General features: G+C 38.7%; 15 protein-coding genes, 2 long non-coding RNA genes and 1 pseudogene across 31 annotated transcripts; 11 read left to right on the top strand and 7 right to left on the bottom strand.

The window, feature by feature from the left end:
- Positions 1 to 3,251: 3,251 nt before the first annotated feature.
- LOC103702867 (interactor of constitutive active ROPs 3) lies at positions 3,252 to 9,021 on the top strand. 4 transcript variants are annotated; one of them, XM_008785492.4, is made up of 5 exons: positions 3,252 to 3,422; positions 4,333 to 4,388; positions 5,537 to 5,717; positions 6,946 to 8,589; positions 8,720 to 9,021. In XM_008785492.4, exons 2-5 carry the CDS (start codon positions 4,369 to 4,371, stop codon positions 8,723 to 8,725), a joined length of 1,851 nt encoding a protein of 616 aa, XP_008783714.1. In that variant the 5' UTR covers positions 3,252 to 3,422; positions 4,333 to 4,368; the 3' UTR covers positions 8,726 to 9,021. The 4 variants fall into 4 exon arrangements, with proteins under 4 accessions (XP_008783714.1, XP_008783711.1, XP_008783713.1 ...); XM_008785489.4 differs by having other exon boundaries at positions 6,943 to 8,589; XM_008785491.4 differs by having other exon boundaries at positions 5,534 to 5,717.
- A 6,104-nt stretch (positions 9,022 to 15,125) lies between these two features.
- LOC103702918 (LOB domain-containing protein 1-like) lies at positions 15,126 to 17,211 on the bottom strand. The gene is made up of 2 exons (XM_008785557.2): positions 16,858 to 17,211; positions 15,126 to 15,889 (listed from the first exon to the last, which is right to left on the bottom strand). Exons 1-2 carry the CDS (start codon positions 17,116 to 17,118, stop codon positions 15,536 to 15,538), a joined length of 615 nt encoding a protein of 204 aa, XP_008783779.1. The 5' UTR covers positions 17,119 to 17,211; the 3' UTR covers positions 15,126 to 15,535.
- Positions 17,212 to 24,452: 7,241 nt separating this feature from the next.
- Positions 24,453 to 29,918, top strand: LOC103702868. Of its 2 annotated transcripts, none has more exons than XM_039124971.1 (3): positions 24,453 to 25,272; positions 26,492 to 27,270; positions 28,715 to 29,505. In XM_039124971.1, exons 1-3 carry the CDS (start codon positions 24,571 to 24,573, stop codon positions 28,839 to 28,841), a joined length of 1,608 nt encoding a protein of 535 aa, XP_038980899.1. In that variant the 5' UTR covers positions 24,453 to 24,570; the 3' UTR covers positions 28,842 to 29,505. The 2 variants fall into 2 exon arrangements, with proteins under 2 accessions (XP_038980899.1, XP_008783715.1); XM_008785493.4 differs by lacking the exon at positions 28,715 to 29,505 and adding an exon at positions 29,515 to 29,918 and having other exon boundaries at positions 24,457 to 25,272.
- A 354-nt stretch (positions 29,919 to 30,272) lies between these two features.
- LOC103702869 (mitochondrial substrate carrier family protein C-like) lies at positions 30,273 to 46,673 on the bottom strand. Of its 3 annotated transcripts, none has more exons than XM_008785494.4 (7): positions 45,389 to 46,670; positions 35,448 to 35,865; positions 34,182 to 34,326; positions 32,899 to 33,014; positions 32,750 to 32,828; positions 32,115 to 32,348; positions 30,273 to 31,006 (listed from the first exon to the last, which is right to left on the bottom strand). In XM_008785494.4, the coding sequence occupies exons 1-7, from the start codon at positions 46,494 to 46,496 to the stop codon at positions 30,656 to 30,658; spliced, it is 2,451 nt and encodes an 816-aa protein (XP_008783716.1). In that variant the 5' UTR covers positions 46,497 to 46,670; the 3' UTR covers positions 30,273 to 30,655. The 3 variants fall into 3 exon arrangements, with proteins under 3 accessions (XP_008783716.1, XP_008783717.1, XP_008783718.1); XM_008785495.4 differs by lacking the exon at positions 30,273 to 31,006 and adding an exon at positions 31,377 to 31,567 and having other exon boundaries at positions 45,389 to 46,673; XM_008785496.4 differs by lacking the exon at positions 30,273 to 31,006 and adding an exon at positions 31,377 to 31,663 and having other exon boundaries at positions 45,389 to 46,672.
- An 8,340-nt stretch (positions 46,674 to 55,013) lies between these two features.
- LOC103702870 (protein IQ-DOMAIN 1-like) lies at positions 55,014 to 61,694 on the top strand. 2 transcript variants are annotated; one of them, XM_017841722.3, is made up of 6 exons: positions 55,014 to 55,374; positions 55,624 to 55,757; positions 55,853 to 56,197; positions 57,692 to 57,880; positions 60,316 to 60,435; positions 60,618 to 61,694. In XM_017841722.3, the coding sequence occupies exons 2-6, from the start codon at positions 55,683 to 55,685 to the stop codon at positions 61,368 to 61,370; spliced, it is 1,482 nt and encodes a 493-aa protein (XP_017697211.2). In that variant the 5' UTR covers positions 55,014 to 55,374; positions 55,624 to 55,682; the 3' UTR covers positions 61,371 to 61,694. The 2 variants fall into 2 exon arrangements, with proteins under 2 accessions (XP_017697211.2, XP_008783719.2); XM_008785497.4 differs by having other exon boundaries at positions 55,015 to 55,374; positions 57,692 to 57,913.
- A 1,954-nt stretch (positions 61,695 to 63,648) lies between these two features.
- LOC103702871 (mitochondrial import inner membrane translocase subunit TIM14-1-like) lies at positions 63,649 to 68,384 on the bottom strand. The gene is made up of 3 exons (XM_008785498.3): positions 68,198 to 68,384; positions 65,354 to 65,532; positions 63,649 to 64,149 (listed from the first exon to the last, which is right to left on the bottom strand). The coding sequence occupies exons 1-3, from the start codon at positions 68,198 to 68,200 to the stop codon at positions 63,993 to 63,995; spliced, it is 339 nt and encodes a 112-aa protein (XP_008783720.1). The 5' UTR covers positions 68,201 to 68,384; the 3' UTR covers positions 63,649 to 63,992.
- Positions 68,385 to 70,756: 2,372 nt separating this feature from the next.
- On the top strand, positions 70,757 to 76,458 carry LOC103702872 (elongation factor 1-alpha). Of its 2 annotated transcripts, XM_039124970.1 has the most exons (3): positions 70,757 to 70,881; positions 74,191 to 74,657; positions 75,303 to 76,458. In XM_039124970.1, the coding sequence occupies exons 2-3, from the start codon at positions 74,196 to 74,198 to the stop codon at positions 76,182 to 76,184; spliced, it is 1,344 nt and encodes a 447-aa protein (XP_038980898.1). In that variant the 5' UTR covers positions 70,757 to 70,881; positions 74,191 to 74,195; the 3' UTR covers positions 76,185 to 76,458. The 2 variants fall into 2 exon arrangements, with proteins under 2 accessions (XP_038980898.1, XP_026658713.1); XM_026802912.2 differs by lacking the exons at positions 70,757 to 70,881; positions 74,191 to 74,657 and adding an exon at positions 75,032 to 75,209.
- Positions 76,459 to 96,785: 20,327 nt separating this feature from the next.
- Positions 96,786 to 131,588, top strand: LOC103702873 (E3 SUMO-protein ligase SIZ1-like). 5 transcript variants are annotated; one of them, XM_039124969.1, is made up of 17 exons: positions 96,786 to 97,276; positions 98,948 to 99,028; positions 101,532 to 101,574; positions 102,833 to 102,911; positions 103,063 to 103,222; positions 105,627 to 105,760; positions 110,105 to 110,173; positions 114,123 to 114,210; positions 116,301 to 116,376; positions 119,067 to 119,140; positions 119,391 to 119,498; positions 126,653 to 126,814; positions 127,853 to 127,957; positions 128,043 to 128,123; positions 128,203 to 128,986; positions 129,077 to 129,400; positions 129,882 to 131,588. In XM_039124969.1, the coding sequence occupies exons 1-17, from the start codon at positions 97,253 to 97,255 to the stop codon at positions 130,022 to 130,024; spliced, it is 2,535 nt and encodes an 844-aa protein (XP_038980897.1). In that variant the 5' UTR covers positions 96,786 to 97,252; the 3' UTR covers positions 130,025 to 131,588. The 5 variants fall into 5 exon arrangements, 3 of the variants coding, with proteins under 3 accessions (XP_038980897.1, XP_008783726.1, XP_008783725.1); XM_008785504.3 differs by adding an exon at positions 98,586 to 98,799 and having other exon boundaries at positions 96,794 to 97,276; positions 128,203 to 129,400; XM_008785503.3 differs by adding an exon at positions 98,525 to 98,799 and having other exon boundaries at positions 96,794 to 97,276; positions 128,203 to 129,400.
- Positions 131,589 to 134,694: 3,106 nt separating this feature from the next.
- Positions 134,695 to 140,464, top strand: LOC103702874 (probable serine/threonine-protein kinase PBL26). Of its 2 annotated transcripts, none has more exons than XM_008785505.4 (5): positions 134,695 to 135,502; positions 138,371 to 138,552; positions 138,667 to 138,856; positions 139,112 to 139,503; positions 139,599 to 140,464. In XM_008785505.4, the coding sequence occupies exons 1-5, from the start codon at positions 135,367 to 135,369 to the stop codon at positions 139,977 to 139,979; spliced, it is 1,281 nt and encodes a 426-aa protein (XP_008783727.1). In that variant the 5' UTR covers positions 134,695 to 135,366; the 3' UTR covers positions 139,980 to 140,464. The 2 variants fall into 2 exon arrangements, with proteins under 2 accessions (XP_008783727.1, XP_026658714.1); XM_026802913.2 differs by having other exon boundaries at positions 135,376 to 135,502; positions 138,341 to 138,552.
- Positions 140,465 to 141,772: 1,308 nt separating this feature from the next.
- Positions 141,773 to 142,864, top strand: LOC103702875 (protein THYLAKOID ASSEMBLY 8, chloroplastic-like). Its single transcript, XM_008785506.4, has one exon. It carries the CDS (start codon positions 141,901 to 141,903, stop codon positions 142,615 to 142,617), a length of 717 nt encoding a protein of 238 aa, XP_008783728.2. The 5' UTR covers positions 141,773 to 141,900; the 3' UTR covers positions 142,618 to 142,864.
- A 10,054-nt stretch (positions 142,865 to 152,918) lies between these two features.
- Positions 152,919 to 156,870, top strand: LOC103702877 (MLO-like protein 3). 2 transcript variants are annotated; one of them, XR_603370.4, is made up of 15 exons: positions 152,919 to 153,153; positions 153,297 to 153,354; positions 153,442 to 153,599; positions 153,680 to 153,796; positions 153,912 to 153,972; positions 154,446 to 154,534; positions 154,607 to 154,678; positions 154,785 to 154,873; positions 154,983 to 155,032; positions 155,119 to 155,159; positions 155,240 to 155,413; positions 155,798 to 155,833; positions 155,917 to 156,001; positions 156,203 to 156,263; positions 156,450 to 156,870. XR_603370.4 is itself a non-coding variant. In XM_008785507.3 (15 exons), the coding sequence occupies exons 1-15, from the start codon at positions 153,046 to 153,048 to the stop codon at positions 156,612 to 156,614; spliced, it is 1,347 nt and encodes a 448-aa protein (XP_008783729.2). In that variant the 5' UTR covers positions 152,919 to 153,045; the 3' UTR covers positions 156,615 to 156,870. The 2 variants fall into 2 exon arrangements, 1 of the variants encoding a protein (XP_008783729.2); XM_008785507.3 differs by having other exon boundaries at positions 155,917 to 155,984.
- Positions 156,871 to 158,985: 2,115 nt separating this feature from the next.
- LOC103702920 lies at positions 158,986 to 163,599 on the top strand (annotated as a pseudogene).
- Positions 163,600 to 183,334: 19,735 nt separating this feature from the next.
- LOC103718487 lies at positions 183,335 to 185,894 on the top strand. The gene is made up of 6 exons (XR_005511217.1): positions 183,335 to 183,767; positions 183,853 to 184,529; positions 184,611 to 185,014; positions 185,128 to 185,225; positions 185,315 to 185,458; positions 185,604 to 185,894. It is a non-coding gene; the product is annotated as an uncharacterized LOC103718487 (long non-coding RNA).
- Positions 185,895 to 186,251: 357 nt separating this feature from the next.
- Positions 186,252 to 187,889, bottom strand: LOC103718477. Its single transcript, XM_008807330.4, has 3 exons — positions 187,350 to 187,889; positions 186,815 to 187,239; positions 186,252 to 186,718 (listed from the first exon to the last, which is right to left on the bottom strand). Exons 1-3 carry the CDS (start codon positions 187,490 to 187,492, stop codon positions 186,558 to 186,560), a joined length of 729 nt encoding a protein of 242 aa, XP_008805552.2. The 5' UTR covers positions 187,493 to 187,889; the 3' UTR covers positions 186,252 to 186,557.
- Positions 187,890 to 188,995: 1,106 nt separating this feature from the next.
- On the top strand, positions 188,996 to 199,013 carry LOC103718471 (probable ubiquitin-conjugating enzyme E2 C). Its single transcript, XM_008807319.3, has 6 exons — positions 188,996 to 189,410; positions 189,520 to 189,547; positions 197,579 to 197,806; positions 197,917 to 197,980; positions 198,070 to 198,129; positions 198,658 to 199,013. The coding sequence occupies exons 2-6, from the start codon at positions 189,536 to 189,538 to the stop codon at positions 198,714 to 198,716; spliced, it is 423 nt and encodes a 140-aa protein (XP_008805541.2). The 5' UTR covers positions 188,996 to 189,410; positions 189,520 to 189,535; the 3' UTR covers positions 198,717 to 199,013.
- On the bottom strand, positions 190,024 to 197,572 carry LOC120110307. The gene is made up of 2 exons (XR_005511216.1): positions 197,386 to 197,572; positions 190,024 to 197,132 (listed from the first exon to the last, which is right to left on the bottom strand). It is a non-coding gene; the product is annotated as an uncharacterized LOC120110307 (long non-coding RNA).
- Positions 199,014 to 202,050: 3,037 nt separating the features above from the next.
- On the bottom strand, positions 202,051 to 203,834 carry LOC103718465 (uncharacterized protein At4g08330, chloroplastic-like). Its single transcript, XM_008807306.4, has 2 exons — positions 203,622 to 203,834; positions 202,051 to 202,792 (listed from the first exon to the last, which is right to left on the bottom strand). The coding sequence occupies exons 1-2, from the start codon at positions 203,702 to 203,704 to the stop codon at positions 202,402 to 202,404; spliced, it is 474 nt and encodes a 157-aa protein (XP_008805528.1). The 5' UTR covers positions 203,705 to 203,834; the 3' UTR covers positions 202,051 to 202,401.
- Positions 203,835 to 204,935: 1,101 nt separating this feature from the next.
- Positions 204,936 to 206,123, bottom strand: LOC103718923 (transcription factor bHLH52-like). The gene is made up of 2 exons (XM_008807940.2): positions 205,447 to 206,123; positions 204,936 to 205,193 (listed from the first exon to the last, which is right to left on the bottom strand). The coding sequence occupies exons 1-2, from the start codon at positions 206,080 to 206,082 to the stop codon at positions 204,996 to 204,998; spliced, it is 834 nt and encodes a 277-aa protein (XP_008806162.1). The 5' UTR covers positions 206,083 to 206,123; the 3' UTR covers positions 204,936 to 204,995.
- Between the last annotated feature and the right edge of the window lie 2,322 nt (positions 206,124 to 208,445).

Genomic DNA, 208,445 nt, shown 5'->3' with positions numbered 1-208,445 from the left:
GTTGGATACTAGTAACCTAAATTTGAATGCCGCAACGATACCAATTCTGACGAGGCTTTCTCTGATTTCAGTTCTTAAAAGAATTTTTTGGAAGAGAAGAACATGATTAGATGATTTTCACTTTTAAGTTTTGATTGTAAACAAGCCAAGCTTCAGCACAGATCAAGAGGATTTGGTGTGATTGTTTTCATTATGAGATATAAAAAATCATGGAAATATCAGAAGGCTTTTTGACTAGGAGTTTGATTGTGAAACATTTACTTATCCTTTTGCATATTTTTTACAATGAGCTTCAAAGCCCCAGCTAGGCTGCTCTCCACTTGTTTGAGTTGCGGAAAAAAAATTTACTTTACTAAAATAATTTTTTGAAAAGTTAATGTCCGAATATATGATACATAGAAAATAATTTTTATACGTTTAGTGGGCAATAGAAAAGTGACATAGAAAATATACTTTTCAAAGCGACTTATATTTGTATCTAATTTCTTAGAAAAGTTATATAAAATACATATTATGCCCTCAATAAAATTTTGTAAAATACTGATAAAAGTTCACATGCAAAATTTTTAATAGCTATTTTTAAATATATATAAATCTAAAATATTTAGAATTATTTTTAAAATATTTAAAAGTAGATATTAAAAATATTTATTGGGTTGAGCTTTTAGAATTCTAACAAGTGTTAGTAGTTAGATAACTTCTTTATATTATAGTAATTTTTAATAATTATTAATATTTTTTATTAAAATTACCACAACTTGTTTATATTGTCGTAATTTTTAATAATATATTTTTAATAATTTATACGAATAACTAGTAAAAATATCTGTTACGAAGATCACAATGACTTAAGGATATTTTTAGTAAAGAAAAATTATAATAATTTTCGGACTGTAGAATAGTGGCTTTTCCATATCTTGTATAGATTTTTTTCATAACATATGAGAAACTTATTTCTATAAAAAAAGTACTTGTTTATTTTTATTCTTGAAAATCTCTAACTAAATATGAGGTATGTTTTCTTTTTTTTTTGTTGACCACACTTTTTCTCCACTTTTATTTTTGAGCTAAACTAGTCCTAGATGTTGGATATTAGTGACCTAGACTTGAATGCTGCTGTTGCTCTAATTTTGGCTGGATTTTCTCCTATTTAAATGCTGAAATAAAATTCAGGCTATGATTAACTCTCTCTCTCTCTCCCCCCCCCCCCCCCCCCCCCCCCCTCTCTTTTTGAAAAAAAATCTAAGTTGTGCTTAAAAATTGCTCAAAGTAGAGCTGCGGTGCTGCCTTTGGTCGCAGAAGGGCGCAGGACAAGAGATGCTATTTAAATTTTCCAGTTCTATAACACAACTGAACAGTGTGTACTCTCTGGGCCCAGCCCTGAGCTACAATTTTGGTGCTCTCGAATGAGTTCCTGAATAGGCTGGAGGAAAGCTATATAAAAGGTGGCGGCGCTCTTCCAGTTGATTGCCAATATAAAAGGTTAACAATCCATGTAACACTTCTATTCGTTTCATTTTGATTAGATCATATATGTTTGTTCAGGGTTAACTTAAAATTTCATTTTACTTCACTATGCATTTCACCTGTTTGGATTTTTGCAAATGAGATAATTAGCACCAGAAGATTAGCTCTTGAAAATAATGAATATGATACTTAAAGTCACAGTATTGGTTACTTCACCTCAACTCCATACCTTTTGGTCCCTGGGCCTAGTCAGCATGTATGCATACCTTCTCTCAGTACCAAACTTTTTATGGTTTTCCTGCACTCCTTTTTGTTAAACAAATCTGTCCCCAGTCATGAAGTGTTGCTTTCATTGCAAATCAAGGGATCTCCCTTCAGGGTGCGGTTGACCCACCTCACAGTGGTCCCTCCACCTAAAAGGATAATGCCAGCTCTTGAGTCCACTACTTGATACATTACCCATTCCTAGAGCATTCAATTCAATCAAACCCTCATAGCCCAATTTCATATGCTTTTCTATGAACATGGCTCTTCTTTCTTTTTTTCATTCTCCCTCTCCTTTCTGTCCACTCTAACTGTACTGAAAGTCTCTCAAAGTAAAAACCTCAAGAAGCCTTGGTAACCTTTGGGCACCATGCAGTTGCTCTCCATCCATAGATAATAGAAAATAAGACTATCTGCTTAAAAACTTCTATTTTTTTAATTTAAAAAAATAGATTTTCGGTAAGAACCATTAACTATTCTTACTTTAGAATTTATCGAGTAGATCAGCAGAATAAGAAATTTCAAATCTTTTGCTAACTAGACGATACTCGAATTTGAGCCGGAGATACTTTAAAGTTCAAAGTTTATGCTATAATTTGCTATATCGATTTAAATCAGGTAGTACGAAATGTACCATATTGTATCAGTTCGATATCGATATTCATTATAGGTAACATACCAATATTTAATATATTAAAATTTTTCTTATTATGTTATATTGTACTATTATAGTACTAATGTGGCATCTGTATAGGATTTGATATCAAGATGGTGTACTTTGGCTCGGACCATGCCTAGACCCAGAGAGGGGGATGACCAAAGTTGTGAATCCAAGGGTGTGGGGAGAGGGAGAGAGAGGGGGAGAGAGGGATGGATGGCCAAAGTTGTGAACCCAGGGGTGGGAGGAGGCTGTAGGCTGGCTTTTGTTTGTTTCGGGAGCCGTTCGTGTGACGGTGCCAGGGGCTTCAGATCTCTGTTTTCCACAGGCGACCACGCATGCTTCCATTGGGCTCCAACTTTTAGACCCTGTCAGTTGTCCATCCCGGGCCCTGTGGGTCCGTTTTTGTCTTCAAGACCGCACCACAGAATCCATTTCCATATCCGCGTCTGATGTGGCAGGACGTGATTGATGAACGCAAAAGAGTCGACCCATTCATTAAAAGCCGCGTCATCTTAAACTTGAACGGCGAAAATTGTAGTGCGGCATAACTATTAGTATGCGAGAAAGCAGCGGCGGGAAACAACAGGTGCCATTTGGATCGCATGATCGAATACTTTATTAGCTTATTATTGTTTCATAATTTTATCCCGAAGCAAAAGCAACGTTACGATTCGCTTTAACTTTAAAAAAAAAAATCAAATCTCATCCCGTTTCCCAGTCAGGGCCCCGAGATCGTTTCCCACTTCTTTCGTCCGTTTCCGGACTCTGTTCTTCCAATGTCTTGACAGTTCCCATTTCGTTTCCCGTTAGCGAGACAAACCCTGGTATCTGACATAAATGTAGTATGCATCGGTTTTCACACCCGTCTCTTTCTATCTCTGCTCCGGAAACGAAGACAGGGAAGAGAGGAGACCTCCGGAGCTGCGAGACAGGAAGTAAAGGAGGAGGAAGACCAAGAAGAATACCGAGAAGGCCAAAGAACGAGAGAAATAAGAAGCCTTTCACAAACTCCTCCAAAGGATCCGTCAGCGTGAGTGTCGTCACCTCTTTCTCCACTTCTCCTCGTAATTTCTCTGTTTCAAAACCATCTTTCCTCTGTTCATGGGGATTCACCATTCTCTCCATCTCCATCGTAAAATGGGCTCAGAAACAAGAGACATGAGAAGATAACTGTTTCAAAAAGATAGAAAGAAGGACGGCTCTCTGTTTTTTTTTTTTTTTTCCTTTGCTGGGTCAAGTGATTTTTTTTTTAAACAAAAATTTCTTTCAGCAGGCTTTCTGGGGATCTCCAATCCAAAAAGTGCCGAGAAACTGAAAAGAAATAATAATTGATGGCTGTCGGCATGATGAGTTCTCATCTGATTGTCTCATTGTGTCCTTTTGGTTCCCATTTGCTCTTTCTCTGTTTTTTTAAAGCCATATACTTCTATCAGATTAAAGATCTTGGTATATGGTTTTCGTTTTTCTTTTCTCCTTTACTGCGTAGCCAAGGAGGAACGGTTCATAAAAGAAGTTAATTTTTCTAGTCTGCTTTCTTATTTATGAGTGAACAAATAACAGTATATTGTTTCTTCATTAGGAATTTGTTGAGTAGAGGTAAAGGGAAAACAAGGATTGCTTCATGGATTCCTTTCTCCAAGTTTACGTTTGGTGGTTGTAGTGCTATGATATGTTGTAGGATCAGGGTATGAGTACTGGACCAGTATTAAAGTAAGAAAAAAGGAACTGCATTTTTTAATATGCTCTTTCATATCTTTTTTTCTTGTATTTCAGCATATTGAAAGGGTGCGCAAAAACTAAAATAAATAAATCTACGTACTTTAAGAACGATAGATTTGGATCTCATTTGGTGGTCCATGGTTCATTTATTTGCTCATGTTACGATACAATGCACCATACTGACCTCTCTCTTTCTGCTGCTTTGTTATCTTGCTTTGCAGGGTTGGCTCGTGGGAACGATAGAAAAAAGTTAAAACATGCAGACAACCAGAACAAGGTCTGCTCCTAACTTGGACGTTTCTTTTTCAAAATTAAGCTTTTTTTGTCGTTCAATAATTTATATTAAGTGTGGGCAATGTGAATCTAAATAGAACTTACTGCTTTGTTAAGTATGGATGAGAGCAAAGGGGTTCCCTTTCTTCTTTTTTAATTCTTTTTTTCTCACTCCAGACAATATAGATTAAAAACGTTAGCATGCGATTGTGAGTAATATTCGGCTTCTTCGTTTTGTCTGGTTTTGAGCTTGGGTGGATGGCCCGTGCATTTGAAACCACATCTTCTTTGCCGGCTGCTTTTATTTTTGAGAGAGAGTCTGCTTTAAACCATGGCCCTTTTGCCTTTTCTTGTTCTTGGATTCCACTAATCTTCTTTTGTTTGATTCTCTTATCCCTTTTTGTTCTTATGCTTACCTTGAAGCTGTGGGTCCTTTTCATCAAAGTGTTTTTTCCCCTCCTAATTCAGTGTAAACTTGATGACCTTTGAAATCTCATCCATTGAATTTTTTACTTTGGGTTTCTTGTTGAGGTTAACCTCTTTTTATTGTTTTTAGATATTTTGAGCATAGTCAGAAAGTGCTGTGCTAATGGGTTTAGCAGTAGCCTTGAGTATGGGATGTTCATAAACACATTACTTCCTTTTTGGCTCATCAGTTTGGCAGCTTGCCAACCTGGAGTATGCTTAAATGGGTTTCAATTTTTCATAGATTTTGTGAATTGCATTATTATGATGACTTTTCAGCTTAATTCTTGCTGACAATTGAACATTGGGAAAAGAGATATTATTTTTGTACTTTAAATTAGAATTTGTAGGCACAAGTGGTATGACCTGTTCTAGTTGCTGGCTAATATTTTATACATTATTTATTTGCCACCCTTAATTACAAATTTTGTCTGCCGTAAAAATAATTTGCTGCAGTAATCCATGGCAAGCCAAGCTATTTATAACTCCATTTCTCAAAAATGTTTATTGAAAAACAGATGACATAATTGTTTTTATGTTATTTTATAAGTTTATCTAGAGGTTAGAATCCCTGCACCCAAGCATATTTTCTGTAGCATTTTTCATGAATCTTCTCTCTAGTTCATTTTTATCAATGTAGATGATCGATGTTGTCTGCTGATATTTTCCTTTCTCATCTTGAAGCAGGAGTGGGTCTTCAGAAGGTCCTCTGAGGACATCTCCAGCCACCCCTAGATCGAATCGTCTTCCCAAGGCAGCTGGATCTGCGATAGACTCCGCTTCTCCAACACGTCCACCAATGAAGGCTTTAACTGATAGAAGTCCTAAGGTTATTGAGCGTCGATCACCTAGAACCCCTGTACCTGAGGTACATATTATATCCATTAAAATTGCCTGATTCTTTGTATAAGCAGTTTCGGGGCTTTGATATCGGATGGATCTACCATGTTTAGATTCTTCTTAACATAGAATTTCATTTCCTTGTTGTCAAATGAACATTAAGTTTCAACTCTTCCAAAAGTAACCAACGCAAGACAATGACCCAGATTTGTTGACTGAAACCTCAATTGCATTTTGGTTGTTAATAAGTAAATTAGCTTGCTTTACTGCTCTAATAAATAATACTTTGTAGAAATTAATGATTATTTAACTTAGCAAAGTAAAATGTATTTGCAAACTCGGTAGATTTTATTTTAGCATTATGAAGTTTTAAATGCTATATGCTAATGTGTATCTTTGGCAATGTGTATGATGTATACATACGTACATGTATATAGGTATATATACATGCATAAACATACATATGTACATATATATCTTACATGTTATGCCTTGCTATCATGGCCCAAACTTTATCTAATCTGACTACCCAGGTCTAAATCTATGATTAGCTGGTCTGGGACTGTATTATGTAGACTCAATCTGACCCATGCCTGATGGATTCGCGGTCTATTGTTGTTGTGAACATATAATAGTTGCAACCAGAAATCATGAAGGACGATTGTGACAGATGTTACTAGCCGCTATAAAGCAAAATTCTTTTTTGTTCCCCATACTCTGAGCAATTCTCTATTTGAATGACCATCTGATCTTTATAGCAGCTTAAAGGCAATACATATAAGTTTCTGTATTAAATAAATGCTTGCTAAGTAGATAATATGAACAAAATTATAATATCAAATAACAGTCGCTATCAGTAACAGCTGTCATTGCCTCTATATATTGCCACTGTAAATCATAATGCATCAGATCATGAATGATGTCAGGTATCTATAAGCTGAAATCATTGCAATGGTTGGTATTTAAAGACATGGATTTTGGTCATGCTGGTCACTGGACCTGGCTTAAATATCAGTTATCTGAAACCCTTGATTTGCTTCAGCAATCTTGGTTCATTCTTGAATCATCTTTGCGAAGCAAGCATTTAATTAACATTGCTGTCATACTGTCCCTTAAAACAAAAGAGGCAAAAGAAAATATTTACATCCCCTTCCGACCTAGATAAACAATATGATGGTCTTGTATGTGCTTGCTGTCTTTATGTTACAAAGGACATTGGTGGTTATTGATCAACATTGATCTCTTGTGCCTAGAAGAAACGTCCAAGTAGGATGGCCGAGTTGGAATTTCAACTTGTCCAGCTCCAAGAGGATTTAAAGAAGACAAAAGACCAGCTTAACTCATCAGAGTCATCAAAGAAACGAGCAAAGCAGGAAGGAGAAGAGGCCAAGAAGCAGCTCTTGGTCATGTCTGCAAAACTTGAAGATTCTCAACGCCAGCTTGTAGAGCTATCTGAAGCAGAAGAGGCTAGGTTCCATGAACTCCGCAAAATCTCTCAGGAACGAGATCGTGCATGGCAATCTGAACTTGAAGCCCTCCAGAAACAGCACTCTGTTGACTCAGCAGCTCTGGCCTCATCCATGAATGAGGTACAGAGGCTGAAGCTGCAGCTTGAAATGGTCCTCAAATCTGAGGCTGCCCAAGCCAGGCAATCTGAAGTAGAAAATTCTGAGCTTCAGGCCTTGAAACAAGATATGGAGGAGGCCATCTCCATCATTGCAAACCTAAAAGTTCAGCTTAGAGATAGTGAAAAGGCAGAAGCTGATGCAAAAGCAACAGTTATTGAGACAAAACAGCATTTGGAAACAGCTAGAATGACTATAGAGAATCTCCTTACTGGTGGGTCAAAATTCATGGATTCTTTCAGCTTAGTGGCTTCTGAACTGGAGGAGTCCAGAGCTCGAGTGAAGTCGCTTGAAGAAGTTGTGAGAAAATTGCAGGAAGGTCACTCTCATGCTTGTAGCGAATCTTTGGTGCATTATAATGGTGATTGCTATGGTCCACAGAAAATCAGGTGCAACTCCCTGGAGTTGGAAATAGAACAGTTGAGATCAGCCCTCGAGGCAGCTGAGATGAAATACCAGGAAGAACAGATACAGCGGATAGTGCAGACACAGCATGTTTATGAATTGATGGAGCAAATGCAGATCGACACTAGAGTAAGAGAAACCGAGTTTGAATCAGCATCGAACAATTCAAAATCAGAGATTATTGTATTGAAGGCTATTCTATATGACAAGGAAGCAGAACTTCGAAGCTTATCGGATATGAACAAGAAGCTGCATGAGGAGTTACAAAAGGGAAGAACAGACCAAATGGAATCTGAATTGGGCCTAAAGCTAAAACAGTTGATTGCTGACATCACGGATTTGAAGGCGGATCTAATGGATAAGGAGACAGCCCTTCAGAGCATTTCAGAAGAGAATGAACAACTGAAATCTGAGACGAGGACGAGAGAAATGGAGCGCCATAAAGCTTATGAAGCAGCAATAGCTGAGGTTGAGTTGGCCAGATCTGCGGAGAAGGAGGCATTGACAAGGCTCGGACTTGTTACCGAGGAGGCAGATAAAAACAGCAGGATGGCCACAAGTGTAGCCGAGCAGTTGGATGCAGTGCAAGCAATGAAATCAGAAATGGAAGCTGAGCTAAGGAGGCTGAAGGTGCAAGCGGAGCAGTGGCGGAAGGCGGCTGAAGCTGCCATGGCTGTGCTTACAGCTAGCAACAATGGGAGGTTGTTGGAGAGGACAGGCTCTTTGGATTTTGAGTGCAATTCTGTTGATGAGAAGTTGATGAGCTCGCCATTTTCTGATGACCTGGACGATGAATCTCCAAGGAAGAAGAACAATAATATGCTAAGGAGAATCAGCGGATTGTGGAAGAAGGGCCAGAAGCTATCTTTAGTAAGCATCTCCAGTTTGTATCTCATCTTTGTTAATTATTTCTTTCTCCATCCATTTTCCGTTGATCCAAATCCTTTTCAGCTGTTTGTCATCGAGACAATAATTTTTTGCTTTCATTTACTGTGTCCAGAGCTGAGAGTTTTCCATTGGGTGATCCATGCGAATGAAAGGGCAGCGGCAATACATCTAGAGAAAGGTGATAATAGGTATAACTCCAGCTTGCTCTCTCTCTCTCTCTCTCTCTGCTCTAATGCAAACCTTGCTGTTTTACTTGCTAGTATTCCAGACACCGTGATTGTATAAATGATTCCCAATTTTCCTTGGAGTACATATTTTTTGCTAAGTGAACTTGTAGGTACTTGATTTGCTCAAAAAATATAGAGATACTTTATTGCATTGTGAGAATCTGGCATTAGTCAGAAATTTCTTTTATTTTTTTCCTTTTTCTTTGTGTGTGTGATTAGCTTTGTTCTTTGCTTGCCTTACCACAACTTCGTTCATGAGTCTTGTCATATGGAAGAACAAGAGTGCTCTTACGCTGCCCCATTGGTTGACCGCAACATGACCATGGGGAATAGAAGTGTTCATGGTTGAATAGATTGATCATGCGGCAAGTGCTACGGGGATTAACCACCAATGGGACTAATCCAAACCGCTTTGTTTTAACTCTAGACCGGAAGAGGCAGTCACAGCGCAACCAAATAACTTGGAATAAATCCCTACGGAGAGGTGATGGTGAATGATTTTAAACTAAATCATCTTTATTTTAATTACTCTGTTCTTTAATCTATATCTTCATGTAAACCAACTGTGTTTTGGATCTTGTAGAAACCGATTTTGCTTACAAATGTCTGCCATATTATATCTATGTAAAAGTTTAATTTGAAGTACCCATGGTGATTTGCCTTTGCTGTAAAAGAACTTATTGAGGTAGATTGAACCTAACACAATAAGGTCATCTATCTTTTGTATTTGAGATAAATAGAACCTGTCTTAGAATTAATCCATCACTTTGAGGGTTCTTTAGAGAAGGGTAAGCATGATCTAAGCATGTTTCAAGTGTGGCTAAAAGATTGAGGTTAGAATTCTTGTTATTAGTGTCCATGTTTGATTCATTAATCTTGGCAGGTAAGGCAACAAAAGATTGGAGCACTATTTCAAGAAGCCTAAGAGTTCTTGAAATTTTGTGTTTGGTCTCCATAAGATTTGGGGAGTCTTGAAAGTCCGAGTGAAGAACAAATATGGAGGTAAATTAATATCCAAGATTTGTATGTGAATCAGATCTTGCCATCAATGATCAAGAAGTTTTCTGCCAAAAAAAAAAAAAAAAAAGTAATCTCATGTAAAGAGAATATTACATGAGAAGGCATAGTAAGAGTAGCCAGGGATGGGCCTATAAAAGGTTTTATATTTAGCCTAGCATAGAACGTACCTAGCCTCAGCTTTGTCATGGTTGAAACTTCTCTCCAGGGGCAATCAAAGTAGAATTGTTCTTGGAACTACTAGTAAATATTTATAACTGATCGTAAGTTTTAAAAAATTTTGAACTTATATTAGGATCTCTAAATTTCTTTGGGTATAGATTTGATGAGAACTAGGCACATGAAGAATGCTAGCAAAATAAGTTGCATGTTATAATCTTCTTTTTGTGGAACAAAATTCTAGCATAAAATATTCATGGTGTCCACTATAGTGGATTATGTGATAAATTACATCTTTAACAATTGATTGGATATTTGGAACATTTATTTTACAACTTCTAGGGACTAATATTGTACTAATCATAGTTCTAAGTGAATAAAACTTGCTCAAATCCTTAAACTAGCTTAATTTTATAGTTTCTCAAATCCAAAAATAACACTATCTATCCAGTCAAAGATTTAAATTATTTTTTATGATAACTTTAATTAAATTTCTCTCTTGAAAGGTTTACTTGTTATGACTTGCTAGTTCAAGAAAACGCAGTTGTTTTGCCCGTCATAATTAGGATTCTTTGTTTTTATTTTATTCTAAATGGGTTGTTAAGAAATTCCTAATATGTCTCTTCACCATAAATCTGAATTGATAGTGGGATCTCCACAAATCATGTCCCAAAAAAGGTTTTCACGTAGTTAAATGTGTACTCTGATGGGAGGCAGTTTCTCATCAGAAAAAAAAAAAAAAAAGATGTTAAATTTTCTTGAGCACAATGTTACCATATCATGTTCTTTCAAAAAAAAGATACCTAAATCGTATCCATTATATATTTGTATGTGGCATTTTCAATACTTGGTCATCTCTAGATTCTAATATATAGTTGGCATATATCAAATTCTTTAAAAGAACATTGTCTCATCGCATTAAAAGATCAATCTAATTGTATAAGCTTATTTATTTTAATTTAGAGCGAGTAATTCGTTAGCTATTTTTTTTTGCCCCCCTCAGCCAAAATTCTGGCTTCGCCACTGGAATGCACCCACTTGCAACCTATAATTTTCATTCCTGGTGGAAGTCGAACCAAATCCCGAGTGTTATTTTGTTCAAGAGTTGCATGACATCACATCAATGTTCTTGATATGAAGATGGAATAGGAATAAGATCTAACATGGTAAACAAAGATCCGTCATAATCTGCATGGTACTTGGGAGGTATGAGAGTATGTGATGAACGGCGTAGTGGTATGTTCGAAGAGTTTTACCTAAGGAGAAGCTTCATGAGCATGATTAAAACTAGAGTTAGATGAGGTTTGAACATAACATGAGGTAATTAATCATCAAGTTATTGGAGACTCAAGAAGGGCATTTTCTCAAGAAATTGTACACGTCTTTAGATGTGCAAGCGATGAGCGATAGGATCATAACGTCTGTACCACTTTTGAGTTTCACCATGACCTCAGAAGACTCATTTGATGGTTCTAGCTGTTTGTTTAACTCGTTCGTGAACTGGGAGTAATGCATGACAAACGCAACCAAAGACAAAGTCGAGGGTAATGTGGAACACATTTGAACAAATTCTCTAGAGGAGAGACATTTCCAATAAAAGATGACGGAGTCCGATTAATGGATGTTGAAATGGCTTCAAGCCCAAAAGCTCTAAGCAACTCCAAACTCTGTTAAGGAGGGAGCTTATAGTTACAATATTATGGTGATATTTACATTCATTGGCTCCATTCCGCCGAGATCGCTGATGAATCATCCCATGATTAGGAATAAATCGCTCAAATTCAGCTGACATATGCTCTCCCTCCGAGTCCAAGCAAAAAACCTTATTTTTGGATTGAGTCCTCGCCGAGGTTGATCTTTGGAGGGCCCAGCTTTTGGCGACGGGGATCTATCGTTGAAGTGTTTTGAGTTTCGGGTTATGGGTTGGTTTTTTTTTTTTTTTTTTTTTTTTTTAAGAACGGCATCGTACCATACCAAATCATGCACACCTGCTTAGTTCTAGAAAATCCCCGTCTAAGCCAATTACCAAACCAGCCTTCAAACCCAGATGAGGACTCCAAAAACATGAAATTGAAGTCGTGAGTAGGACCTCCAAGTGCGATCTCAAAGTGGCTGATTTTTGGCTCTGGCACCACATGAGAACGTACAGATTGGTAGAGAATCAAGTCACGGAACACTTTTTGGAGAAACTAGAGAAAACCGCCCCGTTATCCAACCTTCCCATTCTATGTACACGATAGCTTTATAATAGTGTCCTTAGGAGAGTTTACAATAATGCTAAAATGATCTAATCTATAATAAAATACAAGCACAATATATTTTATTAGGGGCGGCAATCAAATCAGATATAGATCGGGCCAGACACAAATTAGGTCAAAAATTCGTTAATCTGAATTCTACCTGTTTATTAAAAATATCAAAATTTCATATCTAAATACGATTTGCTATTACACAAGTAACTCTATTCGGCTTACATAATCTATTTATTAAATATATTAAATCAGATTAAATGAATTTAAACAAGTTAAATAAATTAAGTGAGACGAATTAAATATTTCATAAATAGATTAAGCAGGTTTTAAATAGATTAAATGAACCTGGTCCGATCTAGTTAATAAATGAAACAAAATTGGTTAAAGATCTAAATTCGAATCCAATCTATTTAACAAACAGATCTAGATGGAACGGATTGAAATGTTAATTACTATTTTCATGTTTTATTTATGCTCTACGCTTGGTCATACCCTCCTGCGCCTCTTAAATTTTTCTAATGGTCAGATACAATGGATTTCACCACTGTGTCTCCAGGAATTTGTTTGGTGCGACCCAGATCAAACACCCCATGAAAGCTGTGATTACACGGAAGGACAGCTAGACTTTTGCTTTGCTTTTTTTCTAGTTTTTCTTTGTGGGATTTGGATTCCTACGTTGAAATAGGTGGCGGAGGGACCCGCCCGCTTGGGATCACAGCGGGCGAGTGCTTTCTGTACACTGCCCTGCACCAACTTGATTGGACGTTATTGCCTATGTAGTTGCGGTCACTTGCCAACCGAGATAGCCCGGTAAACATTCTCAAGAAAATAATCCCCAAGAAATATCAGTTTGTAGAACCCAAATTTGTAAGGGGTGATATACTAGCGAAATATATGAGAATCCATATAGATATGTGTTTAGTCCCACATCAGTTACTTATTGGATAGATCTTGGGTACTTATACAGGATCAAAAAATTCAAATAATACCTTTCGGCTAGCCATTTTGGATGAAATCCTGCATTGTTGCAAATGATATCAGAGTGGATCCGGCTCATAACCTATGTGGACTAGGGGACACTGCAACACGGATCCATTGAGGCTGACCATGGGCCGATCGTGGTGTTTGCGATTAGATTTGAATAGATTTAAATCCTTAGCTTGACGAGGACGTCAGGGTTTAAACAGGGAGAGTATGTGAGGACCCATGCGGGCGTGTGTTTAGTCCCATATCGGTTATTTGTTGGATAGATCTTGAGTACTTATACAAGATAAAGGAACCTAAAAAATATTTTCCGATTAGCCATTTTGGGTAAGGACCTGAGTTGTTGAAAAATATTTTCGATATACCAAACATGGCAGATTAATAGATAGGTGATAACTATCTATTTCAGAGATCATGTACAACATTCTGCGATGCGGAGCATACATCATGAAGGATCCCGTCTCCCATCCTTTTTATATTTTGTAGGATAGGAGGATGAAAAACCTATCTATGTTCCATGTCTGACCCTTATATTTTTGAATGACTTGCGGTTGCACTCTTTCCTATCCTTTTATTTGTATAAATATATATATATATATATATATATATATATATATATATATATATATATATATATAGTTATCCTTAATTTTATATTCATTTTTTTTTAAAATAATCGAAAAAAATAAAAAAACATCAAATCAACCGAACTACATGTATCGCCCATGTCAATGGCTAGTTTATTAGTGATAACATGAAAGCACCATAAATAATACAATACTATAATATAATGATTTGAACTAGACTAACACTGCACAAAGTCATGACTCATTCACCTAATTATTATTCCAATTAACTGGGACATGAAACGTTAGATATCAGATGGTGAAGGACAAAAGCCAAGAAGCTTCCACTTGGAAAGGGATGGATGGTGTTTGGCAGAACATTCATGTCTGTTTAGAATAATACGCCATTACTGTAGTCTGTAGACATTATTAAAAATTATCTGACACACATGTGAACTAAATGCGTTTAAGGTGTTCAGAAGAATGCAGTGGAGCTCGGTCTTACGTACTTCTAGATCACTAAATTGGTTTCATGCATCATGATGTTGTACGATATGTCGCATGATGCCTTGGAAAGTAGACGAAGTAAAACCACCCTTCCTTGACTCGAAATTGCTCATGAACACAAAGCTACAAAACCATTCTGTTAATATTCTCAAACCTCTCTAGATGAAGTAGGTGGTTAGGCATAGAACTTATCACTCCATAGGCCTATCTCTGCTTAATTTAATAGATTAGCAATCTAAATAACAGCTTACATAAGTATGATTAAAATAAATTCATGATAATGAGCCTAGTTTCAACAGCTGTGCAATATATATATATATATATATATATATATATATATATATATATATATATATTAAAAAATGGAATAGATGACATTAAATTGTTGGGCTCATGTTCATACTAAATAATTGTTAAAGGGCCACTCTCTCCTATGAGAAACAGCTTGGGTACACCTAACAAGCACTCCAATAATGATCATAATGCTTGGCTCCATACTATCAATAAACACTAATCATACTCTTGAGAGAAATAATCACTTAATCATGTTAATTCAATAATTAGCAAAATACTTCTTCTTGAGCAAAATACTTGCGGGATAAGAAGATAAATTTTCTAACATCACATCATTAGCCGTTAGATTTTAAGAGGTGATTTGATATTCAACTACAGTTTGAGCACATGCACTCAACTCATTTACTTTCTTCTTTCTACCAAAGAAAACTCATTTACTTTCTTGTAGGCCACATGCTTTACATGGCGACTCACTCTTTTGAGATACAAAGCCTTCCAATTGACTCACTAGCTAGTCTGCCTCCAGAGGAAAAAACTTTTTGTGCAATTATGTCATAAAGATTGTTTGACAAGGAACCCACCACACTGGACCATAAGCAGTTTAATTCAAGGAATAGCCTTGTATATGACCACATATTCTCACCATGATGGACCATAAACAATTTGTAACAATTCCACAAGAGATGTCCACATGAAGCTTCAAAGTTATGCGTAGAGAGTTCACCACCATTTCCTCAAGTCGAAGGATAACAAATTAGTGTTATTTCCTTGGTACAAAACATGCCTCTCACATCTCTTCTCCTACCTATCCATCTCGAGTACGAATTCAAAATCGAAGATGAACATCTTATTCGCTTTTTATATATATGCCTATATCCATTTATTCATCTGGTGGCGTACGTTTCTCTCTCTTAGAATTTGCTCATGTCCATAAGGGCTCTTCCCAAATTGAACCCTGAAAATAATCATCTTGCATGGAAGCATCACTCTGAAATAAGTTAGGATTATTTGTGTTGAAGCTGTGAGGAGGTTGTCGCACGAACTGCTGCTGAGACTGAGTCATTTCCATGCAGATGATCGCAACCAAGTTTGCGTACTGGGTCTTCGTAGTGTCGAGCTCAGCCTGTGTCCGGGCTAGCTGGGTTTGCAGCTCGCTAACTTGTTTCTGGAGCTGGCAAATAATCCCTGCGCACCCATACACTGGGTCTCTGATTCGAGCGTTTGCCTCGTATGCCATGCTGCTCACTGCATCAGACCTTTGGCTTTCTGGAAGCTCCTGTAACAGCCATGATCCATTAAGTTCCATTCGATAATTCTAGGAAGCCACAAAATATATCTTTGTATTGAATTAAATGACATGCTCATCATGAGAGAATGCCATAACTTGATGATGCTGTATTTAATTTTGAGTCTCTATTTTTTGGATGTGGTGGAAGTAGGGGATCATAACGCCTTATTCCCTTCCCTATCCTGCCAAATAGTCTTTTGGGTTGATGGATCAGGTTTATTCCATCCTCTTCCACTTGCCTCATAATCTAATTCCGTGGAGCGGGGTGGGATAAGCTTATTTCGTCCCGTAATTTACAGGCAAGTAACCATATCATCCCTCAATGTTGTCTCCACAGTCTTAGTTATGCAAAAAACATGTGAGGGCAATTTTGCTCTTGTAATAAAAATTATTATTATTATTATTATTATTATTATTATTATTATTTGAGGGAAGGGGAGGCCGAGCCACCCAATTTATCGAACATGTGAGAGAAGTCTACATATGAGAGTCAAAAGAGGCATCGATGAAAGGTACAATGCTAAGGCAGGAGGAAAATAAGCAACATCGAGTGAAAAAAAAAAGTAGATGAAACAACAAACAATATGATGAGAAGAAGATCAATTTAGCTTTGTCTTTGATTCAATTTAGCTTTTTATCAGAATGCTTCCTTTCTTTATTGTCATAAAAATTATTGCCCATTAGATACATTCTATTTCTTCCTCTTTATCTCCACCTACATATTTCTTCAACTAAACACCAAAAACCCGGATAGTTTTTGCTTATTCTCTCCAAGTTCATTCCGCAGCCAAACGTGGCCTAGGTGACTGAAAGCCATCTTATGTTAGGCGACAATTAGGTCAAGAAAGACATAGTTCCAATGCAAGATTGCTTTAGACTACTGATGGACTGGAGCATGAGTTTTGCAGTTCCGAATATGTAGGTTAATTTACCGAGGATTCCAAGTGATGCATTACCTGTAAGAATTTGATGATGTTGCTCGCACCGAAGACTCGATGAGCGGTCGCGAACTTGAGGGGTTCGTTGGGAGGGAAATAAGGCGCAAGCACGCACTTCTCAGTGCATCGCCGGCGGAGGATCTTGCAGGCGGCACAAGGGCTGAGAACAACAGGGGGAGATGCCGGGGGTAAATGAGGAGAAGAAGCAGGAGAGGAGGAGGGAGAGGAAGAGAGTGGATGACGGAAGGTGGTGGTAGTGGCTGCGTCACCTGCCTCCATGAGAATAGAGAGAGGGAGAAGAGTTGGTAGGAAAAGCGAGTTCCGGCGGGGGAGAATGATGAAAAGGAATGAGTCAGGATCCCAATGAGGAGATCTTCGAGAAACACAAGGAAATATATAGAGAGCGGGAGGGACATGGAGGCTGAGGTTGATAACGTTAGCGGCTGCTGGGAAAACTGACTTCAGCTAGTTGAAAATATTTTACTTAGTTTGCTGCACCAACGGGTCGTGCTTTAACTCTGAAGTCTCTGCACTTGCTCGAGGTTCCAAAATTGCGGTGCTTGTAAATTCTGTGGTCTAGAAAAGCAGGGTACGTTTGCTGATAATTTTTTTACCACTAGCAAACTTGTGGCCTTCTATATACTTAATGAAAGAAATAAGACTTGCTGTTTAATCATTTCGGCCTCAAAGAGACATTATTTATCTCTGATAACAGGAAGGTTAGTGAAGAAATTATGATAATTTGAGTTGGTTTTGAGCCTTTTAGCATGTGGCTCAGCTTGATTTAGAATGGGTTAGGAGCAAGAGTTTTTTAAAATATATATTGCATCATAATTTACTCCATCTACGATATCATTTTGATCAAGTAGCACTATAGGCGCATGTAGTCAAAAAAATAATGATTAAAAAAAGAAGTCCCATGATGTAGTATAGAATAGATTGCAGGAATTGGTGCAATAGTACTTGGTGCAGTATTGAATCGTGACTTAGATGCATCATGAAGGTCAAAAAAAAAAAAACACCTTCTCTGTGACATACTGGTGCGAAGCAACATTTTTAACCATTAGAGTCCGCGCCACATTAATTGTATATCTCCGGTCCCCATCCATGGTAGGTGAAAGCAACCACCGTAGAAGATGACCATGTTTTCCGGTTTTCCCACTATCATTTTTCTCACTCTGGATTTCTTGCCCCCACATTGTCCTCTCACCAAAAATGTGTGGGATCTTTGTATCGTAGTCCTATATTCGCTAATAAAAAAAAATACTACATAGCTAGGTATATATATTAGCCTAAACCGGTCATTTGCTGTAAAGTCATAAAAAATAATATTAGAACTAGATCTACTGTGCATCACAACTTTTATTAATCATGTAAGTTTCTCATTGAGGATGTCATAGTCAAGAAGAATCTAATTGGTATCTCTGAAGAGTTGAAATCTTTCTCGACCATTTTAACCTCTTCTCTAGCTAACTTCCAAGTTCCATCTCGTTGTCGTGTGGACCTAGTACACCTCGAACGAGGCACGGCATTCACCCATTTACTCTGCAGTTAATCACTTAATCTTGTGAAGATCGTTTGAAAAAAAAGAGACATCTTGTGAAGGCCGTGTGAAAAAAAAGAGACTTGTATCGGGGTACTGACGTGAGCATTCTTGTAAACATGCATATCCATCTAAAGTTTAGTGATGCAATGGCAATTGGCTATTTTAGGTAGATAAGAACGTGAATAATGATCCGATAGCGATATGTTCTTGCATCGCTTGAACTTTGAAAAATCGGTCCACTGAATTACACAAGCAGCATGTGGTTGGACGGGAGAAGTTTCTGGCGTGTTTGTATGAGTCACGTTCTTTTGTCTTTCAAGAAATAGCATGAGTCATATTTTGGATTTCAGTTTCCTGGTTAAGTTCCTAGCTTGTTACACTACAAAAGAAGGAATAACTCCCGGCGCTTTTTTTTGCCTCTACCGACGCTTATAAGCGTCGGCGAATTCCCAGCCCACGCTTTCCAAAGCGTGGCTCAGACGTCGAGCAGGTGGGCGTGGGTCGGGTTTAACCCGACGCGTTAAAAAAGCGTCGTTGGTCTATGCCGACGCTTTTAAGCGTCGTTCCTTTTATCATACTCCGACGCTTATAAGCGTCGGCGATAAGGGTAGCTTTTCCCGACGCTTTTAAGCGTCGTTTCTTCTATCAGACTCCGGGGAGAAGGGTTGGTTACTACGGGTTTAGTCCGACGCTTAAAAGCGTCGTTAAAGGCTTGCTTTTCCCGACGCTTTTAAGCGTCGTTTCTTCTATCAGACTCCGACGCTTATAAGCGTCGTTGTATGTGAACCTTTACCGACGCTAGAAAAAAGCATCGGCAAAGGCTGGAGCTGAGCCAAACTTTTCCGACGCTTTCCCCTAGCGTCGGGAAAAAAGAGTCGGCAAAACTCATTTTTGTTGTTTATCAATTTCCATATAGTAGTAATGTATTTTTATATTAGTTTCGTGTAGTTTGATACTCTTTCCCTATGAAAGTTGTCTCAAAAGCAAATTAATTACAACGTAGGCTCATAATTTTTAGAATCTCCCTCGATTTTTATAATAAGTTAAACAAGCATGTACTTCATTCTCCTATCACAAAACTCGATCTCCGTTTGACTGTCTAATAAGTGAAGCAATAAGAAAGTTACATATCATTATACATCTATACCAAAGTAGGTTAGATCCTACACTAGAACCACATATCATATACCAACATGCAAAAGATGTAGAATTATGTACACCCACTTTTTTCTTTAATGTTACGCTAGGTAAGGGGAATAACAAAATAAGAAGAAAAAAAAGAGAAAAAATAATAGCATAGAATATATATACGTGATTCGGTTTATTGACTTATATCCACGAGCAAAGACAAAATTTTCTCACAAAATCTAACCATCCATACATCCGATATCTAGAATACTAAATTGCTCTCAGAGTTACAAGCAAGATCCGCAGTATCGAAACTGGTTCCCATGCTAGTGGGCTAGCGTTACGATATGGAACAGCTAACTAATTGGGGTAGTTTTGGCTTGCGGGGGCTCTACTACTGAACCCTACTAACTTATTGTATGGCCCAAATAAAACAAGTACAACTACCAAATGGATCTCTTTTCTTCCTCTCCACTTGCTTCTCTCATTCCTTTCTCTAGAAAAAAGGGTTCTTTTTTATCTTTCTAGAGCTTGGAAACTAAAAACATATTCATCATTTATTAATCAACATTAATTAATATAATAAGTTAAACAAGCACACATTTCATTCCCCAGTTACAAAACCTTCTTCTCCGTAACCATACGAAAGTAGGATAGATCTTGCAATACCACTGTATATATTTTACTCAGCATTCCTTTGTCTTTTTTGTGTTTCCCTTTAAGATACATAAGTGGTTAATCTCCTCCTCCTATTCTATACCCATCTCAACCCATCTAAATCGGAGCTTAGACTCCCGGACAGCGCGAACAACTCTAGGAACTGGAAAAATCGAAATCCAACCAAAGGTTCGGCGGTTTTGTGTACCATTTGTGAACATATATCTTATACATCAAGTTAGAATCTGGCATCAATAAACTGATCTCACATCAAACAAAAGCTGCCTTCCACTAACATGGCCTCGGAGGTTTGCACACTTCTCTTACCCCAAAAACAAAAAAAAAAAAGAGCGTTGCTCGCTTGATTACCACATCCCACCAACTCAATTTTGCGAGCCACACCTGTCCCGATCCACTCTGCATGCTTACGTGCCCGGAGGCCCACGCGGCATCTATTGCCTTGCTTTCCGCTTGGATCCTCCGAGTTTCCCGCCCGGGACTTTACTTTTTTTTTTTTTCCTTAAAACGGACGAGTTAGACTATATCACAAAATATCATGAACAACTCATATTGTGCAGCCAGAATGAGCAGCTATCCAATTTACAGCGCTATTAGTCTTCCTAAAAATATACTTGGCCTGAAATACTACCGCATTTTCGATCATCAATCGAATATCTCAAAGCAGGGATGGTCCCGATCAGACCACCTGGGACCCTATGCTTTCGTTAGATATGCTGCCACTTCTCCTGGCACGATAAATTGCTCTAGCGACAATGAAGTCCCTCTCTCTTTCTCTAGTTTGATGCTGACAAGCTATAATGACACCCAGAGATGCTTCTTTCCCCCAGCTCTCCTTTTTCTTTCCCTAGATTTAGCTTCCCGTTGCTGCGTGGAGGACTGTTTCCAACTGAAGGAGTTGGCCAGCACTTATCCCAAATTGTCAATCTACAACCCCTACGAACAAGTGCCAAGTGTTTGTTCGGTCTGTGTTGCTCTAATGAGACGAAAGAATATATGGGAATTGGGAAGTGGACCTGTGGGCGCCCGGATATTGGTGGGTCTCGGGTGAGCAGATTTCTTCCAAATGGCCTCCTTTCAGAAGTTCCCATCAGTTGGCCATAAGGTGTCGCCCATGTGCGACTTTGGTTCATTTAATTAAGCTTAAGCTGACGACTGAAGCAAGGTTTTAGATTCTTTGCTGCAATTTGAATTGCAAAACAGCGTCCTGTGGATGATTTCAATCATGTATCGTAAATATGAAATTTGTTTATAAGGATTGAATCTGCTGATCGCTGTCTTTTCTTGCAAATTAAAATCCACGACTCATGATTTTGATTGTTTTATCAATATAATATTCATTAAGTATCAGATCGCATGTTTTCTGCAACATTAGGCTGTGGTTCCATGATTTAATGACAAGTTAAATATGACTACCAGATCACAAAAGATAGACTACGCCCGAAAATCCAGCAAAGGGTATCCCACTAATGTGGTGGGAGGAAGCTGTCTCGCATGGCAAGTTTCTCTCTCTCTTGGTTCGGTTAAGATGTCACTACTTTGATACATACTTATACTTGTGTTCTTGTAGTTTAGTAGATTTAATTATATACTTATAATAGTAGTGCTAGTGGTTATTATACTATACATGTTATAATATTTTGTCTACTGTAGCATCCTTTCATTCTGAAAAATAGCCGTTCTATAGTCTTTGCTTAGTGCAAGACTTCATACATTTGTAATCTTTTATTGATTATTGTATTCTAAAGGTTCGCCGTTGTAATAGGACGATGCTTCACCTACTGTTATTTTCAATTTACAAATGTTTTAAACATTTCAAATATCTAGTTTTCCGGTATATCTCGCAACAATTTAATGAACCTACTTATGATCCATCAGTGAAAAGCTTTATAGCTAGCTAGCTCCTGAATTGAATAATGCATCAGAATTACAGTGTTTGTAAAGGCATGACCCTGAGAAAAAGAATCCTATTATTGAACTTAAATGACAAAATGGTGATGTAGGTGTCTACATTAGAAGCCATATAATGGAAGTCCATACAATTAGAGTGACCGCTTAGGGGCCTCTGAGAATTAGAAGATTTAGATAAGAAAGGAGAAGGCGGCAACGCTTCATCCATGCAAATTTCCAAAAGTAAAATTGGATCTATTAGGTAGAAAAATCTTATAGAATCTAGTTTCTTTTCAATTCTATTTTCAACATCAAAGATCTTGTCATATACTGATGAAAAATAGTACTAGTTGCAATAAGTAGTGTCTAGAAATACATGACATTAAGTTCTGGAATCTCCAAAACAGTGTTCAAAGACAGCTAACAGTATACCACTCTCCTCCAAATTAAAACCAATTGACAATATTAGCCATGTTCAAATAAAAGTCTAAGCCAAATATGTCAATAGCTTTTGTTAAACTTTGAAAGGTATTGCTAACTTATGCAATTGATGTCTAGGAAATCTTGAAATGTCTAAGCCAACAACAATGCACAACATTGATGTGCAATTGCTTGTAGATCAGTGAAGCTTGAAATTGTCTAGGAAAGTTCTATGAGATATCATTGATTCACACAAAAAGTTAACCAAAACCACATGATGTTAGTTTGGCAAGTAGGCACTCAACCAAACCCTCAACCAACCCCTCATGTGTTGCACCAATTCAAAGTTGTTGGTATTATCAAATTAGGCATACTAAGCATTCTTCGATCGCTAAAATTAGTTGTTCCTACCATAATTTCCCCATAACCTTTATACCAGCCCAAACTCAACACATCAGATGATCAAATGAAACATTAACAATTCATCAGATTCTATAAATCCTTCGAGGGGTCGAAGATTGGTCACAAGAAGAAGAAGAAAATACATGGCCCAATAGGTCCTATGATGTACCACCAGTTTTAAATATCATCAATCACGCCCAAGGCCTACAGCAAAATGGAGGCTAGGTCGATTAAGCCAAAACCCAATCTCTAGCACTTTATGCCGTATTATTCAATCTTGACTTCATAATCATATCCAAACAATAAAGCCCAACCATTTGTCTTAAGATACCTCTGCAAAAATATAGGAACAACAGATCTTACATGAATCTTATAATTAGAAACCACGTTATTGTTAGTAAATAAAATCTTCTTGAGTATTCTAAGCTTTGCACATCTCGAGGAGCAATATCTCATAAAGATTTCTTGTTTGTTCATTGAGTGGCATATGTGAGAACGATGATGCAAAATTTTATGAGTGATATAGATTATATCATTCTAAATAAAAACCATGGACATTTGTAAAGATCTTGAATCCTTAATGCACAATCATCCTTTTTCTCCACTCTTTGGAATGCTTCTTCAAGCATTTCTTTCTTTCTCTCCTTTTTCTTTGACTCACATCTTACATGACTGTGCTATACATATTTGTTGCCGCCAAAATTCGATTTGACGGAGTTAGATGAGTTAGCGAATTGAGAGTGGTCAATTTCTACTTGGATCGGTCTGTTCGGACCGATCTGCTTGAAGCGGTTTGCTTGGAGGTGAAAATCCAAACTGCAAACAAGAGAAAAAAATACCGAAGATTGCCATACTTGATCTAGTAAAAGATTCTCCAATGCCTAAGTTAGATTGTATTTTGAGGAATAGTAGAGATCTAAGAGATCTATATAGAGTGGAGCAAGAGAAAAAAAAGACTTCGTTGCCCGAAAAGAGCAGAGATATATTATAACCGTTGGTCATACAATAATTGATCATCATGCGAGACGAGTTGTAATTATCATGCAACGTGCCTCATGAATGTGTAAGCTAATATGGTCGGTTGATCTGATCGATCACAAGCCGACAAATCCAGGCTACATCAATTTCCTTTTGTGATCTTTTCTATAAAACCCAAGAAACTGCAAAACTGGACTTAACATTGCCGTATCTAGTTTGCGTTGCCTTACTTCTGGTAATTTTCATTGAAAAATTCCAAGAAATATCAAAACGCTAGTCTTACGTTTGCCATAAGTGTCCTGGAATGAGTTATCTTGCTATAAATCACAGAATCGACGAACTCTCTATTCGGTGTGGTAAAAGGAAAACTGTGTTTGTGAACAGAGCTAATAACCTGCCTCTTGGCTAAGATTCAAGGTAGAGGTAACAACCAAATCATGGTAGCCGCCCCATTAGGCCCATTGGACCTTGCCACTTGCCTTTGAAGGCCAAGCCCATTCGGAAAAGAAACCAAGTACCCGACCCACACCACGCTCACTAAATAATAGGGCAGAACGGGATTTCCATCAACTAGAGTCTCAACACGCGTCCAAAACCAAAGGCTACGATGCTATCGATCGAGAGAGGAAGAAGGCTCGTGCCAAAGACTTAAGTGGGGGCGAGTCTCCTCTCTCGCCGACTCACCCTCGCCCATGGACGACACCGACGAGCTCGAAATCCTCGTCTCCAACCAACGCCGCGAACTCATGTCCGCCCGGATTGCCGAGTCCGACCTCGACCTCGCCTTCCGCCTTCAGATGGAGGAGGCCATGGCCGCCTCCCTCGCCGTCCTCCCCTCCCACTCCTCTTCCTCCTCCTCCGGCCCACGGCCGCCGCCACCTCCGCCCCCCTCCGGCGATGAAGACGACGAGATCTCCCAGGTCATGGCCCTCCAAGCCCTAGAACTCGAACGCTTCCACCAAGAGAGACGAGACAGTGAGCATTGCCAGGCCGAGTTCCGCCGCATAGCCGAGGATCTCCGCCGCCGCACCCACGACGAGCGCTTCGCCCGCGAGATCGTCCACATCTCGGACAAAGAATGGGAGGAGTGGGGGGACGAATTCGAGCGGCCGATCGAGGCGGTTCGCAACGAGGAGGAGCCGCCGTTCCGGCTTTACTTTAAGGGCATGACGAGCCGGGACTCCGTGAGGGGGAGGTGGCTCCAGCTTTCCGCCATTGCGGCGGCGGTCTGCGATCCCCAGGACAACCTCTTACTCAAAATCCAGAAGCCGATGCCGACGGCTGGCCGGGAAGTTTTTGAGGTCAAGGCGTTGATCGAGGGGCTTAGTGCGGCTCTGTCTTTGGGCATCAAGAGGATCGATGTGTTCTGTGACTATAGAACTCTATTTAATCACGTGAGACATCTGCACTGCTATGTTCTTGATGATTTTCTGATTTAGACTTGGTGGGGTTTTGATGGATGATCATCTAATCCGGAGTTCTTGATTCGTGAAACCCTAATGTATAGCTTGGATAGCTATATATTTTGTGATTAGGTTATCTCGTCAAGTTAGGTTATGGATTTTCCCTCCGGAGTTTCAATATTTAGAAGAATTTGTTGATTAAAGTTGTGGTTTATCAGCTGTATATCTTTCCCATCTTTCTTCAAAAATAGGTCAAATCATCTCATTAAAGATATCTTTTCTTGGTCTCTTTCATGATTGTAAAGATGCCATTTAGATAGGGTTGAAAATGGTATTCCATGGTGTCACTTGGAACATTGCATGTGGCTGCACCTTGAATGGGTATAGTGTGGTTTATTTACTTTGATCTTCTTGATTATGACTTTTCTTTTTTCCGTGACAAAGTGTTTTGGATCAGTTTTGGAAGTTCCGATTGAAAATTGATATCTACAAGGTCATTTCTAAGTCTGCATATTCTCCCTACCAAAGTTCACCGTCTCAATACCGAACACCGTACCGGTACTACACTAGTATAGTATCTATAAGGTATAGATTTTTTTTACATACTGAGTGCCGGTACACCATCCGTACCGGATACTAGTACTGAACCGGTACAGTACGATATACCCTATACCATCTGATTTGGGTTGGTACGGTATATCTTGCTCCCTACATTGTTATAGCCATACCCTCCCGCTAAATTTGCAACTCTTTCTAGTAAATTGTTTTTTTACTCGGTGCAAGAAAAATTTAGGCATTTTATATTCACTATTCAAGTGATACGAATCCTAAACATCATCATCAAGTTTTGATTGATAATCTTAGATCATGAAGTAATGTTGTAAACATCTATTCATAACAAGGCAGTTGTTATCTCATTTATTTGAAGAGCCCAGTATGTTACAAATTAATTGAAATAGTCTGTTAGATGCTTATGTCTAAACTATTTTTCTGCCTGTTCATTTCTCCCATTATGCACTCATATAATTGTCTGATGTATAAACTACATAATTATTAGTTTTGGGGCTTTTTTGGTATTCTCATGGTAACAACTCATGCACAAAGCTCTAAATATACACGCTTGTGTATACTGATTTGTCAAAAAATTCTGATGCGTGCTCATGCAAAGAAATATCCTCTATTAACTCATGACATTGTCATTTTTTTTCAGATTACAGGGAGATGGTTTGTGAGACAGAACAAGGTTGCAAACATAATCAATCAAGCAACATTGCTGCAAGGGAAATTCGAAAGATGTCAAATTTTCTTGCTTCCACGATGCCATATCAAGTTTGTGTACAGATTAGCAAGGGATGTGATAGATTCTCAGATCAACAAAAATGTTGAGTTGGGTGGCAATCAAAATCTGAAGGAGACTTGCAAGATCTGTCTAGAAGTTACAGATCCTCCTCAAATGTTTGTTGTTGGTGGTTGTTTGCACTGCTTTTGCTATTCCTGTATGAAACAACATGTGGAAGTTAAGTTACTTCATGCAATGCTCCCTGGTTGCCCACATGATGGCTGCAATACTAGGCTTGATGTGGAGAGTTCCAGGAAATTTTTGTCACCTAAATTACTAGATATTATGGTCCAGCGCATAAAGGAAGCATCAATTCCTCCAAGAGAGAGAATTTATTGCCCATACCCAATGTGCTCAGCTCTGATGTCAACAAGTGAAGCAATACACCCTCAGCAGGTTGCTTCTTCTAAGCAATTCATTGATACATCTGGACTTAGAAAATGTATTAAATGCACTGGCCTTTTCTGTATCAACTGTAAGGTTCCATGGCACGAGAAAATGTCATGCTTTGAGTATAAAAGGTTAAATCCAAACCCCCCTGCAGAGGATTCAAAGTTACAGTCCCTTGCAAAACAGAAGTTGTGGCGCCAATGTGTGAAATGTAACCATATGATTGAACTAGCAGAAGGTTGTTTCCATATGACTTGCAGGTATTTTATTTAATGCTTTCTTCTCTCCATGTCTGTTATTCGCAGTCATTATCAGTAGTTCTATAGTTCTTACTCTATAACAGGGGTCACTATTTGGTGTTTTCTTGTTTCCATAACATGTGTTTATTCTATAAAGTCGAAATGCCAATTTTACGGGAGAACCTTGATTATATAGCTTGATCAACAAACCTTGTCCAGTCTACATAAATCAGCTACAAAATCAATGTATGATCATTCATATTTTGGAGAAAGTGTTACCACCAACCTCAACCTGAAATCCACTCACTAAAGCAGCGCATTGTTCATGGCGGAAAAGGCATCTTTTGATGAGAGTAGCCTACTATGAAAAGCAGACCATTTGGTGGTTGGAGAACGAACATTCTCCCCTGCCCAAGAAAATAAGGAATAAAAGGGGAAGACTAGCCTTCCTGGTCAGATGGTTAAAGCTCATCACAAAGCAACCTTAGTGGTTCCTCTGGACATGAAAAGAACCTAGATGACGAGGGAAGACAGCGTTTAGTAGTGGAAATAGCATTCATTTCTAAGGCATAGATCGAAACAATATTATGGAATATGTTGAAACTCATAATGAGATGTATACTGTATATGTATTCATTTCTCTTGCTTTTCTGTAAAGAGAATTCTTACTTTTCTGATCTATTTGCCCATGTCTTTGAAATATGCTTGTGTTTATTGATTAGATGGCATATACTTTATCACTCCTTTACATTAGTAATCATCCTTGTTGCACTGCATTCATGGTAACTTCATGACCGGTAATTACTTCTCTTCAATTAAAATTTTGCTTCACTATGAAGGCTATTTTCAATCGTTCATATTTCTTTAAAAATTAGTGGAATTTAGGAGTGTCCTGCCTGTCGTGCAGCTTCTGTTAATATCAGTAACTTCAGTGTTTCAGTTTGCTTAGCATTTTTCAAATTCATATTATGATGTTTCTCTTATTAAGTTTGTCCTTATCTTTTGTCACGATTCCTTTTTTGGTAAGTTGATTTATAAAATGTTGGGCATAGGTGGTCTGAAATAAATTACTTTACATTTTTCAATTTAAGAGATGCTAAAATCTCCATGCTGCAGCAACTTCTTTCTATGCATGTTAGTCCATGCTCCATATCAAGGCTTAGACATGTTGCCCTCTTGGATATTTGAATGTGTAACACTTAGTTGACCTTGTCTTATAAAACTATCTTCAAGTGAATGGGCTGCTCAAAGGTTAACTCAATATATCAGGGAATCCGTGCAAGAAGTTTCAGTTATTTGTTAGTTGCAAGAATTTTTCTGTCCCTGGCTTGCTCATTTTTCATGGGCAATGTATACGTTGGTTGAATGGCATCTTCTTGCTTGCGTATGATTGTTATATGCTCCACATGATTCTTCAAATTCATCTCTAACATCTGTGATAGCATAAACAAGTAAATGTATCTAGATGGAGAATTACTGTCGAGAATGGAGATCTTGACCAGATGCCTAGCTGTGATCCTCCTCCTCCTCCTCTGAGTGATGAAAAGGCCTTTGAATTTGTCTGCTTGCTTCTTCGATGTACCACTTATTGAAGACCAGGTCAACCCTGGTAAGAGTTCAGGTTGTTATGAGATAAAAAAGTGGGAGTGGGATAACAAAATATCTTTCATTTATATGAAAATTCAACTATTTAAGTCATATGTAAATCTGAATCTTGTACAAATTAGAAGTTGTATTACATATATCTCAAATTTTTAATCTCTGATCAAGGGTGGTTGTTTTGTTAAGGGTATACATGTATGTATGTATCAGGTTTTGACAGTGTGCTTGTCAAAATTCCTTGTTTCCTTTCCAATTTGATTTTTAATTTTTTCCCTTAAGTGCCAGGCTATAATTTTATTGGGATTTTTTATTTCTTCTCCACATGATTGCTTCATTCTCATATAACCTACTAAAAATGCATGCGCTGTCAGATTTATGGATTTGTCTGACATGCTTGGATTGGTTCATTTTGACAGTGTGCTTGTCAGAATTCCTTGTTTGCTTTTCCAATTTGAATTTTAATTTTTCCCCTTAAGTGGTAGGCTATAATTTTATTGGGATTTTTCTTTTCTTCTCCAAAATTATCTTTTTGCGATTACTTCATTCTCATATATTATAACCTAATAAAAGTGCATGCACTGTCAGATTTATGGATTCGTTTTTTGCTAGCCCCTTTTCACTAGTGTTTTCGACCAAGGGAAATTTGTTTGTCTTGTTTTGCAGGTGTGGTTATGAATTCTGCTATACCTGTGGGGCTGAATGGAAGGACAAAAAGGCTACGTGTTCCTGCCCATTGTGGGATGAGGGCTACATTTGGTATGATGATAGTGAAGACGAGGACTCAGAAGACTTTTATGATGATGATGACAATTATGATTATGATGATGAGGATGATGATTACGAGGATGATTATGGCCACCATTGATAAGGTTGCACTTTTCATTTATTTCACCCACCTGTGTGTGCAGAAGCTCATCACTGCACTTCTTTCTGTTAAACTTGGAATCTGAACTTTTGAAACTTTGCTTTTGAGAAAGCTCATATATAGCCATCAGTTGGCCTGAATGTGAAGAAACTCTTCAATGTTGATAACTCTAAATTTATCATTAAATGTTTTTTTGCTTGGATCGCAACTTGAGCACTATGGGAGCCATCATAGCACTAGGCAGCTCTCATACGAGACCCACCATTGATGTCTTTCTATGTACATTTTGCCAACAAGTATGTTCTGCTGCTTAGAGTTGTGAAGTTCAACGCCAGAAAATAGGTATGGCTGTGGCCTGTGGATCCTTGTGACCTCTCAACTATTTCGAAGAGCTTTGAAGGGTTTAAGCCTTAACTTTTAGGCACTTGAAACCGTTCTGAATCCTTCGGGATTTAAAAAGTTATGCATCATCCTTTCAGCTAGTGACTTTCTGACTAAATTTTGGGTTCTACCGGCCTAGTGACTTTCTGTATTTATTATACCATGATAAAAAATATGATGGAACCCAGAAATAACCCCCTCCATCAATGATTTATAGATCAGCTTAGAAAGGAGCCCAACTTCACAGGTAACTATGAAGTATGTACACAGAAGAAAAGTTTTTCGGGGGCAAAAAAAAATAAAAAGCACAAAACTGTCTATCCAGCCAATCATACTTCAATAGCAGATGTGGCTTTCTACCTGAAAAAATAAAAAACAAAAAGACTCACGGTACAAAATTAGTGGCTCTCTGCCACAGGCCCACAGAAGTAACCAAATTTCTGCAAACAACTAACACATCAACAAGAGTACCTATTCATATGAAACCTGTTTTGCAATAGTAGCTCCATTGCCCAGGCTATTCCTGTCTTCCCGTAAAGGAAGACATCAGTAGATGGCTTAACCAGAACCAGCCATCCGTTTCTCGTGCAACTGCTCGCCAGCCATATGCTCGCTTTTGTCCATTGCCTTCTTTGCTAGCTCGTAGCCAGCAAAATTCATTGCACCAAGAGGTGCAATCCAGAAGAACCTGGGCACAGCTCCCTTAAATAGCCCACTGGGACCCTCTTTACGAAGAATGGAGAACGCCACCATTTGCATCGAGATTGGCCGGCCCTGAGGGGCGGTCATCATCCTTGTCTTCATCACATCAAAAGGAGTTGTGATGACGGCAGCAAGCCCACCAGACAAAGCCCCCACAATGACAGTCTCCCAAGGTTCCAAGTCTCGGTTTAGAAGATTCTGTGCAGCCTTTAGAAAGAGTCAAAGCCAATAGTCAAATTACGTCCAAGCTTTTATAAATAGAAAAACTGTACTGGTGGTGGGGAGCACTACAGAAAACTATATCATACAATTAGTGAAATACCACATGGAGGTTGATGTTAGAGAAAGCTTGACATTACTGACAGTGCTTGCACAAAACTTTGCCATTCCTTGCTCTTATTTTTCACTTTTCTGAAAGCAAGAAATCTTTGCTGCCAAAAGTTCTTAAGGTTTTACAAACAATTTAAAAAGGAAAGGAGTTGGATCATATATATTCGTACAGTCCTGTTCAATTTTCGTCTTGGATTTTTGAAAACAGAAACAGAAAACAAACGCAGCACCAAATGGAGCCATTTTCTTATCCATGGGCTACAGTAAGTTATAATGCATTACATTGAATAACTGCATGCTACATTCAAATGTCATATAAATTTACATGAATTTGTTGACAAACATTTTTATTCAGATAAGCATTATTGACTAATACCCAGGTATGTATCCACAAGCTCTATAAACAGTGCCTGTAATCAACAGAAGGCAAATTGCAGCCTGGTTCAAGTTGGAACAAAAGGAAACATCATATCAGATTGAGGATTTCTGGTTGTTTGGAATTTTTACTTTCTGGGAAATTTAGTTCCATGAATCCTACAGAAAATAAGTCATGCATATATGAATTGTCCAGAAAATGATAGATAAAGCTAAATAGGCAAATAAAATGGCAAATTTTGGTTGAGGATTTCTGACTGTCTGGAATATTTTTTTCCTTCTGGGACATTTAATTCTGGGAATCCTACAGCAAATCTATCAACTAGGCATGTCGAAAACCTGTACTCCAGTCAGTCAGAAGCCTCTAATCAAATTTCAACTGCAAGAAAGGAATCTTTAATAGGGCATTACTCAGTCATGTTAATTCAGGGTCCTCGACCTAACATTCAGCATTTTTTTATACAAAGTGGCTATGCCTTAGGACTCGAACTCATGCTATTGCACTTGTCAGCCCAAGCCTTTACCATTGCACCAAGCAATGCCCCTTAATAAAGGAATCATTAACATCAAGGAATAACATATATAGTATTCATATAGGACTAATGGCTACCTTTTTAGCTTCTGCATAGAGACCCATGCCTGCGACATAGAATGGGACCTCACGGCAAAGTGTTGCACCTGTGCCTCGAAAGAAACCTTTGAGACCATCTTGGCGCATGGTACCCACAATTGCTTCTCCTACATTGTCAAAGATGCCTGCTTGTAACCGTTGCTTTAAAACCTCACAAGGAATTCGAACAGCTGTTCCCAGGATTGTGCTGCAGAAGGATGACAAGGATTGCACCTACATGAGAATATACATGTCTCATTTACAGAACCTGCATCATGTGAGACTACTTTATCTCAAATTCTAAGCTGTCCCATTTCACAGCCTTGATGAAACAAACAGGAGTCTTCAATTTTACAAATTCATGCAGCAATAGTGTTCTTGATTATGTCCTGTATAGGGTGCATTATGATGGGAAAGGTAGTTTCAGTGAATATGAAGAGAATCCAATGGTTATGCAACTTCATAATAAAAAAATAAAACTATATGGCTACAAAGCTACCAAATGAAGATTGACAACAGTTAACATGCTGAAAGAATTTACAGCAGCTCATGGGTAGATATCCAACTTTTCCATAAGAATGGCTGCAAATATGTTATACAAACAAATACATACAAATGTACATGCTTTAATTTACCTGGAAATCTGGAAGTGTTGGGGCAACATTTATTAATACTAGCTTGCTTGCCTCAAAGATACCAGTCCTCAACCCGTGGCTGCCAGTGAAAACAGAGCTGAGTGCTACAGAAGCTCAAAGCTGTTAATAGTGGGAAACAGAATGCTAACCTTGAAAATTGCCCAAGAATAGCAGGGATGGAACCTCTATATAATCCCTGAAGCCCAATTTGCGGGAGCTTTGATATGAGTTCTGGGAAAGAAAGAGTTGATGCTTGTACACGTGTCTGATAAAACCACAAATTCATTATATTGGGAACATCTACCAAATAAAATTCCACATATTAAAATGAAATGAAGCAACAAACTATCAGAACTGCACCAGCATAGCATTCAAAAGATACAATTCCTTCGACTTATTACTTGGTTGGCAGAAATGTCTGCTATTTCTTTTATTTTTTTCCTGCTCATGGCAGGGTATTAGAATTTTGAAGAAGCTATATTTATTATGAGATCAATGTAAGGTCGAGAGGCTTTCTTTTTTGTATTCTAAGATGATAAAATGGGGCATGGACAAAAGAAAATACTATCTCATTCCATCAATTAGGTGAATCATGTGAATAGCATTGCCTTGATAATCAGCACCATGATTTTTCCAGATTGAACATATATGAGTCATGAAATAAAAAATTGAATAATATAAATGGCCTTTTAATTTTTCTGCATACTATATTATCGTTGAATTACTGCAATTTATATTTTCAAAACTTCACCACCCCCCCCCCCCCCAAGGGACAATATATATATTACACGTCCATGTAGGTCAAACCATGTATATGCAGCATTAAACACAAAAACCCTTCTCTTGAAGTGACCCCCATCAAATTACAGAGGATTACATATTAAGAGTGTTTCAGTGTGATTTACATTATGCAGACAGTTTTCACCCACGTGTTTGTAGGTTTAGCCCAATTAAAAGTTTAAATCTGTCATATATAACAACAACGTATAGGTTTCAGCATGTTTCAGGAAGGAACAGGATTCCAAGATTCTTGTTTTCTTCTTTTACTGAACCAACCGTGCCCCCCCCCCCCCCCCCCCCCTTCTCCCACTAGAAATTTGAGGTAAAACAAATCAGAGGAACTCTGTCCTTTCCTGGATAAGATCAGTAAACATCACGTGTAAACTCAACTTGCTATCGGATCAATAAATATCAACACAGTTGATATATTCTGCTGTTCTCTAGAGTACTAAAAAAGCACCATGCAACATAACCATAAAAAATAAAAATAACATAACACAGAATTCAAGTTCAAAACTTCCCTGTCATTTAGATCAATTGGTAATGCAGCACACTTTTCACCAAGACATGACTGCATTTCATTTGGTCACTTAAATACCCAAAAAATAAATAATGCTACATGTATGTGCATGTCGGGTGGCTGAGAGGGCACCTTAATTGTATCGATGGGATGCATCACAGAAGTAGAAAGTGCACAAGCAAGACCTCCTGCCAAAGCAGACTTGAGAACATTTTCAGCAGATATTTCCACAGGTGGAGGAACAGCCACAAGTGTAGCAGCTTCGAACCAGATACTCCTGTACATAATATCCAAGATGAGCATCAAGTTAAAAAGAACAAAACGACTATCAACTAATTATTCCCTTGAGAGATGCAACAGATAATAATGAGTTAGACTCTGATTCCAATATGCACATACATATAACTTTTATATTAAAGTAATGGATGGATGGATATACGTATCAAGAATTATGATAAAAAATAAAATGAAGCCACTCCTTCAACTTGAGAATTTTTCTTTCATAAAACATATGATAACATAAAAATATTCCGAGATATATCTAAAAGGATCAAATATGTTATCCATTTTCTCAGAAATACAGATCAAAAGTAAGAAGCTACAAACGGCAAGAGGAAGCAGCTATGCAGTGCATATTCTGTTTATCAAGTATCTTCATATACAGGCATCTACTACCTGATGAATTTTCTATTTACAGCTTATCATACTTCTTGTAAAACTGTTACCAAATTTAAGTTCAAGTCAGTCAGTTTCTTAGTTTTTTCTGTTTAACAACATTCTTACATGTCACTGACCACAAAGCAAACAGCTAATGACAGGTTCACGATCATTTTGCTAAGTGGTCCAGAAAAACCTTTCACCATCTGAATACATCATTCTTAGCAAGACAGGTCAGGCATGTTAGTCTTACTTAGCAACACATGCAAAAAACAGAACCATCCCATTGAAGTGATTCATGCTTCATTATATAAGAAATCCAGTATTTATAATCTTTCACAAGAAACCAGGACTTGCTGTATCCACAGGTAGATATTTCTTAGGGGCAACAATAAAAACAAAAAAGAAGTCCTTGAAAGAGTGGCAAGTAAGTTCAACCATGAACCACTGGTATGAATTTGTTGACAAGGATTACAAGCCAATCTGCAGCTGAAGCCTTGAGCCTTAAAGATGTTATTAGATTGAGATGAGATTTAATATATCACAATAATGAGACAGATTAAAAAAATATGGAAACATAAACAAGATCATCGGCTACTATACTTTTTCAAGAAGCTTTTTTAATTTCAAGAACAACAATACGACAAAAATCAGAGCTCCAGAAGCAATAATTTATTGTCCATTAGCTCTTCGTTCACCATATAGAATGTTCTTAAAGATAATAGCTTGATTTAACCATACCGAGGATCATCTTCAAGCCTCTCTGAAGGAAGCAGAAGCATAAAATTACGGAAATGGCTGTATGAAATGGATCCTTCAGTATCTGCATTCAGATAACGCAACATAGCAACAGCATTATCTTCATTAGCAGGAAGGCCTGCACTTCTGAGCGATGTCAAGATTTGATTTTTTTGAAGTGTTCCAGACTTGCTTAGACAGAGGGTTGTGTAAGCTCTAAGCATGGTCGGCTCCTTCTGCTCCATCAAGGACAAAAACTGTTTCCACCCAATTGACTTCGAAAATATGTTGCTTCTAGTACGGCGTAGAAAATCTCTAGCATATTTTTTTGGCAGCCTTCTCTTTCTCATTGCAATTTCAAGGTCTTCAACAGTTACCTGACCATCACCATCTCTATCCAACTCCTCAAAAAAACGCTTTCCTGTAGAATTTTTAATTTCACCATTACAAGACGAAACATATTCAGCCTATTAAATAACCATCAAAAAGAAGCAGTATGTAAGATGGTTCACAGATTAGCTAAGGGTGTAGAGAAATATGTGCAGCTTCTCATTGAAAAATAAGTGCCAACAAAGTTGATGAAGTACCTTTTCCTAATCACGTTACTAACTTTAGCTGGCATTCAGATTTTAAAACAATGAAACTTTTCCTTTGATATACTCTGTCAACCTTTTGACGTCTGTAGAATACATAAGGCGAAGAAATTTGTAATTTGTTAGCAATAATGATGTTTTCTGCTTTCATTTTTCTTGTACAAGGGAGAAAAATTTAGAACTTCTTGTCACAACGTCTGATTTGTAACTTGAGGGATGGAAGAAAAAGGATACACTCATCTGCTTTGAAGTTAAGGGTAAACACTATCCAAACACTTCAAATTTTGGCTTTTCTTTTGACATGTCCTGACACTTTGACACCTAGAAACCTCATGATACTACTTGACACTTTCATTCTAACAAATCATGATATCATCAAATTTTTACATATCAACTTTTGGCATTCATACCTTGAAACTTCAAGTCTAATATAACATTTTGCAAACATTTGGCCAATTCTATCGAATTATTAAGAAGTTATCCTAACAAATTATACATTATTTACATACACTTATAGACATTTACAAACACATTATACAATGTGAATGATCCCAATGTCCAATTTCTGAAGGTTCATGTGTCCAACTCTATGGGACACTTGGACAATTGACTTCTACATGTCCAGGTAACATTGTTGACTCATTCATATATATAATTCTAGTCAACGTTCTGTCATTTCATGCTTTTGCATGCAGGCTAGCCAACAAATTGAAGAAAATTTTGAGGAAAAAAATTTAGATAAAAGGGAAGGGGCTTGATGGCAGGAGTTAATAGCACATTTCTAAGTAGGTTAAAGCATCTTCAAGAGAAAAAAGGCAGGTCCTGACATCAGAAGTGCTAGAAACATTAACCTAACCATGTTAGGTAATTGGCTTTGAACTTTGAAGAGAAATTGTATGGAGGAAATTCCTCAGGCTAATGGGGAGAATGTGTAGTCAGTTCAATATGGTAAAGGTTTAAAAAAGGCTTCAGACGTGGTCCTACGATGCTAGAGTTTCTACGATGGTAGAGTTTATTTTCCCTGGGACTTTCTTCAATGCTTTCAATAGTTTAAGGACTGTTTGCGGTGAGACAAGATGAAGATGGAACATCCTTTTAGATTATCAATCTAAGAGAACATTACCGAAGCTGAGGAAGTGGCATAAGCATGACTTCCTTTTGCTATTTTCTCACTGTTAGGGATATACGCTCTAGCATCCAAAATTTGGTTTCAAAATCTATATTTCATCGTAAGTGCAGATGCTTCTTTTCTTGTCATTATAAAACCTTTGACTCAAGAACCTTTTAAAGGGGAAGGTGGCATCTAAATGATGCAATTTTTATCTCGTAGAGGATAATCTAAATGTGCTGATTATTTCTCTTTTTCCAACAGAACCTAGCAGACTTTCTGGCTTTTTATTGAATACTTCTTAGGCCCTGTTTGGGGGAGCTTTTGGAGGGCCAAAAAGCACTTTCTGGTATTTGGTAAAATTTTCAGAAAGTTGTTTCAGCTTTTGTGGGAAGCTGAAAACAGCTTTTGGGGAGAAGCTCCAATTTGGAGCTTTCCAAAAATGATGTTTTCATCTTTGTCAGGAAGCTGTTTTTTGGACCAAAATACCCCCATTTAAATCACACTTTTTCCCCCAAAACCCTCATCCCGCCTCTTCCCCTCTCTCACCCATCCTCTCCCTCTCCCTCTCCCTCTCTATCTTCTTCTTCCTCTCAACGCCACCGCCTCTGTTCCTTCTTCCTCTTCTTTTTTTTTTTCTTTTTTTTTTGTTTTGGAAGCTCGTGGCTACCCACGGTGGCAGCCACCATGTCGGCCACCACCCATGGCCGGCTACCCCTCTATATTTTAATGAAATAAAATAATAAATAAATAAATAAATAAAATAAAAAAATAATGAGTGAGTGGCAAATAATCTGATCTAAATAAATAAATCAATCAATAAATAAAAATATTAGTAATTATTTAACCAATTTTATCACCTAGCTAGAAAATTTGTTAGAAAAATAAATGGTCATTAGAAGGATGAAAAATTAATTTACACTAATAATTATAATATTTTATATATTTATTATTGTATTATACTATAAATAAAATATTATATTACATTATATCATAATGCATTGATATGTTATGTTAAATAATTTAATATTATACTAAATTATTATTCTATAATACATAATGTTATAGTACTATATTATAATAATATTATATTACATTACATTAATATTATACTATATCATATATTTATATATTTATATATTTTATATTTTATTATGCTCTGTTATATAATACTGGTAATATCCTTTATGGTCATTTTGTCACACAAAAGTACTTTCTCAATTTGTTTACCAAATACATGTTAAAGTGCCACAGCACTTTAAAAATGTAGTTACCAAACAACAAACAGCTTTTGATAAACGCTCTACTTCCAACAACTCTACTTTCAAAAGCTCTCTTCCCCAAACATGGCCTTAGCCTTTCTCAATCACAACTTATCTCCATGAGATTGGGGTTCAAGTGTTAAAACATAAAAATCATCGATTACAGATAATAGTGTTTTGTGAAGACCCAACAACAATGCAACAATAAGATTTTTGAAGGCAAAACCTCAGGTATCATGGATCTTACACTGGAAATCAAGTCAATGGAAGAATTGGGCATCTATTGTGCTCTTGGAAGGTGAGGTTGTAACTGATAGCAGCATTCAACATACAAATTTTTGACACTTTGTGCCAGCAGTTATATTTTTTTTTTGTCGTCATTTTCTTTCTTAAAACTATGCCCATGAATAGGCACATTGGTTTTCTAAATGTTGCTTCTTTTATTGATAATTTCATTAGCACTTGAAAAATTCAATATAATCATAGAATATGCATCATCTGATGCTACCACATCCAGCAGACTTTTCTAAAGAAAAACACTTTCATGATATACATTTCCATGCTGCTTGAATATGCATCATCCCAGGCTCTGCCGAACCGGGCCAAACCGCTCGGTTCAGGCAGTACCGAGCCGACGCGGTGCGAAACCGGATCGGTTCGGCAATACTATTCGGTTCCGGCCGGTTCACACCGAGTCAATCCGGTTTCAAACCGGGTTGGGTATGGCGTTATTGCCACTGCCAACTTATGCCTTTTAAAGACATCAGGTGGCATTGGGAATGTTCGAAAAGGCCTTCCCAACACAATTTGAAAGTGGCTCCATCGTTTCCTCTTCCCAAAAAATCCACAAACAACACCGATTCAGGCTATCAGAAAAAAAGATTCAAGGCCAAAAAAGGTGGGCTTTCTCTCTTCTATCTCATTTTTTTCCTTTTTTCGGAAGAAGAGACTTGAAAAAATAGCTTAAAAATTGCAAAATAAAAAAGATCATGCCAATTTTTTTGATTTGGGCTTGATTTTTTTATATGTTGTAGATCTATGGATGATGTATATGTTGACATAAAAATTTTAAATTTTTAGATTATATATAATTTTTAAAAATTAAAAATATATATTTGGATTAAAAAAGGATAGTTTTTAAAAGTAAATAAAAAATATAAAATATATAATCAGAAACGTATTTAGGGGCATGCAAGTTACTGTCCATAAAAATTTGGTGTTCATTCATTTAAGTTTTGATGTGATCATGCGCATAGTAACTTAAGCCTAAATTTGAAAAAAATGAAGAATAGCCTTTGATGCATGCCCAAAGGCCTAAAAAAATATATATAGCATACATTATTAGGTTCTACATGGATCTAAGCTGAAATTAATTTTTTTTAAATATTAATATTTAAAATTTATTTTTAAATTCAAAAAATAATGTAAAATATATAAATAATTCCAAAAATTAGAAAAAAATTAGTAGTACGTATTATATAATTCAAAAGTAATTTCTGAGGTAGAAATCATATTTTTTTTAAATTTATGATATTTAAACATATTTTTAAATTTAAAAAATTATTAGAAATATATAAATAAATAAATAAGAAAAATTAGGGTTATGTATTAAATAAATTTGATGTATTTTTAAAGTAAAAAAATTATCTTCGTCGTAAATTAATTTTGCTATTTTTAAATAATTGATAAACTAACGTACTTGATAAACCTGCAGGACCAAAAGCATGATATTGGCTGGGATTATGGGCAAATGCTCTTGGGTCGGCACCATTGGAAGTGCAACCGGTGCAACTGGTGTAACACAGAGTTCAAAGAAGAAAGGGTAACTAAGTTGAAGCAATACTTAGCTGGTGGTTACCCCAACGCATCTATGTGCTGGAAATGTCCATATGAGGTTTGCCAGCTTATGAATAAGCACTTCGCTGATTTTAGAGTAGCAAACGAGAGAGTTGTCAAGAAAAAGGCGAAGGTGGACCATCGAGCCGCAAAGCCACCTTTCTATCACTCCAGGGAGTTAGAGGAGATGTCCACTCCAGCTGACAAGGAGGCACAAATCCAAGAACCATGCAAGCGAGCCTGGATGATCAGTGGCAATAGGATAAGGTGGCCAGGCATAAGGCTTGATTTGGGCCCTCGTACTATGAGTTGGGCTCCAATTCTGCAAGCAGCAGGCCAGATCTAGAGTTCAGAAGGACTACCTCAGTCATAAAGGCCATCAGCAGAGGCGATGGCCAGATTGCATCTATGCTGGAGGCTTTTGGCAGCAGAAAGAAGTCATCCAGAGATATTCCACCAGCAGGAGCAATCTATAATTTAGATTCACATGTCTTCCTCAGTAGAGATTCAAAACGGCAGAGGATTGACTTAATGCTGAAGAAGGATAAGAAGGATATGTGACAAGCTATTGGATCCTGGATCCACTTCAGCCATATTTCAACAAATGTGATAGACAATACGTACTACAGATCTGCAATTTCTGCCATACAGGCTGCTGGTCCTGGTGTAGATCCTCCAAGTCCGAAGGACATCTACAGTGAGCTTCTTAATAGTAATAAAGAGGAGCTAGATAAATGGATTGCCTCCTACAAGAGCAAGTGATCCATATATGGACTGATTGTAATGTGTGATGGTTTGATTGGTCCTACCAGGCAGAGCATAAACTTTCCGACATACGGTGATACAAAAATTTTCTTCTACAAGTCAAATTGATGCTTCTGATCATGTGCATGACGCTGCGTACATCCTCAAACTGATAAAGAAGGTGATTGATCAAGTAGGAGAAGAGAATGTTGTGCAGGTCATCACTCATAATAGGCCACAATATAAGACCATCAGAGAGATCTTGATGGTGATGACCATATATTTTCTGGACCCCATTTGCTGCATATTGTATCGACCTCATGTTGATGGACATTGCGAAGATTCGTAGGATGCATCAGACAGTGGAGATAGCTCAAACCATCACCAGACATTTATAACTATACGTGGGTCCTTTCACTGATGAGGTATGTAAGGAAAAAGATCTTAAGACTAAGAGTCACACGGTTTGCTACCAACTACGTTGCACTTGATAGCCTTCTTGAGAAGAAAGCAACCCTACATCAGATGTTTGTCAGTCCTGAATGGTAGAAAAGTAGATATGCAAGGGCCGGCACTGAAGGAGCAGTGTCGAAGGCTTCATGATGAGGCAAACATTCTAGCAGCAAGCCACTGCGATAGTGAAGGCTATTAAACCATTGTATGAAGTGCTTCAGACCGTGGATAGCGAGAGGTACCCCCCATATGGACTTTCTGTATCACATGATGAAGAGGGCAAAAATCCAGATCATCGAGGTAGATCCGATGCATGCCCAGAAGTACATCGACATTATTGAGCGGCAGTGGGACTATCAGATGGGTAGAGACTTGCATCTAGCAGGTAAACAAGAACAATGAAAATTAGACTGCTCCTTTACTTATTTAATTTTACTAAGGCAATAACGAACTCTATGTGCAGCATACTACCTAAATTTTTGGTTCCAATACATTGTACCTGGAATCAATATGGATGACAAACTTCTGGCCGCTCTCCGTAATGTGATTTACAAGATGGAGTTAGATCCAAAAGTCGTAGCCCTATGTCTAGAAGAGGTAAGTTAACTTAAGTGATATGTATAAGTTAACTGATATATTCTATTATTAATATAGTACAACATGGTTCTTTTTCACAGATCAAAATATCTAGAGAGGGCAGCGACAGCTTTGGAGTATCGACGATATCGTAAGTAAGAAAAGTATGAATTCAAATATGTTACACATCAGAAGGATATTTACCTGGCATTAAATGGTTATTAATATGGTACTATCTTATATGTAATTTTCTTCAATATTTTTGCAACTGAATGGTAGATTCATTTTGGGTTGTCCGAAAAAATCTTAAAAGGCTAGCTATCCAGATCCTCTCCTAGACGGTTTTCTCGAATGGATATGAGCACAATTGGTCCACCTTCGCCCTCATCCACAACAAGTAGAGGAACTGTTTGACACAAAAGCACCTCAACGAGCTTGTATATGTTCACCATAATTTGAGATTGAGGCTGAAGTGCATTCAAAAAAAAGTGAAGCTCAAGTATACGGATCCGATCCATAGTGATTTCATTGATGATGAGGATGATCCTATTATGATCAGATGGCTTGTGGGCCAGCAGCAGGAGTCGGAGCTTGATGAGCGAGAATCGCCTCCATGACCAGCCAGTTTCGTAGCCAGCGAGACTAGGATTGATGTAGGGCAATGGGCTGAGCGCAATATTCTACGCGTTCTTCCAGCTAATCAGTCATAACCATAGGAGAGCCAGTCACCACATACTCCTTATCCGAGACATCCTCTCAAAGATATGATCGAGAGATGCTTAGACAAGGCCACTACGCTATCTAGTCGACTCGGTCAGAAGAGCGACATACATTCTCTCAGTATAACCGAGCAGAGAGGGGCACGAAGGGTAAAAAGGCAGCTGCCCAGCATACCAGAAAGAAAAACAAAAAGCACGTGCAGCCCCAATGGAGAATGTGAAGGAGTTTGTACACTCAAATTCAGAGACCAGAAGTAGCAGCGATGACAGTTCTGGTGGTCATAGATCTACCGGCCAGAGAGAAAATGGAGGATAGAAGATTACTGTTTATGAGACAGTCGCAGGATAGTCTTCAATTCACCGGTGAGTCACAGTTTACGCATACTATAAAAGATAGGGACCACGATGCACGATCTGACAGAGCCCGCGAGAATACAATTGCAAATAGAAGACGGACTCCTCGAGATCATTCAGGAGGACACGATGTAGCTGCAAATGACCTCGCACGTTGAGTAGGACCCATAAATGTATCATGTTCCGAATTGTATACTAGATCCTATTACCCGCAGCCACAGACAGCCAATGACTCACACAAATACAGATATGGATATAGTGTAGCTAAGGCATCTTTTAGTAGCTACTATCCTATGCAGTTCGAAACATTTTATGGATCGAATTTTGCTGCTAGCATATTCGGACGGGCCCCTCCACAACCATATTATCAACTAAAGGACATCTCTTAAAATCAGAGCTTAAGCGAGAGATCCGAGAGTGCTTACAACCCTGCACGCGTTTCTTATGGGATGAACGTATAAGACTACAATGTCACTTGGTTAGAGAGGTGGGCTGATGTGCCTCCTGACTATGCTGATGATCCGAATATCTATAAGAGACATCGCCACTCGATCCGATTTTAAATATCGGTATGTATGCTGGACTTTAAATATATGTAATTGATTGTATTATTTTTTAATTTTCATGTCACTACTTGATTTAAGAATATTTTATGTTGTTTATTTTATGATTTGTATCATTTTTTAATTTTCATGCCACATCCAGCAAATTCTTCTTAAAAAAAGCACTTTCATGACATACATTTCCATGCTGCTTCCTACATGTAGGTCTCATTCACAAGAAAAGCATACTCTTGCATCTTATTAGACTCCATGGAAAATTGACAGTGAAAGAAGAAAATAAATGCATATTAGAAATAAATAAGGGCATATGAACGTCAGTAATTTAAATCAGCATGGCATACATGCAACCCAAGATTTAAAGTGCCAATTGGCACTGATCATCATGTACCATAATACTGCCTTATCAACACATAAAAGAGGCATGTCGGGCTGCATGCTGGTACTTGCCTAACATGCCAGTGTGTATCAAGCACTGACATGAAATTGTGTGCTAGTGACAGGCCAGGGCAACATTAGCATGCACCACCTTTATAATTATGCATATGGAAATGTAATAGTGGAAGGTGGACAAATTTGATCTCCAATGCTCAATGACAGCAAGGTCTAACAGTCTGACCTTTATGTTCATGTCACGGTGGTCATAGCCTAGAAGCTTGGATTATACTTCATAATATGTTGTACTTCTGATTGTAACTCCGGCAACTATTAGTCATAACATTCCCCGATTACTTCAGACTTTTGTTGCTGTCTCCAACTTATTTTGTCACAACTGTGGCCTGGAATTAATGATATTAGATACTTGGATATGTTTTGATTAGCTTCCTTGATTCTTTAAACTTCAAAAATCTGTGTTGATAGATGTGGGAGCGGGATATACAGGTATTCATATGATAGTAGGTACTTGGATATGTTTTGATTAGCTTTCCTTGATTCTTTAAACTGCTTAGAAAATCCATATTGACAGATGTGGGCACTATTCATGTTCATAGGAATCATAATCTTGGGATGAGTGTCCTGACCATCTAATTCCAGCACGACTAAGGAAACTTGTCCAAAATTTCTTCCTTTCAAGATACTCAATATCATCAGATAAATTTTTATGTACTTACATGTTTTCGGTAAACATCTTCTCGAGTCTTAAACTTCTTTTAAAGCTAAGAAATTTGCTTGATCTCTACCTTTTTCTGATTTGTCAAACTCTTAAAATGATAAAGATAAAGCACTTCTTTTCTTACAAAACTAACATAGTTATCGGCTTGTACAAATTGATAAACAGATGGACTCTATAATCTAAAGTCTGCCAAATTACACATTTTATACACGTGTGGGATTCCAACAATCATGTCCCATACTCATGAGACCTCCCGGAATAAAATTCCTAAAGCTTGATTCTCGTTGGTATTTCCGGAGTCGTCTATGTTTTGGCTGGAAACGAACATTTTCACCATGAAACTCTCATGTCCTTTGTTCCAATTGGGACTCTTGATCATTAGTTTATTATCTAATACTATCCCGACACTTTTCCTAATTTTATTGAGCTTTGTCGCTATGCATGAACACTTGTCTGTATCCCATAATCATTAGAACATCAAATTCTACATGATAAAACATTAACAACAAGCAGGAAAAAGCTGTGACACCATAAAATTAATGCAAAGACAAATACATCAAATCTCAACGCTAGAAGTTAGATTCTCATGGAATTATAAAGGAAAAAGTGAAATAAGTATATCTACCTTCGGCCTCAGTGTATCGGAAGAAGTCCTGGACTGAGAATAGTTTCTTCTTATCAGGATGATCTGTTGACGACGACTTCCCCAGCTGAGGAATGAACTCGATCAACTCAGTCAAGGAAACAGTTGATAGCGTCGACTTGAGACGCTCGACATTTGATAATGGAATGTTGAGCAATCCACTAGCAAAATTGTGCGGCGAACTACTCTCAGTTTCTTCCCTGTCACCACTGGAGGCACGACCCTCGCCCTCTTCCTTTGCCGAAGGCGTGGCCCCTGCCAAACTCCCCGGTGCCCCTCCTACCCTTGCAAACCTCATACTTGAGAGGAACCCATCAAAATCAGCTTTCTTCCCATCGATTAGACCCTTGATTACGTTCATATAATCGAACTGAGGAGGTGGACGCCCGCAGCTCTTCGAACTTTTCTCATGGCAATGCAGATCGAACATGTGGAGATTTTGAACCAAACTTTCGAATGCAAAGGAGAGAAGCAATTCAAGAGATAACGTATCCCTATCCTCCGAAGCCGGATCCTTAGACTTACGCCAGAACACAATCTTCTGTGGTCCTCTCCTTCTAGGCTTAACATGCATCGGATCGGCAAAGGGGTCATCTTCTTGGCCGCACTGCTTCCCGAAACACTTCTTGGCGGATTTGAACGGGCTCGGGAAGACCTGCAAGAAACTGTTGAACAAGAGAGACCAGGTCATCGCAAAATGCAAGCAATTGGCACACGATCCATCCCCGTCTCCTTCGCTTGCCTCTTTCTTGGACGCCTCGCCCTTCCGGCCGCCGGCTCCGGCATTCCCACCGGAAGATTTAGGGAAGAGCGCTCCGAAAAAAGACTTGATTGGGATCTTGATGGCCGCAGAGCCCGTCTTCCTCTCATCCAGCACAGCGACGGCGACCACCGCATCACGGCCCGGCTGCTTCTTCGCCGATCCATGAAAAACATCCAAGAACTCGCCGTTCTTGGCCTCGTTTCTTCTTGAATTCAGCCAATGGGACTCGAGATCCTTGGCGGCGCGCAAGAACCCGGACTCGAGAGGTGAGAAGGCATCGCGGACGGCGTGGAGGAAGGATTCCACCGGATCGTCGCCGGAAACCATGGCGCGGACCCTATAGATGATCGGATACCGGGCAGCTCGCCGGCGGGACGCGATCGCATAATTTGCCGGAGGTCCAACTGGCGGAATGGAAACCCTAGAGCGATCTCGAAGCAGAGCAGACGACGGAGAGGAGCCAAGAAAGAGGAGAGAGAATGTGAGGTCCTGCAGGTATCGATACAAGCGAGTGAGCTTTTGGGTGCGGCAAAATATTGGGTGAGAATATCAATGCATTCGTTGTTTACAAGGGACCGAGATCGGAACTAGCTATGAGAAGAGTGGGGCTCACCTGCATTCTTTTTCTTTCCGTTAGTTCTTAGTCGCATTTTGTGGATCCTTTTGCGGGTCTCTTTATCCCTTTGCTTTGGTTGGGAGGGATGGGTGGATAACGCCGAGATAAAGCTGTAGTGGGTCGACCAGGAGACGCGCCACGTAGATTCCCGAGCGAGAAAGTTTATGTGGTGAGATTTTTAAAGTACTCTCGGAATAACGGAACAAGGACGTGTGTCCAAAACTTACATACAGCCTAGCATATATGATCTCTCCAATATATTTTTTTCCGAAAATAAAAACAAAGCAAAAAAATATAGAACTGTGAAATTTATCTTCACCTTCACTTTTTTTTCCTGGATCGAAGGCCAACTATTTTTTATTAAGATTATTTCAGTTATTTTTAATTTTTTAGATATAATATTTGAATTTTATTTAAAATTAATGATTTGACTAATACTATCTTAAATTATGAATTAAAGTATTGAATACAAATAAACCTAGTAAAAAATAAATATAGTTTTTCAAATAATTAGATGTAAATATAATTTATTTCTAATATTAAAAAAATAATTTATTTTAAAAAAGTTTTCTTTATCAATGCATATTTGTTATCCTCTAATAATAAAGAGCTTATAACCCATTAAAATGCGCAATGGATGGTTGTCCAGGGATGTTGAGAAGATACCAAAGATATTCACCAAGCATTTTGTGCAACTACTCTTAGTTAATATTGTTTCGCTCTTGGTTTATATAATTTAGTCGAAGTGTTTTGTATGGAAAACTTAATGTATTGGTAAAGTATTTTATGTATTGGTTCATTTGCAGTGGATTGCTTTGTTGCAAGAGTAATGCTTTTCTTCTCCGCGGTAAGATTCTTTCAAAAGACTTTGTGATGGCACCATTCTTTGTATATTGTATCAATCTATTCATTTCTTTGATCAAATTTATAATGGCACATTGTGACATCAGTTCTTCTACAATCAAATGATATTGGAATAACAAATCTTTGCTGCAATAGAAGATATTTTACATATTTGTACTAGAAGAGAGTCCTACGCTATGGTGGGGAAAAAGATATGCAAAAAGATATCACAAATTATCTTAAAAAGGATGCTGCACACCGGGTGGTATTTTATTTTTTCAGTAAAGAAAAAGAAAAAGCTATTTCTCTAAGGTGGATGATTTTCAAATCACAGTTGTCAACAAGTTTGCGATACCATGAATTGTTATTGTTTGGAATATATTTTTAATCAACAAATCAAATTAAGGTTTGCCATTTTGGTACCGAATCTTTACTGATGTCATACTAGCACTATATCGATATAGTACGGTACGAAATTTTTTTGGCATACTGAGTATTAATATATTTCTGTACTGGAAACCGATATGATATGATATGTTCCGTACCATTCGGTTCGAATCGGTATGAAACCATAAATCAGTTGTTAGCTAGATACACCAATCATGTAAACATAAAATAATATGATTAGATAGATACTTTATGGTCCAAAATTATCAGTATATTGCCAACAACCCAATATCTGTCGTGTCTGAAGAGAGCTACTCTTCCTATCTTTAAGCCAACATAGATAGCGAAATTATAAACAACGGTCCATTTTGTTACATGTGATTGGGAAACAACAGTAGTTGACCATCATTGAAGATTAGAGTCCTTTGCAATTGAAAAAAAGGAAAAGAAATGGAAACAAAAAGGGTATAAACCGGGCATTCGCCAAGCCTTGCTCATTCTAAAACATAGTTTGTGTTCATCCCTTATTTTAAATTCATGATAAATGAAATGCACAAGGCAAAAGGGGCTATACAAATCCATTTCTTGGATTGCTAATCTCTCTCCAGTAGAAAGACATGACCCTCAATCCATCTTATCATACACCCAGCTTTTGTAAAGTAGAGATGAACCTCCCCACACCTTCACACCAACCTCCTATAATTTTGTAGATCTCCTTTTTTCCTTGTTTTTTGGGTGTAGATCCTGATTTCTTAGTTGGTAAGCGTGGATCCAAGTTTTAATAAAACTAGCCTTCTCCAACAGGTGCTGTGATTTTCCATGCATGTCCAAAAGACCCAAAAAATCAACTTTTATCTTGGATTCATCTAAGTATACATAATGGTTGCAGATAGAACCATGCAAGTCTTCCAAGTCAACCCATTAGATATCCGTGATTACATAGTTAAATCTACAGACCATATCATGATAAGAAAAACACATGCCAGAGAATATTTATCAACTATTATATCAAACTAGTACAAGCCCCCATGCTATGCATGGGGATTTAAATAAGTACTATAGAACATGAATATGATTATTGAGACATCATCAATTGTAGTTATTTTGACTTAGAACTCAAAAATAAATATATAATACCTTGAAATCTACTGTAACAGGAATTTATATATCATTGATGGAAACATTTTTGTTTGCAAATCTTTATGTGTATGTGCAATGTGTAGGATGTATATTTCTAGAATAACAACATTGTCATGCATAAATTTATATATGCATTATAATATAGATGCATATCAGAGATACAAGATAGATAGCATATGTTCAACTATTTTTAACAGAGAGCAAAACTATTCAAACATTCCTAAAATTCAAAGCCAAGATACTTGCTTCATTTTTGGACACAAATAGATTGCAAGGTGCAAATGATTCTAGGTACATGAGATGGAGGGGGGCTTCACCTAGGTACTTATAGATAATCTCCAAGAATTGTAGATGTGGGCCTCTTTATAATCGAAATCCAATATATTTACTAATTTATCTAAGAATCTGGAAGTACTGATGTGGTTGATGTTTTTAGTCTCTCGTAGACAAAAGATCTAAATATTCCAATTGAAACTTAAATCATGCAATGGTAAGTGATATGATAGGAAAGAGAAATGTAACTATTAAAATATAGATAAGTCACATACACATATAACATACTAATTTTATTGGATTTCAATCAAAATACTCATGGATTAAATCCAGTTTAGCATGGATATGGCTCTTTCTATGTCATCAAATATGATCAAACTAACAAAACAAAGCGTATAGATCCCATCATCATAGATAAGTTCAGCAAAAAAAAACGAGAATATGAGCTATAAATTGACAAAAAAAAACATCTCATGTGGTTAATAATCATCTAATTATCAAGATAAAGTGTACTAGTTAAATTTACGTGTATTCAGTTACTAAACCAATCTACATCCCAGTATTTATATTAGCATGCATTAACCAAAACCTTAGAATGTAGCAAATTCTTTATAACTTCATCAAGCATTTATATAAGTCTAGATGGATTCCTGATGCTGACATCATTAACTATCTTGACCTAGACTAGGTATCATTATAAATCCATTAGCTCTGTAAAATCATAACAAAAGTTAAAAATAAAAACAAACTAAAAAATAACGATACAAAAAGCAAGTATCAAAGAAAACAAGACAATATAAAGTGATGTGATGGAAAAACTAAAATAACTAAAAGTAGAAAAAAAAATAGGACAACCTCCTTAATGACCCTTGCTCTCTTATATCCCCCCTAAAAACAGAAATAGGAAAAAATATCTATATTTTTAAGTATATAAAAGAATAAAAAGTAAAAAAAAAAGGCTCATTACCTTCTTTGATATTGAGAATCAAAGTAATGAACAAAACTAATTAATCATTACCGCCAACATCCTGTTGTTTCCATTTATGCTTCCTAAAATAAAAGGTTAAACATAACCACTAAAAGTAAACAAATGATTGCTAAACAATTGATTATTAAAAAAATTAAAGAGAAAGAAAAAGAAGATTCAAATTCAAAGAGGAAATAGGATACAGTGATTAAGATAAATCCAGAAAATTTTGTCATTTATTTTCTCTTTCTTTTCACTTTTTTTATTTCAAGAAATTCTCTCCCTCTCTCTCTATATATGTGTGTGTGTGTGTGTGTGTGTGTGTGTGTGTGTGATAATCTTTTCTCAACAAAATCAAAAGCAAGCTTGCACAAAATCCTAAAGAAAAAATAGCATAGCTATTTTGGCACCAAACACTAATATAATATATTGAACATTTAAACAATGAACGGTATCTTTCCTAGAAAACATATATAACAAAAAGTATAAGCACCAAAAGATGAACTTATATAGGTTAATCATTACATTTAAATTATAATACATTTAAAAGATTATGATATTTATTTTTTTAAATATTATAGGGACACCATGCTTCCTCTCGTGATCAATTGGCATATTAGGGACCAACATCATCAACAACGCAAGGTGGTTCAACAAGTTTCTAGACCAAGTGCATCTTGGGTCTCCGGGAGAAATTATATCCTACACCAAATGCACCACATCAGTAGTGCACCATACCGATCAGATCTCTCATTCCTATAGGTCTCATTCACCTTGCAACTCGCCTCGAATTGTCGACTCTCATCTCGCCTGAAATTGTTCCTATAGTGCATTGTTGATGTGGTACATCTGGTGTAGGGTATAATTTTGCTAACTCCAAGCAAATAGAATCGATTAGAATCATCAGGTTGATCAAGTCCATAGTTTAGGCCTACTTTCTCCTAACCATAGTAGTCTAGGCATTTTAGGGTTGGGAAATACACCAAAAAGCTTTGGTGCTTCAAGAATATTATCATTGTAGTTCTATTATGCGTCTAATAGTCATGTATTAGTGTGATGTGAGACATTAGACATGCAAAATATAAGCATGTTTTGGGTCCGTAAGCATGCATATAATGTTACATTTAAGTATATGGAAAGCGACTTTAAATATTTTATTGTTTTGAAGTAGCTTGAAATCATTTTATCCTTATTTCAGATATAATGAAATGATGGTGAAATTGCACCATTTCCTTAAAAAAAAAGCTTTAAAAAGAATTATTTTCCAAGAATCTATGATTCAAATTCAAATCATAGTTGCTGCAAATTAGTGATCAAATCATATTATTTGTCAAGAATCTATGATTGGCAGAATGCTGCATTACATCTTGCCCAAATGGATTTCCTGGGACTGTCTTGTGATCCTTGGACATCCACATTAGGTATAACTCATCAAGTACTCAACTTTGATTTGATTCCAGCATGCGATTTGAAACCGGGCCAGTTCAATTACTAGCTCTTTCATTTGATAATAGTAAACTGACGAACAAGACCACAGTTACACATCCTGGGCCTCCCACACCGTCTCGGCCTCATTGGGTCAAAATACTAAAGGCCTAGAGACAAGAACACAGTCCATTCCAAAATAATAATTTCTTTCGCAACCCACAAGGCCAGGCCATTGCAATTCTTCAAAAAATATTTTTTTTTACATGTACGCCCTCCTAAATATATAAAATAGTATAAATATTCTCATATAGTTACTATATACATGTATACCCTCGTAAAATACTTATTTTACATGTATATCCTTCTTTTTCTTTTTTTAATATATATGTATTCATACCATCAAACATCGTTAAAAAATAAATAATTTAAATTTAAAATGACTTAATCTTTTTCTGATTTATTGATCCAATTGATTTATGAAAGATTCGGTAAGTCTCAGTCGAGTTTTGATCTTTTTTAATAGATTTTTTGAACATATATCCTTCTACATATGAAAAATTGTATGAATACTCGCGTAAATTTTCTATTTGCGTGTATATCTTTATATTTTTTTTCTGTAAGTCTACCCATAAGAGTATTTTTTAACCGCATTAAATGGTACACACACACACACACATATATATATATATATATGCAAAAAAAAAAAAGAAGGATATACATGCAAAACAAATATTTTATTAGGATACACATGTAAATAATAATTTTACGAGGTATTCATGCAATTTCCATATTTAGGAGGGTGTACATGCAAAAAAAAACTTATATATGTATATATATTAGAAAAAAATGATACAGTTGGAAGCCGACATCTCGCACAAGCTCCACTCCGGTATCCTCTCCACCATCTTACATATCTCAAAGCGCTCTAAACTACATCATTCATTAGGTGATCCAACGGTAGATCCGTGCGTGCAACATGCAATCCTTGTCCCTAGAGCTGAAGAAGGGAGTCGATCTCCTAAGCCGAGTAAGCTCGGAACTCTTTATTTCGTCAAGCTTGTAACCGTTATGGACCTACCAATAACGCTTTCAGGCCTCGTCAAGCTTCATTATAAGTTGAAAGGATCTCAATCTTGATAGAGAGACAATTCCGCTCATCACGGATCAATGATAAAAAGGTCAAAAGATCAAGAAAACCTGTGTCTTTTGAAGGAGAGCCTTGTGCAACTGGGCGCCCAGCTTGGCCGTGGGGCCCAGGAGAAGCCGATCCAGGATGGTCCCGGCCAGGCCAGAATGGCCCAGAACGAGGCAACAGCGAAAAATTCCATCCGGTTCAACGATGGACCTGCTTTTTTTTTTTTTTTTCTTCTGAAAGCGGGTTATCATACACAACGTGTATGAATACACCCAATAAGGTCAAAATACACTAGCTCACAGAGTGCCAATGGCATCTCCGCCTCCCCCACCCAAAGGGTGTACCCTGAATGATAAGCCGCAAAGGCAGCCACCCAATCGGCCGCCCCATTGGCTTCTCTGAATACATGTTTGGCCTCGACGGCCACCCCAACCCCACACATCATCCCAATGTCCCGAATCAAGGGATGGTCTGTGCCCACATCCCTCAGCCCCTCCTGGATCCACCTGATGACTGTGGCCGAGTCGCCCTCCAGGACAACCAAGCCAGCCCGCAGTACCTGCCTCGCATATCGAAGACCCGCCCAAGCAGCTCGTAGCTCTGCCCCGGGGACCGAAATGCCGAACAACTGACAGCCACCTGCTGCCACCACTCTGGAGTGCGGGCCCCGTATCACAAAACCCGCACCACCCCGCGCACCTCCATCCTGTACAGATCCGTCGAAGTTGACCTTGAGGAAACTCGGGGGTGGGGGCTCCCAGGTGAAAAACACCATCTGAGGAGCTGCCGAAGCAGAGAGGGAACCTCAGGTGTCCCAAGCTATCGAATGTCTATCAGAAGAGGGTCTGATCTCCAATGCCTGTGCTCGCGCGAACTCCGCTACAAACCTCGGTGACACCCTGCACTCACCGAGGGTGCGGGCGTTCCGAGCCAACCAGATCTGGAGAGCTGTGCAGGTCGCTCTAATAGCCTCCCGACATGTCTGAGGGCAGGCTAACCACTGCTGTATCATCTGTAAAAACTGGAGCCTCCCGCTCCAAACCTCTCGCGGGATCCCTGCCCACTGCCATGCCGACCTCGCCCACGTACACTGGAAGAGCACGTGGTCGACCGACTCCCGACACTGTATGTACCGCACTCCGCTGGAATCTCCCAACCTCGCATGCTCAACACTGCTCTTGTCGGGAGGCGGTCCCACGCCAACGTGTTTCCTATTTCTATCACCATCCGTCTCCATTTCCCAAACAACGAGATGGCGGCAGCACGCATTCGAATTAGACTTGTTTGGTTCTCGGCGAAGGAACGGGAAAAAATATAGTTAATGAAAAAAAAAGAGAAAAATTTCATATTTTGTCGAAGTTTCTAAAGAAAAAAAATATGAAACGCGGGGATAGCATTTTCATAAAAATAATTTTTTTATATATTATAAAAAAAATAGGTGCGATATAGAAAGAAAAAGTGGATTCGTAAAAGGAAATCGAGTACATTGAACACAAACTGGAGGGATTAGAAAAAGGAAAAGTCTTTCTCTGTCAACTTACCTCACCTTGTTGACACGGAGGGAAAGTAACGTCGACAAGAGTACGCCCGTTCTTAAAGCCGATCCCCAGTGGTCACGCTGGTGGGACCCATCAATGACCGCACCCCCCCAAGAAATCAATGACCTCACGAAGCCAGCGACCTAGTCAGCGGTAAGAGATCAATGATACTACGAGGCCCAACGATAATACCCAACCTAACTGCAAGGTGGACAGCCGGACCAGCTTACCAATAATATCTTGCCATGTGGATGAAAACGTGAATGTGTAATTGGATTGCGCCTCGTATAATAAGTTTTCGAGACACCATAGATCCCGTGATGCGGTGCGAAGAAATACGATCACCGCGAGCGCACCTCAAACTACTTTACTGCCTTTAGAAGACCTTTATCGTTTTAAATATAATTTTAGAGCCGGATAAAGTGGGGCGGTTATCCGATCCGGGGTAAGGGAATGTTACGGCTTGGGAGACGGAGAAGGGAACTGAGCGCTTAAAATGGAGGAGGGACAGCTCCGTTCCGTTGGCAAGGGGACGGCCATGTCCTTGGCGATGGGTCCCACCTCGGCGCCTACCTCCCATGGTGGGGCCCGGTGGAGGCGGGAGAACCGGCTCCTGCGGCAGTTCTTCTCCTGACTGCTGCCTGCCCCCTCCGTTCGTCGTTGGATTTCGCCTTCCAAGATCTCGCTTTGATTCCTTCTCGCCGTGTCTCTCTTCTCTTGTTCCCTCCACTTAGAGAAAAGGAAAGAAGTTTCCTTTTTGGTCTTCGTGTCGTTTTCAGCTGACCACAGGATCCATTTATCCGTTTCCCGGCTCGTTGTTTGTTTGTGCAATTACGCAGAGAGAAGAGCTAAGTTCGCCGGTCGACCACCACCGCCAGGTATTAGCTTTGGGTCCCGCGAAGGTTTTTTTTCCTCCTTCCATGGCTTCTGGGTCCTTTTTTTCTCAGGGGAAGATGAGTTCTTTGTAAAAGTTTTCTTTTTGTTGTTGATTTCTAGGCTATGGTTCTTGATTTTTGATAAAAGATCGTTTTTTATGTGTTTTGGGGATTTTTTTTTTGGTTTTTGAGGTAGGTGTGAAAAAAAGTTGAGAGTTTGGTGATTAATTCTTTGTTGTTTATTGTAACAAGGTTTAAGAAGAGGAGTGACATAATTATAATAATAGAAGGAAGGGAGGAGGACGAAGAAGATGGGGAGGAAGGGGAAGTGGTATGTTACCGTTAAGAACTTTTTCAGCTATGAATCCAAGGAGAAGAAAGGCCAGGTCAGAATTTTTCATTTCTTCTTCTTTTACCCTCTCCAATTTCTCAAGCTGGAAGGGATGTGATCAAAATGTCTCCTTATTCTTCTTTTAATCAGAAGTCCAAACAGAGGAGTATTTGGAGATGTGGGAAATTCGTGGATTCCCATCGGTTCGACTCTGGGCCGTTGGACAGTTCTGCTCGGGAGGCGCTTCCACCTCCTCCTCCTCCGCCCACGCCGCCGCCAATGGCCGTAGACGTTAAAAGGCCGGACATGGAGAACGAGCGGAGGAATCATGCGTACTCTGTGGCGCTCGCATCTGCTGTTGCGGCGGAGGCTGCTGCTGTCGCAGCTCAGGCTGCTGCGCAGGTCGCTCGCCTCACTGCATCATCAAGGTTTGCTGGTAGATCAAGGGAAGAGATTGCGGCCATCAAGATCCAGACTGCTTTCAGAGGTTACATGGTATGAGAACTAATATACTTGGATAATAGGTTTTTTTTTTTAATAAATTTCAGAAACGTTCTTTAATGCTTCCTCCATCTTTATTGCATAAAGGACGTGTTTTTTTTTCATATTTTCTGGGTGTTCACTTGGTATATGCTGTAGAATCTTTCATTTAGAAATTTCTTGATTGGAAGCGAAGTTGTGTTCATCGTAATCATACAATAGTGGGAATTTTTATTCTTCACTTGATCAGCTTTTAAATTTTGGAAAAGAAAAGAAATAGAATTTCCATCCTTCCTCAATAGAAGAATTAGAAAAGAAGGCCTTACATTTATGGCAGTAAAATCTGGGGTTTGCCTAGTGATCATCTATTTGTTTTTTTTGTTTTTTTTCCTTAGAAAATGACAGAACTCTCACATTATCATACAAGGCTTTTGTTTCGTTTATATACTATGGACTATAATTTTGGGTGGGGAAATTGCTAGAAGAAAAAGTTTAAGTTTTTCTAATAATTAGATTGATCATCTTTTTTTTTTTTCGGAAAAATGAGAGAACTCCCACATTATTTCTTAGATTGGTTGATTTTTTCTGAAATTAATGTTGTTTCTTGTATATACTATAGACTATAATTTTGGATGGGAAAATTGCTAGAAAAGTTTAAGTTGTTCTTATAGTTAGACAGTTTTCTGTCCTGGAGGAAGGGTTTTGTTCTATTGCCAAGAAATTTTCTGGTAAGCTGTGGTTATTATTGGTTTATTTGCCATCATGTTTTTACAGCAAACAGATGAAACTAGTTTATGATCAGTTCAAGGCCGTGTCTGGTGTTGTTAAAAGAGAAAATGGTAACTTCTAAAACAGAAAGAGTAGTTTCTAAAATGATAAGTGTTTGATAGTATAATCTGAAAAGTACTTCTACATGAAGAAAAGCCAAGAAAGTTCTCTTAGGAGAATCTAAAAAACCTATCTTCTGCCTTTTTTTCTTTATAAGAACTCTTAGAAAGCCAGAAACAATACCAAAGGCGCCACAACTTGTTGCTCGAAGACACAACTAAATGGTTAGATCACCTAATATGGTTAAATTTTAATGATATTGTGAATGGTACCATTTAGAGCTAAAAATTTAATTGCAAAGTTTTGACATCACTTTTTCTGATCTACAAAGGAGTAAAGTAAATAGGTATGTAACGAAACCCATATTATGTCGAGCATATTGTCATTATTTTTGGACGAACTCTGTTGGGTGCTCGTCGTTGGCAGAAAAAAGTTCCCTACGTTGACATGGGATGGTGTGATATGTCACAATTTGACCAGCCCCACATGAATCATACCAACCCCCATTAATTGCACTAATATCTTTGTGCCACACAGCACAAAGAAACTTTTGCATGACCGAGAGGTGCCCTGCAGCATTGCATTTATTTTTTCTACTCATGACGCTCTTACTATCTTATGTTAATTTTCTGTAGCTGATCTTATGATTTTCGTTTTTCCTTTTTCAAACCTTTTATTAAGGCAAGGAGACGATTGCGGGCCTTGAGAGGATTGGTTAGATTGAAAACACTGGTTGAAGGAAATGCAGTGAAGCGTCAAGCCACGAACACTTTACGCTGCATGCAGACATTGGCAAGAGTTCAATCACAGATCCATTCAAGGAGAATCAGGATGACAGAGGACAATCATACTCTTCAGAGGCAGCTGCAGGTCAATTGTGAAAGGGGGGTTGAAAGATCAAAGGTTTATTTTATTTATGTTTCATTCATTACATTTATCACCTGGCTTGTGCGTTCCATGGTGCCTAAAATATGTCTTCAGCTATCTATTAATACATGCATGAAACCAATAGGAAGTTTAGATGCTCAGCAGTACAAAAGGACGTGTATCAAATCTAATATTGATATGATGCTCAATATTTGACAAGGATGAGTAGACATGTAAAGGATACCAAATCTAATAAAGATGTTCCAACAATAGATATAAAGGAAGGTGAAATGGAGATTTCTTTCACTCTTTTCTTCCTCCTTTTCTTCCCCCCCCCCCCCCCCCTCTCTTTCCTTCTCTCTTTAGGTATTCCCTGAATTCTTTCAAACCTGCTATAATATCTGGATCGGAATGTAAGGCTAATAGTTAGGCTATTGTAATGCATTGTTACAAAATGTGCATATGTTTTCCTTTTTTTTATTTTTTGAAATAAAATCAACGAATAATGACATGTTACTATCATGGGTGATAAAGTAGTATGGAATTAACAGACGCAATTTGGCCATTTGCAACAAAGATAAGAAATTCCTCCTCAAAAGAGAATTTCATGAGCAGTAAAGAGGAAAGCCTTAAAAGGCTCCATTATAAGTGGTGTGCTAGACTTGGATATCTTGGATAGGCTCATCTTGATGGAGTTTATAGCCTTCGAATTAAGAATGAATGTCAGAACATGGTTCCTCAATCTGAAAGAAAAACCTGCCTCATGAAGAAAATGATTCACATGCACAATTTCCTATACTGCTATCCAAGAGAATTACTGTTTTAGGTTTTCTGAGGTTACATGATCCCCATATTCATTTTCTACAGATGCCTCCATCTGTGTGCTTGGTCTTATTTACCTGTCTGCTAGTCAGTTTGAAATACCTTTTTGTGTTACATTTGTACTTTCAGGTGCTCTGCGTAAACTCCCACAATATCAAGGTTATCTGGTTTCTGTAGTAAGAGTAGTTGTTGTTACAAATTTCTCTGCATCTCTGCACGAGATGTTTGCAGCAGATATTAGACCACATCAAATCCATTGACTGAATACAACAGTTTATGACAAACCAATTGGGATGGTATGGAAATGTGGAGGGAATACAGGATGTGGCTTTGCTAATGAGGGGAAGGGCCCAAATCTGTTAGCTAGGTTAGGAAGATTGTTTTTGTATAGGAAAACTGTTATCACTTGCACACTTGAGCTTTTGTCTTCATGCATGCATGTGCTCACAACAAAAGAGAGGGAGGCTAAAACAGAAGCCGTTTGGAGATTGCGAGGATCAATGTTAGAAACTTGTTCTAATAATGAAACGAGGTCGTAACCTTTAGTAGAAGGGATGGTGGCGAAGGAACCTTACAGTTAATTACACCTAGACAGGGCTTATGATTCTTTTGTTAATGGAATGGCAAGGAAGCCCTACACTTTTTCATGGTCTGTGAATATGAGTGTTGCATGGTCACATATGTGTAGTTGTCGGAGATGACAAATCTCCAAAATTTGGACATGACAGTGTGAGGGATATGGATCTATATACATTTATGCTGCCTATTATGATGCACAAGCATATTTATGTAATGTATGAACAAATTTATGTATCACCTTATAGTCAACCAATTTGCTGCATGGCACTAGAGGAATGGTGAAAGCAGACACATTTCTCTGGTCCTGTGAAAAGAAACTATTCTATAGGTTTCAACTATCTTCAAGTCAGATGTATTCTGTAGCCATTAAGAGATTTTTTTTCTCCTAATTTCATCTGAAGCACGAAACATGCCTCTCTGTTGTTCCATTTCTCTGATTGGATGACAGTTAAATTATTAGCAATTAATCATGTTTACTTCATGATGCATTTAGGATACTAATGTATATGCCTCAGAGACAGCTATATTTCTATCATGTGTTTCACTGAGGCACGAGCTTGCCAAATTACAATCTCTTTGTATATTATTATCAATGTCAAGAAAGCAGGTGGGTTTCGAATTTTATGTATAATTTGCTAATGAAGGAAATTATTGTCACATTTTCTGAAACCAAAAAGATAGCCATAATCAACAGGCCTCATCTATCTGTTGTCAGCACAATGACTTCTTTGCCTTTTGGACTGAAGGTTTAAATTTAACTTGAGCAATTTTGCCATTTCTACTTCTTTTTCTAATTTTATATTCAACTTTAATAAAACTTGAAATCTAATACCAGTTCCTTTTAGTCTTTTGAAAGACCAAAAAAAGAATATGACTTATTAATATGGTTCCACCCAGTGGTACCATGACCTTTATTGCATGCTCTACCTTAATATCTGCTGCTATAATTTTTGCTTGATTTATGTTGCTTATTGTTCCCACATCACAACAGATTGGCTTTAGACATATTTAGGATACTGATCCTATTTTTGTGACAGCTGGGAGAGGAATGGGATGACAGTCTTCCGTCCAAAGAGCAAATTGAAGCAAATTTATTGAACAAGCAGGAAGCTGCTGTTAGAAGAGAAAGGGCACTTGCTTATGCCTATTCCCATCAGGTATCTAACATTTGGTTCCTTCACTTGCTTTCTCATCAGATATCCTCTTGCCACCTTAGCATGTCTGCTTTGGTGTCATTGTTTATCATTATTTACTTGGATCAATTTAGGTTTAAAAGTTCACGTAGTTTTGATGTATGCAATATCCAGTGTTCTAATTCTTAAAATTTGATGTAGAACAGTGGAAGAGCTCTTCACGATCACTGACTCCAACATTCACAGACCCCAACAATCCACACTGGGGTTGGAGCTGGTTGGAGCGCTGGATGGCAGCAAGGCCATGGGAGAATCGCAGCATGTCAGATAAAGACCTGAATGACCGTGCCCTGGTGAAGAGTGCCGGCCGCAACATCACAAGGGATACAAGCAATGCCTATGCTCGTCGAGCCAGCATCTTGGAACGAACCCCACCCACACCACAGAAACCAAGCTGCTCTGTCAGCCGACGGTCACCCTCAACTCCACCCTCGAAGGCATCATTAGTAGCAGGGAAATTGAAATCGGTGAGCCCAAAAGGTGGTTGGGGCCACTTAGAGGACGACTCGAGGAGCATGCAAAGTTTGCACTCAGACCGGCCACCCAGAAGGCAGGGTATTCCAGGGTCATCAATAAGAGACAACGAGAGCCTAGCAAGTTCTCCAGCAAATCCTAGCTACATGGCATCCACAGAATCAGCAAGGGCAAAATCCCGTCTCCAGAGCCCATCAACATTGAATGATAGGGTTGAGACACCAGAGAAGAGATCCTTGAGTTTGGCAAAGAAGCGCTTGTCATTTCCAGAAACAGATAAGTACAGCATGTCATCCCCAGGAGGCATGTCATCCCCAGGAGGCATGAGACGGCACTCAGGTCCTCCGAAGGTGAATATTGCCCCTCTGAAGGATGTGGTTGTTGGCTCCGAGTGGGCTCCAAGCAATGGATTAGCAATGGATTGAGCAGGTAGCCTGTTCAACCAGAACATATACAGAAGAGCATGGAGGAAACTACTGGTACAGCTAATTTGTTTATTACTTTTAACTTATTTAGTGGAATTGTTCTTGGTTGAGAGCTTACTTTAAAAGGGTTGGTTTCATATGTTGTATTGGCTTTTGATTCTCTTTTATGTATGTGTTTTTTTTTTTTAACTTTGGTTCTGTTTGTGTATGTTTTTCAACAAATGAGGAGTGTATTGGCTTTTGATCACAGAGTGTGCAAGATTGTGGGGTGCCTTGTCTGACATTAGTTGTTGAATGAAAGAGAAATGTCTGTAAAATTTCTGACGAGATGTTTAGTAATAATATATATACATGGCAGAGTATGGAGCAACAATGCACTATCTCAAGTTAATTACTTTGTGAACAAAACTTGTCCAAGTAAAATCTGCAGTTTATTTATCAACATTCTGTGGTGATTCAGGCCCTTAATGCTGGCTTCGGTAATTGTTTGACATCTTATATCTGTTGCAGGCTCATGGTGTAACATTGTCCGGTATGTCATTAGAGATGAATGGTACTTAGCTGATCATGGATCAGAGCAGCAGCAAATAGAGTTCTAACCATTTGAAGATTTGTGAATCAGCTAAAAAGTTAGCCTAGTGATAAATGTTCTGAAAAAGTTAACTGTGTCAATTATAAAAAAGAATAAAACCACAGAACTCTCAAGCTTCATCTAGAATCTGAAAATTGGTGATAGCAAATTCTCCTGCTTGTTGGTTGTCGAGATAGACTTGGGAAAACAGGTATACATGCGTGCGTGCATGCCTGATATATCTGCGTACGTATGATCTTATTCCTAAAGCTAAGTTAGGTTATCCAATTCTAAACCAGCCTCTGCTTTGTAACTTTGAAGTTTAACTTTGAAGTTTTAGACGGGATCCTACTTGAAGCCAGCCCATATTGGGTAAGTACATGGTCCCAAGTATACTGAAAACCAGTCTAATAGAACTTAACCTGCCCACTTTCATCCTGGAAAATTCTATGTGCAAAATTTTACAATCAACTGATCAAGAAATAAGAACACAATAAATAGGACGTTCCAGAAGCCAAAGTCATATATTGAATATTTGGCTGGTTGATACTTTCAACATCTTCTATACACTATAATACAAGTTTGTATGAACGACGTCTATAATTTTGTGCAAATTCTTCTTTCTATGTTATCCGTACCAACCGAATGGTCCAGATTTTATACCAGAAATCTTTTTTGTTTTTTCTACACAAGACTCGCATGGTGACACTTCAATTAGGCTATAAATTCTCTCCCCAGTGTTCCCTATTCCACAGGTGATACTGTTGAATGCATTCCAATCCACAAACTATAGTGTCCTCTCTTCAGTAGTTGCTCTCCCCTTCTCCATTGTCTGTGACTGCAAGTATCTCCTGCCATTTAGCATTTAGTTCTCCAGTTTCTCTTATTACTAATGCTAAACCTATCAGGCTCTGTTTCCTCCTTTGTAGGTTAACATTTACCCTTTCTTCTATCTGTTGATCACAGTGTAATTCTAGCCTGCCTGGTCAAAATGGTAGATATCTGTATCTGCCCGCCCGTAACACAGATTGCTTAGCAAAATGTCATGAATAAAGACACACTAAAAATCTTAGAAACAATAGAGAAAAAAGGAGGAGGCTTAATCATCATCTCATGATCATCTTCGCAAAGCATCAGTTCTCAGTGATTGTAGAATGGAAAAGAAGATCAGAGAGTTGCAATGTGGATAACTCTTTCATCTTTTATTTCATAATGTTCATTTTGATGGTAATAGATTTTTAAAGTTCCTTACAAGTTCATTTCATCATTTATATAAAACTTGTTTGAATAAGAGCCCCTCCATACTGAATAAAAATCTGCAAGCAGGTCCATAAATAGGCCTATCAAACAGGCATTAAAGGCATGGTGGGAGTAACTTCATAAGGGGCCGAATTAAATTTTTTAATGGAACACTCACCAAAAGTTTGGGTAGAAGATTAACACGAATATAATTAATCTGTTTATGAAAGCATGTGAAAGCAACCAGCAACACAGCAAGCAAATAATGTCATTATTGAATACGGAAAAGAGATGACAAATGCAAATTGTTTGAAATTTTTCTCTTTTTTTCTTTTCTTTTTTTTTTCTTCTGCTGTAGGTGTTAATCTGTGCACCTGTGTAAGGGTGGTGGGTGTTAAATGCCAAATACTTTCTGGAATTTTTTATTATTTGGGAATAATTCATAGAACTAGTCAGGCCAATAATTCATAACTATTTGGGAAAGTTTTCAGTAACATGGAAAAAATTGTAGTTCTGCTTTGAGGTGGAGATATTATTTATAAAAAAAGTAAAAACAAAAAGAACTTCCAGGCTGTATAATCTTTACACTGAGGTCCCAGAATGTGAAGCAGAATTTCCAAACGACCTACCTTTATCAATTTATATATCATCAGATCTATCATGGTGCTTAGTCAGGTTCCAAGACAGCTCTTTTCAACCCTTTCTTTGGTCCAAGAAGATTGGATTCCATACTCAAAACAATCAGATCATTAAGATCCATGCTGTCTTGCTTTGACCGAAGGACCAATGCTGAATATCTGACATAAGAAAAATCAAAATGCAGAACCACCACCCTTGGTCTTCCCAAGCATCACATCTTTTGCCTCATTAATTTTTGAAGCAAGGTAATGACTTCCCCCTGCATCTGGATGGTTAGCAACCATCACCTTTTTGTGCGCTTCTTTTACTTTCTCTGGTGTGGCATTTTCCCTGTTTCAAAATAACGGGGAGAAAAGAAACACTTTTTCAGATTGGTCAATGACAAAAAAAAAAAAGACACACTGCTCGGGGACAAAACAACAAGATTAAGCAAAAATAAACGGTCACCAGTTATAGAGTAAAAGACAGATGGACTAAGATTTGTTCTATTGTGATGTGCTCATATTTTACCACCTGCAAACCATGCTCAGAATATAATGAACAGACACCTAGAAAACAATCTTGATTTTTTTTTCCATACACATTTGTTCGTGCCATTTTGATTTTTTTTTTCATGCACGTTTGTTCATGACATTTTGAACACTTACTGATTCCTACTTCTTACACATTTGGCTGATGGAAGCATAACTTCAAACTTTCCAAGAAGAGATCAAATGCAATAGTAAATACTTTTTCAGAACACGTAAATCCCTTCTACGGTATTTACTCCACTTACTCCTGGACCGATGTAATCTACTCTATGAAAAAGTGGAATATCAATATGACCATCTCCAATATACCCTGCAAATTCCACGATGATGCTTCTAGCTTTTCAGTTTTCGAGCCCCCAAACTATCATCAGCACCGAGAGTTTATGTATAATCCATGCCTCACTAGAATATAATACTAACCCTACATCTGTTACCATCATTAAAAAAAATATTAATCTAGTCTCTTACCATCATTAAAAGAAAAATAATATTAAGTCTCTGAGTAAAAAAAAAAAGTTAACCACCAATTATTTTTTTTAGAAATCAAATCAATGCGGCATACTCCATCTCCACCTATCCTTCATATCATATTAGTATCCTACGTAAATTGACAAATCATTAGCACTTGCCATAGGCTGAACTTCTTGTAGAACAAATAGAAAGGTAATGAGGAAGCGCACATGTGCATACAAGAATGAGCCCGTACATATTTAAAAAATAATAGCCCTCAATGCAAGTGATTTGGCAGTCTAGTTAGTGAAGGAAAATGTAAAAATAATAAAAAGAAAACTTGTTTTAGCCACATAAATGTGTAACTGAAGTTTTAAACAACTTATGATGCAAATACAGAGCAGAAACAAATATGCACTTTTAAGAATTGTTTAAGGCTATGAAAAAAATCATTGAAGATACAGCTATATAACCAGTCTATGCATGCTGATACAAAATGATAATATAAATAATGCTATTTACTTATTCGGTTTCTCGTCAATAGTTACACATACCTAATTCCTAGAATGAGAGCAGCTTCCCTTTTAGTCATGGTAGGCTGGAAGCCACCTTCATAAAACTTGCGCATCCGGGGGACAACTGGCCGTGCCTTGTATGCCTGCCAAGCTTGGATTCCATATCTACCAGCAAGAGCAGCCGCAGCAACTGCTAGTCCTGCTAATAATGGTAGAACCTGCAAGCATATCCAACATTTATAATAAAACAAAACTAAACCTAGAATATTGGATGTAAACAATTACGCTCTTGAAGTAGGAAAATACAGCAATTCTATTCTAAAAAAATTCTTGCAATTTTTACAACCAAAATTGACGAAAGGCCTTTTTTGGCTGCGTGCATGGGTTATCCCTAGAATTAACTCAATGTTAAAAAGCTGACCCCAGTAAGAGGAAGGTAAGCAGTGGGGAGAGCACAAATTTCTACCATAATCCTGGCAAACAGGGATACCAGGAATCACCTATTGAAAAGGAATCTGTAGTTCATATTTTTTGGGGTATACTAAGATTTGGGGCTTCCCCAATTGCCTCAGTTTCTTCTTTCACAGCCATTACCCCCTTTCTGAGGATTATCCACCAGACAGCTTATGCAGGCACCAAGAGGCCCCAAGTTTGCAAAATTCTCAAGTTTTAAATGGATAACATCATTCCTCGAACCAAGAACAGGACAATTTAAGCACCCATCCACCCTCATTTATATTCAGTCTCCATTTCATTGTATATACTTGATTAAGAAGTATAACCTGTCTATCTAGGATCCTCCTTGATAGTTTTGCTTCACCATACATCCAAGTTATGCTATGTACTACAACTGTGAAGCTTCTTTAAATCCTTTTTACCACTTCCATCAAAGTCTCTCCAATCTCCACCTCTCTCCTCCTCTTAGATGATTACATCAAGGTACAAACTATTTTTCTTCAATCAGATGCATAATCATAAAATAAACCTTCAAAGTTGATTGACTCGCTATCTGTCGACCAGCATGACAGATCCACCTCAACATGGTTCCAATGACCATCAACATCTTCATCATCATGGCTTCATCTCTTAACCACCACCACTGCCTATCAAAATTGTATAATTGCTATCCTAATTGCAAAGTATTTGATAATCGGTAGTCATTCTAGAAATCTAAACAAAAGGCATGAATGTTATCACATCATCATATCACCACCATCAGCAGCAACCCCATGTCCACCACCATTATAGTCCCAACCCTCATCTCCATCCTTGTCATCATTATCAGCTTTGCAGGGATGCCGATACTAGCATGATTTGGCACTGCCCCAAAACCAAAGCTGTCCTTCAAACCATCCAAGGAATCATCTCCACCATTTTCTTGGCTAACCATTTATTTCGTTGGACATTTTTTTGAATGTGTGGCCTGAATCAAGGGGCTTATCCTTCAAACTGTTCAATCTCACCCACATTCTCATAATGATGTCTGAGCTATGATTGGAACAGCCACAAACTTATATTACCAGATCCTTTGCGCTTTCTGCTTGCATCAAACAATAACTCAATAAAAGATTCCAAAATTTAATAATAATAATAATAATTGGTGGAGGATTAATAATCACCAACTATATCTCTTGTGATGCTAAAATAAGACCCGCCCTCTCCTTCCACAGTTTATGCCAAACATACATTACTGAATAGTTATCCATATGGCTGCAACGAGCAACATGCCAATAGTTTGTTGAACCTATGTCACAAATTGCATCACATAATATCATCCTTGCGAATGAGATACAAGCAATTTGCTAGAAATGGCACCCGATAAATTTTTCTAAAAGCATTTTTGCGCTTCCTTGTTTGTCATCATGGTAACTGCACTACATCCTCTTTCTAATCTCAACAACCATCTCTTCTATTAACAAAAACAAGCTTCTCAGTTGAGCTATCTAAAGTATTAGCGGACCTTGGCATTGTATGCCTATGCCTCGACATATCAAAATGATGATTACGCACTTCATGTTTGGGCTTGTCCAGTCATCACAGAAAATGGTCTCACCCCAAAAGCTTCCACTTAAAAGGATGAAAGGAAGGACATTGTGCCTATTTCCTATACTTCCTTCTCATACCCATTCACAATCTCATTCTTCTCCCTGCCTTTCAAGGTGTGACAAATCGAAGCAATTTGATGTCTGACTCGGGCCTATATGACATGACCGATCGATAGAAATACTCCAAGAGTGGTTCGAATGTATATACAATGGATTTCGGGAAACATATACCCCATGCTTCCCAGCAGAAAACAACATACATCTATAATTCACTGCATACCTGCCCCTCGGAAATTAGGGGGTAAAAAAAAAGCCTTGGAATCATGAACTATCTGGGGGCACAAAAGATTTTGCACCTAAAGAGGCACATACTTTGCATCAAACCGAGACCAATTCTTCAACTGATCATTTCTTCAAGAAATATAAAATCGATAAACTATGGAATCATCTCCAACACTATGTTTCACAAAAAGAGAGAGAGAGAGATCATAGAAATCCAGATTCCTAAGAAGAAAAACAGTAAGTAACAGTGCTGTTTTTCTTTACAAAAACAAACAAGAAACAAAAGAGTGAAAACAACTCCTAAATCCTCATGGAACAGACACAAGCCCATAAATCACCAAAATCGTAGGGTGAACTCTCTTAAAATATGCCGAATTACCGAGAAAAAAAAGGAATAGTTTTGTTGAAAGATAGAAGATAGCAAAGACTTTGATCTAATTAGCGACTCATATGCCCTCAAACCCCTCTAAACTCCACAAGGAAGAACATAAACACATATCCAAGTCCCCCTTTAACTCTCCTGAAAAGAAATCAGGTTAAAAAAAAAAAAACTGACCATTTTTCGCGAGTTCCAGACAAGGTGATGATAAGCATCAGTGGGATCACTTAGACTGATCGAGGTTTTCTACCAGCGTCGCCTCTCGCCTCCATCCATCCCTCGCAACCTCGGTAGAAAAAAGAAGGAAAAATGTTCGACACCCAAGCCAAAGCTCTAGTTGTCATCGGTCCGAGCTGAAAGGCCCCCCCGGCTTCAGGTTTTTGACGGGCCCAAATTTAAAATGGCATAATGGATAATTTTACTTTGCAGCAAAAGTTTAATTTTGTTTACAGCTAGATCTCTTGAAAAAAATTTCTTTGCTATATAAAAATTTATTTTTTTTCAATAAATTTTCTTGCAATCAAACATATTGTAGTTGTACATGCTAGGCAATTGAAATATTTTTAAGACAACCTTTATGTGTACATAAAATTTATCAGATTCACAAAATCTGATTTAGTAATTTTATAGTCAATTGATTTTGTGTAACATAATAAATTCTTTGATTCCTTACGCCATCTGGCAGGAGAATAATTTATGTGTATGCAATGCTAGTTTTAGGCAATTATGATGTTAGTCGAATGATTTCTTTTTAATGATTTGTTAGTCAATGATTTCTTTTTTAATGATTTGTTGAGGAAAAAAATTATAGAAAAAAACCTTGTTATGCTAAAAACAACAATTGACATAAATTTTGAATATTATATTCAGGGATGGAAATCAAATTAGTTCTTAATTTTGCCACAGATTTTACTCAATAAACTAAAATTTTCTACTTTTTATGTTGCAAATGCTCTTATACTTTATATTATCCTCGTCGATCCTTAAAAAATATTTTCTTTTTTAAATTTTAATAACGAATAAAAAATGAGTAATTACAAAGCAACATATCATAATCATAAAAAAGCAAAATAATTTAACAGAAATGAAACTAATTATGCTATAGAAACTTTTATTCAAAAATTATGTCCTATAAATTATTAAGATATTTTAAACAAATACTTATCAGGAGATCAACAACCTATCTGCAAGTGCAGCCTGAGCAATCAACATAACCTAATCTAGTTGGCATGATTGTAAATAATGACTGCAATTTATGGTACACAACAACTATCCTCTAGTGATATCAAACGTTGGTAAGGAGAAATTTCGATATCAACAAATATACTCTAATTTTGTATTTTATTATCTTATATATTACCATGACCAATCCTGGAATTATGATTTTGTTGTATATCCATAGCGAGTTTTGGTCAGTTCTAATGTCTGTCCCTAGTTCCAGATTACAAAACTATGCAGTGCACAAGTAGTGGCAGGATTATTTAGGTTTCTATGTATCTTTGTTAATTTTGCTGACTTTCTTTTGTTAGATGTTTGAGAAACTTTAAATATGAAGTGAGATATTTACAATGTTACTAATTAAAATGATTTGTGATTGATTAAGATTCAGGCATTTAATATTTTAGTTTAATATTAAGATGTTTCATTTCTCTCTCGGAAATGGTTATTATAGTTTAATTTATGCTGTTTCCTCACCTCGTCCAGAAACTGGGATTACCTAGGCCTAAAGATCACTAACTCGTGCCTAAATGTCTTTTGAAAAAATTTCCACGCTATTGTTAGACTGACATTTTACAATATTTTCGTTGTAGAAATAAACTGCAAGTTATAATGCACTTGCAAAAACATGTTGGTGCTCAAGATTTTTAGTCGATTCTGGTTTGAAAGTAAGAATTAATTAATTATTATTGTTGGAAAAAATATACATGATTATATAAAGTTTTTGTTCTTTTTAAAGATTGCCACCATCTAATTTTGCATGTTACACCACGGTTTTGACCATGCAAGCTAAGAAATGCCGGCATAATTCTCCATGAGTTATCTATAGAATATTCTTAAGACTTATTTGATTCGCAGAAAGAATTTTTTCTAAATATTTTTTTTAAAAAAATAATTTTTAAAAATATGATATTTAAAAAAATAGTTTTGGCATGCTTGATTAATACATTCTAAAGTGACTTGTGTTTGGTTAAGCATTTATTTTTCTAAAAAAGTTGCATGAAATATTCATTATACTCTTAATAAAGGGAAACACATTATCTATGTATTTTTATGGCTTAAAGATATTTTGAAAAAAAAAATAAATTTTCAACTAGCGTGAAAACAGTTTTTCTATATTTTTATTGGTTTTTGTTTTCATGAAATATGAGAATACTTAAACAAAAAATATTATTTTTATTATTTTTTTACCAATTAAATGAATTTTTATTATTAAAAAAACTGTGCACATTATTACAGCACAGTCACTCAGCTTTTATTGATAAAAATAATATTTACAAAGGGAATAATATTTTATCCAAATATTTTGATAAGAATGATATGTCAGGTAAAAGAGGACTCAGCGCCCAAGGATCACGTGAGCTCCGACAATTCCTCACGTCGATGTGGCACCTAATTAATTATCCGTTCGATTTTTCACCAACGATCAGATGCGGCTTATTCCATGAACCGTCGGATTCGACGATCCAACGGCGAGGAAAGAAAACCTAGCGTGGTAATTGAAGTGCTTCAGATATCGGCTATAAGAACGCCGGCGAGCTAACTCCCAAAACCCTCTCCAGCTCTTTCGAGTACTGATTCTTGCCCTAATTGTCTCTTTTTGGGAGGGCCGAGTGGTTCGACACCGCCGTCACCTCCAAAAGGTGAGGTCTTTGGTTCTCTTGTTATCCGATCCTGTCTGTTTTCATGTCGAATCTTGTCGTAGAAGGAGAAAGATCGCTTTTTATAAGGCAATAAGTCTAGGATTTCTTGTAATTTATGCGCGATTTTCTGGCGCTTGTTTGAAAGACACATTTTCTTTATTAAGTTATATCGTGGAACGATTACCTAAAGTTGATTCATTTTGTGCATCCGATTTTTTTCATCAAGAAATTTGTTTCTGTTCTCTTTATCGAAAGGATTGTTGATTGCTATTCTGTATGCTTTTGACAGCATATTGACGTCAAGGATATTAATTTTTGGTCATTGGCGTGCTTTAATTTTCACATGCTTCTGTTTATTGGTGGTATATTAGTGTTTCTCCTATAGTTATTAGATCGTGCTTTGAATATGCTACTAGAAGAAATTATTCTTTTGCTTTTAAGTGAAAATTAGGGATCCAAGTGTCGTAGGGACCGGATTGTGAAGTTTGAACCCCTCTTTACTTACAAAAAGTTTTATTTCCAAAGCCAGAATTATCTTTTGGATTTGCTAATTTATGAATTTCCTCGCCAGTCTTACCTAATATTTGTGCATCATCTCTCGCTTGTCGGAATTTTGGCCTCCCCTTTCGGCTGCAAGGACATAAAAGAACTCCTGGCAGCCTTGTTCACGAGGCATATATTGAAGTTTGACAATAGGGAGTCATCATATCCTGAGTCCATTTTTGTTGTTCTCTCATGGATATCATTTTCCCGTACATCACAAAATAGGATCTTTTAGATTTTTCTTTTTTAGCTTGACATAATGAAGTTACAGTGCTAGTTGCGTCTTAACTATTTAAGAGCTATTCTTACGTCAATATCTCTGGTGATCGAATTTTGCTGCTTTCTACATTTCAATTTAACTTTCACCAGTGGGAGGTCGTCCTAAAATTTTGCTAATAATATATGCTAAGCACATACTTCACGACTCAGTCGAAAGAGTGGTTCTTGAAGCCAAGACTCACATGGTTTATTGAATTTGTCTATTGAAAATATTTAAAGAAAAACCATTTCTTTAATATCTAACCTCAATTAGTTATGACTAATTTTTTTGCATTCTAGCAGCTAAGAAATGAGATATAATATTCATCTTGTTTAACTTTGTTATTGATTTCGTTGGTTAATGTCTTGATTTTTCCATATGTTATATGCGCATGAAATCACTATCGTGGATTTATTAATTCCTGACTCCCCTTGCATCTGATCCATTCAATAATGATTATTCTATTAATTGTGTATAAGCAGGTTTATTATGTGAGTTTTGTTTTTGCTGTGACTATTAAGAATTATAACCATGCTAATTTATGAATTTCCTTGCCAGTCTTACCTAATATTTGTGCATTGTCTCTCCCTTGTCGGAATTTTGGCCTCCCCTTTCGGCTGCAAGGACATAAAAGAAATCCTGGCAACCTTGTTCACGAGGCATATATTGAAGTTTGACAATAGGGAGTCATCATATCCTGAGTTCATTTTTTGTTGCTAGCTCATGGATATCATATTCTCATACATCACAAAATAGTATCTTTTAGAATTTTCTGTTTTTAGCTTGACTTATTGAAGTTACAGTGCTAGTTGCGTCTTAGCTATTTAAGAGCTATTCCTACGTCAATATCTCTTGTGATTGAATTTTGCTGCTTTCTACATTTCAATTTAACTTTCAACAGTGTGAGGTCGTCCTAAAAGTTCTAAACACATACTCCATGACTCAGTTCGAAGAGTGGTTCTTGAAGCCAAGACTAACATGGTTTATTGAATTTGTTTATTGAAAATATTTAAACAGAAACCATTTCTTTAATATTGATCCTCAATTAGTTCTGGGTAAATTTTTCGCATTCTAGGAGCTAAAACATGAGATAGAAGATTGATCTTGTTTAACTTTGTTGTTATTGATTTCATTGGTTAATGTCTTGATTTTTCCATATGTTATATGTGCATGAAATCACTATCATGAATTTATTAATTCTTGACTCCCCTTGCATCTCATCCATTCCATAATGGCAAGTCTATTAATTGTGTATAAGCAGTTTTATTATGTGAGTTTTTTTTTGCAGTGACTTAAGAATTGTAACCATGTTTTGAATACTTTAGACATTATATTTTTAGTGTGATTTTTGAACTTAATCATCTCTAGCATATGCAGCGGGCAACCATCAAAAGTCAGCGGGTGGCAAGTCTATTAATTGTGTATAAGCAGTTTTATTATGTGAGTTTTTTTTGCAGTGACTTAAGAATTGTAACCATGTTTTGAATACTTTAGACATTATATTTTTAGTGTGATTTTTGAACTTAATCATCTCTAGCAATGCAGCGGGCAACCATCAAAAGTCAGCGGGTGGTAGTTAGTTTTCCGTAGCAAACAGTTGTATGACCTGAGGAACCGAACCCACTCATTATATCGGCAAAACAGTCTTTAAGCTTCCAAGTTTCATCACTACAAATGATGATTCCTTGATTACTAAGGAGTTAACTTAATGTTTTATCATGTACTCTTTTTTATTTTTATTTTGTCATCCCTTGTATGTGCTACTGGACAAAATTTCCTTTTGTCTCTGTTATTTAGTGGGTAAATGTTCCATAGGACAGAAAAATTCGAACTTTGAGCCTCTCTCAACTTTTAATTAACTTCATTTTTCAAAGCCCAGAGTGTGTTTTGGAGGAATTAGGTCTTTTACCAGTTTATGAATTTCTATGTCTGTTTTTCCATAGTATATACACCATTGTTTCTTACGCATCTTATTTGTTGCATATTATTCAAGTGGGTTTTGCCTCTTCTTTCGGCTGCAAGAAAATCTTAATCATATCTTGATGGCTTTGTTCTGGAGGCGTATATGAAATTTCAGAAACAGGGAGTTATCATTATCTTGAGTTATTTTTTCATTAGCTCTTGGATCCCCTATTCCTGTACCTATATTAAACGATGGTAATTTTTTTTGTCAGCCATATTAGGCGATGGTATATTTTACTTTTATATCTTATGTTTTAATTGGTCCAGCTACACATGGCTAGTCGGTTGAGGTAGTTGGCCAGCTATTTTTTGTTTTATAAACTATGACAACAATATCTGAGTTTTTTATTCAAATCAACTGTACTATTTCATATCAGTTTGTTTTAGTTTTGCTCCGTCTTTGCAAGATTAAAATGCAGTTTATTTTAGTTTTCATGATTGCTGAGATGTATGGACTGCAATATGTGACTGAATTTGGTATCTGCTTTACCATCTTCTCATGTTTTCCTACTTTCCTGATTCATTTGTTTTATGAATGCTTACAGCAAGCATGGGTAAGGAGAAGGTCCATATCAACATTGTCGTCATTGGTCATGTTGACTCTGGCAAGTCGACCACCACCGGGCATCTCATTTACAAGCTTGGTGGAATTGATAAGCGTGTGATTGAGAGATTTGAAAAGGAGGCCGCGGAAATGAACAAGAGGTCTTTCAAGTATGCATGGGTTTTGGACAAGCTGAAGGCTGAGCGCGAGCGTGGTATCACCATTGATATTGCTTTGTGGAAGTTTGAGACCACCAAGTACTACTGCACAGTCATTGATGCTCCTGGTCACCGTGACTTCATTAAGAACATGATCACAGGAACCTCCCAGGCTGATTGTGCTGTCCTTATTATTGACTCCACTACTGGTGGTTTTGAGGCTGGTATCTCAAAGGATGGGCAGACCCGTGAGCATGCTTTGCTTGCCTTTACCCTTGGTGTGAAGCAGATGATTTGCTGTTGCAACAAGGTAAGAAGTTCGAAGCCAAATAGTCATTCCTTCTCCCAAATACTTTTTGAAAATGGTATTTATTCTTGATCTTATCATGAATGCTCTTTGCTACTCTCTGTCTCTGTCTCTCTTTCTCTCTATATGTGTGTGTGTGTGTGTGTGTTTTGGGGGGGGGGGTTATGATGTTCAGTTCATTTTTTTCATTTTTCAGATTTTTTGGGTATGCCAATGTTAGCTTATCATAATTTTTGGTTTGTTTGGCTTGATGGTTCCCTGCTTAGTTACATTGTTTTCTGTTCTCAATTTCTCATGACATTTTCCTTAACGGGTTATTTCCTTTTTTTCTGACCAATGTCCAATTATCTAATTTTGTAGTTGGTCTGAATTTGCAGCTTTTCAAAGAGCAAGCTTTCTGCAACCTTTTAGCATCCTTTCTTTCCCTGCATGTGTATGTGCATGGATGCTTAACTTTTTCAAATTCCAAACAAGCTTCCAGAGCCCCACTTTTTTTGGGAAAAGTTGTCCTTCAAGTGTTTCAAATGGCTCTGCCTACATTATAACCTATATACAGTTAAGAGTCATTCTGAAACATGTGATTCTCCTGGTTATTAATTGCTCTAATATGGTTGCTTTTTTATCTTTGTTTTGTTGGAATTGTGGTAGATGGATGCGACTACACCAAAATACTCCAAGGCAAGGTATGATGAAATTGTTAAAGAAGTGTCCTCCTACCTGAAGAAGGTAGGTTACAATCCTGAGAAGATTCCTTTTGTTCCCATCTCCGGTTTTGAAGGTGACAACATGATCGAGAGGTCCACAAACTTAGATTGGTACAAGGGCCCAACTCTTCTTGAGGCCCTTGACATGATCCAGGAGCCCAAGAGGCCCTCTGACAAGCCACTTCGACTCCCGCTTCAGGATGTCTACAAGATTGGTGGCATTGGTACCGTCCCTGTTGGACGTGTTGAGACTGGTACCCTCAAGCCTGGTATGGTTGTCACCTTCGGGCCGAGTGGGCTGACTACTGAAGTGAAATCTGTTGAGATGCACCATGAAGCCTTGCAAGAAGCACTTCCTGGGGACAATGTAGGATTTAATGTTAAGAATGTTGCCGTCAAAGATCTCAAGCGTGGTTATGTTGCCTCCAACTCGAAGGATGATCCTGCAAAGGAGGCCGCCAGCTTCACTTCTCAGGTTATCATCATGAATCACCCTGGTCAGATTGGTAATGGTTATGCCCCTGTGCTTGATTGCCACACCTCTCACATTGCTGTCAAATTCTCCGAGATCCTCACCAAGATTGACAGGCGATCTGGCAAGGAGCTTGAGAAGGAGCCCAAGTTCCTTAAGAATGGTGATGCTGGATTTGTGAAGATGATTCCCACTAAGCCTATGGTGGTTGAGACTTTCTCTGCGTACCCCCCTCTTGGTCGTTTTGCTGTGAGAGACATGAGACAGACCGTGGCTGTGGGAGTTATCAAGAGCGTTGAGAAGAAGGATCCTAGTGGTGCCAAGGTCACCAAGTCTGCTGCGAAGAAGAAGTAAAGCTTGAGGCCACGAGATATGGGCTGCAACAGCCATAATAGAGCTCGTCTTTTGAGTCATGCGGTGGTGATGTTGACCGCAGGTCGGAGTTAGGTTTTTGTGTTAGAGTTCCTTTTGTTTTTTTCAGGTTAGATACATCTTAATATGGTTGAAATTTTGATTCCATTTTATGATTTTTGGGATTTGAGGTATGTCATTTACAGCTATATACTATGCATATTTGGTTTTATTGGAGACTTCAAACTGTTGTGGAAGAATTTATATTCTCTGGCTACTTGTTTATACTTCCAGGTAGGTCGATGCTATCACCATGTCCAATTTTTTGCCGGTGATTTACCATAAATTTGCACCTATTGGCTTTGGCAACTTTTCAGGTTTCAATATTCTTGTTGGTTGTGTTTTGGAATACCTCTGAATTTGTGTGGAGCATACCGTCATGAAAGATGCCATTCTCGAAGTTGATTGGCATCACTTTTTTTTCTCAGAATTTCAAAGATTGGAGTGTTTATGCGTGTGATGGATCGTAAGCTGATAAATTGCTATTAGTACTTGATGGGATCCCAAGTGTATTGCTTGCTTTCAGCATCATCTATCATGCAACCACATAGGACTTATAAAGCTTCAAGCATTTCCTAAGGAAAGAAGCTGTTCATAAATAGCTCAGTTTCGGCTTATAGCAGGCTTAAATTTGAACATACCCCTCAGTCTTGAACAGCTTGATCCGGATCACAGATTATTTTGATAATTAGGTACCTAAAGTTCTGTCAGCCGGTTCTTCATCAATTGCTGGACCTTCTTGTATGGCATCTGGAAAATAGATTTTTTTTTCCCTTTTTTCTATTCTACTCTCTTTGAAGTTGGAATGAAAACACAGTTTCAAGCATTGGTCTTCCATAACTAAAAAAAGTACATATCTTAATCATTTTTCTTAAAAAAAAAATAAAGTTTTGATTTAAGGTTTTGTGTACGTAGAAACAGACAAAAATATGATGCAGTGGTGTCCATGACCATTGCAATTGTAACACATTGATGACTTCATTATCTTCATGCTCTTGATGTATTTCCGAAGTGTATTCGATAATATTCTTTGAGCATATCGTAATCAAAAGAAAGTTGGGTCCCATTTCTCCTCGGCCCTTTTATCTCATGGCAAAATCTGTGAAAATATCTGGACAATAACGTGGAAACAGAATTATGCGTTTTCTTAAGATTTTTTAAGAATTCTGGTGCTAGATCGAGGATGAAATTGTCAAAACGGTAATGTGCACTTACGGCTATCAGAGAAGGTAATTACAGAATATTGCCTAATTTAAATCTCAATTTTCAAATCGATTTCATGTTTGAGAGAATAGAAACAATTGTATAACGCCCCATCCCTAAACCTAGAATCAGCAACTACTCGCCCGAAGAAAATTTGCAGAACCCCACAAAGGAGAACCCATTCGAACCCGTCCAAATACTAGGCCTCCAAGAACTTAAATCTAAATTTCCAAATCGATTTCATGTTTGAGAGAATAGAAACAATTGCATAACGCTCCATCCCGAAAACTAGAATCAACAACTACTCACCCGAAGAAAATTTGCAGAACCCCACGGTGAACCCATGCGAGCCCGTCCAAATACTAGGCTTCCAAGAACTCGGACCAGGGGTTTCGGTCATGGCGGCGATGCCTCTTCAGCCGCCGCCGGCGCGGCCGAAGACGTCGACGCTTCATCCACCGCCGACGGCAGACCGCTCCCGTCCTTCCCGGCCCCATCGTCTGCTCCACCTCCGCCGCGTGATGCTACGGCGGCGTCGAGTGCGTCGTCGCTGCCGTCGTCCTCCGCGCTCCGGTCCTCGCGGCGCTTCCTCGGGGGCGGCCCGCCGCCTGATCCGGAGAAGATCCAGGTGAAGTCGCAGCAGCCGGCCTCCAAGAAGACGATGATGGCGGCTGCTGCGAGAAAGATGAGGAGCCAGGGTAGCGTGGAGACGGCGGCGCCGGCGATGGCGAAGACCCTGACCTCGGTGGCGCCACTGGTGTCGGCGGTGGCGAGGCGGATGAGGAAGAGGCCGACGAGGGTGATCCAGGAGGAGTGGATCAGGACTTTCTTCGGCCGGAGGCAGGGTCTCGGCAGGCAAGACCTCGAGCGGGATCTCGGCCAGAGCCGTCGCTGGGGGCGGTGGACGGAGAGCGGCAGAGGGGTCGCGTCGTGCTCGTCGGCCGGCGTGGTCGGTGGCGCCTGTGGGGAAGCCATGGCGATGCGGTTGTGCTGAAGAACGATAGAGCTATAGAGGAGGTGAGCGAGTAATGTCGGGGGAGGTTTGTTGAGGTTTTAAAATCGGATGGGTCCGAACTGGGAGGGAAAAAGAGTTTATGAAAAATTGCAGCTTATTGGAGCATACCAGGTTTGACTACAGTGCGAGCAGAGCTACGGCAGCCTAAGAGAATATTTTGTACGTGAGATAGCTGGAGGGCTGTCAGCTTATTTCTCGAAGATGACACTTCCATGGTAATTGATTAGATCCGGAAAGCGGACAGATACGGAAATGACCATTCATTGGTTCGGGATATCCACAGATTTGTGCAGGAGTTGACCTCCTGGTAGATAGTTCATTTATATCGAGAGGCGAACAGTGCAGCATACTGGTTCGCTTCTTATATTGCTCGGCATTCTGAAAAGGTTAGAGTCTAGCATCATACTATCCCTAAGAAGATTAGTTCTTCTTCTTGGATGGTCATGTATGATCGAGAAATATCCATCATGAAATTAGGCTCATGACTTGGCCTGATGAAAAGTTGAAAAAGATAGAATTGGAGAAAAGAAGATATTAAGGACCATTGACCTACTAATTAAGGCGCCGTTGGCAAACATTCCACACTACTCTATGTGGCTTGCTAAATTTTAAAAATTAAAGCGACAGAATAGAGGATGGCTTGTTAAGGGCTTCATATGAGAGAGCCTTAGCCCATGTAGAGTACCAGCCATACTCCCAAGAAGGATAGATCTTGGAGGGTTTGCATTGATAATCCATCAATCAATGAAATAAATGTCACCAATTCCTTGCTAACAACCAACTAATCATTATTTTGCTCAGAAGCTAATATTTGGCCTTCTCTGATGGTGTTACTCTATTCTTTTATTATCGCCCAACATTACTCTATCTTTTTATTAAACATATCGCCCAACATAATATGTATAAACTGTTTGATAAACTAGCCAAATCAAGTTGTATGGTTATATTGGTTAAACGGATCTTAAACCGGTTAAATGAGTTTTAAAAAGTTAAAATTAGCCGGGTCATGATCGATGGATCAAAATGGGTTAGACGGGGCAGAACTACCTAACTCATTTAATAAGTGGGTTACGTTGGATCAACCTATTTATGATCCATATCTATTTGTGTAAAATAAAAATGTACTTAAAGCATCGGGTTATACAATTTTTCATGGAATAATTAAAAAAGCCCATAATCCCTTGTCAAGTGTGGCATGGATGTTGTTGTCATGCTATCATCCTTATTTCCTTATCCTTAATAAAGGAGTTGGCCCAGGTTGAAGTAGAAGGCAATAATAAAAGACTAGATTAATTTGATTGAAGAGCACATCTATATTTTCCCCAAAATATTTCTAAAATATTTTATATCCAGTTTTTCAAGTTCATAAGGAGAAAGAAATAAATGAGATACATTGAATTTTCTTTTCTGATATTTAGTAGTCGGATTTTTATTTTTTTATTTTTAAATGAGATAAAACTCGGGATCAAAATTTTCTCTATTTAAAGATTTTTTGTGTCCAATAATTAGCAATTTCAAGAAAAAAAGTATAGGAAGTTTAGCCGAGATAAAAGTTATTCTAACCAGGTGTGGAAAAAGCTGCCTTTCACCGGTTTTCTCTTCATTTTTTAACAACTGCCCATCAAAGAAAACTTCTTGATCTTTCTTTCTTTTTGACTCACTTTCTCGGCAACCAAAGGTGCCTTGATTCTGAAAGCAGAAAAGCCCCCTCGTAGATGATTTAGGTAACACGAAAGTTATCCAACCAAACGAACAAAAATTTTCTCCACCAACTTTCTTCTTGTTTTTTCTAAACAAGAACCAATCAATAAAAAAAGTTTTGATTTTTAATTCTATTTTACTAGAGAAAAAGATATATTTTTTTTATTTTTTTGGGATAACCAAACGGAGCCTAAATACAAGACTCTGCTCGTCAAATGATGCCAAATTTCTAAAGACTGCGATTTAGAATGATGTCAGGGACCTTATGAGGGTACAGTCAGAGAGCACTTTCTTTTGGCCTATTATTATTATTATTATTTTGAAGGGTCGATTGATCACCTTTAAAAAAGAATAAATAATACAATGTACCAATAAAAGTGGAGAGAGAGGGAGGGGATAATACAGAGAGCGTGGATGATAAATTCCATCTCATTGGTACAGAAAACAAGCAAGTTGCCGACCAAGGTCAAGCCATCATGGGGTTGTCTTAAAACCGGAAGGAAAAAAGGGCAGTGGAATAAAAAAGAGAGGAACCTATTACAAATATATCAGAAAAATAAGGGCTCATTTGGCGTTACCGTAGCGGACTCGTACATAATGTGAAAAGACAAAAATACTCTTGGATATTATTGATGCCTAACCTGTCGATCTTGGCCCCTTTTTCCCAACCCATCATCTTCTTTATGTAGGGGTGCAATGACTTATTATAATTTGGTTGTGCACTATGGGGGTATACAATATTGGATTGACAATGTAGACAAAGAATGTTATTTGTACTTAGAAATGGTGGTTGATTTTTATGCACTGATTGGTAAGAGAGATGTGAATCTTACTATCTCATGTGGTAGTACTAGTGGGTATTTGATTAAGAATGATAATGATGTGATCCATATGTTTAACACACATAAAGGAGTTAATGAGATTCATTTGTTTGTTAAAGATAATGTTGATAATCCAATTCCTTCTGTAGTTATTCCTTCTGGATGGGATGTAGGTGAAGTTGAAGTTAAAGGTCGGGCTGGAGGGGGTGTCGAAGGAGAAGTTGGAGGTAGATGTGAGAAAGAAAAAAGAGTGCATCAGTAGATATTGGTATGGAAGATGATGTGCTTGAATTGTTATATGATTTTTCTGACTCAGATGATGGTGACTGGATGATGGAGGAAGATTCAGATAATGTGGATGGGAATGACTAAACTGATGAGGGTGATGAAGAGAGATCTAAGGATGATGTCAGTGATGATCAATTGGGTAATGTGAACTCTGGTGAGTCAATTGATCTAGTGAAGAGTAAGGAAAAGTCCAGTTATAGGGTGAGGAGAAGAAAGTTCTCCTCATTGCAAACCATTTAAGGTTGTAGAGGTGGGGCAAATTGTGTTTCAGGAAGGGCAACTATTTGTGGATGTGAATGAGTTCAGGAATGCATTAAGAGTAATATTATGCTGTCCAGGGTGGCTATGAACTTAAGAGGGATAGGAATGAATCTAAGAGAGTGATTGCCCACTGCTTAGGTCAGGGATGTAATTAGAGAATTCGTACATCCATTACTCCTGACAGTAGAACATTCATGCTAAAAATCTTACGGGGGCAGCATACATGTGTAAGGCCTATAAAAAATAATAATGCAAACTCCAAATGGATAGCTAGTGTATTAGAGCATCATTTAAAGGCGAAATCCACATATGAGTTATGAGCTAATGTACCAACTTTTGGCTGAAAAGTATAGTATTGAGTCTCACATGATGTAGCTATATAGAGCAAAAGAAAAGCTCTAGAAGGGGTTTAGGGGAAGCATAGTGAGTCCTATTCCAAGCTGCCTAGATATGAATTATTTAGGATAAAGAATCCCAGTACATTGGTCAAAATTGAGTTACATAAGAGGCATGTGTACTCTAAAAAGCCCCTAATGTTTAAAAGGATCTTTGTATGTTTTGAGGCAATGAAGAAGGGCTATTTAGAGGGTTACAGACCTTTTTTAGAATTGGATAGGTGTCATTTGAAGGGGCCCTTTGTTGGTGTACTGTTTTGTGTAGTTTTCATTGATGAAAATAGGTGACTATTTCCTATGGCTTATGGTGTGGTAGAGATTGTAAGGATAACTGAAGGTTATTTTTGGAGTATCTATATGTTTGCTTTGGTGGGGACACAGTAGAGAGGCTATGAATTATAACGTTTGATAAGCAAAAGGTACGTAGTTCTTTCATATTCTGTGCTTTTATATGCTTACAAGTTATTTAATTTCCATTATGTGTATAGTTAACTCATACTGCCTAATCAATGTGTAGGGTTTAGTATAGGCAGTTTATGAGATATTCCCAAATGCCAGTCATAGATTCTGTGCTAGGCATATGTATAGCAATTTCAGATCAATTTTCCTAGTTTATTACTAAGGTTTGACTTTTGGAATGCTGTGAAAGCATATGATCAGATTTTGTTTGAAGATGCCATGAAAAGAATGAAGGAGCATGATTCCGAGGCTTATCAACACGTGACAAAAATACCTCCATCAATGTGGGCAAGGCTTGTTTTTTGTCTAGAAGCTCGAAGCGGCCATATCATGAATAATAAGTGTCTTTTAATCAATGGATAGGAAAGTTTAGAAGCAAGCCCATTCTTGGCTTGCTTAAGAATATGAGGATGAAGTTGATGAGTAGACTACAAAAGAGGTATGCAGAGGGATGTACTTGGGAGGACAAACTTACTTTTTTTGCTAGATCTAGGTTGGATAAACCTATACAAGCCTCAAGGGTCTGTAAGTTAATACCACGAAACAAGCAAGAATTCCAAGTGCTGGAAGGAAGTAGAAAATTTATTGTTGATTTGAGTAAAAGAAGTTATACTTGTGTTGAGTGGGAGATCACTGGATTACCTTATAAACATGCTGTGGTATGTGTTGGTTATACAAAAAGAAATTTGGAAGAATTTTGTGATGAATGTTACATAGTAGAAAAATACTTGAAAGCATACAACTATGTGATTCATCCATGACCTGATACAAACCTCTATCTAAGAAAAGATGATGAGAATTTACAACCTTCACCTCTCAAAAGAATGCTTGGAAGGCTAAGAAAAAAGGAGAAAAGATGAAGGTGAACCTGTAGAGAGGAAAAAGTCAACCACTGTGAGGTGCGATAGTTGCAAGAATTTTGGCCATAATAAGAGGACCTGCTAGCATGCCCCTATGGCAAAATAGGTACATATTGTCAAGATTTTTAACTTCATTAGATCATATTACTTACGCCATTTTCTTGTGATTTTTACAGAAAAAAACACAAGAACACTTCTCAAACCAAGCCAATATATTTCAATAGTTTCAAGTATGTGTTGAAACACCTAAAATTGGATCTGCCTTAAGAGAAAGGGGTGAATCTGTTAGAAGAGGGAGACCTCGAGGAGGTGGTAGAGGGAGCGGTGGCTTTGGTTCAAGGGGGAGTGGCATTTAGAACACAAGAGGGAGTGATGACTCTGGTTAAAGTGGGCTATTTGGGCTATTTGGATTTTTTTTTTTTATCTTTTCGGATGTAAAAGTTGGCTACTGCTTTTGATGCTATGTGGTTTGTATATTATGTCTGTGGTTTGTTTTCTATATTTATGAATGCAAAGGATGGTTACTACCTCGCTTTAAGTACTCTAGTATTCTGTTTTTTTTGGAATATGTTACTTTGTTAATTAACGCATACTTTTTGACCAATGGCCAAGGCATGCCTTTGTTACTTTGTTAATCTGGTTAAAGTGCTCTGCTTTACATATCATTGTTGTTTCTTATTTTCAAGTATACCATTGTTGAAAAAGCTTGAAAAAATAGGTGTATTTTCATGTGCGTATTTTTTATATTGGGAGTTAAGATAGAGTGCAACATTTGCCTAAGCACCATCTTAAACAATGGTGTATTTTTATGTTGTCCTATTAGTAGGTGTATTTTCATGGAATTAATGGTTTGTGTTGGGGGAAAAACCCCAAGTCATACCGTCACGGAGGCGCTCGGCCAAAGGGCGCCGGCCAGAAAGGCGCTCGACCGAAGAGTGCCGATCAGCAGGGTGCTCGGCTAGAGAGCACCGACCAGAGAGAGCGCCAAGAAGAGGCGCCCAACCAAAATGACCAAGTAGGGATGCTCGGCCAGAAAGGCGCTCGACCGAAGAGTGCCGATCAGCAGGGTGCCCGGCTAAAGAACGCCGACCAGAGAAAGCGCTTGCCTAAAGAGCGCCGACCAAGAAACCAAAGAGCGCAAGACGCTCGCCCAAAGGGCGCCGAGCAGAAGTACTATGAAGCAACCCCGCCACAGGGCGCCCCATTGGGCGACCAGCTCGGCTCGGCACCCCTGCCGAGCCGATTGCCTTGGACCAAATGTTCAACTTCCGCCTAACCCTCTAAGCCTGAGGGACCTGACAACTCCACTACAACCTGCCGCTATCTCCAAGCCATCAAGGCATAAGATCTCCGCAGGTATTCGGCACGACCTGCCATTAATGCATGAGACCCCCTCGAGTCTCTGATGCACGCAGTCATTTAATGAACACGGCTCAAGGCGATCTCCGGATCACCGAACCATCAAAGCGTATGGCTCTCCCTGACCGCCGGTTCACTCGGTAATAAATGCACTTACCATCCACGGACCCCAGACCTACCACGGCCGGCGGTTCAACCACCCCAACAGGTCCGATCGACCGTGACAACTCCCTGGTTCCGGTCTGATTCGGCCTTATTTTCCACCACGCCATTAATGGGCCAAATCGTGCCCAATTATTACAAAACAGGACAAACCTCCTGTCACCTTCCAGGTAACAAAAATCCTCCTATAAAAGAAAACCTGGGGGGAAAAGGGAGGGGGAGGAAAAACCCAAAGCCCGAGAGAACCCTCCTAGACCGGGTGGAAAGAAGTGAACAACACAGACAATGGAGGAAACTGATCCTCTGGAACTTATCCAAATATCCTCTCTGTCTTCTACACATACTCTCTTCCTTGCTCTCTCCACAGATATGCCCCCTCTGACTTAAGCATCGGAGGGCCGGCGCCGGGGAGCCCGACCACCGGTTTTCTTGCAGGACTTACGCCCCTCAGGAGGACGCCACCTGTCGGCACGCCATCGACCACCGCTCCTGCGGCGGAGCTCCACCCTACAGGAGAACGCCAGTAGCCGGCGCACAGTCATCCACCGTTCTTGCGGCGGAGCCCCTCCTTCCCCGGCTTCGCGGCGGCCCCCGGGTCTAATTTCCAGCAACAGTTGGCGCTAGAGGAAGGGACCGAGTTCGCTGCCATGAAGCTAAGAAGCAAAGGGGCTTCCAACCCCTCTCGACGTCTTCCACCCAGTCCTGAGCATTCCGTCCGGAACTCACCACCTCCGGCCGAGTCAACCCCTCAGGTTCGGCCGGAGCAGTTTGATGCCCTGGTGCAACAAGTGCAAGCCTTGACTACCGCTGTCCAAAGCTTGCAACCCAGGGGCATCCCAACGGCACCGCCTCCTCCGGCTCCAGCTCAACCGGAGCCTCCTACAAGCGGACTTCCCCTTCGAGGTCAGGACTCCCAAGTCCAGGCCTCCCTCTGGAGAGAGCACCCAGCGAGAGGCTACGGAGACTGGCCACAGCCTTCAGAAGCTGAGTCGGTTCCAGGGCAACCTGCGCTCGAACGAACCGCTGCAGCGATCCTCCAGAATGATGAACTCGACAAGAAGGTCGAGAAGCTGGAGCGCCAAATCCAGGCACTCCATGGCAGAAAATCGGGGCGTGATGACGACTTTGAGTTTACTACGAAGTCGCCCTTCTCTCCGGAGATTGAAGATGAACCGGTTCCGCTACGGTTCAAGATGCCCCAGGTGGAGCCCTACAACGGCAAGGCTGATCCCCTTGACCACCTGAAGAGTTACCGGGTCTTAATGGCCCTACAAGGAGCCTCGGAGGCCATGATGTGCAAAGCTTTTCCGGCGACACTCCGAGGACCAGCCCGGCTTTGGTTTACCGGGCTGAAGCCGAGTACTGTCTCTTCCTTTGAGCAGCTCGGCAGACAATTTGCTGGCAACTTTGCTGCCAGCCAACCCCAGCGGCGGACATCCGACTCCCTCCTAGACATTAAACAAAAGGAGGGAGAATCCTTCAAAGAGTACTTGGACCGATTCACCGCCGCAACATGGGAGGTCCGGGAGCTTGACCAGTCCATCGCAATGTCAGCACTAAAGACTGGAGCCCGGTCCTACAGATTCCTCTTCTCGATCGAGAAGAATTTTCCTGCGGACCTCACCGAAATGTTCGCTCGGGCGCGGAAGTATACCAAGGCAGAAGAGGCCGTGGCAGTTAGGCGGGGTGGGACCGAGCAGAACCCCAAGAAAAGACGCCGCGAGGAGCACGGCCGGCCCAGAAGCCCGTCTCCGTGACGAGCTAAGAATCCGCCTCGCCCGAAGAGTCCACCCCGGTTGAGAGGACCGCCACAGCAGAGGTCACCACTCCGCCCGAGGTTCCCACTGCAGGCCCGTGCACCCGAAGGGAGGTATGAAAAGTATACTCCCCTCAATGCTCCTCGGGCTGAAATCCTCATGGAGATTGAGAGTCGGGATTGCATCCGGCTCCCACCTCCGAAGCTAGACACCAGAATCCGGCGTGATGTCCGGAAGTATTGCCGTTTTCACCGGGATCACGGCCATGATACCGAGGATTGTTATCAGCTCCGAAATGAGATTGAAGCACTCATTCGCCGAGGGGTGCTCGATCGGTTTGTGCAAGGCCGGCGAGAAGGGAAGAAGCCAGCCGAAGGAGCAGCACAGCCTGAAGGTTCAAATGCCAACAGGCCCATCGCCGGCGTCATCAACACTATCCGAGGCGGGACCTCGGCTGCGGAAGCCTCAGGGGAAGAAGCCTCCTCGAAGCGCCCGCGCACCTCTGAAGCCATCTCCTTCTCAGATGATGATCTAGAGGGAGTCGAAACTCCCCATGACGATGCCGTGGTCATCTCCATGATCATAAATAAATTTGATGTAAAACGCATCCTGGTTGATAATGGAAGCTCGGCAAATGTTTTGTATTTTGGTGCTTATTGTAAAATGGGGATGACAAAAGAACAGCTACGGAGGATGAATGCTCCGCTAGTTGGATTCACTGGGGATTCAGTCCCAGTAGAGGGCGAGATCGACCTTCTGGTCACAGCCGGGCTCGCCCCTCGTGAAAGTACCGTGGGTATGAGCTTCCTTGTAATACGCCTGCCCTCGGTTTACAACGCCATCCTCGGAAGGCCAGGACTCAACGCCCTCCGAGCAGCGGTCTCAACTCACCACCTGCTGATGCGATTCCCCACCAGCCAGGGAGTCGGTGAAGTCCGAGGGGACCAAATGGTGGCAAGGCGATGCTACCTAGCAACCCACGAGGCAAGACGACCAGCCGAGGTGCCTGCCCCAACGACTGACCAGCCCTCAACTGAAGTTATGGAGGCACGGGTCAACCCCCAGAAAGAGCGGGTAGAGCCTGGTGAGTTGTTAATTCAAGTTCCCTTACGAGAGAACTTTTCCGAGCTAACCGTGCAGGTCGGCTCTGGCCTTGGCGAACACGAGAGGAGTCGCCTCGTCAACTTCCTACGGGACAATATGGATGTCTTCGCATGGTCGCCTGCAGACATGCCGGGGATAGACCCGGAGGTCATGGTCCACCGGCTTCAGGTGAAGCCGACCTGCAAGCTCGTGCGACAAAAGAAGCGAGGCGCCGCCCCTGAACGACAACGAGCAGCGGCCGAGGAGGTCGGCAAGCTCCTTGAAGCCGGCTTCATCCGGGAGATATCCTACCCGGAATGGCTCGCCAATGTGGTCCTCGTCAAAAAAGCTAGCGGAAAGTGGCGTATGTGCGTGGACTACACCGACCTGAATAAAGCCTGCCCGAAGGACAGCTTTCCACTTCCCAGCATCGACCAGCTCGTGGACTCCACCTCGGGTCACGAGCTGCTGGCATTCATGGACGCCTTTTTCGGATATAACCAGATCCGCATGGCGCCAGAAGATGAGGAAAAGACAGCCTTCATCACCGACGGGGGAACCTACTGCTACAAAGTGATGCCGTTCGGTCTAAAAAATGCCGGGGCAACTTATCAAAGGCTGGTCAGCCGGATCTTCAAAGACCAAATAGGCCGAAACATGAAGGTCTACGTGGATGACATGCTGGTGAAAAGCAAGGCGGCGCAAGACCACATAGCCGACCTCAATGAAGCATTCTCCACACTCCGAAAGTACCAGATGAAGCTCAACCCAGCTAAATGTGCATTCGGGGTCACCTCCGGCAAATTCCTCGGCTTCATTATTACACAACGAGGAATTGAGGCCAATCCAGAGAAGATCCGAGCCCTCCAAGGGATGACGCCTCCCAGGACGGTCAAGGAGGTACAGCGGCTCACGGGCCGAGTGGCAGCCCTCGGGAGATTTATCTCCCGCTCGGCCGAGCGCTGCCTTCCATTCTTTGCAGCCCTCAAGAAGCCGAAGAACTTTTTGTGGTCGGATGAGTGCCAGCAATCTTTTGAAGAGCTCAAGCACCTGCTGGCTTCCCCTCCCCTGCTCACGAAGCCTCAATAGGGTGAGCTCCTCTACTTGTATCTAGCTGTCTCCCCTGTAGCAGTAAGCTCGGTCCTGGTCCGAGAGGAGGGAAAACTTCAGAAACCGGTGTATTACACCAGCCGGGTCTTAAGGAACGCTGAGACCCGATACTCCAAGCTTGAGAAGACCGCCTATGCTTTGGTCATCTCGGCTCGGAGGCTCCGACCCTACTTCCAAGCTCATACAGTGGCTGTGCTGACTGACCAGCCGGTCAAGCAGATCCTGCAGAGATCAGATCGTGCGGGTCGGATCACTAAATGGGCCATTGAGCTCGGGAAATTCGACATCGAGTACCGGCCCAGACCGGCGATCAAAGCACAAGCACTCGCAGACTTTATAGTCGAGTGCATCATACCGGATGAGGTCGAGCCTGAACCTGAGCCACCGCTGGAGCAGACCCCGAGTTTGACATGGACTCTACATGTCGATGGCTCTTCAAACTCGGGGGGTAGCGGAGCAGGATTTATTCTCACCAGCCCGGAGGGGGTGGTCGCCGAGCAGGCCCTGCGCCTCGAGTTTCCTGCTTCTAATAACATGGCGGAGTATGAAGCGCTCGTCGCCGGGCTTAAGCTAGCCAAAGAGCTAGGAGTGAAGGACTTGAAGGCCTTCAGTGATTCTCAGCTCGTCGTCAACCAAATTGTGGGCGACTTCGAAGCCAGAGACCCGACCATGCAGAAGTATCTCCAGAAGGTACGGGATCTCGCCTCGACCTTGGACTCTTTCCACATTCAACATATTGCCAGGTCGGAGAATCTCAGGGCCGACCAGCTATCAAAGCTGGCGTCCTCTCGCATGAGCGAGCTTTCCAAAGAGGCAGTACTGGAATATCTCCAAAAGCCCAGCACAGACGAGCCCGAGCAGACCCTCTGCACCGAGCTCGAGCCAAGCTGGATGGATGAACTCATCAGCTATCTGCAAGACGAAACCCTCCCTGCTGATGTACGAGAGGCTCGCCGAATCAAGCGCCTCGCCACCCGATACATACTATACGAGGGAAAGCTCTATCGGAGATCCTTCACCTCTCCCCTCCTCAGATGCCTTCGCCCAACGGAAGCTAATTATGCCCTGCGCGAAGTCCACAAAGGGATTTGTGGAAACCATCTGGGAGGGCGAGCATTGGCCCATAAAATTCTGCGCCAATGATATTATTGGCCGACACTCCAGAACGATGCTATGGATTTCGTCCAAAGATGCGACCGGTGCCAAAGGAACGCCAATGTTCAGCGCCGGCCCTCGGCTCCTTTGACTTCTATCAGCTCCCCTTGGCCTTTTGCCCAGTGGGAAATTGACATCCTCGGGCCATTTCCACTGGCCACCGGGCAAAGAAAGTTCCTGGTCGTCTCCATCGACTATTTCACTAAGTGGGTGGAAGCTGAGCCCCTCGCCCGGATCACTGAGCAGAAGATGCGGAATTTCGTCTGGAAGTCTATCATTTGCAGATTCGGGCTTCCCCGCATCCTTATCTCTGACAACGGTCGCCAGTTCGACAACATCCATTTCAGAGAGTTCTGCTCCGAGCTTGGCATTGACCACCGCTTCACCTCGGTCGCGCATCCTCAGACAAACGGAGAAACCGAGGTAACAAATCGTACTATTTTGCAGGGTCTCAAAACCAGGCTCGACAAATCCAAAGGACAATGGGTCGAAGACCTATACAATGTCCTGTGGGCTTACCGGACTACGTTCCGCGTCCCCACCGGCGAACTCTCTTCAACCTAACATATGGGACGGAGGCCGTCATTCCACTAGAGATTGGGCTCCCCTCTCCAAGAGTCGAGCACCACGATGCCAGCTCCAACTCTTCGCAGCTCAGAGGCAACCTCGACCTGATCGAGGAAACAAGGGAGGTCGCCCGAGTGCGTATGGCGAGGTACCAGCAAAAGACAGCTCAGTACTACAACGCCAGGGTCAAAGTCAAATCTTTCAGACTAGGGGACCTTGTCCTAAGAAGAGCTGAAACCTCCCGACCAACTGAGCGAGGGAAGCTGGCCCCGAATTGGGAAGGACCATACCGAGTCACGCGCATTCGCCGACCCGGAACTTATCAATTGGAGTCTCTAGATGGGACTCCCATTCCGCGGAGCTGGAGCTCTGAAAATCTCCGCGTGTACCACCAGTAGAACCCTAAGGGGTTCCCCATTATTCAACCATAGAATTTCATTCTATGAATTTCATTTCACAATAAACTGATGGTTTGCGAACTTATTCCGAGCTCACCAATTTTCCTGATTATCTCATGACATCAGGTTTAATCTTCTTCCCTGACCACGGTTGGGATGCCCCGATGCCTCGGGATGATGGAGTACCTGCGTGGACTCCCTGAAGATGTCCGTGTGTTCGTGGTGCGCTCTCCATCAACCAACGAGCTCGGCTCGTTCTCCTACCCTGGCCACGGTCAGGATGCCCCGAGACGTCGGGATGCCCCGGTTACCGGGAAGCTCGAGACGTCGAGATATGAGTAGCGGTCCTCTCTGACCGGACGAGCTCGGCTCGTGCTCCATCGACTATTGAGTAGCGGTCCTCTCTGACTGGACGAGCTCGGCTCGTGCTCCATCGACTATTGAGTAGCAGTCCTCTCTGACCGGACGAGCTCGGCTCGTGCTCCATCTATTGAGTAGCGGTCCTCTCTGACCGGACGAGCTCGGCTCGTGCTCCATCGACTATCGAGTAGCGGTCCTCTCTGACCGGACGAGCTCGGCTCGTGCTCCATCGACTATTGAGTAGCGGTCCTCTCTGACCGGACGAGCTCGGCTCGTGCTCCATCTATTGAGTAGCGGTCCTCTCTGACCGGACGAGCTCGGCTCGTGCTCCATCGACTATTGAGTAGCGGTCCTCTCTGACCGGACGAGCTCGGCTCGTGCTCCATCTATTGAGTAGCGGTCCTCTCTGACCGGACGAGCTCGGCTCGTGCTCCATCGACTATTGAGTAGCGGTCCTCTCTAACCGGACGAGCTCGGCTCGTGCTCCATCTATTGAGTAGCGGTCCTCTCTGACCGGACGAGCTCGGCTCGTGCTCCATCGACTATTGAGTAGCGGTCCTCTCTGACCTGACGAGCTCGGCTCGTGCTCCATCTATTGAGTAGCGGTCCTCTCTAACCGGACGAGCTCGGCTCGTGCTCCATCTACTGAGTAGCGGTCCTCTCTGACCGGACGAGCTCGGCTCGTGCTCCATCTATTGAGTAGCGGTCCTCTCTGACCGGACGAGCTCGGCTCGTGCTCCATCGACTATGAGTAGCGGTCCTCTCTGACCGGACGAGCTCGGCTCGTGCTCCATCTACTGAGTAGCGGTCCTCTCTGACCGGACGAGCTCGGCTCGTGCTCCATCGATTATTGAGTAGCGGTCCTCTCTGACCGGACGAGCTCGGCTCGTGCTCCATCGATTATTGAGTAGCGGTCCTCTCTGACCGGACGAGCTCGGCTCGTGCTCCATCGACTATTGAGTAGCGGTCCTCTCTGACCGGACGAGCTCGGCTCGTGCTCCATCGACTATTGAGTAGCGGTCCTCTCTGACCGGACGAGCTCGGCTCGTGCTCCTACTCCGACCTCGGCCGGGATGCCTCGAGACGTCGAGATGCCCCGGTTCATCGGGATGCCCCGATACGTTGGGATGTGGTCTTTATTGGCCAAACGAGCTCGGCTCGTTTTCTACCTGCTTCAGCTAACGAGCTCGGCTCGTTCTCCATCGCCGGATTTCTCTGCGGCCGTCCCCAAAGAATGGAGTCCGAGCAGAGAAGCGTCTTTAGTCGCCTCGGCGCCAGGACGCACACGGTACAAGGTACCCATTTACTTAACGTTAATGTCTCTATATCTATTCTATTTTTGGATTTCTCTGCCGACGTCCCCAAAGAATGGAGTCCGAGCAGAGAAGCGTCTTTAGTCGCCTCGGCGCCAGGACGCACACGGTACAAGGTACCCATTTATTTAATGTCTCTATATCTATTCTATTTTTGGATTTCTCTGCCGACGTCCCCAAAAAATGGAGTCCGAGCAGAGAAGCGTCTTTAGTCGCCTCGGCGCCAGGACGCACACGGTACAAGGTACCCATTTATTTAATGTTTCTACATTATCTATTCTGTTTTTGGATTTCTCTGCCGACGTCCCCAAAGAATGGAGTCCGAGCAGAGAAGCGTCTTTAGTCGCCTCGGCGCCAGGACGCACACGGTACAAGGTACCCATTTATTTAATGTCTCTATATCTATTCTATTTTTGGATTTCTCTGCCGACGTCCCCAAAGAATGAAGTCCGAGCAGAGAAGCGTCTTTAGTCGCCTCAGCGCCAGGACGCACACGGTACAAGGTACCCATTTATTTAATGTTTCTACATTATCTATTCTGTTTTTGGATTTCTCTGCCGACGTCCCCAAAGAATGGAGTCCGAGCAGAGAAGCGTCTTTAGTCGCCTCGGCGCCAGGACGCACACGGTACAAGGTACCCATTTACTTAACGTTAATGTCTCTATATCTATTCTATTTTTGGATTTCTCTGCCGACGTCCCCAAAGAATGGAGTCCGAGCAGAGAAGCGTCTTTAGTCGCCTCGGCGCCAGGATGCACACGGTACAAGGTACCCATTTATTTAATATTTCTACATTATCTATTCTGTTCTTGGATTTTTCTCTGCCGATGTCCTCAAAGAACGGACACCGAGCAGAGGAGCGTCTTCAATCGCCTCGGCGAAGGAATGCTCATGACACCAGTACATTATTATACTAAGTCCGGTGAATTCCCGTCACGAGCTGACGAGCATTCGACCCATTCGTTGGAAACGAATCTGGTCCGCCCCGGCAACGCGAGGATCGAAGTTCACTAACTTCGCAAAAATTTTAAGTCCTAGAGACCGTCTTAGGGCTCGGTCGAATTCTGGACTGAGCTCGGAAAGACTCTCCGAGCCCAAATCCTTGGTATAAGCACAAGCGTTGCTATACCACTGGTCGAAGGACCGAGCAATGGAGCTCGGCAAGCCAAGAGACAGAACGACGCATTTAATTAGGGCTAGCGCTTCGGACGCCGAAGCGCCCCATCGGATCGTGCGGCCCCATCATGAGCCCACGACGCGAGGACGCTTCGCAAAAAGCGTCCCAATAATTGAGACTTTTCGGGAAGGAAGAGACGCCGCCTATTAAAGACATCTCGAAGCGCTCGATAATTCAAAATGCGCAATAAATTAGGATTTTTGGAATTCGTAATGACCCAACTGAAGCTACTTCCCACGCTCCAGCTGGTAGCCAACTGGAACTCGGAAGTCGGGGAGTAGTGTTGGGGGAAAAACCCCAAGTCATACCGTCACGGAGGCGCTCGGCCAAAGGGCGCCGGCCAGAAAGGCGCTCGACCGAAGAGTGCCGATCAGCAGGGTGCTCGGCTAGAGAGCACCGACCAGAGAGAGCGCCAAGAAGAGGCGCCCAACCAAAATGACCAAGTAGGGATGCTCGGCCAGAAAGGTGCTCGACCGAAGAGTGCCGATCAGCAGGGTGCCCGGCTAAAGAACGCCGACGAGAGAAAGCGCTTGCCTAAAGAGCGCCGACCAGGAAACCAAAGAGCGCAAGACGCTCGCCCAAAGGGCGCCGAGCAGAAGTACTATGAAGCAACCCCGTCACAGGGCGCCCCATTGGGCGACCAGCTCGGCTCGGCACCCCTGCCGAGCCGATTGCCTTGGACCAAATGTTCAACTTCCGCCTAACCCTCTAAGCCTGAGGGACCTGACAACTCCACTACAACCTGCCGCTATCTCCAAGCCATCAAGGCATAAGATCTCCGCAGGTATTCGGCACGACCTGCCATTAATGCATGAGACCCCCTCGAGTCTCCGATGCACGCAGTCATTTAATGAACACGGCTCAAGGCGATCTCCGGATCACCGAACCATCAAAGCGTATGGCTCTCCCTGACCGCCGGTTCACTCGGTAATAAATGCAGTTACCATCCACGGACCCCAGGCCTACCACGGCCGGCGGTTCAACCACCCCAACAGGTCCGATCGACCGTGACAACTCCCTGGTTCCGGTCTGATTCGGCCTTATTTTCCACCACGCCATTAATGGGCCAAATCGTGCCCAATTATTACAAAACAGGACAAACCTCCTGTCACCTCCCAGGTAACAAAAATCCTCCTATAAAAGGAAACCTGGGGGGAAAAGGGAGGGGGAGGAAAAACCCGAAGCTCGAGAGAACCCTCCTAGACCGGGTGGAAAGAAGTGAACAACACAGACAATGGAGGAAACTGATCCTCTGGAACTTATCCAAATATCCTCTCTATCTTCTACACATACTCTCTTCCCTGCTCTCTCCACAGATCTGCCCCCTCTGACTTAAGCATCGGAGGGCCGGCGCCGGAGAGCCCGGCCACCGGTTTTCTTGCAGGACTTACGCCCCTCAGGAGGACGCCACCTGTCGGCACGCCATCGACCACCGCTCCTGCGGCGGAGCTCCACCCTACAGGAGAACGCCAGTAGCCGGCGCACAGTCATCCACCATTCCTGCGGCGGAGCCCCTCCTTCCCCGGCTTCGCGGCGGCCCCCGGGTCCAATTTCCAGCAACAGTTTGTATAGAGAAATACCATAAATTTCTAATCCTCAGTGAGGCCCCTTCTATTTTCTCAACCTTACTAGAATAAGCATTGGTAGGGTAGTTATTTGAGCTTCAGGATTTACTGATGCTAGTATTCTTATCGACTCAAGGACATTGATTCCCAGGCTTGTGCCTTCAATCTATAAGGCACAAAAGACCAAGTTTTTGAAACAATTTTTTGGCTATCCACTGGCACCTGAATTTTCTATCTTAGACACTTGCTTTAACTTGGCTGGCTATAAAGAAGTGAACATTCCAACAATTAGGTTTCAGTTTGAAGGTGTTGTGAAAGTGGATGGAGACATTAGTGGAATCCTATACTTTGTTACGCCAGATGCTTCCCTGGTCTGTCTGGCTCCTGCCCTATAGATAGGATATATTCCACCCATAGATGTCATCGAGCCTTATAAGTTAACATCATAGGAGGAGATATTGGCAACTCATGGATGTTGAGCAATTTATAGTTAAAGCAACTAAATAAGGGTAATCAATTTTCTCTCTTTTCAGTTGAAGGAGTACAAATAAGTGCTATAAATGAAGCAAAAAATAGCATTATACAATAAGAAAACATGATAGCCATTTAATTGAAATAACACCATATTCATTTAACTCCAACAGCCATTATAATAACAAGTTTTCCGAAATACTAATATAATTATTGTCACTTAAATATAAACACTATTACAAAAATAAGTAGTGCTATTAGAAATTATTGTTTGAAATTAATGAAGTGACATTAATTTCTGGTCAAAACAACATGTGATTGAAACTTGTTTTTTGGTTCATTATGAATTTCTAAATTAGGATAGCATGCAAAATATATTCTACTACATTTAGTTAGATTCAATTAGTGAGAATGGTCAAAACAAGTAGTAAACACATGTTTGATATGAAATCTAGTAATATTAATTTCAAACAGTAAGCTATTGATAAATTTCTAATAATTTTAAACAATAAACATCTGATAAATTCAATTAGAAACCTCATAAACTTCATTTGAAAGAATAGTATGAGCACTGGCATTAATTTCAAACAATAAACATCTGATAAATCTCTAAATAAATTTAAATCATAGAGGCCTAGGGTTTTGGTGCAAAGAGCCGGCTGATGGTTCCAGTGCAGGGAGCCAGTCTAGAGTTTCGATAGGCCTATCTGAGATCGGGCAAAGAGCGTGGGCTGGGAATGGAGAGGGCGAAGCAAGTTCTGAGTGGGAGGGAAGAATTTGAAAGAATGCTTGGGAGGATGCCGATGGCGCACGAGAGCTGAAAACTGAGGTGCATGGGAGCAGGAGGACGTTATCGTCCAAGGAGAAGAATGAAGCTAGGTGGGAAGGGAGGAGAGATTGGTTATTAGAGAAAGAGATAAATAGAGAAGATTTTCTAGCTTTGTATTTGAAAGCTATTTTGCCCATTTTATATAATTATTTAAATGTCTCAAGGGTATCGAGCGGAGATTGTTTTAAATTAATGGATGTAAATATAATTTGTGTAATTTATTAAAAAAAACGCGAGAGAAAGTATATATGTACTAAGAAAAGGAAAGCAGCGGAGAGAAGGGGAAACACGACACCCATGGAAAGACCTCAGCGCTAAACGACCGGCACCCTGACGCAGCTCCCACTTCTCTTCCGCCATTCCCTTTCTCTCCCCTCTCCGATGCTTTCCGTAGTGTTATATCCACCGGCTCCCACCCTTCTCCAAGAACTGGCTCTCCATTCTCTTCTTTCAGGGTTTCTTGGAGCGTTTCTTTGCTGCTTCGTCTCGCCCTAGGCCGGGCCTCCCTTCTCCCATCTTTGCGTTCTCCGATTTCGCGACGGACGGTTCGTCTGGATTCCAACTTTTCTTTCCGCCGGCCGTGATTGATCTGAATCGGTCGTGGACTCAATTGGGCGCACGTAGATTGAGACCGAGCCGCAGGAGTGGTCAATCTGTTATCTTTTCGGCTTGGTACGGCGCTGGCATTCGTGATTAAGAGCGATGGATTTGGCGGCCAGTTGCAGGGTATCTGTTTTTCATTTTCATTATTCGTCTATCGTAATTGATTTTTTTTTACAATGCTTTCTTGGAATTTTAATGGTATGCCGGATCTTCTTTTTTAAAGTTTACTTAATTGGTTGCAAGTGGACGGTTTAGTTTTGGATGGGTTGGGGTTTATCGGTTCTTGGGTTCTTTTTAGGGTTTTGATTGGAACATAACAAGAAAACTGCAGATGGTATCAGTCAGTAGTGCTATTGCCGTACCATGGTTTTTTTTATTTTAATATAATTTTTCAAGTTTAGGCAATGCAGGAGGTCCGAAGATTATACTAGATCTCCTTTGACAGGCAGATGCTTGAATTATTGCGGTCCTTTTGTTACTTTCTTTACTTTACGCCTTTCTACAGTGAGGGTTCTTTGGCTATCCATCATCAAGTTCTAAGTGTTTGATTATAGGGAGTGCTTGAAATTTGGCATATAAGGTGCATGCTCCTGGAGATTAGGTGAATAGGTGCAGGAATGAATTCTTGGTTTGATGATGAATTGTCCTTTTATTGTATTGAGAAGGTGAATACCCTTTTTTATAATTAGAAGTGGTTCAATGGATCCTGGTCCTTCACGTTCTTGATGAAGTCACCATTTACTTTTTTTTTTTGAACTAATCTATAATGTCACTTGGGCTATGCTGCTGGTTTGATGGTTGATTGCTGAAACATATCTACTTCTTGAGTTATCGTTAAATACTCATTGCAAAATGAGTTGTAGATATATGTTTCTCTTTCTAGAATAGTTGAATAAAGTTATTTGCAGCTGCATGGACTGGATTTCAAGTATAGATGTAAATAAAACAAAATCTTTGAATGTATGTTCATGCGTCTCTAGTACAGAATGTGGCGGACCCACATATTCGTCATGTTTAAGGAGTCAAAGTTACATGCAAGTATCAAAAATCTAAGCCTGTGAAATGGGAAATAGTATAGTGACTTTCTTCTTTAATTATGCTTTCTAACAAGTTTTTTTTGATTTCTGAATTATGGTTCATACTTCTTATAAAAAAGGTACTTTTGAATGAATATGAAATGAAGTAGCAGATATAATAGAACAGAGCAAATCAGGTTTGATGGCCAGAACTGTTAAATAAATTGAAATTCGATCTTTGGGTCCTAAATAGAAACTTTTAGCAAAGGAGGATTCAAAAAGTTGACTTCAATATTTGTAACAAGGTTCAATGGTTTTGTTTATAGTTACAAATGCAAATTGTTATAATTCTCAGAATCTTGACAATGTAGACAAGATTTAGACAACACATGCAACGCTTTGTTTGGCTCTCTCAGTGTCAAAACTTCACAATGATCAAGTGGCTGTTAAGGAGACAACTGCAATATGCGTCACAATTGAATATAGCAAGTCTTGTATTGAACTTTGGCTTGCATGAAGCAAGTTGGTTATTCCTACCTTGTAAATGGAATGGTGGCTCAAAGTTTGATTGTGTCTGGCTAGTTGAAGTTTCTCAAAATTGTCAATGAGCTGCTGATTTCTATGAGTCTGGTGAGATTAATATAAATAAACTTCTTCTTTATTTGATCTGCTTATGCCTGTACTTCATGTGGCGTGACATCATTTGATGAAGCAGAATCTTCAGTAAACAGTGTTTCCTTTTTCCTTTGAAATTCATAACTGCTTGCTTTTATTTCAGGATAAATTGGTATGCTTCAGAATAAAAGAGCTTAAAGATGTCCTGACTCAACTTGGTCTGGCAAAACAAGGGAAGAAGCAGGTTAGCTGGGAAAAATTTGATAAATTGATTTGCTATATATGTCGATTCTTTGATCTGCATGTCAATGTACTTTTTGTTACTCTTGTGATATAAAATGTGTACATGCAACAATTTAAATGGCTTGTCAGGATTTTGCACTTGTGAATTTTGACTTAATTGTACCTAGGATTATAGCTTATTGTGTACAGATTATACGTCTTAGCATGCCCCATAAAAATTGTGCTGTAAAATTATATCTTGTATAAATTACATATCTGTGTGCATGTGCCGGTACATGTATGTGTGTACATGTGCGGGTGCATGTATGTGTGTACATTTGCATGCTTGCACAATTTGTATGTCGGGGAAACTGATTAAGAGGTGGATGTAAACCAAGGGCAACACTAACATACACAATGAACTACACTCTAGAATAAAAAATACATATGGTCATCGCATTGCAGAAATATTTGTTAAAGAGTTGTCTATTTCTAGGCTACATTTTCTTTGACTCAGTATTACTGACAATAGCTGTGTTTTAAAAGGCGCTGCCTGATGTGGTTAGTAAAAGGGCTACATAGTGCATATGTTGTATATGGGTGGCGTAGGTTGGTACATATAATACCATTTTCTAACTCTTTAAAATGTAATACATTAAATACAATAACAACAATGATATTGATGGTAACAATTTTTTGGATGGATGGCATCTATTTTAATATCAATAATAACTAATAGTTAGGACTTAGTACTTGGTACTTACGTGTTATGACAATAGTTATAGCATAATCAACATTGTAGCCTTACCAGTACTCTGTATCAGGCCTACCTAGAACCCTCATCAAACATAACCATCGCAAAGACCCACATAAGGCTGGGCTGGATGTGTGGCTTCAGAATGCTAAACAGGCTAGCATACGCAGCTGCACAATGCTAAGCATGTTGCACATGCCTCCACAATGCTAAGTCGTTTGCTTGTTTGGTCTCTGTGCGATATGACCATATATAATAACTACATATAGGCAATGCAATGCCGGCCACATCTGCATATGCGGCCACATGCACAGATTTTATCACTGAGAAATAGTACCTGAGAGAGGATTGTCTAAAAAAGGTGGTGGATGGCTGTTGAGTTGAAAACAAGAATGAAACATAGAATTTAAAGAAAATGGCATAGATAAATAAGGCTCTGTTTGTTTGTTGAGAGATTGAAAAAAAAAGAATGCTAAAAGCCTAAAACAGTAGTAAAGAAACAAAAAAAATAAATTAAGAATTTTTTTGTTGAACTTAAAAAATTGTAGGGAAAGTGGTGAGAATATGATTGAGTTGTTTTTGTCCACTTTTATATTGTTATTTTCTCAAACTCACTAGTTCTCAACCAATTAGAGAGGAAAAGTTTAAAGCTTTGCAGGTAAAATATTTATCTCTTATTTTCTCCTTATTTTTCTCTCCATGTATTTGTTTCCATTGGCAGACAATTCAAAAGAAGAATCTCCTGTGACTTAGCTATTTAGCAATCAATGAGAGACTAAGGGTGGAGTCACCTACAATGATAAAGAATTGACCAACAGATAAATAAGGTCTAACTTTGACATCTTGTGACTGTTAGAAATGGGCTTATAGACCATTTAAAGCCAATCTTCTCTGTTGATTGATCCCTTTCTTAGGTTCCTTGTGAATCTCCCATTAGATTATGTCTCCTGCAATTTGTACAATGGCCAAGCGTATGTTCTGCAGTCATGCAGAAATCATATAGCTACTCTTCCACTTTCTTGTAAGCTTAATTTTTATTATGTACTGCATATTACATATAAATAATTTGCCTGTAATCATTTTACCAGAAAGTTTTCAGCAGATGTTTAAAAATAGTCTTTTTTTCTTATTTACCCTTGCAAATATGGATTATTTCATTTTTACCCTCCAAACATCACTTTTTTTATATATGCCTCAAAACTTCCTGTTTTTGCAAGAATACCCCTTTCGTTAGATTTTTGACCAACGGTGTTAACTGTATTAAGTATTAAATGACTTTATTGTATTAATACTCATAAAAAAAATTATGCAAAAATATAGCTTTGTCCGTTATACATTAAGATAGTAAAATTTTTTAGGACAATAATGCAAAAGGGCGATAATGCCTTTTTATACTTCAAATAATTATTTTTAAACATCATTAGTCAAAAATCTAAAGAAAGGGTTATAATTGCAAAGCAAGATGATTTGAGGCACATGTATGCAAGTAGAATATTTGGAGGGTAAATATGTAATAAACCATATTTACAAGGGTATACTTTCAAAGAGCTCTTAAAAATATGACATTTTGGCATGTTATTCTTTGACCAGATGAAATGTTAGTTGCACCTGTTAGTAGTTCACTTGGACATGTCAAGTTTTCATATGTATTTGGCTTGAGCACCTAATTAACATGGCCCCTTGTTTTTAGAACATTTTGACTCCGATAGGTGCCTGCTTGTTCATACTTTTTTGCCCTTTTTTTGATGCGCTTTTCTTATTTATTGTGCAGGAACTTGTGGACAGGATTTTAGCATTACTTTCTGACGAACAAGGTATATGTTAGTGCAACAAATTGGATGAACATACTAGTATTTTTTTTCATAATTTTTAACTCTATTTGTTTGTGTTATGTCAATTCATGTGAATTGAAGTGATGCCAGAGACATGAAGAATACTCTTTTGGTTGCATGGGTCTAAGTGATTTAACCATATCTGGAAGCCTAAAATTGATTGCTTCTTATTATATAGGGAAATCTGAGATTCTATTATTATCTATCTGCCCTGGAGTTCAGGTCTATTGTTTTAAGGATGACTTTGCAGTTTTGTATTTATATATTCATGCACAAGTTTTGATGGTCAAACCCTTTATTCAAGTGCTTTTTTAGATTTGCCTAAACTATCTTTAGTAAAAGCCCTTGGAAACAAGGTCAATTGAACCGATATTGAGCTCGTACATGGTCGGTGACCTATTTGGTGTGGTATGGGTCCGTATCTTGCTGTTCTGGGGCATATACTGAAACAAGGAGAGGGAGGGGGAGGGGGGGAGGGAGAGAGAGAGGCCGCGGAAGTTTGAGCCTTGTAGGGGAGCTTCGAGAGCTCTGTACTCGGCGACAGGGACCAAGGGAGGGGGGGAGAGGGAGAAAGGGAGAGAGGGAGGAAATTGGGCCGTTGTGTGGAGGCTTCGAGAGCTCCGGATTTGGTGATGGGCTAGGGGAGAGAGAGACTCACCTAGGAGGCTTCGGGGATTAGGGCTTCAGGGATGAAGGGCTTTAAAACTAAGTGACCGATCAAAGGCTGAAAAAACTCAGATATTATATACCGAACCGACTAGCTGAACCATGTCGGTAATCGGCTGGTCCAGTACGGTACACCCCGAACTGGTTGGTTCGGCTAACCTTGCTTGGAAGTGCTTTACATGATTAAGCATCAAACAATAACAATACAATATTAAGGCCTATACGATGATTTGTGATTATTCACATGTATTAATTCTATTGAAACATGTGCATGTGTATGATTTGCATTACATGTTTAGAGGCATGTATGTTCTTGCAGGTATCTCCGTGCCATGCATACACAGATATGTACATAATTGCATGTCTTTGTACATGCCAGTTTCTAGGTTGTAAGAACAAAGTGGAGTAGCTTCTTTTCAATTCTGCAGTATAGTTTCTGTCGTCAAGTTATTGGTGTATCTTCATAATATCTATGTTTGTTACATGTTCTTGGGCCTTTCTATGCCTTATTATCTAGTTTCAGGAGTCCCTTTTCCTCAAACCGCATCCTCATTATATGTATTCTCTTTTATAGTTTCAAAATCGCATGGTTGGACAACGAAGATTTCTGTTGGAAAAGAACAAGTTGCAAAAATTATTGACGACACTTACAGGTGCTCTCACAGCCATTTTCAATTTTGGTTACATTTTGTGAGTTTCATTGTATTTTCTACATTGCCTGATTAGTTCTAACAACCTTGATTCTCCATTTCAATAGAAAACCTCTGTCAAGTGCTTAGTTTGCATGTTTTTGTCTTCTTGCAGAAAAGTGCGTGCTCCTGGGGCTACTGATTTAGCACCGAGAAACCAGAGTGGCTCAGTAAATAATGTGGAACCTAAAAAGGAAGTGAATGATCATCCCAAGTTGGATATGAAGGTTCGTTGCCCTTGTAGTAACTCCTTGCTCATGGAGTCAATGATTAAGGTAAGATGCTTATTTTTACTTTTCAGTGGTTTCATCATAGGGTTAAGCATCATCTGTTAGTTATTTGGCTTTCTGGAGCATGACCAGAAAATTGTTTCTGTACGATAATTTTCTTTGCTTTTGTCTTTGATAACTTGCATTTGGAGATGATAATTTTTATTATTCAGCCATAAGTTGGATGATCAGCATCTATGACTTGGCATTATTTGGTAGATTTGTGGAAGTCACAATGGCTGTCACAAATTCACATGCATCAGTGCATATTTCCCCAGGTGAAGACAAAAAGTCTATCAAGGCAAATCAATGGTTCTAGATTGGACGGAGAGAAGGAGATTTTGAATGAAAGTGTTTCTTGTAGATTACTAGCTGAGTTTGTTTGTCAAATCTGACTCTTATACTGATAGGATTGGGAATATGGGTGAACTTTTATAGAAGATGCTTTGAATTGTGGATGAGAACAAGTATTATGAGTTATAAGATGTGTGGGCTTGAAGTATGTGGGCTGGCTTCAACATGACCATACAGGATTATGTGGCACTGTTAATTGTCTAGTTATAAATGTTATTATAACTTGTTTAGCACTATAGAGGTTTTTGATTCTCAACCTCAATTCTGGGGATAATGAATCAGGCCAGTTTGGGAGCAAAGAAAACAGTTGGAAGAGAAGATAGGAGGTCTCAGGTTGTCTGAGTATTGATGTAGGGGAGGCGGGATACTTACCCAGCACCAAGTTTGTATTCTAGACACATTTTGCTGTATTGCGAGATATGTAGCCTTGCCAATTTATTATCGAAAAATACGTGAAAAAAAAACAATTACTTTCTTCTGATAAAGACCATTTTAGATATATCTGTAGTGGATGTTTAATTTGCATGATATGCACCATCCACAATGAATTTTACCAGATGTATATAAAAATCACATTATTAACTAAAGTTGCCTTTTCTTTGACATACATTACTTAGGGGTTGGGTTTGATAAACATCAGTTGTGTTTGTATCTGTTGATACTTGATACACCTTAGGTATCATAAGGTATTGGTCATTGTGGTATGCCATCCAGTGGCACTGTTGATACATATTTAATACAGAGCCTATAAAGAGATGTACATCCACTTCGTGCTGGTGAGGCCATGACATGGTATTAAATTATTAATTGTAAGACACTATATGACATGTATCTGAAGTTCCACACATTGCCAACTATAGTCCTATATGTAAACAGGCAGTTTGGGTGGGGGAGGGAATGAAAGATCAAGAAGACACTCAGGAATGAAGATGAAGTAATTCGGCATGTTGCTGAAGCAGATGTTATATGTTTAGTGCATTTATCTTCAGCAATAAATTGAGAGTGAGGATTGCAAGCAGAAGTTTTTTATGTGCTGATGTATTCGGTTGTGCAATGCAAATGACTTTTGCTCTTTAGACATTGCCTTAGTGCTATTTGGAGTTGAAGTGGGCCAAGTCTACTCTAACCATGTTTAGATTCATCAAAAGTTTACTTTTCTTAAGCCTACTTGTAGACCTGCTGGGCGCAGACTAGTTCCGAAACCTGAACCATCACTTCTTTAGGTTGGATTTGGATCACCGAGACTTGTGCTAACTTGAATAATACATATCTTGTTACAGCTAATATGAGCTTGACAAATTTTGATCGGTTTTTACCCAGCCTAACTGAGATTTTTCCTATATGACAATTTATTTGAGTCAAGGATTTAAGTACTGGCAAATACTGGTCCATATTGGCCATATCATACTAGCAATGTACTGGTACAAAATTTCCCCTAGGGTAATGTTCTGTTTTGACACATTGTACAATGGTTCTTTGGTATGCTGGCACTGAGGCAAATTGTGTGTTGGTATGGTGTGACACTGTACTAGTTCCCACTATACTGTTGATGTGCTGTTAGAATCACTGGTACCTGTACTTCAATCCTTGATTTAGATTGTATTAAGTAAAATGTACACAATAGTTGCCTTAGACTGTCAAATTCCTTGAAGATGAAAGAATTGTATATTTAGGACTGTATCACTGGGCCACTTTTATTTGGATGCACATGTGAGGTTCACCTTGCCTCAAAAAATACACAATGAGCAGAAACTTATTGCACCATCATTCATGACAAAATATTGTTACTTCTTGAATTCTTTTCTTTTTTATTTCTTTTTTTATTCTTATATTCTATGAAAAGAGGCTCTGTGCTTAAAGATCACGCCTTGTATTCCTGTGCTGTTGCTAACCATATATTAATTTGTTGGTTATTAAACTGTGTCATGAAGCATTGCAATATTAAATATGATTCTGTCAATTTTAGTTGTCTGCTTTTAATGAATCAAGAGGATTCTGAGGAATTTATATTCATTGTCACTTTGCATTATGATGTCCTTTTTGTTACTAATTGCAGTGTGAAGAATCTCGATGCCAAGTCTGGCAACATCTCAATTGTGTCATTATACCTGAAAATCCTATGGAGGGTGCTCTGCCTGAAATTCCACCCCATTTTTATTGCGAAATATGCCGAATCAACAGAGCAGACCCGTATGACTATCCCATCTGTCTATTGGACTGAATAATCATCTTAGGTTTTTCCTTGAAGTTTATTGGTTATCAACTTTGATCTAATTACTGTTTGAGATTAATTTATCTATGTTAAATGGCACAGCTACTTCTCATTATGAAGTGACAACATGCCTGTCACTTGTTTTATTAGTTATTAATAGTTCTTTTGCAGAATGATTTCATCTTCGGATGCAAAAGGCTGGAAACTTTGTTAAGTATGGCATGTGTGTTCCATATGTCTGAAGTTTGTTTATGAAGGTTATCTGTATCTGCTACAGATTAAAATGTTGTGTGCTATGCTGTAGCCAAATTTTAGTTTAAATAGTTTGTATCTCCGAGTCAACATATGCTTTTTTGGATAACTGAAGCATTTGCTTGCTTCCATCTATATATTACAAGTCTATTATGGCTTGGAATCTGGAGCGAGCCTTTTCTCCACGCAAAAACTCTCACACACGTGCAAATTCATGGATGTTCATGAGATGAAAGTGAAGTCTTCATCATATGTGAAATTTCTTCTACTAATTAAGCAATGAAACCTGTTAAATTCATCTCCTTATGATTAGCAAGTAAACTTAATTTACCAAATGACATGTAACAGAATATGCAATATGTTAATTGAAATTGTTAATACCAGACCTCATCTACCAATTGGCATCATATAACATGTCTACTTACCATAGTGAGAAACTAAGAATATTCTCTGAATCATCAAAAATTTCTTGAATTATTATCTGTTTTTTCGTTGAACAATTTATTCCCCTAATTATTCTGGTATATTTCAAAAATTGTTTAATTTTATGCTTCATTCTAGAGATACTCATGAAATTATTTATCATAAACTATTTCTTGGTGCTAGTGTTTGGTTCTGCTTTCATTAATTGCTGTTGGATCTCCTGTGTTTCTTTCTTCATGACAACCCATAATGATACTACACTTTTTACTTTTGTTAGTTTCTACTTATACATGCATATATATATTACTGATCCAAATTCTTTTTGAGCTTTTCGCGAATTTTCTAACAAAGTATTATTTCATATTGTTGGTGGTTCGTACTTTGTATAATCTTTCTGTCAAAGAATCAGTTTGGCAATGGGTGGTCTGGTAGCTAGCGAAAGATGTGTTTTGCATGAAAAGAGGTGCGGGATGCAGAGAAGTCCTCAGGTAGAGAGGACAAACATAGAAAACAACCATCAAGGATTGGAATAGATACAAGTAGTGAAGGTGGAAAGGGTTTATTTATGAGATAAAGCCAAATAATTGGAGCAAATCTAAATAAACTAGCAAACTAAAGGAAGCCATGAAAGATCCTTGAGTGACGCAAAACAATGAAATAGTGAAATATTATGCTTGATGGCCTTTGCTCTTTGAAAGGCAAACATGATAGCAAAATAAAAAGACAATACTAGATTCTCTGCAAGGTTTCATAAGGATAATTCATTACTAAGGAGGCTCGTGACAAATGGCTGGACATTTATACATGGCAAGAAAGATTATACCCAAAGAGATTTCATGGCCAAGCGGACAAAAGTCAACACCTAGAAGAGCTATACACCTTCAAATAAGAAATCTTAAATATGAACATGTATATTAAAGAACAAATAAAAGTATTGTCTATGGATTATAGAAGTTAATTTAGAGAAAAGGAAACCAAGTAGTATCTTATGTCCTATGGAGGCTAAATGCTAGGACCAATTCTACCCTCTTATCTCAGCAACTATCATACACCATATGAAGATGAAGTCATTGCAATTCTTACCACAATTTGGTGGTCTACTGATATAGGACAATAAAAAAAAAAGATACCTTTCGGGAATCATTTTCAGTCTAAAAGAATGTTTGGTCAAAATAGATACCATAGATGTTTTTACTGATCGAAATCTTTGAATAAGGTGTACTGTCTGGATGACAGACCAAGAGCCTATGGTTAAGTAAAATTTCTACTACTGCTCTGCAGCTGATCAGTGCCAAGTTGTGACATCTAAGGTGCTTTAGCAACAATGTCTGCTAAATATCCGAAAATGTTGAAAACAATGAATGGATATGTTGTGGCTGTGCAGTGTAGAAAAAGGATTAGTCATTCTCAAATATTGATTTCTTTAGTGTTCACACATGCCCTGATGACTGATTCTTTTCTCTGTTACCATGGAACTTGATGACCAAATATCACATTCGTTGAACTTCTTTTAAGGGAATGAAACCCAAAATGGGTACACAGTGGACTCACAACCTGTATGAAGACAATGCATTAATGTGTGCACACATTGATATGTAAACCTATGCATGCAATTGATAGTCTTGCATATATGCAGAACATAATAAAAAACATATGTATACATTACACTGAAGATTTAAACATTGTAATGTATATATGTTAGGTTAGCTGCTTTACCAGGTTTCATTTACAATGCAAATATATTTTACCATTCCCACTTGGAAACGGAAAAATGGGGCATCCAACACCCGATTCCTACTGCCTTATTATTTTTACTCTTTCTCAGGACTTTGGATCCAGGAATGCTTACTAACCAATGTGCTTTAAACGTCTTGAGATCAAAGTAGAAAATATTTCTTGAGCATGCCGGAGTAGAAAGTTGCTGCCATGGTGGTTTACGAAGAAACACTTGGCGATAAAATTCTCTTAGAACTTTGACTAAGAACTTTACAACTTTGAAGACATAATGTTGGTAAAGCATATGTGGTGGACCAACTAGGGTTATAAACCAGTAGCTTTGAGAAAAGCTTGTGACCTGTGATGATGGTATTAACATTGTAGAACAGACATATTTTTCATGTTATTGATTTTGGGAGTGCTGTGCATTTGTTACATAACTATAGGTCATTGTACTGTCAGTATTTTTGGAAGGGTGCTGTCAGAGGCGGAACCAGAAAGTTTTCCTTGGGGAAACCAATATCAATATTACAATCTCATACTAAAATAATAAAATTTGTGCTCATAATGCATATGACTTCTTGTTGTTTGTGTGAGTGTGATTTAAATTATTTAAATAATTACAATATAAAATGGAAAAGATGGTAGGCCAGTTAACAGTCAAGACCTCTAGAGAGTGCTAGTCAGCACCATTAGTGAAAATTTATTTACAACAGGATATATTCAAGGAAGTAAAAAGCTATAAGCGCTATATATTAAAAATAAAATAGTTTAACATGGATTATTATAAAGTTTTATGGACACGCATATGCAAAAGAAATTCTATTCACTTATAGATCAAAATCATATTAATCTGTAAAATATGCATGCCAGAATTCTTTAGTCTAAAAAAAGACTAATAAAATAAATGTAGAATGCATACAAAAAAAGAAGCCAAAGAAATAAAGATGTCTTCCTATCATGTTATAGGTTTATAAGTTTCTCTTAAAATTTTTAATCTTGTTTCATATTTTCCCTTCTTTATAAGTTGAAACTATACATCAAAAACTTAAAAGATTCTTTCTTGCTTAAGTTGGGTTCCCAATATGAAATTAAGTACCAACTGATGAATTGGGGCTGTTAGGAGCACATGCCAAAACTAGGAGTAAGAAAGCAGGATTCCATCATTCTATGAATTTTGGGATGGCTAGATGACATTATTATCTTTCTATTTAAAGACAACGAGATTTAGTGGGCAATGAAGTGGAGGAATCCTGTTAAATTTTAATGAGTGAGGCTTATCGTCTAGGAATCCGACAAATTGAAAACAGCTTAAAGAATGCTGTTTCCTTCTAGCATTGTAACACTTAATTATAAAAAAAGGGAACAATTTGGGTTTTTGTGCGCCTGTGTGTGTTGGGGGAGGTTGCAAAACCCCATCTACGTAGGGATTCTTGATATTTCTTGTGGTGTCAAATGTGAAATTGGAAGAAGATTTTCTGTTTGTTTGGCTGGGGAGGGGGTGCTGTGGCTCCCCTTGGATCCACCAATGGGTGTTGTAATGGCATGGACTCTCTTGTGGCCTACATAATGCTTCTTATGTGGTAATCTTATATCATCTCATAGGCTTTCATTTCAAACATCCGTGTATAGTTGTGTTTTTGCATACTTCTTTTCATCAATTAAGACACGAAAAAAGGTTGTTATTATTCTAGAGACAGCTTGTCCATGATTTCAGTTCATATTTTCCTCTAATATTTTGATATTGTGATGAAGAGTATGCTCTTGTTTTGTTTTTTTGATTTCTCAGTTTCTTTTAGATGTAAAGTAGCAGTAATCTGTCTTGTTGTGTTGTAATCCTGTCTGTTTGGTTATTCAATTACTCTGTTATGTTCTTTAATTTGAAAGGTTGAGAACTTCTAGATTACAGTGGCATCCTCTGAAACGTACAGATTTTGGTTGACAATCGCGCATCCATTGCTTCCTGTGAAGTTGGCTTCTTCTAGTGTTGCTGATGATGGGTGTGTGCTATACTGAAACTCTTTCCACATGCTGTTCTTGTTTCGTTAGTCAATTATATGACGTAATATTTTACCAAAAATTATGTACTGTTAATTTCTAATTTTCCCTTATATTATGTATTGCCAGTAGTTTTAGGCTTCTGGTGATATTGAAAGGCATTGCATCTTTTTACCAATGCTGTTAATTGTTATCCATGTAGTTGGAACTGCCTCAGTAGAAATGCTTACATACAACTGTTTTTGTAGGCAAACCTTGCTCCTTGGTTTCTTTTTAACTGTCTTTCCATGGTGAGCAATTTAAAAAATATTTTTATTCATTTTGCACTTTATATTGCGAGTGACATGCAAGTGCAGTCCCCAAGTGAGACCTGAGGGATGGAAGACTGCAGAAAAAAGCTTCATGTTTGGGAAAGTTCTGTTTGAGTTTTGTAATTATGTTTCCATGTTGATGGATATATTCATCCTATATATATCTTTATGCTATAATGTGCTTATTGAAAGATTGGCTTGTAGGTGCATAAGCATGAAATTTGTTTATAGGCAGTGCTGATAGAATCTTTTTGATTTGGTGCCTGTCATGTCATGTTGCACCGTAGTCAGCATGATATGCAAAAATGTGTTTTGATGCCAGCATTTGCTACACATTCTCATAAAAGCTAATTTTGACAAAAAATTCAGATTACATAAGAATATGGTTGAAACTCAAGATGGGTGTGTGGGATCTTGGGCTGGGCTCAAGCAAATACGGCTTGCTTGTGTTTAGCATGTTTATTCCCCTACTAGGCAGTGCTTAGGCTAAAACTTCAGGTGCCTGCTTTACCTACTAGTGTCGAGTTGGCAATTGGGTATCTGGTTGGGTGGTCCCTTGTGACAACAGTGGGCTTAGTTACTTCACAACCTTATGTAATTTCATATTTTCATGAACTCATACTAGAGTTTAGCATATGTGCAACGGGCATGCAAATTTTTTTCTATGGAGCTTATGCAAGATGGGAAACATATATTTTTTCTCAAGCAGTATGATGCCATTAAAATAAGATCTGTAAGTTAATAGTAAAAAGTTTCAAATTTTTAGGAAAGGGGACAAATAGTTGGTGTGACTGGGGGTTCTCTTTTCTGTAGAGTTTTTCGGTAGCATGACTCTTTCTTATTTTTCTTTTTAGAAATAATGGTTTGGTATTTTTCTTTCTCAATGAAGACTCCATGGTTGGCGGAATCGTCCCGAATCGCCCGGTTTGGGGCATCCCGAACTATACCGGCGGTGGACCGAGATGGTTATGGCAACGAAAACGAGACTAGCGACGGAGGGGGAGAAGAAGGAAAAAGAGAAAGAGAGAGAGAGCGAGCAGGGGAGGGAGGGAGAGGAAGGAAGAGAGAGAAAGGTGGAGGTTGGCCGACGGAGGCTGGGGAGCTGTCGCGCGGCTCTGCCTCCTCCACATCGCGGCTCCGCCTCCTCCGCACGGCTACTCCCTAACCCTCTGCTGGATTTCCGCCGGCCTCTCTCGGCCTCCCCCTTCTCTCTTTTCCTCCTGTTCTCCCTCTCCCCCGCCTCTTCTATAGCGTCGGTACAGGCCCGGCATAGCACAACGCGGACCCGTACCGATCCGTGCCGCCTGGCAACCGGTTCAGAGTCCGGTACTAGCACAGTGGAAGATTGCCATTTTTTTCTTGGGGCACAACTCTTTTCTCTTCTCAATATGAGACCCGCAAATGGGAGAGGATTCAGGCTCTGAGTCCAGCTGGACAAGGCTAGACTCAAAGCATTTACCATCTTCTATTAGTATATCTTAATCGTTGTAATTTCATTTGCTATTTTTGTTTCCCATATCGACCAGCAACTTGATTTTAACCAACTATATTTTCATGTGGTCGCGTGAAACAAACAATGGGCATTCATGTGATTAAACCAACTGGTTATATTTAAAAAAGATGTTTGTTTACATTCCCATGCTTAAAACTTGAGTATGCAACGGGGTTGGTGCTGGTGACAAATACGAATCATGTGAAACAATGGGAACTTGGACATAAAACAAATGGCTTGAAGAATGGTTGGTGCTGGTACAAGATGTCAATCCAGACGTGAGCACCTTTGGATGTTGTATGGCAACTTTCTCAGATACTGCACAGAAAGAGCAAAGTCAATCACTGGTTGTAGATTTGATGAAGTAGCAGAGATAGTAGATTCGGATTTCTTCGTCAATGACCTGAGTGAAAATGATATTGGAAGATACAGTCTATGTGAGAGAAGTGAATAAGAAATCGAAATTAGATTTGAAAAGCATGACTAAACCTCTCTCTCTCTCTCTGCCTCTCTTGTCTTGATGGCTTCAAAGTCCTCCTGTCCTGTCCTGTGTGATTGGGTGTCAATCTGTTGTCAGGGATTTTGTTGACTTTTAATTTGCTTTTCTTAGTGGATTCGGTTCTTATGAGATGATGACATCAAATGTTTTAATATCTCGTATCTATAAAAACATTGGTCCTCATCTAGTGTTGTCTTCCCTTGATGATCAGTTTGGGGCTTCGAGAATATTATTCAGAGTTAGGATTCAAGTTAATTTGGCATTAGAGGGTGAGAATTCAGTTAGCTGTACAAAAGAAAAGAAGAATAAAAAATGAGAAGGATGGAGGATGGCATCACAGCATTATTGAGGCTGTTATTTTTAGCTTGTTTGGTTAGGAAAGGGTCCCCCAGGTATTTCTTAGATCTTATATTTCATTTGTTGTGGACAAATGTTAAATATTAGACCTTTTTATATTGCAATCCAAACAAGTATTTCTGTAAAACCTGCATTATTCAAGGATTCTGTATTTTGGCCTCTGTGGTGGAGTGTTGGATTTGTTGTTTTGATGGTTTAGCTCTGAGTTTCAGAGTTTGGTGAAAAAAATAAAAAATAAATCCAAAAAAAGGAAGGATAAAAGAAATCAAAGCGAGTTATTTTACATTATTTATGAAGCACCGTAACTGTGGTTTGGGTAGTTCAAGACTGGAATTTAATTATATCTTAGGTAAATGTATTAAACATATCCCAAGATAGGATCAATATCAAATGCAGCCTAATTAAGCATATCGTACCAAGAAAATGACTGTATAAAATTAGTTATATTTATTGAAACAGTATCACATACTATTGCAAGGTGGGTCATGTAAATAATGATGATGATCATCATCATCATCATTACGGCAGTTGGGAGTATTGATGGGCATGAGGTTAATAGTGAGGCACAAATAGTGTCCATTCTGATGGGGAGAGGAATCACAAAGGGAAGGGTGTTGAGCGACTTGCTCTTGAAATCTGAGAGGGATGATTAAGGATCTTCCTGTCTCCCACCAGCCTGCTTACAAAAGAAACCGAGTGGGTGAGGGTGAGGTGACATTAACCATCCTTGTTGTCTCCCAAATTTCTGTTAAACAAGAGAAAAAAACTATCCTATAGGTCCCCAAACAACCGTAAAAGTCTATTTCTAGTTAGCTTCGACAAATTCGGTTAGTTTTGGCCAAAAATGGCCAAAAGAGACCAAAACTAGAAAAACCTGGTCCCTTGTGGATTGTCCTAGGATGAAACTGAAACCAGTCCATTTTAACTGAAATGAATTGGCTTCAGCCAAACGTTCGGTCCTTGGTTGGCTTCAGCCAAAACTTCAGTCCTTGGTATTATTTCTCTCGGGTTATAATAAGTAGGGAAACAACACAGCCTTTTAGCATCTATGTTAGACGGCCAATATTGATGCATGCATCTATCTTGTTTTATATTGATAAATTGTAACAAATTTAAACTGTCAATGATCTGGACGCTAATGTCTACTGATTGCTGACAATGAAGTTGTATTTTATTTTTTATTGCACATAAGTGTCACTTCAAGCTGCTAATATAAGTTGTATCTGTTTCATCTCTCTTGTTACTATCTAGAATGTTCTCTCTGTAACCCATATTATGTTGTTTATTTTCAGAACAAATGCAGTGCAGAGCGATGACATGACATTTATACTGTCAAGAGCTGACAGGGATATGTTACAGAGAACAGAATTTGATCTTCAGGTTGGTTTCGTTTCCTTATTTTCTTGATCCCTACTTTAAGATTTAATCAGTTCACCTATATTGGATATTTATGTTGTTGGACCATCTTTCTGCAAGATGTTTCTTATGTAATTTCATATTTGTGTATTTTGAAATAAGAAAGTACTTCAATTTAGAATCTCTAATCTGTTGCTTATCAAATATTTCATAAGCTAATGTTGGAAAATGGTAACACAATCATATACTCTATATATTGCTTCCATACCTCTTCTGTTAATTAAACTACTAGATCATGAATTCTTGATTATTCAATCACCTGTTTTTTTCTTTCAGACAATTTGATCTTTTCTTCTGCTTCTCTAAAACTTATATTCTAAGATGGAGTCAGGGTTCTAATAGATGAATCAAAATGCCCTTTCCTTTCTTCTGTCCGTAGGCAACTGAACTTCGCAGGCATATCCCTTTCAGAACTGCAACTAATTTATTTTTTGATGGGTATAGACAATGACTTACCTTTTTACATTTTAATGTCTCATGGATTTGTAACTTCATTTTTGTCCACTAAATCGTTAAGACAAACAAATGTTAGCAACTTTTCTCTTCTGCCCCTTTTTTAGGTTATATTTCTAATCTGCTACTTGCATTCTCAAACTGTAGGTTTACTCATTGACCCAAGTTACTTTTTTCTTTTTCAATTTTGTGTAAATTCCAGAAGTTTCTGGTGCTCAATCATCTATTTTGTACTGGTATACAATTTATAACAGGTACAAGATCTGGATGTCATATTTAAAGCATCTTCTGTTTCCTTGTTTCATGATTGCGATTTAAAAATAAAAAAAAGAAATGTCCACTCTTAACTATGCTTATTAGACTGCATAATACAATAATCTGTTTCCAAAAGAAGCTATGCCTCCTAAGAAAAAAAAGTAATAAATCAAGATGTAACAAACTGAACATTTATCATAAACGGACTAAAAGCATCTTTATGCTATGGAGTATGGACTAAAAGCATTATGTTCTATGTTGATAGGGCCATTTCCTCTTTAGTAGCAGTCATTTTATAACTCTTTTCTCTTTTCTCTCACCTAGGCAGTTTTTGGTTCTCCCTTCTCTTTTCAGGCCTTCTGCCTCAATCTATTCCTTCTATTTACTAGATTGCTGCTGGCTATATCTAACTATTGTCATTAACTACATTTTTCTTAAAGAAAAAGGGAATAAACCAAGATGTTCGTGATTAACAAACTGAACATTTGTCAGAACCTCTTCCATCATTCGGCTATGGACTAAAAGCATCATGTGCTGTATTGATGGGGTCATATCCGCTGTAGTAGTGGTTGTTTTTAGCTCTTTTCTCTTTACTCTCGGCTAGGTAGTTTTCATTTCTCGCTTCTCTTTTCGGGCATTCTGCCTAAATCTTATTGTTCTATTTACTAGATTATTGCTGGCTAGGGCTAATGAATGCCATTAAAAACATTCTTCTTATCAGTGCCTGTGTGAAACTTCATTTTGACTGACATACTTCTAGTTTTGTCTGGTAGTTTTGCCTCACTCCGGTCTCATTGCCAGATCTGACAAGTAACTTGCATTAAAGTGATTTCTAGTCCTCAACATGTGGTACATACCTATAGATACAGAATGGATTCATTAACTCCACCTTAGTTAAATAGTTTTGTATATTCTCCCTTTAGCTATAGAGATTGCTATCTTAAGTTGTCGTACACAAGGATTCAAGTCCGGCGGGATGTCTAGCAGCACACTGGGATGGGGTGCCATCCCATGTGTTGGGATAGGACCATCCCACCATCGTCCAAGCATCCCGATCTGCACATCTTGGGACATCCCCTATCCCAAGTGTCGGGATGGGGCGGGACGGCGGTGCGTCCCATTCTATGGGAAAACCGGGATAGTCCCATCCTATGGGATTTAAAACCTTGGTCATGCATTCCTACGTATTTCAACCCAGTGATTTATAAGGGCATAACATGTTATGTTACTTTCTCCCCCTAAAACGGCTTGTATTTGTAATTTTATTTATTGATTGGATGTGTCTTTTTTAGACCAGTGTTCTCTGTTGAATGACTGTTTTCTTTGTATGGAACATTTTCTTGCAGATCTGGTGTATTCTTCTTAATGATAAAGTTCCTTTCAGGATGCAGTGGCCACTATATGCAGATTTGCGAGTTAATGGTATGGGATGCATCTTCATGTCTTCAGTTCTCACTACTGACTTTCTTGAGTATGTTTCATTTGGTTGAGAGTTTCTTGATCCTGGAAGCTATCACTTGCCGATGCTCATAACCATTCGTGGTTTGAGTCATTTTGAATTTGCTGACTGCTTGCCAAAAAATTTGGCTGTCTGACTGTCTGTTTCATTAAATTCTGCCTAGTAAAATCAATTATGTCTTAGTAGACTTGCATGATCATGTTGGAGCATGAGATGCTTATCTAACATGTGACTGTGCTTTGTATTGACATGTTAAAACTTGAATGACATCAGAGATATTGAATTGGTACATTTCTGCATGTATATTTATTTTAATAGACTTCCCATTTTGATGTATTTGGATTCTAGAAACTTGATGTGTACAGCACTCATATTCATGGGACAGGTGAAACCCATGTCTGTGTGGCCTGTTGTTGCCTGAGGTTGAGATTCACTAAAAGGGTTGAAATTATAATCAAGTTTTAGTGGGGTGGGAGGAGAGAAAGGGTCAGGGCTTAGATAGTTTCTAGCATTTAGGTCCATGTGCTCTTTATTATGATTTTTTACATGAGAGAGAGATCTGAAAATCCGAGAAAGGGTCAGGGCTTGAATGCATACCACTATTTTTTTTATCTGCTTACTCCGATGAACTTTGGTTTCTGGGCTCCCATAAAAAGTACAAGATGAGATCTGAACTTGTTGAGCATGAACCTATCAGTCAAAGTCAAGGAATTGGATAGAAAAATTAGAAAAAAGTGCGTAGCCTTTATCAGTTTCTGCTTATGTTTTTTCTCTTTGATTATCCCCTGATAATGCAATAAGGAATATAATCTTGAAAGAAAAGGGAATAGTAGATCAGATGGGGGAAGGAGACCAATTTTGATGTTTGGCCACTGAACAATAATAGGAATGCCATAACAGAGCTTATTGGTAATGCAAGGTGCAATGGCTCACAAGGATCTTGAGCTTCACCTCGTGCTTCAGCTTCTATCTTGTATAGCAGAATGTTCTTTGTATTTTGTATGTGATTCCAGTACAAGATTATAACAAAGATGCCAAAAGAATCTTGTACACTTGATTGTCTTGTGGTTGAGAAGTTATTCTTGGCTGGATGGGATGCTTATCCATGGATTTTCCAGATCACTTAATATTAGTTATTTCCAGCTCCCTTAAAAGTTGAGATACACCAGAAACATGCTCTGGGTAGATATCTAAAGAATATGTAATCCTCGCTGGGGGAAATTCACTAGACATATGCAACATTTTGTTGTTTATTTGCTGCTATTTTCTGTTGCAGTAAACAGATTATGCTCTTGTTATGCACTAGCACCTTATTCATGTGCAATTCTCTGTACACATGTATGGATTGAGGAACTCTGATAAATGTTTGTAGTAAGAACTCCATCGAGACGTGAAAGTTCAATGATAATGCCTTGAGGAACTCTAGTGGCTATCATTGCTTAATTGTGACTAATGAAAATTGGATGATCTCTAATGCATCTTCCTAATTGTAACAAAAGTTATGATTGTTTTTTTCGGGTTCCTGTTCTATTATTTAAGTTACTAGTTCCCTATAGTTTAATTTATGTAAATGTGCTTGTAATTTTTGACTTGTTTTTAAAGTGAACTTCTGGTATATTCTGGTGATTATTGTGATTTGTTTGATTTGTATTCTACTTGACCCTAGATAAGCATCCATAAGGCTGATCCCAGATTGTTGGGAAAATGTTAGATGATTATGATTGTAATTTCTGATTAGCATTGTACCAGGAAATAATTGGATGTTTGTGGGGTCAAATTTATAACTATTTAAAAACAGTGGAACATCCGTATGCTTCTATCTTGAGATAGAATACTAATTATAGTCTTTCTTTCTTAATTTATGTTGCTTCATGTTATGTTACTAGTGCGAACCTTTTGTTCCTCATGTGACAAAAGGTTTTGCTTTAATTAATTTATGTTGTTCCTGGTTATTTATGTCTGCCGCTCTAGATTAGACTAGTGGCTTTTTTCCTCACATGACATCTGAAGTCAACCTAAAGTATTTCCAATCAATTCCATGTGATGACATCTGTCGTCAGCTGTTGCTAGTCACCATGTGTAGAAGTGTGATGTTGCAAGGAAATGCTGCCATTAGTGGTGATGAGAATAGAAGTAAAAGGATGAAGCTTGGAAATAAACTGAGAAAAAGAGCAACTCAGAGACAGAGAAGCAAAGCTCAATTTAATTGAGATTCCTCAACAACAGGGTAGATAATTTGTCGTTCTACTGCCACCCTTATAAGTTCTCATCGCTCTTGGGATTGATTTAGTACTGGTTCTCGAACATGAACTTTCTTAAATATCTGGAAGTACGTCAAGATGTTCCAGCTAATATAAATATCAAATAGATTATCACTATGGGTTTCTCCAGACTGGTGGTAAGATTGACCCATTATGCTACATGCGAGCCTCCACATTGACTGCATGAGTTACTTGGTTAAGCATCACTATAGATGCTAATAGGAGTCCTCAAATTCTTCTCTAGAGTTTGTTGAATGTGGTTGTTTCTTTGCTCATGTTTCCTGTTGAGGTACCTTCAAAACGTAAATGACAAGGGTTTCAGGCTGTTCCTTTTGCATGCATATTGTGATTCAGTTGATTAATAAAGATGTGTTTTGTGCATATGCCTGCAGGTATTCTAGTCCGAACAACTAATAGAACAGGCTCACAACAGTTAGGAATTAATGGGCGGGATGATGGTCCAGTTGTGAGTCCCTTGTTATCATTGAATGGAAAGAATTTGTCCTTACACTCCTGTTTCTGCTTGTTTGCCGTTCACTTCGTACCATCTCATACTTTTTTTTAATGTTACTATTCTCTCTCTCTCTCTCTCTCTCTCTCTCTCTCTCTCTCTCACACACACACACACACACACACACACAGATATATATATATAGAACTCTGGTTAGTTTTTGAGTCTTAAAATGTATTTCTTGCTTCTCTGGTTTTCTTTTCAGATCACCACATTCTGCAGGGAAGGAACAAACGAGATTTGTTTATCAAGATGTGATGCTCGCATATTCTGTTTAGGCATTAGAATTGCCAGACGACGGACAATTCAAGAGGTAAATCAGTCATGTCATTTTGTATAAATGTAATCAGTTTGTAACCATGATAACTTTTTAGGGCATTTCTCAAGTGGCCTACATTATGCTTCTTCTATCTGCAAAATTTCTTGTACTGCTGGTTGACTAGAGTTTGTGCTTCTAGAAATTAATTTTGTAAAACTCTTGGCCATTGAATAGTAGAAGTCTTCAAAGCATGGTCTGCCGTACTGATTGGTATGGGCCGGTACGTACCGGTACCGGACGAAACCGGTACGATACAGCTATATTTTTCGATTCCGACTATTCGGTTCGGTACCGTTCCGTACCGAACCGGTACCAGCTCGTACCGACTTCAATTTTTTTTTGGCTTTTGGCCCGGACCAGCCGAACCGGTATGGTCGGTACAGCGGACCTTGCTTCAAAGTTTATCTAAATGTGCAATATTACTGCTAAATAGGTCAGGTAATTCAATACTTGCATAATAGAAGCTCACATTGGGAGTCATTGGTGGAGAAGCATCAGGAAAGGTTCTGGGTTATGTTTCTTCTGTGTTGCTAGGCTTTGAAAAGTCTTGTGTCATTAGATAGGTTGCCATTATCTCATTACACCTGCATCTTTGGGTAACTATTATTGACTGTTGTTATGGAAGTGATGGCTAATGCCTGCTTAATTCGACCTTTTTCTAGATTTATTTGTGGAATAGAATATTGACTGTTAACAATTGTTGTCAGCAATTTTAACATATCAGATAGTATCATCATGTTAAATCTTTCTTTCTTCTTTTTTTAATTTTCTGAGAAAATCTCATTCATGAATTCTAATATTAATATCTTTGTTGATGCCTCTGTATAATTATTATGAACAGGGAAAATATGGAATAACAGTTGTTATATCCGAAAATTGGAATAACAACTAGATAATGCTATGAACTGAAATGCTTGTTATTCTCACTCACAAAAATAATGAGGGCCTCGGGAACCTTGATAAGGGATGTTATAATGTCATAATGGTGATTATATTCAACCATTCTTGGGGCTATTAATACTGAACTACTTTGAATGCATATACTCAAACACCCTTTATCAGTTTATCATATTTTGTTTATCGGACTATGGTAGTATTAACCATAAGAGATGCTGGGGCAGTGTATTGTGGTGTACAAGTTTTTTATGTTATATGTAGATATAGTATTTACATATTGTTTGTCAACCACCTGCTTTTGAGTTACGGCTAGATTAAGCAGATTTTGAGCCACTATAAGCTCTATGAAAAGCTGAAGCTGCCTAAGACCTTCTTTCTGGCATTTTCTTTCTAATTATCAGAGGCCATTTAATACTTGGTGATTTCATCATGTTGCCATAAGAACCCAATCTCAGGTAAATTAATTTTTCTACTAATCTTATTTTGACATGGTTCAATTAACCAATTGAACCCAAATTCTGTTATCTTTAACCCTAGAATGTAAAGAGGACCGGGAAAATGCAAATGCAAATTAGCCCTATAACTCAAGCCAGATTAATGGACAAATCAACTAGCCAAGTTAAATAAATCCTAACCGAAGAACCTGTGATAATTAAACCTGAACCCAAAAGCCACGCCCAAGAGCCTTGAGGTGGCAAGGCAAGCTGAAGAAGCCTTGACATAAGAGCTTAAATACACTCATTGATCACCCATGATGTTCACTCTAAGTAGCATAAGTGATGTAACCAATCATAATGGCCTTCTTTTCTCTCCTTTGAATAAGCAAATGAACATGTTTGATTGACATTTTGTCCAACACTAAACCGATACAATATGTTGCATCTCTATTTCGGGTTCACTATCCACCTTTGAGATTTCCTCCTAATGATTGATTTTAGGGGCGCACATTGGTTTGGGTCACTACAATTTTGTTGGGTTGGTTTGGTTCGCATTTTAGATAGAATTGGTTTGACTCTGCATCCTTTCCTAGCCAAGGAACATGACTTGCAACCCCGCCTTCTTGATTAGGTATCAAAGGCGACAAAGTGTATGGTGAAGCTGGTAATTGTTGGTCTCGGAATGTCTCGGTGTGCTAACTCAGTGCAACATTCATGTGTGATTGTATATGAAGTGGCTTGAACTATCTACACTATCTATTTGACCACTCTTTGAAGCTTGCCAATGTCTGCAAGAATTAGATCAATGTAGTAGGTAGCACATGGAGTCTAAGAAATATGTGACCCTATATTGTACTTCGTTATTAGTTTCCACTTGCATGATATATTGCTCCACAGTGATGTCAATAACCTCCAAGTTGAGACTATAGTCACTATCATGAACTCTTTCTTGACCATCAACCGACCTGTGGAAGATTATTTTCTTGCTATAGTATATGAGAAAGTGAATAATGTTTTGCCTGGTTGGACTAGACCAACCATCACATAGCAATATCAATCCATATGTGGGCCACTTATTCTTATAGGATGTAAGCTTTGCCTATAATTCACCCCTATCCTCATCAAGTAGATCACCGTATGTCCCTTGGATCATGCGGGTCAACATCCTAACTAACCCTCTAGATGATGCCGACCTTGCTATGTGGGCAGTAGGTTTTACCTGTAGCATTCGCTGGAATGTGGCTAAAGTAGAATCATTTTTCAATAGTCCTCCACATGCCCTCCTTTTTATCTTTAAACATGCTATCAATTCTTTGTTACTCAATGTCTGTGCTTGGGAAGGCATGTGGTTCCAAATGTACAATTGTTATCCCTGATTATGAGATTTCTGCTCTTACTGCCGCTGAAGGCCCCGAACATGGATGTTTTCTAGCTGACACCTGGAACACTAACTAATAGGATCCTACCCAAACCTTGATTTGGCATAGTAGATCCAGATTCAGAACACCTTTATACTATGAGGGTACAAATCGAGCTCTGTGCTTGGCCACTTCATCCATTTGCCGGCAATACTCTCTACTAGCATAGATCGTAGCTTGAATCTAGGCCTTCTCCATATCATCTAGATTGAAAATGTTGCAGTCTGTTGGATCCCTGGATAGGATGGTGGCCCTACCACCCTCCTATCCAACTCGGCCTATTTTTCTTGTGATGTCCTTTACTCTCCTTGAATCTCAAAGAGCATGTCTGAAAAGCTCTCGAACCTCCTGAGGACATTTCATGGATGCCGTAAAAATGGGATATCTACCAATCAAGTTCTGCTTCAATTGGTTAACCCCCCCCCCCCCCCCTTCCTCCACTAGGAGTAATACTACTTGCATCTTGAGTGGTGATTGTCACTTCTTACCCTTCTTGGTCTTGCTTTTTGGCTTCATTATCAATTGTCTAACTTGAATTTGTTTTTAAAAAATTCCATCAATACTAGAAAAAAGTTGCATCAAATATCATTATGCAACTACAAATGATCCATGATTTTTTATTGGCTGATTAAAATATTAATTTAAAATTATTAAAAAAAGAAAAGTTTTTAAAATTTTCAAAAAAAATGCTAGCTGCCTGAAAAATTAATTTCGAACCACATTCATTATAATTCTAATTTTCAATAAATTTTCATTGTATTGTTACTTTATATTAAATTTACAAAAAATATGTATAAATTGCATAACTATGAAAAAAATATGATACATGCTCCAAAAGAAACATGTTTGGAATATCTTTACATGCTACTAAAATTTTATAAAATTTTGAATTAATAATACTTTTTATTAAAAAATATTAAATTTAAATAAAATCTAGTTGGTAGGAGGTGCCATGTATTCTTTGGGGCCATATTAAGCACTAGTGGGCCTATTAATTGAGGAATTACTTTAAAAATGGGCTTTATTTAACAAGCATTTAATATGCTGAAAATCAATCAAATTGTTGTCAAAAAAGTTCGTAGATACTATGCTAGACCAACTTTTCGAGTCTGACATCTCCTTTCTTTTTTATTAGTTTTAATCCAACAAAAAAATATTTTTAGTAGAAGTAAAGTAAATATAAAGAAAATCAAAAAGTATACCATTTCGTATATTTGACTAAGATCTATGACATATCACAAAATTATGCTAAAATATCAAATTTTGATATGATTTCTCCATAGTTTTAATTTTTGCCCATTTATAGGACGTCATAGAAAAAAGAAGAGAAATCCCTGGATTGGACCTTGTGTGCACCTTTTTGCTCTCCTCCTTTATTTCTTATCTCTTACCTTGAAATAAGGGGAGAAAAGGGAACTGAGCATTTCCAGGTGGTTCGGCCTCATAAGGATCGGTTGGCACTGATTTGGGCATAATCCTGTTCCGAAGGCATGAACCATCCTTGTTTATATTCGGTATGGTACAATACAAATTGAACCTGGCGGTTGGGCATCGTATTGCATACTATGCTTTAACACGAGCCAACATGACCCATGTGCACCCCTATTCAATATGACCTTTCTTAAGGTTTGCAATCACAGTATTGGACTGTACTGATGCTATACACCCTGTATCAAGTGCTAGTATAGTACGTTTCTTGGTACTAACGCTCAAATACAAGAGGCACATTAGGCCTTGGTACCAAGGTACGCCGTATTGGTCAGAACCGGACGATAAAGGGAGAGACCTTACCCCATTTTACATAAAAGCTTAAGGCTATTTTTGATGAAAAAGTTATCCAAATTTCAAGCCTGTGGGGAAGTGACTTTTTCATGTCCCATATGGGTTTTCTTTTCCATAAAATGTGGAAATCTTATTTTCATGGGAAAGCTGCTTTCCTACCTCTATCTCCTTTGAAAACTCCAACCAAACATGAGGAATTTCTCTATTTTCTCATCGATCGCACTTTCCCCTCTCGTCCTATGGACCAAACGAGACCTAGATGTTTTGTAAGGTCTTGTTATCTTGTAAGGATCTAAATAGTTTTTTGAGTGGAGTTTTAAATTTTAGTATACTAATCTCTATGGGGCATAACATCATTGCTAGCTATGGCAATATGAGCGGTGATGATAACATGTATGTATATGCATATGCATACACACACATATAAGAATATGAAAAATATGATGACAACGACAACAAGTAATAGAATTTCCTGGAAGGAAGCAATATAAATAAAGTAAAAATACAATCCGATTGTTACATAATATTTCATAGTGGTAGTGTGTACTAACTATAAATTACTTAGCTTAGCAAATTGGTCATACACTAAACATGCATATACTGAGCTTTTATAGGGAAAAAGTAGCTGCTTAAATGTTAGTGGGCTTTTAAAGGTACCTGGTCTCCTTAACATCCTAATAGATACTATATATATTATTGGATTCTGCATAGGCATGGAAGTGGCCACTTAGTGGACTGAGACACTATTTTTGATAATGTTGTCTTACAGGCTTATCCTAATACGCTTGATATGCTTGGCAACAAAATAATCAGAAGAAATCTGAAGTCATCAATATAATTAAACATTGATATGGTTGTTAGATAATAGGTCATCCGAAGACACTATTTTTAATATGTTGTCTTATCAGCTTATCCTAGCCCATTTGATATTCTCAGTAACAAAAACGTCAAAGAAAATTTGAAGGTCATTACATAATGCAATATTGACATGGCTTTTAGATGCTCCAATGTTAGCCTTGTGGTATTCACCTTAGTTGCCAAAATTGGGAGTGGGTGCGGCAGTAGGTCTGGGCATGGGTGTAGCAAAGTGGGTATTTTGTTGGCATAAGAAAGTGCTTAGCAAGCACTTGCAGGTTCGTGATTCTAGGAAAATCTTGAATCAAATATATTACCCTAGTTAGAAGATTCTTGCTGCTAAGATATTCACTAGAATAATAATCTTTTAGGTCAATGCTACCTATATTTGGCTTGTCTAAGTTTGTGCTATGAGTGCTTCCAAGTACTTGACTATCAAATGATATAGCTTACCACATCCATGCAAGTTTTTTTAAGTCTTGAGGACGGGATAGGGGGCATCTTGGCCATCCTGTCCCATTCCTGTAAGAAAATGGGACTAGGACGGTGTTGGATCTTTAAAACTCATCCATACGGGGAGAGAAGAAAGAGGAAAGGAAGAAAAGATGGAGACAAGGAAAAGGAAAAAGGAAAGAAGAAGATGAAGAAAAAGGAAAGAGGAAGGAAGGAAGAAGGAAAATAAAGAAAGGGAGGAAAGAGGAAGAAAGAAAACAGAAGGAAGAAGAAAAAAGAAAAAAGAAATAAACAAATGGATAAGAAAAAGATAGAAAAAGGAAAGGAAAGGAAGGTAGAAGAACAAGAAGGAAAAAGGAAAGGAAAGGAAGGTAGAAGAAAAAGAAAGAAGAAAAAGATAGAAGAAAAGGAGAGAGAGATGGAGGATATCTACCGGAATGCATGATTGGAATTACTGCCGGGATGGGGTAGGACAGCGGGGCATCCCGCTCCATGGAGAAATCGGGACACCCCCATCCCACAGGATTTAAAACCTTGATCCATACATTAAGAGCTGAGCTTGGGCTGGTTAGTTTGGGAGGTCAAAAAGTCATCAATTTTAATGGTTTTTGTTGGGATGGTTCTAATAGTGATATATGATCTACAAGTTGGAACAAGGCTCACCATGGATAGAAGTTTATGCATAATCAAATTTTAGTATGGTTTCCACTTAATTTCATATTTGTCATACAGGAAAATTTGCTTGGTAGGTTGAAATGCTGACCATATCAAAGCATCCATCAGATATATCCTGTGCAAGATTTGCTGTACCGATCCATATGGTCCGTATCAGGCATACCATACAATACCAGGAAGGTACTGGTAGATACTAAGGTTGGGTCCGATGTATGAGTAGAATTGGTCCGAACCAAATGGAACTACCTTGTACCACTTGGTCCCATGTCACGCTGACCTGTACCACCTGTTTTTAGGCAGCACCATGCTGCACATGAGAAATGCTATACTGGCATAATGTGTAAACTGTACCATACTGACTGTATCGTACCTTCTGGCAAGGTACTGGTACAGTAGCTAGTACTGTTACAACGACACTTTTTCATGTGTTTGGTGTAGAACTTATCATATGTCACTCACTGAAATAGTTCCTGAATCAATGTTTATCATAGTATAAAGTACCATAATTTCTGATATATATTATTTTATGTGCTGCTTCTTATTATTGTTATATCATGTTCTCAGATGTTCTTAATCAGCAGTTCTGGTTTGTATTCGCAGTTCAGTTGTTAACCTCATGTTTCTTGTCCAGGTTCTCAATCTGGTGCCAAAGGAAGAAGATGGTGAACAATTTGGGGACGCCCTTGCCCGTGTTTGCCGTTGTGTTGGTGGTGGAACTGCTACAGACGATGCAGATAGTGACAGAGACATCGAAGTGGTGGCAGATTCTGTCACTGTTGATCTCCGTTGTCCTGTAAGCATTGGCTAGTGTATTTATTCACAAATTTTTATGACGTATATGTCTGATCACTTTCTCTGTGTTACTGCACCTGTTACTCTGCTTTAACTCAATCTGAATGGTTTTCTCAATCCCAACTATATGGAGGAGTCTTCCAGATCAAAGGATGATCTGACGAAATCTTAGAACTGAGTTCACCAGCTGGTGGCATAATAAAGGCCTGCAAATTGGTGCCAAATCCATGCCAAGGCTACTCTAAGCAAGAGACATGCCTGCTGTCCTGATAGGCTGGTTGGCAGGGTGGCAAACCTCCCTTATTTATGCAATGAAAGTTCATGCATGGTCTTACTAATTAACTACTTGAACTATGGAGAGATCTTAGAGATTGGAAAGATTACAGCATCCAGTCAGCAAAGGCAAGAAGCAAACCTATTGAGCTATAATATAAAATGATTGGGTTTGGAATCCATGGCCTGTTGAGTAATGAGAATGTGAGTTTGGAGGCAAAAAAAAATGCAGCATGTGCTGTCTAGACTGCAGTCTTGTGTTTCATGGCACAGCCAGGATGGTGTTGCTGAAATGTTCTTTTATTGCATTGTTAGTTACTGTTGTTGATGTTTCGCTGGGAACTTGTAATAATGTAGAACATTGTGCTCATATCCAATTTTTATTATGAGTTTGTATCATCCCCATTTTGAGCATGCCTCTATCTCATCTCTATTGTGCAAACTTGAACCCTTACTGTTGCCTGCATCCATCTAAGACTGCCTATTACGCTATTTGTCATTTAATTTTAAAGCAAGATATGGTAATGAACATATTAAGATCTTTCATTTGCGCGCATCCATTTTTATTCTCTGATGGTAATATAGCTTCCATAGTGAAATGCGAAATATGAAGCCTGTGCCTTAATCAATGGAGAACAAAAGTCAATTTTTTAACTCAAACTTCACCAGTAAAATGTTGTCAATTGAATGAACTAAACTGCAGAGAGCTCAACCAGTCTTTCATCCTCTTGTGGACAATATGCTCAGTGGTTTTGTCCCTATGCAGATGACTCAGTCTAGAATGAAGATTGCTGGTAGATTCAGACCTTGTGCTCACATGGGATGTTTTGATCTAGAAAGTTTTGTGGAGCTTAATCAACGTTCTCGGAAGGTGACTGTGTCTTCTTTAATATTTCGTTGATCTGTGCCCTCTCTCGCTGCTAGTCTCATAATTTTTCTGGGTTTTTTTTTTGCAGTGGCAATGTCCAATTTGCCTGAGGAATTACTCTCTGGAAAACATCATAATGGATCCATATTTCAACCACATCACTTATTTGGTAAGTTCACTTGGAACTTGGATCTACCCCAACTTGATCCATCAATATTCATCCATACCATTGCATTTTGATGATACAGATGCGAAATTGTGGAGAAGATGTAAATGAAATTGATGTGAAACTTGATGGTTCTTGGCGTGTGAAAAATGTAGGTGAACATAAGGATCTTGGAAAGTGGCATTTACCTGATGGTAGTCTGTATGTGGCAAACAATGTGGAAGTTAAGCCTGACGTGGACATCATGAAGCAGATTAAAACGGAAGGTTTTTCTGAAGGGCATAATAGTCTAAAACTAGGAATCAAGAAAAATCACAATGGAATATGGGAGGTTAGCAAGCCTGAAGATATTGGGCATCCATCGTCTGAAAATCATGTACTGGAAAATTTTGAAAACCATTGCCAAGATGTCATCCCCATGAGCGGCAGTCCAACTGGAAGTTACCGAGATGGGGAAGATCCAAGTGCTAATCAAGAGGGTAGGGGGCATTATGATTTCTCTGTGAATAATGGTCATGAACTTGATTGTCTTTCTGTGGACATTGACCCAACTTTCATTATTGAGGATAAAATTTTTTCAGCACCATTAAATGATGCAAACATCATTGTCCTCAGTGATTCTGATGAAGATAATGTTACTCTGATTTCTTCCAGAACTGCCTATGATACTGGTCCAGCTGATGATACTAGGATATCTTTTCCTATCAGCCATCCTGGAGCTCCAGGAACAAACTCTGAAGAACTGGGTCTCAGGACCAGTGGTACTTCAGGCCTTGGTTTTTTTAACAATGACAATGATGATTTTGGATTGCCACTATGGCCATTGCAGTCATGTCCACAGACTGGTCCTGGCTTCCAACTATTTGGTACTGATTCCAATGTCTCAGATGCTTTAGTTGATGTGCAACAACATTCTCGTGGCTGCTCATCACTTAATGAGTATGATTTGGCATCAGGTGGTGGTTTAGGGGAAACTTCACAAGCCCATGTCCTTTCTACTGGTCATTCTTATGCCGAAGTAAATGGGGGCCTGGTTGATAATCCTTTGGCAATTGGTGACAATGATCCCTCTCTGCAAATTTATCTTCCAAGCCAGCCAACTGTTGTTGCAGAGCAGGCGGAGACAAGCAATCATGGAAAGATGGTTAATGGTGTCCATTCTGATGATTGGATATCTCTTACGCTTGGTGATGCAAATGGAGGTGATGTGGACCCTGCTTCAACAAATGAGTTTTGCTCGACACAGCAGGAGAGTGGGATAAACTCATTAGCCAATGCTGGTTTGTACCATTTTCTTGAATTAACCTTTCCCTCGTAGTAAGTTTTGATGTTGAGTGACAAAATGGTGCCAGTTTACTTCCATCTTCTTGTTATCCTCCTTTTTGGTATACATGCATTAGTTTTTCATTTTATCTAGAATATCTTGGTTGAAATGTTTTTATGTTGCTGTCATTTTTTGCCTCTGTTGCTCTCTTATTTACTGTTTTTTTTTTTTTGTTGTACTGCATGGTTGCTTCCTAATATTTTCATATGATTTGACCTGCTATCTGGCTATCCATTCTGCTTCTGCTTCTTTCACCTGCATCTGAAACCATTTACTTCTTTCTATCCCCTATATTGTTCATTTGGATCTATTTTGGCTCTCTCCTTCTCCCTTATGTTATCAAACTTTAAAGTATGACATGCCTTCATGTTCAACTTGACTTTGTGCTTTGATTGTTTGTATTATTGCATGCTTTGATTCTTATTTGTTGGTTGCAGCTTCGATGCTTCAAAGCATGGATGATGGCAGAGTCAATAAAACCTCAAGTAGACAAAGGTCTTATGGTCCTTTCTCACCTCCTCGCCAACCGCGTTCAGTTCGGCCAAGGCTGTATCTATCAATAGATACAGATTCAGACTAGTTGCTGGACTGATTTTGGGGTAGTGGCTCTTTTATGGACAAAAGAGAACTACACCCACCTTGACATGCTGCTTGCAATGAGTCTGGTGATTGCTACTTAACCCATTCTTGTGTAATTAAGGGGCAGAAAAGTGGCCGTCTTATCACCAGAGGAGTGGGTTAATTTGACATGTGTACTTCAAGATTGCATTGGACATACTAGAAATGCATGTCTGATGGTGAGCTTAAGATTTGAGCTTGCTTGCACTGTTTTGTGCCTTTGTTTTGATGGCTTCTCTAGTGATCTTTCCATTTTGGCCAGGTTGGTGTAAAAGTTTTATGTAATTTGCAGGCCTCAGCATGCTTCTCTGCATCAGTATGCAGAATAGAGGCTAAAGGTGACTACAAGTGGAGCCTTTGCTGAGGCATGAGCATTATCAATGGGAAGGCCTGTCATGTCCCTATTTGGATTCAGTCTCTGTAATTTCATATGCATAAGAGTTCCATCAGTAATTGAAGAAAGTATGGCCTCCGTTTAGTAGCTAAAGAACTAATGATCAGATGAAGGCAGCATTAACTATTTTACCATGATTGGTACATGACATGCACGAGTTGGTGGACACATTCAAGTAGTATGCTGGAGCATATCATGCCCGTGTAATTTAAGTGAAAGTCTGTTACAGTTCTATCTTTGATGTGATCAGAGCTCAGCAAATCAATGTTGTCAAACTGATCTTTTGGCCTGATGTCTTGATGATTAGATATTCTGCTGCTACATGTCGAGACAGCATATGTACATGCTGGTTTTCAACTTTTCGTTTATGCTCTTGTTGATGAAATAATTTTGTGCTGTAGTCAACCAGAGTTCTCATTTTAATGTGTCTGAGATCTTATAGGTTTTCTTCTTCTTAATTCCAAACTATATGTTCACAGAAGCGTGAACGCCCTGTTATGTTGATCCCAGAAGTTGAGACACCAAATTAGTGGTGATGGTGAAGATACTGAATCAGAACATCAACTCTTCTCTTCGTGGCTGTGCAGGTGTAGTGGCAAATATGTCTACAAAAACATGTGGAAGTTACATTTATTTTGTTCAACACTGTTACGTATGCAGAAGCTTATAAAAGCTGTATCTTGCATGAAGAGGCATCTGAGCTTCCCCCGGAAGAGGGTGGACTTGTCTTTGGTGCAATTGCTATCTGAGCTGCCCCTGGAAGAGCGTGGAAGTTACCTAGTCTTGGGTGCAATTACTATTTGGACTGGAGAAATTTAAGGCATCATTATAAATGCATTAAAATGCTAAATGATCCATTATTTTCGTATCTAAAAGCAGTGCATACCAGTGAAAATCTGGAGTTGATGTGTTAGAAGGAAGAGCAGTGCTATGCATGGTAGCTCGGAAAAGTCACTTGAAGTCAATTGCCTTTCAGCATTTACGTTGTTTCATATTGCAGATACAAAGGGAGCAACAAGATTGCAACGCACTGAGAGCATTTTTGAGTTGAGAAATTTTTTTTTTGCTTTTTTTGTTAAAGGATATTGCTTATGCAAATTCTGTTGGCTAAGTCTCTAGTATCATTCATATCCTTTGCATCGGTACCCGCAATCATATTGAAACATGGCAGTGACTGAAAGAAAAAATTTAGGTTGAATTATGTGGATGTCACCGTGTCAGGTCTTTATTCAATTGTGCCTCAGTTTTTATAGTTCCTAAGATTTACTAACCTTCTAACCTATACAGTGGAAAGGTACTCTTGCTTCCGCTTATGTTTATCAGTCTTTGCTAAAAGTTGGTTCCACCATTTTTTGTGACTTAGGCTCCATTTGGGTAAGTATTTAGAAGGCCAGAAAGTTTTTTTTGGCTCTCCAAAAGTCCTTTTGGATGAAAAAAAAAAAATTGGTAAAAATTTTGAAAAACTCTTTTAGCTTTTCTAAAAAAGCTAAAAACAGTCTTTTGGGAGAAGCTCCATTTTGGAGCTTTTCGAAAAAAAATGTTTTGAGATTTATAAGAAAGTTTTTTTTTATATCAAAATACTCATAATAAAATATAACAATTACATATTTTATTCTTTTATAAATCGGAGTTTTAATAAAAAATTCTAGCCGTGGATTAGACTTTCTTCCATGTAAAAAAAGGTATTTTTGTTTTCTATTATTGTATTATACTATAAATATAATATTATATTACATTATATCATTATATATTAATAGGTTATATCAATAATTTAATATTATGTTATATAATAAAAAATTAATATACGCTAATAATTATAGCATTTTGTATCTTTGTTATTGTATTATACTATAACATAACACATTGATATGTTATGTTAAATAATTTAATATTATATTAAATTATTATGCTATAGTATACAATGTTATATTACTATTTTATAATAATACTATATTACATTACAGTACCATTTTAATATATTATATATTTATGCATTAATATATGTTATATTTTATTATGCTCTGTTGTATAATACTATGCAATATCCTTTATAGAAATTTTGTCATACAAAAATAATTTTTCAGTTTGTTTACCAAATACATGTTAAAGTGCCACAACACTTTATAAATGTAGTTATCAAACAGCAAACAACTTTTTATAAAAGCTCTATTTCAGAAAGCTTTACTTCCAATAGATCTACTTTCAAAAGTTCTACTGCTAACAGCTTTCCCAAACAAGGCCTTATTTTTGGGAAATCACAAAATTGGTCACGATTATGTAGTGTTTCATTGGAATTAAGGTACTTAATATCTGTAATGTTTCCAATGATCCATCGGCATTACGTGATTGCTTTTGTCAGGAGATTTTGTTGATATTGTAATCCTGGCAGGATTTTCTCTTGTCGTTAATTATCATATCACTTTGGTCGAGCATTTTCTTAGATGGTAAAAGTTGATGCTAATGCTTGGGTTAGAAGACTGATGGGAAATTGCATGGGCATAGTTGTGCGAAGATTGCCAGATCACTGAGCTTCCAAAGATTGTTTGTGGAACGTAACTTTTCCCGAGACACTTTGCCCAGATATCCTGTATCTATCCATTTCCTTCTTTTTGTTTAAGACAATCACTCGATCATTTGATGACCTCTACATCGTACTAAATGCGGACAACCTTGCTCGATCATTTCCTTCTTCTCTAGTCACTTATTGACTACCTCCATGTCGTAGTGAATGTGGATGAATTCATCCGGAATTGCAAAACATATATAATATAAATTGATAGCTGAAGTATCTTTGCTGACATGTTGAACGAATATCAATCTCATGCGATAATTGTTTTTCAGTTTAAATTATATCGATTATTAGGCAGCAGTGTTGCCTGGTCGAAGCATTCTAATTTGTGTCATCTTGATGCATTTTCCCATTTGCGGTATGTTCTATATAATTTTAGTACATACGTGCATGCAAATCTCAGGGTGGTGCTGTGCCTCACCTGCTGACTATGGTACCTGCTCCCACGCCGTCAGACCCGCTGCTGTTTAAAACTGGGGCATCTCCATCTTGGCCGATGCCATGATCTGCTTCCTGTTGTGTGGTGAGAACCTATTATTTGATTCTTGTTTCATGGGGTTGCTATAATCCTCCCATATAATTGTACAGATATATGCCTTCTTCTTCCCTTCTTTTTCCTGAGCAAACATTAAATCTATGTTGAAGTCAGCTCAGATGAGGTTCGGTGAGAGGAAACCAACGGGTCTCAATTGGGACGTCGGCTTCAAACATATGGTGGGTGCCAAGATCTGTTCTCTGGAGGTGATCAAAACGACCAATATTAACATGAATACCAAAACCAGCAAGTCTCACTCCTCAAAAAAGAACTGAGACTCATATCAAACAATTTCTGCTTGGATCTCATTGCCTTACAATAATGAAGAATAGGAATTGAAGTCTGAGGTAAAATGATTACGCAACACTAGCTGCATATGTATCTTACATTGTTTGGCTTGCATTTATGGATGTGTTTCCAATCACTCTAATGGTAAATTCTCTTGATGTTGTCTTAGAAATCTGAAAATCTGTCTGAATTCGGAGGATTTAGGCATCACCATTCCTCTATATATCTTATAACTATCTTTCTGTCTCTTTGGATACATGTAAGCGAGTCTGCTTGCTTGTCCACCTCCTTTTGTCTCTAAAGCTCCAAAACGTGCACGACACCACAATATGTCTTGCTCCTAGAATGCTAGAAAAAATATTATACTGTAGATCCTTGCAATCTAGTAACAGTCGGTATGGTCATGATTTTGGCAAGTCAATGCACTGAACTTCTATTTTTGGATGTCTCAAGTGTTGATCGAAAGCCAAGATGAAGTTCACATGAAGACGGACAGTCCTAGAAATAGGTGTAGTTTTTATGTTTGCTGAAATATTTAGCTGCAGAGTTGCTTACATGTAGGCTCGAAGGACTTTTCATTAATAAATCTTTGACAACAATATATCCTCTGATAAACAACATCAAAATTTCTCGATCTTTGGCCGCTACTTGTTAATGGTTGTGGATTGAGATGCATCAAATTTGGAAAGATAATCGATTATGTCTTTTAGCTGGTAAAGAAGTTTGGAAAATAATTATTCCGTTTAAATAGTTCCGACGGAGCAACTGACCATTGTTGACCCCGCCTCGTTTCGCTCCTTTCTTTCCCTTTTTAAACCAAGAATCCCAGCGGTATTTACTTCGATCCTTCGCGCGTTCCAGCTCTCTCTCTCCACCCTCCGCCTCTCCCGCGAATTTGGATCCACGTCTGGCCCTCTTCGCGCGGCTTCAAATATGGCCGCAAATCCCCTCCCCATCTTCCGGAGGCGCCACCGGTGCTGCCCAAACTCCCCCAAAAGCGCCATCTTTCTCCTTCTCCTTCCTTTTGATCCGCCTCCTCGCCCGCAGAGACCTCCCCTTTGCGCGGACCGCTCCCCCCCTTCCCAGCTTCGGGAGTCCGATCGCCCCGAAAGGTGTTTGGACTCTTTTGGGGGTCACTTCCTGGCTTGGTTTGATCTCTCTCCGGATTTTCTTGATCTGGTTGGATCTTCTTGTGACCTGGGCCCGAATAATCTCGCACTGGATGTTGAAAGTTTGCATCTTTTGAGGATTTCGGGGACTTGGGCTCAATTTGATCTGTGTTTTTGTAGGAAAAGATCGATCTTTCGAGTGAGTGAAATCAAAGACTGGTTCAATTTGGTTTTCCTGTGTCTGTCAAGTGTTCGACTTCTTTCCATGAAATTTTGGACCTTGGTCTGGGGTGTTCTACCTCTTCGGCGACCACGGTGGGGGGATTGTTTGGAGGTTCGGAGGTTGTGTTTGGACATTTGGTAGGAGCTTTCGAGGCTCAGGGGGAGATTGCAGTGGTTGTTTTGAGAGATGAACTGTTTCCCATGTTTTCAATTTGACGATAAGAAGAAGAAGAAGAAGAAGAAGAAGAAGCATGGCTTAAGGAAGGAGGCAGCTTCGGCCGCATCAGGTTCTGTTAAGGGCAGAGGCTTGACAAAAAAGCCTGGTGAGCTTCTCTTGCCTCCTCTTTGATCAAAACATAATCCCATCGATGTTAGTTTCTCAAATGTATTCTATATTCTACCATAAGATGATAAATGGATATATTGCTTTATAGATTCAAAAACCATTTACTTGCATAGTATTACTACAGATTCATCCAATTAGTTGTCATTCGTTGGTATACCTCTCACCACCTTTTCATGCTGTAAATGGAAAATGCGAACAATCCCTCAACAGTTTTAGTCCCTCCATCGCGTGAGGTTAAATGCTCAGTCACCAAGATGCCTTCTCCTGTGCCTTGAAAATGGGATGGGAGAACAGTACCAAATGACAAGCTCCGGATAACCCATTTAACTTTGTTAGTGGAAAGTTTGAATTAACTGCAGCTCACAAGAATGTAGGCTCAAGCTCTGACTTGGTTGGAAGTAGACTTTTCGATCATGAAGTTTTCCACAAGCATAAGAAGCAAATGTTGTCAGATGAATAAGTGGTACTCTATTTCTTTCATCTTCCTGGATGAGCTTGGCCATGCGACTGCAACTGGATGACATGAAGCCTAGCCGGTATAGCAATCTAGGTCATCATGCATCTAGAGCCATGATGACATAAATTTTAGGTTTCTTTTACTTTTGTTAATTGTTTGTGTTATTTTGAGTGGTTTATAACAACCCAGGCCCTCATTAAGGTATTATTTGAGTTCCTTGGCTCTATAAAACTACTCAAGATCTATTTAGTGCATAGTTGATGTGGGACTAAATACACGCCCACATGGTTCTCGTATGCTCCCTCCGCTTAAGCCCTGGCATCCTTGCTAGGCTAACGGACCAAGTTCATTCAGATCCATTGTCAAACACCACGATCAATCCATCGTCAGTCCAAATGGACCCATGCTACAATATCCTCTAGTCCACATAGGATATGGACTATATCCGTTCTAGTACTATTTGTAACAAACTCAGAACCTCATCCAAAAAAGCTAGCCATATAGTATTATTTGAGTTCTTTGACCCTATATAAGTATCTAAGATTTACCCAGTGCATAGCCGTTGTAGAACTATACACATGCCCGCATGGTCCTCACAATTTATATTCACATCTGAATTTAAACCCTGATTGTTTCTTTCTCGTGATTGCACAAAGTGATAGTAGAGCTTGTAATGGTTATCTTTACAGTGCACCATGGGGCTTATGGTGCTTTTTGCAAAATTCTAAATTTATTTATCAAACATTTTGAGGAAAATACAACTACTGCATGGAGAAGAGAAAACCATTCCAAATGAGGCATAAATTTAATCTATAGAAAAAATATTTTTGCAGAAGGTCATTCGCATGAGCTAGGTAATTGATACTGCAATATATTTTCCAACCATGATTGGTTGTTATGCATCTAAATCTGGTAGCCATACTTTTAGCTACTGCTGGAATACATGCTTGGTATTTGCAGAACTAATTAATTTTAAGATGACAAGTTATAATTTAGGTTAACATTCAAGGCAGTGCTAAGTCATATGTGATCCCAATTCCAAATTTAATCACTTCCAATCTGATATGTTAAATAATATGTTTTTTTTTTAAAAAAAAAAGAAGATGTAGACTAAGACTACATCACTAGCAGCTCTTTCAGTGTCTTTCTTTTGTGATTCTAAGCTTCATCCATGTAGGCAGGTCTTGGCTTCTAGACAATCCAGTACTTTGGTACTTCCTCTTTGATTCATTCATGATTCATTCTGCTGTTTCTGTCGTTGTCATCGTTGACTTTGTCCTAGTAAAACTAAGGATTGCTGTCTCATATAACAAGTGATGGACCTAATATCTTAAATCTCCAAAATTAAAATGTTTAGCTGCTCTTTGTAGTATTTGATGACTAGCTGACACCTAATCTGCAGCTTGAAGCAGGCATGAGCATTGTCCACTTTATTCAGTGAGCTATTCCATAGATAATGCAGCTTCTACCTCAGTTTAATGTCAGACTTAAGGTCTGGCCTATATCACGATGCACACATTTTGAAATATGTGGACATTATTTGACAAAACTAGGCTGCTATTGGAAGTTGGAACCATGGCATCTTTATGTTTCTTATTCATTCTATCCTGTTCTCTCTTTCAGATTTCTGTTCTTCCAATTCTTCCTCATCTATTTTCTTCTCAAACCTCTTCAATTCATGCGAAGATTGTGCTCTATCAGAGTACAGAGCCATTGATCAAACAGTAGAAGTCAATGAATATAAACAATGAATGGCCTATAAGGTGCATTGTGCATTTCAATGTGCTTCTCATTAGTATAATGTAAGAGTAAGAGAGTAGGTTATGCAGAAAAACTATCAGCTTATGACTACTTTTATACGCATGTGTTTTTTATGAAATGAGAATATGTTTATGCTATATGCTGTTTGTTCGCAAGTTTTTGTTAAAATACAATTAAAACAATAAATAATTATGTTTCATTAAAATTCTTGTTTGATTGCTTTTTGTAATACTTGTTTTGGAAAAACTAACAGATATTGGAACCTAAAAAATGAGTTTATAAGTGATAGCTCTTCAATTCGTTTCTCCATTACCCTATTCTATGCAAAATTGGGACTTACAATTAGGTGTTATTTAAAACTCACATAAAGTCAACCTTATATATATAACATCAATCTTAATTTCTGCAATTATTTGTACCAGGAGAGTATTACCTTAAGAAATTTGAACATTTTAGCTTGTTAGTTGAATGCTGTCGCTTCACGTATATTTAGTGGTAATGGTAGTGACTCAATTTAAAGCAATCTGCAATAACAGAACTTTAACATTAACTCAATTATCTATCTTTTGATTAACCATTTTCTGCTTCTCATGAAAGGGTGGCTTGTGGTCTAACATTCCCATGCAGAAGTTCCCACACGGAAGGCCCCAACTGAAGCAAACCAGAAAGATATCGGCAATGGAAATATTGCAGCACGACAATTTACATTCCGCGAGCTTGCTACAGCTACCAAGAATTTCAGACCTGAATGTCTTTTGGGTGAAGGAGGGTTCGGCAGGGTTTATAAAGGTTGCCTTGATGGTGGCGAGGTAAATGAAACCTATGCTATGCTTTTTCTTCTTTTTTTTTTTTTATATTTCTAAGAGACCTCATTCTGTTGGGAATATTTATAAATTTTCTGCTAATCTCTCTGTTCTGGTCAGATTGTGGCTGTTAAACAATTAGACAGGAATGGCTTGCAAGGAAACAAAGAATTTACCGTAGAAGTTCTAATGCTCAGTCTCCTTCATCACCAAAATCTGGTCAAACTTACTGGCTATTGTGCAGATGGTGATCAAAGGCTTTTGGTTTATGAGTATATGCATCTGGGTTCTTTAGAAGACCATCTACTTGGTACAGCTGTTACATTCATTTAGTCCTTAACTTTCTTATTAGCTTGTCATGCATTTGTCAGCCATTTAACTGACCATATGATTTTGTTTCTTTTGAAGTTTTTCTTGACATGATCTAGCATAGGAAGTTGTCCTATCTTTAAGGATTCAACATGTCAACTTCCTTTTGACTTATCGATCAAATTTGATAGCATTCTTGAATTTATTGCTTCAGACTTGAGCTTCAGTTAGTAATGCATGGTTTTTATCTTCCCAGATTTACCACCCCATCAGAAACCGTTAAGCTGGTATACTAGAATGAAAATAGCTTATGGTGCTGCTCAAGGCCTGGAGTACTTGCATGATAAAGCCAACCCACCTGTGATCTACCGTGATCTCAAACCATCCAATATTCTACTAGATGAAAATTTTACTCCAAAGCTCTCGGACTTTGGGCTCGCAAAGCTCGGTCCCGTCGGGGACAAAGTACATGTCTCCTCGAGGGTGATGGGCACATACGGCTACTGTGCACCTGAGTACGCAAGAACAGGCCATCTCACTCTGAAGTCAGATATATACAGTTTTGGAGTTGTTCTGCTTGAGCTAATCACAGGGAGAAGAGTCATCGACGCCGCCAAACCAACACGCGAACAGAACCTTGTCGCTTGGGTGTGAAATCATGAACTCTTTCATGCACCCTTAATACCATTTCCATAGATGGGTAGCATTCCATCAACTCTAACTCAAATACTTCATTTCGACAGGCAATGCCCATGTTCAGAGATCAGAGGAGGTTTCCGGAGCTGCTCGACCCACTTCTTCAAAACGACTACCCACCCAAAGCTCTAAACCAAGCAGTTGCTGTTGCCGCGATGTGTCTGCAGGAAGAGGCTTCAGTTCGTCCATTAATGGCCGATGTGGTCATGGCTTTGAGCTTCCTCGCAACTGCCCCGGTCGCTCCTGAGATGAGCCCCCCTCCGGTTCTCCGGTCCCCAACAATAGAAGAGCGGTCAGAATATGAGGAGTCATCGTCGGATGAGGAGAGTTCTGTCGATCGTGAGCGTGCCGTCGCAGACGCTATAGAATGGGGCTCTTCCAATTCCAGGCATCAGCAGGGATCCAAACATGGAAGTGAGTCGTCGTAAAATGCATCGACCCAAGCGCGTTCCTCAAACTGCATTCATAGCTCAATGTCCTCCCAAAAGGTTTCTTTCGTTTTCAGCGTGTGGTGATCATGGCTGGCTTGAGCTTAGTCCTAGTACATCGAGTGAGATTTCAGGCCATGCATTGCAAAAGCAGGACCTCGTTTTGCACCCTGTTCCTATGCTGTGCCACAAAATGTGTCGTCTTTTGTGAACCATGAGAACATATGACAAATATGTGCATTGTGATCTGGAACTAGGAGCTCTGTTATATTCATTCAAGCATGTTAATTCTCTATTGGCTATTTGTGATCGAGTTAATGGCTGCTAGAGAAAACGCTCATTAATGTCTATCAGGAATCGATCGTGCTTCCTGCATTGCGAGTAATATATGTCTGTGTTTCGATGCTGAACTACGCGTTCCAGCAGGATCATGTATTTATGAACTCTTCCATGTTGCAATGAACAAACCGTCCAGTGTCCCGGTTCCTACCTGATGTGTAGGCCATGGAGTAATCAGACTGGAAGATATCTGCTCATCAGGCTTTCAGAATGGAAGGTTGGTGATAACAGCAAAGCTTTTGAGAGTGTATCCGGGTCCAAGAGATCTTTCATTCTTTCTGCATGGTAATATTGCTAAAGATCTTCGTTGGGCTTTTAATATATCTTCCTTCAAAAACACTTAGGAGATGTATGTCTTTTGTTTGTCTTCCCTAGTCAAATATTAGAGTCAATATAATAGCAAACCTAGTTTCTTGCATCGATGCAAGATTTTAGTAACTCGATAAGTTGGCACCGTTTAGGAAATGTTAAAAATAAAAATTAGCTATAGATAAGAAAAGAGTGATAGAATTGTCTCGTACGATGAAGAGACTCATTTTTATTCTCTTGAAAAATGATATTGGACATAACCATAGCCTGATTCAAAGACTATCTCTAATCAGTAAGAATATAAAACAGAACTCTGAAAGGATGACTCTTTCCATTATGAATTTCACTCCGTTTCTAATTCTAGTCTGTGTTACTTAAAACCATATTGATTTTTTATTTTAATAAACTCTTTTCTTTGACTTGCCATTTTTTTCCATGTGCTTCAAAAAACTCTCACCATCATACATGCATTACCCTACAACTTGCATGTACTAATACAAACAAATTAAATTATAAATTAAACAATAATAGTAATTTATTTCTATTTGATAGATAATTAAAATTTTTAATTACTTCTTTCACGTCAACTATTTACACTTTTCTTTTCATGGAACCACACGTGCCAAATAAATACCTAACGATGCAAAGATCTATAGCTACTTTTTTTTTTGGTAGGCTGGATACATCATACCATCTTAGTAGAAGAAGAAGGTAGCGAAGAGAAGGTGGTGAAGACTCATAGCGATTACAAATTTAGGCACCAAAGTATTGCGCAACATACTATGCGATCCAATCAGTGGCCTCATTCATCTTGCGGTAGACATAGGCAACCTAGGAGGCCTCGCATTCTTTCAACAAATAGCAGATGTTCTGCAACAGTTGGTGCTTGTCGCCAATCCTAGTATGGCACTGGATCCATCCAATCACAGTCGTCGAATCTCCTTCTAGGCGAACCCGATTTTCAGGATAAATCACGCTAAGTAATACCCTCTCAAGTAGCTTTAAGCTCATCACCAGAAACAAAAGTATTATGGAGCCGACTATATCCGGCTGCAACCAATCTGGATCCATAGCTACTCTTTGACATACAAAGAGATGCAAGCCAAAAAGGAAAGCCGGTGTCTTATTCATTGGACGGTCTAGATCTAAGATCTGCTCATCAAGATTCCATCTCCAGACCTCCTTTCTGGGTCCGCGCAGGTCTCGACCCATCCCCTCCCTTTCCCTCTTTCCCGGGCAAACAAAAGAAACGAAGAACACCGACAGCATTCCAATGGCCGCCGGCTTTCTAAAACCATCCACACCCCTCACTCTCCGCTCTGTCCGCCTTACCTGCCCCTTCCCCAAGAACTCCAAGCTCCCCGCCACTTTGATCTCCTGCGGTCCCCGCGACCACCGCTGGCCGCTGCTCCGCGGCCGGACCCTCAGCGCCGAGGCCATCCTCGCGGTCCAGGCCCTCAAGCGCGCCCGTGGAGACGACTCCAAGGTCGAACAGGTCGTCTCCACGGCCTTCATCCGCCTTCTCAAGCCCGACCTTGTCGCCGCCCTCGCCGAGCTCCGGCGGCAGGGCCAGTGGCGCCTCGCCGGCAAGGTGTTTGTCGCCGCGCGCAAGGATTTCTCCTCCAAGCCCGACTACTCCCTCTACGCTGAGATGGTCGCGACGATGGCGAGAAATGGAATGCGGGAAGAGATCGGTCTCTCGGTGTCGGACCTGCTTGCGGCGCGGGAGAAGGGAGATGGGTTCTCGGCGGATGATTTAAGAGGGTTGGCTCGGGTTGTCAAGGCTTTGATTGGGGCGGGGAGTGGGAAGGCCGTGAAGAATATGTACAGAGAGATGAAGAGAAGGAATTGTGTTCCCGATGAGTTCTTGTTTAAGGATTTGATTAAAGGACTCAGGGGAATGGGTGAGGGAGAGGCCGCCGATGAGGTGGAGAGGGATTTCGAAGTTTGGTCAAATGGTGGGTCAAGGAGTGAGCTGCTACGTGTTTGATGAAATGCTCGGCCGAATGGAACGGGTTAGTTTATCTTCAAATTGGTGACCTAGAATGCTTGCTAAAATGGGTTACCAGAGCACCTCTTTTTCACAGGATGGCTGGCATTTTAGGTTGTATGAGAGTTGTAAATAATGCTTCAACCTAGAAGGAAGAAGATAGACTGAAAATGCAACAAACATGCACTTTTCTGCTTCTGCTAGAACATTTTATTCGTTCTTATATAGATAATTTTCTTTATGTCAACTTGTTGAGAAGCTCAAGTAGTTAAAGTTTTTTATAATGTCATTGGCAAGGGTATGCGTACAGAAAACAACATGAAGAAGAATACAATTAATGCACCTTATCATCCTCATTGTTTCACAATGAAAAAGGAAATCTCAATGTACTAAGCTTTAATAAAGAATCAGACTCGAAATTAATGAAAAAAAAAAAAAAATCTTACTCTCCTGTAGCAGAAATTCCCTGCTCGAGCCTCTCCCTCTTCATCTTCTTTTTGGACACAGGTTTCTTCTTCCTTGGTGGAGGGTCTTCTGTGCATGCATACATACATGTAGCGAGCAAAGTTACCATTGAGGAAAAGCAGCACAAGTCTCCCAACTACAAGCAGGACAAGCAAACCTGGGTTTAATAACATTTCCCTGTACATTGCAAAGATGGCCATCTAGTCACAAGAAAACGGAGGCAAATATTATGTTGTGCGCGCTGGTGATTACTTAAAATAAGCACATAGTGCTTCTACTATGTTTAGCACAAAACAACAATGGGCTAAATAATGAAATCTGGAACTTGCTCTCAACAAGCTTAAGCAATAGCAGCTGATGCATGACTAAAGGTAGGAAGGGAGGCATGAACTTTAATGACATGTCAAAGTGAAAGTTAGTTCAGCATAAGAAACATTCAACCAAAAACAGCGGGCGAGCATAGGAATAGTACATAGTGGTATCAAAAGAATTTGACCAAAATTTATCCTGTTGCCAATAAGGATGCCTCAGATGAAGGTACAAATGATTACTTCGAAGATTGACTGCAGATCTTCATGCGAGACAGACTTTTTGATGGACAGCCATTTGAGAAAGTCCATCTGTCCGATGGATAATGGGATCGATAGCATATATTCCTCATAAAGATTTTCTAGCTAAGGCATAAGAAAGGTCAGGTGAACATATAATCATAATCTCATCAGAGTATGAAACTACTAAGGGCAAGAAAAAAATGGAAATTCTTTAATTGTCATGGCATGCAAGCCAGTGTACACAAGGCCATGGAGTCTTCCGATATGGTTGTTCCCTAAATTGCCTATACTTGTATCGATATAAACATGGATACGAAGAGCACCATTGGTATTGTACAGTTCCAATGCAGAACTGGCGATGGTATGGTTGCTTGGATACCAAGACTATTCATACAGGTATGTACCATTTGACCTATCCATACCAGTGTCGGATGTATTGGTTAGTGCTGATAGTTTTTAATTTTGTGTGATGCTGTTAGTTTTGGTGAGCATTATTCGTTCCGATACTGATTCCTTACCATTCAGATGGAAAAAGTTTCAGGTTTGGTGCTGATATTTAAAACCTCGATCTAAAGCCTTTCTAAGAAGAAGAATGCACTTATGCCCAAATATAGATAGCAAAATGTACCTCATTTATATTAAGGCATGGTACAGAAATGAACTTATAGAATCCATTTTCATGCTATCTATCATGTTCTACCAAAACTGTAAAATCCGAATTCAGAATAGGAATGATTTTTCCAACAACAACAAAAAAAAAAAAAAACAAGAAACACTCTATAAGAATGCAAGATTTTGAAAAAAAATCCCATATCTAACTCATGCTTTTCAGTAAGAATCATATAAACTCCAAGCAACCAACTAATAAAATTAAAGTCTTCAGCATGGCAAAGAATCCTTTTCCGTTGAGAGAAAGGCAAATTGCATAGCACCCTTGAGAATAAGCATTAACCAAATGCTCTCAACATTATCCAAGCACTTGTGGCGACTCTTTGTTAATACAGATGTATCTCTCTACAAACTATCATGCAAAAGTAATAATCAAAATCACTCCTTTACATTCCATTCCAAACGCAAGCACCTCAGCCTTATCCACGTCAAACTTCCTGCCAAGATCTTGCTTCAAAAGAATATCCAGAATTTTCAAAGCCTTCAAGCTCTTAAATTTTTTGATAGCTTAGACTATTAAACGATTTCCTAAACTTTTCTATTGATCTCGTTTTATCTTTCCTATGTTCTTCATTGTAACCAATTAACTATATTTGACATTATTCTTCGCCAAAGCCCGCCTTCTTCATCTTCCTCGAATATGTCAGGTTGTCTCACCTTAGGTTGCATGCATCTAAACCAAACAAGGCCCGAGTGGTAAGACTTGGCAAGCCCAAGACCTGTGTTTCAGAAAGTGTTGTGTTATAAATCATATCTAGGAACATATGCAAGATGCTGCTCTTAGGCTATGCTTGCTTCGGGATTAAAGGAGGTTTAAAGGGAATAAGGGACCCTTCAACCCATTTATTCCACTTTCACCAACCAAAGACCAAAACAAAAAGTGACAGATTTTTTTGAAAGGGAACAGTGGATAATTTTTAAAGTTGGTAGAGCAATTTTTCTCACCTAACACAAAGTAGAACTATAGGACCATGAGATGGAGTAGTTTATTCCAGTGTAAAATGGGTAGGGAGTAAGTTAAGCCATCTACTCCAGGCTAATTTATTCTGCAGTCAAATACAAGTAGCTTTCTTAGATCTGCTTTAATGTTTGATCTCATTCGAAAGCCTGTTTGGTTTCGGTTTATGCCGCATATGTTTAAATAGACCAATTTCTTCCAGGTTATTCTGTCAAGCAACTTTCTGCAACCCACTTTTCACCTAGAGGCAACAGGGTAAAGAGTGGATACCCCTTTTTCTCCGCCTAACCTAGATAAATTAGGACAAATCGACCCTGCTTGAAAGGCAAAACAATTTTGCTCTGGATTTGTAGACCCATTTTTAGAGCCGACCATGATCCAATCATGGTATATGACTGTGTTTAAGATGTGATTATGTTTGAGATTAAGCCCAAGAGCGGCCTAATGCATTTGGAGGCCGAAAGCAAACTCACTAAGAGGGCATTTTTCTTTTCTGTTTTGTTTTAAGGCCTTCCCTGCGGTGCGGTGGACTTTCTTTATGCCGGGGTCTTAGGCGACCACCTCAGTCGCCTAAAGGTTGGGCCGATCCTGAATTTAAGCCCTTAGTCTAGTGGGGATACTATGACTTAAATGGGAGAGTATGTGGGGATCTATATAGGTGGATCTTATACAAAATTAAAGAAATTCAAATAATATCTTCCATCTAGTATTTTTGGTTGCAGCCTTATATTGTTATAAATAATATCAAAGTGGACCGGTCCACGGCCCATATGTGACAAAGGGATGTTGTAGCATGAACGCATTTGGGATTAACCATAGGTCGATCTTGGTGTACGTAATTGAATTTTGTTAGATTTGAATCTTTAGACTAGTGAAGATGCTATGATTTAAGCGATAGCAGTATGTGAAGATCCGTGCAAGAGTATGTTCGATCTAAGATCATTTGTGCATTAGATATTTCTAAGATACTTATATAGAGCCAATAAACCTGAACTATTAACTTTCAGGTTAGGTGAGGTCTTGAGCACTATATATTCAATCTCAATTCAAATCAGTCTACTTGCCATGCTTGGTTTAAATATTTCTTAGAGGCTATGTAATCATTATTCACCAGAAGCTAGTTAAAACTAGCATAGAGGCCTCGGTTCGCAAACACAACAATAGCAATACAAAAATTTAACCAAAAATCTCATGGTCATCTTAAAAGAAAGTAAAAGGAAGGCAAATAATCATATGTTTATCGGTATGCAAAAGGAAGGTTAATGCAACTCAGAGCACATGCATCACATATGTAAGTCACAGTCACTCAAGAACCCAACATAAAAATATTGGGCACCAGAAAAGTTTTGATATTGTTCGTTTATCAATGTAAGAATGGATGGTTAATGCAACTAAACACTGCCTCAAAAGTTTTCAGAGGACATGCATCCCATATGTGCCATTCAAGAAGCCAACATAAAATGCAATTACTAAGAAGCACCGGATTTAAAGGAAAAGAAAAGGGGAAAGAAAGGGGAAAAAAAAAAAAACCAGGATAGCTAGTGCCTCTAAGAACTGTACAATCTCTACGTTTTCTACTGCTCTTTGCTTGGCTGACTTATATCACGTAATCAAACAGGGACGAGTACTGCCATACCCATGCACACGTCCTTAAAGCTATGTTCGGTTGCAAAAAGATAACCGAAAAAGATATTTATATAGAGAAATATAATTATTTATTTATTAGAAAATTAACATATAAAATACTCAGGAAAACTTCATTTACGAAAAAAGGAATCCTACTTTTCCTTTTTTTTTCCTCAGGTTTTCAATATAATTCGTGGATATTACATTAAAAGTGCTTCTGTGTTTTCCAAAGCAACAATTTTTTTCCGAAAATAATTAATGTTTTATAAAATCATTTGCAAAGTATTTCTACAAAAAAAACTCAAAAGGATGTCCATATGAGAAAGTAGAAAATCAAGCTTCTAGCTGCTGCTTCTCTTTTTTTATAAAGACAATGCCAAAACATGCGCATAAAGTGGCCAAGCAAAGTACCTGAATACAAAAACGGAGCCCACATCTATTGACCGGCTCGCACATGAATTAGACTGCAAGCCCATGTGAGTAAGGGCTCACACGGCCCGTACACTAGCAGAGGAAGAATAGGACTGATTGGGCCGCAAGCCCATGTGAGCAAGGGCTCACACGGCCATGCACGTGTTGGAGGAAGGATTGAACTTCGAACAGGAGTCCACTTCTTCCTCCGATTCTGCCGGGAGGAGGGGACTGTGGCAACCAAATCTTACCTTCTTTGGGCCAATTTTCATCTATAAGAGGACCTCTCCCTCTCCTTTGGCATCAACCTTGGGAGCTATTCCAATTAAGGCTTAAATCTCTAAGTAATCTATGGGAAATATTTGGGTTTTCGCCATCGATCCAGCTGGAGGAGCTCATTGAAAGCAAGGTAAGCTTCTTCTCTTCATTCTTTGGTTTTTAAGCCAGCATTCCATCTTGTATCCAGCCGGCGAATCACCGGATTGATCGCGGACAAGATTCCCCTATTTCATCTTCTTTTTCTCTCGTTTCGGTCAGCCGTCGTCGGGCGTGGCATGCTACCGGCATCGCATAGGCCATCAACCATTGGGGGGTTGCCGGCCACAAGCGGCTACTGCCATTGAGCACCCTCCTTCATTTAGGAAGGAGAAGAGAGAGAGAGCCTCACGGTTCTCTCTCCTCTTATTTTCTCCTTTCTCCCTCTAGTTTCTCTCTTCTTTTTGTTTCTCTCTCTAAACAACCCTATGGATCCTAGTATAGAGTCTTATCGATCTGATCTATGAACCCGAGTTGATTCCTAAAAAGAGGTCCTAAACTGTCCTGGTGCCTATGTTGCCTACTGGATCAATCACCCCAGTCTTCTTAAGTGTCCCTAGAATCCATTGATGATGAATCCTATCAAACGACCTTAGTCCTGATCAAGTCCATACCCCATGATTTAATGATCGAGTAGCTTAGACCTGACCTGTCTGGAGCCGCTGAACACTGTCACCCGACCAACCATCCTCTTTATTATTTTAATTCTATTAAAATCATTGAACAAAAATTAATATTTTTTAAATAGGTTTAACTGAAGTTTGATGGTTTAAGGTGAAAAAAGTAAATATATCTTATGCTCCTTATTATTTTTCAAATCATTATATTTTTCATGCATATGATTTGTGAGTAAAAATATCATATTTTTCTTAAAATTATGGATCAACTTATGTATTATGAAAATAATATTTTATTAAGAAAAATAATTCTATGAATATTTTAATAAAAATAGCTTTATTATGAAATATAAATTTGATCATGCTATTTAGTATTTTTCATATATATATATATATATGTATATGTTTTAAGAAAAAGATATATAATTTTGTAAAAGCTCTTAGATAACTATGTATGATCTCTTGAATTGAGAAAATCAACATCCTGGAGCTAGCATCCAATGAAAATGGCTCTCTGCCAATGGGTTAAAGTTGGTAAATATGAACTATGATATCTTGTCGATCACAAAAATGGCCCCATCATGGGTTATAGTGATTGTAGGCCGAATATCTGTGAGCAACGTGGACTACTTTGACTACTACAAGTATTTAGGAGAATCACCAAACTCAATGTGAATCACTTTGGCCACTATGAGTATCCAAGAGGATCACCAAACTCGATGCGGTATACTTTAGTCATTATGAAAATTCAGAAGGATCATAAACTCGATGTGAATTACTTTGGCTACTATGAGCAGGGCTGGATATGGTTCAGAAGCAAGATCTGCCACATCAGAAAGTCGAGTCGCATGCCAAATTTCTAGAGACCATAACCTACTTATATGATGCTCAATTGAGATGATCTTTTTTTTAAAAAAAAAAATTGGGTATCTTTTCGAGATCTATAATTTTGGGCCAACCTCCTAGGAGGTTGAATCAAGCCGAAATTCTATCATTTAGGTTCTAAAAGGGGCTAGTCAAATCTAAAGCTTCCTTTTTAGATAAGACTTTGACCGAGCGTAGCTCTTTATTCGATAAGAATTCGACGGAGTGACAGAAGGCAGAGTTGATGTAAAAGTTAAGATCTACTTTCTCAAAAAATTTAATTTTTTTTAAAATTATTAATCATATTTATTTTTGAATATCTAGTCCTATTTGAACTAGAACAGAAATCCAACCCAAATTGTAAAGGGAGGACCTCACTAATATTATAAATAGGGACTATGTACTTTAGTTTAAGAGGTGTGAAAGAATCACCAATGAAAGAAAATGAGACTTAAAACCCTACTTTTAAGATTTCTCCATCTTCTTCTAGTTTTTTTTGAGAGATTCGAGCTGAACAGATTGAAGAAAATTTTCTTCCCGATCGGATCAAGTTGGTATCAGAGCTATACTTTTACCTGGTGGAATTTCGACTTGATCTGATCAGATCAAATGTTTTGATCCATGATAGGGTTAAATGACGTGAAGAATGATTTACGAATTTATTTACAAAATAAACTTGAAATTATGTTATGAAAGATGGATGATTTACACATGCATGATTGGATTTATGGCTTGTTTTAATATACTATACTATGAAATGCTTTATTCTGTAATATCTGTTATTTTTCTTAAATGATGCATCAAGATAGAAAGACTTATGCTCGATCTGGTAAGGTAGAGTAAAATTTACTTGCTAAACTATATCGCTCATATATCTCTATTTTTATTTTTCTCTCTCCAGACGGATAGGGTCGATAAGAACGAAGGATGGTTCAGGTTTGGAATTTGTACTAGCAAGCTTGATAATTTTGTAGAAAAATTTTAGTTTATTAAATTGACTATGAATTTGTAGTTAATGATTTTTTTAAATATTATTGATTATGAGTTTGGTACTTATGTTTGGATGTAGACACTCTGAACCAGCATTGATCGCATGTAATGGATAATAAAATTAGATTTTTATTTATTATATTTTGTATGAGATGAGTTCAAAAATTAAATAAAATATTTAGCCTCATATTATTATGGGTTACACGTTTTGACTGCATAGCCGTGTTATATTTCGTATTTGAATTTGGAGCATGAGAATTATTTTCCTGTACGCCAAGTAAGGCAGCATTAGCATGATCATATGTCAGAGCAGTTACACCAGAAAGATCAAAAACCCTGGCCCCCACCTACACCTTTTGTATGAATCTCAGATTCCAAGTCACACGGTTCCCAAGTCCCAACCGGAGTTTTAACGCAGCATCCTTTTATTGACTCTGACCGGTCTTCCAAGCCGTGCTTCCTCACATGTCCTTTTAAGGTGAAAACTGAAAAGACTTTGCCTTGACTCTTCTCCATGGAATATTAGAGAGAGAGAGAGAGAGAGAGATTAATCCAAAAAATAATTGATATACTTTGGTAAATTGAATCCTTGATTCTTCTGAAAAAGATAAATTGGATACCTGATAGAAGAGGAATTTACAGCTCCCTTGACCGGGTCACTATAATTTGGCAAAATTGTTTGCATGCTAAAGTAGATTTATTTATTTATTTTTTATCTTTGGAGCAGTATTGATCTTTGGACAAAAGCAAAGGAGGGGACTGGTTATATTCGTTAAAAAAAAAAAAGAGTAGGATAGACTACAAGAGAGATAATTAGACTGTTATTAGAGTAACCTCTGCATTAGACTAGAGCTTATCTTTTATGTAAGCAATGATAACAATCATTCTTCTTTCTTATTTTGAAGAAGAAGAAGTATATTCTGCGTTCTTCTCTGTCTTGTAATACTCATTCATGGTCAATGTGATAGAATTGCTACATCATCTCTTTGGTCTAAGTTCTCCTCTTTTGTTCTCCTCAGCTACTGTATTGTATTTTTAGAAGTGGGATCTTGTGAGTAAAGTTTTCATAATTTATACTCGTCAGTGCATGAAAGTTAAATCATATGTTCTGATGGAAGGGTGATCAGTGATCTTGACCTCATGGCCGTGACTAGTGCGGTTCTATTTTCCTTCTTACCAGAAGGATTATTCATGCTAATTGATGTTTGGCCCAATAAAAAGGAAGGTGATCTCTCATCAAAGTAAATACACTCATGAACAAGACAGCATTAGTGGATGAAAGAAAATTAATCATCTACTTAGTCTGAATTGGATCAAATCGCCATGCTTGTTAGTTTGTTTTGTTCTCTTCAAATAAGAATTGATGGAAGCATCTCTTTTTCTGCCAAAAAAAAAAAAAAAAGCTTAACTCTTTTGATGAATAAAATTTTCGCTCATAGACCAAAAATCCTTGATGTATCTGACTTCTTCTTGCGAACATTGTCAAGATTTGTAATTCAGCTGCTGCTCTCTTTTTTTCGAGTAAAAGAGCTAGAAATTCCTAGCCTATTATATTTTTAATGGTAAGATTTAAGAGTGCATATTGTTGAAATCACCACTTATCCTAAAAGCTTAAGCTTATAGGATGAGGTAGATTTATTTATATATTTTATATTTTCTAACACTCCCCCTCACATATGGGCTAGACTTTCCTTAATAGGCGAGCACAACATGTGAAATTTTTTTAATAATAGGGTTAAAGAGTGCAGAAATAGGATTCGAACTCAAGACCTTTGCTCTGATACCATGTTGAAATCACCACTTATCCTAAAAGCTTAAGCTTATAGGATGAGGTAGATTTATTTATATATTTTATATTTTCTAACACATATAGAGTAGAAAAATAGCTAGGGAGGGAAGTCACAGATTACAACATGAATAAGCGATGAGAACTGCATAAAGCTAGAAAAAAAAAAGCAATAAGAGATGACAGGGTGTTGATGGCCTCAATTTGCTTGTCAGCTGCAAACAATGCCCAATCTCTAAATAAGAAGACATTTCTTGGACGCCATACTCTTTGACTTCGCTGTGAAACTGAAAACTATTGTTTCTTTTTCCTTTCCATAGACACCAGCTAACCACCATCACCAAAATCTCATGCTGCTAATATTGAGGCTGGATGTATAGTCGGCACAGGACTTCTAGTAGTCCCTTGCTAAACATTTTCTAGTACTACTAGTCTAAGAATTACGTATGCCGTGAGCTAAAGGAAGAGGTTAAGTGTGAAGACATGTGCGGGGATATATTTAATCCCACATTGTTTATTTTTTAGGTAGATTTTGAGTATTTATACAGGATCAAGATACCCTAATAATACTTTCTGGCTATTTTTTTTGAATGAGGTCCTAAGTTGGGAATGCTGCAACACATATATATTTGAGCTGAGTACGAGCCAAACGTTATGTTTGTGATTGGATTTGAATAGATTTGGATTTTTAATCTGACGAGAATATCAGAATTTAAACGAATGGAGTATGTAAGGATCCGCATAGGCATGTGTTTAGTCGTACCTCGATTATTTGTTGACAGATTTTAGGTACTTATATAAAATGAAAGAATGCAAAAAATATTTTTTGCCTATTTTTTTTTTATGACATTTTGGATTGTTGCATTAAGGCTAGTCATACATGCACAGATGGAAGCCTAGAAAAATGGTTTAACTTCGTTGACGCTTCGACACAAAATCACTCTCCAGATCTTTTCTCTCACGCTGGCCAATGACACTCAAAGTTCTGTCATTTTGACCAGCAGAAAGGACTGAACCTTGGACCAATTCTTGAGCAACTGAGAATTACTTCAAACCACCAGTTGTAACCTCCACTAGTAGCCCTATAACTTCCACGTCATCGATTGCCATCCATCTTGCTATTAATGCACACCCTCATTCTTCCTCAGCTGCTCGAGCTAGTTCTTCCAGAGGGACATGGCAGTCTCCCTTGAGCATACACCAACCTGGGCTTTTGCCACAATCTTCTTCTTCACAATCTTTATCTCATACCTCCTAAAACGTTCCATCGATTTCGCTGGCACCGTAAGTTCTGTGCCCCTCTCCCCCCCGCCATTATTCAAATCGAGCACTCCTTTTTTACTTATTGGAAGACTCAATAGATCGCCCTCTTATTTTGTTGTAACCTTCCAAAATCCATTCTTAAGTGTTTCTGATTTCTCTTGCAGTGGCTCAAGAGACGTCAGAAGATCTCATTGTATGATGCAGTTGATAAGCTCAAAGAGGGTATGCTGAAGTCACAAGACTAATAATTTAGTTCTTATAGTCTTTTTATCATATCCACTTACATCTAGTGCAATTATTGAGGTGCAGAGCTGATGATTCTGGGATTGTTATCTCTAATCCTAGCTGTAGTCCAGAAACCTATTTCATATATTTGCATACCAACCAAAGCAGCAGACTTTTTGCTCCCTTGCAGCAAAGTTCACGACAAAACCAATTCTTCCTCTTCTGGCCATTGTGCTGCTAGAGTAAATGCTTTGTAACAGAGGATCTCATTCTTTACATGTTAAAATTTGAGGCATGTTGTGAGAAGTGCATTGGTTTGCAGGGGATGGTTTCTCTGGTGAGCCAACAAGGGGTCCATCAGCTCCATATATTCATCTTTGTGTTGGCTGTCGTGCACGTCCTCTGCGGTGTAGTCACCATGGTTCTCGGAAGAGTTAAGGTATTCTCAAACTACTTGGATACATAATGTCACCCTTACCATCATCTAATTCTTGGTATTCTAGTGTTCCATGCTGCTAGTAATGTTCTATTTGTTTTTGTTTTTTTAATGACAGACGAGGCGTTGGAAAGCTTGGGAGAAGGAGACAGCAACAACTGTGTACCAGATTGCCAATGGTCAGTAATTCTGTTTATTTCCTGAAAGCAGTGGATGTTATCTGTGTAAAGTGTTACAACTGGACGGTTCGGTAGGGTTGTTCATCCACCATTTCTTTCCTCATTTATTAAGCTAAGTCGATTCCCCCGACTTCGTATGGAACTCCGAAAGCAGACCAGTTCGGCCATGCGATTCACACACCTAAATGCTGAACTAATTTGAGGCGTGTGCATCGCATGGTTCGTATATCTTTTGAGATATGAAGGATAGACTTCTGTATGCTTACGAAGTTTTGGTTCATAAATTAAGTCTGCAACACAACAAAAAAAGTCGATACTAGAGTTTGCATGATTTCTTAAGTGGATTAGTCCTGTAAAGGGATAATATCATGCTGCTAATGTACTTCTTTCCGAGGACTACATTCACAGCACTGTGCTTATATGCCACTTTAGGGAGGGGAAAAAGACTGTTGATCTAATGTATTGCAATGCAGACTCAAGGAGGTTTCGATTCACGAGGGACACTTCATTCGCAATAAGACATGTAAATCTGTGGACAACAACTTCGGTTTATATGTGGATTGTAAGTTTATGCGAAACTGTTTGGTAATGTTCGACTGCCCAAAATTGAGTCTAATAAATGTGAAATGAACAGAGATGCTTCTTTAGGCAATTCTATGTAGTAGATAAAGTGGACTATCTCACATTGCGGAATGGTTTCATCTTGGTAAGAAGAACTCTGAATTACCAACATTTTGCAGTTAAGATGTTGAATTTAATAAAGCATGAAAAAATTATGGTGATCAGATAAAACTGTTGGCAACAAAATGCAGGCTCACTTCTCCAGGCGCAGAACATTTAATTTCCAGAAGTACATCAAAAGAGCATTGGATGATGACTTTAAAACTGTGATTAGAATCAGGTTTTAATTTATAATCATAAAGCAGTAGCTTCACTTGGAATTTTTCTCTAAGTATATTTTCCAGCGAAGTTAGTGAGCGTTCATAAATGGAATATTATTTCTCTGGCAGCCCTTTCATGTGGTTCCTGATGGTCATTTTCATGCTTATTGATATCCATAGTGAGTATCAGATACTCTTTAAATATCCTTTTTTTCCTTTTTGATTTCTTATGCATATCGTTGATATTTGTTTGTAATATTTCTAGGATGGTATTCGTACTTTTGGTTATCCTTCCTGCCTTTAGTTGTAAGTATAAGTTGACAGAAATCTATTGCACTGATTTTGTTTAAAAGAAATTCTCAGTAGCTTTTGTTTTCTTCAAATAGATTGTATTATCTGTGGGAGCGAATCTCCATATGATCGTTACTAAAATGGCTCTTCAACTAGACAAGCAGAGGACTGTAATATCAGGAGCGCCTCCAGTGCAACCAAATGATGATCTTTTCTGGTTTGGCAACCCTAGATTGATCCTATTTCTCCTCCATTTATCTTTTTTTCAGGTATTTCTTCATTCAGAATAGTAATGCCTAGTATGCTACGATGTATAAATACCGTAAATCTCGACACGTAAGAACACCTTTCATTTTTTCCTCAAGATATAATTAACATTTTTGTATTTATTTCCAGCCTATTGCTTTCCTATATCTCCTGAAATGTACTGAAGCAAGTCCAATATAAAATCTTCGAGAATATAGAACTAAGAAACATTAACCTCGCCCGCACCTTCACTCACATATGCAATTTTCTCCATTTAATGTGATTCACTTCCAGAAAAAAAAAAAGGAAATGACATCAGTTACTGCTTTCTTATCATATATAGCTTGAATGTGCTACTACTGCTCAAAGTTAATAATGCTTAGCCTACCTATTTTTTATTTGTACAGAATGCTTTTGAGCTCACATTCTTCATTTGGATCTGGGTATGCAGTCTCCAGTCATCCCTTTAAGTTAGGCCAGCATTTTCTTGCGTGTAAATTTAACCAATTTATTTCGACTTTTCCAGTATGAATTTGGTTTGAAGTCTTGTTACCACGAAAACTTGGGAATCACCATAGCAAGGGTGACGATAGCGTAAGTTGAATTCATCCGTAAGTCTCTCTTTCAAATGATTTAGTTTTTATTTTCCCATTTCAAAACTAAGGTATATATGATTCACTGTAGCAATCTGCGTAAAAGATCATCCAACATCAACTATGTGATTAGATTTTCAAACGATCACTTTAAGAAGATATTTTGATATTTGGACTTCTTGTTGTATGAAATCTAACCTTTATCTTTCATTACCTCAGGATGGTTGTTCAATTCCTTTCTAGTTACATCACTCTTCCCCTGTATGCACTTGTATCTCAGGTAATTCTTCGATCAATCAATGTCCACTTTAATATGTATTCATCCTTTAAGATCTCGATGTCGTCACTTGTCCTACTCATACAGTGATCGACATCATGCTTGGGTTAGATCTTATCATAATAGATTACTAAAGACCCCTTTAAAATCTTACAATTTGAGACTTTAGCTATGTTCCTTCTATAACAGATGGGCTCAGATTTCAAGCCATCCATGCTTGAAGATAGAACAAGAGAAGCCTTAAGAGGATGGTATGAAGACGTGACAAGAAAGCGAAAGAAGCAACATACATGCAAGAATCCGTCATCATTTCATATGCAGGACAGCAGGATATCAATGCGGACTACCACTTAACATATGTTCTTTTATGATATCTTGTGTGTAAATACAAATATCTCCAGGAAGCAGTTAATCTGCAGGAAACTTTACATTGGCTGTACTGAATCTTGCATGATTCCATATATCTAGAGGTCCATATGTTCATCTTTAGTTGAGAAGGTCAAAAAAAAAAAAACAAAGAATTTTGCAGCTACCAGTTTTTATTTTGTTGCTGGTTCCTTAGTATAAGAGATATGGGAATAAAAAAAAATATTTGGCCTAAAGATATGAACCTGTCATGTAGCAAAATTCTTTCTCAATAACAATTATGTATTTAGACTCAAAAAAAACAATTATTTGTATATTAAAATAAAGATAGGGTTTTTCTCAAGATGTATAAAAGAATGGAATTGGAAAACCTAACTTCTTCTCTCTTAAATCCTCATGATGAATATTTAAAATAAATTGATGCTATATAATAAAAGCAGGAGTGGAAATGATATGATTTATTTGTCAGCAAGCATACTCAATAGTCCATTAGCATCAAATTTCTACCAGCTATCAAGTACTGATGAATAGAAATTTCAGCCACGTTACACTCTGGTCCAATATTATTGTCATGGAAGTCCAGCTCGAGGAAAAATATTGTACCATTACAACACCGTTTTCCATGTTCATCATAGAACTATTTAGGTCACAGTAGCGTACATCAAGATTATTCCATCCCACTCCTTGTAATTAATTAGTCATGCAGATAGAACAAACTAACCAGACCGAAATGTCTCATTCCTTCCCAAAAAAAAAAAGCATTCACGGAAAAAGTCAGGTGGAAAACAGAGCAGCTCCAATCGGTGGTTTTCGTGGTCAGTCATCAGCGACAAGTCCAAGGCGGCACCCAGAAGCCAACAAATGAAATCGACCGACACCATCTATTAGCCCAGCTCATTCCTCATGTCATCGGTCTGTGGGCCCCTCGTTCCTTTCCAAATGAGTGGTTCCTCCGCTTGCCGGGGAGTAAAAATATCCGTCGCTGTCCGTACCGAATACTCGCTTCTTCCGTCAACTTCTGAGATGTTTCTTTCTTCCATCCATCAATGGCCATCTCAACCCAGCTCCATGGGCCCTTCCTCCCTGATTCTCTCATCTAATATTAAATTAAGAGCTACTGAGAGGTCAGCCTCCATATCTCCGATCGTTCTCCTCACTTAGTTCCTCTATTTTCAACTTCCACAAAAATTCCAATGCTAATGTACGGCTTACTATGGGATTATTTTCTACGTAACCTCAAAGAAAACTTTAGATCTATTTTTACTTATCCGCTTAAAAAGTACCGTGGATATTTATAACAAAAAATGACCGTAGTATTATATTCCTCAATATATTTTTTTTTTTGGAGACGATGCTACAATGAAATTTTATCCATCATTAACATGGTATCTGCAGTAATTGAAGGACTCTGCATAAACTAAACCTTCATTATAGATAGAAGGATTTGAATCCGATATATATTTGGAACGTGAGAAGCATGTATTTATTGCCATCAGTGATCATATAAAATGTGAAAAGGACTTGAATTTAATATATGCTACTTCCAATTAACTTGCCCTATCGTTAATATGGGCATCGATGTGCTGGATGACAAACTCAACATAAGTCAAGCCTCTATTTTAGATGTACTAATATATAACCTATGCAATGCACCGCTATTTAATGATGGTCGAACATATTAATACAGGCAAATATAGAACTTTGTACAAGATGAGCCTCCATCTTAGATATATATAATAAATACTAGCATATAACATGTGCAACGCACATAGCATGAATTTTTCTTCCTTTTCCAACAATTCTTAAAATTAAATATTGCACTGCAATAGATTATACTAAATAGAAAGCTTCAATAACCAATTTTTTTTGTTGTTGCATATTAAGCAATGAACTTTAATTATAGTTGAGCATAAACTTCCTTCATTAATATGGGTATCATCCGTACAATGAATGAAGAACTTAGCACAAGTTGAGCTTCAAAACTTTTGCCATTAATATCGGCAATGTAAATATTATCCCATGTCATGCACATAGCATGATTTTTTTATTTTTTAATTATTTTTGGAATATAATATATTTTTTAATAAATAAAAAAATTTTAATAACCAAATTTCTCTGAGCAGAGAACTTTAGAGATGGCCATGTACATTAATCTAGTGATATCATACGTTATATATTAATTAATAAATTTTAATGATGATCAAGTCTATTAATTTTATTATTTATAGAAACTTTGTGCAAGCTGAAATTTTATTGCCCGTTTCCCTCCCATCCCTTCTTCATTTTTGGGAAGGAGGTAATCGCACCTCCCTCCTCTCCTTCTTTCTCCTCTTGGGGCTCGCATCAGCCCAAACAGGCAATGGAGGTCTTCTTTACCGTTAAGACTATCGCGATCACAACTAAATTGTTACCATTTATTCTTCTTCTGGGATTGCGGAGCCTCGATTGCTCCTCCATCGCCTACGGCGCCTCCGAGGAGCTCGGCCGCTTCCGGATTCGCCCCGATGGCCAGACTCTCTACCTCAATCCCCACGCTTGGAACAATGGTGATCCCAGTGCCCCCTGCTTTACCAGTTCTTGAGCTGATTTGGTTTCAGTTGGTTTTCAATTTTTGTTTGTTACGGTGCTTCTAGTGGCCAATATGCGCTTCTTGGAGTCGCCGGCCGGCGTTGGTTTCTCCTATTCGAATAATGCGAATTATTCTCTCTGCCATTGTAGTGTTTGTTAGAAGAAAAAAGAATGTTTGTTACCGTCGTTTCTTCTTCTAGCTATGGATGCATATGCTTTCTTGTGAATTGGTTTGAGAGGTTTCCGCAAAACAAGTATCGGGAATTCTATATTGCCAGAGAGAGCTACGCAGGTGTTATTTTACTGATCAATTGTTTTTTATTTTTTTTATCCACTTTTGTTTCTTGAACGTTGAATTGATCTATATTTGTATCATTCTTTCGATTTCTTATCAATCATCAACTGCATCTCAGGGCATTGTGTTCCTTAACTGTCCCACATCATCTTTCGGAAGAACAAGGACGCTCAGAATCCAATCATTAATATCTAGGGTTTCATGGTAAATAAGAAGTTTCTGGTGGCTGCTTCCTTTTTATTTCTAGTGCTTTGGTGCAATTGGACTTCAACATTTTCCTTTATAAATTGTTTCATTAGGTGGGGAATGCTGTTGCTGATGATTACCATGATTATATGGGCAAATTTGGGTCCTGTTGGACCCATGGCCTGATCTCAGACGCCACATATCATAATCTTAGGGCTACTTGCGACCTCCAATTGTCTCAGCACCCTTTTGCTGTGTGTGTGAAGAATCTCAATGCTGCTAAGGCAGAACAAGGCAACATTGATCCATACAGCATATACACGCGCCCCTGCAATGACACCTGTGCACTCAAACACAACTTGAAAGGCCGCTATGTAAGACCTCTGCACACCTCCAGCTTGCTTTTCCTGAAAACTTTTCTAGCTTTTGTCTATGAAGGAAAATGGAGTATCTTGCAATTTTCATCTTCCTTTTCTTCACAACAATTAAAACAAATAAATGCACTTTGGAGCATTACAATGTGATTTTAAACTGGTGAAGATTGATAGATCTGCATAGCAGTCCAATTTTGATGTACTGAAACTAAGCAATGCCGACTCTGCTACTATAGTTCTCTTGATTTATCTATGCTCTTCTCCCATATGGATTAGTGAGTGTATATTTTGGCCAACTCAGATGTTTCATGGTATTGACTCCGAGAGTTTTTGCTATACAATTTAAATTTAGCGCAAATTGTTAAGATGGTCCTACATTTTCAACATCTGATACATTTGGTTCTACATCTTATTTCTAATTTGGATGTCCAGAGCATATGATCCCTGCACCGATAGGTATGCCAAGGTATACTACAATCGCCCGGAAGTGCAGAGGGCACTCCATGCTAATGTTACTGAAATTCATTATGCCTGGGAAACATGCAGGTTTGTTTTCTTATTGTAGAGAACATGATTTTTTGTGTTTTTAACATTGGTGGAATTTCAGGTAAGTCTTCTTTTTTAAACTAATATCAGAAAGTTTGTTCTAATGTGCCCTATGACAGAGATCTTGTTGGAAACTACTGGGCAGATTCCCCAAGATCCATGCTTCCTATTTATCAAGAGCTAATTGCAGCTGGTTTAAGAGTATGAGTGTTCAAGTATGCACTCTCAATAAAATTATTTCATGTTATATAAATCTGATTTTAAGAATGAACTCTCCAAATCATCTGACTGGCTGTGTAACAATTGGAGCACGTATTATATCCTCACTTTTCACTACAATGCATAATTTTTCAGTAAGGCTTACATTAAAGGATGTCTGCTAGAATTGACTATTATTTCCAGCTTATATGGGTCGTCACTAGAATAAAGCTTGCTTACCAAAAATCAAACAATGGAAGAAAGCTAAGGACGGAGGGAGCAATTCGTTACTATCTCTTTATATGGTTTAACTCCAGAAAAAAAAAAAAAAATACAACACATGCATTTCATTTGCAAAGAGAGACATATAACTTTTTTGTGCATGTGGGTCATGCTTTTATTGTTTACTGCTCGCTACTTAAATGAATATTGTATTTCAGATCTATTTATGCTGCCTAATGTTCAAAACTTATTGTATCAGGATGAAGTCTAGATAATAGAATTTTAATGTTTTGCCTGGCAATAAGAAAACTTGCTTATATCTTTTGCCTCACATTATGCAGCATATCAGCATCTAGGATGTGGGAATTTCTGTGCTTTAATTGTTTTTCTATTTCTTTTATTGTTTACCAATCATGATTTCAGACTTTGTCTGTGTCATTATATATATTAAACCATTGGTCTTCTGTATGGTCCGAAGCTTAAGTACAAAACTTCACAATATCAAATAAAGTTTTAAAATAAGTGGATTTCTAGGATTCTGATCCATACGATGGTAGAGAGATGGGGAAGGTGTAGTTTTTGGTTTGCATAGTAAAGACCTTGACAGCTGCATAAATCACTACAATTTGTTTTTCAATTGGAAGTGGTGAATATTGTGGTTGTTTGGGCACTTCTCCAACTTTTTAAGTTGTGTGGAAGTCCATGATTTTCATTTTGCTACTTTAGCATTTACCTACTTGTTATCATATTTGACTTAGGCTAGCTTTCTACGAAGACTTCTGTCAACCTCAAAATGGGTATATGGCAGCCTGATACTTGCTTTCCAGAAAATCTAAAAAATAAAACAAATCAAAAGGAAAAGATCACATAACTAATATATCCATCAAGCTCCAGTCCGAAAATAAAGGAAAATGAAAAATTGTATTTGAAATAGGAAAATATATTTGACAAACTTTGCTTTGAGTACTTCCTCACCCAAAGCCTATCAAAATGAAAATAGAGAATTGAAGTGTTCAAGACATTTTGTAATTGCATCAGGAAAAAACTTCAAACTGTACTCTCAAATGTGCTTATCCAAAGACAGACAACAGACACACACACACACACACAGAGAGAGAAAATAACCCGAACAGAAGTGCTACATTTTATGTTACTCTAGCTAGATATGAACATGAATGATGGTAATGTTAGATGTCTTGTAAGATAATAGTAAGTTTTAAGTTTATCTTGTTAGTTCTTCTAGATATCAAGTGATCTAGGCTCACCTAGAAAAGTAAGACAAGACCTACTGTTTCCAGTAATCTCTTTGCATTGTCCAGAATTTGGAGTTAGAAGTTGAAAATAAAGAGAACGAATATCATAAGAGCATAAATTCTTTGCTTGAGCTATTGGTATTAGTAATAAATCCACAGCTGCTAGTCACTAGATGACGAATGATGGATTAAATTGTATGTTTCTTGGTGATGGATGAAGATAATTTCACAGATCTGTGGATTGTGCGAACTATTTCGAATGCGTCAATTGCACTGACTTCTCATGCTGCTTCTAACTACTTGTCTTTCAACTGCACCCTTTGACAGTGGAGACACAGATGCGGTAGTCCCTGTGACTGCAACCAGATATTCGATAGATCATTTCAAGCTCTCAGCCCTCATCGGCTGGTATCCATGGTATGACCATGGAAAGGTCAGTTCGAAAAAGCCCTCTTCAGAATGGCCCTTAAGCCAATAATTAAACTGCAGATTCCATTTCATGGTCTAATTGCTTTCTTTGTTTTTTTTCTTTTCAATCCTTTGTCTTTTTCATGTGATAGGTCGGTGGATGGAGTCAAGTATTTAAAGGTCTTACTTTACTGACCATCACTGGAGCAGGACATGAGGTTCCACTTCCATCGCCCTGAACAAGATCTGATACTATTCAGACATTTCTTACAGAATAAGCCCATGCCCAGCAGCTATCCTCTTTGAATAAGATAGTACGAGTGGCAAGAAAAGAGGTAAGCTTTTAGAGAGAGGAGAAAATGATTTATTTTTCTTTTCAGTAAAATACTGGTGACATTAATTAAATAAGAAACAAGAGAGCAACAAGACAAAGCTATTGGTGTTGAGTAGGCAAGGATGGTTGAAGAAAGAGTAAAATAAACAATAGATTTAGGTGACCTACTTGACTTTGTGCTTGGAATGTCAAATAAAGAGCAAAAAATTCTTGGTTCTTATGCGGTAGAGAGGCAAAGATTCAAAATACCTTGCTTGATGGTCGATGAGTTAGAGGTATGTCGTCTTGGTAATGATAAGAAAATATTTTCAGGAGCAACAATGGTATTGACAAGTGCTGATCAGACTAGGGAGCTTCTAGGGTCGATTTTTTCCTTCTCCAAGAGTCTAAAGCCCTTAAGTGTGTTATTTGTAAGTGATTACAGTCGGCTTAACCGTCATGGTCACGACATGTTGTTGATATTGATTGAGTTGGAGGGAGTCAGAGACTACCACGGAATCCATCCATAAACCGTCACCCCGGTGACCTTCGTCACCAAAGCGTCACGACAGTTTCCAAAGGCTCCCCGTCATCTCATCTCCAGTGGGGGGCCCAAGAAGTCGGAGCACGTAGGAATCTCAGTTTAGTTGTCCAGGTGGATCGTTCGCTCTTCCAGGCCAAAAAAGAGTAAGCAAAAAACGGTAATCAAGAGTCGGTTAGTGCACTAGTCATCACCTATTGGTACTAGAACAAGAAAGTTTTGCTCAAATCTCGAATAAATTCAAGGACATATTCGAAGAAATTCTGATCGTCGGTCGGAATGGTTTGTGGATTCCGAACAGCTATGCTGACCATCGATGAACTGATCGAATTAACCAACCAAAATTGGCCTCAGTCATTATGTATTGAACAGAGGAAAAAGCTTCTGTAACGGTTGGACGATAGTCAAAAGTCATAGCAAAACCTGTAGCTACTTGTACTAAAAATCCAAACAGTATGAGAGCCTTTCAGCTCGTACTGCTCACACTCCTAGATCTTCACGGCGGCACCTCTTCGTGTATTGATTTGTAATGTGCCTACCATGTTCGCCAACCCTTATTGTGCCTTGCCTGGCTTGAACTCCCGAACTACGGGAATCAATATTGAATGAATGAAATTCCATTGTACCGCCTCCCCTACCAATTCACGAAATGGATTGCACCTCCCGTTGTGTCCAGAGAAAAAGGTAGAACCATAAATACTATCTGAAATAGTGGAGGGTGCTTGGTAATATTCCATTCCTTGAAAGCCAGTGGATACTAGCGTTCCAAAAGTTTGCTCCTTTTTTCCCAATTTGCGGGTGCTTAAGCTTTAGTTTATGATACTAAGGGAGGTTGGGTATTATGGTGTAGAAGAAAAATCTAGAGAATAAAAGTTTGGAGAACTGTGTTGGGCCAAAGGGAGTGCAACTTCAGTTGAACAGTATTTCTGAGTATGTTGTTAGAATTGGCACACAATAGATTCTCTAACCTATCAATTTAATTACCTTGACTCTATCTTATATTGGAACGGACAGATTGATGAGAATTCCACCAATACTATGCAGATGAAGCAGGGTTGTGCCTTTGGTATGTCCTGTAAAACATCAGGTATGATTTAAAAGGAAATTTTATATTCTAAGATCTGTTGCTTAGTATTAGGCAGCGAGAAGGGGCCCTGAGAACTAGGACCCAAATAATTAGAGGGTTCAAATTAGAGATTAAAGGATTTAAAAAGAATGGGGGACCAAAATCAATGGAGACTTGAACGTTGTGTGATCTTCGTTATTGAAGTATAGTTTGCTTGCTCTCCTGCTTTTATTTTGTTTTCCATGGTAAAACACGACATGGCATGTTGCTGGATTTTGTTTGTCTGCTGTTAAACCGATATATTCTTCGGACCTTTTCCTGTTGGCATCCTTTCTACTGTATGATGCGTGCATTCCCATGGCATAATTATAATAGAGCTTCAAATACGCTTAGTATGTTTTCCTTTCCTTCATCTAATAGGAACTCAGCGAGTCTGATGAAGGTCAGTCATGCTTGGGCTCTTTCTTGTCAATAACATTTTCTTGGTGAATAGTTTGTTAACTTGTCACAAGTTTGAAAAACAAGTATGAATAAGTGCAGATCTTGAATAAAATAATGGAGAGGGAGGGGCTAAAAAACAGACTAGTTTGACAGAAGATGATCAAAGCCTTCTTTGGGGATTTGATCATCTGGCACTCAAAATATTTGATAGTATTGAAATGGAGAAGCAGATGGTCCTTGCTCAAAATTTTCATTAGTCCCAATTTGAGCCTATAAACAGCAAGGTAACTCAAATCTGTTTCACTGAAAAGGCTAAGGATCAGGTTCTTTGGATCCACTTCATTCAATTTCAACTCTCAAAGTCCTTTTTTTTTTCTCTCCCTTCTGATAATTACACCTTTCTGCCATGCAGCTGATTTGCCTAAAATTGCTTTTTAACCATGTTAACCTTGGCAGTCAATTCTGTAAGCAAATCTTCTTATCCAAAAGACATTTGCCAACATGCCGTTTCTTCTCCAATTAACATGTTCCTGACTTGAAATTATGTCGAGACCTAAGATCTTCTCTTTTCACTTGATTATTCTCCAATTAACATGTTCTTGACCTGGAATTATGTTGAGGCCTCAGATATTCTCTTGCTCAGTTTTTTTCTATCACTTTCGCTCTTGCATTATCATGCCCCGAACCCAGAGCAAAATAGATGCTGCATATATGTATAGGGCTACAGATCATATCAAAGTAATAATAATTTCTGAAAAATTATTCAATTAAGAACTTATCCAAATGATTCTTACAATAATTCCAAAGTGACATAAGTTAATATATGCTAACTCTAACGTAAATCAAATAAAATGTTCTAACTAAACCGACTAAAACTCCAATAACCAAAAGTATTTTTAAAAGAACCAGCTCCAAGTCCTGAACAATTATGCATCTAGAAATGAAAAACAGAAAAAAATATAATAACAAGCTACACTAGCCTAGTAAGCAACATAATATCCCAAAGTGGTATCAAAGCATGCCAAAAAATTAGTTAAAAACACAAGATATTGACTAGAAAATAAATCATTTCTCGAATAATGCATATTTTTTCTTGAAGTATACTATTGTTTTTATAAAGAAATACCAGAAACCAGATATTAGGCTATGGCCACGTAATCCAATAGTATGTGTCAATGTACAAAGTACCAAATACCACTATTATTATCCACCGGCGGTACAGTATCCAAATATCACCATTATAATCACCGGTGGTGTGGTGTCGAAACTAGTTTCTCACAGATTACAAGTTGACAGGGTTAACGAATAATCTCCATTGGTGGGGTCAAATCATAGCCATGCAGAAAATGAATATATATACAATTTTTTTTTTTGCTCAGTCATATTTTTTAGATTTCAAAATCTAACATAACATATTTTAAAATAATTACTATCATAACATCAACATGCTTGACCCGTTTAACTAAGTATAAAACATATATCATATTCAAATTTAATAACCTAATTATTATTTTACCAAAAATTCAAAAAACACTCATTGAAGCATTAGGTTACTTACCTCTTCTCACTTCAAAAATCCTACTTCAGTTAGACGGGTCAAGTGCACCTATTTTAATATGATTTCATTATCATTCTATAAGTCAATTGAAGTCAAAATTAAACACTATTAGAGAACGGCCTCATGCCTCTAAATCAGGTCGATCAGGTGACAGTGCCCGACTGCCCAGGTCGGTCCGAGCAAAGAGAATTTAATTAGTCAGGTAAAGATTAAAAATGACCGAATTTCAAAAGATTTAGCTGGGAATTTAGTAATGTGCCGGTCTACTGCCTAGATACCGGGGCAGTTCAAGATCTCCAAATTGGGTCAATTTGGATCCGACCAATAAGAAAAATAAGGCTTACACTAGGATTCTTGAGCCTGTGAAGAGAGAGAAAGATGGCGAGGAGAGAGCCTTAGTTTAGGGTCGGACAGGGGTCTGGGTTTGGTCCGTCATAGAGTCATAAATCATCACAACATTTGGCCCATAGGCAAGGGAGAGATTAGCAACGAGGGAGGAACAATGAAAGCCATATATGTATAGGGATTAATAAATAAATACAAAAAATTAAGTATGGGAAGAAATAAGAACTAAGAAGAGGAAGAAGTCGGGAAGGAAGAGAGGAAAGAGGAGAGGGAAGAGATCGGGGAAGGGTTGCGGCGGCCAAAATTGGGTGGTCGACGGCCAACCGTCAACAGCAAGGGCAAGGAGGGAAAAACTAAGAACATCTTTGGTACCGGCGAGTGGCGGAGATGGACGATCTTGGCTGCGGATTGCTCAACCGGTGGCGACTGGTGGCGGCGGTGCTTGAAACAGGGAGGAGTCTCGGAACAAAGAAAACAGAGCACTTGAACAAAAAAAAGGAAGAAAAGGGAGCTTTGGGCGGTGGTGCTTGGTTGGGGTGGCATGCCGGTCACCGGAGAAGGAGAAGAAGGAGGGAGGAGAGGGAGGAAAAGGCTCGGCGAAGCTCGAAGGTGGAGGATAATCGCCGAGAGGTGAGAGAATTTATAGGGGACACCTCCAAAGGGATAAGGTGAGGGGCCATTGCTCCGCCACGATTCTTGCGGCGGATGGGCTCGATCGAACAGCTGGCGGCCGTTCAAACTCCCCACGGAGTCGAGGTTCATCCACGGACTTATCTCTTCAAGGAAGGAGCAAAGAATCGCTATTGTGGTCCTCTATTCTGGTTCTTCCTTTAGCATTGTACTGAAGTCGGTTGGGCCCATCGACTTCAATCCAATATGGCCCATTCTAGGCCTAATCTCACATGCATGCCATCGGAGCTTTCGAAAGTCCAACGTATCATAAATTGTCTATTTGTTGGAGGAATGGGATCCCCCAGGCGTCTAGCTTTATTAGTTTTATCATCAGAAATTGCTGGTTTATGTTCCTAGAATTTATTGTGTGTAATTCACGTGGTGTGGTTTAAGGCAGTTCAAGTTTCATAGGAGGAGGCACGGGCTGGCTTCGCTGGGGGCGATGAGTGCCCCTTGTCCTCTGTTAGCCCACGGGCGTCCGCATTCAATTCGAGGAAGGTGCGACGCCTTTGCACAGTCAAAGTTTCATAGCAGGAGCAAACTGACCGCGCAAAAGCATCGCACCTTCCTCAAATTGAACGTGTTTCTTGCTGCTCTTTGTTTGGTTTGCTGAATGACCAAGTTTAAGAAGTCAATAACGCCTTGGATTATACTTTTCGTTTGAAGTGGAGTATACACCGCAGCTAGCTTGCCTTCTCTCCTTTTCAGGTTCCAGGGGATGTTCAATGTAACAGGTGGCTTCCTATGGCATTTTACTATTAAGACATTAAGACCTTTTTTCTTTAGTTTTTTTTTTTTTTTTTTTTTTTGGGTGAGCCAACTTTTTCTTGGACTCTGGTATGGACTCGAGCTATGGTTCTTTTCATTGCTTATGATGGCTCTTTTTTTCACCAAAAGTTAGACGAGTAATTGATTGGTGTTTGGATATCCCTACGCACAAAATAAAGATGGATTCCTCTATTTGTTTCTCACAGAAAAGAGGATTAAAAAATTTGATGCATAGCTTCCGTATTGCTCCTGGAACCTGCACAGTGTCAGCCAAGCAAGGGGAGAAGCATCGTGCACGGCAGCTAACCTTTATTTTTCTCGGTAAACATCAGCTAACTTGTCTCCTCTCCGTTTCTAGCTAACCTTTTACTATAAGATTTCTGTAATTCTTAGTTTATATGTGATGCAGCAATTTGTTTCACATCTCGAATGCAAAGATTTACGGAGATACTCAATTTCCTCTTACCACTTTACCACGTCCTTGCGAATTTTATACTTGGAATAAATTATCATTGCTGTGGTCATGAGTGTTGTGGGGACTAGCCAAGTTCGTAGTCATGGCTTAATAATCTAATCCTAATTGTAAGTGCTCCTGGGCCATTTCTCATGCTTTCATTATTATTGGCCACCGGTTAATACATACAATGGTATAATTTTGAGAAAATTTTATACATAAAATTATAAACCACCACAAAAAAGTAATAACTACATTCAAACTTAGCAAAAAAATTCTATGGTCACGAGCTACTTTTCCTTTTCCCCATATTGCCAGAAACGTGGGACAATCTCCTACCTAATGTTGGAGAAAAATGTGTCATATAAATAGATTTTGGTAGTTTTTGTTCCGAGCCGAACTCTTGGTGTCTAATGAAAACCGATGCATTGGCAGATGGATAAATTGCCTATTGTCATATAATTATCATGTTACATTTTTATCGCAATGTATAGGAATAAGATTCAAGAAGGCGGTTGTAGCGCTCAGGATCGGTCAAAATATTGTATAATGTCTGAGCAATTATGCTGCTGCTTAGGTAGATGTTATAGCTCCTATTCAAAAAAACCAATAATTAATTTTAATGTAATAGATAAATAGTAAAAGATTTAGAAACAGCTTAACGAAAATTCAAAGAAATATAAAAAGAGTCCCATAAATGTCAGGTTTAGAATTTATGTACTTGGACATAAGCTGTGTAATTGGACATATTTAAAAAATTTATTAGGACTTAAAGGTAATTCCAAGGTTTGATATGGATTTAATTAAGTTGGGCGTGCGGAAACTTTTATGTGGGTCTTTAATTACTCATCGTCCATCAAATTCATCTCGCCGGTGTCACCATGGTGACATCCACCAAGGTGGGACCCACCCCCTGATGTACCTGTACGCCCTTCTTCGCAGGTGACGGGTTAAAGAAGGGCCAGCTGGAGGCCCACGGTATGGATAGAACCGGCGGAACACTGGACCGCGGCCAAGCCTGCCTGCCACGTGGCTCCGCGTGCCCCATAATTGGTGGGCCCCTGTCCCCACGAACAGAAATAAAACCTTATTCCTTTATTTTAGATTTATTTTCTCCTTATTTTTAAACCAATCCTGACCTCGGCTCGCCTCCACTATAAATACCAGGGGAGGAAGGGTCGTGGATGGTGGCCGGGTGGAAGGGTGGTATTTTTTTTTAGTATTAAAGGGCGGTTCCTTGTCTCCGTAGTTCTCCTGTGGTTTCTCCTCCTTGTCTGGCTTCCGCTTTCTTCGGTGGCGTGACCGTCGAAATCCCCAAATCTCGCCCCTCCAGCAAACCCTAGGCAAAGCGTCGGATTAAGAGGGATTGCCTCTCGGATTCGTTCCCTTGGGAGAAAGGAACTCGGAATCGCGATCTTGATCGGTGGATACGATCGGAAGGTATGACGCAGCCTTCCGTCTTGATCCGCCCGTGGAATTTTCCTTCAATCCGCAAATTTTTGTTGTTTGTTAGGGAATTTCGTTCTTTTGATGTCTAGATCGTTGCTATTATGCTTTCTTTCTAATATATAATAATCTGTTTTGAGTTTTTAATTGAAAATGTATTTTTGTTTGGATATCTTGGTTCTTTTCTCCAGTAATCTTGATTATATCTTGCTAATCTTTTTTTCCTCTTTTCTTTATTTGTCTGTGTTAGATATTCGTCAGATCGGACTGTATATTACGAAACTATGTTTTGTTGGATATTTTCTGTGTTTGTGTGGTGATTTTTCTTTATTCTGAACTTGGATGATGATATTGTGAAGTAATTATGCCTGCGATTCGTAGCAGGGATGGTGTCATTCTTTTTCTGTACAAGAAAAAGGGGATGATTTTTAGTCTTTTCATGGTTTGTGCAGTTCTGTTTATGTTCCCTTCTTTGGCAGGAAAAACCCAAGTATTTAGGCTGGGCAGTTATCTGCTTTTCTATGCGAAATCGGTTTGCGTTTCTAAACAACTGATAAGATTCCGGACCCTTCAATGCTGTTTATCTCAGGCTTCTGCATTTAAGTTTTGCTGTTAGTAGCTCCAAGATTTTCCAGATTAGGTGTTCTTCAGGGGTTCCAGAGGCATTAAATGCTCTCTAGTTCTGTTTGGGTTGCAGATTCTATTTAAGGGATTATATTTTCGGACCTTTTAATGTCAGAATAGCACTTTGTATACTGTTTGCTTCTTATTTCTGCAGTAAACTTTTGACGGTATTTCTTCCAAGATTTTCCTGGTTAGGTATTATGTTATGTGATGACATTCTGATGGTTGTTGGACTAAAAAAGTTTTGAAATTGCCAATACTCTTTTTTAAAAACAACTGATGCTTGTTGCTATAGGGATCCTTAATGGCTAGTTCAGGAGGCAGCATAAAATTTCATGCTGTTTGATCACATATCATATAGTATCTTATCTAACATCAACTTTGCAATCCCTTATTCCATCTATGAATTCTTCTCCCTTAAGGTGAACTTCCCCAGCAAAGACTATCACATCAATTGGTATTCACCCTCAGTATGATTAATAGTGAGATTTATCCACACTATGTGAAGTTGGCTGAGCTTTATAACTTAGTGAACATGATTCAAGCAGTATCTTTATCCATGCATGTTGTTCACTACCTACATGTATTTCTTTGATGCTAATTTTATGATTCTTTAAAATTAATAGGAGAGTGACTCTGGTTGATTGATCTTGTTTTCTTCAAATTGCAATCTCAAGCACTGGTTTCTACATTTTTAAAAAGTTCCTGCTCTATGAAGATTTATGTATCCTGAGGAGCAGTTTCATTTTTGTCAATTTTGTTAATAAAATCTTTAGTTTCTATTAGTTACTTTGTAAGTCTGAAATTCTTCAATTTTCCATACACAAGACTTTGGTGTCATTGAACTTTCAGAGAAGCATGATGCTGTAAGTTGCTGAACTGGAATTAGAAACTTTAAGTCTCTAAATGGTATGGTAAATTTGGATTTTTTAACTCCCTATTGTTGTTGCTGCTGTTGAATTTTACATTAGCTCTTAATTCCAGTTAGTAGTTGCTTGAATTTTGTTGAGATGGAACATAGTCAAAGCAAAGATACAGGATGGGGTAGGCATGATTTGCCTTGATTAGACAGGTGATGTAGAAATGGATGAACGAAGCCATATTTGTGCATCATTAATGGTTATATAGTTACCCTAATGGGCAAATTTTTAAGTACAGCCAAGCACTTTAAATTTAGGTTTATGAACTGAAAGCTTGCTGACTTGGAGACAGACATACTCTGCAAAAAAGGAAAAAACAAAGCAAAAGACACCTAATCTGTAGAAAAGTTTCGAGTTGCAATTGATTTTTTTTCTTCTGAAATTTCTTATATGAAGACATAATCACTGCAGCAATTGGGAGGTATCAATGATATTTATATGGAATTTTGTATTTATTTATGTGTTTAGATATGAAGTGCATATAATTGCCTAGAATTATTTTAATTTCTTGATTTTTTAAAAATAACATAGCATGTTTATTCTATTTTCTCATTTCTATATATTTTACTATCAGCATATAATTTGTGATCCGAGGTGTTTGGAGAAAATGGTAAAAGTTGTTGCTTGGGTCTCACAAAAATTGCAATTTTATTGCAATAATTGCTATGGCTGAGAAAGTTCCTTAATAGTTATATGGTATGATCACCAATGATGATTTTAGTAGACTTAAATTTACCCTGCTAGAGATAACATTTAATGATTACTAGTAGTATTTAGGGTAAATGAAATGTTAATAAGTCAAAAGATGCTTTAGTTCTAAGCTTTTTAGATTACTTTACATACAATAAATTGAGATGGCACTAGTACCATCCTATTATAGTGTTGGTATGCTTGGCATAGGGGCTGGTTTGGCATAGTGAGTGTCAGTATGCCCTCTGTACTGTATGCCGGTTCGATACTGTTATGGTATGATATAGTCGGATGCACTAATACAGACCCATACAGCAAATCTTGCAATAAATAATGAGCTACTTAAGTAGGACAATCTGGCTAAATCAATCTACTGTGACGCAGGATGGACAATTTTGATTCGAATCAATTCACGTGTTAACTTGAGCATCTTTAGGCCGAGCACTTCTCGAAACATGCTGATTTATGGATACTCAGACTTTGGGGTTTATTATGCTTACTCAACTTGAAGATATGCCAAATGTTGAATCTGTCCTTCCACCACATGTGGAAAGATAAATGACTCTCTCAATAGTGCCTATAATTGTAATCAGTCCGCTAGGGAATATGAGAACATGACAAACCGATTGTTGTGCATCAGAACACTTGAGAGGTGACGGGTATGCTCAAGTGCAAAACCTAGGAGAAGGGGTTGTCTTCTCCCAACCTCTCACATAGTTTTTGGCTTCTTTACACTATTACTTAAATGCAAATTTCCCCTCAAACGATGATGTATTATATTATTTTGTATTATATAATTTGTTTCTAAAATTGGAATTCTTTATGATCACTGTACATTATTCTATTAACAAGTTTAGGAGCCATGAAATTTAGTTTTCTGATCATCTAGTATGTCGTCGTCATCATCATCATATTATTATTATTATTATTATTGTTATTGTTATCATCATCGTCATCATTATTAGGAGTGGATATTTATTCTTCGCGTTGGAGATATTTGTGATGCCTATTGGTAGGTAAAAAAGAAAATAGTGCAAGAGATTAGAACCTAGTGTAGATTACTCTAAGCTACTTTGTGTCTTCTAATATTCTCAATGGATTTACTTTTTATATCTAAAGTTTCTGCATTTATCACTTGGTTAAGTGAAAATAATCTCTATGGCTAAGGTTGGTCAGTGTTTGGGCATCCTTCCATTCTAAATGAAGTCTTGCTGTATCTCTTCTTCAAAGATATTGATTGTTGGTGAAGGATTTTTAAGATCCAGATTGTTGCTTGGTCAGTCATCATAGGGGGTAATATTTTCACATGCCAACTTAAGGTTAAGAATCAAAGGCTGCACATGCTGAATAGGAGTGATTTTTGTGAAGGAGGAGACTGTCACGGTCACTTTTGAGTAGAGAACTTGTAAGTGAAGTTCACTGATTTTTTGATGGATGTGATCATTTATTTTTTTAAAATACAAGAAGACCCTTCTAAGATCCAAATCTTTGTTTGGCCAGTTTGCAGAGTGGAGTTCCTTCAATGTGGAAAGAAAAAGTGTTAGTGATGCAGGCTCTTAGTGTTTGAGCTGTGAGGGAATTTTGTAACATGCTAAAATAAATTTTCTTGATGAAGAACAAACAGTATCAAATAAAAGAGGTATCTAAGGCAAGAGAGATGGTTCAAGGGCAGAATAAAGGGAAAGGAATTTGAGACTGCAGAAAGACAATTATTAAGAGAAATCCTGCATAAAGGAACTAATTTATTTAACTTCTAAATCACTTTTTCTTGACCCTATTTTTAGATGCTAAAAAATTGCAAAGTAATGTCATTTAATCCTAAAATAACTCCCGATTATCAATACATTTAATTTTTATAAATTTGTCTCAAATGAAAACTCCTAATTGGCCTCCGTAATGGCTGCAAATAATAAAATCACTTTTTATTGAAATGAGAAATGACTAGACTTCACAAAATAATAAAATTTGTCTTTTTATTGAAAAACTCCAGGAAAAGTCATTCGAATCACTTCAGAATGTTAATTACGGTGACTCCAAATATTTTTTTTTAAAAAATACAACCTAGATTTTAAAGCAGGATGTTTAGACAAATATTCTACTTAAAATGAAACTTAAGAAATTGCCCTAAAAATTAATTTGAATTTTTCTAGAATATGACTCGAGTAACCTACTCTAGAAAACTTTAAAAAAGAGTCCTAAGGCAATAAAATAAACGATTAACTTAAAATAAAGCCCAAATCATTTATAATTATTGAACCTAGATCTAATACGAGATCTATAAACATTGTTTAGATCCTTTTTGGGGTCAATTTTGGCAATAGTGAGGAGGGAACTGTTATTTTTTTTCGCTTATCTTTAGCGGTTTGATTGGGTAAGGAGATTAAAAGGCTTTTTTGTTTTTTTAAGGGCCAAGTTGGAAGGAGAGAATGTGGCTTTAGAAAAAAAGGGGGGAAAAGTAGAAATGGAGGTTTTTTAATTTATTTGTTTAAAATATTGCACATATTTCCCTTTTACCATTTTTTTCCAGTGGACATCTATCATTGTGAGGGTTGGTTCGTTATCGATAACATCATTGCTCTTTAGATTTTGTGGTTGAGTCATCGTGCACCTTGATGAATTTCCACTTGTTATAGGGTTGTTGCCATGCCTATCTTGTGAAGTTTGATTGGTTCCCCAATACCCTATGCAATAAGGTTTTATTTTAATGATTTTCTTGTTTGCAGGTACTATATAAATCAAGGACTATTTTGTGGTCTAAGTTTGCAGGAATGAGTGCTCATGTGATTTTAATCTAATATTTATTTCAAGTCTCTAAGTTAGGTAGGATGAGATGCTTCTGAAGGTCTTTAATGTCTCCTTAACAAGGAAGGATGAAATATAATATTAATTTCTTATGCATGTCTGCTGACTGAGCCACTGGTCATGCTTAGCCATCCTGACTATGACCTCCTTTGAACTGTGCTTACCAATTTGCAGATGTAATATTCTAGTCACTTGCCCGCATTGTTGTTGAATTCCACTAGCTGTGGAGCAAAGCATGTGCTAATGTCCTTTTCAGTTCTTTATTTAGGGTGACAAGAACATTGCAGTCTCTGGTTCGACAATTGACTGCACTTCTATAGTCATAGTTTCATCATATCTAGAGTAGTTCAACATTTTAAAACTGGATGTACACCTGCATCTGTAGTCATTCCTAAATTGAGTTGCCATTTCTTTTCTGTTGCAATTTTTTTTATAGGAGCAGTATTCCATGATGCTTCATTTTTAGCATGCCTCACGGTCTTGGATTGCATGTCCAATTAATATTCTTATTTCTAATAATGGCGTGGTAATCCAGTGGAAGAACTTCTCATTTCAAGGCTCATCTTTCATTTTCAGTTTCTTCGTTCCTTTCATTGAGCCAACAGCTTGGACTTGGTCTTCACATATTCTGGCAGGAGGATGATGTGTGATAAAATCATAGCTGGCAAAAAATAGAAGACTAGCTTTCTTCTTGCTTCATCTCAAGCTTTTCTACCTACTTAATCTTCTCTTATTCTCTAGTGACTTGCATTCTGCAAATTTTTTTGCTTTCTCCTGGCCAGAACATCGCTTAATTTTTGTTGCACATGCCATTTCATTTGGCTTTCCATCATCATCTATATTAGCATTTTTTTGCTTTATATTCATTTCACTTGCCTGAAACAATTGTTTTACTTTCTACAAACACATCTCCATTTCATCCAATCACACTGTTTATGCATTTGTCTGTCTTTTTATTATTCTGTTTGATGTATGCCAACACAAGGTTCTTGATTCCAGGAGATCTGCTAGCCATCAACTCATGGATGCCTTGTTGCAGTTGTCTTCTACTAGACTTACTTTTCACACGCTATAGTTATATTACCTTTTGCCTTTTCTTGCAGAAACTACAAAAGTACCATTTTCTATCTACTTGTACTCATGTTTGTCTTATTGAATGATGTACCATCCTCTGTAAGTTACACAATACACACCCATTTGTGCCAACCAAAGGTTCAATTGTGTATGTGTAGGAGAGGAGGGCTTAAGTTTGCCCTTGGTTTGGGCCTATCATCAGAAGAAAATTTTCACTCTCATGACAAGGTATTCTTATAGGGGGCAATTACTCCCATTGTCTCAAGTACATGCATATTGGCTTATGAATGTCAGATCACTTCTGGCATTACATTGAAATATGTTCTTATATTCAGTGAGAGCCATGTTTTCCCTTTAAATCTTACCAGAAATTGCAAAAGCCGATGTCTAATTGTCCGTTACTTCCTTTTTTTAACTCTTTGTTACTTTGATGTTTGTTACCCTAAAGCATCTAATCCTTCTGATTGGATCACTTCAAACACTTGAGCTTTTTGACAGAAGCTACTTAGACACATTTTGTTAATCTTGACAGACTGTCATGGTCTTTAAATATCACCCCTTGTTGACGTGATATCTTGGAATCTTGTAATCAGCTTCTTGTTATTCAATTTTCAGTGGTAGGGTTATGCTTGGAGAGAAACCACATATAAAAGTTCCATGAATCTTTTTGGTAACAAAATGAAAGATGACAAATGTCATATGGGGCTGAAAAAAGAAAAAGAATTATGGGCTATATTGATACATAGTATTTAAATAGTACAGATATTAAATACGAAATAAAATCTGCATGAACTATATGGTTACACTTAATAATTCAGATGATATTGTGACCGTGTCAATGACCTTTGAAGCACTGAAGATAAAAAAATGGGAAATTGAGGATCTTTTTCGTTGTATTTTCTGGTTGTTCGCAAGCCATCAACAAAAATATTTATAGCTGTGTCCATTAATTCCTTCTAGCCAAGACTGAGCCAACTCACCTCTCCATTATCAAATATGTCTACTTCTGGACAAACAACAACCAAGGTTTCAAACTACTTTAGGCTATCAGAAAAGTGAGGTTGTCTGAAGATTTTGTTGAAAATCCTTATTTCGGTGAAAAATATTGAAAACATGTAAGTATGACTTTTTCCATTAAATATATTTTCTTTTACCAAAACAGTGCCAACTCATATCTCAGGCTACTCCTGTGCAAAGCATTAATTAAGTGGCGAATAATTGACCAATACAAACCTTAACAATCTTTTTCCCCAACCAGGCCTTAATGATCTCTGAGCTCCATTTATCTTTTTTTTTCTTTCAAGTGACTTTGCTGGTGGAATATTGCAAAACTTTTTTTAAGATGGGTTTATCATATCATTCATTAATTTGGTTTTTCTCCTTTTATATTACTTTTTTATTAGAATATTTATTTGAGTCACTTATAAACAAAATATATGGTTGCTTGAAGTAACAATGTTTCTCTTAATATGGTTAAGAAGTGTCGGTTCAATGGCTCCAGATGTTCCTACACCGGGTTGTTACAGATTTCATTGCTGCTTCAGTTGATCACTTTTGGGTGCTTCTCAGAGACCCTTAGATTTGTTAGTATTTTCATACATGTCACTACCTTCAAAGATTAGTTTTTGTTGACTAACATGTATATTTATAGGTGATTAATGTGTATGTTGCTTTCACGCTAACTGCTGGAAAGCCTTCATGATAGGCTTATATCACAAAATTGGTCAAACTTGGAAAATTGGAGACATTTAATACTTATGTGACATAATTCATGGTCACAGGTGAGGTAGTTGGTTTTAACTTGGCCTTTAGTATCTTCCTATCCTATAGTTAGAGTCATCAGATAAGTTTCTTTTCTCATCTTAGGCTGCTCTAAAATTTATGCCGTCATAGTTTACCATTTTATACTGCTTTACAATAGGTTTAATTTTTCTTGGCATAAAAATCTTTAGCAGCTATTGGGGGACCTTTTGCCGTTGCATTCATCTATCAACTTCCAAAAGGTTCTAGTTTTAAGATTTTCCAGCCCTAAATTCTGTCTTTTTCTCTGTTGGAAAAATCAGACGAGCAATTTGTTTCAAGAGGGCTTATATAGACAATAATCATTCATAGGTTAACCTCTATTAAAGGGTAGGTTATTTTGATGGCATTTTTTGACAGTCTTCAACTGAATCTAAATGGTGTTGCAGGCATTTTGTTGGCCTTATTGTACCATATAGACAAGGATTTGAGATCTTGAGTTTTCCATCAAAATCATTGTGTGAGCAGCAGCAGTTTGAGGCTCTATGACGTAAGCCTCACATGTGGATGTGTAAAATAAGTTCATCATATCAGTCTTGTCTATATTGAGCCAAATATAGCACAGACACCATGATGCTTTCTTGAAACAGAGGTCATGTTTCCTTGGAGTCGTCTATTGCGATTTCCACATCAAAGCATGAATTTGCAATCATTCTGGATCCTTAGAATTAGCTTCTCTGAGTTTAGTGCAAAGTGTTTGGTGTTCATGCCACAGAGCCTTGATGACTTGATCCAGGGTTAACCTAGTAAGTTGTGGCGATGCCTGTAATGGAGATGGTGAGTTAGTCATTACCGTTTTAAGATTCCTTACATTTTATTCAAAGCTGGGATGACTGTTTTACCAAAGGCTTATTTCACAATTTTGGGCCAGACAAGTTGTCTTCTCGTCATCCTTCATGCCTTCAGACTGCTATACCTTTGCTGAAACCGAGGGTGATCTAAAGATGTGAATTCTTTTGGACTGAATATTCTGTGATTCCTTCTAGCATAGTATTTAGGATGAGCACTCAGATGGTGGCTGGATTTCTGAAGACTTGATCGCTTTTGCAGCGATGTGGTAGCTCTAATGCATGCCAACTATCTTTGGTTGGTTTTGCATAGAGAGCTGGTTGAGCTGGTCGCTGGAAGTTCTGCATGCGGTTTGGAGTAAATTTACTTTCATCTGATATTCTTGGCAGAGGTATCCATCTTAATGATCATTCATTGGTCGTGAAAATGATAGAAGAGCTGCAAGGTTTCCATATTCTCAGATACCATGTGCTCCTGGGTCTGAGGACCATGAATGGGTTACTGTTATGACAACTATCTCAGTTGAGTGGTGACATCTTCTTAATTATTAAAGTTTTTTGAGATTATGAACAGAGCTGCAAGGTTTTCCATATTTAGTCACTTTAGAATTAAATGAGTCTAAGAAATAAGGATTTCTGTTGTTAATCCATTTTGTTTTTCACTCTGTAGAGTTTGTTTGCTTCTCTCTTGAATTCACTCTTCTTTCCATTGTGGCTTGTTGGGTATCAATTCCAGTTATAGGAAAGTTATTGGGTAATGTTAAAGAGGTCTGGACAGTGTTATTAACGTATATCAATAGAAGGCATTTCCACTTTTTCGAAGTGGTGATTTTGAATAAAAATGCTGCAGTTTTGAAAGTTCTGAAAATGCTTACTCAGATTATTCTTGTAGCTAGATCATTATCTTTTACAGATATAAGTCCATATTCTTGTCTATCATACTTTTGGCTCTTTACAAGACAAGACAGGTTCTGTAGGCATCTGCAATGGATCCCTTGGAGGTACGCAACAGAAGAGGTCTGTCTGCAGTGCTTTAGGCAATGATTCAGACTAAATCTAATTGTGTTATGAAGAATGTAATTTGCCCGACTGCTTTTGCCTTCTAAGACTTTTTGTATATGATCTAGTATTCTAGTGCCATAATCTGTATATGTGAATTGTTCTTTTTTTTTATTCTTCTTTTGAGAGGATAGTATCTAAAAACATGCATTTCAATCCACGATCTAACAGCCACTGACATTTTGAGTATGCCATGAATTGCTGTAGATGAATCGCAGTATGCTCAATTAAATCCCTGACTTGGCTTCCATCACTGCTAGTGCTTAAAAAAGCTTTATGATGAACAACAGCAGCTTGGAGGGATTGGGCATTTTATTTTCTATATACATGAACTGGAATATAAGATTGACCTCTCTATCTGGCTATGAGTATTTAGATATGCTAACTTTAGTGTCAAAATATACTCTTAACAAAATAGTGGGAGTGGATGTTTTATACTAATTGTCTTGTTTGCCCGATCTTTCTGTTTTATCTGATTGCTATTACTGATGTTGTGACGAGGAGAACACTTTGTTACCGTTATACATGACAAAGCAGATTCCATACCGTAGAACTATGAAGAATATGGGTTAAAGAAAGGAAGAAAGAAGATGATTTGAAAGATAATCTAAGACTTTCTCAGTTGGCATGCATGGGTTACATGCATTGATAAACGAAAATTTCAGTTTGAGCTATTACCAGCTTATGCTTTATTAGTTTTCCTATTCAGTTTTGAACTTATAATCTTTCTGTTGCAAAAAAATTTCTGTTGGCCAGACGATGAACGGGCTTTTCTTCTTAACAGCATGTTTCTAAACCTTGCAACATAGTTTAGTGCCCGCAGGGAGATGTGCAAGTACCACCTATCAGTTCTAAAATCCTTATGATCGTCCATTCTGAATTTGTTTTATTTCACTTTTAAGATCTATATTTTGTTTCCACTCCAAAATTCTTCCATGCTTTTCTTTGAGTTCCCATTGTGGCTTTCATAGCATGGAGATATAGTAGGAGATTGCTATTTATTGTTTTTAAGGTTGGCTAAAACTGGGTATACTTTCTCACCGAAGACATAAGAATCACTTATTACTAGTATAATAGCACTAAACTTTTTAGTACAGATATCAGTTTTTTCTGCTGCTGCCTCTTTGTAAAAGGCTGCTTATCCTTTTGGCACATAGTTTGGATAAGGTTATGTGGTAGGTGTCTTTTTCTTTTTTTTTTCTCCCAAAAAGAAGTTTGCCTTCTGTTTTCTTACTAGTCGCTTGTAAAAAATTATGCCATTCCATTTAATTTAAGAAAATGGTCTTTTGTCCTTAGAGCATTTCTGTATTATTGGCTTATCGAATACAGTGAGACATCTTCTCTATGGTAGAAAGGTGATAACAGGCATAAAGCCAATTATTAGCTTCTATTGTATCTTTTTGGTCACATTTGCTGCAGCTAACCTCTTAGGTTTTAGTTGCTGTCTTATTTTAAGGTTACTGTGTTAGAAGTAATAGTAGAGTTGGACTGGATTTGTTTTCATTATTATCTCTTGAGCAAAGGCAGATGATTGGAGTATGGTCCCTTTTTTTGTCATGTTAAAAATTCTTCCTTATATACTTGAATGCTTATTATGATATACTCCCTGTAAATTTGCAATCTGAATATGATTTGAAAGCTGCATAGAAGCAAAAGGAATTTGATGGTTTTGTGCAACTTCAGCATTTGATGTTGTTATGATTCTGTTATCTCGTTTCTAAGAATAGCTACTAGCTGCAGAGAGACTCAGATATGCTTGGCATAATGGTGAAAATTCATATCATGTACCAAATAATATAGTAAGATTAGATAGAAAATAATGGAAAAATATAATAGAAGGGCATTTGGACTTTGCTATTTCATGGTGGATGGACACCCTTTTTGCATATTGCTTGTTGGGAGAGCACCAGATGGGAGCATACATAAGGCACTGATTCTACCATGGCATTCTGGTTTACACTCCTAAATGAAGTTGGGTAGCAACAGTTATTAGCTAAAAACCATGAGATTTTCTTCAAAACCATGGTCGAGAATATGAGCAAGATGGTGATAGCATAGTCATGAATTCAAGATTAGAACACCAAGAGTTGTAATCTTTTTTTTTAAAAAAAATAAGTTTTAGTGTGGGCTGGGTTTAGAAAATTAAAATATATATTTGAAAAAAAGTTTAACAAATCCCAGGAACAGTTTTATGAGCAAGTAATTTAGTAAACTTTAGAAATCATATAATTTAAACACAAAAAAACATGAACTTACAAGTTGTAAAAATTCAAAAAAATAAAAACTTTTTCTCATATTACAATGATAAATCAAGAAAAAGTTGTCAATTAAAAAAATGATAATAGCTGACTAGATAACTTTTGTCACTAAGAATGAAGTTGGCGCTCGCTAGGCATGAAACCTTTTCTATGAACTTTATCTCAGTGTTTTGAGTGTTTGGCCAGCACGAAACAAGAAGAACACTTTGTAGCATTGTTATTATCTTTGAATAAGGAAGTTGAACCTAAGCTCAAAATAAAATTTGCAAATCTACTGGAAGTTAATTATTTTGGCAGTATATTGCATGTACCAGCTTACACACCAAAATGATATGGTTCAATTAAATAAACTGGGGAGAACCTATGAAACGGTTGACCCAAATGTTAATTGCATGGATCGTATTATTCTCAAAGCCGTACCAAATAAAAGTTAAGGACCAGAAAGATATTATTTATCAAAAATTGATAATCCTTGAAGTAGCATTGAACCAGTTCTACATTTGTTACTGGAATGTGCTTGTGGATGAAGAATCGCAAATGGTTGATAAAAGGATTTTGGATGAATGCTCCTTTTATTCGGTGCAAGTTATCAAAACATTGGCATTTAATTTTCCCGACTATATCCTTGGGAAGCTGAAAGATGAGGTTGCCTCATCTCCTCAGTGCTCATCTCAAATTGTACCAGGATCTGTATGAGTAAAAAAGCATCGGTTTTACATGATTGGAATTGGTCATCTTGTTATGTGATCTTTTATATTTTTTCTATTTTGATGTTCAACCTTTCTACAGATGATATTTTCAAAATAATGGAAATAATTTGGATATGTAAATGTAAAATATAGTATCCAGATTTGTGCATATTGCATTGATTTAAGATGACATAGTGAATTTATTGTTCATTCAAGATATACCTTATGTCATCTTAATCAATCATAAATGTCTGCCAAAAAGAAAAGTTCTGTAACATGTCTTCATCCATTTTACATCCTTCTGTGGGTGTTGTGCATCTGTCCTCATCACTGGCAAAAGTTGCACACACATCGGCTGGCAGGATATAGCAGGCCATGCTGCAAGTTTGTTTGTCAGTGATTCTGTTGTCTATTGTTGTGAAGAAAATTCTTCTCTCATTCAATGAAAGAATTAGTTCTTCTAAATGATGTTCGCAATGCATATTATATTGATATGATTGACAACAATTTCCATGAAATGCTGCTTCAAACATCCAGGGATATCTTCTCTTATCATTTTTTGCATGCATGGTGCAATTCAGTTGAATGTGTTGTCACAACCTTGAATACAATTGCTGAATATGGTGATCTTTGATATATTTTTTTTGTAGACTCCATATGCTGTTCTGATCCAAGGCAACATCTTCTATGGGCATAGACACTTGGTTAATCAATCTCAAATGTCTGAAATGGATCATGACCGAATCTGGAATCATCCGCACCCTGATTCTCACCTGAACTTGGGTACTTCTGTCAATTTCATGCTTCTGGATGTTATTAAAAATTTTTGGAACTTTATGAATGACACGTTTTGAAATTTGATTTGCAGAAAATGGTTCTTAGTTCGTCCTTCTGAGAATGCAGCAGTCAATGGGGTGAATTCAGTGGCTATTTTAACATGATTCCTAGATCAAATGACCCCATTGCCTACTTCAGAGATTCCAAATTACATGGCAGTTGGACCCTCACATGATCCCTACCTGCATACTCCATCTGCTGCCAGCTCTAGTCGGCTTCCACCAAGTTATGTTCAGCATGGGCCTCCTTTCTACAACCAACATGCAATTGGGGATGTAGGCAGCACAATTAATCCTCAAATGGACTATGGAAGAGCATCATACAAAAGAAAAATCCCAGCACTCGCAATTTTCTGACAGGGGAACACCAGTGGATATTATAGTGCTGGTAGTTCTTCCAATCTTCCCATGTCGAATGAGCAATTACAGCCAAAGCCTTATCAGGTCCTCATTGCTGCCTTGGGAGCCCGTTAGCACAGTCCCTAGTTATGGAAGCAGCAATCTTTTGACTTTTGGAGAAGGACCCCGGAGGAATGTCAGGAGCGACATAATCATGCCCGTCACATGGAAACCATCCCAGTTGGGTTCATGCATCTAACAACTTGCCTCAACATTTTCAAGCAACAGTGAATACTGCTGTTTGGGTGTGGTAGGACATTGGAGCCAAAATTCTGTCTCTATGGATCCCCAAGAACGGTTCTCTCTTCAGGTTAGTCTAATTAGTATATTTGGTTTTGGATTTTTAAGTTGACTGCTTAATTTGTTTCCTACATGGTTCTGGAAATTGCAGAAGTTAGCTCCAATCATGAGATTAGTCAGTCCCTTGCGGGAAGCAGTGTCACCGATAACAATATGGAGATCGATGGTGGGTACCACACCAATCTCATTGCAAGTAGAAGTCCGAGTACCATGCCAAGTCTTCAGGGTCCTCCAACACGAGGCGCAGGGCTGGCCCACAGTAGTTACAGTCAAAGAACTTACAGGGCCATTCCAAACTACCCATCCGTGGGTTTTGCAGCCACTTTGGAAGATGATAGGCGGCCAGGAGTGGAAACTGCGATGCCTCCTAGACATCCAAGACCACCGTCTATTATGGGGCATAATAATGAGAGGAATGGAAGGGCAAGGAATTTCTATGATAGATTCCAGTCATTCTCAGATGAGGACAATACTCGCAGTAGATGGATCTCTGAGGTGATAATGTTATTAGTTGATGAAATCAAGCTTTCTTTTGGCTATTCCAGAATAAAAAAATGCTACTTAGCATGCACCAAAGAAGACTTATCCGTCTTGATTTATTTATGCAGGGTGTAGCTATAATGGACCGGTCAACTTCTATGATTCCAGGAATTTCTTTGATCAGCACCGTGACATGAGACTGGACATCGACAGCATGAGCTATGAGGTCGGGATTTTTTTTTTTTGAAGAAAATTACCTTTTATTTTCCCTTCAATCAGATCACTAACAATGTCAAGTTATTGGGGTTGGCACAGGAGCTGCTTGCACTGGAGAAAGAATTGGAAATGTCAGCACAGGCTTGTCGTCAGATGCCATCTCAAGATGCTTGATGGAGACGATACTATTCTTGCAAACAGAATCAGGATGACGAGGAAGAATTGAAGTGTGCAATTTGCCTGGTAATGTTTCTTAAACCACGTCAACCACGTCCATGAGATTTATGTCTAATTGACTTGATTAAAAAGAAAAGCCTAATCTTCTGTTGACTAAATTACAATAACGTAACTAGGTGTTTGTTTTATGGTCTGCATTTTGAATTGACAGGAAGAGTACCGAGATGGGGAAAGCATTGGGAGACTAAAATGTGGACATGATTTCCATGCCAGCTGCATAAAGCAATGGTTGCTGATAAAGAATGCCTGCCCGATCTGCAAAGCCTCAGCCTTGGAAGATAATATGAAGTAAAAATAAATGGTTTCTCCATAATTATGATGGTTAAGATAGATCTAGTCACTCTCCTCATTTGTACATACTCCGCCAATGGTGGACATGACATGTTTACAGATTTGAAACAGCATTTCTTCCGTGTTAATATGTTGCAGGCGTTTCAGATTTGTTCTTGTTGCATGATTCTAGGATGAGATCCGATATGCGTTGCTCAGGAACTATTTACCACGTACTATGCGAGTACACCGAGTAACGGGAAAAATTTTTATAACGAAATCTCTAAGCATTGTTGGGTGCCGGAAGAAATAAGGAAACGAGAAAGGATGACGCTGTTACTACTGGGTCAAACTTCTTGATTACTTATCCTCAAACTGTAATGCTTATGCTTGGATTAATTGGTATTTTTATTTTTTTACTGATGCTGGTCCCTAGTTTGAGAAATTGAAATGGAAAACGTGAGGTTGATGTTGTTTGCTGCCGCCTCGAAAGAGAAAACACACACACAAGAATACAAAAAAGAGTCAATTTTTGAAATCAATTCAATGTGATTCCTAAAGCTAACATTGAGGCAGATGATAAGGCTTGCGGTCTAGAGAAGAACCTCCGTTTAATTCATCACAGCTTTGCCATTCGATTACAAGCAAAAGTGTACAAACTAAAATCAGTAGACATCAAATCCTGACAAAATATTGTGGAAGTTTACAAAGGCCTGGAAACATTCTGCGTCCGGATACAACATGAAAGTCGATTTCCTTGACACTCTTGATATCCTTCGATCTATTTGTTCACAGATGACGGATCATGTGCCTGTCCACTGTCCCTGCTCCTCCCTCACTCCCGTAGACTGCGACGAGCTCTGTCCCCATAAGCTCGGGAAACAAACAATTCGTTATTCACGGCGTTCGCGCTTGAAGCAAGATCGACCGTCGCCGCCGCCGTCGGAGACTCCGCCGTCGCTCGCACGACGCCCTGTGAATTATAAAACATCCTTCCTTGCACCAATGATTTCTTTCTCAGCTCTACAAAATCCACGAGGAAAAGGGGGAAGAGAGAGAGAATGGGAGAGATTAGTATAAAACCATGCATACCTAGAGAAGAGGGTGCCGCAGAGGCACTCGTACTCGCGGTTGCCGCAGATCCGACTGTGGGCCTTCCAGTCGGTCCGGACGGCGTATTTCTTCGAGCACTTGTCGCACTTCCACTTCTTCTCCCCGTGCTTCCGGCTGTAGTGCTTCTTGATCCCGGTAAGGTCCCCGAGCGCCCGAGCCGGGTCGTGGTACACGCACGTCTCTCCGGGCACACGTACACCCGCTTCCTCGCCGCCTCCTTCCCGCCGACCGCCTCCGTCGCCGCCGCCGCCTTCTTCTGGGGGAAGTTCCACGGCAGGTTGTGCCCCCGACGGTGGATCTGGAGGTTCTGGTCCCGCCGGAACTCCTTCCGCAGACCTCGCACACGAAGGTGCTCGCCGATAGAAGCGCCTCCGGCGACAGCGCGATCACCTCCGCCTCCGGATCTTAAAAAAAAAAAAATTGAATTTTTATTGATCAATCGAACAGGACTCGCATCGATTGAAACTGAGAAAGAGGGAGAGAGACAAGAAGGGAGCTTGGTAGGGAACTTTGCCTGGGGTTCCCGGAAGATTTCTCTTTCTCTTGACTCCCGCCGCCGTCCCGTTCCACCGCCTGGCGATTACTTTCAGGATTCGACTCGGGATTGTGGTTAGGGTTAGGGTTTGGAATTGAGTCCGGGATCTCATCTCCGGTCATCTCTCTCGCATAAATCCAAAGCGTAAAGGAGCGAACTTTTTTTTTTCTTCCGCTTCCCCTACTCCAGTATTGGATCAGGCTTGGCAAGAAAACTATGGAAGGGGCGGCGCCACCGCGAAACCAAGAAGACACGGCGGCGGTTTTTTCTGGCCTGAGGGAACTCCCGGTTTATCGCGTTCTCGTGTTGAGCCAATAGCTTGCTGCGGAGACCGGGAAGCGTGGAAGGCCAGAGACACGTCTCCTGTCCGTCCGCCCGTCTTCTTCTATTCTCTGCTCCCTTCTGGATTATCCCGTCACCATTAACTTAACAGGAAAAAATTATAGTATGTCTGGACGCGTGGTCATGTATTAACTTGTCTCCTCTCAAAGTCCACTGGATAGGATTAGGATCATTTGTTGGAGACGACTGTTACACTGACACGTTATCCACGTCAAGATTATCATGAATCTTTAATCTTTGCGTAGCTGTCGGATGGGGATTCAATTGGACAAAAAAAAAAAAAAGCGAGTCCATTGAAAGTGTCAGCACATTGTACTTGACTTCATTCGTGGTCCTCCACGAGTTCTTAGGTGGATTTGTTTGAATTGGGAGTCCTACCGAGGCAAAAAGATCCCGACCGATTTCATCTCAGTGTGCAAGCTAATCTAGCTGTGAAGGTGTATCAAGATCAAAACTCACGAATAACATCCTCTTTGATGAGCAAACCGCAAATCCAAGGAGAAGAAGGGAGATGTGGGAGCGAAGAGTTCTAAGATTGGAAAAACCGATGTACAAAAAATAAGAAGGGTTGAGTCACACATGAGGTTTGATAAAAAAAAACTCCATGTGGGATGGGACCGCAGGAGAAAAAAAAATCAACCATGTGGGTGCTATTTTGTTGCACCTAAGCTCGTGCCTTATAGGAATCTAAATTTGCTCAACTATATAAAAAAATAAAAATTTATTTAGAATACCAATGGATATCGGAAAGAATAGAGGTTTATTTACAATATAGATAGATATTGAGATACATTCTATTCAATTGATTAATATGGTTATTTTTAAGCATTTCATTCGATTAAGTGTATGACAAAAGCTATGAATACCAAAATCTGATCATAAAGTTACTTGATTGATATATAATCTTTATATTATTATGATAGTTAGCAATATATGTAGTGCAGTTCTATCTAGAATTTTATATTAAGCTATTAATCGTGAACTAGCATGCAAGGTCTTTCATTTTTTTTTTTGCAAAAAATTATTTTTTATCTAGTTTATGTATTATGAGAGAAAATTGCTATAGTAAAGATGCTGGATTGTGCAAATTTAAATTCTTCTAAATGTACACGTCGAAACACACAAATTCTAAAAGTTTACATGGTACGTACGCACCCCTATTCACATAATGAACTGAAAGGGTGAAAGCCAAATAATTGACATGTTTGAAGAAGATTTTTTAGTTGTTATGATTTGCTTTCTTCCATTTTAATTCTAAAAGGTGTATATAAATAAATAGCAAAAAGAAAAATCGCGGCTTTTTTTTTTTTTTTCTGAGACCAGCCGACCGCCGCCGCCGCCGCCGCCGCCACCCCAGGCAGGATAAGAATTAACAGCAGTTGTAACGTGCGATCCACCAGGCCTGCAGCTACCTGCCGGGCTTGGTTTCTCTCAGCTATCGAGACGCGTCTCTTTCTAATTCCCCTCTTTTCGCTTATTAAAATTCTTCATCAAATGGTCCCATAAGGCTTGGAGAGAGAAAAGAACGGAAGGAAGAGAGCGGTCGCGAGATATCGAATCGAGTGGGGAAGGGGATTGGAAGGGATGGAGGTCCGGAACGTGGACAACGCCTCCGCGGCGCCGCCCTCGCCGGCACGGTCTTCGAAGCAGCCCAAGCTGCCGCCCAAATCCCGTCGACACCACTTCGGTGTCCCAGAGGTTCGGATCGCGCCTCCTGTCGCCGATCTTTCTCGCTTGTTGGATCTCTTCTCTCTCGCTTTCTTTGGTTTTGATTCGATCTCTCAATTGGACTTCTTCTTTCTTGCAGGCTCCACAAGGAATTGATGTCTCTCATGGTGCGTTTGGCTTCTTTGCACATCCCTCTTTCCTCTTATTTCTTTCTTTTTATGTCGTTGAATCGAAATCGAGAATCTTGGTGGTTTTTGGATCCCTTTCTTTGGTGAGCAACGTAGATATTGGGAAGCATATTGTGTTTCTTTGAGGAATTTTTTCTTAGGCTTTGATTTCTTGACTGTAATCGCATTCTCTGGCGGGGAATGGATTCTTGTTTGATATGAGTTTGAGAATGACAGCACTGCAAGTTGGGGAAAATCAGATTTTTTTTCCCCCTTCTCTGCCTGTCCTCTCTTGTTTGGACTAGAAGATGGGATGGCATTTACTGGTGTATTTGCAAATTTGAGGTCCACAGGGTTCTTATATTTGATAGGAGTAATTGTCTTGTAATAAGGTGGATCACAGCATGACGGGAATAATTGGAAAGTTTCAGACTCAGGCTAATCTGCTGGAGAGAAGATTCCATTTTTTTTATAAAAAAAAAAAAAAATCCGTATGTTTTCAGTTTCTTTTTATGCGTTCTGGTGTTCTGCACAATGGATTGAGTGTCTCTTGTAACTTAAGCTGGACAACTATATGCTTGACCTATTAAAGGTTGATTGTTGTTAAATTATATTCGCTCCCTGGATTGTTCTACTTGACCTGTATGTTCAGGCATGTTGAAGACTTTCTGATTGTTGGAGGATTCTACTTGGTTATAGGATTGCTTTCCCATACACTACTTGATTGGGAAATATATTTCAGAAATTTTGGGTCGTTAGTAATTGAGGCATAAATGACCTTCGAATCAGGGATCAGTTGTATTTATGTTATGATGGATCAATTGCCTCGGTAGGACATGCTCCTTTTCCAGGTTTAATTGTGTCTTTAACTTTGACATAATCAAGGATATGATGCCTCATTAATCATTGTGTGATTTTTCATGGAAACTTTGCTTTTAATTTTTGCTTTATAAAATATATGCTGAAAAACATTCAACATAAGCATTCCAACATAACTTGCTAAAAGTTTTTCTTTAATATATAATCCGTATTTTTAGATTCGCTTTAATTATGGGATTTTGACAGACTTGGCACCTTGTAATGTTCCAACACTAACAGCCTTGCTATTGTACAAGCATCAAGAACTACAACCTTTTGATAAGATCCTTTACTTGATTTATTATTTATTGTTTGTTAGTCACCTCATGGCAACTTTGTCCTAGCTCCAGTCTCATGGCTTGGCTTGCTATGCTTGATTAAAATAAAATAAAATGAAGCATATAGACTTGATTACATGCTATTCAAAAGTTTTGACATATTCTTTTGGACTATCTGGTGATGGAGTTTCAAGTGTTCTTTTCATATCATCTATTTCAAGGGCTCTTAAAGCTATGTTCTTTGATCTTGTTCATAATGGTGAGGTGAATAACCAAGGGTATGCTAGGCCAGAAAGCATGATTAAGTGAAACATATAGCATTTGGACAAAAAAAAGTTTGTAAGTTGGAAATTTTAACTTTTAGGGATCACATTGCTTGTGTTAAAGGTAATATCGGTGATAATTTTTTAAGGCATGCGGTTACAAAAATGCTTTACAATGAAAAATAAAGGCTAGCTTGTTTTTAAGCATAAAATCAACATAATCAACCTCCAAAGAAACTTTTGAAAACTGAACTAAGAATTTCGTGGGTATGTCCAAATTAGGTATCAGCAAAAACTAGAGAGAATGGGCAGTGAAATTTATGTACATGAATTTATAAATTGTTAATTCTCAATGCTCACAAATATTTTCTTCAGTTTTCACTAGTACTAGTAAAGGTTTTTGTTAAGGGTTTCCAATCTCTTATATTTAAAGTCAGATGATTGATCTTTTAGCAGATCATGTAACAAAAGGTGACAGGTTGATTTTATCACAAGCACTGATGCTTCTAGGATGGTCAGTTATGGTACATGTTCATTATTGTGATGAAATCCTGGTACTCTTGACCAACTTCAGTTTGATCATCCCTGTCTGGTTCTTTAGTCTAAATGTGAATTATATGGTGCGGTGCTTTCATGAGAATTTACATTGGGTGGAGAGAGAGGATAAAAGTAGGATCAACCTTGTATTCACAATGCTCAGAAAATCAATATATGAGCTCAGAATAAAAATGACTGAATTATAGAGTTATTAGTTTAGGGATTTTGTAAAATATTGCTTATGGAGATTGGGCTGGAAGATGGGAAGGATCGCAATGAGATTTTTGTCTTAATTTTTGATGTGAAGAGATTACCACCCACCACCCTTTTCCTTTAGTTCTTTAGTTTTCCACTTAATTTAGAGGCTCGGGTTTACTAGGAGGGATGCATCTTTTATTTTGGAGAGACCTTCCTGATGATAGAATTGAGGTTAGTTTCTTATTTTGTATGATTGATAGGTTAGCCTTTTGGAATTTAGTTAAGTCCATAGCACGGAGGTGAAGTGAAAAAATGATATTGTTTTATTTACAATCCATATTTGACTTTTTATCTTTTTGGTGGTACAATACTATGAGAACAAACAATGGAAACTATAAGGAAGCAAAAGAGACGAGACTGAAGTCCATATGTCAGTTTCTGCAAATCAAAGAAAGTGCTTAACATTGATGTTATTCTGAAGAAAAGGTACTCAGGTTGCTTCTGCAATTGACAACCTGAATATAGATATATTGGTTGACATGTTATTTAGGTTCACCTGAACAAAAAGCAGAAGTTATTTGTGTCACATAATTGATGCCTTCCACTTATCTAAAACTCAACATTTGTGATTTCCAGATTATGTCCTTATTAAGGATTATGTCAGGTACTTATACAAAATTTTGCAAATTTTTTAGGAACACCAAATGAAGGCTAGCCTTGGCAATATGGTAAGATTGCTCCATTATAATCTAGGTGTCATAGGTTCGAAATATAGAAATAGCCTCATTGCATGCAGGGTTAGGTTGCATGCATCTAATCGTTTCTAGACATTACAATGGTGGGGGCCTCATGCACTTGGATGCCTCTTTTATGAACATCCAAATGGTTGTTTGTAAAATAAGATCAACAGCACATGTTTCTTGGAACCAAACTTACATGTAATATCCAATTCAGGCAGACCGGTAGAGTGGAAAGATATTAGAACACCTGAAAGTGATTGCTCACACAATACATGGATTTAGAACCCAAACTGACAAGTTTCAAACACTTGGTAGGCAAAGGTGAGTACTTCTTTAAGCTTTAGTGAAAACTTTAACCAATTGCTTGGGCAATGCTGTTCGCTAAGCTTCAAGATCTCTTTTCTTGTGGAGATATTTGTTCATACTGCTATTCTAGTTGGCTCTGATGTCATCATTAGTAGTGGCTGAATCCTTTAAATGCTTTAATCAGTGGCCTGTGTTGGAAATTAAGCTTGAATGGTCTGCATGGGTAGTTCTATGTGCCATCCTACATGAAAAAATAAAAGTCTTCTAGTCAAATGTCCTAGTCAACGGTTATAGCAGCTGAAAAGTCCTTTGGTAGCGCAGAGTTGTATTAGATACTTGGTAGATGAAGATTTTGTATTGAATGAAGTATCTAGTAGATGAAGAGTTGGAAACTTGAAGAGCCGTAATCAATAGTGTATAAGCTAAAAGGATCCATTGGAGCCTATAAATAGTATTATACTTGGGCCCAATTTTGTATGTTCAAGTCATGAAATAAATTTCAGATTTCACCACTTGTTTCCTATGTTGTGTATATCCCTCTTCCCTACGCCTAGTCCGATTTGCTCCAACAGACTGAAGAAGAAGATTTTCTTGCTGTAGTTTCTCATGCTTGGATATTGAGCCAAAGGTACTCCTATGTTTAGAGTGATAAGAAAAGGGCAAAACATTTAAACTGCTGAGCGATCAGGTCAGTAATTTGAAAGAGAGGAACTCGTAAGAGAAGCTGAGCAGATGTCAAAATTGTCTGATATCAGATCCTCTAGTTCAAAAGGAAGAGCTCTTTATGCAACAACTAGTTTCATTTGCAAGTTGCTATAGTCGAACAAACAAGATCAAGTCTAGAGTTCTTTGGATCAGTGTTGCATTCGTTAATGCTGCTTAGATTAGACAGAAATAGCATCTAGAAGAGAGTAGCAGAAATAAGAGTTCAGAGTTCTAACCAGAAGGAAATTAAGGATTGTTTCAGAGATCTCTTCTAAACATTTCTGAATCAACACCATTCCATGGCTTATATCTATATTCATAGAATGCTTAGAATGAAAGAGGTATAATATGGCTATAAAACTATATATACATTATTATGTGACAGCGTATCTAGTACATATGCTGCTGGTCCTGACAAAGTCTCTATCCCTGATAGATCCACTACAATTACAGTCTCTACAAAAATGATTGGTATATTGTTAAATATGATACTTGTCAGGCAGTCATTAATACGCCATTTATATTTGTGACTTAGGCATTATCTATCATTTTAATTTGGGGCATTAACTAATTTTAATTTTGGTAACTGTTCAAGAAACAGATTCAAACCTTCCGAGCTCTCATTCTAAGATCTGCTGGTGCTGATATCAGAACTATCTTTTGCATGGTATTTTGTTTATGACAGTGCGTATGGAACCCATAAGTTGATCTGCCTTCAAACAAGAGAGTGTCTTGGGTGATATTTTTACTTGCTTATTAACCATCAAGTAGTTTCAGATCTATGGTAGCATAACTGAGTCCTGCTTCAAGATTGTTTCGTAAAGCCTATGCCGTTATTCCCTGAGAATTTTTGATAGTAATGCTCAATGAGATATCATTTCATGACAAATGGATAAGTTGCATGCTTCACCTTCAACATTGTGGCCTTGGACAAGGAGACACCAGTGTCTCCTTCACACTAGTGATTTAAGGTCTATCTCGTCTTTTTGGAAGTCTATTCCGATGAAGGGACTTACTAATCCAATTAAGATGGAAAGTGTATAATCACTATCCATGTTTATTTTCTTATGACCTGTAGTACTGGAGACCATAGATCTATTAGAAATTCTGAAGCTTCTTCAGTGAAATTTTGAATCAAGAGGTTCTAAAGCCTGAATTTGATTAGAGGTTGTTGTTCCTTGGAGGAAGAACTGAACGATAGTTAAAGACATCCTAAATCCGTTGAAAGGAAACCATGGCGACATACCTTGACAGGGAGAAGCGTTTTTGGAGTTAATCTGTTCTCTAATCTGTTGGTTGGATTGCTTCAAAGTCCCATCTTCTGCTATCATCAAAGAAATTGAAAAGTCGTTTTAGGACTAGTCTGTCAAAAGATTGAGTGGAGAGCATGATTTAAATTTAATTTATTTGTCTACTGTTTGCAAACATAGAACAAAGATGTGTTGAATCTTTAAAATATTAATGGAAGAGAGCTACTTATTGTGAGCTCATCTGAGGTATTCTTTCTGTAAAAAATCCCTCTTGGATACAATCAGACAAGGAGAGTTATGTAGGTGATAAAAGTTTTTGGATTTAGTCTTGTATGCTGATTCTTTCCTCTTAAATCTATCCTCAAAATTTAAATGCAGAGAAGCGCATCAAATTTGTGGTGGGAGTTAGAAGCCTACTAAATTAAGTTTTTATTAGGACCCCTGGCTATGTAAAGGAATTATTTTGGATTCTTTAAGTGTTGAATTCCTGTCTACCCTTGGAAACATTCATATTCTAATCTTTGTTCATTTTGCACACTAGTTGCATTGCCGACAACCTTTTACTGAGCAGGTAGCAGCTTTTGGTAAACTTCCCCTTGACAGGTTTAAAGAGCTTAATATTCAGTTCCCTCCAGTAGTATCCTCTGACAGAGTGAAGTTGAAGCTTTGGATAACATGCTACTGCATCACCCGGTATAAAATTTAGGTGATTGTGAACCTGAAACTAGGTATACGAGACTAGCCAATCAATAGCTTCAGGCATGAACTACTCTTCTTGAAGGCTTGAACGTAAAATTGCATCTCCCCTTGGGAAGATTTTTCTTAGCCTGCTGTGCCAACCATATGTTGCAAGAAAGAAATTATATAACCTTTATGCAGTTGATGTTTTCAGTCTGTCCAGAGCAATCATCAAAAAACAATGCTGATATGATGGATTGGAAAAAATTGCAAAAGAGTAGTACATAATTTGCAGAATCTTCACAACTCAACTCAGCTCAATTTTGCCTTAATCCCAAATTAGTTGGGGTCAGCTACATGAATCCTTTTCCTCATTCCACTTTGTTTAGAGCCACATTTTTGAGGCGATACAAGTCCTTACTATTTCATCCATGTGATTTCGGTCTTTGTCTGTTCCTTTTTCTTTCTATATATATTCGCGAGGACCTGCGCGGACATGTGTTTAGTCCCACAGCCACCGGATAGATCTTGGATACTTATACAACTCTAAAGAACCCAAATAATATCTTCTAGCTAGACTTTTGGGTGAGATCTTGGGTTGTTGGAAATGGTATCAAAGCAAACTCAGCCTATGGCCTATGTGGACTGGAGGACACTGCAACACGGATCTATTGGGACTGACCACGGGCCGATCGTGGTGCTTTTGATTAGATTGAATGGATTTGAACCCTTAGCCTGGCAAGGATGCCATGGCATAAATAAGGAGAGTATGTGAGGACCTGTGTGGGTGTGTGTTTAGTCCCACATTTGCTACGCACTGGATAGATTTTGAAGTACTTATACAGAGCCAAAGAACCTAAATAATACATTTCGACTAGCTTTTTTGAGTGAGGTCCATTGTACTGATGTATCCATAAGTTTATATTGTACATATGCAAACCATCAAAGTTATCTTTTCTCAATTTATCCTCAATTGATGCTACCTTCATCTTTTTATGAATGACTGCACTTTTTATTCTATGTATTTTATGTTACCATACATCCATTTCAACATTCTTATTACAGCTACACACATCTTGTGCACATGTTGTTTTCTAACTGCGCAACATTTTGTATCATAAAGCATAAGCTAAATCTGCAGATGAAGCTATAGAATCTCCATATACTTATGAAATGACATATGCTACTTAATTTCATCTGGTCATTCTGTCCAATTTCTGGTTTAGCCTAGACATGGATGAGCTGTAAGGAGAAGGAACCTTCCTCCCAAACCTTACTTCCATGGAAGACATATTTTGGACAGATTAGACTTTTGGACAATCAAGCATGTGCAGAGTTGAGGTCAAGAAGTCTCCGGATTATTTAGTGGCTGTGAAATAGATGGAGATAGAAAATAATTTTCACATATATAGTTGTCTCCTTGTACTGTAGTAGATGAGTGACCAAGGGTACTACACATGTGAGATGAATTATCTGTTGTCCAATTTTACTGTTAGCAGTCTTCCCAAAATAAAATGTGTTAGAAATGTTAAGAGGGCTTTTTGTTTGAGGGTGTTGGAGGTGGTTAAGACATGGATGGAAGTGGTGAAGTGACCTAGGTAGGGGATATTCCCTTAATTAGGACCAGATGACGGATTGTTGTATAAAGCTGATCCCAGGTAGATGTAAAGATATTTGTTGACCTATATCAAAAAAAAAGATATTTGTCGATCATGGTTAGTGTTTCCTCTCGTTATCTCGCATCCCTTGGCAGAACCACGATGCAGTGGTACCTTGTAAATTAGATTATGCAGTAGCATAATCTAATTTTGTTTGAGGGTGTTGGAGGTGGTTAAGACATGGATGGAAGTGGTGAAGTGACCTAGGTAGGGGATATTCCCTTAATTAGGACCAGATGACGGATTGCTGTATAAAGCTGATCCCAGGTAGATGTAAAGATATTTGTTGACCTATATCAAAAAAAAAGATATTTGTCGATCATGGTTAGTGTTTCCTCTCGTTATCTCGCATCCCATGCAGTGGTACCTTGTAAATTAGGTTATGCAGTAGCAACTGACTGTTGTTTGGGTAATTATTTTGAACAAGAAAATCTTGTGTCAATGCATACAGAACTGCTTACTAATGCATTTGCAAATCATTTAATATGCGTAGCTCCTTTCCTTGACAGTTGGATTATTGGATCTCTTTTCTTTCTTTCTTATCTCCCTGTATATAACAGATGAGTGGAGATGTAGGAGTATCAGCCTTTCCTGAAGGCGAAAACATCTTCTCTTGGATTGGTACTATTGAAGGAAGTAAAGGAACTCCATATGAAGGTTTATCTTACAAGCTTTCGTTGCGCTTTCCATTTGACTACCCTTTTAAGCCTCCCCTGGTTAAGTTTGAGACCCCATGCTTCCATCCAAACATCGATCATTGTGGCAACATTTGTTTAGACATTCTGCAGGTAATTTGCAGCCTGATCAAATTAAAGGGTAGGCAATAGCTGTTGAATTTTATTTACTATATTAGAACTGATCCAGTCATCTGCTGTGCAATCTCTGGATTCTTCCCTAGGATATGTGGTCTTCAGCGTATGATTGCAGAACAATCTTGTTGTCCATTCAGAGCTTGTTAGGAGGTCAGTTGGCTTTTTCTGTGCCATGTTATGGATTGCAAGTTTCATGCAAGTAGTTGCATCTCAAACTAATTTTGACTTATTTGATGCAGAACCCAATAATGAAAGTCCTCTCAATAGCTATGCTGCGACACTGTGGAGCAGCCAAGAAGGTGTAATTTTCTGTCTTTATTATTTTCAACTGTTCATTTTATCCATCTTCTAGTGTAGTGTTATTTCTAATACAAGTAAACTGCAATGGAGGTCTGTCATTGTGTTTGGTCCAGGAGAAGTTGCTATCGGACATTGAGGATCTTTATCCTCTTTAACATATTTAGTATTTGGTTACCTTCTATAGTCTCCTGGAGTGGAGAGTCATTTTGACCAAAGTTGATTTTAATTTGGCTGATTTGGCTAAGTATTCCCCTGATAGTTCCATCTTTTAAAAATCTTCCTTGCCTTGGACCTTGACCCGAATTCTGAGTTTGTAACCGTTGGCAGCTTACCTCGTGATAGTTCTCAAGCTTTGATGCTTGCGACGGAATTTTATAACCTATAGATTGATTCCAAACTTACCAGTTTGCACTATATACTCCTTGAGCTTCATGGATTATGAGCAATTTCAACACACATTTTGGCACTTGCTTCCTAGGGCCTTTGATGCATTGACCCTAAATGCAATGCTTTTGTTGACCTTGCAGATTACAGAAAAATGGTTCACAAGCATTACGTGGATATTGCTGAAGTATTAGAAAGTTGAATTGCATACTCTCTTCAAACATACGTTGTGATCACTGCATCAATTGGCACATCGTGTTTCTATAAAAATTGAACCTTCAAGCACTGTATACGTGTTTTATCTCTGTAAAGTTTAGAAGCCTCATTTGGTTAATTGGTTTATAAGCAAACAGTGTAACTGGACATCCATCTCTCCTTATTGAGTCAAATAATGTATGACTCGGAAAAAGCAAGATGGCGGGATTGGCGATTTAGTTGTATTGCAGCATTTATGATAGAACAACTTGTCACGAAGCTATTCATTGTAGCATTTGTTAGTCTCCCAGTGTGCATCTTTGTATAAGTATAGCAGATTGGTTTGCTACCATTTCAAATGGGGCACCGGCGGCAGCGCCTCTTGAGCCGCCATAAGAAAAGGTTGAACGGCCGTCCATAACTCTTCCATTGTCTATCTCGTAATAGAAAATATTTTCTGGTTTGGATTCCGAAATGATCTATTAATCTGCTAATAAGTCGTTTCATAGCAGTTCGAAAGACCAGAACAAGCTGTTCTGCCATAAGTACCTCTATATTCTGCTCAGCCATGAGTTACAAATTTCACTTCTCTTGCACTTCTTCCTTCAAATTTGGAATCGGTTTGCCCTGTTTTCATCGACTGAAAATTTCATATAAAACTGGAAGAATCAGTAATTCCTACCTAACCAGCAAGCTTTGATATCTTTGCTTGGATATTGATCATAAAAAGCAATATCATGAAAAATGGCAAACAGAAAAGTCTGGAATCTGAGTGAGAGAGGTGGAACAAAAGGGCGTGGAAGGAGGAAAGAGGATAGAAGGAATCAAGACAAGAACCATGTCTTCCACTCGAAAAACCCAAGAGAAGTAAAGAGAAGCCAAGCATCAGGCATGGAGAGGTTGTGCCTGTCCTCAAATGCACTACTCTGACCAAGGGGCAGCCGGCATCAACTCCAGCCCCAGCAAGTCTGACAAAATATCACAGTTATCCTCGTGAAACTCGGGCAGTGGGACAATGATACAACTATCCAACAGCACTCAAGTCAGTGATCAGATCAACAGCCAACTTGCTAACTCCAACACACACAGCTTTCACCAATTTTGAATCCCTCACTGACCAACTTTAAATCCCTTTCCCTATCACAGTGAACCAGATCCAAACAGGCAAGCTGCCTGATCAGAACACAGGCAAGCAATGCCAACAATGGCCAGTACCCATCGGATGCGACGACCATGGGGAACAAGGTGAACATATCAACTGGGATTGTATACACTGGAATGTCCAACACCATATACACTCCGATGACCAGCTTGCAGTGTACCAGGTTGATCAGGCACTCTGACTGGATATCTTCGGATCCTCAGTCCCAGCTGCTGCACCTTGACAGACGAAGAGTGCTGCTGGTCCTTCAGAGGGTCTTCATTGGGCCCTAGAAGAGATTCAGCTGACGCCTCTGGTGTTGTCAAAGAGTAATGTACAGCATCAGGAGGCTTTGCTTGTGCTTCCGCTGCGAGCCTCGTTTGGAGTTTCTGCGTTCTTCAACTCATTTCGGAATGACTGGTAGTCTGGGTTGGCTATTGCAGAATGTGTCTTGGTAAATGCTTTTCTTTGGTTTTTGTTACTTAGGATTTATACTGTTATTTAATTTGCGCATCAACTAAAATAAAGATAGGATGGTTATAACACTTCCTGCTGTTCATAAAGCTTTCTGCTTCTGCTGCTAATTCAGTGATGAATCTCATTGTTATTTGTTTGTGTTAAAGAATTGAAGCACAGATGAAGACTGGAAAGCAGTGTAACAGAAAATTAGGGAATTCTCTGTCCAAATAGTGGCTAAAACATTTTCCATGCTTGACATATGATATTTTATTTTCAAATAAATAAAGAGTTTGAATTTCCCAAAATCATGAATGAGAAATTTGTTAGATTTTCCGAAGGTGGGATCACTAAAAACAATCCACAGAGGGTGAAGTATGGATTCATATCATGTTGGATGCATAAATATTAAGATTTGGAAGCACTTGTGATAGACAGATTATCTGTCACAGATATAGTGATGTAGGGAATAGTGTAAAAATTTTTTGTGTAGTTGTTTAATTAGAAGTCTTGGTCAAAAGAAAGTCAGGAGATAAGCTATATAGATATACAGGTGATAAAAATAAGTCCATCAATTGTGCTAACAATAACACAGTGGTTTTAGAACTAAAATGACTTTATGACCATGTGGGATAGAACTTAAACGGCGAAAGATAGTGAACAATCAGATCAATTTAAGAAACCTCCATATGAGATTTCAAATTTCAGAGACAATAAACCAATTTATAAAGAATAAAAGAGAGTACAAGAGACTCAGATTTGCCAATTTTATCTTGGCTGAGCTGTAAAGCATTGTCTTTATAAACCAATTAAACATCTACGCATGTTATAGGTTGCTCTTGTTACTAGTTATTCAAGACGGAAGCAGAGAAAATAATAGAATAAATGAACTTTACATACAGTTGCCATGTTTTCGTGATGAGCTCAAAATTCAATCAAGGCAGCCCCAAAGGACAAACATGCACTCTAGGAATTTATAAGCACAAATTGGAGGAAAGTAAACCCCCTCGTTGAGAGATGTTCGTATAAGAAATTCAATTACTGGTCTACAAGGTCCAAATTCAGAATCTTAAAAGCAAAAATGCTCACTCCCAAGCAATGTGTCATGTTGATTTGAGTAACTCATGAAAATGAAGGATATTGCTAACTTCTTAATTTCTATTAGAAGCAAGAAGAACTGTCACCCATAAAAATTGAGTTGATGAGACAAAGTTAAATGGTTTAAGAAGTGAAAAATATAGTGGCAAATTGAATCTGTGGCCAGCCAAACAGAACTAGAATGTAAGAATCAGAATGTCTTCCTATAACAGTAAACCAACATGCATCCACACAAATGCAATTATTGTCAGTCGGATGCACCTTTACATTCTAACCAGTAATATTGACGACAGAATAGAAATAAAAAGCGTCTCTATAATGTATCGACCAATGTGAGGTAGAATAGAACAAATCAGAAACAGCACAAACTTAAAAAAAAAGTCAGAAATCAAGAAAGGAACAACCCTGTACCTTCTAGCTAGACAGAAAATACATTGCCTTCCCATGATTCATACTGCATGACTGCCCCTCTATCAAGTTGTCAGTTGTTCATCACATTATTGTAAATAAATTTTTGAGCAAAGAATGCTGCCCTAAAAAATATCTATCATCATTCATCACCGTGCTCTCTCATCGAACATTCTAACAGCAACTATTAAATTCATAAAGCTGAATACACACACACACACACACACACATGGGAACATGCAGCAACAAATTAACGAATACTGATATTTAGAAAAGGATGGACTATAATACATTTAAACTACCATTTTCCGCAAAGAAGACAGATAACAAAAATAAGCATGACAACACACAAAATCTTATTTCCACTTCCATCATATGCACACAACAAAATTGCAAAAGAAAGCACATCTATCATATGCCTTCACAGACGACCCATCGATAACCAAAACACCTTTGTACATCTGAGGTCAACAAAACAATAACAAACATGCCCGACATCTTCCCACCTTCCATTCTTTCCTCTTATATGTAACCCTTAAGCCAAGAGACAAACCAGCATTAAAGGCCCTTCATTATTTGTTCATTTCCATCATGTGAAAAGGGGAATACCTGAGTCATCTGACCATGGCTGCAGTGCACTGATCTTGATACTGTACTTCTTGCAAGCAGATGCCCCATTTGCAGAGCTCGAGTCTGAATTTTCCGACCCAATTGGAGGGGAATTCTCTTCATAAGCACTACCAATATAGCTCCCACACTTGCGGCAGAGGAGTCTGGTCCTATGCCTGAAGAGACCCCATGAGTTCTTCGAATTGAAGTAAGGTAGACACCTCAATTCATCTGTTTGAGAGAACCGACTCTCGTCTATTGAGAAGAAGGACACAACTCCTTTCTTGATTGCTTTCCCGTACTTTAATCCGATGTTGGTGGTGTTCCGATTTGATGAGCTTAGATTCAAGGCATACCCACAGTGACCACAGCTGCAAGAATTTTCTGAGAGTGGATCAAAAGATTTGCCTGCTAAGCTAAAAGATCATGACTGAGCTTACATGAAACTAGGAATTACCGTCCAAATTACCGATACAGAAAAATTCGCGAATTACTTCCTCGTAAAAGAAAGCTAGCAACTGCGCCTAGCTCTAAAATCTAAAATCTACTGTTTCCAAGGATTAGAAACTGAGCCCAGCTTATATTTGGGGAAGCTCGGCCGAGCAAATGAAGATTGAAACACCAAAATCGTTTTTTTTTCCTCAAAAAAAGCTTAAAAAGGAGAAGAAGAATACAAGAGAAGTAAATTTTCCTTTTTGTCGCCAAGAAAAGGAGCAATTGATCATCAGCTAGCCAGGCTTGAGATGAGAAGAAAAAGGTTTTATTTTGGGGGTTTGAGATCGAAAGATCATGATTAAGGTTATGTAAACAAATCTTTACGACTAAATTACCAGATACAGAAAGAAAATTTCTTTTCCTTTAACCTCTCAGGTTTCCAAAGGGTCAGAATTTAAGCCCGGCTTAGCTCAATACTTCAAATTTGGGGAAGCTTGCCTTAATCTCCCCGAATCGAACCGCTCAATCCTCTGTTTCAGCTTTCAAAAGGAAAGGACAGAGAGCAAAGACAGCGGCTGTCTTAATCTAGCAGAAGGAGCAATCGAGCTCATCATTCACTGGCCAAGCTCCAATCTTTCAAACAAATTTCAATACCTTCAGAGAAATCACTTCAAGATTCTCTTCTTCTTGATAGAAAAGAAGGAAAAATTAAAGAAAAAAAGAATACGGAGAAGAAGAGAGAGAAGAGAAAGAAAGAAAAGACACCTATAAGTAACGTCTCTTTGGGAGGGGTACGAATGGAGAGCCATTGCCGGGGTCCCCGACATGCAGCCGTCTTGGAGAAACATCGGACTCGGAGAAGAGAGAGAGAGAAGAGCAGTAGTCGGCGCTGTGGACAGGGGAGGAGGCGATGCCTTCGAGAAAGAGAAAGAAAGTGGAAGAGAGAGAGAGAGCGAGAGACAAGAGGTTTCACGGTCGAGGTGTAAAGTACGCCGCGGAGGAGCCAAACGGATCTCTTTATGCAATGCTTTTCCCACTGCCGGTCCGCGTCATTAGTCTTTTTAATTACGCTATCTTGTTGCCTAATCTGGTACGACGGTTTGATTTGTTATTGTATTTATTCTTTGTTTTTTTATCTCTTTCCATCATTAACCTAATTATTATTATTATTATGTTATGTACCTTACTACCGTTCTAGTGGTTAATGAGACATGAAGGATACTTTGTAATGATCTCACAGGAATGAGAGCATCCTCCCGTTAGGCTGTCGATTTATTAAAAAGAAAAAGATGTATGTGAAAATTGCTCAATTTAAATAAATTGCTTGAATGAGCAAGCATTGTATGATGAAGAGCAGAGGCAATGCAATCTTGTTTTAACAATTGAAGATAATTGTATTACTTTCGTATGATGTTATAAGGAAACACATTTAATAAGTTTGTGGATTCGTTCATTGATCTTGTTAGCCTTTCAAATTTTTAGTCATGGCTTCAAATAAGAAAGGATGTCGGCTAAATTGCCATCTCAAGATCATCTAATGATAGATGTTTCTTTGTCCATTACAAATTATAATCATTTAGTTGGAAGGAAACTTACTAGGTTAAGCTTAGAAAAGAGTGGTGCCAAGAGAGTACTGGTGAAGGACACCACATGGGCCAAGCATCATACCTTCTTGCAATTCTATGAACCCCAAGCAGTTGTTGGTGCAATTCACTACAGTTGTAGGGGATATTTGCCTATATATGAATGCTGCCAAAGTCTAAACTTATATAAAATTAACTAAACAAAATGAAACATGATTCTTGAAAAAATAAACGAAATGAAACAGATTATAGTTGTATCCCAAATATAGGTTTCTGAATCTTTTTTCCTTCAATAAAGCAGAAAGTTGCTGTCTACTTGAATAGGAAGCACAATCTAGGAGTAGGGTGGGGGGATTAACAGATGCTACAAAAGTTGATTTTGTACAGAAGGACATTGACAGAACTGGTTTGTTGAAAGATGAGTATATATACAGAAGGGGAAAAAAGATATTACAACTACAACAAGCTTAACTAAGAGAAGAAAAGGCACAAAAAAAAAAAAATGACTCTAACTACTAATCAGTAATACAAACTAATTTGCACCACAACCATCTATTCATCCCATGGATTCAGTGAACCGATCAAGATCTCTAGATATCAACTGATTTGATTTGATCTCATGGTCCTGAGCCATGGCCTCCACCAATTCTTTTGGAACCATGCACTTCCCTTCACCATACAGCTTCTCTTGAATGGTTGTAGAACCAAGCAGCACCTGAAGCTGCTGCTCCACCTGCGATGATGCCTTCCAACCCTATACACACACCCCAATACGATATATCAATTTTTTTTTTTTATACAAAACCATGCAAAGGAGTATCTTTAAGGTGTTTTCTCTAGTTCTTAATATGAATAAATCTTTCATCATTTACATTATTCTCAAGCAAGAAAAATGATCACTCTGCGACCAACCTTGGGCCTTTGGACTACGACTAGCCCTGGCTACAGACAAAATCAAAAGCGGAACAGCTATAACTAATTCAGATGTGAATACAGTAGTTATTTACCTGAATGGTGCTCAAGAGCCCGAGAATTCCAACTTGGGCCTGCAAGAACTTGACGTATTTGGAGGCAGCTTGAAACATCTCAGCCGTGTTCATCTTGTTTCCCCCAGGGATCAGCTTCCCCAGCTCCTGAGTCTTCTCACTGATCTTCTTTCTTCGCTCCCTCGCTGCCACACTCTGCGCCGACAGGCACCCGCCATTCGTCTTCCTCTCTGCATTGCACACCAGTAGGCCAACCGCCGGCGGAGGGACCGCGAACTCCGATAAGAATCTTGGCGCCTGAAAACGAGCCATCGTCGGCGCGGCAGCTACTGCTCCATTGTAGGACTTGGCCTCAAGCATGAGATCAGAAGGGTGGTATAGATCACTACAGCTCCTCGGTCGCTTGGGGCATTGGTACAGGTCCAGCTCGTTGCGGGGTGCGCAATGGTCGTCGGGTGGGATGGAGAGCAAGGAGGGAGCGGAGAGAGAGGGGTGGTTGAAGGAAGTGAGCGAGTAGGGGTCGGTCTCGGCATAGAATTGATCATCAGGTGGATCAAAAAGGGAGTCAATGGGGAGGCACGAAGCCTCAAGAGGATCGCAGAAGAAACCAAGGAGCGCGTCGGCTACTTCAGATTGGTGCTCATGAAATGGGGCCATTTCCGGACCTGGATGGTCCAGTGATTCCCAATTGGAGTGGAAGCTCAACGCCATGAAGTGACAGTAGAGCCTGACAGCTTTAATGGGTACAAAAAATGGAACAATCATTAGCATAATAGTGACTTAGGGACAAGTTAAGGTAACAAGATTGCACCCATCTTCATAGAAACTAATCATCAATCATATGCTCGTAAGAAGCATTCTTTTGTAATCAAAACCAAATAAAACTCAAGTGGTTTACTCTTTGTAAGGTAAAAATGTTCCAAAAAAAAAAAACGAAAACAACACCAAGTAATGGAAAAATAAGGGAAAACAGAGGCGACTGCTAAATATGACATTTCATCATATAGACTTAACTGTTATTAGAGAAACCATAGCAGATGTAACTATTTATTATTTCAAACTTTTGATGGATTAAAATAAGAATAAATCAAAGTGTTTTCTGTCGCGTGGTCGAAGATTTTCGTAAGAATTACATGCAGGGTTTCCACTTGCTAGTAATTAATATAAAGAGGTACAGAGATCATATACATCGAAATTCTCCACAGCCTTACCGGTGTAACTTCTCCAGGGTCATTTTGGGACTTCCCACGGTGCAATAATAATTACTGACAGAAGGCAGTGTAGATAGACAGCCACACGTCTACCTCTATAGCAGGACGTTCCAAGCGCCCTTCCCATCCTACTCTCTCTCTCTCTCTCTCTCTCTCTCTCTCTCTCATTGCCTTCCCCCTGCTTCTTCTTCTTCTTCTTCTTCTTCTCTCTCGTGAGCTCTCCACCTTAGAAGCAGGGGGGGAACAGAGCACCCCATGCTTTCCCGGGTTAACGGCATCGTCTGGATGGAGGACGGCGTCCTGCGCCGACGAGGACGCCGCCTCCTGGCCGCGGCCCAACCCCGGTCGAGCCGACGGCGCCACCGAGAACAAGGACGAGGTGGGCCTCGCCGACTTCAAGTCCTTGCTCGGCGCCGCCACCACCGACCCCGGCGCCAGTGCATAATCTTAAAGGCGAGCCATTTGAGTAGTAGAATGATGAAATTTTCTCAGTACGATTTCCTCTAGCTAAACAGAATCAGTGCAGAACAATGCAGAATCGTGTTACAAACCTTCCTCTCCCTATATAGCTTAAATCACTCCGCAAGTTTCCACATGACCGCAGAAACATAGCAGCCGGTGTTTTTCTTCTTAAACATGGAAGAACAGAGAGGTGGAGATGGGAAGAAAAGGAGTTGCGAGTTGCCAGCGAGGGGAAGAAGGAGGAGCACGGCAATGGATACATACATACTTGCAGGAGAACCATACACAAATGCTAAGCAAACACAAAAGAAACAGAGTAAAAGCAAGCACGTATATAGTTTAGTAGACGTAGGAGTAGAAAAGAGAGCATGAAGAGGGGACATAACAGAGAGAATTGGAGACATACCTGCAAGGAAGATACGGTCCAAGTCGGCTATAGATGTCGTCAAAGGATTCTCGACAGAGAGAATCTCTCTACCACCGTGATCAAATCTGGGGCTCTATCCAAGCGGCCGGGAATATTACGGAGAGGAAAAAGAAAGGGAGGTATGTGGATTTTTTCCCCTACTTTTCCGTTAACAACCTCCTATCTCTCCGCCTCCCCCTTCTCCCTCTCATTAACCGCCCACTCCGCCACCTCCCTTATAACCGCCGCCCCTCTCTCTCTCTCTCTCTAGGTGTATTGATCTTAATTATCACCTAATGGTAAGAACATTAAAAAAAAAAAAAAACTTGGTGAAAATTTGTTAGTATTGTAAATCATCCTAAGCTAATGACATTATTAGAATTAGAAATCTACGAAAGAACCCAAGAATAAGAAGAAAGAGATTTTGAGATCCTGGCCTTTCTTTGAGAACCAAATCGCCGCAATCAAGCCCCTTGGTGAATGAGACTAAGTAGTGCCTACTGTTAAATTGATAACTGAATATGTTAGCCTTTTCTATTTAATGATGATTAAAAGCTTAATTTTTCTACGATTATGACAGAAATCTCGTAGATAAATAATCCATTATCTACTCTCTGCTCTTTAAAAAGCTTGTAATATACTATTTATTGTAAGCAAAGGAAAGAGACAAAATCATTGGTTGAACTGGAGAGCATGTTTTGTCACAATCTTATCCAAAAATTAGGTGATAGGTGTCTTTTTAGAAATAAAAAAAAAAGATAATTCTACAACTGGATTAGAAAAAAAATAAAAGCTAATAATATTTTAGAATAAAAAAACAAAAGAAAAAAAATCTCTATTTCATAGTCAAGTGAAATAGAAATTCTACATTATTTGATCCTTAGTAGCTTGCTTACTGCATTTGAAGGACACTGACAAAACCAGTGAAATTCATCAAATGT

The sequence above is a fragment of the Phoenix dactylifera genome, chromosome 3 (genome assembly GCF_009389715.1).
Source record: "Phoenix dactylifera cultivar Barhee BC4 chromosome 3, palm_55x_up_171113_PBpolish2nd_filt_p, whole genome shotgun sequence".
NCBI classification, from domain to species: Eukaryota; Viridiplantae; Streptophyta; class Magnoliopsida; order Arecales; family Arecaceae; genus Phoenix; species Phoenix dactylifera.
This window is presented reverse-complemented; position numbering and strand designations above follow the sequence as displayed.

Coding starts and splice junctions, on each gene's coding strand:
- LOC103702867 (XM_008785488.4), top strand. CDS start 4,369: ATGCAGACAACCAGAACAAG. Junction 4,389..5,533: donor ATGCAGACAACCAGAACAAG/GTCTGCTCCTAA, acceptor CTCATCTTGAAG/CAGGAGTGGGTCTTCAGAAG. Junction 5,718..6,942: donor CTAGAACCCCTGTACCTGAG/GTACATATTATA, acceptor TCTTGTGCCTAG/AAGAAACGTCCAAGTAGGAT.
- LOC103702918 (XM_008785557.2), bottom strand. CDS start 17,118: ATGGAGGCAGGTGACGCAGCCACTACCACCACCTTCCGTCATCCACTC. Junction 15,890..16,857: donor ACATCATCAAATTCTTACAG/GTAATGCATCAC, acceptor TGGCTGTTACAG/GAGCTTCCAGAAAGCCAAAG.
- LOC103702868 (XM_008785493.4), top strand. CDS start 24,571: ATGGACGACACCGACGAGCTCGAAATCCTCGTCTCCAACCAACGCCGC. Junction 25,273..26,491: donor ATAGAACTCTATTTAATCAC/GTGAGACATCTG, acceptor ATTTTTTTTCAG/ATTACAGGGAGATGGTTTGT. Junction 27,271..29,514: donor TGTTTCCATATGACTTGCAG/GTATTTTATTTA, acceptor CTTGTTTTGCAG/GTGTGGTTATGAATTCTGCT.
- LOC103702869 (XM_008785494.4), bottom strand. CDS start 46,496: ATGGTTTCCGGCGACGATCCGGTGGAATCCTTCCTCCACGCCGTCCGC. Junction 35,866..45,388: donor CCGATACACTGAGGCCGAAG/GTAGATATACTT, acceptor AAAATTCTACAG/GAAAGCGTTTTTTTGAGGAG. Junction 31,007..32,114: donor TCTATGCAGAAGCTAAAAAG/GTAGCCATTAGT, acceptor CTCTTTCTAAAG/GCTGCACAGAATCTTCTAAA.
- LOC103702870 (XM_008785497.4), top strand. CDS start 55,683: ATGGGGAGGAAGGGGAAGTGGTATGTTACCGTTAAGAACTTTTTCAGC. Junction 55,758..55,852: donor CCAAGGAGAAGAAAGGCCAG/GTCAGAATTTTT, acceptor TCTTTTAATCAG/AAGTCCAAACAGAGGAGTAT. Junction 60,436..60,617: donor CTTATGCCTATTCCCATCAG/GTATCTAACATT, acceptor GATGTAGAACAG/TGGAAGAGCTCTTCACGATC.
- LOC103702871 (XM_008785498.3), bottom strand. Junction 64,150..65,353: donor GCTCTCATTCTAGGAATTAG/GTATGTGTAACT, acceptor ATTTTGAAACAG/GGAAAATGCCACACCAGAGA.
- LOC103702872 (XM_039124970.1), top strand. CDS start 74,196: ATGGGTAAGGAGAAGGTCCATATCAACATTGTCGTCATTGGTCATGTT. Junction 74,658..75,302: donor TGATTTGCTGTTGCAACAAG/GTAAGAAGTTCG, acceptor GAATTGTGGTAG/ATGGATGCGACTACACCAAA.
- LOC103702873 (XM_008785504.3), top strand. Junction 103,223..105,626: donor TCATGGAGTCAATGATTAAG/GTAAGATGCTTA, acceptor TACTAATTGCAG/TGTGAAGAATCTCGATGCCA. Junction 119,499..126,652: donor GACGACGGACAATTCAAGAG/GTAAATCAGTCA, acceptor TTTCTTGTCCAG/GTTCTCAATCTGGTGCCAAA.
- LOC103702874 (XM_008785505.4), top strand. CDS start 135,367: ATGAACTGTTTCCCATGTTTTCAATTTGACGATAAGAAGAAGAAGAAG. Junction 138,553..138,666: donor GTTGCCTTGATGGTGGCGAG/GTAAATGAAACC, acceptor TGTTCTGGTCAG/ATTGTGGCTGTTAAACAATT. Junction 139,504..139,598: donor AACAGAACCTTGTCGCTTGG/GTGTGAAATCAT, acceptor TCATTTCGACAG/GCAATGCCCATGTTCAGAGA.
- LOC103702875 (XM_008785506.4), top strand. CDS start 141,901: ATGGCCGCCGGCTTTCTAAAACCATCCACACCCCTCACTCTCCGCTCT.
- LOC103702877 (XM_008785507.3), top strand. CDS start 153,046: ATGGCAGTCTCCCTTGAGCATACACCAACCTGGGCTTTTGCCACAATC. Junction 153,973..154,445: donor TGTGTACCAGATTGCCAATG/GTCAGTAATTCT, acceptor ATTGCAATGCAG/ACTCAAGGAGGTTTCGATTC. Junction 155,834..155,916: donor CATTCTTCATTTGGATCTGG/GTATGCAGTCTC, acceptor CGACTTTTCCAG/TATGAATTTGGTTTGAAGTC.
- LOC103718477 (XM_008807330.4), bottom strand. CDS start 187,492: ATGACCGGAGATGAGATCCCGGACTCAATTCCAAACCCTAACCCTAAC. Junction 187,240..187,349: donor AAATCTTCCGGGAACCCCAG/GCAAAGTTCCCT, acceptor TTTTTTTTTAAG/ATCCGGAGGCGGAGGTGATC. Junction 186,719..186,814: donor TGCGGCACCCTCTTCTCTAG/GTATGCATGGTT, acceptor CATTGGTGCAAG/GAAGGATGTTTTATAATTCA.
- LOC103718471 (XM_008807319.3), top strand. Junction 197,981..198,069: donor CATTCAGAGCTTGTTAGGAG/GTCAGTTGGCTT, acceptor TATTTGATGCAG/AACCCAATAATGAAAGTCCT. Junction 198,130..198,657: donor ACTGTGGAGCAGCCAAGAAG/GTGTAATTTTCT, acceptor TTGACCTTGCAG/ATTACAGAAAAATGGTTCAC.
- LOC103718465 (XM_008807306.4), bottom strand. CDS start 203,704: ATGTTTCTCCAAGACGGCTGCATGTCGGGGACCCCGGCAATGGCTCTC. Junction 202,793..203,621: donor CAAAGAGACGTTACTTATAG/GTGTCTTTTCTT, acceptor AAATTCTTGCAG/CTGTGGTCACTGTGGGTATG.
- LOC103718923 (XM_008807940.2), bottom strand. CDS start 206,082: ATGGCCCCATTTCATGAGCACCAATCTGAAGTAGCCGACGCGCTCCTT. Junction 205,194..205,446: donor GGCTCTTGAGCACCATTCAG/GTAAATAACTAC, acceptor GTGTGTGTATAG/GGTTGGAAGGCATCATCGCA.